The 288,358-nt window shown below is 42.7% G+C and overlaps 1 long non-coding RNA gene across 1 annotated transcript; it reads left to right on the top strand.

Moving 5' to 3' along the window:
• Positions 1 to 81,639: 81,639 nt before the first annotated feature.
• Positions 81,640 to 240,971, top strand: LOC123344438. The gene is made up of 9 exons (XR_006572552.1): positions 81,640 to 81,685; positions 150,749 to 150,816; positions 165,110 to 165,168; positions 166,831 to 166,957; positions 176,122 to 176,241; positions 212,978 to 213,027; positions 213,440 to 213,582; positions 234,270 to 234,389; positions 240,018 to 240,971. It is a non-coding gene; the product is annotated as an uncharacterized LOC123344438 (long non-coding RNA).
• The last annotated feature ends 47,387 nt before the right edge of the window (positions 240,972 to 288,358 follow it).

Raw genomic sequence — 288,358 nt, 5'->3', positions numbered from 1 at the left:
GAAGGTGATGAAATTCACGGTCCCTTGCAGAAGGGAATGCCACAGTTGTAGACGAACTGCTGAGAAAGCGCTGTTTCCCATGCTCACGAATATCAGCCTTGTGGCTGACAGCTTGATTGTTGAGGAATGTAGCTATCAAGGGAGGCCATTGTTGCAGGGAGAGGGGCAGGGTTTCAGGTGGCTTAGGACAAGCCTATGGAAGGCTTTGAAGATTGAATCGAATTCATCGTTTCAGTTCTAATCTTCAGTGGAAAGCTTTCAGGGCCGTGCATGGAGCCCTTGGTTACCTGTTTACTAAGTAGGCAGACTATATCATTCAGAACAAACTGGAGTTTTGTCAGAGTTGGTGTGTTAATTTCTAGGTAGAATGTGTTGTAATCAAGCCTAGAGGCTACACATGCATGATCACTGTGGCAGAGTCCAAATCTGATAGGATGGAGCTTAGTTTCCTGGCCTGTCATAGTTGGAAGAAAGCATCTTTGGGAGGCACAGCTATGTGGTTATCTAATAGCGGTAAGGAATCTCTAAGAACTCTGAGGCACCTTGAGAATCAAAGAGCAGACCTCAGGAAAGATGATTATGTTGTGGTGGTGGTGGTCTCTTTTCACGCCAGCATCATTTCTAACTTCCCTGCGTTCAGTTTAAGCCAACTGCTCTTCAATCAAATGCTGATATTGCTAAGCACTGAGGGAACAAAGATGGTGCTGTTGCATTTGTTTTGAGGTATAGAGCTGCTGTTGTCTCATAATCCCTCTAGTGACTTCACATAGATGTTGGCGAGGACTAAGCCTTATGGAACTCCCTACATCAGGGGCTGGGGGCAGATAAGCAGTTGCTCATCAGGAGCTTTTGCGCTCAGACTGAAAAGAAACTGGAAGGAAGTTGGCTGCATTGAGCAGTGTTTTTTTTTAAGTATTAGTCGGCCTATTTTGTGGTGTTAGTGGGTGGCAGGTTTCCCGCTTCAGAGGAGGAGTTAATCTCAGTTAGCATGGTCCCAGATGCACTTGAGTATTTTTTCCCCCCCAGAGCTTCTTTTTTATAAAATTTGTCCCTGACACGTCTCACACTCTTTTGTCTCCCTTTAGATAGCAAAATGCAGCCACTGCAAGCCCCACAGTTCATACGTAAATACATTTTAATGCCATCTCGGGGCAGGCATACTTCCAATTTTACAATTAAATACCAAATTTATTTCCATACTATTTCCAATTTACTTTCTTCAAGACAAGTCAAAGGAGATACTCAGATCCATCAACTACTTCCTTTTTGACACCATCAGCTCAGGATTAAACAAAGACTGTGAATGGCTAGCCAACTACAAAAGCAGTTTCTCCTCCCTAGGTGTTCACACCTCAACTGCAAGAAGAGGGCCTCATCCTCCCTGATTGAACTAACCTCGTTATCTCTAGACTGATTCTTGCCTGCATATTTATACCAGCCTCTGGAAATTTCCACCACATGCATCTGACGAAGTGGGTATTCGCTCATGCTCCAATACTTCTGTTAGTCTTTAAGGTGCCACAGGACTCTTTGTCGCTTTTTACTTCCTTTTTCTTATTCTGCAAAGAGCAGCTGCCTCCACAGCTGAAATGCAGAATCAAGGTCTCCAGCAACTTGGGCTTCAAGTCTCCCATCTTCCTCAATGCTGACAAGGGCTCAGATAGTGGGAGGGGCACAGTTACAGTTGAAACGGCCTTAGGAGTAGACCAAGCAACTCTGATAGGGAGGTAACTTGTCCCTCTGGCAGGGAAGTGTTTATTACTGATGAAGCACAGAGGGATAATGTGACTTGTCCAAATTTACACAGGAAGTCTGTGGCAGAGCTGGGAACAGAACCCAGATCTCAAGTCCCGTAACCACAAGTCCATATTTCCTGAATAGGGTGGGAGGAACAGGTAAGGGAGACAGAGACAGGGTCTATGCTAGGAAAGGCTGGTGAGCAGGACTGGGGAGGGGTGGTGATTCCCGCTCCCATTTGACTCCTTAGCCCTGCTGCCCATCCACTCCTGCTGCTGAACACTATTGGCAAGTCTGAATCCCTAGTTTTTCATGGCCCCTTTAATTCTCCCCTACATCCATTCCACAACTGGGTGCTTCCCTTTCCCCATACTTCTACTGTCATTTTTATTAACATTTGTTTTTCTTAACAAGGGTTTAAAAAACCTGGAGGGTGGCTTGTAAGAGAAGACTTTTGATCAATCCTGGTCTTAACTAAGATCACTAGGAGCAAGTCTTCTACCCCAAAGCCTAACTCTGTCTTGGTCCCCTTTTCTTCAGTGGAACCTGTTCCCACATAACTATGAGTAGACAGAACAAGTAATTTTCTGAAGAACCATCCCTCTGTCATAACCTTTAAAGTGTTCCCTGGTCCCAGCCACCATGGGCAGCCAAAATGGTTCAACCACAGAATGTGAGGGACCCAGAGCCTCTCTACCAAATAAGTGGGGTATATGGAGTAACATAGCAATGGATCAAGGGTATATGATGGCCAGATAGTATATATTCTAAATTACATGTAAGGACATTCTTGAAGAAAATTCCTTTACTACCAATAAAGTTAATAGGAAAGGTAAAGAAGAGTAGCGCACCCACACTGAATTATTTAAAATCCAGGTTCCTCTGAAGGCCAAAATAAACAAAGCAAAAGAGTAATAATTAATTAAAATGTTAGACCAACTTCTTGTAAAGTGGCTAGTGACTTTTGTGTGCTTCCAATTTTGGGTTCCCAGTTTGAGACATCTTAAAGTCAGAAGTGCTGAGCACCTACAAGTGAGGCACCTGAAATCATAACCACCTTTGAAAATCTTGACCTAAACATAACAAAAGAAAACCAAGTAGTCAGTAAGGAGCAGAGAGAAAATGTATATGCATGTTAAAATGTTACTTTTTGTATTTAACTAGAATCCCAGACCATGATCTGGGAGACATCCTGGAATACTGTACAAGTGTTGTTCAACTCTCTGTTCCATAAGTGATTTACAATGACTATTTGGTACTATTCACATGTTAAAGAGGTGTTACATGCCTTTTGATTTTTATTCTGTCCTCTTTAAAATAGGTGAAATTTAGCATTTCATATAAATTGCCCTTGAAAAGTAACTGTCCTCCCATTATGTAACTCTCAGAAACCTTAGACAACCTCCAGCAGATGCAACCACAGTTCAGAGGGTTGCAGTAATTTATGCTAACCAACCAATAAAAGCTTCCATTTACATGGTCTATCTAAAGCCTTGATGCAATCATGTCCAGCCGCAAAATACATGTAGCAATTGAAAACCCAAAGCATTCTTAGAATCCATCGACTCTACTCCTTACTGCTGAGGAAACATTCTTCCCCTGCAATACATTTTCCTAACCATTTTGGGACCATTGAGATATACCCTAGAGTCAGTTAAAATGATCTCCACTACACTAGACTGCAGCTTTTAAAGTGTTGTCTAATAATACATGTGAGCAGCACGTATCTAGATTAATTATGTATTTGATGGTTTTATGAACCAGAATTTATATTCTCAGCATCTCCATTCGGAATGGAGTTCTCATTCATTTACTGTGAATTCATGTTAACAGCCCTGTGCTTGAGCCATTTTTGAGTACTATACAGCGGTACTATATTCCACACTGAAGAGTGGGGAGGAGGGCACTTTTTGCATTTGAGTTAGTATGTTAGAGATGTTAGGTGCAGGGGGGAAAGTGCATTTAGTTCTGCATAATACAAGAACCATGTTACTAGCAAAATGTACAGAATGTTTATAGAGGCAGCGTTCAGTTCTTGTAGCCTCAGTCCTCTGTGTTTCCTGACTCCTTTTGTGTCTCCTTTCCCACTTCAGCTTTATAACAATTTAGCTATGAACCTACCACTGGACACTACTAGAGCAATTATGCAGATGTGGTTGGCCATGAGGTCTGAACATAGACATAGTTTGATTTCTATATTTGGGGGGACAGAGGGAGGTGATGCATGGGGGATGGCCCATGAGGTCACGAGCCCCCAGAGGCTATGTGGGGGGTGGCATGTGGGGTCACGTGCCTCACAGAGGTGACATGTGGGAGGAAGCATGTGGGGTCACGTGCCTACCCTATTTCTGCCTTCCGTTGAGCACGTGGTTTGAAAACCGTCGCCTCCTGTGCTAAATGGAAGGCAGGAATCCGGGGGTGAGGGGTGGGGGCATGACTCCCGTGGCCCATCCCCCTGCATTGCCTCTGGTTTGGGGGACAAATGCCCCACTATGTGGTCCCCCCAATCTCCATCCCTGCATCTTGTTGTGTATTTGGTTGTCATGGTTTTTGTTCCTATGGCAACTGAGTTAGATTATTAGGGGATAGCCCAGCCGGTTTCGGCCGGTTGGGTGAACTCTGTGTCTGTAAATAAATGTAACCCCTCTGCCAGGCTGAAACGATAGCAGCAAGGGCCAGGTTCAATACCTAGGGGTCCCTTCCCCACAACGTAATGCAGACCAGCTCGAGCCCCCACCCAGTGACCTGGGAAAATCTTACACACACCCCTGGGCGCCTCAAGGAGGCAATACTTCCCCTCTCGCAAGCACAGACTCTTGGTGTAGCAGAAAAGGTTTAATTACATAAGATAAACAACAACAAGCATGAAATTTGGAAAATACCTCAACTGGAGTTCATAGGTCAAACCGTGAGCAAAGACCCACCCCAGCAACTTGGGCCGTGTCCTTCTCTCTGGGCCCTTGAGTCCAGCAACCCCCCTAAATCACCCACAGTCCCAAAAGTCCCACAATTCAAAAGTCTCTATCCCGGGTCAGGCAGCCCAGAGTTCAAGAGTCTCTTTGCAGAGGTCCCCCTCCCCAGCCTAGGTAGAAAGGGGCACCTTACGTGGTTCGGGGCCAGCTGCCCTGCCTCTTCGTGGGGTTCTGCTTCCACTAGTCGTCCCCGCAAACAGCTCAGCTCCGCTTACTCTGTGGGCTGCTTCACTCTGCCAGCTGCTCTGGTCCACCAGCTGTCCTGTGATCCGCTCCAGCCGTCCTCACGAGCTGCTCAGCTCCACTCACCCAGTGCCTGCACAAACTGCTCCACTCTGCTCTGCCAGTATTGCTTCAGGCTCCCCCACTCATCAGCACAGTGCTCTCAGCTCAGCAAGTCCAGCTCTGCAAGTCCAGCTCTTCAGTGATTTCAACTCATAGTAGGGGAGCCCCAGTGAATTCAGCTCAGTAACCTGCATCTAGATTCTTAAGGGAATCAAAAGTTAACTCTGACATTCCACAGTGGAGAGAGGCACAGGTGGAACTGGTGCTTCTGGCTCACACAAGGAGCCTGCACCACCAAGTACAGATACTGGCCCCCAGCCTCTCTCCTCTCAATGGGTTTTGGAACCCATGTGCCCCATCTAGCAAGCGCTATCCAGCTGACAATGAAACCCCCCATCACAAGACAATTTTGTAGTTCCCCATTTACCCAATCAGGGTGACAACATTACATTCCTCCTGCCCCAATAACAACGAAATTGGGGGCTCCCACAGCTGTGAAAGTAACCATCGCATGCTGCTTTGCGGTATGCTAAGTGGGGTGGGAGTGCCCATGCAAATAACCGAAATACCAATGCAACACTTTCCGCACTCCCCATAATTTACCACCAGATGTCAGGGTGGGGCTCATCCTGACTCTGCTTACATAAAAATGGTAGTTTTGTTAGCTGTCTGCTGTCTGGCCTCAAGTGATTTCTTCCTAAACTGGCTGCCCCCAAGAATATAACACATCTGAAATAACACTACAGTCAAACAGCTGAGTTACAAAGAATGGTGGAAGATGGACCGCAGCTATACGAGGAAGTAGGTTTCTCTATTCTTTGTAAATTGACAGACGAGAGATTTAAATTTAGATCTGCACTTCAAACCAGATTTGAGTTGCTTTAAAAAGGGGCAGTTGGCAAAGAACAACAAATGCTGCTTTATGTTTGACTTTTTAGAAAATCCCATGGTGATACCTGGGATTATATTATCCAATGCTGAAACAAGACTGAACACATTTTTAAATGGCTGGATCATGATGGCTCATTATTGTGAGTGTCACAAGGGATTATGAGATGGAAATTGATGTTCCTACTTCTCATTTTATTTGAGGGATGCTGGAAGGTTAATTTAGTAGTAGTGGCATGTGATATTAGCCAGACAGAAATAATATATTACTTGGGCACAATTTGTGTTTTTTAGAGGTAGTTGGAGAGATTAGATATCACTTTAAAAGGGACATTTCCTGAATAGTTTAGAGAATGATTCACTCTGTCTTTTTAATAGAGGTTTCTACATGGGACACATGTTATCATTTATTACTTTACTCATCAGATATACAGTGAATCTGAGGTGGTTGTGGTCAATATTTTTTTCTAATGTTTTGGACATTATCTAGTATACGGTGGAGTGTTTGTTCAGAAATGGTTCATTAGACTTCTGTGATCTCTGGATTACTATCCTCTTACGGGTTTACAACTATCAGTCTGGTCACTTTGTTCTACAATGCAAGCCTGAGAGTTCCTTGAAAAAAGTGTACTACAGAAGCAGCAGGAAATTCCCACATGTAGGGATAAGCAGTAAAAGATGTACTGGATTCAGAGAGATCATTTGCTCACACTTCATCCTTTACATGACTTTTTTTAGGGGGTGAGAGTCAGGGCCGGCTCCAGGGGTTTTGCCGCCCCAAGCCGCCAAAAAAAAAAAAAGCCGCGATCATGATCTGCGGCAATTCAGCGGGAGGTTCTTTGCTCCGAGCGGGAGTGAGGGACCCTTCGCCAAATTGCCGCCGAATACCTGAAAGTGCCGCCCCACTCCGGTGTTGCCACCCCAAGCTCCTGCTTGATAAGCTGGTGCCTGGAGCCGGCCCTGGTGAGAGTCAGGCCTGAGACTGGATTAATTTATACCAGTGAGAGACAGGGGAAGAGATAGGAAATGGGGGCTGATCTACACTGAAAAGTTGTATTGGCATAGCTAAATCTCTCAGAGGTGTGAAAAATCCAGCCACCTGAGACATAGTTAAGCTGACCTAACCCTTGGTGTAGTTAGTTGATGGAAGAATTCTTCCTTTGACCCCTAACTACTGCTTCCCGAGAACCCCTCCTGTCACCATAGGAAGTGTCTCCAATGAAGCACTAGAGTAATGCATTGCCACTGCGCCAAATTTAGACCTCTGGGTTAATTCTCAGCTGGCACAAATCAGCATAGGTTCTTGACTTCAGTGAAGCTAAACTGATTATACCACCTGAGGATCTGACCCACAAGTTTTAGATGTTTTGTTTCTTTTTATTTCTTTTTTTAAGTATCAGCCAAAAATTTGAAAGTTTGAATTTAACAAGTAAGATCACATCAATTTTAAATGTTTCCGATCCATCACTGAAGTACCCTAACTATGTAGCTGACCTGGAAATCCTAAATGCCCATACCTTAAAATGTAGTGGATAATTTCAAATGTAAAGTGACTGGTGACATTTGGCCTTTTGCTGGTTTAAAGATAAATGAATAAATCTCTCATATTTCTGAGCACCTCATCTCTTCTCCCCTTCTTCCTTTCAATAGTAGGCCTGGCTTTCAGTCTACTTGTGTGTGAAGTTCAATCTTCACACTCGTGCTCTCCACAGGGCCACAAGTTTTAATCCTCATTTCTCCCTTCACCCCTTCTGTTCTTAAAGTCCACCCAAAATTCTCTCCTTACTGCTTCATCCTACTGATCCCTTCCCACTCCCATTTTTGTGCTGCTTGACATTCCACCCTTGTAACCATCTCTCAATTAACATGTGACAGACACCAACACGTTCCATCCTCCAACTCTCATTTGTGGTATTCACCCTATTAAAAAGGCTTCAGAGAAGACAGCATTTGGGATCCAGTGCCATTGATTATCATGGCTTTCTGAAGTCTGAGGCATTGCTGGAGTGTTAGAAAAATATCTCTCTTGAATATATCTTAGATCAGTGTTTCCCAAACTTGGGACACCACTTGTGTAGAGAAAGCCCCTGGTGGGCCGGGCTGGTTTGTTTATCTGCCCTGATCACGGCTCCCACTGGCAGCGGTTCGCTGCTCCAGGCGAGGGACGTACTGGCCGCTGCTTCCAGCAGCTCCCATTGGCCTGGAGCAGCGAACCACAGCCAGTGGGAGCCGTGATCGGCCAGACCTGCAGACGCAGCAGGTACACAAACCAGCCCGGCCTGCCAGGGGCTTTCCCTACACAAGCGGCAGCCCGAGTTTGGGAAACACTGTCCTAGATCGCTTTTGGCTGATTTTTTCCATAACAGAGGTTATCAAAGGGGAGACAAAAATGTTGACATGTTTTTTGTGAATAAATTTAATTAAGCAAGGTTTTTTCGTCAAATAAATTGTCGATGTTTGTATCTTTTCTTCTGTTGTAGTTGGAATACTGGTACATTAAACGGTGCCAAGAAGAATTCTAAATAACAATCACTTTCCTTGTAAAGCATTTTTTTAAAGAAAGGAAGCTTGGTTTAGACATAAAATGAAACATTTAATGATTTATGCCCACAATAATCTTTAGAGAGGCTTTTATTAAAAATCATAATTAATTCATTACCACTTAATCCATACAAAAATCCAGATGTCACCATTACTATCAGCACTGGGGTGCAGGCAGATGCCCTGTTCTAGTAAATAAGGGACCTGTTTATTCTGTACTTGTGCGGCTTGTGTAGTCATTTACATCAGCACAAAGTCAGGTAAGGTGCTACTGCTCTGATACGGGAACATTTTATACCCACTTTGTACAAGTCAAAAATAACTGCACAAGATGTGAAGCAGGGACAATCAAACCCAATATGTTTGATAAAATAAACAACTAAATCTGTTTGGCAGCACAGATTATTTTTTAAGATTTGTCTTGCACAGTAGTCTTGAAATGTTAGGCCTGGTCTACACTTAAGTGGTGCTCAGGGGTGTGTAAAATTCACCCTCCCCCAAGCATTCTAGCTATGCCTATCGAAACCCAGGTGTATCTGCGGCAAGGTCAATGGCAGAGTTCTTCTGTTGACTTGGGTACAGCTGCTTAGAGAGGTGGATTACCTGTTATATGAGTTTCTGTGCTGCACTTCAAAGGCTTCGCTGATACAGGGGAATTGCTGTTATGGAATAGCTACCCAGGTGGACACTGTATTCTGGAATAAATCACTTTTATTCTGGAATAGTGTGCTCACACAGGAGAGTTGCACCAGAGTAGCTATTCTGGAATAGCTATGCCGCTCAATTTCCTCTGGGTGGGCCCTAGCGTGGCTTATAACCTTCTTTGTGCCCTCCCAACCTGGGCTGCTATGTGGCTCCTCATGTAATTTAGACAGCCCTGGGGATATGTCTAAGTTATGGCAGCCTCTCTAAGCTGCTCTATGGGTAGCCATGCTGCCTGGAATCTCTGCAGCACATTGTACTGTGGTCTTGTGGTCAGATCAAGGACTTTTAGAGCCTCCTTTTGGGGCTGGGACACTTTTACCTGGCGTAGAGGGGCCACAGCAGAGGGGTGAGGATCTCATCCCTGAATTAAGTAATCATTAAAATCCAGTATTGTTGAAAAGATGATAATCTCCTAGATGGCACAGTTACTGACGCATGGTTCACAGAAGGTCCTTTGTGCCCAATTATTACATCTGGGGGAGAGGTGAGAGATTAAAAAGTCCCTCCAGCCTGATCTTAATTTATATCTCAGGATTTCACCATGTTAAAGGTGTGAAATGGCAGAAGCCATAATGATTTTTTCATTGTACCCTAATCCCCCTCAACCTTTTCAAATAAACACTAATTCTGCTTGATTAGAAGGTTTCATAGTTACTGCATTGTCTGAAAAAATCTTTCTCTTTAATCCTCAAGGACATTGAATTGAATTCTTAACTGGTCTAAATTTTCAGAGGTGACTAAAGATTTTTTGAGTGTCTGAGATGCCTTAAAAAAGGGTCTGATTTTTCGGCAAGGGTTAAGTACTCATCCTCTGAAAACCAGACCCTTTTAAAGATGTATTAAGCTAGGCACTAAAAATCACCAGTCACTTAAGAAAATTGTTATTGATAGTCACCCCTTCTTGTCAACTCTTGGGAATGGGCCACATCCACCCTAATTGAATTGGCCTCGTTAGTACCGATCCCCCACTTGGTAAGGTAATTCCCATCTTTTCATGTGCTGTATATTTTTACCTGCCTACTTTTTTTTTCACTCCATGCATCTGATGAAGTGGGTTACAGCCCACGAAAGCTTATGCCCAAATACATTTGTTAGTCTCTAAGGTGCCACAAGGACGCCTCCTTTTTAAAGAAAATTGTGTGTATATATGGGCACACGTTATTGTTCTAGTGTGTGTGTTTAGAGTTGTGAGGCAGTGGGTGAGGAGATGCCCCCTGAAAACACTCAACCTTATAAACTGGCAACACAGGCTCTTATGAAAAGCCCTGCAATAACTAACCAACAAGTGTGCACATACAGAGAGGAAAATCAGATTTCAAACTTCTAAGGAAAAGTTACAAACAGTGCATAAGAAATGGTTTAAAATGTTTATATCTTGATATTTTCTTTTCAACATGACACCTTAATAAATAGACATTCCTTATTAAAGCATTTGATGGGCTGTACACTGAATGAACAAAGAAGATTATTAGGAATTTCTAGCTGGTACTGCTAGTGCCATATTTAATGGTGTATAATTGACTTGACCAGACAGCGCGGTGTGAATTCTGTCTCCGCACAGTGCAGTGGTGTAGCTGTGTGGGTTGAGAGAAAACTGGGATAAAGTAGGGGACTCTGAGGAAACAAGAAATAAACAGGTGTTAAAAGTAGTGAAGGACAATGGAACCAATAATGGTGTGTTTCCAGACACATTCTTTACAAGTGGCAGCTTGGAAATGTAGATTTATAAAGAAACTGAAAAGAATATTCTGAGGAAAAGGTCTCCGCTGTTAATTAGCTATAGAATTTCAACTGTTTGAACTTGTGAAAAGCAAGGAAATGTCTTCACGAGGCCAAAGGAAGAATTCATTGTCTGTTAATGTAACTGACCTTGCACAGAGTTCAGAAACCTTTCAATACCCTGTTCAGGAAGATGAATTTAAAAAAAAATGTTATTATTACTGGCTTCCTGGGAACGGTTCTCTGTGTTTGGATTGACTGGGTCATGGAGGGTAAAGACTTTAATACACATATGGCTAAGGCATTATCTTGATGCAGACTGTAAAGGGACTTGCTTCATGAGAAGATGCTAAACTAATAAAAAATAACACAGGCAGGAGAAAAAAATGTACAGTGTAGCTGGATCATTCATTAAACAGGAACATTAGAACTGAACATGGCATGAAAGTGGGACATCATAACCTAAAATGGGTCACAAGCTGAGGAGGAAGATAGGTCCTTGAATGAAAAATATCTCATCTTGTTTAGAACAGAGCAAAAGAATTTGTATCCATGATAATTCAATCATAATCTAACTTGAAAGCACAAATGTACTCTAGCTACAGGAAAGCTTAGTGAAAGCAGGTCAGCATATACAACTGAGGAAACTTTTGTGAGCTATTGGGGGTAGGGGTCGGGGGGGTCAGTAATGCAGAAAACAGTCCTCTGTGCTATTGTAAATATTACACAAATCAGGGGATAAACAAGTGATAGAGTATACGGAAAGTACCCCTGAGGTAGCATATAGGAAACTGAGAAACAAACTGTCTTGTATTACAGGGTTAGAATAAGAGCACTGTTTTGGAATTGAAAGGAACAGAATATTAAAATAGCGGTATAATTTAACAGAATGGCTTCTTTTGACTCAGTTTGGGATTATGCACAATAGTTTTTCTGACAGTCTTGTCATATTAAGTGCATCTGCCATTCCGAGAACTTAATGCTGTCTGTTCTTAATAATGATAATAATAATAATCTCTACTTTTCAAACAAACAGCCATGACAGGTAGGTAGGTTTTATCCCCATTGATGCGGAAAATGTGGTAGAGGGGGTTAGTGATTGACCTAACGCCTGGTGGGGCATTGGTGTAAGAGCTAGTGTTAGAACTCAGGAGTGCCTGTCTTTCAGTCCTGTTCCCAGGGTCTTAGGTCTGCCCCTCTGAGAGGAAGGGATGTTGATTCTCTTGGAATCTGTGTAGTATTCATGAACTTAAAAATATAAACATAAATAGAAATATTTAACAACATTGGGGGGGGAAGAAATGGGCTACAGGCTGTCTGCTCATTTTAAAACTTTCAATTGCTTCTGTCAGATTTTAGCAAATTCGAATAATCTTTTATTTTTAATTGTAATGATTATTGCTTCCGGTATTATATATTACAATAACGTGAATAATGCAGTGACTTTTTTCAGTTGTCCTCTTCTGCTCTTGCCTTGCCCCACTGAGATCACTGTTAATTAGCTACGACATTATATCTAATAGTATCTTGATCGCTGTTAATATTGCTGAATGTGGTATTCAGGTGAGTCCAAACTGAGAACGTACTGAGAATTTAAATAGTAAGACAGATGGTCCGGAGAGCAGATATTAATGTATTATGAAGCACGGCTATCTGACTTATTTTTAATAAGTAACTATGTCCCTTTGTGACCATGGAAGGCTTTCCTATATACCACCAGCCACTGTCAAAATGAAGCTTATGAAGTCAGCTCATTAGAAAATGCACTTGCATTTTCCTTCAAGTGTTTTAAAAATAAAGAACCACATTGTGTTATATATGGCAGACTTTCAAAATATCTCAAAAATGAATTTGCCTTTTTCCTTGTGTCACACAGGATGTGGATATACATCACTGCTTAAAGATTGGTTATCAGATTTGGTACAATGTGGTGCACAGCTAAAAGTGCGACTTGTTTTTGTCATAGTGTTGGGTTGTGAAAGAACCGTCAGAAACACCCTAAGCACATTTCAGAAGCTACTGTGGTCTATAGCTTGTGGAAATTGGCATAGCTCTATTAGAGTTGATGAAGCTACACCAGTTTCCATCAGCTGAGGAATTTGTTGTGCATTTTCACGTGTTAAATGCATGTGTTCTGTGACACTCTGATGGGTAAGGTTTGTTTAGGTTCAGACTATGATGTATAAGGCTCTTAATTCATATAGAGATTATCCTTCTTTGCTTCATTCTTAGAGTAGATGTAGCTGCATACTCCATGTGGGTGTGTATGTCCTGTATGCTGGAGCCAAAGAACTTTGCCTAGCAATACCCATAGGGGTGGCACTCATGCCCTGAGGCCATAGCCCTGACCCTGGCTGTATGAAAGCAGCGCTGCTCCTATTGTCTCAGTTCCTTCTCACTGCCCATGGTGAGAATCAGAGCTCTTTATGGGGTCTTCACCTCATACTTTCACTCTGTTTTCTGAGAACTTGTATATAGTAGTAGTACCATTAGGGTTAGTTTAGTGTTGGTAGAGTAGTTAGCTACTGTGTGTGATGCCCTCACTAGAGTTAAGCATTGTCATGTAGGAGGGGCCATCCCCAAAAGCGACCCCCCACACAAAGGTGCTCATTGTGTCTGTGCGAAGAACACATGAATGAAGGATGTGCCATCTACAAATCATTCACAAAGAGAACTCTGGTGCTGGGTGTCTCGAGCAGGCCATGAGGCCCGCTTTGGAAGTGAGGCCCTCATCTGATCATCAGTCTCCTTCAGATCTGGCAAATGCTGCTGCTCTGCGCTTGGGCTCTGGCATTTCCCCCAAGAGGAAAAGGAGTCATTCACTCTCTTCTGGTGCAGTGAGAAGGAGGTCCCATAAAATGAGTCAGGACTATTCCAGGGCTCAGGGAGATGACTCCTATTGTAGGAGGAGTGCTAACTGGCAGCAGACTCCCTCTGACACATGGGATGGAGCAAGTCTGATACTGCGCCAAAAGCAGCAAGGGCCCATACTGTCAACTTCAGTTCCAGCCGTGGGGCATCTGTTGAGTCAGATACCAATGACATCAGCACCAGTGGTGACGATCTTTCATGCCAATGGCATACTAGGCATCGTCAGACCTGGTTTGCCTCTCAATGCCAGATTCTCTGTTGATTCAGGAGTTCTCCAGTGCTATGGCTTCTACTGACTTGTCCTCTGTTGTGTCATTGGCACCTTCTAGCCATGTCACAGCACCACTTGGTCCATCAACACCGCAGCTTGTGCTGCCAGGGCTGCTGACTGATGTCAAGGCTAAGCCCAGCACCGAAGGACCCCTCGACACTAGTGCAACCTTTGGGCACCATCATTATCTTGGTGGCAGGTGCCTCATCAAGTTTGGTCACAGCCTTGGTGCCAATGCTCTTACCTCATCCCTTTACAGGGATCCCTCTCCTGAGACACTGCTCCTTGAGCAAGTTCAGTCTTTACTGGCTTTGGGGGCCAGAGAGGTCCCCCTTACAGCAGTTCTATTTGCAGGAGCTTTGTGCCACGTACAATGCCTGTATTTCCTGGTCCCCAAACCCAAGGGAGGGATGAGACCTAGCGTTGGCCTCCATGATTTCAACAAATACATCAGATATGTGAGATTCCATTTGGTTACCCTGGCAACTATCCTCCCTGCCTTGAATAACAACAACTGGTTTGCTGTCCTTGGCCTTCAGGATGCTTATTTCCCCACAGCAATCCTCCCGAGCCACAGGAGGTTCCTCAGAGTTGTCATGGCTGGCAGGCACTACTAGTACACAATGATGCCTTTTGGCCTGTCTTCCAGTCTCTGGATTTTTACCAAGTATGTGTGTGGTAACAATGTACCTGGACGACTGGTTACTGAGGGGCAAGCCCAGAGAGAAAGTCCTCTCTCATGTTCACTTCACACTACTCCTATTTAATTGTCTAAGTTTCATCCTAAACAACTGGAAGTCAACATTGGTTCCAACTCAAAGAATAGAATTCACTGGGGCCTTGATAGACAATTCAAGAGCACTTCTACTGACCAAGTGATTCCAGGTGATCTGCCACCTGTGTCTGGAGCTGCAGTCTCAACTCTCAACCACCGTCCAAAGTTGCTGGGCCACATGGCTGCACGTCCAGTATGCCAGGCTGTGGCTGAAGTTGGTCTATCATCTAAATCTGTATCCCTTGGACACGTTGATCAGACTCCCCCAACCCTGGGCTCCTTACAGTGATGGACAATTCAGGACAATATGTGCCAAGGCAATCCTTTCATGCGGCCTCCACTGACCAGGACTATAGTTGCCAATGCCTCCTTCGTAGGTTGGGGAGCACATCTGGACTCACTGAAAAGTCAGCTTTGAATGAGACGTTTCTCTGCATATTGATATCCAGGAGCTTTGTGCCACGTACAATGCCTGTCAGACCTTTCAGGATCACATCAGGGGCTCAGCGGTTCTCATACTTACATCATGGTGGTATTGTTGGCATGTGAACAGTAATGGGGGAGCACACTCTGACATGCTTTGTCAGGAGGCGATCAGGCTCTGGCAGTTTTGCGTTAGGGCAAACATTACCCCATGGCTGATCAATTACCTTGGATCCACAAACACCTGGAAGATCACCTCTGCAGGAATTTCTCCCTCCATTGTGAGTGGTTTCTGAAGCCCAACATCCTTTGGACCATCTTTGCAATTTGGGGCATCCCAATGATTGACCTGTTTCCCATGAAATAAGACATCCCAGCTGTTCTGCTCCCAAGGAGGGAGGTCTCATTCCAGGTTCCTTGGCTGATGGTTTTTCACCTTAGTTGGGAATTGGCACTCCTGTATGCCTTTCATCCAAATTCAGATCATCCTTCAGGTCATTCTAAAGCTGATTTTTGGACTGTATCAAGCTCATTGTTATTGTCTCAGACACTCTGGAGCAAGGTTGGTTCTCTGATCTTCTCAGGTTATTAGATTGGTCTCCCATATCCCTTCCTCTTCATCCTGAACTCCTGACTTTACATTACAGTTAGGTTTTGCATCCAACACTGTTTCCTGCATCTCACAGTGTGGATGCTGCCATGGTTAGATGAGGTGGAGGAATGATGATCAGAGGTGGTCCAGCAAGTCTTGCTCAATAGTAGGAAGCCATCCACCAGGCTGGCCTATTTGGCCAAGGGGAAGTGATTCTCGGTGTAGTTGTTAGCCCAGGAAATTCAACTAGATTGTATCAAGGACATCTTAGAATACCTGTTACACCATCAGTCTTCTGGTCTTTCACTTAGTTCATTGAGAGTCCACCTGGCAGCAATTTTGGCATTTCATCCACCTATCCATAGGAAGTTGGTATTTTTCAAACTCCATGGCAATGCGGCTCTTCAAACGTGTTACTTGTTTCCACCCACCAATTAAAGAGCTGGTTCTCTTATGGGACCTTAATACTGTTTAGTGGCTCTTATGGGACCTCCATTCGAGCCTTTAGCAACTTCTTGCTCCCTTCTGTGTCAGAAAATTGCCTGCCTGCTGGTGATAAGGTCTGAGTAGTGAGTCGGTGTGGCTCCCCTCCTGCCCAGCAGAGGGAGCTCCCTCCCAGGCACCCAAGTGGGCGGGGCCACCACCGCCTGTTCCTGCCCCCCGGAAGTCAAGGGGCGGGACAGGAAGTAGAAAAGCCGGCCGCCAAAGCTCAGTCGGAGCCCAGCCACCGCCGGGAGCAGACGTGTCGGCGGGAGCTCCTGACTGGGAACCCTCCAGGACTCGAGGCAGCTGTCCTGATTGGCCGGAGCTTCCTCGCGCCCGCTACGACGAGGAGCCACCGGAGCTTCCCCGTGACCGGTACCCGGAGGAGCTGCTGGAACTCCCCCGTGCCCACTACGAAGAGGGGCCGCCGGAGCTCCCCCAGCCCTGCTGCTACCCGGAGGAGCCGCCTGAGCACGCCTGGCTGGACTTCCCGGAAGAACTACCGGACCTGCCACCAAGCCCTGGTCCCGAGGAGCCTATGCAGCTTGACTGGCCTGGATCCGGTGCAACCGACGAGGTAGGCCCTGAGGGGGAAATGGAAAGTAGCCCGGGGGTAGCCGACCCCTGTCAGGCTACAGATGCAGAGGTCCCGATGTCAGTGTGTTGCAGTCAGGACCCCACTGACGAGCGGCAGTGATAGCCACGGTTAGGGACCCGGGCTGGGACACAGTGGAGTGGGCGGGCCTGTGTCCCCCCTGCCACCCCACTCACGAGTGGCAGTTTTCCCCCTCACCCAGGTGTAAGGACCTGGGCCTATACGCCTACTGTTAGTTACTGCTCAGCCCCTGCTCCAAAGGGCCTGAGCTTAGTGACTGATTGCTGCTCAGCCCCTGCTCCAAAGGGCCTGAGCTCAATGTACTGATTGCTGCTCAGCCCCTGCTCCAAAGGGCCTGAGCTCATTGTACTGTTTACTGCCCAGCCCTGCCACCAAGGGCCTGAGCTGATTGAACTGTACTGTGGCTCAGCCCTGCACCAGAGGGCCTGAGCCTTCTAACCCTGTTTACTGTCGTTCAGCCGGTTCAACAGGGGACGAGGAGTGAGTCGGTGTGGCTCCCCTCCTGCTGAGGGGAGGGTCGAGCCCCGGCTCAACCGATTACAGTCTGCAAGGAGAGTGTGCAAGTTGCGGGCTTTGATGACAGAGCCACCTTACATGAAACTTTCCAAAGAGAAAGTGACTCTGAGGTTGCAATCTAAATTCTTATCTAAGGTAGGTTCCCAGCTTCACTTGTATATGTATCAGTGTTTGTCCCTCAGCCACATTCAACCACAGAGGGGAGCAGCATCTTCTCATATTGCATGTCAGGCAATGAATAAAAGGTAATAAAAAAGGTAATAATTGGAGAGATACCAATCTCCTAGAACTGGAAGGGACCTTGAAAGGTCATGGAGTCCAGCCTCCTGCCTTCACTAGCAGGACCAATTTTTGCCCCAGGGAAACATTCCAAAAGAGCTCATGAGATGTCAGTGGCATTTCTAAATGACATTTCTATATTGGACATTGGCAGGGCTGCCACTAGGTCCTCTGTGCATACCTTTGCAAATCACTATGGCATTACACTGCATTCACATTGGATGCAAATTTCAGGAAGGCAATCCAGCAGTTCTTCTTTAAATAGACTGCGAACCCCATCTCCTGTGAGTACTGCTTGCGAGTCACCCACATGGAATACCTGGCTGCATCTACTCAAAGGGGCAGCGGGGGGAGGGGAAGGTTACCTACTTGTAACTATTGTTTGTTGAGAGATGATGCAGTTGTGTATTCCATGACCTGCTCTCCATCCCCTGTGCATCAGTCTGTACTTCTGCTGTTCAGTGCAAAGGAACTGAGGGGGTCAAGGCAGTGCCATCCTCATATGGCCAGGGGGAGGGGTTATGGTCGCAGGGCTTGAGCACCACTCCTATGGGTACTGCTAGGCAAAGTTCTTCAGCTCGGGTGTGTGAGATGTGTACACTTACCTGAAATACATATCTGTATTGCATCTTGTAGCTGTTGTTCTTCAGATAGGCAACTGTTGTTTTTTGTTTATATTTTCCTCATCAGCAGAGGTGGTCAGAAATGGAAAGTATTTTCCATGAAAATTGTTGAAAGAAATGAAACCTTTTAATTCTTTTCATGTTCAGTTTCCAAAGGCTGCAAATGTCTGTTTAAATGTTTTTTGCTGAAACAGAAAATATTGAAGGAAATGAACAATTTCCATGAAAACATTCATTCTGGATAAAGCTATTTTTCATTTAAAAACAAATTGCAAACAAAAAGTTTGAAGAGGTTGAATCATGGTCAGACCCATCTAAGCCTCTGACATAAAGCTGCTATTTGTGCATGCCTCCTTAGTAATACCTATTAATTTGAATAGGTGCAAATATTGAACACTCATAATATCCCAACCTGCATTATCCGTGTGGCCTCATAGATAAAGCTGGACATTAAGAAGCTGGCTTCAGAGAAGTAGTACCGATTTTCCCATTGATGAGCCGTCCCTTGTAACTCTTAAGACATATTTGACTTCCTGTGTATTTTTTAAAGCATTCTAAATAAAAAGTTCTGCACATTTATCTCGGATGAAAGCCCTATATAAATGTATATGCAAAGTAGTTACAGCTCCTGACAAGGTGCCAATGTAGCCCTCAGGTGGACACTACAGATCTCACTGTTAGGAAGTCCTTTTATTTATTTTTTTTGGTCTTTTGCTTAATTTAATCTCTTTACTACTAGTTATAGAAGTTGCACTCAAATGCCTGCATAGTTTAATGACCTTTTCCATTTTGTTATTAAAGTGAGAGAGTATTTTTGCGTTTACTTTTCCAGCTGAACACAATAATATAAAACTAAGTGGATCTGAACATTTTGGACTTGAGTGAACGTCCATTCCTGCGGGTGCTAGAAGTGCCTAAGGGAAACAGCAATCTGCAGAAGCTGTATAATTATTCTCTACAGTGTGGCACTGTAGAAGTCTTTTTTGCTTGCCTTTTACTATCAGTCTCCAGCAAACATATAGTCACTGGTCCATTCTGTTGATGCACTGTGCATTTCGGTGAGCTTCTGGAGAGAGAGAGAGAGAGATCATATTACAAAACTATATTCAACATTTGCTTATGAAGTTAAAAATCTGGAAACAGGATCCTCCTCTGGGTTATGGTTTTTTATTATATCTCTCTAATTACACACATCTAGTGAGATTACATCACACATTCCACAGACATGACCAAAATGTATGGCTCAAGATCTAAAAGATAAAAACTATTAATACAAAACTTAACTGCATAGTATTGTCAGAATAAATTGGTTGAGTCTTTCAGACTAACCACAGTTAGGTCCAAAATAGAGGGGAAAAATGCACATTATCCCTTGTGCTATAAGTGTCCCATTTTACAGATAACTCTATGGGCCTTCTGAATTGCTTTCTGTACCCACTGAATTTGCAGATACAGTGGTCCTTCTGTGGGATCATGCTAATAGTGGGTGTAGTGATGGTTCGAGGGTGGAGGGGTGGGACAGAAATTGCTATGGGATTCAAAGGACTTCGAATCGCTGCAGTTTTCTTTCGTATGTGCTGTAAACTCTAGTCATGAATCTCCAGCTGTTTTGCCACTCAGCTCTCAAACTATTGTATAGTATCTTTTGTATTGCTGGGATCAGGAATAAATTGACGCTTCAATTGGAAGATATGCCTTTGGTTTTAGTTCTTGAGCTGACAGGGAAAAGGACAAACAACCTAATGCAGGGCAATATGTTTAAGCTGTGCCAACAAAACAATGATGTGTGAGAAAATAAAATAATCAAATGCTGAATTTTAGTAGTAGGGATGTGAACATAGTTTTAACCAATTGTTTTCTTTTTATTTAATTCTAAATGTCATATAAATTAATTAATTAGACATATTTTATTAATTCTGGTCTTCTTAGAGGCCTAAAGTTAGGTCACTAAATCTATATTGAGATACTTCCGTGAAAATGGCCTGATTTGCGGAAATCTGAGCAATTGGGGGAACAAATGTTAGAAAACGTAAGTCTATAAGTATGAGATGTAAACAAGAGGGCTTGGGTATTGGAGAATATCAAACAATGAGTTATATAAAAAGCCAAAACCATTTGGCCCAATTTACTTATGGGGACTCCATTTTGTTTAAATAGGAAAAAATAGGCTGAACCATAATACAATCCAATCAACTGTCAAATGTCACTTCTGAAAACACTGTATTTGAGTGTTAAAAGAAACAAAAAAACAAAGTTTAAATGGGTTCATTTTACACTGGTCCAACATAAAGCTGGCCAAACCAACATTAATAAAGTGTCTCAAAAATAAAAACCATAAAAACTTTGAGCCACGTTCCAACCTGAATTTTTTTTATGGTCGTTATAAAGTCTGGAAAATATGTGTATGGAATGGAAACACTAATGCTACCTTAAGTATAATAGCATGGCAGTGCTGCTATAAAACATGGTAGACTCTTAAACAATACAGTTAATACAGTAAGTCTGCCAAATCCCATTGACTGCAGGGGGTCTTCCATGTTTGGCTCTCTCTCAATTTCACATTAGACACTTTAATTGACCGCATCTCTTTCCAGTTTACAAGTGACTGCTGGCATCTAGTTTTTCATAATGTTGACTTTAGCATTCTTTGGCGCTCTTAGCATATTCTTGATTTACAGCCATTTTATGACCGCAGTGAATTGCCACAAGTTGGGGGAAAAAATCTCATAAAATGACAAAGAAAAACATTCCCGTCTCACAGTATAATCAGAGTCTTGGTATTTGTGCTTTAGGATTGTTTTTGTTTGTTTTCATTTCCCAAGGTGAGCTTTAAAACTGAGCAATGTATTGGGCTTGATTCTCAGTTATAGTAAGAGCCCTTTGCACTGTTAGGGCAGCTTAAATGAGACATAAATGGTCTCCTGAGGATGCACCCTGCGGAGGGACCCTCTGTGGGTGATGCAGAGACAAAATAAGGGTTCTTTGCTAACCTTGTTCGAAGCCCTTAGGCAGTATGGTGGTATGACCGAATGCACCCCCGTATTCACACACTACACACCACTGTAATAAACTTTGTACAAAATATGCCTTGTGAGGTATCATTTGGTCAGTAATATCATAATGAAATGTGTGTAGACTCCTCAGACTTGTCTGGTAAACTAGGTTCTTGAAGACCAAGTACAAGCTGATGCCTGTATCCAGGTGTCAAAGCTAATTGGCAATCACCAGTCAAGTGACCATTCTTTGGCAGAGTGGGCGGGGGGGGCAGGGCCAGATGGATTTTTGCATTTTAATAAACAACAACATGGGAACCTCTTTCACCATAAAGACCCCATGTATCCATTCTCACAGCTGGAAGGAACTTTATCTAGAGGTAACCCTCAGGAAAATGCATTTCAAATGGTAATTGGACTATAAAAGGGACTAAGGGAGAAACAAAACCATTCCAGGTATTCTTTCTATTTCTCTCGCTCTTTGTCACCTAAGAAGCCAAAGGAACCAGCATGCGGACTTTGGAAAGGTGTTCTGACCTAAGAATTTGGACAGCCTTCTGGCTGGGAACATGTGATAAGAATTTCACTGTGAACTAAGTCTAGTTGAAGTTTTAGTTACTAGAAAGCATTTTTTTCTCTTGTAAATATTTCTAATTTTAATCCCTTGTACTTACTTAAAATCTCTTTGTAGTTAAATAATCTTGTTTTATTATTTAATCAAAACGAATCCAGTGTTGTCTTTAAATTGAACTGTGTGAGTAACTCCATTTAATGTAGCAGACTGTTGTACATTAACCCCTTACAGGGGCCAGAGACCTCCAGATATCTGAAAGGTCCAGGATAGGGTTGGACAGTGCAGAACACATCTTTTTTTGGGGGGGGAAACTTGGGACTGGGTCACCCTGCAAGCAGTAGCCAAGGCTGGTGGAAGCCAGTGTGGGCTGGAAGGCTGCAGTTGTACACAGACACTCAGGATGTGACCTGCATGCTGTTTGAGGGCCCCAGATTGGGAGTTACAGCAGCAAAGTATTGTAAAGTATTCGAGGTTACAGGGCAGGTGGTGACACAGCCCTTTGCTGGTCTGGATTGCACCCTGGAATGTCATAGCTGGGGATGCATGGGTGGGCCAAAGATGAGATGAGTGGGATTGCTGTGCACTGAACTATGCTATTTCCTGCTTCATATGGCCCATAGCGGGCTGTAGGAAGAAGACTGTATATTAGAGCAGCTTTGAGGCTGCTCTAACTTACACCAGGGCCTGGACAGATCCCCAAATGGCCCTAGAATATAGGAAGTACAAAGATGGCTGAAAAGTGTCCCCTCCCCACCATGCAGGAACAGAGTAACTGAGAATCAGGGAATAATTCAGAATTATTTTTAAATCCAATAATGTGACACACCCTGTTTTTTCATGCACCAGCAGCTAATTCCTGTTACTATATGCATTTCTACATGCAGTTATTGCCGGGTCCAAGCTTCATTGCCTGTTCCTTCTTGTTGCCTGCAGTTTAAATCTTGCTGCTTGTTGTATATTGAGGTTTAGAGTTTTGTGTACATGTATATGCATGCACAGTTTCTGCCTGCATATGTACCAAATCTACATACACAAGTAAGGCTGCAATTCTGAACCCAGCATATAGCTGAGTAGATGCATGGAGGAGTTAAAAGGATGCTTCTCTCCCTTTAGTCACAGAGCGGGCCTTATCTGTAGATCTGGCTAGTCCCCTCGGAATGGAACTCCTGTTATGCAATGGGATGGTGCTAGATGTTGAGGGGAATGCTGTGTGGTGGGGATTCCTAACCTGTGCAGGAAGGTGTGGGGCTGGAGAACTTGCTGTTATGTACATTCTTCTTTCCACTCTCTCTCTTTCACATGGGGGAAACCAGGAAAGAATCTATGGAGACTCATGAAAGAGGGAAAGCTGCTCTGAGGCCTAGGCAGTGGGTCTCCAGCCTGTAGCAGTGCATGGGATTCCTAAGTCCAGGACTCTGCACTTGTCCTTGTTACACTTCCTCAGATTTCTTTTGGCCCAATCCTCCAATTTGTCTAGCTCACTCTGGACCCTATCCCTACCCTCCAGCGTATCTACCTCTCCCCCCAGCTTAGTGTCATTTGTGAACTTGCTGAGGGTGCAGTCCATCCCATCATCCAGATCATTAATGAAGTTGTTGAACAAAACCAACTCCATGACCGGCCCCTGGGGCACTCCACTTTATACCAGCTGCCAACTAGACATGGAGCCATTGATCACTACCTGTTGAGCCTGACAATCTAGCCAGCTTTCTACCCACCTTATAGTCCGTTCATCCAATCCATACTTTTTAAACTTGCTGGCAAGAATACTGTGGGAAACCATATCAAAAGCTTTGCTAAAGTCAAAGGATATCACATCCACCACTTTCTCCATATCCACAGAGCCAATTATCTCATCATAGAAAGCAATCAGGTTGGTCAGGCATGACTTGTCTTTGGTGAATCCATGTTGACTGTTCCTAATCATAGAATCATAGAATCTCAGGGTTGGAAGGGACCTCAGGCGGTCATCTAGTCCAACCCCCTGCTCAAAGCAGGACCAAACCCAACTAAGTCATCCCAGCCAGGGCTTTGTCAAGCCTGACCTTAAAAACCTCTAAGGAAGGAGATTCCACTACCTCCCTAGGTAACCCATTCCAGTTCTTCACCACCCTACTAGTGAAAAAGTTTTTCCTAATATCCAGCCTAAACCTCCCCCTCTGCAACTTGAGACCATTACTCCTTGTTCTGTCATCTTCTACCACTGAGAACAGTCTAGATCCATCCTCTTTGGAACCCCCTTTCAGGTAGTTGAAAGCAGCTATCAAATCCCCCCTCATTCTTCTCTTCTGCAGACTAAACAATCCCAGTTCCCTCAGCCTCTCCTCATAAGTCATGTGCTCCAGCCCCCTAATCATTTTTGTTGCCCTCCGCTGGACTCTCTCCAATTTGTCCACATCCTTCTTGTAGTGTGGGGCCCAAAACTGGACACAGTACTCCAAATGAGGCCTCACCAGTGCTGAGTAGAGGGGAATGATCACATCCCTGGATCTGCTGGAAATGCCCCTACTTATACAACCCAAAATGCCATTAGCCTTCTTGGCAACAAGGGCACACTGTTGACTCTCATTCAGCTTTTCGTCCACCGTAACCCCTAGGTCCTTTTCTGCAGAACTGCTGCCCAGCCATTTGGTCCCTAGTCTGTAGCAGTGCATGGGATTCTTCCGTCCTAAGTGCAGGACTCTGCACTTGTCCTTGTTGAACCTCATCATATTTCTTTTGGCCCAATCCTCTAATTTGTCTAGGTCCCTCTGTATCCTAGCCCTACCCTCCAGCGTATCAACCACTCCTCCCAGTTTAGTGTCATCTGCAAACTTGCTAAGGGTGCAGTCCACACCATCCTCCAGATCGTTAATGAAGATATTGAATAAAACCGGCCCCAGCACCGACCCTTGGGGCACTCCACTTGATACCGGCTGCCAACTAGACATGGAACCATTGATCACTACCCATTGAGCCCGACCATCTAGCCAGTTTTCTATCCACCTTACCGTCCATTCATCCAGCCCATACTTCTTTAACTTGCTGGCAAGAATACTGTGGGAGACTGTATCAAAAGCTTTGCTAAAGTCCAGAAATAGTACAACCACTGCTTTCCCCTCATCCACAGAGCCGGTTATCTCATCATAGAAGGCAATTAGGTTAGTCAGGCATGACTTGCCCTTGGTGAATCCATGCTGACTGTTCCTGATCACTTTCTCCTCCTTTAAGTGGTTCAGGATTGATTCCTTGAGGACCTGTTCCATGATTTTTCCAGGGACTGAGGTGAGACTGACTGGCTTGTAGTTCCCTGGATCTTCCTTCTTCCCTTTTTTAAAGATGGGCACTACATTAGCTTTTTTCCAGTCATCCGGGACCTCCCCCGATCGCCATGATTTTTCAAAGATAATGGCCAATGGCTCTGCAATCTCATCGGCCAACTCCTTTAGCACCCTCGGATGCAGCGCATCCGGCCCCATGGACTTGTGCTCATCCAGCTTTCCTAAATAGCCCCGAACTACTTCTTTCTCCACAGAGAGCTGGTCACCTCCTCCCCATACCGTGCTGCAGAGTGCAGCTGTCTGGGAGCTGACCTTGTCTGTGAAGACAGAGGCAAAAAAAGCATTGAGTACATTAGCTTTCTCCACATCCTCTGTCACTAGGTTCCCTCCCTCATTCAGCAAGGGGCCCACACTTTCCTTGACTTTCTTCCTGTGGCTAACATAACTAAAGAAACCCTTCTTGTTACTCCTAACATCTCCGGCTAGCTGCAACTCCAAGTGTGATTTGGCCTTCCTGATTTCACACCTGCATGCCTGAACAATACTTTTATACTCCTCCCTGGTTATTTGTCCAATCTTCCACTTCTTGTAAGCTGTTCTTTTGTGTTTAAGACGAGCAAGGATTTCACTGTTAAGCCAAGCTGGTCGCCTGCCATATTTACTTTTCTTCCTACACATCGGGATGGTTTGTTCCTGCAACCTCAATAAGGTTTCTTTGAAATACAGCCAGCTTTCCTCGACTCCTTTCCCCGTCATGTTATTCTCCCAGGGGACCTTGCCCATCAGTTCCCTGAGGGAGTCGAAATCTGCTTTTCTGAAGTCTCTGTTCTACTGCTTTCCCTTTTTCCTTGTGTCAGGATCCTGAACTCGACCATCTCATGGTCACTGCCTCCCAGGTTCCCATCCACTATTGCTTCCTCTACTATTTCTTCCCTGTTTGTGAGCAGCAGGTCAAGAAGAGCTTTTCCCCTAGTTGGTTCCTCCAGCACTTGCACCAGGAAATTGTCCCCTACACTTTCCAGAAACTTCCTAGATTGTCTGTGCACTGCTGTATTGCTCTCCCAGCAGATATCGGGGTGATTAAAGTCACCCATGAGAACCAGGGCCTGTGATCTAGCGACTTCTGTTAGTTGCTGGAAGAAAGCCTCGTCCACCTCACCCCCCTGGTCCGGTGGTCTGTAGCAGACTCCCACCACGTCATTACCCTTGTTGTTCATACTTCTAAATTTAATCCAGAGACACTCAGGTTTTTCTGCAGTTTCATACTGGAGCTCTGAGCAGTCATACTGCTCTCTTACGTACAACGCAACTCCCCCACCTTTTCTGCCCTGCCTGTCCTTCCTGAACAGTTTATATCCATCCATGACAGTACTCCAATCATGTGAGTTATCCCACCAAGTCTCTGTTATTCCAATTACATCATAATTCCCTGACTGTGCCAGGACTTCTAGTTCTCCCTGCTTGTTCCCCAGGCTTCTTGCATTTGTGTATAGGCACTTAAGATAACCCGCTGATTGTCCCGCTTTCTCGGTCTGAGACAGGAGATCTCCCCTCTTGCAGTCTCCTGCTTGTGCTTCCTCCCGGTATCCCACTTCCCCACTTACCTCGGGGCTTTGGTCTCCTTCCCCCGGTGAACCTAGTTTAAAGCCCTCCTCACTAGGTTAGCCAGCCTGCTTGCAAAGATGCTCTTCCCTCTCTTCGTGAGGTGGAGCCCGTCTCTGCCTAGCAATCCTTCTTCTTGGAAGACCATCCCATTGTCAAAGAATCCAAACCCTTCTCTCCGACACCATCTGCGTAGCCATTCGTTGATTTCCACGATTCGACGGTCTCTACCCTGGCCTTTTCCTGCCACAGGGAGGATAGACGAGAACACCACTTGCACCTCAAACTCCTTTATCCTTCTTTCCAGAGCCACATAGTCTGCAGTGATATGCTCAAGGTCATTCTTGGCAGTATCATTGGTGCCCACGTGGAGAAGCAGGAAGGGGTAGCAATCCGAGGGCTTGATAAGTCTCGGCAGTCTCTCTGTCACATCGTGAATCCTAGCCCCTGGCAAGCAGCACACCTCTCGGTTTTCCCGGTCAGGGCGGCAGATAGATGACTCAGTCCCCCTGAGGAGAGAGTCCCCGACCACCACAACCCTCCTCCTCCTCCTCTTGGGAGTGGTGGTCGTGGAACCCCCATCCCTAGGACGGTGCATCTCATGCCTTCCAATCAGTGGAGTCTCCTTCTGCTCTGTTCCCTCAGGTGTATCATCCACTCCACTCTCTGCACTAGTACCTGTGGAGAGAACATGAAAACGGTTGCTCACCTGTATCTGTGTTTCTGGTACGTGGACGTTTCTGGTACTCTTTCCCCTTCTGGAAGTCACATGCCGCCACTTATCCTCGCTGGCCTTCTGTCCCCGCTGCGTAGCCTGCTCTGAATCTTCAGAACATTGTGCCCGCTGCAGCTGATCCTGACGTCTATCCAGGAAATCCTCATTTTCTTTTATGGAACGCATATGGTTTCCTTGAGGACCTGCTCTATGATTTTTCCGGGGACTGAGGTGAGGCTGAGCGGTCTGTAGTTTCCCGGATTCTCCTTCTTCCCTTTTTTAAAAGATGGGCACTATATTTGCCTTTTTCCAATCGTCAGTGGAAGGTTCAGTGGAAGTCTGAGTTATTTGACCCTCTTAGGTTTACAAAATTGGGTTAGAAATCTCATTAGAACAGACTTGGGGTATTTCCGTAGCTTCTGCTCTTGGTCCTAGACAGAAACTGGAGGTGAAAACATGGACACCAGAAGGCTACTTATGTGGACACTTCACAACTCTAAATGTTCCTTCTAAGCTTGGTTCTAAAGATGGTGGAAGCTGTATTTGTAGGATGAGGGAAGGAAGACATTATTTGATCACAAATGGGTTTCCCCTATTCCTAATGAAAATTTATTTTCACCACGTGTGAAAGCTGTGAAGAACATCAGGCAAAAAAGCAGACTTCACTTGTTTAACTTGGTGTGAAATTTAACTTGCAGCTCCATTAGTACATCAATCAAAAGTTCACTCTGGGAATTTAGAAATCCATCTCAGCATTCTTGAAAGATTATATATTGTTTTAAATTGTTTAGGAAAAGGGACTGTGAGGTTTTTTTTAGTATCGCTTGTAGGGACCTATTATATAATTAACTTCAGTAGAATATATATCATAGATCCACTTATGCATAATAGAGTTTAAAAAATTCCTTTTTCTCTCTCTTTTTTGAAGCTCGACACATCTGACTCTCATTTTAGCGTCTTTCAAAGGAGACTTTAAATTTTGTAGAACTTGAGAAATGTATTTTGGAATATGTAAAAAACATTAGGTAATTGACTAAATGAAGGCCTGATTCTGAGCAAATGTGCACTGGAGTAAATTCATTGAAATACCCTAGTGTGAAACCAGAATCAGGCCTAAATTAGGGTAACTTTTTGTATGTCTGGCAGTAAAGGGTATTCAGTTGTATACCCCACTGTACCTGTTCATCAGTGGAGATGGGAACAAATATTTTTATTAGTTGAGAAAGTAACTCGACCTGAGTTTTGCAAACACTTTGACACACAACTAAATGTAAGGCATGTGAGGTTAATTGAACTACTCACATGTGAAGTTGTATGCAAGTTTTTGCAGGATTGGTGCCTTAAATTATTAACTAGTGTACTGCTTCAGCAAATTATCCAGAATACTTGTAATATTTTTGAGTCTTCAGAAGTTGTCAGCGTAAAAGGAAAGCCATTTTTTTTCAGGAATTATGTGTTCTATAAAGGTTGGAGGTATATGAGAATATAAATTCAAAGCTGTAACAGCATTTATTTAGTTGGAAGACAACAGTAAGTGGAATATTTTTAGACAAATGCTTGAAGAAAACCTTTTGACCTATAATACAGACTACAGTTCCAATCCAAATTTATGCTCCCAGCCTTCAAACACTTTCTCACATGGTTAATTTTACTTACATGCTTAAAGTTAAGCATATGTATGTTTTCAAAATCGAGGCCTTAATTATATTTAAAATTAGATAAAGCTTGGGAAGACTGGATAACTCAGTATATTTCTTCACATTTAGGGCAAAATACACCTTTTGTGGGTCTTCAGTGCAAATATTAAAATCATAATTGATCTGTCCAAACTGACCCCAGCCCACAAAGTATAAATTAAAGAACCATCTGGAGTACAAACTTCTATTTGCTCCAGACCACTCAAACTCAGCATAGAGGAACAATGCAGCATGCCTTAAAGATCAACACATATGGCTATTTTGGACCATATGAGAAAGTGAGTTTCAGGACCCATTTTGGGAAATGCCCTGTAAATTGTCCTTTCCCGTTTAGGCCAGGTTGTTGACAGCTTGAGTGCCTTTGCTGATTGTAACTGAGGCAGAATCACATGAGAAGAGAGGCATCTCTGTAAGACAGGTCCCAAACCATATAGGACATGGTCACTGTTGCTCCTTGATCACCTGAGAGTCAGCAATATCCCAGCTGGCAGGAGAAGAATGGGGAGGGAGAGCCTGGACAAACTGATCTGAAACTGTTGGTGTTGCAACCTTCCATCCCCCATGACTGCTGGTGTTTGGGGTAGGCCCCTCGACCCCACAAAGAAGCTCCAGGGCTTCCCCTAAAAATCAGGGCAGCTGCCCTCTAATACCATCCAGCCAGCAGGACCCACAACAAAACCCTCCAAACTGTGACCCTGAGAAAGAAGTGATGGGAGTACTCCTCCAGTCACCCTTGATAGCAGTCTCAAGAGGCCAACAACTGAGCGCCAGCCGAGGCAGTGACAGAGTGGTGAGGAGAAAATTTGCATTTACCCGAGCAATAAAGTCACCTTAAAATGCCACACTGTTTTTAAATTGTAAGAATAAAAAAAGTATCTGTTAAAAAGGCAAGGGCCCAATTCAACAAAAAATAAGCGTTCACAGCTAATGACTTATGTTAGCTCCCTGGCCCTTTGGGAGTCCACTGATTTATAGACTACTCCCTCTTTGGGAAGTCCTGTCCCCTTGCTACAAGCTTTGGAATGTTAGAAGAACTATTGTATGGCTACTCCTGGCCAAATCACTCCACCCAACCCAGTGGGCATATATAGCAGTCATGCTCTTGGTAATGTTTTGGGGGGGTGGGGGGAGGGGAGAGAGAAGAGGCAGATGAATGCAGGGGGAAGATTCTTCAACAGCTGCTTGAATATCAGTCAGTCAGACCAGAGAGAATTTTTAAAGGAACCACAAACTATAGGTATTGAGCTCTTCCTTGGCTGACAGAGCTATGCTAGAGTTAGGCCAGAGGAGGAAAGGAGCATGTAATTTGAAGATTTGAAAAAGAATGAAGATTGACTAATTAACTTATCAGCAAGGAGTGCAGGTAAGAGGAGAAAAGAGTGATCGCACTCTCTAACTTGCTCTCAAGAGTCTTCAGTGATGGAGGGGGAGAGTTTTGGATTAAAAACTTAAGGTGAAGTTGCCCGACTTCCAAGCAACATGTTTATAGGCCAGGTTCTGGGCAAATTATTTCCTAAATTCATAGTCACATCATGGAATTATTAAGCATATAGGGTGCTGTTGGTGTTATATCAATATTATTGTTAGCCCAACACCGTGACTGTAGTAACTCCCAGTGCTGGTAAAATTACAAGGAGACTTGAACTGCATGGGAACTAGATATCTCATTTGCAGGAGTTCTCCTCCTGCCACGCATTGCCACAACCCTTTGGTAAAGAAGAGATCTGTTTTGTTTTCTTTGGGGCACTTGAAGCAGGTCAAATATACCTCAGATATGGCTGCTCCGGTGCAGTCAGCACTCATAGCCTTTTTGCAACTTGAGCAGCTTAGTTGAAAAGTAGGTATTTTGAACTACATCCAGCCCCAAAGGTTTAAGAGAAGAGCACATATACCATGAAAAGTGCATGCAAATATTGTGTCTCTGCATGTTTTTATATATACACACCTAAGACTTAAGGGGCCAGATCCTACAAGCCATCTTGCACCTGCAGGTAATCCATTTGGACCACAAATTTAGTGTGCTACTCAAATTTCTTCTTTCTAAGAGTTCCTGTGATGGAAATATTTTATCCTACTTTTACACTATTATTTGGTTTATAACTGATGTTTAATATCTGAGCACTTAAATGTAAGTAACAGAGTAGCAACACTTATTGTTTTGTTTTGCAGCATATGAAAAAGAATCCATATGAACTGTCAATAAACCAGCCTATTTCCTTGCACTCTGCTCTTACTAGACTCAAAAAGCAGATGCAAACACAGTGCAGACAGTTGCAGTAATTATGCTACCTAGCTGATAAAAGCGTCCATTTACATGGTCTATCTTCTGTCTCAATGCAATCACTTTCAGCTGCAAAATGCATTTAGCAGTTGGAAACACAGAACATTATTAGAATCTATTGACTGCTCTCCTCTGCTGAGGTAACATTCTTTTTCCCTATAATAATTTCCCCAACAATTTCAGCACTATTGTGATACACCCTAGAGTCAATTAAAATGGACTCCACTAAGCTGGGCTCTGCCTTCTAAAATGTTGTCTAAGAGCACAAGTGCAGACTGCAGTTACTTCAGGACTACAGCGTATTTGATTTTTCTGAAACATGATTTGCACACTTGGAGCCCATCTGTCTTTAGCTGCGTTGAGTTCAGGTGGTGGGCAGAAGGGTCAAAGTGGCTCCTTTCCACTCCCCTAGTCCTGAATCAATTGGAGACCAAAACAGTTCCTACCATAATTTAGAGTAGCTATGTTGTCTGTAGCCAGTGGCTGAGAATCTGGTGTAATGCATGTTTCTGGTGTGTCCCCTGTGCCCAGGAGGGTAGACACATGACGTAGATGCAGCTACACAGACATTAAAAATCATGATCCCATAGCTATGTCTGTTAAGAGAGGAATTATTTAACGTGGTACATTGGGGTATAATTACGAGCAATAGGATTTAAATTTAAAGGGAAGATTTATATTGAATATCAGGAAAAGCTTCTTGACAAGGGAAGTGGTGAGACAGTTAAAAGTAGACATGAGAAAATACTAGAAATGTATTGGAGGCAACAATCCAGCATTGTTAAGAAGATAAACGATATGTCCTAACAAATCTTTGCCATGTGTAATTTCTGGGGTCAGAAAGTAGCTGAACTGTTGTTCAGTATAATTTTAGGGATTGGTGTGTGGGTAGCAAAACCAGCAAATAATATACTACAACTATCCAAAGATTTTTGCCTGTATCGGTTTTAACCCTCAGGCATGTGGTTGCCTTAAAAAATTATGAGTTGGCCTCTTGAGGTCATCAGTTCTTCATTATGCATAAGATAACTTCCTTTACCAATAATATATTCATGAAACTAAGCAGGAACTGCGATGAAGTGGGAATCCTCTGTAATATTTTTTATTCCAATATGTGCCTCAGTTTCCCTCTGTACTTGGCTATGTAGTAGGAGCATAAGGGCTAAAATGCTCTTGGGGCAGCCCAGGAGACATGGGGTGTGTCACCTAGCTGTCTAGGGTAGAATGAATGCCTCGCTAAAGAACTAGTTGAAACTGACTCATGTAAACGGAAGACCCAGAAAGACAATAGGAACACCAATGGCCAGGATATTCACACCTAGAAACCAACATCCAAATTAGAGATTTCCCCCACCTCTCATCAGGGAAGCAGAGGAAAGTCTCTAGCTCAGAACACAGGGGGAGAGGTGACAGGTGATGGAGTTAAGTGCTGGCCTTTGGGGGAAGAGAGGCTCTCACCCTGGACTTACAAAGAGCAAGATCCAGAAAAGAGTCCATAGCAGGTATTCTGGGTTGGCCAGAATAGACTATGTCTTAACCTTGTATTTCTCTATGCTAACCTAAGGACTTCCTGATGTTGTGTTCCACTTGACTAATACACCCTACTCTGTTTTGAAAAGGCTGCCTGGTGTCACAGCAAATACTGGCTGAGGTGCATTGATCCCTGAAGAGTGTGAAAGTGTCAGACCCGGAGTCTGTCTCAGCTAGACAGTCAGTTGATGGGCAGAGCTCATGGTCTGAAGCTGGAGCTCAGAGGCTCAGTCTTGGAAGTGGTGAGGCTGCATGGCCTGAAGGAAGAGTGGGACCCCATGGGGGTCTGCCACACAGAAAAGGCTCATCCACGGAATTGTTTAAAAGTTGTCTCGTATCACAGATCCAGTAACAGGAACAAATAATAATTGTTAGACTTGGTCAGGTTTTTGAGCCCCAAATAGAAATTATTTATGGCTATTTCCTCATTGTCTTTAATTTTACATCAGTCTATGACCAAAAGAAACTGGCGGACTTCACACTTTTAATTCAGATCTTGAAGCTCTGTATTAGGGCCTGATCTAGGCTCTCACTGACTTGGATCAGGCTCATAAAGAGGTTACCGAACATTTAAATTCCTTCGGTTGTCTATTTCCCTCCTAAAACACTTACATGCATAGTCTCTGTATTCACCCTGGGCAGTGATTTTTGAAGGCTTTTTTTTTCCATTCAGGGGCCAATTAGTTTTGGTTGGCAGTTATATGTCTGAGATTTTACAAGAGTTACACCCGGGAGGTCAGCTGTCTGCATGGGAGTGGGGGAAGGGAGCAGCATATGTCTTAAAGAGAAGAAAAGCACCTCTATTGTCTGCTAATGCAAGAGAAATTCTGAACCTGACCAGAGATTTTTTGTTGTTCAGGTATAAAAACATTAACACAAATTCATGGTTGCTTCACATTAAATAACAGATTCAATAGTTCAGGATCTACTAAAGACTTTTCTTTTGTTCAGCTTTAATGATATTTAAAAGAGGCTATGTGCGCATTGACTCAGTTTCTGTAGGACAGCAATGACCTTACACTTGAGTAAATCTTTATTCAAAAGCAGCTTTCTGCATCTTTTTCTTGTTTTAATTTAAAACTAACTCGGAAGAAATGCAGAGAAATTAACCTCATGATTCGTAGCAACATGGCCTTCTGTCCAATGAATGATAGTGATAATTTCCACAGATTTGGGCCATTTGACTGTACTCTTACTCTTGTCAGCAACAAAGAAAGCGGAATGCCGTGTGCTGTGGAGAGCACTTCAGATATTTAAAATATCTTCACTGAACGTATGCTACAGAAAAACACTGTGTAGAGTAAGTGTACTGGTGTCAGGTTAGAAATTCAAACCATTAAGGCCATGTCTATACTACCACTTATGTCAGCAAAATTTATGTTGCTTGAGGGTTTGAAAAAAACAACCCCATGAGTGACATAAGTTTGGCTGGCATAAGTGATAGTGTGCACAACGCTATGTTGGTGAGAGAGCTTCTCCCATCGACATAGCTAACGCCACTCATGGAGTTGTTTTTATTATGTCGATGGGAGAGCTCTCTCCCATTGGCCTAGAGTGGCTATGCAAGTGATCTTACATCACTGTAAGCTTGCTAGTGTAGACATGGCCTTGTAAAGGTAGTATTATAAATAAAATGACAGAGGATATTTTTCTATTCCTGTACATTATTGCATCAAAGCTCAGTAGCATTGTTTAAAACTGACATATTAAGAAAAAAAAATCATGAATCCCAGATAGCCCTCAATAAGTAATAAGATAATATGTAGATTAGGATTTTAGTCATCAGATGGTTTTTTTGGATTTGCCTCCACCTCTGCATGTCAGAATGTTGCTTTATTACATAGGCCAGTGTCAGGTGCAAATTGTTACAATAAATATTTTGTATCCATGTGTAGGTTAGTTCTACTGTGGGTGATAGTGCTGAGACTTTAGCAATCTAAGCCCTTTTTTTTTGTTTCTTTATCATGTATAAAGAAGGTTTGAAAGAAAAGAAAAGCCTGTTTTACCTTTGAAAAATCAAGAATATGAAGTTTGTTCTCTCCTGAGCTTGCTGATGACTCTTTGTGGGGAGAGAAGGCAGTGATGTCTACAAAAACACTGATAATGGTTAGGCTATGGGTGTGCTGAGACCGCAGTTGTATCATGTCCAACATTGTCTCATTACTTTGTGCCCATCCCATTCTGTATCCACCCATTGTGCCTTGTCTTATATTTAAATTGTAAGCTCTTTGGGACAGACTCTGTCATTGTGTTTTGTGTTTGCAGGGCTGCCCAGAGGGGGGGGCAAGAGGGGCAATTTGCCCCAGGCCCCGAGCCCCACGGGGGCCCCCACCAGAGTTTTTCGGGGCCCCTGGAGCGGGGTCCCTCACTCGCTCCGGGGTGCCCGGCAAACTCTTGTGCGGCTGGGCGCAGGAGCTTCTGCCGCTCCCGGTCTTCGCCGGCGGGGGGTCCTTCCGCTCCGGGGCGGACGGACCCCCCGCTGGCGAATTACCGCCAAAGACGGAGCGGGACCCGCCGCCGAAGTTCAGCTCGGTCTTCGGCGGTAATTCGGCGGCGGGGGGCCCTTCCGTTCCTGGACCCGCCGCCGAAGTGCCCCGAAGACCCGCGGCGGGAGCCCCCCTCCGCCGAATTACCGCCGAAGACCGAGCTGAACTTCGGCGGCGGGTCCCGCTTCGGCGGTAATTCGGCGGTGGGGGGGCCCCCGCCGCGGGTCTTCGGGGCACTTCGGCGGCGGGTCCAGGAACGGAAGGGCCCCCCGCCGCCAAAGACCCCGGGCCCCCGGAATCCTCTGGGCGGCCCTGGAGCTCGCCTATCTTAACTGAAGAAACAGGGGCTGAAACTTTAACAAAGACATCCATTCTCTGAAATGTTGATTATCCACTGGAGTTGCATAGGCATTAACAAAAAATAATCAGGGTTTGAAACAATTTGAGTACAACTCTCCTCTCCTCTCAGTTGTTGGCTGTTCAGCATCTTGACTTGTGATGTCAGAGTTTTTTAGTAGTTCACCAGTTGTCGTGGAGTGTTCCAGAATAGACAAGTCCTAAATGTCTAATGTGTATTTTTTTTAAAAAAAAGTTTTTCTCCCTGTGCAGGTTACTTTCATTACTCGATGCTATCAGACATCAGTATTGTACTGTTAAATAGCAGCGTAGAAAATGGAGATCAGATATCTACCAGTGAGGAGCAAGGGGACAAATAAAAGGCAAGAGTATGGAAATTGAGAGCCTACACAATTTTATGTATAGGCCTTTTGCAATCTTACCGCGATTCTATAAAAACTAGAGGGATCACGTTTTCAGTATCTATAAATATTTAATTACTATCAAAACATTAATAGTCCATTTCTAGGAAATGCATTAGGTTTCTATCACTGCGAGTTGTAGTGCAGTAAATTTGTCAGAAAAAACCTGCTGTCTACTTTATTATTTTGAAACATCAAGCTAAGGTTTGTTATAAGTATTTCCTGATGTAGTTTGTACATGGTATAAAATGTTTTCCTTTGCTCTTGTCTTAAAATTAATGGCTTTGAAGTCAGGGGCATGAATAGACACTGTAATAATTGTTAGCAAAATACAGGGGGCCATAGCAAAATCCAGTCACATAATTTAGGTTTCAGTTCACTGGAGTACTAGGCATTAGTTTGGGATTCCTATGCACATGCATCAACTGAATTGAGCCCCATCTTTTTCTTTTGCTCGACACGTTTTTCTTTCCTGTGTAGCAGTCAGAGTCAAAGCAAAGAGCTACCTTTTTTTTTCTGCATATTTTTAACTTTAGAAATGCTTTTCACAATGACTTTAATGGAGTCTAATGAGCAATTAATGGCTTTAAAACCAACAGGGCTCCTGGATTGCTCAGTAACCTGAAATTAATTATTTATAGCAGCTTTTAGTCCTCCATGTTGTCTTTCATTTCAAAGGTGGTATCTATGCCACTGCAGTTTCCCAATCAACGATTGGCCTAGAGTCAGATTGGTAGACCTACTTCATTATAGTATAAAGATATGGGCAGTTCACATTTAATTATGTTGAAAGAGATAATACTATATAGTGAAACTGAGTTACCTTGCCCTCAGAACTCAGACAATTGACATGCAACTGAAGTCTTGTCTTTAGTTGCAATTTATCTTGAAAAGTGTCAAGATGGCTTAAATATACATAGTGTTAATCAGCAATTTAAGCAAATGAAGAAATCTTAACTTAGAAAAATTCCAATTTTCTTTAATTAAACTGTTAAGTGTCCCTCATTAGAAAGTCCTTCTGGCTTACAAGGAGTTGAAGAGCTTATCAAGAGAGATGGCTGAGGCATTATCAATTCAGTTATTAAAGAACAGGTTAGATAAGACACTAGTGAGAATGGTATAAAGAAGTAGTTCTGCAAATTGCTGGGGGTCAGTGAGTAAACCATGTCATCTCTTTGGTGACTGCTGCTTTTGTTCTTATGATTCTCACCGTACTATACCGAAAGGGACAATTCAAAGTAGTAATAGTGCTTTGCTATAAAGCTAAGATCTTGCAATATATTAAGTCTCCAAACAAGAAGGATCATTTCACCCACTTCTGAAATGGTACAATGTCTGGGGTGAAATGCAGAACTCAGTAATGCTACAGAACAGATTGACAGGAGCTCTAAATGACATTTCCAAAGAGAAGTTAAGGAATCAGGCAATGACCCTCTTGCCTCTGAGTCAGTAATGAACTAATAGCCAAGGACTTTGTTACCAGATGCTATATCATCTTTTGGCTGATATTAGGTATCAGTTCATAACTGCTGAGGGCCTAATTCTACATCCCTTATGTTGAGTAGTACTCTAGTTATGTGAGTAGCAAACACTGTTGAGGTTTGCAGAATTGGACCCAAAATGATGAACACCTGCATTACCTAGTTACTCCTATGGGGGTTCCCCAGCCAAGTTCTAACTTAGCCCTTGGGTTCTGTTGGGATCACAGCACCAGTAGTTCTTGTGAGGTGCATAATTCAATAGCTTTGCAGATGTTTACTTTTCAAATTGTGGGGCTTTTTTACAGTTCTTTGTGAACATTCTTGTTCCTCTATTGCAGTGGTTCCCAAACTTTAACAGCCTGAGAACCCCTTTCACGTCAAGTCTCATGAACCCCCTCTTAAAAATGAATATTTCCAGGGATTTTCTCCTTTACCTGAGTATAAATTATAAAAGCAGTGATCCTGGGAATATAAAATTTGTTTTATGACATGCTTATTACACACGATTTATTATTATTTATCATTACAGTATTTTTATACATTATGAAAACGGCAACACTCTTCCGAGATCTCACTTTCGTAGCTTGTATCACTTTGAATAAGCCTGTTATAAAACAAGGCTCCTGTGTTTCATCAAGGGGTATCAGATGTGAAACAGCATGAAGGTATTTAAGAAGCCAACTCAAAGAGTTCCTCCTACACAAGCATTTGGGTCTTGAGCAGTCCAGGCAAACAACGCATGTTACAACAAAGCTTAAACTTGTCCTTCATAATAATTTTAAAAACAATACTAGCTGCCTATTTAATTTTAAAAACAGCAAAAAATATTCATCTCCCTTTCCATTACTTATAAGGAGTCTTGAAGTTTAAATCTCCTCAGTGTGATAGATATGCTTGCTTTGATCTGCTTAGCTCTTGGAAGTCCAGGGGCTCCAGGCTGCTGGCCCTGTGTTGCCCGGGGTCCCTAGGGACAGCTCTGTCCGCCATTAGGGAATTTTTTCCCGAGAACCCCCTGTAACATTTCGCGAACCCTCAGGGGTTCACGAACCCCAGTTTGGGAACCACTGCTCTATTGGCTGGTGTTTCCCTTGGGCATTATATAACAATGAATTATTGTGACCTTACAGCAGTGTTTAGAGAAACATGTTCATTATTTTAATATGACACTGAATAAGAAAAGAAGGTTGAAGTGTTTTTTTTTAAATCCTTTACTTCTAATACCTCACTCCACTCTTAGAAATCTTATGTGGATATTATTAGGAATATGAATTTTGATTCCTTTGTTTATCACTAGGAATGTAGTTAATGCTGTATAATACACAATGAAAGCTGTCCCCACTCTGATGAGATTTCAATTTAACCTCTTAATTGGGTGCTGCACAGGTGCAGGGCTTTGCCTGTATACAGCAGCATGAAGGATTGTGGCCCAAAAGAGAAGCACATTGAAGACCAGATGTGCTGGGAAATCCAGAGGTGGGGAGACCACACATGCATTAGTTTTTACAAGCTATAAACTCACCTCTTGGGCCTTATGGAAAAAGTGGGTATTGACTAAAGAGAGAGAGGCAGTATCTTGGTGAACAGGGATGAAGAGGCATCGTTGAGTTAACTGGAATGCAGGAGGAAATTGCATCAGTACTCTGGATTTGGAAACTCATACTGGAAAAACAATTGAGGGGTGGTGTTGATTCCAGAGTCTCATGCTTTCGATCATTATTTGAGAAGCACCTCAACTTAAAGCCCTGGATCTTACCTGCTAATCATGGCTCTGGCATTGTGGTGCCTCAGAGCTGCCCTTACAATATGGTTACAAACGACAGTATTTTTGAGCCTGTTTTACAAGAGGTGAAAAACTGGTTCTTAGCATTTACCCCTTTTGAGGGTGACCTCCCACTCTGCTGTCTAAACATGTGGCGCTCTCACATGATGGTGGGGAGCCCATAAACCAGGTTTCAGTTTTCTGACAACAATCTTTTCCTTGGGCATCACAGGAAACTAGGGGTGGAGGTGGGAGGTCGGTATAATGACAACCCCAAATTTGTAAAGCATTGATATACTCAGCTCAGCATAGGCTTTTGTCCTGTATTATCTAGTGATGAGAAAGGTGATAGAAATGAGAGACTTGGGACTGCCAAGGACTGGATATTTTTCATAGTCCAGTGAAAGGTGATTGGCACCACAGGGCACCTTCTGGTTTTGCTGAATTGCTTATTGCTTGACCAGAATATGGATGACTGAGAGATACCCTTACTGAAGCCCAGATTTGGGGCAGGATATTGCAAAGGCTGAAAGAATCTCTCCCCTGGTGACCAGTCAAATGCGTTGCTGGATTACTGGTGTCAGGGTGGGCTGAGTATTGCTGGACATGGCAAAGCTGTCCCCCTATCGTAGGTTTTGGGCCTTTGCCATATTCATGGGATCTGCCATTCAGTTCCTGAGGTAAGGGAGTAAGAAATATTTTCCTTAGATGGTATCGTATTGCAGCAAAGCCAGAAAGGCATTGAAGGCTGTATCTCTTTGCCATAGTTCATCTATCTGTTAAAGGCCTGAGGATTTTTTTGGTAAATCCTTTCTAATTTTCTCTTCCAGTTTAAACTTTCTGGAATTCAGTGTAGATACATTAACTCTAAGGTGGAAATCCATAACAAATGCCAGGTGATGACTAAGGAATTTAGCAAGGCTACTGGCTAGGTTCTGCTCTCTCTTTCCAATGGCTGTACTCTGTCACAAGGGGATCCTAAAGCTTTACTGGCTGAAAGAAATTCTGTAACCAATTGGGAAGCAAGCATCTAGCATGGGAGGCCAGCTTGCTAGACCTCATCAGATTGTGAAGAAACTTCAGCCTATTTGCACATCACTCTTCTGTAGGCTTATTCCAGAAATCCCAATGATGAATGTGTCAAAACCTACTTTAGTGATCAAAGTAAGTGGGTTATGAAGACCTGTGGAATGCCCCATTAAGCATAAACAAATGAGACCTGCATTCAGTCTTAAATCTCTCGGCAGGTTACTGATAAACCAGACAACGGTACTGCAGAGTTTTACCTGACTAGAATGAACTCCTATGATGTAGCAGTAGTTGCTCTGAGGCGGATGCTGCTATTACAAGTTGGGATTCAGAATTCCATTCCTCAATCCTGCACTATTGGAGTCTTCCCTGTCAGCCCATGTATTTCCCCAGATTTGGCACTGAATGAACATTTAAAAATATTTTTGACTGTCATGCTATTATGGAGAACACACTGCTTCCTGCTTTTTTGAAAGACATAATGAAATTAATTTTTAAATGACTAAAAATCACCCATGTTAATGTCCATATTAATTGGCAGCAATTTATAATTAAGTCCACTAAAATTTTACTCCATGCCATATAAGAAGAGCTCCAATGGCTGGAAGTTAAAGCTAGACAAATTCAGAATGGAAATAAGGTGTACATTTTTTAACAGTGAGGATAATTAGCCATCAGAACAATTTGCCAAGGGTTGTGGTGGATTTTCCATCACTTACAATTTTTAAATCAAGATGAGATATTTATCTAAAAGATCTGCTCTAGGAATTATTTTGGGGAAGTTCTGCGGCCTGTGTTGTACAGGAGGTCAGACTAGAATGATCACAATGGAACCTTCTGGCCTTGGAATCTATGAATCTACATAACCCAGACTATAGTGGTTTAACATCAGCATTTAATTTTGGAATATTTGTGGCAGATTTAAGTTTTCCATTTGCTAATCTCGGTCATATAACTTTTTTAAAAATAATGCCATGGTCATTTTGTGGAAAAGGAGCTCATGAAGTTTCACTCTTATGAATTGTCACAAGAAGATTTAAGTGAGTCAATCTCTTTCCTATATAACCATTTTCCTATTCATGTTTGGTATCAAAGGAAAAATTACTTTAAATTAGTCTTTGTGCTTGAGCTCGAAACATGGCTTATTTGTCATATACAGCCTGTGAAAATGCTCCAACTAAATGCACTTTTCTACTTCATGCCTTTTCTAGAGGGCTCAGAAATGTATTTCTAATGTTTTCTAACTGCTTTACAAAAATAAAAAGAATAATGCAATACAGACGACAGGATGGAAGTCATTGTGCTATAGGGCAATTCATGGGAGATGGGAAGAAATGTATTTCTGATTTTCTGATGGCTGCCAGAATTATAACTGATAGGAGGGTCAGGGTCAGGCCCTATAACACTGAAATCAATGGCAGAACTCCCAATATCAAGCCCATAATAATTTGCCTGTCTTTTTGTCTGACCCAAGTGCAATGTAAACTCCTTGGGTCAAATTATACCAGGTTAGTAGGGGTTCCCTAAAAGAAGCAGAGGTAGCAGGAAGCTCCTTTCTCTCAGGAAATATATGCAGGAGTAGGAGGCAAGCTCAGGGCTGCCAAGTGTCAAACATCTCATGTGACACATGTTCCAGCATCACATATGAGAAATCATGGATCCAGCTGGAATGCAGGAATGGCCTGCAATTGCTGTTTCTGGCCATCAGGGGCCACTGTGGAGTCAGCTAACATGGAAGGCTGATGGCCCCTCTGCCTCCTGTCTTGCTGCGCCTCCTGCTCGATCCAAATGGGAGGAAGACCAAGTGGTGACAGCAGCAAGCTGAGATAGCATGGACAGAAGCTAAGAGGTTGGGATCTCTAGGTTTCCCCCTTAACAGTCCATAGCCCAGATACCTAGCACCTTCCAAACGTGATCCAATGTGATCAGAGGGGCCCTGGGCTGGCCAGAGACGCCGCAGCCACGCCTCCCCTCCGCAGATACCAAGCTGCCCTGCAAAAATTCCAAAGCTCTTCTCTTTGTCTCTCTTCCAGAAGAAGAACATGAGCTTTTGCTATGCCCCGTGCAGGTTCCAGGGTGGCTGAGGAGGCAGTATGTGTTACTCAGCATCCCAGGTTCATCCAAGTAATCTCTTGGAGTCCAGGGAGATTACTGATGAACCCAGGAAGCTGAATAGCACATACCATTTCCTCTGCTGCCCCAGAACCTGCATGGGGCATAATAAAAAGCAAAATTTCCCCCCACAACGGGGGTCCCACAGCAGCAGCTGCGCTAGAGGAGGCAGAGCCTCCCTTGGCCTATTATACCCACTGCCCATGAGTATAAGAGTAGGAATATACTACCTGAACCAGATGGTGATCATGATTGTGAAATGCTCCAGGAGATTAGAGAGGCTATAAGAATAGAAAACTCAATAAAAATGGCGGTTTTCAACTTTCCCCATATTAACTGGGTACAAGTCACTTCAGGATGGGATGCTGAGATAAGTTTTAAGACTGCATTAATGACTGCTTCTTGAAGTCATTAAGAGAAGCAATGCTTGATTTAGGCCTAAATGGAGCACAGGATCTGGTCCAGGAGGTGAATATAGCTGAACGGCTTGGTAATAGCGACTATAATGTAATTAATTACATCATCTTTGTGGGTGTGGAAAATACTGAGGAAGCCCACCACAAGAACATTTAACTTTCAGAAAGGGTAACTATACAAAATGAGAGAGCTGGTTAAATGGAAATGAAAAGGTACGGTCACAAGAGTGAAATGCTTACAGGCTGCATGGAAAGTTATTAAAAACACCATAATAGAGGCTCAAATTAAATGTATAACTTCAAATTAAAAAACAGAGAGGATCAAAATAGAGTCACCAAGACTAAACAGAGTAAAAGAGGTGGTTAGAGGCAAAAAGGCATCCTTTAAAAATGGGAAGTCAAATCCTACTGAGGACAATAAAAGGAGCATAAACTCTGGCAAGTCAAGTGTAAAAGTAGAACTGGCCAGGCCAAAAAAGAAATTGACGAGCAACTAGCAAAAGACACAAACTAACAGCAAAAAACCTAAGTAAATCGGAATCAGTAGGGCCGCTGGAGAATCAAGGTGCTAAAGGAGCACTCAAGGCAGTAAAGGCTGTTGTGGAGAAGCTAAATGAATTCTTTGAGTCAGTGTTCATTGCAGACGATGTGAGGGAGATTCCCACATCTGAGCTATTCTCTTTTAGGTGACAAATCTAAGGAACTGCCCCAGACTGAGGTGTCACTAGAGGTGGTTTTGGAATACCAGATGGTATTCACCCAAGAGTTCTGAAGGAACTCAAATATGAAATTGCAGAACTACTAGCTGTGATAGGAAAACAGTAGCCAGATATCATGAATATAATAAATTAGAAAAGAGAGAGGCAGGTATATGAAGGTTTATTTTACAAGGTATACAGTTAAGCCATTGTAATTTTGGTTAAGACATTAAAATAACCTTATATGTGATCAGTTTCTTGTAATTTAGTTTACCAATTTGACTATCTCCCAGTTATTTGGCCAACTGCTGATCCCACTGAAGTCAGTACAAAAATTCACCCAGTGGGTCCATTATGAGAAAGTGATGCTTGTTGACATTAATATCTTTGTCATCAAGCTATGAAAGTACAGTCTGTATAAAGACTAACAAAACAATTATTACGGTAGTGGCATATTGTCATCCACTAATTCCTTTTCTCATAAATGCAAAGATCAGACTTCAAGGATCTTTCAGACACTTGGTGGGTGTCTTTTGATCAAAGTTTCATGCATCAGCTAAAAGAGTCTCTGACATAGATCAAGTAAACAAATCTCTCTCCTAATTTTCATGTGCAGTCAGACTATTTTCATCTACAATGTGTGAAAATTTTCAAACAAGCTTTGTACATCTCGGGTTTTGTCCCTTATACCCTCATCTTTATATTCTGATTTCTGTAGCCTCATTCAATACAGGGCTTTCTGAGGGGTGCAAAGGGAACTTCCCTTACTGAAGGTGATCTATGGAGCATTGTTTGTTTTAATAAACTGTATGTAGTGTATTAAGAATTGAAAATCTCTAACCACAATTCATCTGGGTTTGGATTTCATTAGAATTTCAAAACTCAGAGAAAGTTAGTCTAAAGGTTCACCAACCGTATTGAATATTCCAAGTGAACCTGGTTTATGTTTTGTATCACCTAAAATTCTAAGCAACTCTTTAAAAATGTGCCTGTTGTGACTTCTTGTTGTTTTATCAGTGTTTGAGAGAAGAGATTCTTTTAGTTATGAAATCCTGACTGTAGAGAGCTCTCCACTTGCTTGTACCATACATTGGATCCAGACACAAATTGAAATCTGAATGCAAATCAGAATTTGGAAAAAAAAAAAAAGGCTTTGATCTTGTGGACCTACTAGGCCCTCTCTACCTCCTCTAAAAACATCTTGAGAAACACCATGATCTAGTGGCTACAGACAGGAGTGAAAAGCTCGCTCCATTGAAGTAAATGTCAAATCTTCCATTGACTTTAGTGGAGCCGAGATTTCACCTACGGGCTCCTTTATTCCCATTTCTGTCACTGACCTGTAGTGTGACCTTGGACAAGTCACCTCATCTTTCTCTGCCTCTTTTTCTACACTTTCTCTCTTACTTGCATCCAGCTCTTTATCCCTCCAAAATGTAGAGTCTTTGTCTTTTTTTAAAACTTCCTAGAATATATAAAAATTGTACAATAAATTGAATGACAAGAAAAACATTAGTTAAGGGGGTAAAAAATCTGAGACCAGGAAATAAGCTGTTATGATACACATTCCTTTCTAAACACTGTAAAATAAAATCTGAAAGTTTGCATGACAGATTAGTATGAATATATTAATGTGGTTCTTCAAATGATTCTTGGTTGCCTTAAGAAAATAACATAGCGAATGGGGACTGGATGGCTCTTGATTAGTAATTGATACAAAAGGCCAAATTCCTATTAGGTATTTCAGTGCAGTTACACCAGGAATGATTTTGATGCAAAGATTTTTACATCTAGGAAGTAGTATTTCAAGAATGACTGTCAGATTTTAGGATAACTTGACTACCAACCCGAAACAATGTATAAGGTGTAAGTCTATTGATGCTGCTATAATTTAGCCTACCTCTATCCTCAATCTCTGCAGCTCGTTTTTACCTCTGTGTAAGAGAATCTCTGGGAGTCAGTAGAAAGCATGGCACTGCAGAATATGCGGCAACTACAGGTGGTAGAAAAACTTTAAAATTTAAAATGTTGATGACTTTTTTAAATTGAAATTTCAAATTTTGACGGAAATCCCCCCCTCACATTTTTTTGGCAAAAAAATCCTCTGAAATTTTATTGTTTCTCAGTCACTGTTAGTACCAAATTTAAATGCCCTGTAGAAACATAACCCTTTATAGTAATAGGTCACTAGTTTGAAAGTGATGATTGGACCTGGTGGTTATCTTTTGATCACTCTCTGATGGCCTAAGACTTTGGTTCTGGTGGACAGATATTGCCATAACAAAAACCAATGTGGCTGAAACTGTTTGGCAAGCCTGCTAATAAGCAGGGAGGACAAGGACTTAAATAGGCTTGAGGAATAAAATACCCCCTTTGTCCCCTAGAAGTGGGCCATCTTGTGTGGAAGTTTGCATTGCTTTTAGCTTTGCTGTGTTTGTTGCGTGGGGAAAGATAGAAGACTTCTGTTTCCAGACTGTCAATGTGACATCTTTCACGAGCACTAAAATTCACTCAAGGCCAAACAATTAAAACCAGACCATAAGAACATAAGAACATAAGAACATAAGAAAGGCCATACCGGGTCAGACCAAAGGTCCATCTAGCCCAGTATCTGTCTACCGACAGTGGCCAATGCCAGGTGCCCCAGAGAGAGTGAACCTAACAGGCAATGATCAAGTGATCTCTCTCCTGCCATCCATCTCCATCCTCTGACGAACAGAGGCTAGGGACACCATTCCTTACCCATCCTGGCTAATAGCCATTTATGGACTTAGCCACCATGAATTTATCCAGTCCCCTTTTAAACATTGTTATAGTCCTAGCCTTCACAACCTCCTCAGGTAAGGAGTTCCACAAGTTGACTGTGCGCTGCGTGAAGAAGAACTTCCTTTTATTTGTTTTAAACCTGCTGCCTATTAATTTCATTTGGTGACCCCTAGTTCTTATATTATGTGAATAAGTAAATAACTTTTCCTTATCCACTTTCTCAACATCACTCATGATTTTATATACCTCTATCATGTCCCCCCTTAGTCTTCTCTTTTCCAAACTGAAGAGTCCTAGCCTCTTTAATCTTTCCTCATATGGGACCTTCTCTAAACCCCTAATCATTTTAGTTGCTCTTTTCTGAACCTTTTCTAGTGCTAGAATATCTTTTTTGAGGTGAGGAGACCACATCTGTACACAGTATTCGAGATGTGGGCGTACCATGGATTTATATAAGGGCAATAATATATTCTCAGTCTTATTCTCTATCCCCTTTTTAATGATTCCTAACATCCTGTTTGCTTTTTTGACCGCCTCTGCACACTGCGTGGACATCTTCAGAGAACTATCCACGATAACTCCAAGATCTTTTTCCTGACTCGTTGTAGCTAAATTAGCCCCCATCATGTTGTATGTATAGTTGGGGTTATTTTTTCCAATGTGCATTACTTTACATTTATCCACATTAAATTTCATTTGCCATTTTGTTGCCCAATCACTTAGTTTTGTGAGATCTTTTTGAAGTTCTTCACAATCTGCTTTGGTCTTAACTATCTTGAGCAGTTTAGTATCATCTGCAAACTTTGCCACCTCACTGTTTACCCCTTTCTCCAGATCATTTATGAATAAATTGAATAGGATTGGTCCTAGGACTGACCCTTGGGGAACACCACTAGTTACCCCTCTCCATTCTGAGAATTTACCATTAATTCCTACCCTTTGTTCCCTGTCCTTTAACCAGTTCTCAATCCATGAAAGGACCTTTCCTTTTATCCCATGACAGCTTAATTTACGTAAGAGCCTTTGGTGAGGGACCTTGTCAAAGGCTTTCTGGAAATCTAAGTACACTATGTCCACCGGATCCCCCTTGTCCACATGTTTGTTGACCCCTTCAAAGAACTCTAATAGATTAGTAAGACACGATTTCCCTTTACAGAAACCATGTTGACTATTGCTCAAGAGTTTATGTTTTTCTATGTGTCTGACAATTTTATTCTTTACTATTGTTTCAACTAATTTGCCCGGTACCGACGTTAGACTTACCGGTCTGTAATTGCCGGGATCACCCCTAGAGCCCTTTTTAAATATTGGCGTTACATTAGCTAACTTCCAGTCATTGGGTACCGAAGCTGATTTAAAGGACAGGTTACAAACCTTAGTTAATAGTTCCGCAACTTCACATTTGAGTTCTTTCAGAACTCTTGGGTGAATGCCATCTGGTCCCGGTGACTTGTTAATGTTGAGTTTATCAATTAATTCCAAAACCTCCTCTACTGATACTTCAATCTGTGACAGTTCCTCAGATTTGTCACCTACAAACGCCAGCTCAGGTTTGGGAATCTCCCTAACATCCTCAGCCGTGAAGACTGAGGCAAAGAATCCATTTAGTTTCTCCGCAATGACTTTATCATCTTTAAGCGCTCCTTTTGTATTTTCATCATCAAGGGGCCCCACTGGTTGTTTAGCAGGCTTCCTGCTTCTGATGTACTTAAAAAACATTTTGTTATTACCTTTGGAGTTTTTGGCTAGCCGTTCTTCAAACTCCTCTTTGGCTTTTCTTATTACACTCTTGCACTTAAGTTGGCAGCGTTTGTGCTCCTTTCTATTTGCCTCACTAGGATTTGACTTCCACTTTTTAAAGGAAGTTTTTTTTATCTTTCACTGCTTCTTTTACATGGTGGTTAAGCCACGGTGGCTCTTTTTTAGTTCTTTTACAGTTTTTCTTAATTTGGGGTATACATTGAAGTTGGGCCTCTATTATGGTGTCTTTAAAAAGGGCCCACGCAACTTGCAGGGATTTCACTTTAGTCAATGTACCTTTTAACTTTTGTCTAACTAACCCCCTCATTTTTGTATAGTTCCCCCTTTTGAAATTAAAGGCCACAGTGGTAGGCAGTTGGGATGTTCTTCCCACCACAGGGATGTTGAATGCTATTGTATTATGGTCACTATTTCCAAGCGGTCCTGCTATAGTTACCTCTTGGACCAGCTCCTGCGCTCCACTCAGGATTAAATCTAGAGTCGCCTCGCCCCTTGTGGGTTCCCGTACCAGCTGCTCCATGAAGCAGTCATTTAAAGTATCGAGAAATTTTATCTCTGCATTTCGTCCTGAAGTGAAATGTTCCCAGTCAATATGGGGATAATTGAAATCCCCCACTATTATTGGGTTCTTAATTTTGATAGCCTCTCTAATTTCCCTTAGCATTTCATCATCACTATTACTGTCCTGGTCAGGTGGTCGATAATAGATCCCTAATGTTATATTTTTACTAGAGCATGAAATTTCTATCCATAGAGACTCTATGGAACCTGTGGATTCGCTTAAGATTTTTACTTCATTTGAATCTACACTTTCTTTAACATATAGTGCCACTCCTCCCCCTGCACGGCCTGTTCTGTCCTTCCGATATATTTTGTACCCCGGAATGATTGTGTCCCATTGATTGCTCTCAGTCCACCAGGTTTCTGTGATGCCTATTATATCAATATCCTCCTTTATCACAAGGCACTCTAGTTCACCCATCTTATTATTTAGACTTCTGGCATTTGTGTACAAGCACTTTAAAAACTTGTCCCTGTTTATTAGCCTGCCTTTTTCTGATGTGCCAGATTCTTTTTTATGTGACTGTTCATCATCTGATCCGGCCCTTACATTATATTTCTCATTCCTCTGCTCCTGACTATAACCTGGAGATTCTCTATCATCAGACTCTCCCCTAAGAGAAGTCTGTGTCCGATCCACACGCTTCTCTGCAGCAGTCGGCTTTCCCCCATCACCTAGTTTAAAAACTGCTCTACAACCTTTTTAATGTTTAGCGCCAGCAGTCTGGTTCCACTTTGGTTTAGGTGGAGCCCATCTCTCCTGTATAGGCTCCTCCCATCCCAGAAGTTTCCCCAGTTCCTAATGAACGTGAACCCCTCCTCTCTACACCATCGTCTCATCCACGCATTGAGACTCTGAAGCTCTGCCTGCCTACCTGGCCCTGCGCGTGGAACTGGGAGCATTTCTGAAAATGCCACCATAGAGGTCCTGGATTTCAGTCTCTTCCCTAGCAGCCTAAATTTGGCTTCCAGGACATCTCTCCTACCCTTCCCTATGTCATTGGTACCTACATGTACCACGACCACCGGCTCCTCCCCAGCACTACACATAAGTCTATCTAGATGCCTCGAGAGATCCGCAACCTTCGCACCAGGCAGGCAAGTCACCATACGGTTCTCCCGGTCATCACAGACCCAGCTATCTACATTTCTAATAATCGAATCTCCCATTACTAAAACCTGCCTTTTCCTAGAAACTGGAGTTCCCTCCCCCGGAGAGGCAACCTCAGTGCGAGAGGCAACCCCAGCACCATCTGGAAGGAGGGTCCCAACTACGGGAAGGTTTCCCTCTGCTCCCATTGCCTGCTCTACTTCCCTGGGCCCTTCTTCCTCCTCAACAGCACAGGTGCTGTCTAAGCGGAGGTGGGACAATTCTACAGTGTCCCGGAAAGCCTCATCAACATACCTCTCTGCCTCTCTCAGCTCCTCCAGTTCTGCCACCCTGGCCTCCAAAGTCTGTACATGGTCTCTGAGGGCCAGGAGCTCCTTGCACCGACTGCACACATACGCAACCCGCCCACAGGGCAGGTAATCATACATGCTACACTCAGTGCAATAAACCAACACAATTTATGCTGACATAGCTGTTGTTACGTTTGCATCCATTACACAAGGGCCAGTAGGGCCCCTGCATGAGCCCCAGGAAGTGAGGTCAGGGAGTGGGGTGCGGTTATAGCCTTCTCCTCCGCAACACCAGACCAGCTGCCTCTCTTCACGGGTCCTCATAGCTACTGAGCAGGCAAACATCTGGAAGAGTGGCGTATTGATATCCTTTCTGTACCCAGTGTGGACCAGTTGCTTCTCTGGAGGGACTCCGTCACACCCCCTGCTTCTTCAGATGATGTCACAGAGTAGGTGTGGTGGTTATAACCAAACCAAAGACCTCACCAGGAGGTGACATCTGGGAGTGGGCAGCATAGACTCCAACTCTGGGTGTTCCGGGACTGGAGCACCCACGGGGAAAAATTAGTGTGCTCTCAGCACCCACCAGCTGCAGCTGTTTGGTGGTAGCGCACCCAGTCCACTGTTTGGTGCCTGGGGGAGGGCGGAGAGCAGTGAGTGGGCAGGGCCTTAGGGAGGGGGTGGGTGGCAGTGGGGCCTGGGGAGATGGGGCCTCAGAGTGGAGGATGGACCACCCCTGGGGAAAAGGAAAACTCAGCGCCTATGGTGGGCAGGATTTATAACTGCTCTTTATAGAATGGGAGAGCCAGGATCTACGCGCTAGTGTAGAGACAGCCCCAGAGGTTGCATTTTCATTAGCTACTTTTATTCTAAACATGTGAATCATCTGTTCCAAGATGATTTAAAATTAAGCCAGTTGTGAATATTCCTTACTTCAAGGGGAAGGAAATAGTTGAGTTAAACAGGCTTTTGTTTAAATCAAACGACTGACAGACAATAACATTTGGTGTATATGTCTCTTACAGGAATGTTTTTCAAGGGCTCTTTGTTACATTAATTGCTGACTAATCTATTATGTCAAGCTCATTCCCAGATGAGCTTTTCTCTCAAAAGTACGTTTAGAAAGGTTAGTTCAAAAGACTCTTTGGGAGTATAGATTCCCAAGTTTACAATACAATGCATACTGCCTAGAACAGACACATCTGTGCTCCTTACTTTTGTCCACTCCATCTAATGTCCCAGTTTGGCAGACAGGCATTGAGATAGAGTGTGACAGAAATGTATTGAGCTACTAGAGTTTGGAGAGAGTGAAAATAGATTGTAAAAATAAGAGGCTTCTTGAAATCCTAAGTAGTAACCTGTTTCTTTATACTATGTCTAACTTTGTATTGTCAAGTCAGATGGGAATTTCTCTTCACATTTCTTATGCCATTAAACTAGTTTTGAATCTCAAGGCATCTGTTTTTCAAACTGTTCAAAGCTTATTTGGCTATGATTATACAATAGAATCTCCGAGTTACGAACACCTCGGAAATTGAGGTTGTTCGTAATGCTGAACAAAAAATTATAGTTGTGCTTTTAAAAGGTTCCAGCTGAACATTGACTTAATACAACTTTGAAATTTTACTATGAAGAAGAAAAATGCTGCTTTTAACTATCTTCATTTAAATGAAACAAGCACAGAAACAATTTCCTTACCTTGTCAAATCTTTTTTAAACTTTCCCTTTTTTTAGTAGTTTACATTTAACGCCGTACTGTACTGTGGGTTTTTTGTCTCCACTGCTGCCTGATTGCGTACTTCCGGTTCCAAATGAGGTGTGTGGTCGACTAGTCAGTTCCTAACCCTGGTGTTCCTAACTCGGAGGTTCTACTGTAGAATCTACTGTACAGGTCTTACTCTTCTGGGAGCTTCCCAGCTATACCTAAATACATTCAAGATTTCATTATTGCAACATAAATCTCTATTACTTAACAGAAAGGGTAATACCAGTAAAGCCAGTACAAACTTTCAAACCTATAGTAATGTTGAAGTACAAAAGTATACAGTTTAAAGCAGTGGTTCTCAAACTGGGGCTGCCGCTTGTGTAGGGAAAGCTCCTGGCAGGCCGGGCCGGTTTGTTTACCTGCCAGGTCCGCAGGTTTGGCCGCTCCAGGCCAATGGGGGCTGTGGGAAGCGGCGTGGGACAAGGGATTTACTGGTTACCGCTTCCCACAGCCCCCATTGGCCTGGAGCGGCGAACCGCGGCCAGTAGGAGCTGCAATCAGCCGAACCTGTGGACCTGGCAGGTAAACAAACTGGCGTGGTCTGCCAGGGGCTTTTCCTACACAAGCAGCAGCCCCAGTCTGAAAACAACTGCTTTAAACTGTATACTTTTGTGGACTGAAAGGTAGAGGTGGGTGAGTACTTTTGAAAATGGGCTTATTATATGCTTGCATGGTGCCCCTTTTGAATTTGCTTTCTATGAACATTTATGCAATTGAGTTGGACTAGCATGAACATTAATGGAAAGCAAATTTCAAAATCCCATTCATGATCACTTACAAGAACTGAATTTGAAATGGAAATTGTCCTATTACGTTTTAGATCTTCTAAAGTGGTTTTTATAGCACAATATTTGTAAGTGGCATCATTCTGAATTTTCTTGGCCTGTTAAAACCAAGTATATTGGCACATTACAATGTGTAAGAAAATGAAATGTAACTGGATATGATACATCAACTCAATGATATGTCACTCCGAGTGGTGGGATGGGGGTATGCATCATAATACTTAGCATATTTCATATCAGAAATGCTTTACAAACCTTAATCTCAATTGACAATATATAGCGTTGTAAACATTTTATTTTTAAAAAACTGTTCTGCTAAGAAAACAGGCAATAATTCAAATCAGAATACTGACTTCCTCTGAAAAGGGATTATGTTTTGTTGGAGGACGTGTAATAATGGGAAGGATTTAAATAGTTAGCCAATTCATTTGTCTCTACCAGCTCTGTCTGCTGGACAGTCTGTATTCAGAAGTGCCCCAGTCATCACATCCCTAATCCAAAGCATTGTTTAATTTACCATTTGGAAAGCCATTCCTTCTAGAACACATACAGCTAAGAAATGTGTGTTTTTTATTTTTTTCTTTCCAACAAGATGGACACAATTGTCTGAGAATGCTTGTATTACAGGCAGAAATGCTTCTAATGTCCAAGTCTGGCAAGGTACTGTGCACCTCCACCTCCTTTGTTCAGTTTGTCTGTGAGTCAGAAGACGCACAAGGCCCGATCCTGTATCACTGTTATCAATGGGTGATCTGATCCTCAGACCTTTGCAGGATTAGGCCCTCGGTGAGAAGTTGCTTTGGAGTAATCCAAAACTTTGAGTTTGGTATAAAGACTTAATTAAGTAGCCCATGGGTCTGAGCTTTTGGGGGCTGCCTTTTCGTTTTAGTCTTTTTATTATTATTATATCCAAGGCTTGTGTGAGCTGTATGATCTGCTGACCAACAGATATTTGAATTTTCATTTAAAACTACGCCTTATTTCCTTCAAAGTGTATCAATATATATACAGCTTCCATACAGTAGGATATATATATACACCCATACTCTTCAATAATACCTTTCATCTGAGTATCTCAAAGTAGTTTACATACATTAATTAATTAAGCTTCATGATGCCCCTCTGAGGTAGGTAAATATCTCTTTTCCCTTTTGGGAAATTGAGGCACAGATTCACACAGCAAATTAGTAGCAGAGAAGCCAGATCCCTGACTCCCCCTCATGGACCTTAATCATTAGAGTCTCTCAGTGTTGAAGAGTTTGTGACAAGTTACTGTTTTCTATATACTGTATTATAAATGATATTTCTGTTACAAAATTAGCCAGGGAACCTCTGATGATTTATGGATTTCAGCTCTTAGCCAAGTCTGGGAAATCTTGAGGTTAAAATTAGGGAAGAATAGTGAGTGATTTTATGTAATATGGCCATGGGGACAAATATATAAAGACCGTGAAAGATAATAGAAAATAATTTAAAATGTGGTTAAATTTTACTTAATCAGGAAAAACAAACTCCTTAAAAGACAAACCTCAAAGTAGGATTTCCTTCTTTAGTTTCTTCTTTTCTTCCATTCTGAAATATATTTATACATGACTTATGACCTAAAATGAATATACACTGAATATGATGGACTTGACACCACTGGTGGGAATACAGACTATGGGGCCCCTAGTAAGTTAGGTAGTGCAAACCACCCATAGACCCCGCTCTCCGGGTGAAGCGTAAAGGTGGATGAGACATAGCAGGAAGTGGGGAAGCCAGCCAGGGATACAGCTGGGCCAAGGAACTCCTAATATGTACTGATTCAGCACATCCCCCAGGCATCTTCTGCTGGCCAGGGTCATATGATGCCCTAGCTAGAATGTAGAGGTTCTCCCTTACTTGTCTTGGGAATGAATGTGTCCTCAGAGCAGCTGCTCCCATGGGCAGAGGAGTGTGTACATCCTCTGCACTGCAGGGTTAACTCAAGCTTGATATGGGTGGAATTTTGGGTGGAAACTTGTAATTCTTTTTAAGAAAATGGGAATAAATAAATAGCTGTACATAAAGCGTTAGAGAAATCAGTATTGACAACAGTTAACTAATTGGGTCTTGAGCACCCAAACCTCATATCTGCAAACTAATGGAACTCTTTTTGAGACAGAAGGTGTCCAGCAATGCTAAACGCCAACACTACCCCCTCTTTTCTGCTCTCCCCCCACTCCATCCCCCCAATTCCTTCCATACAGGAAGTGATGGGAAATGTGGGTTTGTGACGTGGTGGCTTAGGTATCCTCTCCCTAGGTTGAACATTTGTGGGCTCCATACTGTAACATCACAAATAGGCAATAGTTTAAAGGAGGCTGTGAGGTGCATTTAAACATGAGTAACAGCCAATAGCGTTCCAGTCAATGGGTGTCAATGGATTAGCAATCCTATTAAGAAATATAGTGAAATGTGTGGTGTTGATGATCTGATTACCAGTCACCTGTTGACAGGCTGTAAAATCATTCCCTAAAAGAGTTTCTCCATAGTGACCACAATGTGAGATGTGGGCCCTCAGTTACCGTGGATAAAACTCCAGCAGTCCCCTTGCTGGCCCTAACTGTGTAGAACTCCGTTATTTGCTAGCTAATTACTTAGGGTTGGGGCGGTGCTAGAGAGGGGCTCCTTTTCCAAAATTCCCACACTATTTTGAAACAGCAGCTATTCTGGGGGATATTTCTGTGAAGAGGGATATTACTTGTCTCAGACACAGGAAGCTGCAGAGATAGAACCAAGACCACAAGCCCTGTTTTCCCTGTCAGGAGTAGGAAACCAGGCAGAGAGGAGTTAAGTGGCTGGGGGATCGGATGCAGCTGCGGCTGGTGTATCTACCAAATCTAACTGACCGGCACAGGAAAGGAAAGGAGTAGGTAGAGTGGAGGAAAGTGATGGCTGAAGCTGAAATGAGACTGCGTCCAGATATGGAGGGACTTATTATTTGGACTTGTTTATACCCTGGAATAATGGAGAGTGTTGGGGGAGGGGAGAGCGGTTTTGTGTTCAGAGAGGAATTTTTCTCAGTGCTGTTAAGGCATGTTGTGACTGGCCTCACATTTTGAAACCCCTGAGCATTCAGGTCCAGGCACAACACTAGCCATTGCTAACTATGGTCCCAGTCTTGCATTTGGATTCTATGGGACCGCACTGAAATCAGAGGCTTACTGAATGGGTGTAGGGGTCTGCCAGTGTATTTCTCAGTATGGTATTTATGCCTAAAAATATTACAACATGTAACTTTCTACCAGTCACTGAGCTGGGATTGAGGCTAGTCTATGCTGTAGCTGCTTTCAGGAATCCCTGGTAACAGCCCTTTTATGTTATAACTAGTAGCTGAAAACCCATGTTGTTGCCCAGGTGCGGCAGTTGGGCCAAGAAATCCACCATCTGTACAGCCTCCCTCAAACAGCCAATTAAATTGTTGCTTTATAAATTAACTCTACAGTAAGAGAGGTGATTGACTGACTTACCTCTGATTATCACAATGGTCTAGGTCTCTTGGCATGGCATAGATACTTGCCTTATTGTAGCTGTACACTGCATGGGTGTAACTTGTAAAGTCAAAATGGCTGAGAACTAAAAAAATTGGGCGGTAAAAGACTACAAATACCAGTGATGATTGAACTTGCTGATATTCTAAACCAGGGGTCGGCAATCTTTCAGAAGTGGTGTGCCAAGTCTTCATTTATTCCCTCTAATTTAAGGTTTCGCGTGGCAATAATAAATGTAAACGTTTTTTAGAAGGTCTCTCTCTGTCTATATTATATAACTAAACTATTGTCATACGTAAAGTAAATAAGGTTTTCAAAATGTTTAAGAAGCTTCATTTAAAATTAAATTAAAATGCTGATGTTATGCCACTGGCCTGCTCAGTTCACTGCTGGGCTGGGGTTCCATTCACCTAGGCCGGCAGCAGGCTGAGTGGGACCGGCGGCCGGGACCCTGGCAGGCAAGGGGCCGGCAGTCAGAACCCGGGGGCCAGCAGCGGGCTGAGCGGGGTCAGCAGCCAGGACCTCCAGACTAGCAGTGAGCTGAACGGCTCAGCCTGCTGCCGGTCTGGGGTCCCGGCCCTGCCCACATTGACTGGGTACCTACCTTCTCCCGGTTTTGAACCCATTCTCTTCCCCTCTCTCTGCACTGAGCTGAGGGTAGAAGTGCACTGAGTGCAGGGATGGAGGTAAAGGAGCAGGCTGGGGGTTGGGGTGTAGGGTCTGGCCAGGAGCTAAACTGAAGGAGGGGGCTCAAGGTTGGGGCAGGAGGTTTGGGTGTGGAGCGTTTACCTTGGCAACTCCCATTTGGTGCGAGGGGTGCAGGTGGGAATGTGTATGTGGGGGGGCAGTGCAGGAGCTCCCATTTGGTACTCAGGGTGGGGGTGGGGATGTGGGGGGTGCAAGAGTCGAGGCATGGGGTGTGTGGGCGCTGCGTATGTGTGGGGGTGCAGGAGTCAGGGTATGGGGCGTGGGGGGGCTGGGTATGTGTGGGGGTGCTGGAGTCAGGGCTGGGGTCAAGGGGGGTGCAGGGGTCAGGGCAGGTGGATGGGGTGTTTGAGGGGGTGAAGGGGTCAGGGCAGAGGGCTGGGTGTGTGTGAAGGGGGTGCAGGGATCAGGGCAGGGGCTTGGGGTGTGTGTTCGGGGGTAGGGCAGGGAGCGGGGTGGGAGTTGAGACTCCTGGGCTCCGGGAAGGGGCTGGTGTCTGACGCTTGGGGGAGGAGTGCTGGGAGCGAGGACTCTGGATTCCTAGGGTTCCAGCTGGGCTCTAGCTGTTGGAGGGGGTAGGGGGCAGACAGAGACTAGGGCTCTGGACTCCTGGGTTCTGCCCTCAATGCCGGAGTGACCTGGGGTGGGGAAAGAGGCGTGACCCAGTTGTTCCCAGGGTCTAGCAGGAACGCATGTGCAAATGCCACCGGGAGGGGCGGAGAAGAGCAGGCCGGGCCTGGCGGGGCAGGATTTTTAATGGCTTGCTGCTGCCTGCCGGGGTCCCAGTCACTGGCCCCGCTCAGCCTGCATCTTTGGCACGCATGCCATAGATTGCCGACTGCTGTTCTAAACAAAAAGAGCTCTCAACCATGTTTATAGCTGTTTTTGTCACTTCATATTGACTCAACAGACTTTCTGTGTTTTAGAGTGATAGGTAGAGAGAATCCTGTATTCATATTACAAAATGTTGCTACTTCAGATGGCGGAACTACTTGTTTTAAAATAACTAACTTGAACCGCAATCTCTTTCTTTGAACTGAACTTAATCCTAACCTTTTATTAAGGAATTTGGTTAAAGAGGCCTGCCTCACTGTGCTGTTCCTATTTTCCTCCAGTAAGCGCCTTAGATACCCTCCCGTTCCACTGTTATCTCTCGCCCCCACTTTGTTTCAGCCTTCCTTCCAGTGTGACCCTGTTCATACAAGCTTCGTCTGTGTAATTTTCCATATACATATGGTTGTCTGCAAATATCATGGGAGTAATAAAGGAGTGGCCCACTATGTTGGGTGTTTGGGAGAAACCTCACTGAAACTGAGGGGCATAAACAATGCCATTCATTTAGGATAAATGTAAGGAACCAGATAGCTGAAACAATAAGAGCCATCCAAAACACAGGCACATTGCAAGGCCTGAGTAGAAGCTGAACCATGTGTCCCAAAGGGGTTTCCCTGGAGACATGTATAGCAAACACAGGGCCTGGGGCATTGATTAGTGGAGGTGTTTGTTTGAGGGAAGCAACAGAAACACACAGAAGGAACAAAGAAACCACAAGACACATCCAGAGAAGGCCTGGTAGTGTGACCCTGATTAAAAAAAGCTGAAAGAGAGTGTTTTTGGGTAAAGTGCTGGCTGAAAGAGGCTTGGAACTGTGAGCAAAGAAACTACTTCCTGTTGTTTTGATTCCCCCAGTGTTCAGGGATAGTGGATTTTGTACATTCTTTGTAAACAGAATTGCATCAAATAAATATCTCAGCGCTATCATCACTTTCTCCTCCTAATGGAAACAACCCCTAGACCCTGAAAATTGGCTATCCGCTCAGGTCCAGACCCACTACAGTTCTTCCCTAAGGGTCTTCTCAAAGTGGTATATCACAGCATGACAAGGCAGAGAATGCACATATTCTCCAGTGAATAAAATGTTTTTTCCTTTGTCTCTTTCAGAGTCTTGTCTCTCTCTTTTTTTTTTAACAGCTTGCTCTGTATTTCAGTAGTTGCCATGGAAGCTAATAGTTTATTGAACTCAGTAATAGTTGTTTTATAATTATAAATCCAAGTAAGTTGTTGGCACATTTATTTTAAAACATGTGCACTGATTCCTTGTATGTTGATCTCCTTCCAGAGTGGAGCTGTTAAAATCTTTGAGTTACATCTCCCAGCTCCCAACTTCTAGCAAAATCAAGCAAAGCAATCCACTAGTAAATCTTCAAATAAGAGAGAGAAGTCCTGGGTTCAGGTCCCTGCTCCAGAGTGAGGATGTGATCTTGGGTCTCCCCCAGTCCAGGTGAGTGCCCCAACCACGGGGCTATTGGATGTAAAGCAGGCAGAAGGGCACCACCACAACCTCCATTTTTGTGAATGATGCTTAAGTCCCCTTGCGAATCTATCCCCAAATGCATTTTTGGCAAATAAACTATTTGTCCACTTTTTTTTGCCCAGCTCTACTTGAAAGACTCCTTTTTCCCATGTTGCCTACAAAAAACCTGACAACGGTTAGGCTACTGGTGTGCTGAGACTGCTGTCTGTCATGCTAACTAATACGGTTTCCCCATCTGTCCTTCCATCCATCTGTTCCTTTTCTTATACTTTGATTGTCATCTCTTTGGGGGCAGTAACTATGTCTTCGTACTGTGCGTAGTGCATAGCACAATGGAGGCCTGATCCATGATTAAGGCTCTTAGGTGCTACCAGAATACAAATAAATAATAGTGAATAGAGTAAAACCTTGATGTGGTCAAAAATAGGTTGTGTGCGCAAATGACAGAGAAATAGTTTCACTAGAACATATTCCCCTTCAGGAAAAAAATAAGTGCTTGATAGATGTATATGCTCCTTCCTGGAAGTTGCATATTGCATGATAAAGGTGTCTGAGCATAGCCTTTTCATAGAAACATTTCTTAAGAGCCCATGCAAAATTTAGTGTATCATGTAGTCGTCATGCAAAACAATCATCACACACCAGATGGTTATTTAATCATTGCAAAAATGTCAATCTAAAAGAAGCTAGCAAAGCCTGGGAGCTTTGTGATGTCACAGTGCCTCTCTGTCACTCTCATCCACAACTATTGCCAATTTTTAGACCATTCTTGGTTCTGGCAGGGCTCCCTCACCTTCTTGTCTGTCTTTCCAGTTTCATTAAAAGTTTTGCACAGATCTATGCTATTTTAAAATCAAGTTGTCATAGGACCCAATCCTTCAATAAGAGCCATGTGGGAATTGGGGATTTATTTTTTTATATTTAATCTCCTGGTTTATGTAAAAACAAAAGATTAAAAAAAATCCTGTGCTTTAATTGCTAGCATTTAAATGTTCCCAGTTAGGCTATGGGTTAAGTTTACACATTTTCTCCTGTTCCTGTTTGGGTGGAGATAGTTGTCAGTCAGTTTACACTGTGACTGTATCTTTGCATTGGAAAAAGAACTTAATTCTTTTTAAAGGTTGAGATCATAAAATTTGCAGATTATTGTAGGATTTGGCAAAACTGCAGTAAAGAGCTGACTCAGTGCAGTTTTATTGCACTCCATAATTTTCCCCATTCTCTCTAGTGTTAAGTCTACACTGGGGGTTTGGGGAAAGATGATTCTACTGAGTGTGTAAATATCATATTGAAACAATTTCCCTCATGTTAATTGTCCTAGCAACAATCTGAGAACTAGAGCCCCTGACCTTCCCTTGCTATAAGGGAAAGCAGCAGCCTGTGCATGGACAGCTTGAGTAGGGAGAATACCCATGTAGTGGGTAGAACCTCATTAGGCTGCCAAACTCTTAGCAAATGCTATCACTTTAATTCCTCAAAATGGCTGCAGAAGTGTAACACACACTAGCCACCGAGCATATTGGCACCATGATAATCAGTGAGGCTCAAACTGTGGACCATTTGGCTCCAGAAGTATATATCCCTATCTAGTCCCTTAGCTCAGAGAAAATAATAGGCTGTATAGCACCAACCATTAGAGCAGGGGTTAGCAACCTATGGCACGTGTACCGAAGACGGCACGTGAGCCAATTTTTAATGGCATGCTGCTGCCTGCCAGGGTCCCGGCCGCACTCAGCCCATTGCCGAACCCATGCCGCAGCAGGCTGAGTGGGGCCGGCGGCCAGGACCCCGGCAGGCAGCAGCATGCCATTAAAAATCCTGCCTGGCCCGGCCAGGCCCTGCCCGGCCCGCTCTTCTCTGCTCCTCCCGCCGGCATTTGCACATGCTTTCCTGACCTCCGTCACTTCCGGCTGGAGGCTGTGTTTCCGGGTTAGTGTGTCCATACTGCTACCTGGTGTCTGCGGAGTCTGAGCGGGCCTCGCCGGCGGGGGCAGGAAGAGGGACCCGGCCCCACAGGAGTTGCAGTGCCCGCAAGGCCTGTAAGTGGGGAAGGGTCCTGGGTCCCAGCTGCACCATGCACCCGCCCACCCTCAGCACGGCCAGCCCCACTCCCTGGACTCAGGCAGGCTGCCCCGAAGTTGGAGCCTTGGTGCTGGGATGAGCTCAGCTCTGTACTGGGGCAGGCTGTGTCCCACAGCCCAAACCCGAGCCCGGGGGCTGCGACTCGCTGCCTGCTGGACTCTGGGGTCCCAGCTGCCGACCTCGCTCAGCTCGCTGCTGGCCCCAGGTTCTGGCTGCTGGCCCCTTGCCAGCCGGGGTCCCGGCCGCCGGTCCCATTCAGCCTGCTGCTGGCTTAGGTGAATGGAACCCCAAGCTGGCAGCGGACTGAGTGGGCTGGTGGCATAAAATCAGCATTTTAATTTAATTTTAAATGAAGCTTCTTAAACGTTTTGAAAACCCTTGTTTACTTTACCTACGACAATAGTTTAGTTATAGAATATAGACAGAGAGAGACCTTCTAAAAACGTTTAAATGTATTACTGGCACGCGAAACCTTAAATTAGAGGGAATAAATGAAGACTCAGCACACCACTTCTGAAAGGTTGCCGACCCCTGCACTAGGGGGAGTCATGATCAAACACAGTAAGTCAGTTTTATTACATATTACCCCATTAGACAAGTTTGTCCCAGGTGTCTGAGGTCGACACAAGTTCAAATCCCATCTGAGGTGACATTTTGTCATGAAACATGCCTACCTGCTCTCACAGGCCCCACCCATGCAATTTTCATTACCGGATCATGGCCATCAGTGGGAATTTAACTTTGGACCTTTAGCACTAAAAGCAAAATCCCTTGTTCTTTATTTCTGCTTGGCCCTTATATGCTTGTAGGCAGCAGTATGCAGGTGTATATGCTACTTGTGCGACTTCCAAGTCCCGTCAGTTCCTCAAGTCCGTATGGTGGAGTTGCATAGCCCTCGCTATGTCTCAGCCTTCCGTGGCCAGAGAGAGGTAAGCACAGTTTATGTCTCTGAGGGGAATAGAAGCACTAGCGTTCCAACAAGGCAAAGAGAGGGGGAAGCTTTTTAAAGAGCTACTTTTCATTTCTTTCGCGGCAATGGCAATGTTTTTAGAATTTTTTAAAACTTATGTGATCCATAGCGTTGGCAGCTGAACATCTGAGTCTGCCTGCGCTCCTCCTTAAATGTCTTAGGTCTTGTCCCTTGTCACAAATGACTAGACATATATTCTATTACTGTCATCCAGGCCCTGACTCAGACTATCTTGTTTGTAACTATATTAGCTCAGCCCTCTGCTTTCTATTATCATACACGGCAAGGGGAGGGCTGGAATCACAACTGCATCTATTCCATTACCCAGATATCTCATTTCCTTTCCAAGTGCCTTTTTGGTTTCATTAGCACTTACTTTCTTCCAGGGCTTTCTCCTCTAGTGAATCCAAAGTATAGTTTGCTCATGTTACATTTTAATTTTGCAGTTAACATGTTTGATTGGAAAAATGTTCTTGTAATGGTAATAAAAACATGTAAGATAAAGAGCACAAATGATGGGTAAGCTTATTCCATGATGTTTGGTTAACTGAAGATAATTAGTGCAGCTTGTATATTTAAATAGATTCCCAGCAAGTTCATCAAGTTGAGTCAATCTGCTTCCCTTGATGACATGTTTCTATTTACTCTACTTTAAACATCTCTTGAAGGTGCTTTTCTCTCCCTGCTTTAAACCATTAGGGCAGGGGTGGCCAACCTGAGCCTGAGAAGGAGCCAGAATTTACCAGTATACATTGCCAAAGAGCCACAGTAATATGTCAGCAGCTTCTGCCACCCACCAGCAGCCCCGCCAATCAGCATCTCCCCTTCGCTCCCTGCACCTCCCATTCAGCTGTTTTGTGGCATTCAGGGGACTCTGAAAGGGAGGGGGAGGAGCGAGGGCATGGCAGGCTATGGGGAGGAGGTGGAAAGTGGGGGCAGGGCCTGTGGCAGAGCCAGGGGTTGAGCTGAAAGTTGGCACCTGTAGCTCCAGCCCCAGAATTGGTGCCTATATAAGGAGACACATATTAACTTCTGAAGAGCCACATGTGGCTCCGGAGCCACAGATTGGCCACCCCTGCGTTAGGGGATATGACAGAGTAATGGAGGAAAAACACATGGGCAGATGTAACAGTGCCTCAGTGAGTCACAACTGAGGATGCCAAATTCAGGACGAACTGCTGGGTAATAGGGCAGATACATCCCAAGACTGGTGGCTAACCCCCCATAGGATATACCAAACCAGCAACAAAAGTAAATTCCTGTTTCATCACACTGGCTAACAAGAAGACATAAAGGCAGTTTCCTCAGACATTCCAGTTCTTATATTACCACCAAAAACACTGGATTCAGAGATGAGGGGTTCTTTACAACCAGTCTAATCAAATAAAAGGTTCTTCTGATCCCAAAAGACCAGCCACACACCCAGGTCAATATATAATTTAGATCTTACCAAAAAATCACACTGATGCCAATCCTCTAGTATATTAAATCTAAAGGTTTATTCATAAAAAGAAAGAAAGGTGAGAGTTAAAAGTGGTTAATGGAATCAATTACATACAATAATGGCAAAGTTCTTTGTTCAGGCTTGTAGCAGTGATGGAATAAACTGCTGGCTTAAATAAAGTCTCTGGAGTTTATCCACAGCTTGGATATAGGTCATTCAGTCCTTTGATCAGAGCTTCAGTTTGTAGCAAAGTTCCTCTAGAGGTAAGAAGCAGGATTGAAGACAAAATGGAGGTGTTTCCAGGGCCTTTTATAGCTTTTGCCATGTGGAGGGCATCCCATTGTTCTTACTGTGGAAAATTACAGCAACAACATTATGTTTGGAGTCACATGGACAAGTCACATGTTTATGTCCAATTTCGCTCAGTATTGCAGGAAGCCATTACCTACTCTTCAGACAGCACGTTTACATGACAGTCCACTCAGTGTAGATGGGCATCTCCCATGGTCCATTGTCAACCAAGTGTTTCTTGATGAGTCACTTAATTTGATAGTCCCTCCAAGATGTGCTGGCTAGCTACCTTGTGGGTGGTACCCCAGGTGTCAACCTTTGAAATCCAAGTATAGAGCCAGTACTTATAACTTCAAATACAAAAATGATACACGCATACAGATAGCATAATCATAACCAGCAAATCATAACCTTTTCATAGATACCTCACTTGACAACCTTTGTACAAGATTTGCTGCAAATATATAACAGTGTTTGCAACAATGCTCTATATGGTCATATTTTAATCAGATAAAGGTCACAGCCAACTTTTCAGATATTGGTACCTAAAATTGTATGTAAATCTCTAATTAAGCACCTTAATATATGACCTGATTTTTGAAAGGTGCAGAGTACCTGCAGCTCCAACTGACTACGCCTCTGAAAATTAGGCCACTTATTTACCTTAGCAACCTAACTTCAAGCACTGAAGTTGGAAAATCTTGGTCTACATATATCGTATCAACAGTTTCTTCCTAGAGAAATTGATAAAATTTGATGTGACCTTCTCCATCTCTCTTGGCTTCCCTTTCCTTTCCCCTTTGTCTTCCTTCTTCCCCGTTGCAGTTGCAAAAGTACGTCATCTGCTCTCCTCCTCTCATCCTTCCACTTGCCCCAGTGACCCCGTCCCATCCTACCTCCAGATTTCCTTTGAGCCAACTCTCTCCACCTCCATTACTTTTCCCAAACTTTCAATCTCCTCTGGCTCTTCCCCTCACACTACAAGCATATTTCAGTCTCTCCCATCTGAAAAATACCCACCCTTGCTCCACTTGCCTATCCAACTACCATATCTCTTCTTTCTTTCATGGCTTAACTCATTCAGTCCAGTTAAATACTTTTCTGAAGTTGCTGTCCTCCAGTTCCATCCGAGACACTTTCCAATCCAGCTTCCACTCCTTTACCTCCATGAAACCACTCTTGCCAGAATCTCTAATGATCTCATCTTAGCCAAAGCTCAGAACCTGTACTCCATCCTCATCCTTCTTGACCTGTTGGTCACCTTGGACACCATTGATCTTTCTCCTGTTTTTGAAAACTTTTCCTCCCGTGGCTCCCATGACTCCCATCTCCTGTGTTTCCTCTTACTCCTCTAATCACTCCTTAGTATTCCTCTCCATCCTTCTTCCAACTTTCTGTGAGGGTTTGTGATGTGACAGGGTAGTCTGCCCTCTGAAGGGTAGTGGTGCCTTGTGGTCAGCCCACCCCATCATGGGGCTTGGCCGTTTAAGGTTTGAAAGATGGTTTGTGTGTGTGTGTACTAGGGGTTATTGATAGGGACGATGTGGTCCTTGGACTGAGTGGTGCTTGGGGGGGAAATCCTGATAATGACAAAGAGCCCAGGGCTGGGAGCATTTCAGAGAGGGGAGGGCAAGGCCCCCCTCTCCTCCCTCAACCAACTGAACTGAGAGAAGATCAGCAAAAATGCTGCTCCCTCCCTCATACAGGGCAGACACCAGCAGTAAAATGTTGCCTGTTGGATCCTCCTAACCTGAGGATTAATTGAGGGCAAAGGGGACACCTGAGGGAGAAGTGGCTAAGGATTTACAACTGGCTAAATTATAACCCGGCCCCAAGGTAGACAGCTGGGAGCGCCTGCCATAAAGAGAGACAGAGTGTCTGTTTCATTGATGTATACCCAGCTCCAGGAGGAGGGCTGGGGCTCCTACCATAAAGAGAGATGGGAACTGGTTAACTCATGATCTGGTTTCAAAGAGGAGAACTGGGGGTGGGAGGGTGACCTAAGTTCCCTCTAAGCTGCATGGCCACGCAGGCACGCAGCAGGGAGAGGCGCCTTTCCCCCAGCCCGGACTGCTGCAGCAAGAGAGGGCTGGGGGGAATTCTCTCTCCCCGCCGCAGCACGGGGCAGCCTGCACCCCAAGCACCTCATCCCTGGCTCCATCCCACAGCCAGCACCCCCCACCAGAGCCCTCACCCCCCCAACCCTCTGCCCCAGCCCTGAGCCCCCTCCAACACCAACACTCCAAAGCCCTCCGTCCCAACCCCCACCACACATCACCTCCGTATTGGTGCACGTAACAAAATTCCTTCCACACAGGGATGTAAAAAACTAGAAGGAACGTTGGGGGTGACTCCTGTTTTGAGGGAGTGACCATTTGAAGCGCAATCCCAGCTCCAGGAAGGGGGCTGAGGGATCTCCTGAACCAGGACAAATAGCCAACCAGAATTTTTACAGGGACCCAGAGCATGGTGACCGGGGGCAACTAACAAAGTAAGTCACACTTTGGAGAAGAACTTAATAAATCAGATCCCACAAATGGGGTGCAGGTTTCCAACCCAACCCAAAGTCTGGTGATTGATTGAAAGAACCTTAGCGGGCGCTGAGTGTCAGCGCACCAGTGGGGCCATAAAGGGGTGTGCTGCAGAGGCTCCCGCCGTGACAGGGTTCCACGGGGCTCTGACCTTGTCCCCTTCCCTTCTCACTCTACACCTTATCTCTATGTAATCTCATCTGCCAACCCACATTCAATTCTCTATGTTGACAACCCACAGATCTACCTCTCTGCTTCAGACCTGTCTCCTTCTGTCCAAATTGAAATCTCAGCCTGTCTGATATCTCCCCATGGATGTCTAGCCATCAGCTCAACATAGCTAAACCAGAGCTTATGGTCTCTCTCCCTTCCTTCCCCACCCCAGGCCCTCCCTGCTGCCTACTTTCATCAATCACTCTGGACAACACCATCATTCTTCCTAAATCTGGTTGTCATCTTCAAATCTGATTTCTCTCTAGCTCTTCACATCCAGCCTGTCATAGAATCATAGAAATGTAGGGCTGGAAGGGACCTTGAGAGGTCATCTAGTCGAGCTCCCTGTGCTATGGCAGGACTAAGTATACCTAGACCATCCCTGACAGTTGTTTGTCTTCAGGGCCGCCCAGAGGATTCCGGGGGCCCGGGGTCTTCGGCGGCGGGGGGCCCTTTCCGTTCCTGGACCCGCCGCCGAAGTGCCCTGAAGACCCGCGGCAGGGGCCCCCCCGCCACCGAATTACCGCCAAAGCAGGACCCACCGCCGAAGCGCAGCCCGGTCTTCGGCGGTAATTCGGCGGAGGGGGGCCCCGCCACAGGTCTTTAGGGCACTTCGGCGGTGGGTCCCAGAACGGAAGGGCCCCCCGCCGCCGAATTACCGCCGAAGACCGGGCTGCGCTTCAGCGGCGGGTCCAGCTCCGTCTTCGGCGGTAATTCGCCAGCGGGGGGTCCTTCCGCCCTGGAGCGGAAGGACCCCCCGCCGGCGAAGACCGGGAGCAGCAGAAGCTCCTGCGCCCGACCGCACAAGAGTTTGCCGGGCCCCCCGGAGCGAGTGAGGGACCCCGAAAAACTCTGGTGGGGGCCTCCGTGGGGCTCGGGGCCTGGGGCAAATTGCCCCTCTTGCCCCCCCCTCTGGGCGGCCCTGTTTGTCTTACCTATTCTTTAAAAATCCAATGACAGGAATTCCACAACCTCCCTTGGAAGCCTGTTCCATGACTTAACTATCTTTGTAGTAAGAGATGTTTTCTGATATCTAACCTAAATCTTATTACTACTTGTCCTATCACCAGTGGACAGGGAGAACAATTCCACTCATATCCATTCTGAATGCTGCTAAAAAGCATTCCCATTTTAACTAGCCTGCCACTTTGGCCATGTCGCCCCACTCTGCTTCCCTTCACTGGCTCCCTTTTCTGGGTCACATTAAACATAACCTACTTTTCTTCACCTTCACAGCCTATCCCCCCTATCTATCATCTCTCATTCATTACTGAGAGGACATTTCCAACCTCTGATTGGCCAGTGCTGCCAGCCTCCATCACTCACTTGTTAAATTTTCAGACAAGCACGTTTGTGGTTTCTCCCATGCTGCACCTCGTGCTTCGGAGGAGCTCCCTGTAAACATCTGCAACGTGATCTCATCCTCCTCCTTCAAAACACTCCTTTTCCATGATGCCTACAAAAAACTTAGCAATTGCTAGGCTGCTGCTGTGTTAGGACCACTACCCACCATGCTGCTAAATATTGACTCGTTGGACTCCTCTGTCACTGATCTGTTAGGGCTCCCCCTACTGGCAGATCACCAGGTTGCCACAGGGGGGATCTAGACACTGAATCCCTTGTGTATTTTAAGCTTCTCTTGGGTCTCAACAGGCTGCAACACTGTTTCCTCCCTTGGCTTCCCTGGCACAGTTCCTGGGTACTGACCCTGAGGGTACGTCTACACTACAAGACTATTTCGAATCTACTTAATTCGAATTTGTGGAATCGACCTTATGAAGTCGAATTTGTGTATCCACACTAAATACACTAATTAGACTGTCTGAGTCCACAGTAACGGGGTCAGAGTCGACTTTGGAAGCGGTGCACTGTGGGAAGCTATCCCACAGTTCCCGCACTCCCCGCTGCCCATTGGAATGCTGGGTAGAGCCCCCAATGCCTGCTGGGGGAAAAAATGTGTCGAGGGTGGTTTTGGGTAACTGTCATCATTGAACCGTCAATCACGCCCTCCCTCCCTCCCTCCCTCCCTGAAAGTGCCTGCGGGCAATCTGTTCGTGCACTTTTCTGCTCAGTGACAGCGCGGGCGCCACAGCACTTTGAGCACGTATCCCGCTGCAGTTATGGCCGTTGTCAACTCCTCGCACCTTATCGTCCACCTCTTCCACAGTCAGCTGCTGAGAAATAGGGCTACTTTTCAATGGTGCTGCGAGCACTGGTGGACCATGGGGGACGTTTTACCAACATCAACGTCGGGTGGCCAGGCCAAGTTCATGACGTGCTTGTTTTCAGGAACTCTGGTCTGTTTAGACGCCTGCAGGAAGGTAGTTTCTTCCCGGACCACAAAATAAGTCTTGGGGATGTGCAGATGCCTATAGTGATCGTCGGGGACCCAGCCTACCCGCTAATGCCCTGGCTCGTGAAGCTCTGTGCAGGTGCCTTGCACAGCGACAAGGAACTCTTCAAGTACCAGCGAGCAGTGAGCAGCGTGACCTGTGACTGTTCAGTTTCTTTACAGAGAAGCTGAACCTGCCCCTGTTTCTTTACCAAGTTACTGTTGACTAGCATCTGCACTTACATACCCCGCCCACCCCGCTTCCCCAACTTCCAACACACGTTTAAAAATAAAATACATGTTCCACTGTAACTTTACAAAGGTTTCTTTATTGATGACTTTGCGTTACAGGGTTGAAACTGGGACACGGACTGTGCTGGGTAGGGTGTGCGGTGATGTAAAGACCGCCTGTAAACTCGAGGAATGACAGGCTCCTGCTCCCAGAGCGGTCTGCAGTGCCGGACTGGATGTTTCAACGGAGCCTGCCATCGTTCCTTTTTGGGACTCTGTGTGCGTGGGCTATGTGGCCTTTTGGCGGGGGAGGACGGATACAGATTCCTCTGCTGCGTGGCTCTGTGGTCCAGGACAGGGACCGTTGCATGAGATCTGTAACCCTCCTCCCCCGCTACAAAGTCACGTACCCCCCGACCCACACAGAACTTGCAAACCACCTCCCATACCGACCAGGGTGCGTACTGACTGCAGTGTGTGTGTGACCTGCTGCTGATCCTGCCCCCATGTCTGTACCCTGGTAAAGGTGATTGTCCTGTCAAATTACCAACCCCCTTCCCCCCCTTCAAACAGAGTCTCCTCTAAAAGAACATGACGGAAAAAGTAATTAACAGAAAAGTATTTTTTATTATCAACTAGACAGTTAGGGGATGAAACTGGGATGGGGGCTTGGGTGAGGCGGGAAGGAAAGGACTTCTCAAAAATTAGGCTATGAGAGCTTTTCGGTACTTGAGCACTCTGCTGGGGTGCAGTGACAGTTTACACGGCCTCTGGCGCCCCTCCTTCTGGTTATTTTGGGTGAGGGGGGTATGGGACTTTGTGGCGGGGGAGGGCGGTTGCAGATACACTGCAGGGGGGCTCTGTCCTCCTGCCTGAGGTCCTGCAGAACATGCACAAGGCGCAGGAGCATGTCCGTTTGCTCCCTCATTAGTCCAAGCAGCGTTTGAGTCGACTGCTTGTCTTCCTCACGCCACCTCTCCTCCCGTTCGCTGTGTGAGCGCTGGTACAGAGAGAGGGTCTCCCTCCACTGGCTCTGCTGGTCCGCCTCGTCTCGGGAGCACCCCCTAACTTCAGCGAACATCTCGTCCCCTGTCTTTTTCTTTCGCCGCCTAATCTTTGCCAGCCTCTGTGAGGGGGATGCTGTGGCAGGTCTGGAGACAGTCGAAGCTGTGTGATGGGAAAAAGGGAGTGAATTCCTTGCAAAGATAAATTTTGGCGAACAATGAACACAGTGTAGTCTGTCTCTGTGAATTCTGGGTTGAGATCCCAGTGCCTGATGGGGCAAAAACCATTTTCGCGGGTGGTTCTGGGTAAATGTCGTCAGTCATCCCTTCCTCCGGGAAAGCTACAGCAGACAATCATTTCAAGCCCGTTTTCCCTGGATTTCCCTGGCAGACGCCACAGCGTGGAAACCATGGAGCCTATTTTGCCTTTTGTGCCTGTCACCGTATGTGTACTAGATGCCGCTGACAGAGGCGGTCCAGCAGCGCTACACAGCAGCATGCTTTTGCTTTTGCGTGATAGCAGAGATGGTTACCAGCCATACTGTACCATCTACCATACCATAAATTGGTCATAAGATGGGCATGGTTACAAGTCCTTTTGCACTGCGCCATTTGCTGCTGTCATAAGTGCCCCTGGCTGCTCTTAGCCAGGGGCGCAAAAGCCAAAATTGGGAATGACTCCCTGAGTCAATCCCTCCTTTTTGGTATGTAAAAATAGAATCAGTCCTGCCTAGAATATGGGCAAGTGTACTAGAGAACCACTGTATCAGAGAACCAGAGAGCACAGCTGCTCTGTGTCAGATCCTGCATAGATTATGAGCTGAATGCTATTCACAGGGGGTGCTCCTGCAACAACCCCACCTGTTCATTCCATTCTTCCCCAGCCTTCCTGGGCTACCATAGCATTGTCCCCCCACTTGTGTGATGAAGTAATAAAGAATGCAGGAATAAGACACAGTGCCTTGTTAGTGAGAAATGAGTGGAAGGCAGCCTCCAGTTGCTATGATAGTCCAGATAGGACATTAAGGAGTGTGGAGGAGAGGAGCCCAGCATCCTGCTGCTAGTCCAGGGGCAATTGAATCTTTTCTTTACACATGAAGGGTGGGGGCTGATGAAGCTCAGCCCCCTGTTGCTATGATGAGGACGGTTACCAGCCATACTGCACCATCTACCAGGAAAAATTAGGGCCAGGCGCCCTTGATCGACCTCACAGATGCTAGTACGCATGGTTACCAGTCCTTTTGCACTGCCCCATGTGCCAATAGGCTGATGATGAGGACGGATACCAGCCATATTGCACCATCAGCCATCCGTAGCGTGGGGGGAGTGAGGATGTCGGTGTTCAGTGCTGCACCATCGCATCTATCTTCAGCATTCAGTAAAGATACGGTGACATGTAAAAGAGTCAACAGAGGATTGTTTTCCCTTTCACTTCTGGGGGTGGGGGACGGGTGCGTAAATTGCCGAGCTATGCCCTGACCCACCGCGGACACTGTGTTTGACCCTAGAAGCATTTGGAGCTCAGCCAAGAATGCAAATGCTTTTCGGAGACAGCAGGAACTGTGGGATACCTTGCGTCCTCAGTCCCCCCTCCCTCCATGAGCGTCCATGTGATTCTTTGGCTTTCCGTTACGCTCGTCACGCAGCAGCGTGCTGAGTCTGTGCTATGCCGTCTGTCCGGAGTTTTTTGAAAAATACTCTGGACCAGGCGTAACATTACAGTAATTCCCCTAATTAGATGCAGGACTCTCCGAGCGAGATCACCCTGAGGACAGTCACTGAAGGAGATAGAGAGCGCATGCTGCGTGAAAGCCAGCACAAACCAGGGCCCTATGCAGCCGTGCTCGGGGAGGCAATGCTCCCTGAGTACCTCATGAAAGCCTCGTGCGGAAAAGTGTGCTGCCACGGAGCACCCAATAAGGCAGCTCTCCCCAGGAACCTCCTGCGGAGGCTTTTCGATTACCTCCAGGAGAGCTTCGTGGAGATCTCCCAGGAGGATTTCTGTTCTATCCCCATATATAGAGAGACCTCCTTTTCACATACTTCAGATTCCTGTTATATTAAGAATAAAAGTTTACATGGTTAAAGTACTTACCGAGTGATCCTTCCCCTGATTCAGGGTCCGGGTTAATGGCCGGGGACGGTTGGTAGGGGATCTCCGTGACGGTGATGAAGAGATCCTGGCTGTCGGGGAAACCAGCGTTGTAAGCGCTGTTGCCTGCCTCGTCCTCCACAAACCCTTCCTCATCTTCCCCGTCCTCGAACATCGCCGAGGAACTGGCCGTTGACACTGTCCCATCGTCAGAGTCCATGGTCACTGGTGGGGCAGTGGTGGCAGGCTCCGTAGCGTCCGTTTGCCGCTTTGATTTTTTGGTAGCCTTGTCTGGGGTCCTTGATTTTCACGCGGCGCTGCGTGGCATCCCGGCTGTATCCTCTGTCTCTCATGGCTTTGGAGACCTTCTCGTAGGTCTTTCCATTCCGTTTTTTGGAGCGCAGCTCCGAAAGCACAGACTCCTCGCCCCACACATCGATCAGATCCAAGAGTTCCCAGTCAGTCTATGCTGGGTCCCTCTTTCTATTCAGAGATTACATGAACTCCTCTGCTGGAGAGCTCTGCATTGCTGCCGGTGCTGCTGAGCTCGCCCCGATGTCCAACCACGAAATGAGATTCTAACTGTCCAGACAGGAAAAGGAATTCAAATTTTCCCGGGACTTTTCCTGTGTGGCTGGTCAGAGCATCCAAGATCGGACTGCTGTCCAGAGCATCAACAGAGTGGTGCAGTGTGGGATAGCTCCCGGAGCTAGTAAGTTCGATTTGCATCCACACCTAGCCTAATTCGAGATAGCCATGTCGAATTTAGCGCTACTCCCCTCGTCGGGGTGGAGTACCGAATTCGAACTAAAGAGCCCTCTAGGTTGAATTAAACGGCTTCCTAGTGTGGACGGTTGAGCAGTTAATTCGAAATAACGCTGCTAAATTCGATTTAAAGTCCTAGTGTAGACCAGGCCTCAGTCTGTTGCCTCTTCGTGGAAATGGAGCCCTGCAGCCCAATTGTCTTGGGTTCCTGGAACCAGCGCTGACCCCCAAGATACCCTTGTGCACCCAAAGGTGTTAGCCTTCTGGTTTACCCCTTTAAGGAGACATGTGGTAGGGATAGCATATAACACACAGACACTTCACACAGAATTCTAACACATCATTCCTCTTTACTTCATCATTCATCATGAATACCCAGAGCCGTTCAAAACTAACAAACCACTACACACATTTCCCTCCCTGTTTCCTCACCACTCAGAATGTTCTTTGGGCTGGGGGAGTGGAGGTCAGGTTCCTTGGTGGAATCCAGGATCCTGCCCCTACTGCTGCATGACTCCTCTTCCAAATTATGGAGCCTCCCTAGGTCACGTTGCTTCTTCTGATCCTGGCCGGTCCATCTCCTTCCTCTCTCCTGCCCAGAACTTCCTGTATGTTTCTCTGGAACTATTCCCTGTCCCATCCAGCCTTTGTGTTTTCAAAAGATTAGCAATGACACCTTGGTGTCTTTGTTCTGCAAATTTCCCCACTTTTCATATCTGTTCCCTGCAGACCAGCTTGGTCAAAATAGTTTCCCAACCCCCCTTAGTATAACTATAGTACGGTCAAGACACCGTCATTAAGTACTCCCCATTATCCTCTGTCTGAGGAAGATGTGACACAGCCTTGCCTGCAAAAGTGAAATCCATGTACACAATATAGCATCTTTATAGTATCAATCAGAATTCATCAGATACCCCAAAACATCATAATCCTGTCAGTCTATATCCATTTGTTGTCTTATATCTAGATTGTAAACTCTTTCAGTCAGGGACTGTCTTTTTGTTCTGTTTGTACCACACCTACCACAATGGGGTTTTGGTCTATGACTAGGGCTCCTATGCACTATGGCAATACAAATAATAAAGATAGTGAGAGCTACAGTGCTGGAGCCTTAAAATTCCACTTTTCTTACGGGGGATATTTATACCTTTCAGCATGGATCCTAATAAATAATACTGAATTTCTGTTAATATAAGAAAGGTCAGGCCCTCCTTTCATGTAGCATAGGAAGATTTGATAGCTACAGGTTCATAGGAAGGAGTGGAGTTAAAATGTGTAATTCTCAGTGTTGCTGGAGCTAAGCTCTCTGTCCAGTGGGAGTAGCACTAGCCATAGCTATGCCGTTCACCCACGAATGACCTTTGCTTTTCAAACAAAAATTTTTGGACTATATCCTGGGAAGTATTTTGCCATTGATGCTATAAAATTGAATGCGATATATTAAAGGTCTATCGTCACTTGTAGCTAGGGATTAGTATGATGACAAACATGACTGCCATAGTCCTGGCTGTATAGGGATTTTTGCAATGGGTGTATTGTGCAGACTTTACACATACACCCTCTGTCCCTTTTAAAAAAATTCAGTCTATGACTGTGCCTGTGCAGTGCTCAGAGGTTTTACTAGCACTAGCACATATGCAATCATTGGGTCTGATCCTGTAGGCTATGGAGTGCCTCCTGGAAGGTGCTGTGTATCCTTGTCTCCCGTTGAAGGAGCACAGCACCTAGCAGATATGGGGCCATAGACTTTATTATAGTAAATGTTCACATTCATATGTGGTTTTTTTTTCCCCACTAAGGCCTGGTCTATGCTAGGAATTTACATTGGAATTGCTAAGTCTCTCAGGGGTGTGAAAAGTCCACACCCCACAGGGACATAGCTACAATGACCTAACCCCCGGTGTAGACAGTAGTAGGTCAACAGAGGAATTCTCCTGTTTACTTAGCTACCACCCCTCGAGGAGGTGGATAACTTACGCCAACAAGAGGACCCCTTTCATTGGCATAGGTGGTGTCTACACTGAAGTGCTTCAGCAGTACATCTGCTCAGCTGTAGTGTTTCAAGTGTAGACATACCCTAAGCATGTAGTGAGGCCTGCTTCTGTTTCCATTGCCTTTTTTGGCATTGTACCTTTCAGCTTCATGAGTGCTTTATTGGGCTCTAAGTGGGCAGGAGGATTCACACTGTCTTCAGTGTGCTTCCCTTTAGAGCCACCTCCTTCCCTCATTTTAAGCTCCACATCGCAGGTGATGAGTTGTATGAGACTCTTTTGCTTTTCATCACCATGGCTTGTTGGGTGAATAGTGTAGATTGCTATGCAAGGGGCCCAAAGTGATCACTTGTTTCATTCTTAGTCTGAAAATCTCCTACAGAAGAGGGAAAAACACACACTTGCTGTTTGTGTTAATCATTTCGTTATAGTAAAGTCTAGTTTATTGAAATGAAGACCTGCTGTAACAAACCATTTCAAAGAATGGATTTGCTATGGCGCCTCAGTTCTCTGGTTATATAAATAGTGAAGACCTTCAAAACACATCTCTGTTAAAAGAATAATCCTTATAATCTGAAGAACTATCTTTGATTAGTCTTGTAAATGAACCCTATCATGTGATGTGATACACTAATGCTGTAACATACTAACCTTTTAATAAAACGGACAGTGTTCTTGATAAGCTAATGGCCCCAAATGGCAATTAATACATTAAGTCTTTGCATTTAATACATTTCAGATAATTCCCACCCCACCCCCCGTTACCCATTTTTAACAACGTAGTTTCAGATTTTTTTTCGTGCCTAGTCAATTCTATGGTCGCATTTCATGTTGAGCAAAAACGTCATGTTGTTTGTGATGAATATGAATATCAGTATTTGTGATGGGTTGGACCCCTTGGGATGACACCTGACGTGCTGAAATACCACTGAGTCTACCTGTAGTGCCAGCATGGGCCCCCCTTTAACCTGTCTTGCTGAGCCAGGCCATTAAAGCCTCTTCCAGCACACATCCAGGCAAGGCCACACCCAGCTGCAGTTCAGCTCTGGGAAGACTCAGCTTAAGGGACTTGCCCCAGCACACAGGTGTCCACTTCCCTTGGAGTTTAGACCCAAAGATATATTATGAAATTCTCCTCCTCCCTCAATGTGGAGGAAGGTATGCACAACTTCTCCACACACACACACACACCCATTCCCCTGGCCCTCAGTTAGAAATTACAGAAACTGGTTTAATAATAAACAAAACACATTTTATTAACTATAAAAGGCAGATTTTAAGTGGTAAAAGGGGTAGCAAACAGAACAAAGCAGATTACCTTAGTAAATAAACAAAAACCGTAGACTGATCTTAACACACTAGATGGGTAGGATACAAATTAACAAATTCTCATCCTGAGTGATAAAGGGGCTGGCAGATTCTTACTGAACAATTTGCCTTGCCTTTCCCAGGTTTTCTTACGCAGGCTAAAGATCTTAGCCTGGGACCATCACTGCTCACAGCTCAGTCTTTGTTCCTCTGGTGTTTTCAGATGTGTTGTTGTAGGGAGAGTGAGAACCCCTCATGTTGTCATTGTCCCTCTTTTATATCTTCCCCCCACTTACTGGAAAGTGTGTTTTGGTTTTTTTGTTTGTTTGTTTGTTTTTTTGCTGTGATCTGTGTCAAACAGTTCCCATTGTGTAGAGCTATCTCTGAGAGGTTTCTATTGCACACAGTTCCAGGGGTAATCCTTATGGTTGTGTGCATTTCTTCAACAAGCCACTAACACTGTTTGGCCTCATTCAGCGTAGCGCATTTGAAATACAGAGGCATGGTCAATATTCCCAGCTTCAGATACAAAAATGATACATGCATAGATATTGGATAAACACATTCAGCAAATTATAACCTTTCCAAGGATATCTTTCATGAGCCATCTTGCATAAAGCATATTTCAGTTATGACATATCCATAACATAACCATATTTCCATGAAGAATATGGAGTGCAGCATCACAGTATTAGTATCTGCTTTGGCTGGGAGATGGCAGAAGGGGGAATTCTTTCTGGATTACTGCAGAATAATAATAAAGACACTTTTGAGTTTTTACTTTACTTTCCTCAAAGTTATAAATGTTTCCACAGACAATGGTCTGATTGTTCAAAAGAGGCAGCTTCCCAGGTAACTTTAATTTCAAATCCTTGCCTGCATAATTAAAACACAAACTTGAGACCTTTTTCTTCAACACTTCCATTGTCTATTTCTCATTATACTTCTTGATGAGATTTTTAGGCTTCACAGAACACCGTCTAGGCAGCTAATCCGATGCAGTGCTAAGATCACAGCACTTCTTGTGTAATTCTTATTAGGTTAATCAAGAAACTTACTGAAGCAGGAGGTTTTTTAAGGCCTGCCAAATTTGAAACCATAGATCAAAGTTCATAGCCCTCTGACCCTTTTGCCCTAACTTGGCTCAGCAAAGTTTGCATGAATGGGCCTTATTGTGAATATGGCAGCATCACAGGGCCTGTACATTTGTAATTGTCTGGGCTTAGAAGAGGCACTGTAATGTGACAGATGAAATGCATTTCTTCTTCTCTTTCTGAAGTCTAAAAGTTTTCACCTCCATTGCCTATACAAGTGCAGTGGTGATCACAATAGCAGTTAGGTGATCATTGTCCCTGTCAGGCTGAGCCCCAAGTTTTATGACAGAATGTAATTAAATGGCTCAGAAGGCAACATTAGGAAAACAGCAGTGAAGAGCAGGGGAAAGCTTAATTTCCATATGGTCAGCCAAGCAAGAACAACGCCAGCATTGTGCCTTGGAGTAGACAGTTTAAGCACTATTAAAGAGATGTCTATTCTTTACATTGTCTATCAAATGCCACTGCACTTTTTGATTGCCCTTCTTCCCGGTCAGACCCTCTCCTTAACCTGAATGTTTTTACATGGCAGTAGTTCTTAGCCTTAATAAATATTTTATTATCAGTTCCTAATACATAACCCTTATTTTCAATAGTAACACTGAGTTTAAGGATGGAAATCAGTCAGTTTAATTCACCGAAGTTTGACCCATAAAAGCTTAGGACATTTTAATGGGTTACCTTCACAACATTCTGATTTACTACTTCCTTTGTTCAGAGCGAATTACGAAGGTAAATGAGGTCAGCAACGTTTGGGTTTTTTAGAGGGATTCAGGCAGAGGGGGCAATAATTGCCTTTCTGAAGAAGCGCTTATATTCTCTACAGCTTTACTTCCTCGTCTGTGTAGGTGATACTATGCCCTCACTTATTTTTAAAAAATAATTTTCTTTACAAAGATATCCAGGGAAATGTAAACCAACCACTAGGATTCAAATTTGTCACTGATTTTTTTTCCCCCTAAAGTTCCTGGGTTATTCATGGTTCCCCTCCCTATCCAGGCCAACCATGTGACACTGGTCCCTTGATTTGTAGATGTTCATAAAGTTATTGCAGTTATTGTACTGATGGAATGACCAATGTCTCAGGGCCTGGTACTGCTACCATTGAAGTCAATGGGAGTTTTGCAGCTATAGGCATGATTCATTGTCTATGGGAGATGAAGGATATCTTGATCTGCATCCCTGCTTGGACAAAAGGGTGAAGGAAAATCTGTGTTCAGATGCCTGGTCCGTGATGCAAAACTAGAGAGGAAACAAGAAAATTGAGCAACAGAAGGCTTTTTGTGAAGAGTTAATTTGGAAGCAAGGTACTTTAAAAATGAATTGTAATGTTTATTTCCAAAGAGGCTAATTCAGAAAGTCAATGTTGATCTGACATTTCTGGTGATATTCTTAGGGTGTTTCCATAACAAAGCATGTGAACATGCTACCAAACCCTACAGGTGAGTTATTAAAATGATATGAGAGATTTTGTTAGGATTAGAATTCTGTTAATTAAAGATTTGATTAAGAAAAGCAAGATGTTCAGTTACAAAGTAAAGTTAATAAAGCAATTCTGGCAGTTGCAGTCTTCACCTCTTTAGAGTAAGAAAACTCTTGAAAGTATGGAAGAAAAAAAATAAAGTTGACTCTTGTTTGTTCAACCTAAGTTGTTCAGTTGAAATTATCCCATCTCTGCTTAAAATGTATGACATGTAGAGGGTTTCATTTAGAATAGGAGTACATGCTCTGAAGACTAGGGAGTGGGTGGGTTTCAGACCTGAGCTGCAGCCTGAGCTGCAACATCTACATGGCTGTTATCAGCACGGTAGCCCAAGCCCCACCAGCCCATGTCTGTTGACTGGGCTCTCAGACTCACAGCTGCCTGGCTGTGTAGATGTACACTTAGTGTATTTAAGGTCTAGAAGACATGACCTATGATAGGACAAGAAGTAATGGGGTTAAATTGTGGCAAGGGAGGTTTAGGTTGGACATTAGGAAAAACTTCGTAACTATAGGGTAGTTAAGCACTGGAACAAATTGCCTAGGGAGGTTGTGGAATCTCCGTCATTGGAGGGTTTTAAGAACAGGTTAGACAAAAACCTATCAGAGATGGACTAGTTATTACATAGTCCTCCTTGAGTGCAGGAGACTGGACTAGATGATCTATTGAGGTCCCTTCCGGTCCTACACTTCTATGATTCTATGTATGATATAGGAAATTTGCAAGTTAAATACTCAGTGGTGTACTTTTAAAAAAATGATATTACTGCATTGACTGTTGTAAACCACTGGAATGTGTTAATCCTATACATTCTCAACAGGAAAAGTAAAAGAAGGAAGTAGCAGAAATGTTATTGTCATGGTCTTAAACTCTTTCTCCCCAACTCACAATCTTGACTACAGCTGACCTTTAAAATATATCGTTCCTGCTTGTTATAACCAAGGCATTTCCCCCTATAAAAAAGTGTCAGCTTTATTTGATCTTCAAATGTTGAATATAAAGATGCTTTATTATTAAACTGGGAAAAGTTTATTATTACATTCAGTTACATTAACTAGAGTGTAATCTGACCAGTAAGATACACACATGCTGTCTATGTCCATTTAGGAAAGAGTATATATAGAGAGGCACATGTCATACCTCTCAGTAAAATAAATGAGGCATATCTTTTTATTTATGGGGTTGAAAAATTGGAGGAGACAGTTAAATCTTATTGTCAATCAAGCTCATTTAAAAGCTTCAGCCATCAGTATTCTGGAACCAACTTATATTAAGACTTTTTATCCTTTTCCTCTTTATATACACACAATGCCTACACACTTTTTAAACAAACAAAAAATACTTTCCTTATTCCTTGCCTTATGTTTCCTCCCCAAAAATAAAATAAAGAGAGACTTGTTCTGGGAACATTATTAAATTACTGTCATTTTCACAGTTGTAATTCCATTGCTTTTTATTTTGAATATATTTTCTCACTTGCATAGCCAGTTGAGCCAAATAGGATTTACCGATTTACCTCTGGAAAAGTAAATGGCCTAATGTTCTTCTATGGTTATCTTCCCTTTCAGCTTGTGGGATATATGCTTTGCCTTCTGCCCGCTTAGTGCCCTGTAGATAAATGTGTACAGAATTTCTTTAGCTGTCACATTGATGGATGGGTGGGACAGTAGAACCTGCTCAGCCAGAGCAAGTGGGAGACTTTCTGATTCATCACTCTTCCTGCTGTCAACACAGTGATCAGGGCTACAGAGCAGGTCCTGACTTGTCTAGGTCACAGAACCACAAGAAAAGCAATTAGTTTTTCAAGGATATACATATTTTAGTCATAGGATATTTGACACCTGTGCTGCAATTCTCCTATTCATTACATCAGAATTTTATTGTGTGTTCTTTTAAAGTGGGGGCACTGTGCTTAGCTGAGATTGGACCACATCAGACTGAATTATTTTTGTCGTTATGATCATTTATAGTAGCAAAGAATGAAGGGTAGTGTTTCACAAAAAGGAAATTGGGGAGAATGGTGTTTGCTGACACGTGTGCAATGGAGGTGTCAGTATATTTCAGCAAAGCGGTTGAGAAGTACCACTTTCTCTTGGGATATATTCTGAACAGCACTAATTTGCTAATAGCTCTAGCCAACTCTGGATAGTGTCTGTTCCTTTTCTTGGTTGAACTAGTGAAGGTACTCCTCTAATTCAACAAGTCCAGGCTTGTATTTATGGAGTGAAAGGTACTAAGCTAAATCAGAGGTTTTGTGCTGGCATACTGAGAAAATACAGGCCTTAGTCAAATATTATATATATAACTGTAAATCATTAAAATATACAGCCAACTTCTGGCTAGAATTTCTGTGCACGAGCACCAGTCAAGCTAGTCTGCACTGACTGGGTCTTCATTGCAGAGCTAGCCTGATTTGTTACTTGGGCATTGCTGAAAAATTCATGGCCTTTTCTTACCTTGCTACCTTTGTGACACAGAGAGTTCTAATGCTGACACAATAATGTGGTTCTTTGTAGTCAGTATAAGTACAGAAGTGTCAGTCCTCCAACATGTTAACATTTGAATGGTCTGTAACTGCACTCTGACACAGTGAGCAGGTGAGAGTTCTCTGGCTGCAAAGCCCTCTTAAAAATATGTTTGCTACACATTTCTGCTAGGTCCAGGAGAACTTTACCAGTAGATATGAGCAAAGATTTTCCTTCATTACAAACTTTCTATACTCATATTTAAATGACCAGTTAGATTTATCAGGTTTGTTGTTCAGTGAAATTTTAATATGGTATGGTGTGTGTGTGTGTGAGAGAGAGATATATAGATATAGATATAGATATGACAGCAGCTTTCTAACACCTTGCATGAATTAAGCATTCCCTCCCATTCTATATTTAATAACATAGCTTTTGCAATCTTTTTTTCCCCCACAACAAAACAAATCTATGGCTGTATTCATGAATACTAAACTGCTCACACATGCAGTAATCAAGACCTCTTCTCTAAAAACACAGGCAAGCTAGCATTGACACTTAAGACAAAGGATGACAATCTAACCATAGAAATAGTAAATCTTTCCCATTCTTTCTCCAATGGAAGATCTTTCCCGTTCTTCCTCCAAACCACTCCTAAAGCCTGCTTGTTCCTTAAGGCCTATATGTACTAAAACCACATGCAGCTCTACTTTCCTCTACTTCTATTGTGCTCTAATACGATACTGTATCTGTTATAGTGTATTTAGGCTGTGAGATCATTGTGATGTGGACTTTGATGTTTTGCAATGTGTATAGAAATACAGCATACAACTGTATTGTACAAGTTGTTAGAGAGTAAGCAGAACATTTTGGCAGAATTTGGTTAGGAAATGTTTGGGGCATATTAGCTGGATGTTTCTGCTAAAACGCTTAACAAAACAGTTAATGATACGATTGAAATTAAGAGATTTACAATTGCCTAAGTTCCATGGCTCCTAAGTGCCTATGTCATTTTTGAACAGGGGGCTCTTGTCACTTAGGTTTTGAAAATTTTATCCCTAATCCATTAAAGTACTATCAGCTTAAACCATATGAGATTGTCATCTGGACTACAGAGATTCTGTGAGGTTCTGTGGAAACTGATAGGATTTCTCTATAACTGCTTTATGCAGTTGCACTTTGATAATGATATTTCTACTTCTGCTGACTTTTGTTGTTATACTTTAAATCAGCCTGCATTCTTAGGTGGCACTAGGACAGTGCATAATACTCAGATAGTTAAGGTTCAGGAGAAGTAAGGCCATTTCTACACTACCACTTATGTCTGCAACACTTATGTCGCTCAGGAGTGTGAAAAAACATAAGTGACATAAGTTACACTGGCATAAGTGGTAGTGTGCACAGCTCTATGTTGGCAGGAGAGCTTCTCTCACTACCGTCACTCTTTGGGGGTGGTTTAATTATGTTGACTGGAGAGCTCTCTCCCGCTGGCACAGAGTGGCTACACGAGAGACCTTACAGTGGTGCAGATGCATTGGTACAGTTGTGCCGCTGTAAATTCTCTAGTGTAGACAGAGCCTAATTGGCACCCAGCTGAATCTCCTTAGTCATAGAGAGAGATCTGCTGAGTAATGCTGTTTATTTTTTCTTTGATTTTAAAGATTTTTTTACTAGTAATCCTTAGCTCTTAAACTCAAATCACTTTACAGAGATAATTAAGTAATCCTTACTGTAGGACCGCAAGGTAGATAAAAATGTATAATTATCATCTAGTTACAGGTGCAGAAACTAAAAGTATGTCTGCACTTGCTCTGGGTGTCTCTAACCCTCTGACTGCCAGAAGCTTGGATTGGGGGAAGGGATGGATCACTCGATAATTGCCCTGTTCTGTTCATTCCCTCTGAAACATTTGGCACTGGCCACTATTGGAAGACAGGATACTGGACTACATGGACCATTGGTCTGACCCAATATGGCTGCTCTTATGTTCTTTCTTCCAGCTGGGGGTGTAATTCCCAGCACACAGAGACATACCCACACTAGCTTGATCTGTGGCGGCATGAGTGATGGGAGGGGCTAGCTGCCCCGAGTGCAATCTATCTGAGGCCGTAGTGTGGGGATGTTACACCCCCAGCTCATAGTGTAGGCTATGGTTCTGATCAGCTCCAATTTACAGGGTGTTTTGATATCAGAGGCAGGATAAGAAATCTGGAATTTCTGGCTCCAAGTCCTATGATCAGATTGTTTCCCTTTCAACTGAGTTTTGAGTCTTTGTTTAAATAAGCACAAAAGGATGCATGTACGTATGGTACAATCTTTTTATATCATGCAGCAAGTTCTGGAGGAACAAATTCTTTACAAATATTCAGATACATTTGAAAGTCAGCACTTCCAATTTTAAACCAATTACACTTGCAAAATGACATTCAGACAGATGATACTCATTCTTACATGCATTGTACATGTCAAGGCTCCTGGGAGTGTAAGGTGACAACCTGGCTGGCATTTTTCTCCCTCTGCTACCAGTCTCTCAAATTGTTATATCATCCACCTGATAGAGAAGTTGGGAGTTAGTTAATGTTTAAGGATGGCTGTGAGGTCCTGAGATGAATGGTGGTGTATTGATTTCGTAGGAAGAGCCATAGTTGTGCATGGATCTTTGCAAATACATACTCGGACATAATCCCTGTACTGAGGAGTTTTATCATCTAATTTAGATGAATAAAAAATTGAATTAAAGGAAATACAAGGAAGTGAAAGCTAGCTGCAGCCAAAGAGTGAAAATAGGCAGATTTGTAACCAGTCATTAATGGACAAGCAGAAGAAAAAGGGTTTAAGAGATGATTTAGGAGGTAAGAGTCCAACACATAAGTGTAAGGTATTGATTATTATCTAGAGATAGGACCATTTTACTGAACCAAGACCCAGGGCCTGTGCAGTCAGGGCTGGCTCCAGGCGCCAGCGAAGGAAGCAGGTGCTGTGGCAGCCAATAGAAATGGGCGGCAATCCGTCCGTCATTGGGGCAGCACGTTTGGGTCTCCGGCGCTAATTTGGGCCCTTCTATCGCTCCGCCTCAGTCGGCGGCGGAACTTCAGCAGCAGCTCAATTTCCCCCTCCTGCCCCACTTCTGTCTTTGCCGGCAATTCGGCAGAAACTCGATTGAGTTTTTCTTTTTTTCCTTCGCTGCTTGGGGTGGCAAAAAATCTGGAGCCGGCCAGTCCTGTGTGCAGTTATAAACGTAAGGTGTTTGGAACCTGGATCTGAATTTTTCAGCTTTGTTCCAGCTCTGTTTTTATCAGTTGTTGGTAAGACCCCACAGCTACTAGAATGTTAACATTAAAGATGTTACGAAAATGATGATGATGCAATTCAGTGTACTTTTCAATGTGTCCTATGTGTCTAGATGACTGTTAACAAACTCTCTGCCTGCTCACGAACCCCTCTCCAAAGCACTGGTATGACCTTCAACAGCAATTAATATCAGCCACTTCTCTATCACTTTAATTTTTACCTTTTTATTTAAAAAACCAGAGAATGAACCCATGCTGGGGGCCAGCTGGCAGAGTTACATGTGCTCAAACCTTTCACCTTCAGATACCAGCATTTAAAGCCAGGCTAAAGTAACAAGTGACAATGAGTTTGGACCCATCCAAGAACTCCTTTGTTCACACCACCAAAAATTGGCATAGTATAGTGCATTTGGCAGTCTCTGCTCAAGAGATACCCTTGCTATTACAGTCCTGGCTATCTCAGGCCAGATACATCGGCAGAGCTGTATGTAGTGGAAGTTTGCTCAGCATCTTCCCGTGCTACGCCTGGCTCCCGTCACTGCTCTTAGACTCTCATATTCGTGATGATTAAATTCTTCCACAAAATTTAAAAGCAAAAAAGATTTTTAACGGTTGCTTTTGATTTTTCACAATTTAAAAAAAGTGAAAGCGGAAAGCCCTGCAAGCCTGAGCAAATTGCTGCTTCCAGCAGCTTGTCTTAGGCCTCCAATCCTACAGTAAGCTCTGTACAGGCTCACTCCAGGAGTGATGCAGAGCCTCATTAAAATGAAAGGGTCTCAATGCAGTAGGGGGTCCAGATGTCCCCTTTTTAAAGGGGCAGTCCTGTTTTTTGGAACTTTTTCTTATATAGGCACCTATTACCCCCCCCCACCTTCTGTCCCATTTTTTCACAGTTGCTATCTGGTAACCCGACAATGCAGGCATGGAGGTTTGAGTGCATAGAGCTCACTGGAGAATCTGGGGTCTTTGATTTTAACTTTCACTTCTTATTTAAAAAACTAAACTGATATAATTGTGAATCTTCCAGTTTAGTTACACTAGGGATTCATTTAGCCCAATATAACACCGTTGACATTCAAGTCAGTGGCGTGATGTCCAGGAATGAATTAGCATCATCAACAGAAAAGGGAAGATTGGGCAGGACCATCTGAAAGTCTGTATCGGGCTCCCTACAAATGCTGGCATAAGGATTTCTGTAGCCTCCCTGAATATGAACTCCAAACTTGTTTCGATATCGACTTCTAATTGGGAGGCTCCTGAGAATCGAATCCACAACCTAACATATGGAGATGCTGTATAAAAACTCAGCGTACTTTTTTTTCCTATACTGTTTGAAACAAGTTGCACGTGTAATAGTTGTCGATCTTAAACCTGTAGAGGAGTAACAGATTTGACTCTCAGCTAGTGGAACTAGCCAAACATTAAACTGTGTTAGGGAAATAATTTATAAAATGTCTAAGGAAGTTGTCCCTGTGGATATGTCTGTTACTTGGACTGTTGTAGCTTGCTTTCTGGGAGGGAGAGGGGGAGAGAAACTGGCAGGATATTTCTTTTCTGGTATTTAGAATCAATTTAACTGTTTAATGGAGAAAATATTGTGCTTGATCTCTATAGAAGTGGTATATAAAATATGTTAGAAATGGCGAAACCTACAGCTATTAAGGATGACTGCATTGATTACTATAAGAGCTAGATTCACCTTTTATACTGGATGTTGAGATATCTGCCACACCTAAGGTGGAAAACTAATTCCCAAGACTTTGTACCTTTAGTGTATTGCAGTGGTTCTCAAACTTTTTTTTTTTTTTGCAGACCACTTGAAAATTCCTGAGGGTCTCGGTGGACTACTTAATCATCTTTCCAAATGTTGCTTGTACCATTAGCTAACTATTGTAAAGCACTTTGGATAAAAGCACTATATATAAAAAAATAATTATTAATGGGTTTTTTGTTCTACAAATAAAAGCACACAACTCCTATTTTAATATCAGTAGTCTTACCTTTCTAATGTGATGGATGTGCCCTCTCTCCCCCACCGTGGCAGCCCCTGAGCTGGGGTTGGGAAGGAGGACTATCTCTCCCCGGCAGCCGAAGCCCCGTAGCTAGGGAAGTCACTTCTTTCTCTGGCCATCGCAGCCCTGCATGTCCCAAATTCCCCCTACCCTCTCTTCTCACCCCACTGCCCCCTCCCACCTACCCCTTGCATGGCTCCACTAATTAGGTGGGTGGCCCTTCATTCTTTTGTGTGCGGCTGCCTAGGCATGTACCTCAGAGGGAACTATCTGCAGACCACCTGAATGGAGCTCGTGGACCACCAGTGGTCCACAGGCCACAGTTTGAGAACCTCTGGCATGTTGTAATTTATTTGAGAGGCAAACACAGCCTTGCAATGTCCAAAATAGATTGCTGGATATTCTCAATGTTTCTTCTGAAACATTTATTATGGTAATTGTTCTGGAATTTATGAATGTGCTTATAATAACTTTTGCTTTATATGCTTTATTTTCTTTAATATTCATGGCAGTATTTTAAAAATTGCTTTGTATGTTTAACTCTTTCAGGATAAATATTAGTAACACGCATCCCATAACATTCTTCATAACAGAACAGTATTCAGTATCCAATTAAAGTGACTAGAGAACCAGGGTGGGAATATGAATCATGAGCAAGATAAGGAATGTCTCCAAAAACCTGCTTCCCCCGCCCCAATACTGTGTATGTAAAAACTCCATTCCACTCATTCCAATGCTTTCTTGGCATGGAAAGAGACCTATCATGGCACATCTCTCAATAATGAGGGATCCCCATCATACTCTAGAGACAGATAACGTGTGATCCACTTTCAAAGAGTCTACTCTTGACAAAGCTAGCTTGATCCAAATGTGTTAATCGAGGAAGAAAGGTTCCTAGTCTTTCTGTGCTAATTTGACTAGGATTTCCATGTCAGAGGAATTGGTCTTTATCTTACTTGGGACTTACTACTGTAGTAGCTTGTTTCAGAGAAATAGCAGCTGAGCCTGGAGCAGGGTAGGAGCCACTGTCCACCCTGTCCACCCTGGCTCAGTGTGGGGCTCAGCCCTGGGGTGATTTACCTCTCTGCCGGCTGCTCTGAGCACTCGAAATAACACACTGACGCTGCTGGGGAGGGGCCCGTGACTGCTCTTGCGGCTTCCCTTTGCTTCCCTGTCAGAAGTCATTTTTCTGTAGAGCAGCAAAGAAATCTACGGGGGACATGGATTCTGCATGCACGTAGTGGCGCAGAATTCCCCCAGGAATAACACTGCATTGCACATCATTGTCTGTGGTCTCCTTTGACCTGTGTGCAGACAACACATACCCCAGTGCCCTAGTACCTTATCTGGTTTTAATGCAATGGCATATATCATCTGTACTGATGAAGTAGGGGCACTGATTCCGGTATCATATTTGTCAGACAAAAGCAAAACTAATGAACACACTTGTTGCTGTAATTGTACGTTTCACAAGAGCTTTAGGGCTCCAAGAAGATGATAGGAAGGACTCTGTGAAGTTAGTTTGAAATAGAGATGGGCCTGAATCAAAGTCTAGGAATGAGCACCCTCAGAATTTGGGGTGCTATAATCTGGATCTGAATTTGGCATCTCTAGATAGGTTTCATCTTGTTAAAGATGTTCTGATTTCCCTTTAATGGGGCAACCGGCCTGGGTTAAATAATCCAACATTAGGCTTAGAAAGATTGTGTGTGTGGACTAGGAAGGTCATGCCCTGAAAAATAAGACTGCATTCTCTGTTGATTGGAACAAAGGGATAAGAAGCAACTATCCTGGCTGGTTCTGTGTAAAACCTTAGCTAAGTCATGCGACCTTGTATCTGAATCAACATAGCTGCAAAATTAGGGAAAGGAGGACTGGATGTTGCCAGGGGCGGCTCTAGGCATTTTGCTGCCCCAAGCACGGCAGGCAGGCTGTCTTCGGCAGCATGCCTGCGGAGGGTCCGCTGGTCCCGCGGCTGCCTGCGGGAGGTCCGCTGAAGCCGCGGGACCAGCAGACCCTCTGCGGGCATGTCGCCGAAGGCAGCCTGCCTGCCACCCTCGCAGTGACCGGCAGAGCGCCCCCAGTGGCTTGTCGTCCCAAGCACGCGCTTGGCGTGCTGGTGCTGGAGCTGCCCCTGGATGTTGCAATCTATTTTGAGCTCTGCTAGCTTCATTTACAAAAATGTTGTCAAAGATGTGAATGGTCCTTTTAAAAAACAAAGTTTGAATCATTGCTACAAAAAAGGTATTCATTGTCCTTAAATATCTAGGAAGGGCAGTAGAAGGAGGACTATCATAACCACATCAAACATATTCCTTTATGCTTTTGATTTAATGTTTTGTCTTTAAACTTCTTTTGAACAACAACAACAAATCCACTTAACAGGAAACTCACAAGGTGGCTTATTTGAAAGAGACAGGCAGTCAAATTGCAATTTTTAAATTTTAATTAATATGACCACAAAAATCTTTTGTAAAGACACACACACACTCACTCTCTCTCTCTCTCTCTCTCTCTCTCTCTTTATATATATATATAATATACACCCAAAACTAGTGAGGTGACTGTGTGTGGCTGTTAATGATCTAAGTGAGCAGAAAAGTAAACAGGATGTGCCTCATTTCCCCTTGATGAGCTTTGCTGTACAGAATCCTGGAATTTGCCTTCAGGTGAAATGCCAGTGATTGTGCTTTTTTTTGGGAGAGCCACTTCTAATTAAACAGCATACAGTTGAAAAATCTTTATTCTGCCTTCAAGGAACACATGAATATCAATTTTCTGTCCAGCAGTAATGCTTGGATAGTGTCTGATGCAAGTTACCTGTATGTACAATATTTGCTGCAAGTTAGCATTATGTAGATAATAGAAAATCATAGCATCTGCTAAAATCAACAGAAGGTGATACAGAAGGTGATACTCACTTGTTAACTTTTTTGTTGCTTTTACTTTCAATCTAGATAAGGTAGAAATAATGCAGGCCTGTTATTTAAATAGTGGCATGTAGGATCTGCCTAACAGATCTACAAGAACAATACCTTTGAGTGAAGGTAGCACCTTAACTCACTTAAATGACCAAATCCAGCCCTAGTATAAGCAGATGAAACTCCCATTCAATTAAATGAGTTGCATCTGGTTAACCATAACTGAATTTAGTATGTTGTCCCATGGCATTTAAGAAGTTAAAGCTGTTCACTGGTATAAGAACCTGGGAGAAATCTATGTATAGTTCAGTTCATAGGCAAATATAATTGAGGCTAGAAAGAGACTCAAGGTGCAAAATTTGGACCTGGATTAAGGAATGTTCAAATATGGGTTTTGATTCAGTTCACTAGAAAGAGAGACGCCATTGTGAAAATCAAATGCACCGCTTGGTTTGAATTGTCTGTATCCCCCAAGATTTGATGGTGTTCAGATCAGAGTTTGGTTTGAGCTCATCTGTTTTCATGGCATGTACACACAGGTTGGAAACCTGCCAGATGTGTGCTGGGTGCCCTTAGATACCGTTCATTCTGTGGCAAGCATGATCCACTCAGCCTGTATCCCAGAGTAAAACTGAGTTATTGTATGATGATGAATATCATCATCAGGCTGCCTGCTTTCCTTTTCAACAACACTGTCAGAAGTGGACAATGTTTATTGAATTTATGTTGAAGTTAAATTGAATGATTCATCCAATACCTCTTGCCCTGCCTTCAATGGGGAAGTGATTCATTATACTAAACTGAAAAATGCATGGATCTAAACCACATTACCCTATGTTAAACTTAGCCATTTTGCTTTTCAAAGGCTTGGGTGGATTTTTTCTTGTGGTTGTGATCTTTGTGGACTCTCACTCTTTCAAGTTTTACTTTTGAGCATCAGATTCAAACAAATCAACATCCACAATTGAAAGTTGGTCAGAGCTGCCAAATTTCCCCTGGTTTTGTTCAAAGTCATGACATTTTACATGATTGATGCAAAATTATAAACTGGCCGAGGCTTGTTCAGGTGGGCCACCAATTGCAATGCCACAATTGTGTGTAAATCAGCCACAAATTTGATGAATTTGACCAGAGATGAATTTGGCCTATTTTGGCCTAAGCAGGAGGGATTTTTAGGCACTTAATAGTGCACATATTTTGTTTACAAATTGTTGGATATGATTTACTGTACAGAACAGCAATGAGATTGTAATATTGGAGCAAGATTTTTCAAAAGCAACTGGTGGCTGTGGGTGCACAGATTGAGATGCCTTAAAGGAGCCTGATTTCAGAAAATATTGAGCATTCATCATCTGCAAATTGAGCTCCTTTCAGTTTGGCAAGGCACTCAAAAGTACTTGTCATGTTTGAAGGTATTAGCCTTTGCATATAACACACATGTTCAATTACATATAACATATTCAATTAAAATGTGAAAATGTTAGTAAATCGTGATCTTGGTTGTAAAGTCTTAACAAGTTTTCTTTGTAATCACATATGAGGAGACGTGCTGGGTGAAGGCATGTTATCTCTCTGTATTTAGTAATTAGGTAATGGTCACAAGAGAGTACATAACATTGCAGGTCTTAATGTTTAAATGTAAAGTAGGTCAACTCTCTGCCATGCATGCAGTCTTCCAGATGTTCCATCTCATTTTAATTGTATTTTATTAAACTCTCCAGATTGTGTTGTTACATTGGCATTAGTCGGACGTGATATAAAAGAGTAATAGCTGCCGTACTCCATCGCAATGTAACTGGTTTCTGTGCATTTAAAATAACCCCAGAAAGTAAGTTTCACTTGCAGACAATGTGAAGCAAAGTGTTAATTTGGAGAACATGTTCCTTTTGGCTTTGTGGAAGGATTTGTGCCATGTGACTGTGTGCGTGTGGGGGGTGATATTCACTAATATGATCTTAGAGTTGTTAGACTTAGCAAATATTCTCCTTGCAAAAACACTTTTTATGCTTCATCATATTTCTTTATTCAGTCTGAGTTTAAGAAACAGTAAGATTCCTGGGTAATATAAAACAAGCACATATACAGGGAAGACATTAGTGATATGATTCAGGTGTCTATAATTTAAACATCAGATAACAGTAAAAAAGCAGGGTTTCAAAGTAGGTGTTTTTGGTTTTTTTGTAGCATTTGTATTTTTAAACACACTTCAACACTGAAAACACAACTCTTTCCATACCAGTTTTGCCTTTTCCATTTAGTAAACATTTATTACTCAGAGGGGTGATTAAGAAAAAACAGAAAGCGTACAAGGACTGGAAAATGGGAGGGATCAGCAAAGAAACCTACCTTATTGAGGTCAGAGGGTGTAGGGAAGCAGTGAGGAAGGCAAAGAGCCGGGTGGAGATGGACCTAGCAAAGGGGATTAAAACCAATAGCAAAAGGTTTTTTAGCCATATAAATAGGAAGAAAACCAAGAAGGAAGAAGTGGGACCGCTTAAAACTTTAAACGGAGTGGAGATTAGGGATAATCTTGGCATGGCACAATATCTAAACGAATATTTTGCCTCGGTCTTTAATGAGGCTAATGAAGGGCTAAGGAATAGTGGTAGAGGGACTGATGGGAATGAAGATATGGGGGTAGACATTACGGTATCTGAGGTAGAAGCCAAACTTGAACAGCTTAACGGAAGTAAATCGGGGGCCCCGGATAATCTTCATCCTAGAATATTAAGGGAATTGGCAAGTGAAATTGCAAGCCCGTTAGCGATGATTTTTAATAAATCTCTAAACTCGGGGGTTGTACCGTTTGACTGGAGATTAGCTAATATAGTTCCTATATTCAAGAAGGGGGAAAAAAGTGACCCGGGTAACTACAAGCCTGTTAGTTTAACATCTGTAGTATGCAAAGTCATGGAAAAAATTTTAAAGGAGAGAGTGGTTATGGACCTTGAGGCCAATGGCAACTGGGACAAATTACAGCATGGTTTTACGAAAGGTAGATCGTGCCAAACCAACCTGATCTCCTTCTTTGAGAAAGTAACAGATTTTTTAGACAAGGGAAATGCGGTGGATCTAATATATCTTGATTTCAGTAAGGTTTTGGGTCCGATTTTATTTAATCTATTTATCGCTGACCTCGGAACCAAAAGTAGGAGTGGGCTGATAAAGTTTGCGGATGACACCAAGTTGGGAGGTATTGCCAATTCGGAAAAGGATCGGGATATCCTCCAGGGAGATTTGGATGACCTTGTAAACTGGAGTATTAGTAACAGGATGAAATTCAATAATGAGAAGTGTAAGGTTATGCATTTAGGGATGACTAACAAGAATTTTAGTTATAAGCTGGGAACGCACCAGTTGGAAGTAACGGAGGAGGAGAAGGACCTAGGAGTCCTGGTTGATCGTAGGATGACTATAAGTAGGCAATGTGATGTGGCCGTTAAAAAAGCTAATGCGGTCTTGGGATGCATTAGGCGAGGTATTTCTAGTAGAGATAAGGAGGTGCTAGTCCCGTTATATAAGGCGTTGGTGAGACCTCATTTGGAGTATTGTGTGCAGTTTTGGTCTCCCATGTTTAAGAAGGATGAATTCAAACTGGAACGGGTACAAAGAAGGGCCACTAGAATGATCCGAGGAATGGAAGGCCTGTCGTATGAAAGGAGACTTGAGGAGCTCGGTTTGTTTTCCTTAACCAAAAGAAAGATAAGAGGAGATATGATTGCACTCTTTAAATATATCAGAGGGATAAATACCAGGGAGGGAGAGGAATTATTTCAGCTCAGTGCTAATGTGGACACGAGAACAAACGGATATAAATTGTCAGTCAGGAAATTTAAACTTGAAATTAGACGAAGGTTTCTAACCATCAGAGGAGTGCAATTCTGGAACAGCCTACCGAGGGAAACAGTGGGGGCGAAGGACCTCCATGACTTTAAGATTAAGCTGGATAAGTTTATGGAGGGGATGGTATGATAGGATAACGGGTTTAGTCAATAGGTCAATAACGTGCCACACTGGTAATTAGTACAAAGGGTCAATGATGGGATATTGTTAGCCTTTTCCAGAGGGTCTGGCTGGAGAGTCTTGCCCGCATGCTCGGGGTTCAGCTGATCACCATATTTGGGGTCGGGAAGGAATTTTCCTCCAGGGTAGATTGGCAGTGGCCCTGGAGGTTTTTCGCCTTCCTCCGAAGCATGGGGCAGGGGTCGCTTGCTGGTGGATTATCTGCTACTTGAAGTCTTTAAATCATGATTTGGAGCATTCAACAGCAGAGTCAAGGGAGAGAATTAGTTCAGGAGTGGGTGGATCGGCTTATGTGGCCTGCATCTTGCAGGAGGTCAGACTAGATGATCATAATGGTCCCTTCTGATCTTGAATTCTATGATTCTATGATTCCACTTACTACCCAAGCACACATTTCATATATATTGTGGTAACAAAAAACCTGGCTCATTTTTGTTTATGCTCATGTCTTTGATCCATGGATATTGTTCTGAGCTCTCCTCTGGGAAACAGAGTTCATTAACTGATAGGGGGATCCTTTTACTGATGCAGTAGCAGCAAAGCACAACATATTTAAAGTGGCATGTAAGTAGTGTAGAGGTGATAGATATTTTGAAGAGATGTTTTAATCTGGAGGACATTTTCCTCCAGGTTACAACCAGTTCAAATCTTGGGCAATGTTGTGTATTTGGTTGTCGTGGTAATAGAACCTTGTTGTTGCTATGGCAACTGAATTAGATTATTAGGGGGTAGCCCAGCCAGTTTTGGCTGGTTTGGTTAGTTCAGTGTGTGGCAATAAATGGCTGCTTTTAAGGTTCACAGCTCTGTGTCTCCAGTGATTTCTTCCTAAAACTGCTGCCCTGAAAGATACAACAAAGTGGCAACGAGGGTGGGATTCCTGTGCTGCCCCAGCAACAGAAGGAAGTAGAAGTCAAGGTACAAAAAACAAAACAAAAACAAAATCTTTTTGCTGTTGGAAGGGGGTAAGGACTGGCTTGTTTGCACTGACTGTGCAACCTGAAACCAAAACCATGGCTACACTTACAGGGCCCCTGGGAACCTTTTGAGGAGACTACAGCGCAATGGCACATATATACTGAGCATTTTGAGCTTTTTGTTATTGCAAATGACATTACAGAAGAGAAGAAGGTGCCAATATTCTTAGGTGTTGTTGGGGCTAAGATCTACTCCCTGCTACACAGCTTACTACACCCTGTTAACCGTGAGACCAAATCTTACAGTGACATTGTGGAAATCCTGGGGTCCCATTTTTCTCCAAAACCACTGGTAATTGCTGAAAGATATAGGTTCCACAAAAGAGACCAAAGAGAAGATGAAACAGTTGTACAATTTGTAGTAACTTTAAAAAGTCTTGCGGCACACTGTGAATTTAAGGAGATATTAAATGGCGCCCTACGTGACAGTTTATTGTGTGGCCTGCACAGTGAAGCTATATGGTAGCGCCTATTGACAGAGGCTCAGCTTACCTTACAGAAGGCTGTTGATATTGCAGTCTCCATGGAACTGGCTACAAAGGAGGCGCAATACATCAGTGCATCCCGTAGGGTGCATAAGGTGTCACAAGAACCTACCCACAAAACTGTGCGGAATCAGGAATGTTACCACTGTGGTAAGCCGGGTCACCATGAATCAGAATGTTGGTGTAAGGACCTGGCGTATCGACACTGTGGCAAAAAGGGACACATTGAGTGTGTCTGTAATAAAAAGAAAAGAGGCCTGTGGTCTGGCCAACCAAAAAGGGAAACCTGCATACCCTAGAGCAGACCCAGGATGACCAAGGAGACACCTCATCGCAAGAAGTGCCACTGTATGTTTTGTCTTTGGCAGTGGGCTCACATGAATACTGGGTAACCCCGTTGTTGGATGGCAAACCTATACGCATGGAACTGGACACTGGTGCAGCCGTTTCGCTGGTCTCCAAGACTGTGTATAAAGAAAAGCTACAGCATCTTCCGCTTAAGGCAACAAAAACTGTTCTGAAGACGTATACGAGAGAAGCCGTGCCAATGTTGGGCAGTATTGATGTTAAGGTGCAGCTCAGTGAACAGGCTACTAAATTGCCACTGTTTGTGGTGAGAGGTAATTACCCAGTCTTAGTGGGTAGGTCTTGGTTTAGGAAGATTCAGCTGAACTGAGCAGAAGTGCACTGAATGACTAAAGAAGAAACCAGTCTGACCGCTATACTAAGGAAATATGCTGCTGTTTTGGGGGAGGATCTGGGAAGTATGAAGGGAATCACTGTGACATTGAACATTAAACCTGACAGTCAACCAAAATATCTGAAAGCCAGAACTGTGCCATATGTCATCAGGCTGAAAGTAGAAGTGGACCTGGAACCCCTGGTCACAAACGGAGTCCTAATACCAGTTACCCATAGCCCATGGGTAGTTCCCATCATTCCAATAGTGAAGAAAGATGGCTCCCTCTGGATTTGCAGTGATTTTTCAAGTCACTGTCAACCTGGTGTTGTGTGCAGAGCAATACTCGCTTCCCCACATAGATGACCTCTTCACGGGCCTGGCTGGGGGGCAAAAGTTCAGTAAGATCAATCTGAGTCAAGCGTATTTACAGATGCATGTCGATTAAAAGTCCCAAGAGCTGTTGACTATTGTTATGCATAAAGGGCTTTATTGATACTGTTGCCTACCCTTCGGAATAACGTCTGCTCCCGCCCTGTTCCAGAGGGCTATGGACCCGATCTTGGGTGGCTTGCCAGGAGTCCAGTGCTATCTGGACAATATCCTGGTCACTGGAAGGAATGAGGAGGATCACCTAAAGAATTTAGAGGCTACCCTACAAAGACTGGAAGAGTATGGCCTACGAGTCCGCAAAGACAAGTGTGAATTCTTCCAGCCCTCTATTGAATATTTGGAACACATCATTGATACTACAGGTCTTCGTAAGGCCCTTGCAAAAGTTAAGGCTATTGTGGAGTCACCCCCTCCTCCAGCTTCACTCATTTCTAGGACTATTGAACTATTATGGAAAGTTGATCTCACAGTTAGTCACACTGCTAAAACCACTTCACAAACTCCTTGGGCATAACAAGGCCTGGAAGTAGTCCGAAGCCTTTGATGTTGTATTTAACAAAGCTAAGGGTGCATTGCTAAATTCTGAAGTTCTGACACCCTTTGATTCCCTACAGTTGGCCTGCGATGCCTCCCCTTATGGAGTGGGAGTGGTCATGTCACACATTATGCCTTCAGGAGAAGAGAGAGCTATTGCTTTTGCTTCATTCACTCTAAGCAATGCAGAAACTAACTATGCCCAAATCGAACGTGAGGCATTGGGAATTGTTTTCGGAATTTGGAAGTTTCATCAGTACCTATTCTGGTGGAAGTTTACTCTTCTCACAGACCATCGACCTCTGACTTTAATTTTTGGACCCCACACAGACATTCCCCTGTTAGCAGCTAGTCATATGCAACGTTGGGCATTGTTGCTTTCAGCACACACATATGAAATCAAATATCGGAAATCCACTCTGCATGGCAATGCGGATGGTATCTCAAGGTTGCCTTTGCCAGTCAAACATCAAGATGTTGCCCAGAAGGAAATCTTTTACTTTGAACAGGTAGAGAATACACCCAGCACTGCTATTCAGGTAAAGAAGGCAACTTGCATTGACCCAGTATTGTCCCAAGTTATGGACCTGGTGATGCATAGGACATCTTGACGAAACTGTCTGGTGTCACCCAACCTTCTTACCTACATGTCCAGGAGGACAGAGTCATTGATCCAATCTGGTTGGTTGTTGTGGGGGAGATGTCATTATCTCGCCACCACTGAGATCACAGATGTTAGAACAGCTACATTCTGGTCACTGTGGAATTGGGCACATGAAGGAAATTGCACGAAGCAATTTTTGATGGCCTGGATTGGACAGTGCTATTGAAGAGAAGGCAAGAGCTTGTATGTCATGTCAGGGTGTGAGGAATGCATCCCAGTGGGCACCTCTACACCCATGGGACTGGCCCGAAAACCCATGGCAACATATTCACGTTGACTTCGCTGGCCCCCTTGAAGGAAACATGTTCTTAGTGGTGGTAGATTCCCATTCTAATGGCCAGAAGTCTCTCTAATGCAGTCCACTACTGCAGAGAGTACTATCCAAAAACTACGGGGACTCTTTAGTCATTTTGGTCTGCCAGAGCAACTTGTGAGTGACAACGGACCGCAGTTCGTTTCTCAGGAGTTTCAAATTTTATGAAGGCAAATGGGATACACCACATCACTTGAGAGCACCATATCATCCATCCACCAATGGATTAGTTGAAAGACTTGTGCAGACAACGAAATAAGCTTTGAAATTGGCAAGGGGACAATTATCCATTCAAAAGCATCTGGACACCTTCTTTCTATCCTACAGAAACACACCTTATGCTATGACCAAGGTGTCCCTGGCCTTTCTAATGATGGGACAACAGCCGCACACTTGCTTTGATCTGCTGAAACCTTCTGAACCCCAACAAATTGTGCAACATCAGCAGCAAGATCAAGTCATCAGGTGTGCACCCAGAGCAAAAGACCGAACCTTTAGCCCGGGACAGCCAGTTTTGGCTTGGAGTTATACTTCTGGAGCTAAATGGGTTCTGCCACCGTCATCGCTCAAACAGGACATGTTTCCTACACAGGCCGGACTGCAGAGGATCTCACCTGGCGGCGACATGTAGATCAGCAGTTGCCAGGTCATACCAGGACACATCCTCATCCTCAGGACACATCTTCAGTTGAGTTGCCTGACTTCATCGCTTCTGTTGAGACACCGAATCAAGGGTCACCTGTTCCAGACTGTCCCCCTCCATTACTGCCAGCGGCTGAGATACCCCTCTGCCCGGAATGAGCTGATACCACATCCTCCCCCATTTGCACTACAAACCCTGAGCCCATTATCAGGCCTGCGCAAAAGACATTTTCAGGTGCAACACCACCAGAAGTCCATCGTAATCCACCTAGAGACAGAGGGCCTCTGGCTGGAACTTTAGCTAGAGCAAACCAACGGTTATGAGGCAAAATAATCCCCAGGGTTTAGCCGGGAACGGAGGCAGTCTACCTTCCTTCTCTAGTTTAGTGTTTGTTTTATTTAGGGGATGTTCTTATTAAGGGAGGAGGAATATGTTGTGTATTTGGTTGTCATGGTAATAGAACCTTGTTGCTATGGCAACTAAATTAGATTATTAGGGGATAGCCCAGCCAGTTTTGGCTGGTTTGGTTAGTTCATTGTGCAGCAATAAATGGCTGCTTTTAACGTTTACAGTTCTGTGTCTCAAGTGATTTCTTCCTAAAACTGCTGCCTCCAAGGATACAACAGGCAAAAACTACTTTCTTGGTGTCCCTTTAAGACAAGCATAAGGAAATTTCAGTTCATTTTCTGGCTAAGAGATGTCATTTTATGAAATCCAACTAACGAAAATAAACATAGGTGAATGGATGGAGGTTATCTTCCCAAAACGCTTGGATTGGGGCTAGCTCAGATGAAACTGTGCTGGTTACATGTGTTATAATCTGTTTCTAAATTACAAGGAAAATGTTGTTTAGCATAGAGGAGACAAGGCTTCATTTATGTGGAAAATAAAATCTAGAGATGGCCCAGATGTAAATTGTATTGTATTCCAATCAGAAAGTTCAAGCTGGGAGTTGTTAGATAGAAGGTTCTGGATTGGGTACATATCTAGAAGAAAGATTAACAAGAAATTCAAACAAGTGTACCGAGTCAGTCCAAAGCAAGTAAAATAAAATCTCTCCCAGCAGTCTTGACTGTAGATAGTTATTGAGATTAGATATTGCTGTAGCTTGCAGCAGTCATACCCATGGTGATGTTTTCAAAGACTTTGGCCATACTGTCTCAGTTGTCTATATTATGTGTTTCTCACAGGTGCAGCAAAAGTAGTGTAGCACAATTTTTTTAGGTGGTACAGAAAGCAAAAAATCTTAAATGTTTAGATATCTCTAATTTTAAAATTGTCTTCACTGCTATGAATTAAATTGTTTTTCTAAACAAACTAAGATAAATCTTGGCACCATACTAAACCACAACACTTAACATAATTAAACTCAGTGGATTACTAAAATGGTGTAGTTAGCACAGCATAAATATGTAATTTGGTCTATGCTGTGCAAAGGAGTATAGTATAAAGAACCCTTCTCTCCTCCCCCGAGCAAAACAGCAACAAAAAGAGAGTGTCTCAAAAGTACATTTTGTATAGTTTGAACAAAAATTGCTGATTGATTAACAGAGGAAATTTAATATTCCCAGTTTTTGGCTCACTATCTTTGTAGTAAAGCCAGGCTCTTAGAAATAGTTAATTATAGGTTCAATAAAAATATTTAGATGACAGCTGCAAGCATTCATCATTTCTATGCATAATATGTTACAGAATTCTTTTGTTGTTTCAGTATGTATAAAGGAAAAAGTTAAGATGAACAAGTAAGAACAGACCTGAAATCTTTTAAAGTTTCTATCAGCAAAATCTCTTGAAATATAGGACACTTTTTTTCTTTTAAATTTAACGATCAAATGTGAATTAGGGCTTCATTGCACCTCAGTCAGCATTCATTTCTACAAAGCGACACTAATTGTGTGTGTGTGTGTGTGGATCAACTGAGGTATGATTAAGAGTAGAAAATGTATCTTCCTCGCTTTAGTTAGCAACCAAATCTGGCTATTGATTAAGTTTTTAAATATTTTTGAACTACACTGCAGTATAATTGACAGTGTTTTATCAGAAAAATCCAGATTTTTATTTAACCACAAAAAGGTATTTCATGGATTAGAATTCAGACACTAAAATTAACATTAGGCCCTGTGTGGCTGACTATTCCAGATGTTTAAGCCTGCAACCAATCACTACCATGTTGTCTGTGAGCAGCATGTTGCAAAATCACTTTTGAATCTGCTCGCCACAATTAACTAAACATTATCAGTATCCCGCAGGTGCTTTGCAAACCTTCGAATCAGAATTTATCTTTACAGCTTCTCAGGTAGCTTCTCAGTTGCTGCATGTTGGTGCTTGCTGAGATACTGATGTGGCTGGCTTCAGACAGAAACAGCTGGCGAGGATTACCTTCCTCCAGGCTGTCACGCAGGCTTTTACAACTGATTTCTGGCTGGGTGAGGGACTGTGTTACATTGTGCAGCGAGGGAAGATGCTGACATGGCTAATTCCCTTCCTTTTGTGGCTTTGCTCGCTCAGTGCCAAATGGCTGGAGTTGTAAAGAGCTGCACTGTATGCAGAGGAAATTATTCCATTCAAGCCTACGGGTTGCTGGGGATTTTAAAGTGGTTTTCTAGGGACAGTAGATACTTATTGAGCAGTGGTGGAAGGCAGGTTCTGTTTGGAAGTATAATTTAACATGTTTATTTTCATAAGGTGTGTTAACAGATGTGCATTTGGGAAAACACGCAAGAAAATAACTTGCCCTCAGCTATCAAAAATGACCCATTTCTTGACAATGCTTTAGATTTTTTCTTATCCAAGAATTTTTAGCTCACATTTGCAGCCCAGGCCTGTTACTGACCACCAAAAATATTGTTTTGGCAGAGCTCTTGCTCTATGTACTTTGTCAGCAATATAATAATGGAGTACTGCAAACAATTTCAAAGAGGTTAAAGCAGGGGTCTCAAACTCAAATGACCCCGAGGGCCGCATGAGGACTAGTGCATTGGCCCGAGGGCCGCATCACTGACACGCCCCCTTGCTGCCCCTGGCCCCACCCCCAATCCACCCCTTCCATGAGGCCCCGCCCCTGCCCTGTCTCTTCTCCACCTCCTCCCCTAAGCGCGCGCAGTTTTAATAAATATATACACTCAGTAATGCACCTCACTCAAAGGACAAAACACGCACTTAGATTTACTGCCTAAGGCTCTGGGAGGGAGTTTGGGTGGGGGAGGGGGTCTGGATGCAGGCTCTGTGCTCGATGCAGGCTCCAGGCTGCGGCAGGGGGTGGGGGTGCAGGCTTTGGGACGGAGTTTGGGGATAGGAGGGAGTGCAGGGGTGAGGGCTGTGGGGCTGAGGGCGAGGGGTACATGATGCAGGAGGGGGCTCAGGGCTAGGGAAGAGGGTTGGGCTGTGGGGTGAGGGCTGTGGATGAGGGGTTCATGATGCGAGGGGGCTCAGGGCTAGGGAAGAGGGTTGGGCTGTGGGGTGAGGGCTGTGGATGAGGGGTTCATGATGCGAGGGGGCTCAGGGCTAGGGAAGAGGTTTGGAGTGTGGGGTGAGGGCTGTGGATGAGGGGTTCATGATGTGGGGGCGCTCAGGGCTGGGGCAGAGGATTAGGGTGCGGGGGGATGAGGGGTTCATGATGTGGGGGTGCTCAGGGCTGGGGCAGAGGATTAGGGTGCGGAGGGATGAGGGCTCAGGGCTGGGGCAGAGGATTAGGGTGCGGGGGGATGAGGGCTCAGGGCTGGGGCAGAGGATTAGGGTGTGGGGGGATGAGGGCTCTGGCTGGGGCTGAGGATTAGGGTGCAGGGGGATGAGGGGTTCATGATGTGGGGGTGCTCGGGGCTGGGGCTGAGGATTAGGGTGCGGGGGGAATGAGGGCTCTGGCTGGGGCTGAGGGTTTGGGGTTGGAGAGGCTCAGGGTAAGGGAAGCCTGCCTTGCCAGTACTGGCGGAGGGCAGGCACTAGGACCCTGCACCCTAATCCTCAGCCCCAGCCAGAGCCCTCATCCCCCCGCACCCTAATCCTCTGCCCCAGCCCTGAGCGCTTCCCTTCCCCCCCCCAGCCCGGCCCCGGCGGGTCCCGCTTCCCTTCCCCCGGCCCGGCCCCGGCGGGTCCCGCTTCCCTTCCCCCGGCCCGGCCCCGGCGGGTCCCGCTTTCCCCCCCCCCTTACCCGAGCGCGTCTCCGGCGGTCCCGCTCAGAGCCGCGTGGTGAGGGGGCGGGGCTGGGAGCTCCACGCCGAGCGCCGCGCTCAGCCCAGCGCTCCCAGCCCCGCCCCCTCCCCACGCGGCTCGGATCGGGGCGGGGCTCAGGCGCTCGGACGGAGACTCGGCGCTCTATGCGCCGAGGCTCCAGGAGAGGGGCGGAGGCGGGAGCCTCCGCTTTTCTCTTGGGGGCCCCTGCGGAGCTCCCCTGGGGAGCTCCGCGGGCCGCAGGGAAGAGCTCCGCGGGCCGCATGCGGCCCGCGGGCCGCATGTTTGAGACCCCTGCTTTAGCCCATGCTTGGATGTGCTTGTTTGGCTCAGAGTTAAAAGCAAGCGTTAAAATAAATAATATGAAAACACCCCAAAAGCACACACTGACACATTAGTAGTAAATTTAAAGTGCACCCAGTGTGAGAGCCAGGGAACTGCTGGAATGAAAGGTAACGTTCAAAACAGGAGCCTAGCTTCATGATCTCATCCTAAACATAACTTTGTGTGTGTGTGTGTGTGTGTGTGAGTGATTCAAGCCTGGGGCTGGCTGGATGACATGCTTCAGTGAGGGGAGACTGAGAAAGGAAGAGAAGTGGGGGAAGGAACATGCACTGAACATCAAACCACTTAAAAATCCCTTTGATCTGGAGGGGTGGGGAAAGAGCACTTATCATGAGAGCGTGAGGTGGGGAGAACAACTACATCTTATAACCCCAAATAACCAATTCTTTCAAACTTTGTGGTTATGGTGACCTGAGAACAGACATTTTCCAAGTGTTCTACAAATATAAATTATTTTTACTATTGACTTACCACACTTTGTTTTATAAGCCTTCAAATTAGCACTTGTAAGTCATATTTCTCCTCTCCACTGTCATTAGTTACCTTAAGTGTGATGAATTTGGAAAACTTAAAAAAAAAATCAGTTATAAAACCAAGCTTGGTTATTAAGGTGAGTTTTCACTGCCCTAGATAATTCCCTCATTAAAAGATACAAGCTACCCTTTGCCAAAGTATTTGGATTCATTTCAACACATTTTTCAGAAAACCTCCATTTATTTTATGCTTTTAGATCCTTTGCAACAATAGGTTGTGTCACCCAACCCATATCATGTATAATGGCATATTACTTAGTGTGACAAGGCCAACATAACACAAAGGAACATGCCACCATATGGTATGTTGCAGAGGAAATGTGGGGAAACTTACTGTTCACTGTCAAAGTAACTCTGGGTTCCTTCCTGAAACCTATACTTATTGAGGTTCTGGCTCTATATGAACTTTGCACTTTTTAAAGGGTAAAAAGTGTTACAGTAGAACAACATTTATTCCAGTTAAAAGGCTCTTTTTAAAAATATAAATGATTAAATTAGGTGCTGCCTATTTTGTGCATGCAAATCAGGCAGTTATATGTCAGATGGCATGATTTGTGCATAGCAGTGCCTATTTATTTGTGTATATGCTTCTAGAGGATCAATCAGTAGCACACATAAAAGTGAGCATGCAAAGCCTGAAAATGTGACTTAAAAAGTTAGCATAAATCTTCATATAACTGCAGATAAATGATTTAATCCAATTAGCCATAAGAAGGGGCCTGGTTGTGTAATAGATTCTGTGTTACTGTAGGACTAAATGTAGGTCTACTGTGCAGGGCCGCCCAGAGGATTCCGGGGGCCCGGGGTCTTCGGCGGTAAGTCGGTGGCGGGGGGTCCTTCCATTTCGGGACCCGCCACTAAAGTGCCCCAAAGACCCATGGCGGGGACCCCCCGCCGCCGAATTACCGCCGAAGCGGGACCCGCCGCCGAAGTGCAGCCCCCACCGCGGGTCTTCGGGGCACTTCGGTGGCGGGTCCCGGAACGGAAGGACACCCCCCCCCCCCCGCCGCCGAATTACCGCCGAAGACCCGGCTGCACTCCGGCGGCGGGTCCCGCTTCGGCTGTAATTCGGCAGCGGAGGGGTCCTTCTGTCCCGGAGAGGAAGGTCCCCTGGCCAGCGAAGACCGGGAGCGAAGAAGCTCCAGGGGCCCAGGCCTCGCGACAGTTTTCCGGGGCCCCCGGAGCGAGTGAAGGACCCTGCTCCAGGGGCCCCGAAAAACTCTTGTGGGGGCCCCTGCGAGGCCTGGGGCCTGGGGCAAATTGCCCCACTTGCCCCCCCCTCTGGGCAGCCCTGCTACTGTGGGTCTAAATGTGACTAAGATCATTCACAAGCAAAATGAATTAGGTTACCTCAGCCTAATGGATTTTTGCCCACCCATAAAGGCACCAGGCATGTTAGCAGAATTGAAAGTTTCTGCTCAGGAGAATCCTGGAAGTGGCGTGGTGTTGCAAATAAACTGCCGTTGTAAACTCTGTGCTTGGCAACTTGAGGTATGCTTCCCTCACTACTGTTTGTCTGGTAGTACCCGTCTCTCTTGCTTTCTAGATTAGTAAAAATGTATTCAAATCACTAAATTAAAAAAAATCAATAATCACGCTCTGGATTAGACTTTGCAATAATTTTTTTTCTAATTCACTCAGAAAATATTTTAATTACTTAAATGTCCATTAAGATCATAGAGTGCTTTCAACAGAGGGCATATGTACATTCTCGCTCCTCTTCCTAGTCCTTTCTTCACACTGTATGGAGTAAGAGAAGACTGCATATCAAAGCTGTGAAAGACTGAGCCTCTCTTGGCTCTATGCAAAATGTTATCCTGTGACATTTGAGCACAACATAGTGCATCTTGTTGTCGTTAAGCTGCAGGTTTGGTTCAATGGTCCTATCTAAATAGACATCTCTCTCCCTAGAAAATTAACTGGGTTGGGCCCAGATGGGGATAGGTGTTTATTTAATAGCACCAGACTATAATGGATATTGTATTCTCTCTGGAAGACTTGGCTCTGATCCCGAGAAGTGTACAGTTTTCACATTTGGAGAGAGGAACAGAATTTGGCTACAGGAACTGTTCAAAATGAAAAGCAACTCAACCATTATTTATAACTAAAGATAATTATTTTGTGTAACTGTAGCCGCAAAGCATATGAAGGTAGTCTCCCTTGTGCTATGTCTTGATCACAAGCATCTGCCTCGCTCAGTCAATGACTTCCAGTGTGCTGAGCCAGCTTGTTTGGATTTAACATATTGCTTTATTCTGGCCTATCATTTTATTTCTTCATCATGTTCTGTTCCTTTGGAGCAGCTGTAATTGTGCACATTCCACTACTAGGGGATGCACGACACTGCTGCTCTATGCCTCAAGAGACTGAGAGCATTCCTGGTACAATATGCACACCTTCTGAAGAGAGACGCAGCTCGCTTTGAACCCAGCGACGCTTATCGATGACGCTGCTTCTCGGCGGCATTTCGGCGGCTGGTCGTCCGGCGCCCGCCACACTCTTCTGGGAACATGAATATGCTATTGTAACAGAAAGGTTGGGGACCACTGCTCTAGTGCCTATCCACAACCACCACAAATGCATACTTGATGTGATGAGGACATAAGATCGTAAAAGGAAATGCTGACTGATGAAAATTCTGTTTATAACTATTACATTTTTTAATACTGGATTTTTTTGTTTAAAAACAAAACAAGCCCTTATTACAAAAGCAATTATCACTGAGAAGAATTAGAGCTATTTCAAGAATATTATTTCAGTGCTGCTTGCAAGTGGGTGACTTAGGAAGGGGCTTAGGAGCATACAGTGGCTAGACAGGCCATTAAATTGGTCCTAAACACTTTTCCATATGAAGGAAGTCCCCTTCTGCCAAAATCCAGGAGCAGGGGGATCAATTTCCATGCAAATGCAGCTAGGATGGTGCTAGATAAACTTTGAAATATTGAAAGGTCACTGGGGTCAGGGTGCAGGCTTCAGAACTTGTCTGGCTCGCTTCCTTGTAGACTCATGGAGAGTTGGCACACTATAGCTGCATGACGTCCTGCATAAACATTCAATCCTACTGACCATTTTTTTCCATAGCACTAACTCACTTTAACAGGAAAATATATAAAATGGACCAAAGCTGTTTTATATCACTTTTCATCAGACAGAGCTGCAAAAGGATTTCTGTAGTGTATTTAAAAAAGAGGGTGATGGCTGATTGCCAAAGTACTTGCATACACTCTAATTTCAGTTTATTTCCTAAAATAGTGTTGAACACAATTAGGGACACCTCTGAGTCTTTGATAAAGCACAATACACTGCCATTTATTTTCAGCTGGGTGATCTCATGGAAAAGATAAATAATGTGAATCCTCCAAATCTGGTAGGGATGGAAAGAAATGTTAAAGGATTGACTTAAAACCCCAAATCAAAGAAATATTAAAGGGCTGGCTAAGCCCCCAAAGCAAAGAAAGTCTGAATTAAATAGGACTGTCGAGTTGGAGATGATTGGTGTAGCATCTCAGTAACACTGGTGCTTGGCTCAGCTGGAGGGAGAGCACATAGCCACTTTTCCACACTCCATGACTTCCCTCTTGGTGTCACTGGTCCATTTCAGGTTCCAGAAAAACTTAGAGCAACCTCAGGACTGCTTTAAACTGCATATGGCTGCAAAAACCACCATGGATATATTCTGTCTGTTGGGGATTGCTGGAGCATGACAGCATTCCAGCCATGCCCCCTCCCTTATTGGCTGGGAATGGGGGGGGAGGGCATAAGGGTGGCTATATCTTCTCCAAACCACCCTGGGCTTCCCCTGCGATGGCAGAAGTCCCAGCTGGTTGGATGCTGTAGCTCTCTGCTCGCTGAAGTAAATAGTGACCAAATTCTATATACCGTAGCTGTTGTAAGTCTCTTCACCTCCGTTTCACATACGTTAGGTATTGTATTTAGGTTTGGTTTTTAGTTTTATTTTATTTTTTTGGTCTTGTTTAGTACAGACCCTAAACTAAGGAGTTGAACGAATCATGTTCATTTTTTGTGGGTGGAGTGTGAGTCTAAGTTTCTGCATGAAGATCAGTACAAGCTTAGGCTCCAAACTTGCACTGGGATCTGCCAGTACAGAGCCCTCCGCTCAGGCAGATCACCATTGATTTCATTGGGAGGGGTTCACCTTAGCCAATAGTATTGCGGAATCACGGCTTTAATCCAAAAGAGAATTTGGAGCCATACACACTGTGACATTGCACCCCATATTCGTCAGAGTGATATTATATAGTATAATTATGGCATAATTATGATGCATTTTGTACAAGACAGGTCATGTAAGAGGTCAGAAAAGTTATGATTTGTTGAATGATTATCCTATTTGTATGCAGGTACCATTTTTATATCTAAAGTTACATATGCATAGTCAATATTTATATTTCAAATGTAGTTACACCTGGGTAACACCCACTAGGCAAAATGCTTCCAGTCTGAATAGCTGGTTGGTAAGGGCCTATTCAAGATAACGGGCCATTAGGAAGAATAATAGGCCTTGGGAGAAGCTTATACCCCACTGGGTGAGCCTTCCTGAAAACACTCCAGACAGCCTGTAAGTAATGGCTGCTATGACTTGGCAAGGGCACGTGACCAGGCCACATGACTCTGGACTCCATCTTGGGACTCTTGTATTTTTCCACACATTGGTCTGGGAATCAAGTTTGTAAACAAAGGCTTCCCACCATTTGAAGAAGCTATATAAGGCAGGGAATGACGTCATGGGCGGCTCTTCACTCCCCACACAAGAGGACTCCTGAAAACACCTGAGGGATTAAGGAATAAAGCCTGAACTGGGGGAAGTGCTGGACCCACGCTAAAGGGATTTCTAGTCTCTGTATGAAAAACCTGGGGATTCCAAGCTGCAAAGCAAGTGCAGCTCATACCTTGAGAATCTGCTGGCCTGTCTGTCTCATCAGCCAGGGTGAGAATTTGCTAATTCATATCCTATCTTTCTAGTATTTTAGGCTTAGTTTGTGTTTTTGTTTATTTACTAGGTAATCTGCTTTGATCTGTTTGCTATCACTTAGAATCACTTAAAGTTGATCTTTTTGTAGTTAATAAACTTATTTTCTGTTTTAATCTAAACCAGTAAGTTTGGAGTGAAGTGCTTGGGAATCTTGGCTCAAGAGGCTGTTACATTTCCTCTTCACATTGATGGAGGGGCAAACTCTATGAGCTTGCGCTGTACGGTTCCCTGTGCAGCGTAAGATGGTATTATTTTGGGTTTATACTCCAGTGGGGTCGGGTGTGAGTGCCTGGGGAGCTGGTGGTTATCTTGGTTGGAGCCTCTCTATGGTTGGTTAATGCAGTGGCTGGTCGGAGAGCCTGCATGTAACTGCAGCTGGGTGTGTGTCTACCTGTGTGAATGCTAGTGGAAGTGTAGGATCTGGAACAGGTCTGCAGCTTGTCACAGCAGCACTGTGAGATGGCGCCCAGGCTGGTGAGTCACAAGGCTCAGCAGTACCCCAGTTCCGGGGGAACCCATCTCTCTCGCACTCAGTGGAGCAGCACCAGAGTCCTCATTGTTGTTATAGGCCTTGATGACACTTCGGGAGCTGCCATTCTGTTGTTTAAACATGAATTCTACAGTTACTTCAGAAACTCTTTAAACTGTTTTATCATCAACACAACAGACCATTGGGGCGCATCATGGCTCCTGCAGAACCATTTGTGTCAAGTCCTAGTTTAGTTGGGGACTTTTAGACCTTGTCTGCACTATGAAACAGCACCTCTAAATTTTCTGCAGCACACTGGTGCTGAATTCTGTGGCAATTCTGCAGCAGGGTGAAAGGCCAAGAAACTTATTAAGAAACAGAGGCCCTCTGGATTTTAAAACAACCACGAGAAGCCATGATCTCCATTTTAAATCTAATCTAAATGGCTGTATTTCTAACACTATGGTGTCTTCTAACATCTTGCTGGGACATTGGTTCTTCAATGAATTAAGAGGAAGAGATTGATTCAGTAGGCGACTAACATCAGTTCCTGCATCACCTGTGTTTCTCTAGAGATATCCCATCTGAGTCCAATGAAGTACTACTTAGCATGTGAGATCTGACTAGATCACAGCTCAAGGTGTGGTTATAGACCAGATACTGTATTAAGAATAGAAGAGAGACTAAAAACACAAAATAACCAATGAATGTGGCCTTGGGGGGATCAGAGAGAGCAAAGAGGAATGACTGCAAGACCTGACAAAGGCAACCAGAAAAAATTTAGTACTTTGTACTGGAAATATGAAAATAACCTGGGGAGATAAGAGAACCCACAGTGCAGCAAAGAAATATGGATAGCAGAGTTCAAAGAAGAGGAGCTGAGACTGCAGACGCTAGCACAATGCTCAAAAATGGCCAGGAGCAATAGTCCATTCTTAATTTTATCCAGTTGGAGCTGATGAATCAACTCAGTTCCAAAGTTTTTATTTATTTAAGAATGTGATGCATTTCCTGCTGTTCTTACTGGAGATTGGATTGAGGATAACAGCCAGAGTAGGAAAAAAGATATGCATGCCACATATGGAGGAGGAAGAAGAAGTTTACCATTTGATTGTGAGGGAGAACAGACTGGGGATTTGGGGAGAAGAGCCAACACAGAAACAGAGGAAGGGATCCATGTCTTATGGCAGTTCTGAGAGGGGAGGGGATAAGCAGAATAAATACAAGAATATAGTTAGTTTCCATTACAGCATAGAGAGAACTCATTTCTCTATTTTCATTTGAGCTAAAAGCTACATTTATTTATTATGAATTGTAGATACAGAAAAATCACCCAGCGGAATCCAGACCATTCCACCAGGTCGCCAAAAGGTCAATTGTCCAATGAGTTACAAATGTTAATTTCTTGCATATTGGATAGGGCATCTATGGTTAGAAGTAATTAGGTACTCTAAGGTCCCCAGTTCTAGTTATCTGATTTAGCTAAGGCAATTGTTTAAGGTGAACAAGTGAACTCCAGGCAACAGCACTGACAGTAGTGCTGGTTGGAGACTGACAGTTCCGTTTTGCAACACCTTTCAAGGTTTCAAAATTTGTTTTCAGTCTGATGCAGAATGAAAAACAACCCTTTTGAAAGTTTTTGCTAAATGGACTTTCATTGAAACATCTGGTTTTTAGAGTAAAAGTCTCTCTCTTTTTCTCTCTCAAATTGACCAAATAGTCCACCTGGGACCTCAAGTATTTTTTGGTCAAAAATATTGCTGAAGTTAATATGTCTCCATGAAACTTTTCAGTTCACTTTCCATCGAAAATGTTCAGACCAGCTCTAATGGACAGTCAAGTCTACTCAAAAAGTGAAATACTAAATAATATGTAGCACACAAGCTGAATGCAAGTGACCATGTCGTCGTCTTCTCGCTGGCTGGCCCCAGTGAGACAAAGAACCTGCTACTTAAAGCAAATAGTGTTACTTCTTTAGCTGAAGTAAGGTGTGCTTGAGGCTTTGAATTGAAGGCCCTGGGTTTGACCCATATAAATGCAGGTTAGCTTTGTTACAAATATATGCTGCATTGGTATTAGTGGCATCTCAGGGTGATCCTTCCATGCTAAATGCAGTATTTAATAATGCAGCACTAAGTTTTATTTTTCATTCACTATGTCTGCAAACATCCCCCCTTTGGCTGTGTAAATTCACAATGTCTAGAATCCATGCACATATAAAACTAACTGTCAAGCTTTTTCTGTCCAGAATGAGATGGGCTGAAACAGATGCTGAATCCAACCAGCCTCCAATTTCTGTAAAGTTTGGAATCAGAGTAAACCTTGTGGATCAGGCCAAACTGTTGCTCAAGCATGTCTTATTCTATCTACCTTATATAAAATATACGTTATCCATTTAATATTTATGCATATTCTAGTTTTATAATTTTCTCAATTCCCTTCCCCTAATCCCCCTCACCTCCCTTCTTGCTGGCAAGTCTGTTTTTGAATTGGAGAGAGTTTCTCTTGGTTATTTAATGGTTCTGAATTTATTATGAATTACTCTAATTCCGAAATTAATTACTTCACATGGAGTAAACAACCTTAACAATGGACTTGCTGGGATATTCTTCCCTAAGTATGTGTCCCTATTTTATAGTTAATTGAATTGCTTTCTAATCCTTTCAATAGGTATCTTTTAAAAATAGTGTTGTTGTATAATAGTTAACATTTGTTATAAATGAAAGTAAAGCCAAATCTGCTGTACTGTTCTTACAAAAGATTGATTTGTGTGAAATCTAACAGTTTATTTTGGGGATTTCAATCTAAAACGGCTCTGAAATAATTATTCTGCACTAATTTGGGAACCAGCTGTAACAGAGAAGCTACTGCCTGCAGAGATGCTGAACCAGATTTAAGTACTATGTGCTTACATTCTCATTCCCAGCCTCTGCTTCATTAATATATTAATCTCTGGAAAATGCTTGAAAATACCCTAAAGTAGCAGTCTCTTCTTTGTTTATGTTTAAAAGCTTTGCATCCATTCTCATTAATACTGTAATGGAGAAAATGCACCGTTCAGTAAATGAATTGAACAGAGGCTTCTGCAAACCAGGAGCAGACTGCAGTTTTCCCATTTCTGTCTCCTTTGTTTTGTTTTTGCTTGTAAGGGATTTAAATCCCAGATCCTGGGAATAAAGTTTTAATTTCCTTTCTACGGTAAATGTGTTCCCTGGTAGAAAGGGACAAAATAGAGAGAGGTGAATATTTCAAAAGTTCTCATAAACCCCCAAATCACTTTGATGGAACTCATGACTGTTCTTAGTCCTTTTCCAAGAGCATTCATGAACGATATTTATAATTCCAAGACTGTCCATAGAAAACAAACGTCTTATGAGGTCTTGAGCGAATATTTATTAGCCTGAAGGTGTATGCTGGGAAGTATTCACGTTGTCCTCTTGGAAACTCTAATTTTCCTTCTTCATAAAAGTTTCATTCATCCATCCAGGGAGTGCAGACAATACCAGGTGACTTACAATTGTACATTGCACAAATAGTTGACATAATTCAAGCAAGAAGTAAGCAAACAGGCAATTGGATGAAATATGTTTGCATAAAGCATTTTGCAAACAATTCTAAACAATACATGCATTGTAAAAATTAGTCTGTTTCTGGATCACTTAGGAACAGAAAGAAGAGCTGAATGTATCAAATAAGTTATTGCTATAGTTTGCCTTGCTTCAAAACCAGTCCTGTGAAAAGTATACTATATAAAACAATTAGACTGTATGACCTTCCAGACTAATCTCTGAAGAAGAGATCATGTTGCAGTGGAAGGTTATATGACTTCATTTCTGTTTTGAGCATTGGTTTCTTCATTGGATAGTGACCCAAGTCATTTAACCTTTGCCTTAGTTTCCCCATATTTAAAAATAATAGCAACAAAGAGTCCTGTGGCACCTTGTAGACTAACGGATGTTTTGGAGCATGAGCTTTCGTGGGTGAATACCCACTTCGTTGGATGCATGTGAAATAATACTTACCTAGCAGGGAGATTGTGAGGATAAATTCATATTTTAAAAGAATTTACAGAGGGAAAACCCTATACATGGGCTAAGTAGAAATAGAAAAGAAACCAAGGTTTCAAAATGCAAAGAAGAGAGACAATGGGAAATGGGGGATCAGAAAAAAAAATCATAAGAAGAAAATGAATGAAGGGATTAGGAGAACATGGTACTTCTTTAGACTGAGGCTCCTTAATATGCATTTAATTAAGAATTAATAAAATAGGATTTAAATGTATGTAAGCTAAGCACAGTAGAACCTCACTACTTTGCACGTCAATAATTTAAAAAATGAGGCTTCTCCCTGCTCTCAGCAATAATTGAATGACACATGCTGCAGTGAGATCTCCAATTACTAAGGATACATTTCTGTTGCAAAACATACAACAATGTGGTTACAAGTATATGAATTTACAGTATTATAAATTATGAAGACTGAGCTACCCTTATTAAAATACAAAAAGTACATTTTGTGATGTGTTATCTTCACATTCTTACTCTTCACTTAGGAGCTGAACCAGGTCCCATGGAAGTCAATGGAAAGACCTCCACTGACTCTAATGGGAATTGATTAGGTCCGTTTTTTGGTAATTTGCAAAATTCAACAATTTACAATCAGTGTCTTTTGTTTTAAAAAAAAATAAAAGTCTAAGCATATCTGACTTCATAAGCTAACTAAAGTGGATGGAAATACTTTGGAACGTTTCTTTATTCTTTTGGGGTAGGTTCTGGTCGGCCGTGATGGGTAATTATTCATCAGAACAGAGGGCCCTGTCATAGAAATTCTTGCACGAGGTCAGTTCTATCATTGTTGTGGTTCACTTTGTATGTGAAACTGCTCAGAGAATTCATAAGGTGCTGTGACCTGAGGTATTAATGACAGGCTGTTTTGGATTACTTTTCCCTGGGTGATATTTTTCCAGGGTAAATCTCAATTTACTTCCTGCACATATTTTTGATCTCTATAGGTCTTTTGGGGTGATTTTTTTTTGTCCTTCCTGGTGTGTATGATGTTTCCCAACGTCATAATATATGGTGATTTAATGTATTGTTTACCCCTTCTGTATACCACTATATCTGATACTTCATTAACATTTGTTTACTACAGTCCTTCAGCCATTTTTTAGTCCATTTGTTCATACCTTTATCTAAAATATTCTCAATTGTTTCTTGGAGGGAGATCTTTGGAGACTCCAGCAAATGTATTATTAAAACCTAGATATATCTATTGTGTCTACTCCATTCATTAATGCTGTAATTGGATCAAAGAGATTTGAATGACACAACTTATTTTACAAACCCCTAACTACATTTCTTTTCTCTTGATGTCAGTTTCATTATTTTACCTTGGGTCAAAGAACCAGTCTGAGCATGATTTTCGAAAACAGTTTTGAACATTGTCCACACTGGTGGCCAATTTTGGTTCAAAGCTGGTTTAGGGGCCAACCTGGGCTGTGTTTTTCAAGTGTCCTTAGACACAGGTCTGTCTTTCTCCAGTGACACAGTCATAGTGGGCAACCAAAGGTCAGGCAAAATGGGAAGATGGTTAAAAAAAAAAATCACGTGCCAGTCATGAAAAAAGTGTCGGGATGAAGCAAGGGAATTCATTTAATTAAACAAGACCTTTCCTGTGTGTGATAAATACTGCCTGGCTATGTCTGGCTACTAATCCTGTTCCATCATGCCTCCTAAATACACTGAGATTGCATATCCTGCAGTAATGCCCTGTGCACATTTCGAATTAAGCCTCTTGATAAGCACATCCTCTTCAGGATGTATTGGTTCATATCTAATCATTGGTGAGAAATTCCGATATTAAGAAAATCTAACATTGATTCCTCACAGGGGCATGCATCTTTCTTTTCTTGGATGTTCACTGTTTCTATATCTCAGTCACAGATTTCTGTGCTTCCCTTTGACTTCATACGTCTTGCTTGAAAACACATTGAATTTAATAACTACAGAGATGATGCTTAAGGCTTTTTAATGAGAAACAGCCTATTTCTGCATATGCATATCAAAACTAAGTAAACGGGACACTTTGTCTCAAATCAAGATGTCCCAGTTTGTATCAACCCCAATTCCCTGGCTATGTGTTTAGGAAAAGGTGTCTATTCAGATATATGAACTCCTAGAACACAGATCACTTGGGCCAAAATTTGTCATCTGCCAGGTGATTACACTCTTTTTTTGTCCTCAGCAGGGAGTTACCCATGCATAGCTCTGGGCAGAATGTGGCCTATACATATTTGTTCATCTCCTATAGTATTTTTTTCACAGTTATTTAATCAAACAAATACTTATCTGCAGTTTTCATTCTAGATCTTAAAAGGCCATAGCAAGCTAGAGGAGCTGGCATTTGCATTGTGCTTCCAATTAAACAGAAATTAGCATGAACTTATGCTCCGTGGCTGATGTTTAATGTATGTGAAATGAAATGGTATTTTGATAAACTGACTCCGAGGATTGTTATGACATTCCTTGTCTGCATCTTGCAATGTGATTAAACTACTGTAACGCTGCATGATTAACAGTTTGTTCTAGCTTTTACTGTACCTTTCTGGCACTGTTGAACTATCCTAGTCAGATTTCATTTTAAAGAGAAACCTGTATTTTAAAAAACCCAAATCTAAACAAACAAAAACAAACCTGACATGTACAGCACCTCTGAATATCAGGACTGCATATCTCAAGTTGAACACGTTCATAATTAAGGCATCCAAAAATCAGTGGCCATCTTTGAAAATTTGATTCTGAAGTGAGTTAACTGGGCCCTGTACTCATGAAGACAGTATCAGAGAGGTAGCCGTGTTAGTCTGGTTCTGTAAAAGCAGCAAAGAATCCTGTGGCACCTTATAGACTAACAGACGTTTTGCAGCATGAGCTTTCGTGGGTGAATGCCCACTTCGTTGGATGCAAGAGTGGAAATTTCCAGGGGCAGGTAAATATAAGCAAGCAAGAAGCAAGCTAGAGATAACGAGGTTAGATCAATCAGGGAGGATGAGGCCCTGTTCTAGCAGTTGAGGTGTGAAAACCAAGGGAGGAGAAACTGGTTCTGTAGTTGGCAAGCCATTCACAGTCTTTGTTTAATCCTAAACTGATGGTGTCAAATTTGCAAATGAACTGAAGCTCAGCAGTTTCTCTTAGAAGTCTGGTCCTAAAGTTTTTTTGCTGGAGGATGGCCACCTTAATATCTGCTATTGTGTGGCCCGGGAGGTTGAAGTGTTCTCCTACAGGTTTTTGTATATTGCCATTCCTAATATCTGTTTTGTGTCCATTTATCCTTTTCCTTAGAGACTGTCCAGTTTGGCTGATGTACATAGCAGAAGGGCATTGCTGGTATATGATGGCATATATTACATTGGTGGATGTGCAGGTGAATGAACCGGTGATGGTGTGGCTGGTGTAGATATGTGGGCAGAGTTGGCATCGAGGTTTGTTGCATGGATTGGTTCCTGAGCTAGATGACAGTGTCATCTAATGATAACAGCACGGGCCCAGCAATTCTGAGATTTCCCCAACCTGTCACTGATTTACTGTGTGATATTAGGCAAATCAATTCCACTTTGACCTAGTCCCCCATTTATGAAATAGGGATAGTGCCGCAGCGAGGGGCAGAAACGTTTGAGGTTTTTAACTGCTTTGAGATCCTCTGATAAAAGGTGGTGTATACATTGAACATAACTCCTTGCTCTGATCAATACCAGGAAATATCCAGTTGTTGTTGCTTAAGTTAAGACACATTTGAATATTTTATACAGTGTGAAAGTCAGTCTCTCTCTCGCTCTCTCTCAAAATAAGAACCACAGAAACTGAGAAGAAATCTTTTATGTATCTGTGCTTTGTATCCCGGGAAAATAATGTTCAGAAGGCTGGTGTGAGTGTATTAATGCAAAAATCAGAAGAAATGTTTTAATCTTAGGTGATACAGAAAATGAGGGGCGATTCAGCCAAGACTGACAAAGTAATTTCTTCTATTTTACCCAATATTTTTTCTTTTCTTACCACAAGGTTTCCGACAGACTTTTTATCGCTTATCACAGATAATTTAACTTGCATCTTGAAAACTTTTTAAAAACTCCTAATGCCTGACAGAAGCTTGTCTGTGGTTAAGGTCTTTTACAGACTTAGTTTCAAACTGTAATTAAACCATGGTGCTAGTTCACTAGCTCAGTAATCAGGACTTCTGTTTTTTATTCTTTCTTTTTTTATTTCCAGGAATGATCTTGAAATAAATTACTTTGCATTGTTGACAAATTCATGGGTAAATGAAAGTGTCAGGTTCCTTGCCACCAATTTTCAAATGCCTTGTAATTAAAAAGCAGAAGTGCTTGTAATGTCAACGATTAAACAAAGATTGGTGGACATGTCAGCATAAGTAGTACAGTCTGTGCATGCAAGCAGTGCAAGGAAACAGAATTTAATTCCATAAAATCAGAATTCTTGATCCAAAATAATTTGATTTTTAATTTCAACTCCTATTGATGTTTTTCTTGGCTCTGCTTTAAAAAAAAAAAGGTGGGGGGGAGGAGGGCACTATGAACATGTTTATCACGTTTTATTGGCATATAGCCCTAAAATGGCATCACTTATTTTATTCCTGCTTCAATAGAGATGTGTGAGGTAGCTAATACCAAAACTATTCACACACATTCTAAAAGGATTCCTGGAGGGCTACTGCTAAGCTTATTATAGTATGCAAAATGACTGCATCTTTACTCCTGGTGCAAATAGTTTGAATTTGTTGTTTTCGACTTTGCAGAATTTCTTTCTCTTTATGGAATATCCTGCTTCCTACAAGCTGGAAACTCATTGCAGTCATGGAGTTTTCTTTCCCTTGATGTTGCAACTGTAGATAGGTCTTTTCCTAAGTACGGTACATGTTGTGAAGATGCACTGCATCTTTTGCTGTGCTCAGCACAATCAGAGTATCCCTAGGTGCTAAACATGTTGCCTGACTGAAAGGGGAGCTATTAAATCCAATCTCTGTTTATTGCAAACGAGGGAGTTTGGGGACCTCAAAAAAGCCTCTGGCTCTTTTCCAGGTGATTAAATCCATATTGTTACATTCTAGATGCCAAATTAATCTTTGGTAAAACTAAATACTCACCACAGGGAACCAGAGTTTCATAAAATTCAAATCTTATATGGTATTCTTCAATCTGCAACAAAGAAAAGGTAAGCACTCTTCATTAGTGATGAGCAAAATCTCCAGAGTGTCTGTTCAGAAGCTTGTCTACAGTTATCTGGTATGGTATGTAAGCTAAAATCTTGCCAGATCAGGCTGTCACCAGGTACTAGCTGGTTTAATCTGGGTTAGAATTACTGTACCCGTATTATTACTATTGATAATCATGTTTATTATGATAGTGTCAACAAGGAATGGGGCCCCACTGTGGTAGGTGTGGTACAGAAAGCAGACAGTCCCTGCTCTGAAGAGCCTCCAATTTAAATAGACAACACACCCACAGGGTGAGAGACAGGGGTACAAGACACAGACAATATGATGGGAGCAAATGTCAGGTTAGTTTCATAATTATTTTATTTTGCGTTGGGAGGAAGCTGGGTTTAGTTAGGAGAGGATAATCTAAATGGAAAGAAAAGTGGGGTTGAATGGAAAGAGGGTGAGGGGACAGGGCAAGGGAGAAGAGGAGAAGCAGGACAGGTGTGGAGTGTAGTAGAGACTGTGTAGAAGAGGATTGGACTTTCAAACAGCCAGTCAGCACAGAGCAGAAAAAGTCCAGTCAAAACAGTAGGAAGTTGTCAGTGTCCAGTGGTCACTGCTTGGGCTGCTTCCAGTAGCTCCTACCTGCTGGAGTCTCCAGCTGATTCCTGTCTTCAATTTTTCCCCATTTTTTCCCACATGGTGGGGGAAAGGAGGCACCATAGGCATCTTGAGTCTTAGTGCCCCCAGATTTGGGGAATGGCAGAGGTGGTACTTCCCTACACAGTCCTGGGTACTGATAATGGTGGTGGTCCCACCTAGGCCTTCTTTTATTTCCTCCCCCCACAGTGTAGCAGTCCCTAATTTGGCAACTCCTACTACTCTCTGGTGTTCTGCTTCCAGCACTGTATTATTGGAGAAAAGTATGCTACATCTTGCTCTGTTTCACAGGTATTTTCTAAAACCTATCCCCTCTCCTGCAGCTAGCCCAAACAGGCATACTATGAATGATGTGAGGCATTACCGCTCCTGACCTGAATATCTGATATCTTGACTATTTCTCACATTTGTATGGGTTGTACCTATTCTTCAGTTTGCAGTGCAGACTTTGCCTGGTTTGGGGTCCAGGACAAGGTAGGGACACCTGGGCATTTAGCAACTAGAGCTGACTGAGGAATGTAAATACATTTTAAAAAATTATGAAAAATTTCAAAATTTGAAATTTTTGAAAAATTTTGACCACTCTATGAATTGGCCAAAAACCAGTAAATGTAGTCATGAAAAATGACTGAAAAAATTTTAGTTGAAAAATGTTGATCAGCTCTATTAGTAGCTGGTGGGACAACTGTCTTTTGAAATTCCTAGTGGATGAGTGCTCAGTTGCAGTCAGGGCACCCAGATAGGTCCACATTTTCAGAATTCTTGCACTGTACATCCTGAGCTTTGAAACTTCTCCCAAATTCCAGAGTATCCATAACTTGATCATCCAAAATTCAGCCCCTTTGAAAACTCACCTGCACGTGCTCCTTAAGAACTGCTTACTTAAGAACATAAGAACAGTCATACTAGGTCAGACCAATGGTCCATCTAGCCCAGTATCCTGGTCTTCCAACAGTGACCAATGCTTCAGAGGGAATGAACAGAACAGGTAATCACACAAATGATCCATCCCCTTTCACCCATTCTCAGCTTCTGGCAAACAGAGACTAGGTATACTTCAGAGCATGGTTTTGCATCCCTGCCTGTCCTGGCTAATAGCCATTGATGGACCTATCCTCCATGAACTTATTTGGTTCTTTTTTGAACCCCGTGATAGTCCTGGCCTTTGCCACATCCTCTGGCAAAGAGTTCATCAGGATGACTATGTGTTGTGTGAAGAAATACTTCCTTTTGTTTGTTTTAAACCTGATGCCTATTAATTTCATTTGGTGACCCCCTAGTCCTTGTGTTAAAAGGAGTAAATAACACTTCCTTATTTACTTTCTCCACACCATTTGTGATTTTATAGACCTCTATTCTATCCCCCTTTAGTTGTCACTTTTCCAAGGTAAACGTCCCAGTTTTATTAATCTTGCCTCATATGAAGGCTGTTCCATAGCCCTAATAATTTTTGTCCTTTTCTGTACCATTTCCAATTCCCCCCCCCTCTATCTATATCTATATCTATATAGATAGATATATAATTTTTTTTGAGATGGGTGACCAGATCTGCATGAAGTATTCAAGATGTTGTCATACCATGGATTTATATAGAAACAATATGATATTTTCTGTCTTATCTATCCCTTTCCTAGTGACTCCCAACATTCTATTAGCTTTTTTGACTGCCGCTGCACATTGAGTGGGTGTTTTCAGAAAACTATCTACAGTGACTCCAAGATCTCTTTCTGGAGAGGTAACAGCTAATTTAGACTCCATCATTTTATATGTATAGTTGGGATTATGTTTTCCAATGTCCATTACTATGCATTTATCAACATTGCAACTTCATCTGCCATTTTGATGCCCAGTCACCCAGTTTTGTGAGATCCCTTTGTAACTCTTCACAGTCTGCTTTAGACTTAACTATCTTGAATAGTTTTTTATCATCTGCAAATTTTGCCACCTCACTGTTTATCTCTTTTTTCAGATCATTTATGAATATGCTGGACAGTACTGGTTCTAGTACAGACCCCTGGGGGACAACACTAGTTACCTCTCTCACTTCTGAAAACTGCTCATTTATTCCTACCCTTTGTTTCCTATCTGTTAACCAGTTACTGATCCATGTGAGGACCTTCCCTCTTATCCCATGACAGCTTACTTTGTTTAAGAGCCTTTGGTGAGGGACCTTGTCAAAGGCTTTCTGAAAATCTAAGTACACTATATCCACTGGATCACCCTTGTCCATATGCTTGTTGACCCCCTCAAAGAATTCTAGTAGATTGGCAAGGCATGATTTTCCTTTACAAAAATCATGTTGCGTCTTCCCCAACAAATTGTGTTCATCTATGTGTCTGATAATTCTCTTCTTTATTATCATTTGCCGGGTACTGAAGTTATACTTACTGGCCTGTAATCGCCGGGATCACCTCTGGAACTTTTTTTTAATAATCTTGAGGATATTTCGCCTCTGTAGAAAACATTTCCTTATTTTTACTCCACAGTCACAAGTCCTGGGACTTATCATTGGTTCAGATCATTTTCTTTATCTACAGAACTTTTGAATTAACACCTGGGAGATGACTAAACTTCTTTTCTGCATGCAGTAAAACTCCTCTTTTCACAAAAGTTGATATTCTTTGCCCTTTCATTATTATCGTTACCCCTGCTGTACCTTTTCTCCTCTGTGTAACTGAGTGTATTTGTCTGAAGTTGACCTATGATGATAAATCCCTTGGAGAATAATAAAATATTATTTTTTGATTTGTGTTGTGTGTCCATAAGTTGAAGCACATGCCAACATTCTATTTGCCGTTCTTGATGGCAACCAGACTGCTTTATGAAGCGCTGTACCACACTTTTTGCCTCTTTAGTATACTTTCTCTCTCCATAGTCCAGATTCTCTTATCCAGGTGGGGGTAGAGAGAAAAGCTGACTTTAAACCATTTTTATGCTCCTTCAAACCCATGGGCCAGTCCAGATAGATAAAGCCTAAAAGTTGCTCCAGCATATGTCTGGCTACTTGGGTTGCTCCCAGCACCTGGGGATCAGCTGGGGACTGGAGTGCCCTGCCACACCTCTCTTCACCCAGTCACATTCCCTGTACCAGTAGCCAGATGGAGGCTAGTGTAGGAGCTGCTAATGCAGCCACATGCCACTCTGATTCCCCTTCATGTGGGGAATTGTCAGAGCAGTTAACCTGATTTTGAGACTGCTTTGCTCTACTGGATCAGTGCAAAGAAGTTGCATCACATAAGTGAGTTAGGCCCATTATGTTTTACAAAAACTGTTTGCACTCACATTTGTTCAAATGCATGAATCTATCTTCCAGTCTTAACCTGCCAGGAAATTTGGAATCGATCTTTTTTTCCTCCACATAATTTGCTGTTCCACTCAGTTTAGCATCCTCTACAAACTTGTGTACCCGTGTCAAATGATGTACGCACTGAAGAGTATTATTATTTATTCAGTGCCCTAAGTTAGCTAGGCAGGTCACAGAAAAATAACATACATATGTCCCTGCCTTGAAGAGTTTCTAATCTAATTGTGACATGATGTACAGGTAGGTAAAGAGAGAGGCAGTGCTGTCTAATAGATAGGGCACTGAATTGAGACTTGGGTGACCTGGCTTCTGTTCCTAGCTCCACCATTGACCTGCTATGTGCCCTAGGTATGTCACTTTTCTTCTTTGTGTCTCTCTTCCTTCCTATCTTTTGAATGTCTGGTCTATTTAGACTAAGCTTTTTGGGGCAGGGCCTTACTATGTATTTGTAAGTGCAGAATAGGTACGTCTACCCAGCAAAGAAAAGCCCGTAGGTGGTCCACGCCATTTGACTCAGGCTTGCCGGGCTCTGGCTGTGGGACTATTTCATTGCTGTGCAGACTTCCAGGCTCAGGCTGGAGCAGAGCTCTGGGACCCCTACACTGTGCCTGGAAGTCTACATAGCAATTCAACCACCCCATCGCTCGAGCCGGCTGGCACGGGCCAGCTGTGGGGTTTTAGTTACTGTGTAGACATATGCAATGACTCTTTCAATCTCAGTTGGCACCTACAGGCACTACAGTTATACAAATAATGGGAGCAGCAGGAAATGAGAGAGAGAGAGGCTGGTAGGGAGAGCACAGGTTACAATAATAAGGTAATGTAGTTACTCAGCTTTATGGGCCTGTCTTGATGTTTTAGCAATATATGTATGGTATTTTACACCTCACATTTTAACTGTGTGTACATTTTTCTCTCAAGTTTAAACCCACAAATGTCAGTCAAACCGATTCATCTCCATGCCATATTCCACCCCAAACCTCTCTTCCTCCAAACACCTCCCTGCCTGCACCACTTACTCTTCCTTCAACAAGCAAGAAGCTCACTCGTGTCATTCCTGACCCCAGGAACACTCTCAGGGTTGCCTGCTACTCCAGTAGCCACAGGTCCAGTCTTTCTCTTCCTGGGTCTGGCTCTGCCCCCAGAGAGGTGGACTCTTTCTCCATGTGATATCTAGGGAGCTGGGGGCAGGGGCGTCTGGAGCCTGGTGCCCTGGGTAGCTTTCCTGCTGGTGTCTTAAGTATGGGGGGAGGCCTGTGTGTTGGCTTTATCCCCCCCAAAGGAGGACTCCTGCTCTGTTTGGTGTCCATTGTGGTGGTTGTAGGATGGCATGAAGCCTGGTGTCCTGAAGATTCTCCTCTCACTGATGTAGTCTTATGTTTCATTTTCCTCCTTAATTGCAAACTGCCTTCTGTCTGCTAGCTCAAGCATTAGCCATTCAAGAGTTAGCCAGACATCTTCCATGTTTTCCTAGCATTCTGTACTGTATTAATCTCTTTACAGTAATGTTTCAAATGCCGTTTTGTAATCCAAGAAGATTATGTTCTCATTGCTTTACTTGTGCCTCTTCTGAGTTATCTCGTCAAAAATTCCATCACATTTGTGGGAAGATTTTTTTTTTCTTAAACAGTTTGAAGCTAATTTTATCAGCTCATATTTCTCCAGATGGTTTGTGATCTCATCCTTTATTAATGTGTCTATGACCTTGCCTATCACCAAGGTCAGATTTACTAGTCTGCAATTTCCTAGATTCTCTTTCTCAGTAATTAGAGCTATGTTTGCTTCCCTCCTCCTTGGTACCTCTTTCCTGTCCAAAGTGTCATTAGGAACCACTGTTCTTCTACTTGTAATTCATTCTACTCTGAGTTTTAGGAATCTAGATTGAAATAATTTCATCTCTGGAGCTTGGTTTGTCTGATTTTTAATTCACACATTCTCTCTGGTATGTCTGCTCTTGCCCTTAACTTTTCACTCTTCCTCCCGTCGATCTTATACTCATACTAGCTTGTGCAATGATCCTTTAGGACCACACAAGTTAAACAGGCTCAAGCTGGATCAGTACTTTAAATGAGAGACTCCCAAAGCACATCTTGGTGCTGTGGTAAGCAATGCTGGTGATTCACTAAGTGATACTCTCCTCCCTGAATTAGTATTGAATCTGTGCCCTGGCAAAGAGCTAAGAGGCACCATGTGCCATCTTTCAGATGATGATTTCCACAATTTATAGTTTAAGATCCCAGGTCTCTTTTCATGAGAGATGGGGTGTTAACCTAGTGTCCTGGTTAAATTCCAACTGAGGTAATTAAAATCTTCCTACTTAAATTCTCTTTGGATTTTTCTGTTGGACACAGTATTCTTCTCTCTGTCCTAAACTTATATAGTGCTGCTGTAAATTCAAAAACTGCTTCCACGTTCCCCCTATTTCATCAGAAGCTTAGAAGTAAAGGTAGAGGGTGAACCCCTGCACCGAGGGGTAAAGATCTTTGTATTTTTCACTGAAGCTTGACATACATAGGAAGGGGAGGAGAGTTTTGGTTTAGCCAGGAGCTAAACTACTCATTCGCAGAGTTAATCACCCTCTATCTTTAATTTATCTCTGTCGTTTTCAATCCAGGCATGGAGAAGCTGGGACCTGCATTCTTTACTACAGGTCTGAGCTTCCTTAGGCCCAGATCTAAACAGGGTTGCAAATACTGGTTTTACTTCTCCAGCCCCAATCAAACAACTTTGGAAGGTGATTCCTTTCTGGTCAGGATGCCATATCTCTCTTTAGTAAAGCATCAGTTGTTATTACACGAGAGGTTGCGCACGCTCCGATTTCACTTTCCTCGCTTTTGGAGGATCTATCGCTGTCTTAGGATTCAGTCAGTTATCCTTCCTTGTTACCATTGGGACAAATAATTCATTTATCTTGTCTGTAATGTCTGTCTCTTCTGTCAGTAGCTACCTGTGCTTTCTCTTACTGCCTCAACTGACCCCTTATTCCTTAACTGCTGAAAAACTGAGTAGCACCCCTGTGGCATGGCAGCCTTCTCTGTTTCACTCTCTGCCTCTCCTTATTTACCATTCTTTCTGTCTCATGTTAATTCTATAAACTGTACTGTCCCCTTTATATCACATTTGTCTTCTACCTCATACTTATTCCTTATTCTTTTTCCAATTTCCCTTCTTCCTCTTCCTGTTGCTGCTGTATTTATAGATGGATGGCACATATAACCTTAGGCTATGCAGCCATTGCGTCTCTTCTCTTGCCTACAACTTGAAAAATGTACTTTGCTGAAATGCATTGGGATAGCTCTTTCTGTGCACTTCAGGGCAAATTAGAGACACAAATCCCATTACCATTAATGAGGGGCACATCTAATGTGCCATGCAACCCGTTCAACATTTATCCCATTTTGTTCCTCATTTCAGGTCACAAATTATCCCTGATTATATTATGTCCCCTGTTGTATAAATGCTGTTCCACTTTTCTTGCTCTTAGCAAATCCTTTGTGTTGCAGGCAACCCAAATAAAGGCTCAGTTCTATTCCCTTTAAAGTCCAATGCAAAGCTTACATAGACGTCGATGGGAGCTGGATTGTGCCACAAAGTTTCCTCTTTTTAGCCTGCGTCTTCCCCGCCTTTTTAGGGTGGAATGCATCTGAGTGTTGCAGATGTATGTGGGTGGGGTGAGGCTCTGGTGGTTTTGCAGGTTTTTGGAGCACGATTAGGGCCGTTGTCACAATGTATTACCAGCTCTTGTTTCCAAATATTGCACTTCCGGTGGGTCGAAAGCTTAACCCCGCACACCAAATCCCCACTAGTAAGATATAAAAGTGCTGCTGATTGCCTTCTCACTGCCACAGTTCTGCAGCTTAACACATGGTGTCATAATACAGGGGGAACAAAAGTCATCCATAAATCTTCAGGAATAGATACAGTAAGAGCATCTGAGCCAGCAAAGAGTTACCACTCCACAAGGCAGTAGCTAGATGCATAGTCATAACTCTTTGTGGGATTGGACCCACTTTTTGCACTCTCATAGTACTTTTCATCTTCAAAATGCCTTTCTAAACACTGACTCTTAAGTACTCCGGCTCCTAAATGTTCTCTAACATCCCAGCCACAGAATGTGTTTATCCACTTCTCTGGGGTTTACCTTGGCTGCAGCTTTGAGACCCTTGAATGGCTTCCTACTCTGTAGATATTTCAGAGCTATCTCTGCCCATGAGTAAAAATCAGCAAAACAAAAACAAAGGAAACCACCACCAACAGCAACATAAAAAAAGGCAAAACATCTTCCCATGTGTTTTCAAACACACTTTGTATGTGGCAAAAAGAAAATTGAGCAAATGCTGCTATTCTTTTTAAAAACCACAAAGGCCAAATTCTACTCTCAATTGCAGTGGTGTAAATCCAGAGTAAGTCCACTGATTTCAGTGATGCTACTCCAAATTTACACCAGTGTAAGTGGAAAGAGAATTTGACCCAAGAGAATTAAACATGACAGTGTATCTTGGCCTATGGAGGAGGTGTTAGTGTTCTGTAGCATCTTTGATTGTTACTTAAATATTTCTAATGTGAAATAGTTCTGTTGTTATATTACATACCACACTTGCTTCAGTAAAATAACATTCAAGCTACACTTATTTTGAAGTGCCACCTGGCATCTGGTAGCTGAATCTGGTGCGGGGTGGGGTGGGGGACAACTGGATAAAAGTGTTCCTCATTTTCACACCTGTCCTCCTTCAAGTATATCTCCCACTGATGTAACCCTGGAAATGAGGACATAATTTTCCTGCAGTTTTTTGTTTCTGTTGCCAATTGCTGTGCCTCTCCCTCATCCTCTTCTGTGTTCCTTCTCTCTGCTGAGTCCTCCTTTCCCTTTCTCCAAATCCAGTGCCCGCCCTCACCTGGTTTGCCAAGTGGCACAGCCACAGCAGACAATTTTTGTCTCACAGACAGTATGGGAACAGGTGGGTAGATTTATTTTGGGCCCAGTTCAGCTCCTGGCAGGAATATAGGGAGAAGAGGACACAGGAAAAAACCAGGTGTGTGAATAGAGATAGCCCAGGCCCAGTAGTGGTGTAGGATGGGTGAATGTAGTAGCAAGAAGGATGAGGGATACAGTAGTAAGGGAAGTGTGCTGAGTTGGCCCTGCATGTACCAACCTGGAAGGTGCACATGTAGCTGCTTGAGCCCTGCAGCTCGTAATATGCATGCAGGACAGGCAGCTGGCTATGGAAGGGTCAAAGGAACACCCCAGAGATGGTGAGGTAGGTGAGCTGCACCACCCAGTGGTGAGCTGGAGCCGGTTCCCACCAGTTCTCTGGAACCGGTTGTTAAATTTAGAAATCCTTTTAGAACCGGTTGTCCCGTGAGGGACAACTGGTTCGAAAAGGGCTTTTAAATTTAACAAAAGCCCCAGCAGCTCCCTGCCCTTCCCCCGGCCCCAGCTCACCTCACTCCGCCTCTGCCTCCTCCCCTGAACGCTCTCGAGGCTTCTCCTCCCACTCCCGGGCTTCCTGCAAATCAGCTGTTCGCGCAGGAAACCTGGGAGATCTGAGAAGGAAGCAGCGGCTTCCCGCAAGTGAGCTGGGGTGGTGGGGGGGGGGTGCGAGGAGGGCTCCAGGTGCTGCACAGCTCCAGCCTGGTCCCCGACCCCATCCCCGGGCAGCACGGCTCCAGCCTGTTCCCCGACCCCATCCCCGGGCGGCACAGCTCCGGCCCAGTCCCAACCGCGGCCAGCCGAGCAGCGCGGCTCCGGCCTGGCCCCAGCCAGCTGGGCGCCCCGACTCCAGCCCCGGCCGAGCGCTCCGGCTTCGGTACCAACCCCAGCCAAGTGGGGGGCCCCAGCCTGGCCCCCATCTCCAGGCAACGCGGTTAGGGGGCAGGGAGCATGGAGAGGGTGTTGGATAGAGGGTAAGGGAGTTGGGGGGGTGGATTAATGTCGGGGCGTTCAGAGGGCAGGGAACAGGGGGATTGAATGGAGGCAAAGGTCCTGTGGGAGGCAGTCAGGAAGGAGTAGGGGTTGGATGGGGCGGCAGGGGGCAGTTAGGGGACAGGGAAGGGGGGTGGATGGGGCAGCGGTCCGGGGGTGGCTGTCAAGGAATGTGGGGGGGTTGGATAGGATATGACTCCCGGCGGGGGCATGACTCCCTCATGCGGTGAGGAGGAGAGAACCGGTTGTTAATATTTTGGCAGCTCATCACTGGCACCACCCCTACCAAATGCATCAAAGTTTGTGGCGTCCCACATAACATTGGATGCTGGACAGAGATGGTTTCAAGTATCTCTTTCAGCTTCTTCTTTTAACTGTGGCTTGGGGCAGAGAATAAGGAAATGATGATGTCACCAAACAAAAAAAATTTCTACAATAGTGCCACCAGCTTCTTGTATCATTTAAATGAGCATGAGATGGTAGGAGTACGGGACCATTCCCGTGCATGCCTGATTTCCATGGCTAATGGCCTGCCTTAACTGTTGTTGATTACTGTCCTCTTCCTAGCACCAGCTTAGAAGGCATTTGCTGTTCTGCTGGGGATACTGTCAGCTCCTGGCCCTCTGAATACTCAGTATGTAAAGCAATTGACTTTTTTTTTTTTACTTTTTCTTTTTTTAGAGGGCTTTTGTATTGACTTTTCAATAAGATTACAGGTGTTACTCTTGAGAGCAAGAGAGAAATAAAACAGTTCAGTAATAACTCTGATGTGGGCGGGGGGGAAGAGAAGCCTAGTTTATCAGAAGAAAAATATCCCTGTGGTTCAACAACAACCTATCTCTGAATGATTTCACCTCTTGATCATGGGGCCACACCTCCCCTTGCTCACCAATGACTCTTCAGAAATATTGTGCAGCCCCAACATCATAGTTTGTAGTGGTCAATTTATTTTCTCTTTTTCATTTCCTCCAGTGGAGGCTGAGGTTGGAAAATGGGTCTACACAACTCACCATATTTGGAAGTAGTTGACGTCTTTCAGTCACCAAAAAGGAACCCTCAATAGCATTCGTTCTTTTTCTGAAACTGTTGTTGAATCACAGTGGTCATCTTCATCACACCTGCCTCTCAAACATTAAATTACTATGCCACTGACCCTTCTTCATGACATCCTATCAAGATTCTTGATTTCAGTTAAATTACTAATTACCATACATGCCATATTAAATATTGAGACATTTGAGTAACTGTGGCCTTCAAATCCTATCTCATTCTTTTACTAGTGTTTCACTCTTAAATACTCTGTTTCAAGTTGTCTTCACCCTTGGTTGTTTTTGCAGATACCTTTGATGTGGGTTGATTATTAATCCAACCTGACTTTGAAATGCAGAAAAATATGTCCTCTTAAAGCAACCGGTTGGATGGTGTGAAGAGTCTGAAAAGGTTGCTACAATAATGGTTATGTTATAAACTGCTTCTATCTGTTGTTGGAATGTATGCTGCTCAGGGACCGTAATCCAGGGAATATTTGACATGACTAGTTTCTTTGGCTGATGCTGTTTATTGTGTTACGGACTACTCAGAAATTTTATTGTGAGCAGTATTGGCTTGATTGACTTTAATGGCTCTTTCTGTCATATCAGTGGTTGCTTGTGAGGATTTGCTGTATTATGTGCATGCTACTGTGTGTGCAAACAGTACTTCTCATGTTCAACAGCTAGTGTTAAAACCTCAGTATTGTAGCCTCTTTAATTTACATTTTAAAAAGTAAATTTATTCAAAGGCACAATGGACTAATATATATGAAAATTTTACACACAGAGAATATGTTAAAAGAACAGAAGTTGCAAAGTCTAGCATTCAAAAGTTAAAAAATGCCAGAATTAAGGATGGCTATGCAACCTTAATTTGCTCCCCTGGTACATTGTAATATCGTCTTTAATTACATGATCACATGCTATTTTATAAAGTATGCTTGCCTTATTCAGTGCACAGGATGGATGGAGTCTGTGGCCAGGATGGTAATAGAGTATGTATAAACATCAAGAAATAATTGAAGAATCATTACTGTGACCACTTCTCATGACTGTGCTCTCTGTACAGAGGTAGAGGCCCCCTCTCTAAGACCCCAATTCTGCAAAGACTGAGTAGTCCCACTGATATGTGTAAAGTGTAAGCACCTGTGTACATTTTTGCAGGATCAGGGTGTAATTGTGCATAACTCCCACGTGTATCAAAAAGCAAAGCTCTTCTACTTTTGCAGATGACCCACAGAGAGCATGATTAGTCTAAATCCAATGCTACAATTTTCTCAGTATAGTAAGACTTTCCCTCGTTCTTTGATATTGAACCAAGTTGTCTTCACACTCGATAGATTTAATTTAAAAAGTCTTAAGTAGCATTGTGTTCTTCATATAAAATATTACTTCTAGAAGTTGTTAAAGGCTGAGGTTGTACAGTAATACAACTGTGTTACAAGGTAAGTAATTAAGAAAGTGAAAAAAATAGACAGACTAATGTGCTGTCACCAAAATATTCACACTTATAATTATGGGGTATGAATTTACATTCAGTTTAGTCTGAAATTAACACTGAAAAGTTGTAGATATTGTAGGTATTTGATCTGCATCTGGAATCAAGAAAATCTGTGATTTATTGCTTGCTGACACAATTCATTTCCATCTACACTTTTCTAGTTGTGTTTGGTAAGTGTTTGAGTGACGAGTGATTGCGGAAACTAGAAGGTACGGTACCTTCTGCAGCACAGTGAAGAATTATGAAAAGAAATTTAAAAGATTTTTATATGGGTGTGATGGGTCCGTTCCCTCGCTCACCCCGGGGTGCCACCTGGAACAGCTAAACCCTTTGTCTCACCAATCTGGGTTCCCTCTTGCACTGTGATGTTGTGACAAGCTGCAAAACTCTCCAAGCTTTCACTCACATCAACATCCACATGGAGGGGCCACACCCAGCTGTGTTCATGAATGCTCTGACCAGCCACTCATGAAAGTATAGCAGCTACAGCCAAAATACTCCCAGCTCCCCGGCCTAAGACCCCAGGGCTGTACCATCCTGCCCTGGTCAGAACCCAACCAGTATGAATTTATTGCCCAGTCCACCACTTCCACAAAGGAAAGTGGATGTGCACCGACTCTTGTTCCTGAGCTGAGATTTATCCCCTTTGTACTTCAAACAACATACTATATTATTATATTTAGGTAAAATATAAAATAGATTAACTTTTAGCTTTTAAGTGATTATAAGTGATAGCAAACAGATCAAAGTAGTTTACCATAAGAAATAAAACAAAACCACAATCTAAGCCTAATGTACTAGTTAGTATTTGAATCAAAAAAATCACCCAGTTAGATAGTACAAGCAGTTTAGCTTTTGCATACACACACACAGGCCGGCTTCCTTCTTTCCTGCCTGGGACCAGCACTTCCCCCCCAGTTCAGTCTTTTTCCTCTGGTACTTTCAGGTATGTTGTTGTAGGGAGAGTGAGCTTCAGTCATGATGTCATTTCCCCCTGTTATATGGTCTTCCAACTTGCTGGAAAGCTCTTTTGCTGTGACCTGGGTCAAACAATTCCCATTGTGTAACACTATCTCTGAGAGGGTTTTATTGTACATAGTTCCTGGGGGTAATCTTTGTGCTTGTGTGCATTTGCTCAATAAGCCATTGACATTGGCCTTTTTATCGTTTACCTGAAAGGTTGCTTGTGAGTGTTCTCAACCTCATAACATTTCTGTAGCACATACATAGCCAAATTGATAATTCCACATGCGACGATAGCACATACAATCCAACGAGATATTAATGTCTAGCAGATCAAGACTTTTAGAATGATACCTCACAAGGCATACTTCGCACAAAATACCCTAATTATATAACAGTGGTGAATATGGGGGTACCAGGGTGTCACAATGGGCTACTCCATAATTTGTGATTGTGTAAAATCCCAAATGGGATAGCTTAGTGATCTAAGCAACATTTTAATTTCCTAGAGTTCTTTCTTCCAGCTACAGGTTCAATTTCTGGCTAGGTCAATCCTCCCTTCTAAAATAGATAGCAGCTCTCAGCATTTACTATGTGTGGGCTTTTCAGATGAGACTTTGGAAGCTGAGGTCCTATCTCCCCTACCTGAACATTAAAGAGCCTGGAGAACTGTTCTGTAGCCAATAGGTATAGGTATTTGCTAGATAAGGCATTAGGTATAAGTTAAGTCAGTAATGCAATGAGCCTAGAAGTCTCAGGCTGTAGGACAATGGCTAAGCTAAACAAAGCATAAGGCCCAAAAGGCCTTAGCATAAGCAGCTAGCCAGGAGTAACCCTAAATCATAAGATATCACAAGATACAATATCGTAATGACTAAACTGCTGACAGGTAGCCACAAGATGCTAGTTTATACCAGCTTGGGATAGTTTGTTAGGAACATCAGCAGATGTCTGACCACAAGAGTTCCATAGTAATTAATTGCTGTATATGCTAATAAGCGCGAGTTAAAAGGACTAATAGCCTTTGGTAGAGGGCATCCCAACAATGGTGGAGTGTAAAGAAAAGAGGCTTAAACCATTACTGAATATACACTAGGCATAGTGGCATTAGTATAACACATTATAAAAGTTGTATCCTGACCTGTGTGCCTTGGGAGATGTAAGTCTTAGGAGATACCACGTTGATGACCATTTTTGATAGTGAAGAGAAAGATGTCTAACATTTCAGGTTGTTCTGCAGGGGATGGTGTGAGTATATAGATGCTCATTCTATATTATCTTTATCTACCTTGCTGGGTTGGAGTGTTTGTAATTTTGCTAACTACACCTCTACCCCGATATAACGCTGTCCTCGGGAGCCAAAAAATCTTACCGCGTTATAGGTGAAACCACGTTATATCGAACTTGCTTTCATCTGCCGGAGTGCACAGCCTCGCCCCCCCGGAGCGCTGCTTTACCGCGTTATATCCGAATTTGTGTTCTATCGGGTCGCATTATATCGGGATAGAGGTGAAGGTTATAGAACAATTACTGTATCTGTGTTACTAATACTAAGTTTTTTTCTAAGTGTTGTAACTATGCACATTGGGATTCCCAGCCATAATTCTAATAATACTGGGCCTGATCTTTGAGAAGAACTTTCTAAACCTCAGTGCTAATGGGAAATTCTTAAGTAATCAATATAAACCATACATAATCAGTAGATCAGGCAACAGTTGGTAAGAGTAGAGCTTTGCCCCATTGTCATTGACCAAAATTTCCCTTTCCTCCCTCCATTGTGTCTAGTGCTGTGTATTGCATGGCTGCTGTGCTGGTTTAGGTGGATGTTCTAGCTTGAGAAAAGCTTTGAGATCTGCTGGGATAAAAGGGCATCTATATTCTAGCGGCAGCTAATTCAGAAGGAAATTTCTGCCCCATTCCTGTAACCACTGAGCTGAACTCTTTTGTCTCAATGACCAAGTTTCCTTCAGTAACTAGGAAGGGAAACTCAGTCATAGCAATACTGTTTCCATCTAGGCAGCAAACCATTTGCTTCTGAACTCTTTCTGGAATTAAAGTTATCACCCTTCTTAATTTCTATACATGAGACTCAGAAGAAATCCTTTAAGGAAACAGATAGTTACAGCACTTGAGTGTTTCAGACATTTATTTAGCAGTAGGAATAAAAGTTCCTTAGTTAAGGTTTACAAGAATTCACCTATTAAATTTCTCTTGAGGTTTAACAAAAATGCCTCCATAAAGTTTTTCCCCTTTTCTTTTGTTTCTTATAGAAGCAACAGAAGATTGCCCCTTCCATATGATATATGCTAAGATACTATGGCATGGGTGTAGTATAAGAATACAGAGGGAGTGAGTCTCATTAGTCATGTTTCAGACTTCTGAATGAAAGGGTGACAAAGATTAAAATCCTACCCAGTTAGAGGCCTCCTCACTCCCTGTTATATAACATATAACTATACTGTAGAAGTAATTCTAGGATAATGTACTTTATGGTCAAACAATATGATGTCATAAATTACGGTACACAGAATTTGCCAGAATATGCCAAGTTGGTTATTACTACTCAAAACATAATGTAAAAACTGAAAAAATGGGGAGAATTTTTTCTCTTTTGAGATTTTCTTTTGTGAGTGTCCTCAACAAAAGAGAATAAGGAGGATACAAAGGGGATTGTTCTGTCTTGTTTCATCATTGGAGCAATGATATTTACTATAGGCAAAATCTGAAGTTATATAGCACTTAATATGTCTGTAGCCAGGCACTAAGTATTATTGTCCCTATTTCAAAGATTAGGCTATTGAGGCTCAGAAAGCTTGTCTCCTTCCTGGGAGGCATTATGGCATTCTAGCATAGACTTTGGCCTTGGCGCCATGATATGTGAGGTTTAATGCTGACACTAGGTTGCCATGTGATTTTGGATGTATCACTTCACCTCACCGAGTCTGTTTTCCCACCTGTAAAATGGGTCTAATGATGATGACTTTCCAAAACTTGCTAATGCTTGAGAACTGCAAAGTACAGTGGTCATACTTATGCATTTTTCATTTTTCCGAGAGTCAATTTTCTCACTTTACTTAGTATATAGAACACTACAAATGTTACACTAATGTTGTTGTTTGGTTATCTAAAGCAACTGAGGCTTTTAAGTGTAACCACTATACAATTAATACCAGTCAGTGGCAGAGGAGGGGGAAAACTCTGTCCTCCTGATTCCTAGCTTCTTGTTTAATTCTCTAAAGTACGTGTCTTTTAGATGTCATCACTAATCCTTTCACAGTGTGACTTTTTGAACAAAAATGGCTCTTGGAATTTTCATGCTTGCAAATTTTCACACAGAAGTGTATGTTTTCTTTTTATTTATAGGCCTCCTTTTGAATAATTTTCAGCCTCTATCCCATCTCAAAATTTCATGAAAACTGAAATTTTAAGATTGCTAAATCAAATCAAATTGGTTAAAAAAAAAAAAAAACATGAATTACAAAATAAGACACACAATTTCTGGTATTTTATATCACACCAACTTTTGTCCAGTTCTACCAAAACCTTGTTGAAATATCATCAGGCTCTTAGGCAATTTTAGTAAGAGAAGAATTAATTCATTAATGACTTGTTTGTGAAGTCTTTCACAGTGTACGCAATTGAATGATACAGGGCCCAAACCTACATACACTGCTCAATCTAGTACTTACTATTATGACTGAAATCAGCAGTGTTTGCACAACTGAGCTCTTTATTTTGTACAATTTATATTTCTGGTTGGCCCAGTTCATTATAGTTTGTTTCCCTTACCAAACTAATATTGGGTTCAAATGTTCACTGTAATGTCAGGGTCTAATATTTTTACTCTCTCCTTCTCTTAATTTTACTGGTTTTCAAAGCTAAGCATTCCATAAATTAGTTATAGAAAGAGGGATTATTGTGGAATGTGATATAATTGGCAACTTATTGCTGATGTAGGAGATTCATGTTAGTCCTATAGTAATAGTTTATTATAATTGGAAACACATGTGTTTTCTGGTGTCTAGACTTGGGAACTTTCCCAGGAAGAACTTCCAGGTTTTTATCTAAGTGTAAAAGACCATATGACTACCTATAAAAGCTGTAGACATGGGAAATAAGTAAATGTTGCTGGCAAACATAAGTTTTGTAAATTTAACTTTTTGAATTATAGTACAGCCCGTAAAGATCTTAGAAATTATTAGACCAATTTTAATTTGGTTTGTCTGGCTGGTATTTTACCAATACATTTCAAGCCCGCGTTTTAAGCATTGTTTGTCTTTACCTTCTCCAGGGTTGCTCCTTACCGTGAAAATAATTTAATACAGATATGGGCAGAGAGTTCCAGATTGAGCCTGTATGTCTAACAACTTTAGCTATTTAGTGTGCCTAATTTCATTACAATAATGCATTATTGTTTAACTAAAACACAAAAACAGTTAGACCCTAATACCTTTATTAAACAGACTTCTATGGAATCTGGCTTGGTATAAGAAGTTACATAGCACCACTATCTTATCCATCCATGGCCAGTAGACTGATTTCTGGAAGGATCTCAGAAAGGAAATAGGCTACACAACTTCTAGCCCTATCAAAACATGCTGTGATCTGATACTGTCCTGGTCCCGCAGTTTGCTGTCGAGCATGCTTCTCATGTTAAAATACCCCTGGAGAAGGAAAGCACAGTTGGCTATCCCAGCGTGAGTGCTTTGCAAATATTGTTCTGGAACTGGCTCAGCCTATGACTCACAATGAATATTTTCAGCTTTGGCTCTCACTATACAATAGGAAACACAAAAGAAATTCAGTTTTTCACTAGATCCTAACAGAATACGACTTAATCATCAGACTTCAGACAGCGAGTGTAGAAGAGCTACATTAAAGGTTGTCGGAAGTCTTCTGAATTCAGATCTCATGTACCGTACGGTCTTTTTTTCATCCTACCTGTTATGATAGCAAAAAATGACGTACGTTATCTGGCTTCTGCAGCCAAGTATGTGGTTCAAACTATTTTAGCAGAATGCCTTGCAAAATCTGCCTGCCTGCCTGTCTCAATCATTTTCTTAACTAATTAGTAAAGTCTGCCAAGCCTTGTTGGGCTAAGGTACTAATTGTTCTCAAGCAAATGTTTCTATTTTACACCAAGTTAGGAAGTGTCTGTATTTTAAGAGACTACATGCCAAAATTCCAATGCAGTCAGACCTGCTTAGTTTATCTGGATGTCTAAAGGACCAAGGAGATAACAAACTTAAAAGCATTATTTTCCAGCAAATGAGAACCTGCAGCTCCTGTTTACTCTTAAAGGGAATAGTAGTCTGATATTTCTCCAGTTCAATTTCCAGATCAGAACAAGAGGAGTTGTAATGCTATAGGAAATACTATTTCTCACAATATTTCTGGTTATGATGGTTCCTTGATTCTGTCTCTCTGAAATTCACAAAACTCCCTTGACTCAGTCATGCAAGATCTATCTGTCAAATCTTATCTAGGTTTTTATATCATACTCATCACCATGCTATCTGAGCATTTAAAGGAGGCCACTTGAAAACAAAGGCACTGGAAATCTTTCAAGAAAGCTTGTTTTAGCAACAGTTCTAGTCTAATTCTGGAAACTGAAGAAGTTTGGAAGATTTGGGTTAATTACTGTTCGTGGATCCTTCTCCAAACCAAAGCACTATGCCTACTTCTGCAAACTACTCTTCCCTACTCATAAACAGTTCTAACATTCTGTTGTTTAATGCTGTTAACATTAATTTAATACATATGGTAGGAAGTCTGTTCCATTTCAGTGTGTGTTGCACAGCAGAATTCTGAAACATTGGTGCTGCACTGATTTATTCCTGACAGTAGATTGCAGGTTAGTCACAGGAGCGGCTCCAGGCCTCAGCACGCCAAGCGCATGCTTGGGGCGGCAAGCCGCGGGGGGCGCTCTGCCGGTGGCGCGAGGGCGGCAGGCAGGCTGCCTCCGGCGGTGTGCCTGCGGAGGGTCCGCTGGTCCCGCGGCTTCGGTGGACCTCCCGCAGGTGTGCCTGCGGGGGGTCCGCTGGTCCTGCGGCTTCGGAGGACCTCCTGCAGGCGTGCCTGCGGCGGGTCTGCCGGTCCCGCGGCTTCGGAGGACCTCCTGCAGGCGTGCCTGCGGCGGGTCCGCTGGTCCCGCGGATTCGGTGGACCTCCCGCAGGTGTGCCTGCGGCGGGTCTGCCAAAGCTGCGGGACCAGCGGACCCTCCGCAGGCACACCACCAGAGGCAGCCTGCCTGCCGTGCTTGGAGCGGCAAAATTCCTAGGGCCACCCCTGGTTGGTCATTCAATTTGTACATAATATAAGACATGCGCCTATCAACTCTCTCCTTTTTACTTGAATGTTGTATTTCTTTTCCTGACCCTTCATCAGTCTTTGGTCTCAATCCACAAGTTGTTCCATATGGGCAGATCACCGAGTCTGTGCAAAGCCTGGAATTGGGGTCCATGGGCACCCATGGGCACAGGGATCTGTCAAAGTAGGAGAGCAGGATCAAAATCTTTGTCAAGAACTGTCTTTGGAAAGTGAGTAGCACATTCTTGGTGTTAACAAATATAAATAAATACAATCTTTTTTGTTTTGTTCCCCAAGTAACATGAACTGTGCCAGGACTCATTTAACAGGGATAATTGCAATGATTTACTCATGACGTTAAGCCTAGATTCTGCTTCACAGAAATGTGTTTATTTCAAAATGCCAGACCAAGTTTTGTTTTATACAGAAAATTAGAATTAATTAACCAAAATCACAGCAGAACTTGAAATGTTTTATTGCTAGATCAGTTTCAAACAGCCATCTGTGCTATGTAAGAGAATGTGCCTAAATATAAAGGTATTTGTCTACTTGAATATTCAGCTGCAGAAGAGGAACTGGACATGTATGTGTGTTTTTCTTTGAAAATACCCCACTTGTGGTAAATACCAAATTCAGTGCTTGTATTTTTTGTCACCAATTGCTTGCTGCCTTGGTTTACACATATTGTTTTAATCACAATCAGTCTCTGCATTGTGCAGTGTGGCTTTTTTTCATGAAATTTACATCTTGGCTAAATTATTTGTAAGGATGAGATGTACTGTATGATAAAAAAAAATACTAGGAGCCAACTTATTTTGGGGTGGGTGCTCTGGTGAATAATCTCTATAAGAACATGTCGCTTGAGGAATCTTCAGAAATGACAGCTTGGGCAGAACATCTGGTTAGTGGGTTTGGCTGAAGGAAGCACATTACACCACCACTCCGAAGACTGGCTGGGCTCCCTATTCATTGGGGGGTACTGTTCCAGATGATGATATTGATCTGAAAGAGCAAGATTAGTTTGGGTCATAACTATTAAAGTGATGACATCTCTCCCCATGTTCTACTGTGTTGCTTCAAGTAAGATGCTGCATGTAAGCTGGACTCTCTGGCATGGGACAGATATGCCGGCTTTAATGCACTTTGTGCATCAGAGCAGCAGAATTCCAGCCCAGGATCTAGGACTAGACCACATTTGTACTTTGATTCATGCTTAAAGTGCAATTTTTGTATCTTCAACTTATTTTTCTAATTAATATGGTGACTGGCTATATTGCAGCAGTCTCACTACAAAGTTTATAATAGTATGTAATTTCTTGTCAGTTAAATAGTCTATCAAAAATCTACCCCAGTTATAGATTAAATATTAGAATGAACACCATAGACTTACCAATATGCACATTAGATGTTCTAGAATGGATTCTGCTCTGGTATACTGGTGTAGCTATGCAGTAACTCCACTGAAGCCAATGGACTCCAGACTTTGGTCCTTGTATCCACACTAACCCCTTTCCCTTTTTATGGAAATGATCATAAATGACTCAATTCTTCTTTCTGTGGCTGGAAATTAAATTTTATGGATGATCCCTGTGAGAATAATAGATCCAGCTGCATATTTTCCTTCTATGTTTGTTAGCCTTTCTACTTTTCAGTATCTTGGGTTTTATAGGCAACAGCAATGTAAACACACTCTCATCTCTTTAAATGAAAAGACATAAATTCAGTCCAAGAATCCTTCCTATTTTGTTGTATCCATTCACACAAGTTTTTGCAATGCCAATCCAGTGGGAGTTACACGTGTAATACTCTAATGTATCTACATGAGCTTTGCAGCAATTCACAGCATTTTAACCGAGCAAATATTGTGATATAAAACCAGATGCTTTTCTCTTTTTATGATTCATGATGACAATTGTCTACTTCTCTATAGATTAATTTTTATTTTACTATGTGGATTTCTTTAGGAAATCTCTGCAACATTATTTCCTGCTGCATTTTTCACATCGGGGACCAAAATGTGTATTTCATTTATTTATAAAATCACTCAATAAGGTTAATCATTTATTCTAACCTGAGTTGTACATCCTCGTGAACAAACACTCTGAAGTGTGCTTAATCAAAAGCACTGTTCCAAATGTTGTCCTCAGTTGCACCAGTGCAGCCCCATTCAGGGGTGCTGGAACCATTTGTATAGTGAGGATGCTGAGACCCATTGAACCAAACTGTAAACCCTGTATATGATGGAAACTGGGGTGGGGGTGGTAGCACCCCTAGTTCCAGCACCTATGGCCCCATTGAAATCAGGTCAGAATGGGGTCTACTTGAGGCAGTTATATATCAGCTCTTGAAGGCAAGATGTGTATCTTATTCTGCTTAGCAAAAGGCCATATAAATGTAAGGAGCTACATCCATTGATTTCTTGCTAAAGTTATGCAGGAAACTGCACAGAAATGATTCTATAGGCAGACACTTCTATACTTGATGCTTTGATTTTAACTGTAACTAAGCCTTTTGTGAGTGTCATTGCAAAGCAAAGTTTCTCCTAAATGATGTAAATTTACTCACGGGCAGTGCTTAAAACAGTGTTGCAGAGAAACAAGTCCTTAAAGAAGCGGGGGAACTTAACTCCAATCTCTACCTGGCAAAAGACTGGATTAGTTGACCTGTTTTTTGGGTTTTTTTTTCTATAATAGCTATCCATTGCTAATGCTATCTTGGTGGGCAGGAGCAGCAGAAACTTCCTAAAAGTGGGGGGACCGCTGGTGCCCAAACTGTGGCCCCACCCGCCCTTGTGCCCCCTTTCCCCCAAGGCCCTGCCCCCCCCCTTTGCTCTTCTCCACCTCTTCCCCACCCCCCGTTCGCCCTTACGGTCTGTAGAAAGTGGGAGGGCCCATACGTGCCGACTCCCCCTTTTTCCCCTGGGTGCTCGACCCCCAACTCTGCCCCTGGCCCTGCTCCCACTCCACCCCTTCCATGAGCCCCCCCATTCCAACCCCTTCCCCAAAGACTCTGCCCCCTCCCTGCCCCTATTCCAGCTCCTTCTCCAAATTCCTGCCCCGGCCATGCCTCTTCCCCACCTCCTCTCCTGAGTGCGCCACATTCCCCCTCCCCCGATTCCCAGAGCATGCCAGACCCCAGCTTTGGTGCCTAAAATGGATATTTGCTTACTGATAGAAATTCCCAAACATGGAACTGGCAGTTAAATTTGAAAGTTGGTTGTGTGCATGAACGTGTGTGAGAGAGACTTTAACAGGAAGTGGAGCCATTTCTTCTGTTGGACTGTTTGTTAGTTTCTCCTTTTATATGGGGCTACGTTTTGAAATTCATTTTTGATTAATCATGGTTTATTTGAAAAAAAAAACCAAACCCTACAGCAGTCCTTTTTGGATTCAGGATCATCAAGAACTTCAATATTGATTTGTGCATGTGGGCAAGGCACTTCACAGTTTATGGCAAAATTAGGTTAGCTTTATCAGTATTGTGTATGTTACAGCTATGGAATACCCAACTAAATCTGATTTGCTAAACTTCCAGCCAACAGTCATTTTTTTCAAAATCATATATGTTTTTGTGGATTTTATGTTACTTAAGAACTAGTTCATGCTTCTGTCATTAATCTAACTAGTAGGGATGCTTCTTGCAAGCACTTCTTAGGCCAATTTCTTCCACATGCATTAGTTCTCCTAACACTTGCTGCCAATTACGGTGCAATTAAAGCATATTGCACATACACATTTAGTCTGTCATTTAACTTCAGATTAACAGATTTTCATACATATGAAGTAGAAATAATGCTCCAATGATATGCAAAATCTTCTTTAAAACTTCAAATTTACATTAAAAAGCTTATAAGAAGTTTTCCCCTTTTTAGAATTAATTGAAGTGAATTTAAATGCAAAATCTGTAACTTTTAAATAATGTGATAGCACACAAGATGAGCCAAGCAAATTATATTCAGTGCTGCTGTCTCTTCAGGGCAGCTACTTAGCTAATGTAAACTGGTGTAATTCCATTGAAATCTGTGGAGCTGTGCTGATTTACAATAACTGAAGATGTGACCCTCCATTCTTAACTTTCCTCTCCGCTTGTCTGTTTGACAGTTTGAGGGTTCTGTGTGTTTGTGAGTGTTTCCTGCCTTTTGTTCCTAGGTGTGACACCCCATTTGAAACATAGCATTATTAAAGTGATAAAATACAAGCTAAATCATCTTAAATTTCTTAACTACATTGAATTCATGCTGAAATGATCTCAAAATCAATAACTGGCAGAGGGAAAGCAAAGCTACTATATAAAGCAGCCTTTCTTGTTTCATAGACAGAATCCCTTACTCAGCACTGCAGTTGCAGAAAGCATCTGGATTGCAAGGCTATGGCTTGAGAATATCTGGCGCTCTTGTTAAATGTTCATATACTCCTGAGGCTCCTGAGATGCTCAGTTAGATGCTACTGTCTGATGTAAAACTGCTTGATGCATGAAGTAAATAAGACTTATGTAGGCATAATTAATTATAGTAGGCTACACTTTGGTAATCATAGGCTCAGATATGGGGATGCATCTTCACTTGTTGAAATTACATCTCTTAATCCAGCACTTGATGTGTCATTCAACTATGGACTGAGTTAAAACTAAAACTTGAATTCAAAGTGATGCCAGGAGTGTAAATTGTTATACCCCAGGAACCCTAGTCAGTTAAAAATTTAAATATCTAGGTTTGGGGAGGTGTGGGGTGGAGAGAACCCAGAGTCTTAATCCATGTGACTCAGGAAAACTTGCAATCCCAGTCACCACAGGTAAATTAGGGGAAACATTGATTTAAAAAACATGTGCTGTGCTCCACTGTAGAAATCTGGATTTCATACATAATTTTTTTAGCACACTTAAGTTGATGCTGACTAGTGCCAACTAGAAGATTTAATAAAGAGTTTAACTTTATGCAACTCAAGCCAGCTCTGAAAACACATGCTTTCCTGCTGAGATCAGAATGAATATCAAGTGCAGTATGCAAGAGCCAGACTGTACAAGCAAGCTTGTCTACATGGATCTCTCAACTGACTTCACTTATTGTTGTGATGGGCAGAGTTCCATGACTATAATCACTGCGAAGAGTGTTCACCCAGAACTCTGTTCCAAACGCCATCATACTTTTTACAATGTCAATTATTTTAACACACCTCTTCATCTGCAAGCTGGCCTGTTAGTAAATTGCCACATTTATCTTCCAAATTATAAACCTCTTGCATACAATAAGATGGTCAACACATCTTGCATATGATTTCATATCTCTTACTTGGGATTTAGCCACAACCAGCCGTAAAACATCCTCTTAATAAAAAGAGTGCAAATTAACAGATTATGTAAAAGTCCTGTATTATGCATCAATTCCCTTTCAGGATGCTTTCTAAAATCTATATTTGGACAGTTTGGGCTAATACAGAATGAGCTGAATATGATGAGGGAGTTGGAAATATGCTTCTCTATTTTGAGCCAAGAGTCTTTCTAACTTTTTTATCTAGTGCTGTATGTTGATGAGAGAGGACTGAGTAATGGCAGAACAATACATCCTCCTGCAGCATATTGAAGCCAACTAAGTCCTTTGTTCCTGGCCCAGCAGGGACTGGGAGCCCTGTGAAGACAGTTTGCTGGCCTCCTGGAGGGGAGGGCGTGCTTCCTGTGGGTCTGGGTGGTTCCAAAGCTGCAATGACATGCTCCCATGGGAGCCATATCCACATCTGTTTAGCCAGAGAAACTGTGTGAAGTCCATAAAAGATGAGGAGCCTCCCATAACCTTGGCCATACAGCAGCCACTTGCTAAACCCAAGGAAATCTTCCTCCATTCCCAAATAAATATGACAAGGAAAAAGAACTTCTGTTGCTTCTGAAGAGGCACAAAGAGTTAAAAAGTGTCCTGGAGCACTTGGTCAAGAACATGTTGGGGAAGAAGGATGTCCATTCCCAAGGTGCTACTGTAAAGGGAACAGGGGAAGCCTGGAGATAGCCAGTAATGGCAGGAACAGAGGGATCTCAGGTTACAAATATTCTAAAGGGCTGAGAGAGGAGAAGAGGTTAAAAGAAAAGGGACCATCGCTGACCATGACAATATGAGAGGATACATACACAATGTAGCATGCCATAATATTTTGGATAACTCTACCAAGTCTGATAGAGCTTTCTAGGTTGGAATAAAAGGGGTCCTGATTCTGGTGTGGGTTTTTTTGTTTTGTTTGTTTTTTTGCTGCTAGTATGTTTTCATCTTTACTCATTAAGATGAATTATTAAACAATTCAGAAAGGGGCAGACCATGCCTGCCTAACCACTCTCCCTCCAGGTGAAAAAGTTGACTTTACAGTTTCTTGTAAGAAGGTCCAGAAGATTGACTGACTGTAAAATCTCAGACTTGTGAACCATATTTTGAGTTCTGTGATAAAGCAATAACTTCATATTCAGCAGTATACTTTTACTGTACTTTATATAAGCCCTTGTTTGTTTACTACTTTAGTTAGTCTGTTCATCATACGGACAAATGCAGAATACATCTGGCATTGGCTTTTCAGCCCTCTTTTCTGGTCATCTTTGCTAGTCTAAAATAAATACAGAGTGGACAGTGGTGTGCTTAGCAAACCAAGTACACTCCATTCAAAGTGATGAATAATGCAACCTCTTTAATATTTGATGATACACAATTACTAATACGATATAGGTTTGGTTTGTCTGACCTCTTAGATATAAAACCTTTCTGTTCTCCAGCGGTATTATGTAATTGACACGTTCTTGGCCTTGTCACATCCGTGCTAAAAGCTCCACTTTAGAATATTGGAAGTTCATGCAAGAATATCACTGGGCTGTATAAATAAGTCTTGGCTAAAAATGTTAATAACCTGAACAATACCCTTGTGAAAGAAGAGGAGGCACTGAGGCTGAATGAGGCGAATTCTCCCAAATGAAATGTCCCAAAGAGAATTCTCTGGTATACAGTTGGAACTCAATAGGTATAGAATAGATTATATTCTAATCCAGTTTTTTTAACATGTCTATCACATGGTATCTGAGTTCCAAGAAATCAGAACTGAAATGCTTACATATAGACATTGCAAAACACTCTGATATTTAAACACAACATTGTTATGGAAGGCCTGATGCCTTGGGGTTATGATAAAGGAATACAGAGCCCTTCACTTATACATCACTTGTCTCCTTTGAGAGGAGCCAAATATCATTAATGGCAGGAAGTTTTTTAGTCACCTATATGACTTAAATTAGTTATTTGGATTAAATTCTAGTGGACTCTGTTGTATATTGATCTCAAAAGCCCAGACAGTTAAAGGTGTTTGTAAACTTTCTCACTGTCCAGAATCAAACAGTGATAAATAGGTTTGGGATTATTTTTAAACAGAGCCCTTGGTTTTCCTCAGTTACTTGGCAAACACCCAAAAACATTCATTCAAATTAAAAGTTTGATTAAACACAAGAAAGAACAAGAAATCAAAACAGGCATTTGTATTGAAAGTTGGTTGAGTGATTATGCAAAACAAACTTAGTCAAAGCCTTTAAAGCCTTTCTCCTTTTGGAGGCGGAATACTGGAGTGTCTTATCTTCAGAACAAGCTTTCTTTGATGAAAAGTAAAGAGCTGCTTTTACTCTGTCCTGATGCATTTACTTATCCTGTAACAGACAGACAGAAGGTGGAGGAGAGACAGGGTAGAAAAGATGGGTGAAATATGGCTTTTATTGATGTTTTTGGAGCCCCGGACTGCTGGTTAGTTAGGAGTGAATGATTTGGCTGACAAGTTAGCCATGACACCTGCTGCTTGGACCCTGGTTTACGATCTGGTCCAGGAGGTCATCTGACTGGATCTAGTCTTTTTAGACAAGGCAGGGTTGGGTGAATACAGCATAGTTCACTGCAGAATTTAATAAAAAGCTAGGAGGAGAGGAAGGGAGGCAGAAAATAACACAACCGCCAATTAGATATTCCTCCGGATGGTCCGAGAGCAGGCTGTCATGATAATGTGATGACTTTCAGCACTCACAGGTGAAAATAAATTTCCATGAACAAGAGCAAGGCCAGCTGGCCTTCCTCTTAGGAAGAAATGAGTCGAGAGATGAGTTGCAGGGCTGGCATTTCGGGAGAGGAGCAGCGATTCAAAGTGGGATGGGAGAGGAGAGAGAGAGAGCTGATGTGATCTGAACTGCATGTTTGTTTGTTTTTTAAAGAGTCTCTTTTTAAGGAACCCAAAAAGGAAAAAAACGGGCATCCTAGTTCATCTCCCTAATTATTTTGTTCACCAGTTAGTCCTAATAGCCATCACACCAATTTTGGTCTATCAACTTCTGGTTCCACATTTTTTTTTTTTTTTTTTTTTACCAAGCATAATTTCAACCATTTTTTGGATTATATCAACATGGCCTTTTTGGTTTAAACTAATCAAGCTTCTTTGTCTGGTTCTTTTGTACTTGTTGCAGTGTTCAGTGTTGTAAATAACTTGACCTGTTTTTCATGGTTATTGTAACATCCTGTGAACTTGTACATACTTTTTACATTTGGGGTACACTTTGTAGGCCCAATAATCACAACCACCCCTGTCCACATCACTAGAACCACCATTTGTAGTTACAACAGGGGGAGAGAGGGGGCAGAGGATTGAATGAGCTGTGGTAATGCCCACTCTTTACCCCTCAGGGAAGTCCCTTCTCATCTGGACTGAGTCACCACTGGAATGTTTGCATTGCTGTTGCCTGTTCTGAGGATAACCAGAGGAATTCAGTCTCCAGGACTGTCAAGTTGGCGTATTTCTAGTACTTAATTTAGGTTATCATGAAACAATAATTTAGAGCAAAACTGATTAAATCCATTTGGGGAAGGGATGTGGGAAAACATTTTACTATGTTTAAATGTGTCTAAATTTAGTTTGAGCTTCTGAGGGGCAAGGGTAGGAACTCACAACCTCATACCTCAGCTTCCTGATTTTTTCTGGCTATCCTTTTTCTGAATTAAGTTTTAGGATGGATGTGACCAAATGCACTCCTGTATTCACACCCTACACACTATTGTAATAACTATTGTACAAACGACACCTTGTGAGGTATCATTTGAAAATTAATAACTCACTGGTCAATATTATGATGGTGAAATATATATAGCAACATTATAAGTAAAGTTATAAACATAAGCTGAAATTAGGTCTGAAATATATTTACCAGACAAGTCGGGGTAAACCAGTTTCTCAAAGACAAAGGACAAGCTGATGCATTTAGCCAGGTGTCATCAAAGTTGATGGGCCATTGCCTGTCAAGTGACCATTCTTTGGCAAGAAAGGGTGGCAGGAACAAACAGATTTTAGTGAATGGCATGCAACCTCTTTCACCATGAGACTCCTTGACTCCATCCTCACATTGGGAATGAATTTTATCTCATGGTAACCCTCAGGAAAATGCATTTCAAAGGAGGATTAGACTATAAAGTGAGGAGCAAAAACACCCCAAGATCGATCGATCTCTCTCTCTCTCACCTAAGATGACAAAAGGAAGCAATCATTAGATTTTGGGGGAGATCCTGACCTGAAATTTGGTCAGCCCTGTTGTTGGGAGCCTGTGGTAAGGTTTTTAATCTTGAAACAAATCTAGTTTAAGTTTTAGCACTAGAAAGCATTGTATCTTTATTTCTTCTGTAACCATTTCTGACTTTAATGCATTGTACTTCTCCTCACTTAAAATCTATCTCTTGGTAGTTAAATAAAATTGTTTTACTCTTTAATCCAGTGTTGTGGTTAAACTGGGCTGTGTGGTAACTCCATTTAAAGTAGAAAACTGGTGTCTATTGTTCCCTTATAGGGGCCATGAACCTAAAATATCTGAACTGTCCAGGAGAGGGCTGGACAGTGTTTTGGGGGGAAATTCAGGACTGGGAGTGTGTTGGGGTTACCCTGCAAGTGATAACCCAGGCTGGTGAAAACCAGAACATGACTGGAACATGCTGGCAAGCTATGGCTAAACACAAACATTCAGGGTACAACCTGCATGCTAGTAGGCTGATTGTAAGGGACCCATGTTGGGATCCACAGCAGCAAAGCATTGTGAGGCACCCCAGGTTACAGGACAAGGGTGATACAGTCCCTCATTGGTCTGGATTGCACCCCGGAATGTCATAGGGGATATTAAGTGCCTTTGAGCAAATCAAGTGAAACACATGGCAACAACAAGAAAAATGGCCAAACAGCCAAGTAACAGATGGATAACAATAGTTCTAGAGTGAATGTGAAAAAATTGGAAGATGCACCCTGATTATAATGTTGAAAGGGTGAAAAATCTCACGTTTTTCTAAATAATGCGGATGGCATTCGTTTAGTGGTCCACTGACAAAAGGTGATTATGATGATGAGCATGATAGTGCAGCTCAAGTTTCAATGTGAATTTCTAAATCTTTAACTGGGTTTTGCTCATGCACAGAAATAGAAATGGTCAGAGTAACATCCAAGGTTTTGTCACTGCTAATACATCTGATCAGTAAATTGAACAGGTATTTTGATAGCCCGCAGATCAAGTGTCATATTTTTCTAACCTAGACACCAACAGAGATGTGAGTTTACTGGCATAATGGTATTATTCCTATACATTCTATTCTGTGTTCATATGACTTACATCTCTGTTCCCTTGACCAGTTGCTTTAGTCATATTCCCTTGTACTGTGTTTGGGTAAGATCTCGCAAGACAAAGTGGTTTGAGCAGGATCCATATTTTGATGGTAGACCTCCAAGCGATGTCTGGGTGTTGCAGGAAGTGGTGTCAGTGATTCAAGATGTAGCACTCTTTCTATTGGGTCATTACTGAACTACTGTCCTGGAATGCTGTCAGAGGGCTGTGTTGTTGGAGGCACACTCTTTCAGATGAGATATACACAAATTTGGTTCTGACCACTTGTGATCACTAATGATCCTATTGCACTTTTTGTAAGAGTTAAGGAGATCATCCATGATGTCTTTGCCAAATTCCAACTTAGGTGATAAGTATCAGAGGGGTAGCCGTGTTAGTCTGGATCTGTAAAAAGCAACAAAGAGTCCTGTGGCACCTTATAGACTAACAGATGTATTGGAGCATCAGCTTTCGTGGGTGAATACCCACTTCGTCAGACGCATGTATCTCCCCTCTGCAGTTTCAATTGTATAAGATACTCTTCATATGCTGTCCTAAACCATTTGTAGTTAGTGTTAAACAGTTGTCATGTTTCATCCCACTGGTGTGTGAAGTAGACTCTGCTTGTATATCCTTTACCCAGTCTCAGTGGAGTGTTCTGACTGAAGTTGGTTTAATGCTTGCAAAGAGATTTGAGATCCTCTGATGGAAAGTGTCATGGTATTTATTACTTTGGGGAATTGAGCCACACTGCAGCAGGTTCCCAGGTGTCGGCTGCATATTCAAGAAAGACACAGCCATCGAGTGGTGACTGGCCAAATATTTAAGTAGATTTAAGCAGTTAACAGCATTTCTAATCCTGTAGTTGTTCTCTCTAGATGTACCTTTCCTGCATATCTCACAGCTGAGACTCAAACTAGGATCCATTCTGAGTTGCGCTAAGCCAATTTGGGTCAGCTTGGAATCATGCTTTGCCCCAGATCATAAAATCACAATAACTCCATAGACTTTTGAGAAACTTCTTCCAATACAACTGTGTTCTTGGCTATCTTCCAACTAGAGATGGCCCTCACAACAAAATTTTGGTTTGCAGCTAAACTTCTTGAAAATGTGTGGGTGTTACGATCTGGGGCTTCGGTTTAGGCCCATCTCTTGTTATCCACAGCACATGTGAAATAACCCAACGTGAAGGTAGACCCTCCCCGGGTCATTCTAGGAGTTACAGCTCTCCAGAACCTTCTGAAAATTCCTGTTAGCAAATCCCTCAATTTAAGAAACAAAGAAATGAGGGACTGCAGGTCTCCCTGCCCTGTAAATCTGAATTTCATTGGTTTTGTAGATTTAAGTCAGAGCCTCATGTGAACATTACAGTTTGTGGTTTAGCTCCCTTTGTTTGGTTTATTTTGGTTTACAGTCAGTATTATTTTTTTAAAAAGAAAGCATTAACCAAACCCAATTGGTATGCACATATTTGTGTGCGAGAGAGTGTTTTGAGGTTTTTGTGTTTTACTGTGACAATTTGAACCATGAGATTAGTTGGCAATGAGTGTTCTGCTAACATATAAACAGCTGTATTAAAATAACATTAGGAGACTTTTGACAAAGCAAGAAAAGGAATATGATTCAAATGCAAGACTTGCAAAACACACCAGAAAGAAAGCAGAATGTCTGACGCTGGTGGCTACAGTGTGCTTTTTTCCCCTTAGGTCAAACTCTATCTCTACAAGGTAATAGTTACAGTGGAAGAACATTCTTGGTGCTTATTTGCTAGTTTTCACACACAATTCTTGCAGCCTTGTGGAGTGCTTGGAGAAGCTTCATAGTTGAGGTTGAAACTAGTTTTTCATTATAAAGCCAATTTTTAATCTCCCCTGCTGGTAGCTTTTTCCCAGAAGAAAACAATCTCCCTGAAATTTTACTGGTACTTCTCATCTAGTGCTGAGTTTATCTGATTTTTACCAAACTTCCCAGAACAAGATTTGGTTATGCTGTTTTCAACTTTAGCTGTAGTTAGTTAAAAAAATACTTTTATAGCTCCTCCTTGTATCCCTAAAATGGCTTGGCCTCAAAACACTAGGTGTATTTTGCATAGCTGTCTTCACAGAGGGAAAAGTGCCTTGTAGTGTTTGAGGACGGGATAAAACGGTATATAAAAAGTTTTTAACTGTCTAAAGAGTAGGTTTTACAGTAAAAATATTTATAAACTATAAACTGAACTACTTCTGACTTCAGCTTGTAGGGTGAGCCAGATGTTGGAAAGGTGAGGAGATAAGTGGACAGGGAGAAATGTGATGGAGCAGGTGAGTCTAGGAATGGGCACAGGGGTTGGGTATGGAGAAGAAAACATGGACTGGGAGATTCATGGAACTGTGCTTTCTGGTGTTTGCAGATCTCTCCCTCATTCTGAGGCACGTGGAGAGATTTGTGACAATGATGGAGCATTGATGGAGAGTTTACAAAGGTTGTTTGTGGTCCCAGGAGCATAGGGAAGGGGAGCATGTGAAAGTAAGGGAGAGAAGACATGAAAGGAATATATGGCATGAGTAAAAGGGATACACCCTTTCTACATGTGGAATGAATTCAAACTATGAAGTAAAGCTCTGCAGTGCAATCTGGAGAAAACCTTGCTCTTACAATTCACATTTTTTATTGAATGCTATTCTTATTTCATTTACAATATTGATTAATCACATGCAACAAAAACCTGTTGGACTAAGTTCACTGATACGGTTGCACTTTTTTCTACAGACTGTCTCCTATTTGCAACCTTCCTACCAGCTATTCATATGTTGAGGCTTCTCCATACAAATCATCTTTCTCTTTTTCGCTCCAGCTACATTAATGTTACTAGGCCTATCAATCTATGTTGATTACATCCAATTATCTATAATGCTTATTGTTGGCATTAGTGTATATCATGGGCTTTTAGTCTGTAAAATCAGTAACCAATATGCAACTCCTATTACTAAATAATAAATAAAAAATAATTTATAAATGCTACTACCCTGTTGGAATTATGAGTCATATAATTTAAAATAAATGTTAAAAAAATCCTTTTTGCCCTCTCAGATCCCATGACTTTAACTTCTCTGCAATAGCAATATTTACAGGCCCCTGCTGCAGTACTGCTCTAAGAGCCAGGACTAAGTGGTGAACACAATGGGTCAACTCAACATCTTCTGTTAAGGGTTTTCACTAAGATGTTTTCATACAGATGTGTCAGTTACTAACATGGCAGGAAACTTTTGTTTAGCATTCGGGATGCAGTCTGACCTTTAGCAGGGGGTAGGAGATGGTATTTCCCTTGAAGATGTTTTTCTCTGGGATTTTCTACTCTTACATACTGAGTATTTAGAATGCCCCACTAATGTAAAAATAAATTAGACCAGTCAGTACCTTTCATGGTTTATTATATTACTGGCAGCCCTTGTGAATCATTTGGGAGAATTGTTCAGACAGACCTGCAGTTATACAGGTAAATCTTCCAAAGCCTGCGGCATGTCTAAGTTTAACAGGTTTTGTTTTTTTCCTGACAAGCACTTCAGATACCAGTGAGTTCACACACTTTTCAAAATGGAGCTGTCACCACCTCCTTCTGTATTCTCTTATCCTCTGGCTTTTTCTCTTTAACCTCTTTCCTCTGAAAGGAAGTGATGTGAAATGATGATGCTAAAGGGTGCATTGATTCTGATGTCTCTGCCATCATAAGTCTCTGACCTTATCCTATAAAAGGAATTGCCAGTGACTTCTAGGGATTCAATTGAAAAAAAAGTGGCTAAGTCTAGATTACTACATTGAACCTTGATTGTGATTGGGCTTTTCACCAAATGCTGTTTCCTGATGTTTCTCTGCTGTTCCTTACATTCTGAGTTGATGAAGAAAAGGGGCTTGGTGAAGGAGGAAGGGCCTTCTCAGGCAGATGCGTTTTGCAGGATCCAGCCCTCATAGGAGAAGTTATCTTTTCTTCAGCACTCTCTCGAGGTGAATAATTCTAAAAGGGTCCCACCTGGATATTAGTTAATATACACACTCAACTTTTTCAGCATAAAAAAATCTGGCAGCCTTCCAACTCAAAGCAAACTGCTTGCTTGTAGTATTTTCACTGGGCATGGAGGAAAACCTTGCACAGGCTTTTCAGTCATGCAGCACTACAAATATCAGTCCTATAGCCTGGTTTTACTTAACAGCTTAATTAATAATCTAGAAGGAAAAATAAACTGCACTGTAATAGAATTTTACAAAATACATTAAACTTAGAGGCAGGGCCGGCTCCAGGCACCAGCGCAGCAAGCAGGTGCTTGGGGCGACCAACGGAAAGGGGCAGCTTGTCCGGCGCTTTGGCAGCAATTCGGCGGCGGGTCCCTCAGTCCCTTTGGGGGGGGAGGACCTGCCGCCGAATTGCTGCCAAAGAATGAAGCAGCGGCGGTAGAGCTGCAGCCTTTTTTTCCCCCCCGCCGCTTGGGGCGGCAAAAACCACTGGAGCCAGTTCTGCAAGGAGGAGTTGCAAATATCTATTTGGACAGGGTCTAATAGAAAGGATCAAGAGAGACTTTTGAATCAGTTTTAATGCATATGGCAAATATTATTCAACCAGCTATAGAGGTAATGGAATACTACAAATAAGTTGTTAGAAGAAAAGCAGTAACAGATGTCAAATAACACATTCATTTATTTCTGTATGGCCAGCTATAGAGACAGATGACCTATGAAAGAGACACCTAAAGAGTGTTGCTAGAGAAGTGTAGGGTTAAGGTGGGAATGGGAAACTGGTTTCTGGCCAGAGAAGGATACTTTTGGAGGTGCAGGAAAAGACCAGATTTTGCCACATGCCAAACTAATTTACTTTTTTGTGGCTAAATGTATATCAAATTATTTGTATTCCTATTCAGTGCAAATTATCATGTCTATCTAGACATCACCATAGACTTCACAGTGTTTTACAAAGGTGGGTAATATCCTGTTTTGAAGATGGGGAAATTGAAACACAGAAAGATTAAGTGATTTCCCAATGTTTTTTTCCCCAAAGGCAAGCCATTGATAGAGCTGGGAGTATGCTGCCTTTATTACAGAGGTGAAAATACATACAAAAAATAAGAATGGTGCTATTCTTGATCTCCTACAATATTGCAATGGTTAAATATTATTCTCCCAATGGAGCAACTTCAAGGACTGTAGCAAAAACAGTTAGTTTCAAATCACTGTTTTGCCAAAGCCCCCCAACTAGCAACAGCGAACAACCCTTACTCTGTTTCCAGTCTGATAACAAGTCTCACCAGTTGGCAGTTTGTTTTTTTTCCTGCAGTCTAGCCTGACTGAAAGAGCACTTGATTATTTAGAAGGCAGTAAGAGGCATAAGCATGTAGCTGCTGCTGCTTCCACTTTCTTTTCAACAGAAAATTAGAAAAGCAGCTGGAAAAGGAGTGGTGGGGATTCCCTTCTCTGCATTCTCTGTGTACTTCAAATTTCTAATGGGCTTGTTTAAATGACAGAGAATCAACGCATTTGCCACTTATCCAGGGCAGTATTCATCCTAAAATCGACAAAGAAAGAGAAAAAGAAATTCCCCCTTCCCAGTCGTTCTTTTTTCCCCCCCCAGTGGCCTTTAGCTATAGGTATTAATAATAATACTTGTTATTATTATTTTCTTGTGAGGTCCAAGACGAGGGAGGGAGAGGAACCGACAAGACAGGTGCCAAACCTAAATAATCTAATTTGCATAACTTTTTATTATGTCCAGTGAAGGCAAGGGAAGTGGCGGGAACTCAGTATCTCACAGGGACAGCCCTTAGGAAGCTTTTTAGGGCAGGGAATTTATCGTCTTGTATTTGTTTATAAAGTGCCGCATACACATATGGAATTGTGGAAATAAGCCATCATTTAAAAAACAGGTTGGACCATCTGGTTCGGTGCAAATGAGTGCTGACACTGTACCAAGAGTCTGCCCATTTCTAGACCCAAACTCAAAATATCTGCGAAATGAGGATACTATTTAGATTTGGAGTGAAATCTTTGGGGCAGGAATTGTCTTATTTGTTCGTTGTCCATGCAGCTTCTAGCACAGTGAGGGCCCTGATCCTTGACTGGAGTTCCTTGGCAGGGGCCTGCCTCACAGAAGTAGTAGGAAGTTGACTCGGTGATAAAGGGCTATGGAAGTGCTAAGAGGTGTTATGAGATGCTGCTGCTATGTTCTTACAGAGAGAGAACTGCTAAAATATTTGAGGAGAGTCCGTGTGGTATTTTCAGGAATCAGAAAGCACCAAAAATCTTGAGGAAGCTTCATTTCTTGAAATTATTCTCCAAACTATGCAGATTCAGTAGTTTTCAGAAAAGTTTTAAGGAAATATCAACTATAGCCTGATTCCCAACTGGTATAAATCAGAATGGCTTCATTTACTTCAGGTGAACTAGGCCTATTTACATCAGCTGAGGATCTGACCCCATAATTTTTCTGTTTGATTCTTAACCAAACTATTCACAACTCTCCTTTCACGATTATCAGGTTCGTTTTTCCAGTCTGTTAGCCAATATGACAGGCAATGTCTTCAGAGAATGATCTAGGCTTAGCTTCTCTGCCCTCTTTATAATATCCTTGAAATCCAAAATCAAAAGTTATCCTTTTACTGATGTTTTCTAGCATCTCTGTAGTTTTTGTGCAAAAATCCCTTCTCTCCAGCATAATACGGACTTTATCTGGGCAATCCATTTTAGCAATGGTTTAAATCAAAGGTACAAGCTTTTTTAACTTGCTCCTACAGAATCCATTTTAGCTTCTCTACTGCTGGTTCTCAGTGTGAAAGAATCTGTTTGACTGTCCATTTCTTGGAGAGCTTTTAATGTTGTTTTTAGATTTATACCAGGAGTATTTTACCAATAAGCCTCTTCATCTTCACCACTAGAATGATTTTCAGTGGACATCCAGTGGTTTCAAACTAAGCAGTTTCCTTTAGCTTTTTTCTCCCTAGGGAAGAGTGCATCGAACGGCTGGAAGTGTCGGTAACCGCATTAGCTGAAACCATTTTAGTTGCTGCAGCCCTAGGCATATATTGCCCTTACTCATTTTCCTCTTCCTCATTGCTTCTCCAAAAGTCAGGGAGCCAGAGAAAATTCCTATAGCCAAGTAGGTCATAAAACAGATTACGGACTAATACTCTGCTAGTGTAAAATGGGCACATTTCCATAGATGTCAATGGGATGTCACCATTTAAAGCAGCAGAAAATTTGGCCCCATATACGCACAATAAACAGAACTGAAAGAGTACAGTGAAGCCAAGAAAAGGAAGGGAAACTCGAGGGTCTAAGTGCATTTGTGGCCTCCTGCATTGTTTTAGCATAATTGCACTGCAGTTGAAAAGAACAAGAAGCAGGGCCCTGGCTAGATGCAGACATGGGTAATGAGTGGTCCCATAAGCATCTCAACTCCAGAAGCTCCTCAATTAATCCAATAAATCAATATCTAACTAATAAAGACAAGGATGAGACCAAACACGGGGGGGCAAATTGTTCCATGTCAACCTACTGAGGATTTCTTATCTTCCACTGAAGTATCTGATATTGACCACTGTCAGAGATAGGTACTGAGCTAGATGGACCTTGGGTCTAACCCAGGGTGGGCATATAAATTGCCATGTGCTGGACAAAGCTGTCACTCCTGATGATCATATTAAGGAATTTGCTAATATGTTTGCCTGGAAATGTGATGAACGAGTCTTTCTTCAGGAAATGGACAAAGCTGATAGTAACTTGTCACCAATTTCTTGCTACTGTTTAGTTCATTTTTCGTTCTTTAATATAGATTTATGCAGTGTCTAAAAACATATTAATCAGTTGGTGAGAGACATTTTGCCACACAATACCAATTTTGTCAATTAGTTGAAGCATAATAAATGACTAGTTAGGGAGAATCCATACCCTTTTGTTCTGGTGTGTTTTTCAGGTTGTGTGATGATTTAAATTCAGAGCAGTGGATGCACAACTCACCATGTTACACAAAAGGTATCACAGGTTATTCCTTGAGGTACATGTGCTGCTTCTGTTCCCCTACTCAGCCCCTACTACCTTGAAGAAATGAAAATCAAGCTTTTAAAAATTTGGATTATGTCAAACATGATGGGATACTTGGCAGGTAGAGTGATGTAGACTTAAACCCTTGCTGGTCTTGAACATAAGATACTTTAATGCTGAGACCAATGTACTTAACAGATGTGCAGACATTTTCTAATTCACAGATTATATTTCCTGGGCTATCAGCATGGATCATCTTCTCAGTAAAGTTAGTTATTTAATGCCAGGGATAATGGGTTATCAGTCTACAGAGTTACTTTCATAACTGGTGATTTTACTGCTTCCTGGGAATAAAAGAACAAAAAGTGATATGATCTGGTATTTTCTGCCTTATTTTTCTTAGCATCCAAAAATGTGAGGTCATGCAATTCTGTGGTGACTATTTTATTAAAGAGAGTAGTGGGAAGTTTTCCCAAAAAATATTGTAGCCATATTCCTCTTTTCATGCTGTGTTGAAATGTACCTTGCTATTGTATGGACAATTCCTAAGAAAACAGAACTCTTCTGTATGAGACTGTTCAGAGGTGGAGCACTATCCTTCAGTATATTCTCTGTGACTCTAAGAACCAGTTTTGGAATGGAAAGTATCTATTCATTTTCCTCTGAGCTTAACATTTGTAATCTTCATTTAGTCTAGGGGGCGGGGGAAGGGTTTGACAAAAATGTTGTTGTTCATTTCACTGGGCAGTGAAATGATAAGCAGGAGAATATGACTCACAGATAAACCATGACACAATTTCTTCTCAGCTTCTTCCTTGCTCCTGAGGAGTAGTAATTCCCCTTCCCCTCCCATCTGCTGTGAGGAGGGAGTATTACTCTTATGCTCCAGGACCCAATGTCTGAATAACTCACTTAGGAGATATGGGGAGGGGGGAGGGCGGGGGAAGGGTTCTTACTCCCTCATAGTGGTGCACTGGCCAAATATCAGCCTAAATCTAAGTCGCTTCTTAGTTAGTTATTCCTGTACGTAGTGTATTCAGGTGCAGTTTCTGTATAGTAGTATGAAACTGAGTTTCTCTTAAGTTAATAAAAATTAAATCCTTAGCTAGACGCAAATATAAAATAATGTTCCTTTGGTGTACTAGCTCAGGGCAGATCCTTCCATCCTTATCCACACTGAGTGATACCCTACCCCAAGAGAAGTTTTATTGGAATCAGTGGAGCAAATTGTGAGTAAAGTATGCGATACAGCAAGAGAAAGGGCAGCAGAATCTGACCCTGTGTTTGTAAAATGCAAGTCATTTTAGAACAGGGGGTTCTCAAACTGGGGATCGTCACTCCTCAGGGGGTCGTGAGGTTATTAGGTGGGGGGTCACGAGCTGTCAGCTTCCGCCCCCAAGCTCCACTTCGCCTCCAGCATTTATAATAGTGTTAAATGTAAAAAAAAAAAGTGGTTTTCATTTTTAGGGGGGGGGTCGCACTCAGACTTGCTGGGTGAAAGGAGTCACCAGTACAATAGTTTGAGAACCACTGTTCTAGAAGAAAAGGGAACCTGTGTAGCGCTACCTGCATACTTATTTCAATGAATAAATGGTGGTTTAAAATAAATATGAGTTTCAGCATGATTTAGCCAGTGAAATAAACAGGACTGAAGTTTTAAAGGTTCAAAAAATGGTGTTTCTACCAGGTAAAGATTTTAAGTTGCCATTCATTGTTTATGAATACCAAGCCTATTTCAATATAATTTCTGCCATCAGCATTGTGTGGATTTTTGTGTCCCCTGGGCTATCTTCCCTCATTAACTTATGTCCTAAAATTCATTCATCTCTGTATGGCAAGCTGTCAAATGGTTATGTAAACTCCAGAAGGTAGAACAAGTCTTTTAGTAGCACTCGTGACTCTGCAGATAAGATCTCATCTTGCTTATCCGCAACCTGAAGCAAGCTAAAAGGCCACACATTTGCAGCAGCAAAAACGAAGATTCAAAATTGCTTTTCCACATCAGACTTAAGTAGAGATAGACCAGGGTGCTGCAGGATTAAGTTCTGCTGCTTCCATGCATACTTCTGGATAATGTATTTGGGCAATATCAGATTTGTAATAACCTGGAGCCATTAAGAAGGATTCATGCACATTCAGGCATGAATACATAATTCATACTAATACATTTATGTGCACACTCATAGAATGGTAACAGGTTGAAAGTTATTAGTGGAATAAATGAAATTGGTGCTTACACCATGTGTTGTCAGCTTCCCTATAATTTAAAGCTAGAACATTAATGTAGAAAACTGGTTGATAATTACTATAAATATTGATAAAATGCTTGTATTCTCCAGCACGCATGTAATCTTTCTTTAAAAAAATGAATTTGTCTGTTTGGAATCTTTCATCATGTCAAATGATGATTTAAAGTTTACAATTCGTGGCTCAATGGCTTCTAAATGGAGATTGGATCTAAACTGCCAAAGTTGGCATGAGACAGAGATTCAGTGGAAGGACTGAATCCATTTCAGTGTTGCTGTTGCTTATTGCTGAATTCCTGCAACATTATTAGACAGTTTTACAAATGTTTCATTACTGCAGGCTTAAAACAAAAACTAGGCCTGTCAAGCGATTTAAAAAATGAATCGCGATTAATTGTGTGATTAGTCATGCTGTTAAACAATAATAGAATACCACTTATTTAAATATTTTGAAAATGTAGACAACATCCAAAATATATTGATTTCAATTATAACACAGAATACCAAGTGTACAGTGCTCACTTTATATTTATTTTTATTACAAATATTTGCACTGTAAAAAACAAAATAAATTGTATTTTTCATTTCACCTAATACAAGTACTGTAGTGCAATCTCTTTATCATGGAAGTTGAACTTACAAATGTACAATTGTGTACAAAAAACCCCTGAATTCAAAAATAAAAAAATATAAAACTTTAGAGCCTACAAGTCCAATCAATCCTACTTCTTGTTCAGCCAGTCGCTCAGACAAACAAGTTTGTTTACATCTGCAGAAGGTAATGCTGCCCATTTCTTGTTTACAATGTCAGCTGAAAGTGAGAACAGGCATTTGCATGGCACTGTTGTAGCCGGCGTCGCAAGATATTTACATGCCAGATGCGCTAAAGATTCATATGTCCCTTCATGCTTCAGCCACCATTCCAAAGGACATGCATCCATGCTGATTATGGGTTCTGCTCAATAACTATCCAAAGCAGTGCAGATTGACGCATGTTCATTTTCATCATCTGAGTCACATGCCACCAACAGAAGGTTGATTTTCTTTTTTAGTGGTTTGGATTCTGTAGTTTCCACATCTTTTAAGATTTCTGAACACATGCTCCACACCCCCTTCTCTCAGATTTTGGAAGGCTCTTCAGATTCTTAAATCTTGGGTCAAGTGCTGTAGCTATCTTTAGAAATTTCAGATTGATGTCTTCTTGCATTCTGTCAAATTTGCAGTGAAAGTGTTCTTAAAATGAACAACATGTGCCGGGTCATCATCTGAGACTGCTATAACAGGAAATATATGGCAGAATGCAGGTAAAACAGAGCAGGACACATACAATTCTCCTCCAAGGAGTTCAGTCACAAATTTAATTAATGCATTATTTTTTTAATGAGCATCTTCAGCATGGAAGCATGTCCTCTGGAATGATGGCCAAAGCATGAAGAGGCAAATGAATCTTTAGCGCATCTGGCACGTAAATATCTTGTGACGCCAGCTACAACAGTGCCATGAGAACACCTGTTCTCACTTTCTGGTGATGTAATTAAGAAATGGACAGCATTATCTCCTGTAAATGTAAACAAACTTGTTTCTCTTAGCCATTGTCTGAACAAGAAATGGGATTGAGAGGACTTGTAGGCTGTAAAGTTTTACATTGTTTTGTTTTTGAGTGCAGTGATGTAACCAAAAAAAAAAGGACATTTGTAAACTGCACTTTCATGATCAAGAGATTGCACTACAGTACTTGTATGAGGTGAATTGAAAAATACTATTTCTTTTGTTTATCATTTTTACAGTTCAAATATTTGTAATAAAAAATATGAAGTGAGCACTGTACACTTTATATTCTGTGTTGTAATTGAAATAGATATATTTGAAAATGTAGAAAAACATCCAAAAATATTTAATAAATTTCAGTTGGTAGTCTCTTGTTTAACAGTGCTTAATCGTGATTTATTTTTTTAATCACAATTAATTTTTTGAGTTAATTGCATGAGTTAACTGCAATTAATCGACAGCCTTAACAAAAATCCTTTTCCTTCCAAATCAATGTTGTGGAGGGGAAGCTGAAGTAGTATTCTGCTTTTTCTGCATAAATGTTACTGTATTTTAAAATCTAACACCTAAAAAGCTATCTTTCAAAATCACACTCATTTATTTCCATGACGTGATGGAGAAGTTTCAAGACAGGTAACATTCAGCATGTCAGAAGGGCCATATGTAACAACTCTTCTCAAGGGTATACAATGATCTTTTGAATGTTCTTCCTTTTCATGATATCTCAATTAGAGATCATTATATAATTATAGTTGAGTTACCATGTAGTCAAAGTTTCATCCTTTCCACTGTAGTCACTGGAGAACGTAGATCTCTGCCATCTTATTTCCCATAGGACTCATGGGCTGATTAGTAAAGTCTTTTTACTTAAAAGACCTAATATAGTCCAGAACACACCTGTTTAAAAATGCTCCATAATACACTGAAAATAGGTTTTGATCTTACTGTCATACAGGTAATCTCCTACCGCTTTTGCAAACTTCTTTCTCTGTTTCATTAATGCTGGCTGGTAATGAGACTGCTACCCAGATATGTTGGACAGGATGCTGGTAATGAGACTCTTATTCAAGACCCGTTGAACTTACTCTGAAGGTCGAACAGGCCACAAAGTATAATTCCCAATCATTCAAGTGTTTCTTTGTCAGATTTGTTACTAATAGCCCAGCAACTATGTGACCATGAGTCTGATTATCAGGAATGGTTAAAACTTTAATTCCCTTATATTAATCTTTTTGATGTATGACATGAGTAACACTGGCAAATACTGCCCGTAGCTGTCAGATTACATATGCACTATGAATGTAGCCAGTTTAAGTGCAGGACTGCATCTCTCTGAAGATCTTAGCATCATGTATTCCAATTCAATTTATTTTTATATCTCATCTTTCACACACAGTTTCTGAAATGCTCAACAGTGAGAGATAGAATAATGAGATAATGCTTTACAGAATTGTGGAAAGTGACTTGCATACAGATAGCAAGGCAGAATGAGAAAGGCGGAGATGGACTTTAGCAAAGGAAGACAGAACTGTACCTTGAAAGCAGCAGTAATATAAGTAAGCATTCTTGCAAACTAATTACATAATTATGCAAGAAAGAGAAGAGAAAATGTGGGAAGGGTATATTGGTTTATTATCAGTCATGGGCTAAATCAAAGAATATTGTTAAAGGTAGGCTTCAAAGAGAGAGAAGTTGAGTAAGTGACTTGAAGGAATGGGGAAATAAAAGAAAGCACAAATGGGGATGGGAGCGGGTAAAGGGAATTTCAGTAGCCAAGTTGGAAAGGGATAGAAGCATGAATACGAATTTCTGCAATGTTCTGGAAACAGTGATAAGCTGACTTTCAGACACGGGAGGGGAAAGGGAAATGCAGGGTTAAGGGTGTCTTAGGCTTCTGGTATCTGGAGGTATAAAATTGAGGTCTTAATTGAGGAGAGTGACAACAGAATTGGAGAGATAGGCAGAGAACTTTTCACCCAGAATTCAGAGTAGCAGCCGTGTTAGTCTGTGTCCGCAAAAAGAACAGGAGTACTTGTGACACCCTAGAGACTAATAAAAGCTTATGCTCAAATAAATTTGTTAGTCTCTAAGGTGCCACAAGTACTCCTGTTCTTTTCACCCAGAAAAAAATAAAAAAACCTTCAGTCTTTGAACCAGTCTGTAGTAAAACCAATATTCTGTACCCAGGTGCCAATAGAGTCAAGACAGTGAAATATACAGGGGATTGAGAGATAAGATAGTGAGTCAGAGAACTGCAAAGCTGTATGTTAACTGCATAAAGGTAACAAGAGAGGTTGCAACTACAGTAATAGTGAGAAGATGTCCTAGAGGAAGAAGATAGATGGAGAAGAAAATAAAGCCAAATAAAGTCAAGGGCACAGCGTCTCAGGCAGTGAGAAGCAGAGAAGATATAAAGCCTGAAAGGTATGAAAAAGGTTTAAGCTGGGAGAGGAGATCACCAAAGAAGCTGCCTCCTTGCTTGCAATGTTCAGGAAGGAGAGAATAAATAATCAGTATTGTCATATAGATAAATTCAGCTGAAGAGAGAACGATCCAAGCCCAGTATTAAAAAAAAAAAAAAGTCCTTGATCACCTGAAGAAGAGCAGAAAGATGAAAGAGTCAAAAGCTCATGTGAGAGAAGTCAGAGAGGTTGAGCTAGGAGAGAGAGTCAGAAAGCTGGAGAGGCCACCTTCCCTAGAATGTACCAAGGAATAATCCTTGAGAGAGGAGATAGTGAGCAGCAAGCAAAGAAGGGTGTTTTCAGGTGGTTGTGATTGCTCTCCTCATCACATGGAGATGACTAGGGCAATAATGTAAGAAACAAAGTTAGGGAAGCAAGAAATTACATGTGAAATTGGGGAAGGGAGTTTAATGAGAAGGTCAGACCTGCGGTAGGAGTAAGTGGGGGAAGGAATCGGTTCAAAACGATAGTGACAATTCTTAATATCTTAAGGTGTGAAAATTAAAAAAAAAAAAATCAAGCACTGCCCCCCCCAAAATCCTTAATGTGCTAAATTCATCCCTGCTGTAGCTCCATTAATGTAATGAATGAATGAAGTAATTGATGAATGACCCAAGGTATGAACCTTTTATACTGGTGAAGTTGCATCTGATGTGGCCTAAAGCAGGAAAAGTAAAAAGTTGTTTCTCTTCTAATGTAGCATAGTTGAATATCTGATGCATATTCTAGTAGAAGACTATATCCTAATGGGTGCAATTGATAAACTAGGAAGTCTTTTTCTACCTCTTGCCATTAGGATTCATACCACTCTCTATCCATGATGGTTCCTCTTTCACTTTGTCAGTTGACTCTCAGGTTCTTTCTACACTAGTGTGTGTTGTGTGTTTGTTTTTTTGGCAAAATTTTGCCACCACTGCTAACACTAGAGCAATTCTGTTGGTGGCAACAATGAACAGTGAGAGCCAAACAGTAGAATAGGCTCCACCACCAGCATGTCATTTGGATCTGCTTGGATTTGCACAAATTCTTGCAAAAAATCTTAGTGTCTGGCAGAACAGAAAAATTCTCTCTAAAGGTTTTGTGCTATTATACAAGGCACTGGTAAGACCAGATTTGCAATACTATGTACCGTTCTGGTCACCCATGTTCAAAAAACATGAATTCAAATGGAAACAGGTGCAGAGAAGAGCTACTAGGATGATCGGGGAATGAAGGGCCTGTCTTATGAGAGGAGACTGGAAGAGCTTTGCTTGTTTAGTCTAGCAAAAGGAAGACTGAGGCGGATATGATTGCTGTCTATAAATACATGAGGGGAGTAAATACCAGATCGGACAAAGAGCTATTTAAGCTAAAGGACAATGTTGGCACAAGAACAAATGGATATGAACTGGCCATGAACAAATTCAGGCCAGAAATCAGAAGAAGGTTTCTAACCATCAGAGGGGAGAAGTTCTGGAGCAGCCTCACAACTGGAGTTGTGCGGGCAAACAACTTAATTCATTTTACGAGACAGCTGGACAGATTTATGAATGTGATTGTATAATAGGGATGCTTGTGATGGTGGTGGGCAAGGCTCAACAGCCCTGGGCTCACTTCTGGTTTATGTCTTATGTTCCTAAAGCTCATGCTTCAGGGTTTCATACAACCACTGGCAGGGGTCAGGAAGGGATTCTCACCCCCACTCCTCCATGTATTTTGGGAGTGTTTTTTTAATATCCTTCCACTGAAGCATCAGTGATATTGGGAGGAGTGGGATGAGGCTGTGAGGTGATGTGGACCATTTTCTCTCTCAGGTACTGGGTTGTCTGGTTCTTGCTCACATACTCAGGATCTAATTGAGTGTTATGTGTGGAGCTGGAAAGGAATTTTCCTCCAAGTCATATTGGTAGTGACCTTGGGCTGGGGATTACTTTCCTCTGCAGTGTGTGGGTGTGGAATACTTGCCAGTATTATCTGGGCATATTTCATTAAATCATTTCCTTGCCATTGTGGGGGACCTTGAGTATTGGTGCACCTCGGTCCTTCATACTCTCTGCGGGTGGCAAATAGTAGTCTAGCCTCTTGTGGGCAATTTCAGTTGCTGGGTTTAGTGTGCAGGTGCTGGGTGGTCTGTGGTATCCAGCGGTCAGACTAGATGATCTGGTGGTCTCTTGTGTCCTTAAACTCTGACTCGATAAGCCCATCTCAGCTGTGAAGTGCATACAATCCCTGGCTCACAATGATGCATAAATCATTCATATACTTAATACAATATGATCTTCCGAAGATACTGCAGAATGTTGTCCTGTCATACACTCATATTTGCTTCCTGCACCATAAGCTTTATTTTCTTTCAGTTAAGCACTTTGATTTGTTCATCAAGTCTCTCCAGGGAGGACATGCTTCAGTATTTCACGTAAGCAAAAGATAAGCCTGCCTTTCTTCATTTGAGACTTTTTGAAGCTGCCCAGGGGTATCTGTGAAATCTTTCAGCCACTAAGCATCAGTTATACCTCATGGCTGGCCAGTGAGGTGGATTTCACCCATCAGAGAGGTCTGGCTAAGGATGTCTTCATAAAAAGGTCCATATAACAACCTTTGCTCAGCTGCCTGTCTTCTCTCCTGTGTGTGTCACATCTATCATGCTGCAATGAGAAAGTGACTGTGAAAATTAATAGGCTTTGATATTGGTTCCCCTGACTGGCATACGCTATATGGGTATAGGCCCAATATAGAACTCCATCTACACTAGAGCTTTTACCTGCATAGTTCTGTCAGTGAAAAATCACATCCCTAACTGATATAGCTGTGCCAGTAAAACTTTTAAGTGCAGACCAAGCCATAGATGTAAGCGTGCATAATATCTTTTTGGCAACAACAGCAATTGCTCTTATGGAAAATGTTAGAGAGCTTATTCCTTCACTCTCCCACTTCCCTGGTCCTTCTCGCATGAACAGAGAGCAACAATATCCAAAGTCCAAAGGTGCAAACAATTCAATGTTTATTGGGGTGAACTTCCAGCAAGCTTAAATCCAAGTTCCCTTTTCCTATTTTCGAATCCCACCTTACTTCCTGTTTGCCCCTAATTTATATAGTAATATTCTTAGCTATACCTTAACCAATCATTTTACTGAAATTTACCTAACCAATCCTAACATATTCTAACATGATTAGTTAACCAATTATATCCCACCACCTTAATTAGTTTACACCCAGCAAAATTAAATATACAGCAGACAGAAACAATCACAGAACCAGACAGAGACCATGCACATAAACAATAGCAAAGTGGGAACAATAATGACAAAACAATACAGAAGTGAGGATTTCACAACTATATCTATAAAGACATAAGGGTTTCCCAGCTGTGTCTATTGATAAGTGAGTTCTTACCAAACAGAAAACCATCAAACTAAATTTCCTTTTACATCTTCTAGGCTCTTCCCTTTGTCTGGAGGTGATAGATCGGATCACCTTCCTAACAGTCCCAGATTGCCTTATTTCACTATGACTAGTTTGGAATGTGAGGATGTGACCACATGCTTCCCAGATTATGGCTCCTCCGACTTTTTAGCCAAAGGCCTTAGTTTAAAACAGGGTCTCAGACTGTCACAGTGAGAGAAGGCCCTTACGCAGATTCTTTCTTTTATACGTCTATAACTAGCTAAATGATAGACATGTGCCTAAATTCTTAAAGTATAGGCCTTTACAGACAGGCCTGAATATCTATATCCTAACAGAATATAATACTAAGAAAATAATTATGGTTACATTTTCAAGAGTGATGTTGGGTGTCTCCTTTTTTGGGTACCAAACTCAAGACACCTTAAGGGGGCCTGATGTTCATGGGGGTGGATATTCAGCCCTTACTGAAAATTAGGACCCTTTAAGAGTGTCAAGCTGGATACCCAAAATTTGAAGCAACCAGAATCACTTGTGGCTTCTGAATATTTGGGCTTTAATGTACTTTAACTGTCTTTAATTGGATGCATATTTTGTCCTTTTTGGGAGGTTGAGGGGGAAAGACTGTCTAGTTTTGCTCTGCATTTCCTTCTCCTATCTGTTCTGTTTCTCTCAGCTGGAAACAGACCCAGCACCACATGACCAGAAAGGTCTCTATGGACTACCACCAAAGCTCTGTAAAATGCAGTTTTGGGACCTCTGCACTTTTCTAACAATTTGATTGGACAACACAAGACATGCAGGTAATGCACATATGTTACCTCACTAATTGACCAACACTTTTTCGTAGACAGTGGTAGTGATTCCAGGCAGATGATAGTTTGAGGGCTTCAGAGATGGCTTGGATGATTTAGTTGGGGATTGATCCTGCTTTGAGCAGGGGGTTGGACTAGATGACCTCCTGAGGTCCCTTCCAGCCCTGATATTCTATGTTTCTATGAGATTTATTCAGTTGTTGATTTTGGATAAAAAGCAGATGTCAAGTAATGAAATTTCATGTAATCTCTGTTCAAAAGCTATCCAGAAAAGATGCAGCAATTCACAGGAAGTGCACAAGTAGGAGAGGAAAATCAGTCAAGCTACAATACATGGACCTCTCAGGTCCAAGTGTCTGTGCAAGCAAAGGAAGAATATGGAAATCCCATTCAAAAAAATTGGTATATGTTGCTTTGTCCTATTATCTGTTGAGAGTTGGATTTCAAGAGTGCCTTTATGTAGTTCTGGAGAGATGTGTAACATGTTCACCATACATTGCCTTTACTACACATCCTAAAACATGCCTGTTATATCCTTGGGGGCAGCTGGTTTAGGAAGAAATCACTTGAGGCCAGACAGCTAACAAAACCACCATTTTATTTACAGACTCAGAGAGCTCACCCAGCCGGCAGAAGCTGGCTGAGCTATCCCCTAATAATCTAACTCAGTTACCATAGGAACCAAAAACCATGACAGCCAAATACACAACAATGCCCATGTATTTTGAATACACACTTTAACGTTGAGAATAAAATGTTACAGTATCTAATTACAGCAAAAGGCATTATATTCCTAACATGCCTTCATATAAATTAAATAGCTAGAAATCTTTATATGCCACCGTTGTATTTTTTAATGGATGCATCTGAGTTTGATGTAGCACTGTAGTATAATTAGAAATACAACTGGAAATGCTAATATATTACCTAGTCATAAAAAAATCAAACTATTAATATTGTTACACTAAAAAACACAATGACCCTCAACATATAAGACTTGACATGAATTATTATTGTTTACACAGACCTCCCACCAGTCTGTTAAGTGCAATGTGCCACTCCGTTTATAGTCAAGCTGCTTGAGACCAATTGTTCTTTTATGTACACAACTGTGCTATAATGCAGATTATGGAAGTAACGGTGCATAAATAAGCCCTACTTTCTGCTTCTCTTTTTAATGTCATCCACTTTCTGAAAGTAGACAATACTTTTGAAATGCTAAACCTGTAATTTATCTGTGAATCCTGGATCTTTCCTTTATCCTTTTATCAAATGGCTTTGCCACAGCTACCATGATCAGAAAGATTTTATCACCCTAAAACTACACTAAATGGTTGAGCTAAGTTGGACTCTTGCTCTATGGCTAATTAATAAAATATGAACTTAGCACACATGCTAATATTGATTTCCCTGGAAAAGACTCTGTTGCTATTAGATAATGATGGTGCATATGGACAATGGATGACTTAAAAGATCCCCTTAGCTCTTTGATCTTCACACTGTACTTTCAATAAGTTCTCCACATATATCTGTAGGTTCCCTATCTGATCAATTGTGCTATGTCTGTATTATGTCTGACTCTCTTCAATTTTGAAAAGTAGGTTGACTTTCTCTTGATGTCTCGCTGAGATAATATAGGTCAACTTGTGTGACTTAGGGGTGAGAGGCTCGGTTCAAAAAAGTGGTGATATAGCCTCTGATAGTCAAAATCAAAAAGATTCCTTATGTACCTTGAAATAAGAAAGTCATGCTTTAATGATCTAAGAAGCACTGCCAATGAGATCTTTTGAAAAGGGGGTTAGAATGTGCCTTAGCCATCCACCATGGCACAAGAAGTCCTAGCCTTTCTGCACCCTGGTACCACTAGTTCAGAATACTGTGGAAAAAGAATTCTGTGTATCACTGTTAACTTTCCATGAGCATGAGTCATAAGTGGCAGCTAGGGCCATGTAATAAAAATTCCCACTGTAAGCAAAAAATCATGTTTATATGGTTTCTTGGGAATGCAAAATATTTTTGCAGCTTTGCTTCATATTTTGCACTTGCTTTTGTGAAGAAAATAAAATGCACATTTCCCCAGGTATAAATTGACATTGTACTGCCCATAATTTCTTTCTGCAAAAATGGTGGCCTTTCACAATGAGTCAAATTCACAACTAGCTGTGGAAATCTGAGTTTTTACATGTGAATAAACCTGAATTGAGTGGTAATTTCACAGAGCTCAAGTGTCAGCCCAGCCTCTCCATCTGAATCACCATCATTTCAAGTGCCAACTTCTACTCCTTCCCTATTCTTACTTCTTAATTCTAATGAGTGCTATCACCAGATCTCCATGCATTGTAACCATCTTCTAGATAACTCCCACCCCCTCCAGCATACAAAAGACTTCCTCTAGCGTATGAGGACAGGAAGGCACTACCAGTTCACACTTCCTCACTTGAGGGGGGGTGGGAAAATCCCTCATGCCCTCCCCTCACTGCTGCAATTAACTCAAATCAAAACCAATGCAATTGCTAACAAGTATGTAAAAATTCTTGTACTTTGTGGCATAAAATGATGTTTATTTCTGACTATCCAAGTAATTTATTCATAGTGTTATACAAAATCAATTCAGCCCACATTAAATGGATTAAAAGATGGTTAACTGATAAATCCCAAAAAGTAAATGGGGAATTGCCATCCAATAGGGGTAATTCTTGTGGGCTCTTTCAGGGATCTGTTCTTGGCCCAGTGCTATTCAGTATCTTTATAAATTATCTGGAAGAAAATATAAAATAATTGTTGGTAAAGTTTGCAATTGACATAAAAATTGTGGAGTGGTAAATAATGATGGGGGTCAGGGAAGCTAAATAGACCAATCTAGATCGTTTGATAAAGGGGGCTCTTTTGAACAATGTGTTTTTAACACAGCCAAATGCAAGTTCATACATTTAGGAACAAAGAATGTAGGTCACACTTATGAGATGGGGGCTGTATCATGGAAAGCAGCAACTCTCTGGAAAGAACTTAAGGGGAGTCATGGTAGGTAACCCATTGAATGCAAGTTCCTAGTCCGATGCTGTAGTTGAGATTCAGCACAATCCTGGCATATATAAGCAGGGGAAATCAAATAGGAGTAAGGAGGTGGTACTTGTGATGCTTCCTGGGGCCACCGAGAGCTGTGAGACACTTTGCTACACCTTGCCCTTAACGTGCCTCAGCTCCCTGGCTCCCCCAGCCACAGGCAACACAAGTACTTCTCTCTAGACCAGTGGTTCCCAAACTTGTTCCGCCGCTTGTGCAGGGAAAGCCCCTGGTGGGCCAGGCGGGTTGGTTTACCTGCCGCATCCACGGGTTCGGCCAATCACAGCTTCCAGTGGGCGTGGTTCGCTGCTCCAGGCCAATGGGAGCTATTGGAAGCAGCAGCCAGTACATCCCTCGGCCCACGCCGCTTCCAGCAGCTCCCATTGGCCTGGAGTAGCGAACCGCGCCCACTGGGAGCTGTGATTGGCTGAACCCGTGGACGCGGCAGGTAAACAAACTGGCCCACCAGGGGCTTTCCCTGCACAAGTGGTGGAATGAGTTTGGGAACCACAGGTCTAGACCAATAGAATCCCCTCTCTTTAGGTTAGTGATAAGCGCACTCCAATTCCTGAGCTCTCTGAGCATCTCCCTGGAATGTCCAGCCCATGTTCCACTGGATACTCAGTTTTCACAGTCTCTCTGCTTCCAAAGAAGCAGGACACCTCATCTTATCAGTTACACCTCAGATCACTACTCTGCTTATCACACAGCACTTAGGTATGTTTATAGTGATAGCAAGTAGAAGTATTGGAAATAAATGACTTCATATAAAATAAAAATCATAACACATTCTAGAACCTAGATTTATTTAACTAGATACATTCAGGTTTTATAGAGCAATGCCAGGGTTGACTGTGACCCTCTGTTCAGAAGACAAATGTGCATCTAGCTTACCTCCTTGGTGAAGGATTCAGGGTGTACCTCTGCACCTCCAGACATACCCCAACAAAGCATTGTCATTACTCATAAACCACATCTCCTAATACTGTTTATTTCTTCCTGTAAATTTCCTCTCTTGATGATTTCACAATCTCTTGACGTGCATTTGTCTCAGTATGCAAACAGGCATCCATTGTGAGACATGAAAGGCCCATTACACACATTACACAGAGAGCTGTGTCTGTTACCTTCTTTCTAAAAGAAACCTGTCTGGTTACCATATTACCTCCTGATTACCTACCTTAAGAACATAATTTTCAGTATAGACACACAATTCCTTAAATATTATGTATGCATACATGTTGCAATCATTATGATGACCAGTGGGCTACTGACTCTCAATAGAGACCTCATGTGCCACCCTTTAGTGAATTATTATGCACCTCTCTGACTGAGGGGATCCCTGTCAATGCACTCCTTGTGCCCTCTGCCAGTTGGCACTAAGAGGTTCCTGGGTCACAATATTCCCTCTGAATACAGCATTAGTGAAATCATTACTGGATTAATGTGTCCAGTTCTGGTATCCACACTTCAAAAATGTGCTGATGAATTGGAAATGGTTCAGAAAAGAGTAACATGAATTATTAGAGATCTGGAAAACCTGCAGAATGGTGTGAGACTAAAGAAGCCAAGTCTATTTAGTTTAACCAAGAGAAAGTAAAGAGGTGTCTTGATCATGGTCTACAAGTGCATACATGTAGAACAGATTTCTGACAGTACACTGCACTTGAATCTATCAGAAAATGAGATCCCCTGGTTGGAAGCTGAAGTTAGACTCATTCAGACTAGAACAAGGCATGTATTTTTAACAGTGAGGATAAATTAACCATTGAAACAGCTTATCTAGGGATGTGATGGATTCTCCATCAGTTGAAGTCTTTTGATTTGAAGGGGGAAAAAAACTAGGTGTCTTTCTAGAAGATGTTATAATTCTTACACAAGTTATGGGCATGATGCAGAAATTATTGGATGAGGATCTTTGGCCTGTGTTTTGCAGGAAGTCAGACTAGCTGATCATCATTGTCCCTTCTAACCTTAAAATCTATGAATTTAGAAATAAACATGTTTCATAAACTTGAAGTGGTCTGGTGATTTGCTGTGTCTGATTTATATTTAAGAATGAATATATGTAGAAGAGGCTTTAAAATGCCAAATCGAAAAGTTTAAGTGGCCCAAAATTCTGTCATCACCTTTTTTGCAAAGCTGGGAGCTGAGGCTGGAAAAAACCTAACCGTTTCCCATTCAGCAATTTATTCTAGTGTAACCAAAATCCCCCCATACTGCTCTTCTAGTTTAAAAAAACCAAACCTGCCTCTGTCTTTCTGGTGCCAGTGTTGACCGATTGTAGTCAGCCTTATCACATACCCCAGAAGGGGAAATAGAACCTGGTAATGTTGAAGGTGATGCTGGCATGTTTCTGTTTCTTGCAGTGAAGTTTTGGCTCAGGTGCACTGATCCATAGAAATAAAATCTGATAATACACCTATGCCTGATACCATGCAAACAGCACCACAGTGTGATTATTTCACCTCTAAATTATGGACCAGCAATGCTGTTTTTTGCATAGTAGCCTCCTTCCTAAAAGACTCGTTTCATGGTCTAAACAACTACTCAAACTCATTGATTCATGGGATTAAACTGGTTGAGTGAGATGCTGATACATTTTATGAAATGCCATTTTGACGTAGTTTAAGAGATTTAAGTATTGGCAGTGTCCATATGTGTTCATTAAGAAGTCTATATTGTGTAACTTACTGAAATAGTAAAACCATCATGTACATCATCACAAACTAATGTGTCTATAATATGATTACATACTTGATTGTTTTAATCCTAAAACAAATGACCTTTGGGAGGGGTGGTCCACCTTCCTCTGCAGCATGTGGGTGCACATCGTTTGCCAGGATTATGTGGGTATATCTCATTTAATCTTTTCCCTGCCATTGCAGAGGCCTCAAGCACTGGTGCACATTGGTCCCTCCTGTTCTCTTTCTGTGGCACAAAATAGCCTTACTTTCTGGTGGGTTCTTGTGCTTGCTTTGGTCTAATTTGGTTGTTGGGTTTCGTGTGTGAGTGCTGGGTGATATTGGTGGCCTGAGATATACAGGAGGTCAGACTAGATAATCCTGTGATCCCTCCTGGCTTGAGACTCTGTCTCTATGTAAAAAGGGTGCTGAAAGTTTTCACCACAGTTTTAAAAGCTCACTCTCTCATTTGTTATATATTTATTCCACGAATTGAAAAATGAGATTGGCTTGGTCTTTTTGAATATTTTTATAAAATTATTGTAAATTTATCTTCACATCCACTGATTATTAAAATAAATGTAAGTTGCTACCCGAGGCAAGAGTTATTGCTTAAACCTGAACACACCAAATCTCCCTAAAATTGTATTAGCAAATAGGGAAAGGTTGTTTTAAAGACTTTCCTTTAAATCAAGGTTTCATCCAAAGTCTCTCTATTCTTTGGAAATGGATTACAACAAACACGTAGCATATTGTTGTTGCAATCATTTCAGCTACCACTGAACTGCAGCCATCCAACTAGATGGACCAATAGGTATGACCCACTATGGCCATTCTTATGTTCATCTCTGGGTGGAAAGTAGCAACTCTTATTATTCACAGTAATCAGAACCATTTTAGTACATGAAGTGAAGAATACTTTATTGTATTGAAACTTGAGGGAAATATGACAGAATATAATTACTCTAAGTGATATTTGACCAGGACACTGAGGTTAGCAACTCTACCCTTGAGGGGGAGAAAAAGAGCAATGAGATCTCTCACTTCAAGTGGCAAAGGACCTTAGTTGTACATCTAATTTCAGACAGCATCTCCAGCAGCAATAGTTCCTTACAATGTGCTCCTGCATTGGTTCAGTACCATCTCAAAGGGAAGAGTGCCACCTACTGAATCACCAGCACCACTTCCTGCAGCACCTAGGTTTTCCATAGCAGTGTCTCGTCCAGATACAGAGTAGTACTCGTATATACCAGAACTGTTTAGTGTATGAGATTTGAAGAGATCAAAACCCTAGGTGCATGGCTGCATGTATTGATGCAAAATAAGCTGAGGTTACTGTACCATGGCACACAGATGTACATTAAAGGAGGTAGGAATCCTTTATTAGCTTGGGTGTTGGAACTTGTAATTCAAAAATGCTAATTATAATAGACTGCAATAAAAGTAAAATGAATAACTCCCCATGTAGCTTTAGTGTTATCTGCCCTGGGTTTGAACCTTTCATTCCTATGCATGTTCATATACATTGCTACTAATGGTTTCTTCATAGACATACTAATAATTAATGTAATATTTCACTTCTATTATCACAAAAATTAGAAATGTCTTTTAAAAAATTAAAGCAATAAAACTTTTCATGCTTCCGGGTAAACACTCTAGTGTATTTCAACAGAGTCTCTCCTGCAAAATATTTCAATTATCTGCCCATAAATATGGATGAAATTAAAAAAAAACCCCTTCATTTATATTTGTCCCATAAACTCTTCTATTCATTCCAGCATGACTAAAAATCATGACTTTCTTTATGAGATCCTCTTTTGACAACTTTATTTGACACAGTATGAAAAAACCCCTCCAGCCTTTGCCATGTGCTTGCCCACCCCAAAACCAAAATTGGACACCTTTAATTTTTCAACAAAGTTAATTAAATCTCATACCATGAACATGCTGGTTGAACCTCCATTAGAACCTCTGAATATATGTTTTTAAAATATATAGGTTTTATTTTTTCATTGATCACCTGGCTGATACGATGAGTGTATTAACTGCATAAAATTAAACCAAGAATTTTGAGACTACTTGACCCTGTGCTGTATGAACAGCGTGTGGAAAAAGGATTATTGAAATGATGATTACAGTATGAACACACACATTTACTTACTGACTGAAAAATAACTTAGCGTATTCTTAGTAGAGAACTACTTAGATTTTTACCACATCCTGACTAATGTCAGAAATGGGGCAGGACATTGACACAGTCTCCCTGCCTGGCCTAACAACTTGGGTTCTTTCTCTCATGTGGAGTAACTCAAATATGTAAATAAATTGCGTTAACTCTGCAGTGAAGACGTACCCTATAGTTCCTAGTGGTCTTAAAGCCAGTGGGATTTTTTTTAATAAGTTCCCCAGTCTAGACAAAGCTATTCTCTTGTGCACATTACCGATAAGCAGGACTTTTCCAAACACACACCTCTAGATTTAACACTGAGCCGGAAAGACTTGAATGGAAAATACCACTCATGTGGTCCAGGTGAGGTCGCCATCGGAGGCTTAATGGTTGCATTTCCTCTGTCTTTGTTTAACTCTGTGCAACATTAGCACTGCAATAACATAGTTTTAGGCAGTTGATAGTTTTAGGCACCTTGAGGATACACTAAGGTACATCACCATTTTTATTTTTGAACTATATCAGAATCTGTGTGAGGAAAGAAATGATGATTATTTGCTTGGTCCTCCTCCTTGCTCTCTCTCTCCCCCCTGGTTCTCCACTCTCTGACCCCTTAGGCACACGTTCCCCCCTGACTTCACACTCTGCTCCAGGAGAACCATCTGATTCCAATGAGGTGGTCACCTTTACACCACCTTTCTGCTTAAAATGCATCAACTTTTGGCTCCCCATTATAGAGATCAAGGCCTCAATTCAACGAGGTGCTTAAGCACATGAATAATCCCATTACTTCAGTGAGACTACTTACATGAGTAACGCTAGGCATGTGTTTAGAACTTTGCTGAGTTGAGGCCCAAAGGGAAGCTCCTCATTCATGACCAATAATTAGTTAAGAGGCTTGTCCCTAATACTGACTTCTAGGTGAAATTTGCTGATGACTCTCTTTTTCCAAAAAGGTCCATGTTAGGAGCTGCTCCTATGTGCAAAAGAAATGTAGACACCCTAGGTGAGATCTCTCATGCGTATTTCCGTCCTTTTCTCACATTGTTTACTCTCAAGATTTATCTTTTCTGTTTATCATAAATAAATATGCAGGTTGCTAGAAGTGCTTTTATATGTCAGGCTTGTTATTGTATTCAGGAACAAACTGATGCTTTATTCTATTTCGCAGCAAATTGTCACTGAGTATAGACTGCACAGAGCATTGAGTTTCATGTGTTTTCTTTGTTTCTTTGCAGAAAAATGAAGTGACAGGTGCTTAGCCTCATTTTTCATGCTAGCTTTGCCATGCCATTTTCACCAATAATGAAGGCAGCTGCCAGAGCTTGAGGAAGTCAGGCGAAAAATTCAGCTGGCAGGTAGACTCAGTCACTTTAAGAAATGTAATCTTATGTTAGCAGATGGTAATTAAAAGGCAGAAGAAATAAAATTTTGTCTCAGTTTTCTGCACTGTTACATCAATTAAATCTGCAACTGAAATGCAAGCAGAAAATATAATTTATTTTCATGTGGCTACACAACATGATTGTGTTCAAATCTAATTATTTGTTTGCAAAAACTACGGCAAATTTTAATCGAAGCAAAATAGATTTCCCCAAAAAATGTATAACTAGATATTAAATCTGCAGTCATTAGGCCTTGCATATCCTAGACCTACCTAATAGCATTTCCTCCTTATTCTTCATTTACTGGAAATCCAAAGTTTAGGTTCAGAAATCAGCTATTTATTTCCAATTTGCAGTACTATCAATTACAATCTTAGCAGTCTCAGCAATTCTTGGGCTAAGTGGAAAACTACTGTACATCAGGTCTCAGGGGGCCCTTCCTGTTAAAAGAAGAGATCCAGAAACTCCAGGACTGAACCTGTTCACATCCGTCATAATTTGCTGGCAAGAACAGTCATAATCTTGCAGGAAAATAACTTTTTGACTCAGACAAGAATCCTGAAAACTTAGTAATTCCTAACATGTATTTGTCTATATGAACGCAACTAGACTCATGAAAAACATGTGCAAATCTAGAATCTGCAAATCAGTTGAAGTGTGAAATAATTACATAATTAAAGCTCATTATGGTATTGATGAAACTGAAATGGTGCTGAAGTTATGTCACTCTTTCCATTGCAAGCACTAATTTGCAGGGGTTTATAAATTAGTCATAAAAATTCACACAAGCTCAAAATTTACCATATGAAGCTTGTCTGGAATATTTTTTCTAAAAACCCATTTGGTCATTTTAAATTTCTGCATGTTTAAAGAAAAAAAGGGACTGTGTGGCTTCAGATGCTTATTTTGTGTTTCTACAACTGGAAGCAGCTTTGGTTTTGGTGCTGACTCTTATGTCCTTTGAACGTGCCTTGTGCAAAGTCTGCCTTAAACCAAAAGAAAAATGACTGAGATATTTTTGAGATCCTGTGTTCTATGGACCAATTCCTGCTACAATCAAAGATAACAGAAGTTTAGTCTTTTGTTTTGAATGGGATCAGGATTTAGAAATAGTTTTGCAACCAACATTTTGAAAGTTTTTTTTTTTTTTTAGCACAATGGATGGGCTGAAATGCAAATGATTGAGTAAACAGATTTTAGTTTAACAATTGATCAGAAGTGTTACAATCCAATCCACCTGATAAATACCTGTACTAAAATAGTTGTATAATAAATTGGACGATTGAGTTCACGTGATGAAGAATGTACATCAGCTTTGAACTAAAGATCACATTCAAGCCATATTTGCCTTCAGTGTTGGAATGACTCCAAGTGATTAGAATCTTTGAATTTGGGAAATTCATCTTGGAAATTCATTCATGCCTCATGTTGAATGATACACATTTTGTTGAAGAAAACTGAAAGGGACTGCAAAAATTAATTAAGTTAATGGTTAATAAGGAGAGAACATTACCCCCTTTTTTTGGCCAGAAGTCGATAATATTGGTGTGAACCAACAGCATGATCTCTGGTTGTGAGAGATGGACTGCAACGGTGGTCTCTGTTTATGAAAAGTTGCATGGAAGACAAGCATTTTATGGCATTGAGTTTCTTTGGAGACAAGTTACCTCTAGTTTGCAAGTTCTAACATAGGATAGGTTAGCTGAGTGAAAGCAAAGCCATCTTACAGGTGTGATTTATGAGAAATGAGTTTGTGATTTCTTTTCAGCTGGTCTTGTTGGATTCTCCATCACTGTCAACTTTTTAAGTTAAGATTGGATGTTTCCCTAAAAGATCTGCTCTAGGAATTATTTTGGGGAAGTTCTCTGGCCTGTGTTATATAGAAAGTTGGACTAGATTATCACAGTAGTCCCTTCTGGCCTTAGAATCAACTGTTGAGTATGTGTCATAGTCGCAAAATAAACCTGCAATCACAGTTGCCATTAATCAGCACACTGTTGATGGTCTTAGCCCCGAGGCCAACCAGGGAGTGGAGACCGAAATACTTCTTAGCCCTTGGCGTGCTCCCTTCATGTCAAGGTTAGGGTTCATTAGTAGGGTAGTGTGAGGAAACATAAAGAGAGGACCTTGGTTTCCAGAGATATAAACCTTTCCTAATCACTTTATTTGCTGAAATGTCTTGCCGACAGCTAGAAAGTGCTCTGTGGTCAAAACTGAACAGGTATGAAGTGTGGCACATCTCTTGTAACTTTTACCGTGTTCAAGCTTTGTAAGCAGTTTCAATGCTCATGTAAGTGAGGGCCTAATGGTACCAGCCATTGCTGGGTGCATTGCAGGAAAGTGCTTGTGAAAGGCATTTAGTTTTTTTCCGTCATCCTTGTAGTCCTGACCTGCAATGCCCTCATTATTCCAGGCTTGGATCTTTCTCCAGATGAGCCTACTATTCTTCCCAAATGGTGTGGTTCTGGAATAAGGACCAATGTTCACTAGAGCTTAGGAGTGAGACCACATAGCTTGTTTCCCCCAGTGACCTAAGACAAGATTGAACCTAGGACTCTAACGGTGAAAGGCTAAGGCATAACCCATCCTCCCCAACTCTTAACTTTTAACTTCCTAGCTTTTGTCATTACCTTAATGAGATTTAAATGCTTTTGTATTTAATAGATTACAAATGGAATAAAGGAATAAATGAGCCAAAGAAAATGTGAAAGAAATCTTCCCTAACAGATCTGTTACATTGGGTTGCCCTTGATAATGTTACTATTTTCCCCTCTTTCAACAGCCATTTTAATTTGGCATCTAGAAAGTTATTCTTGCACTGCTAACCCCTTCTCTTTCCTTAGACCCTAAACATCTTGTCTCTAATTTGCTCAGTCAACGATAGCCCCAGGCTTTAGATCTGGAAGCTACGTATTTGGCTTTCCCACACGTACAAGTGTGTAACAATCTACTAACTCGTGGGACAACCAGGGCTGTGTTGTAGTTTGTTGCTGTACACGATGCTAGGGCTTGCTGCTTTTGCACTCAAACCAGTGTCCTCCGGGAGTATGCATCAGCTCATGTTCTGAAATGGGCAAAATTGTTCAGAGTGGGGTATTCAAAAAAATTAATATAGGGTCCCATTTTAAGGATTTCATGCTGAGGAAGGAAATAGACGAATGATTAGCTTGGTGTCTTCTTTCACCAAAAAGCCAGGGAAAAAGCGAGGGAAGTGAGAGATCTGGAAAATATGAAAAGCTAAACAGATGCAGTTAATATTTTAAAGACTACGGCCAAGATTTTCAAAAGTGACTCAGCTTTTGAGTGTTCACACTGAGAATAAAATGGGCCTGATGTTTCAGAAAGTGCTGAGTTCCTGCCCTCTAAAAATCAGGCCTCTTTAGAATATCTCCTGTAGTTCACCCAAAAGCACTAGTCACTTTTGAAAACCTTGGCATCGGTATTTACAAACCGTGAGGACTCTCACTTAGGAATATTCTCCACCTGCAGCTTCTGAAAGACAGAAGTGTTGGCAACAGTGAAGGAATGCGATTGGTAAATCAATTCAAAGGAGTTAAGGAACCAGATAAAGAGAGGGGTAAGGTAGAGAGTAGTTGGAATTCAGTTTGACATTTTGTTTTACAATTCAAGCCCTCAGTGAGTTCAGGCAGGAAGAGTAATTTCTCAGCACTGTGTCAGGTACATAAAGAAGTGTGACACCCCTCTCTGCTAACTTGAACTGCCTGCTAGACATTTTTATCATTCATTCATTATTATTATTTTAACTAACTATAAGCCTGATCCTGCTCCCATTGAAGTGGAATGGCAAAAATCCCACTGCCTTCAATGGTGCAAGCTCAGGTCAGATGCTCCCAATCGCTGTTTAAAGAAGTACAAGGGGCTGGCTGTGGCCATATTTACATTGTGCGGGTTGGGATTTATGCTCTGATTTGTTAATGACGTGTTTGAGAAGATAAAATCGTAGCTGCTTTTACACTGAGAAAATGAGTTTGATGTGATTTTGGAGTATTGATATTATTCATTACCAAATGTAGCCACTCCATCAGCATAATAGCTTTTCTTGGACAGTATTCTGATCCAGTGGATAAACTTAAATAATTACTTTGCCACCACACTAAAAAAAAAAAAAAAAACCCAAATAATCTAAATTCCTTGATTTCTAATTTGTTTAAGTTGATGGGAAACTGATAGGTTGGAGTTTCAATGCCTCTGACATGCTATCACTCAGCAACATTCAAATGCAGAATATTTTAAAATCAAATCCGCAAGCCTGCACACTACTTTGAAGAAATGTGTCAACAGATGCTGTCAGCTCCTTGCCTCCTGACAGGCTGTGCAGACTTCAAAACATTCTGAGCTGTAGCTTGTCCATCAAATCAGAAAATATCTTTTGTGGGGCAATTGATAGTTATTTTTAAAAAGGCCAGAACTAGACAGTAATTGTAGCTAATGTTTAAGATCTGCTGTCAGTGCAGGGTGCAGAGGTGAGCAAGTGAAACTTGATGCAAGGAATGAAAGCAGTAGCATTCTTGCAGTAGAAGGAAACCCTGCAGACAGTCACACTTTATTAATTTGAATTCAGATAGGGATGAAGTGTCCAGAATGGCTAATTGAAAACTGTTTCTCTTCCCCAGCCCTGGGAATGGAGACAAATGCTTTAGAGAGATAAGGTGGATGAGGTAATATCTTTTACTGGACCAACTTCTGTTGGTGAGGGAGACAAGCTTTTGAGCTTACACTGAGTTCTTCTTCAGATGCTTTGGAGCAGTTGTGCTGTACATCACTGATCTTGATGGTTCTTTCTGCTCTCATTGTAGCATGTAATTTTCTAGCTTTTCATGAGGCACAGCATTGCAAAGCCACAGATTCTGTATTATGAGAAAATCCTTTGCTCACAAGGCACTTTTAGTTGCCATTATCTTCGGTTCTTGTGAGCTGGCTTGGCTGGGTAGAGTGAGGTGTTTCTGGTTTGCACTGAAAGGGAAGATACTACATGGAGTTGCTGGATTCAATTGGTTTAATATTTTGCATGCCAGCTTAATAGATGGTTTGACTGAAATGTCTTGTTACAAGAGAAAACATGGTTAAAAGTTAAAAGAAATTCTGTCTGTTTGTTCCACAGACTTACATATGGTATCTCGCACACTTCCATGTGCTTTTCTTATCTGGGGCCTTCATGAGTTCATAAATATCCTTCTGTTGCCAATGGCCTAACAGCTATGTATTTCTCATGTACACAAACTGAAAGGCTGCTTCCATGAAGGTGACACAAAAATGGAGGTCAGAATTCATTTTTAAATTATTTATTGCAAAGCTTAATCGTGAGTTAAAAGATAAGACGACGAAACTGTACGCTTCCAAGAATCCCAATACACATTTAACATACGCTGTGATTGCTGTCCTTTGTTCACAAGTTAAATCCGATTTTCATGTATTTCATAATAGCCTATACTTTTATTTTTCCTGGCAACAAAATTCCTTCTGCAATGTCCTTCAGTTAGTGGAAGGCAGAATGCTCTCCCTGAGAGAGAGAGAGATTAATTTGTTTCACTGGAATTTCATACTGTCGGATGACAGTCTTCTCTGGCACACATTAAGTTCACCACAGTCAACACTATACATGAAATCATAATCAAAGACAGATGCCTTTCCCTGTTATAAATAATCATTGCTTCGTGCATAGGCCAGGAAAAATCCTTGTTTAGACTGGTCTGTCTTACTTTCTTGGACCTTACTATTTCCCTTGGCCTTCCCCTTTTTCATCTTTTCTCTGTCTCTAATTCTTGATATTTGCCTAAGGAAATAAAAGGAATGGGAGAAAGTATTTCTTGGCACTCTCCATATTCTCACTGGATTACCCTATAGCGTGAAATTAAATACACATGCCATGTAAAAGGGGAATGGCCTTTTAATTTATAGAAGAAAAACACAGTTCAAAATAAATCTGTGCTTTCCTGTTTGTTCGCGTGTTTGATGGGAGCATGTCACATGCTCCAGCAAAACCAGGGTAAAAGCTCTTTGTTCAGAGAAGAATTAATTTTTTGGAACCAATGAAATATTTCATATAATATCAAACAGCAAATGATACACTTTTAAATTGGTGATCAAATTTACTTGAACTCCAGCAAAACCAGTATATTACTGTTTAATAAAAATATTTTGTTTGCTTCTTGTACAAGCCACGATCCTCCAAGTTAAAAATACCTTTCAGATACAAATGAGCTTTGAGGGCATTCAACACCAAGTTGGAAGCTCTCATCTTCTTGCTGGACTGGTCCCTAAGTGGTTTGTAAATGAGAACGTTGAGTACTTACTAGAACATAAATGGCAGCACCCAGTATAATGAAGGTGTCACTACAGTTTTCATGCTAGTCCCAGATTTCAACTTTCTGTAATTTTGGCCTTTTGAGTTAAAATTCACCAGCTTTATTTTCTGTCTGAAAATAAATTTTATTTTGAAAGTTTGAGCAAAATCAGCCCAGCTATTTTTGAGTATAGGAGCGAGGGTGGAAAAGAGAAATTCACCAATCTCGTTTAAAAAGAAAAGAAAATAACAACGAACTATTGTGGCCTCATTATGATCAGCTTGACAACTAAAGCAGCAAGAAGTTTGGCCTGGAAATAGCCCTCATCGTGAAGTTGTGTCTTTGAGTGATCAGTGAAAATTGGTTTTGATTTGCACTTTGAAAACTGCATGTTGCACATGCGCTGTACATTTTGCATGGGGTTTTCTGCTAAGCTTGTAACGTTCACAGCTAGGGAAGCTGCACTATGCATGGTTAGCTCAGTAACAAAGTGAAGACTGTACTGAAGGTGTGTGTAGTGAGCCAAAGGTTCTTTGGGGCCAAGTTAAGGTTGCATATGCATTTCTTGACTTTCAAGTGTTTTATCCAGGCAAACTTAATGTTCTCTTAACACAGGGGTTTTGTACAGAATTTTATTCCTGGGATGAAGCCTGTTGCATCACTTAAGTTCTACAGTGGGCTATGGAGAGAGTTCTCTGCATCAGTTGTGCACTGTGAAGAGTTTCTCTGTGCCAGCCTCGCATAGGCTGGCCAGAGAGTGACAGTGGAAATGGTTAGGGGAAGAATTCGCCATAATCTATTACTATATCTTGGGCAATAGCACAAAGCAGTTGTGTGGAATCTGTGCTGCAGTTCTGCCCCGGGCTTCAGATTGGGGGTCCATCCTCATCCCCGTGACTCCACTTACATCTATATAATCTATAAATCTAGATTTTTTTTTTGCTGTGTCTGAGCAGGTTATTCTGTGTGACTGTTTCACCACTGCCTATTGCATTCTGGGCTCCCCACTCTTCATTCTCCATTCTTTTGGTCAGTCCTTGAACTAATAATGATTGGTCTTTGGCTGCTACACAACCAACATTAGGAACCCTAATCTTTTAAAACATCTAAACACTATTGCTGAGAAGCCCTTATCGTGTTCTTTCTAGTTGTGAGATTCTGGGCAATGGCCTGTCACATAGACGGTGTCCTATGGCTTTGCAGGGAGGCTTGTCAGGTATGCCTGGTACGTCAGTTTCACTGTTCATTGATTTCGTCACCAAAGACCGTGCTGCAGAAATGTCTACTTGCACGATGCGCTATGCTCTGACACAGGTAGGACTGAGCTTGGTACTGCAGAAGTAGTAGGTGTGATCATGCTCATGCCATCCATCCATCAGTGCAGCTTTCTGCTGAGAACAGTAATTTAATAATGGCCAGCAAGATGGGGCAGTACAGTAACTCCTCACTTAAAGTCGTCCCGGTTAACATTGTTTCATTGTTATGTTGCTGATCAATTAGGGAACATGCACATTTAAAGTTGAGCAATGCTCCCTTCTAACGTTGTTTGGCAGCCGCCTGCTTTGTCCACTGCTTGCAGGAAGAGCAGCCTGTTGCAGCTAGCTGGCAGGGGCTTGGAACCAGGGTGGACCAGCAGCCCCCCATCAGCTCCCCGCTCCCCTAAGTTCTCTGTGCTGCAGCCACCCAGCAGGCTAGCAGTTGCAGCTGTCTCTCCCCCCACTGCCATGTGCTGCTCCTGCCCTCTGCCTTGGAGCTGCTCCCCGAGCATCCTGCTTGCTGTGCGGGGCGGGGGGGGAGGGAGGAGGGCTAATGTCAGGGTGTCCCCCTCCACCCACTCCGCTTAGAGTGGGGTGGGGACACAGAGGGAGAGAGACAGAGAGAGAGAGCAGCAGCTGCTGTCTCAACTTCCTGATCCACTTAAAAAAGACAATGCACTTAAGAGTGGGTCAGCTTACTTAAAGGGGCAGTGTGCATCTCTCGCTCTCCCCCACACACAAGGTGTGTGTCTGTCTCTGTCGGCTATGTTATCTCCCCTCCATTCCTGCTGCCTTGTAGAGTGAGAGGCTACATTAACAACATGTTAACCCTTGAGGGCTCAGCCAAGTGCTAGTTCATCATTTAACACAGGAGTTCTCAAACTGGGGGTTGGGACCCCTCATGGAGCCATGGGGTTATTACATGGGGCGTCGCGAGCTGTCAGCCTCCACCCCCAACTCTGCTTTGCCTCCAGCATTTATAATGGTGTTAAATATTTATAAAAAAGTGTTTTTAATTTATATGGGGGGAGTCGCTTTCTTTGTGAAAGGGGTCACCAGTACAAAAGTTTGAGAACCACTGATTTAGCAGCAAGTCATTCCCTGAGAAATATCCGCCCCCGCCTTCCACCCTCTAACTCCACCACCTCAACCAAGCTTCACAATCATCATAGCTGTGAACAGTATTAAATTGTTTGTTTAAAATGTCTACTGTGTGTATATCTATACAATATATAGTTTTTTGTCTGGTGAAAAAAATTTCCCTGGAACCTAACCCCGCCCATTTACATTAATTCTTATGGGGAAATTTGATTCGCTTAACATCGTTTTGCTTAAAGTCACATTTTTCAGGAACATAACTACAATGTTAAGTGAGGAGTTACTGTAGGTTTTTGTTTTTAAATCCCAGCAGGTTAGCTTTTAAAAAATGTTACGATAAACTCCAAGTTCAGCTGCTGGTCCCCTTCTGAAAGCATTGGCATTCCCCTCCCACCCCCTCACCCCCTGCTACACACATCTATTAAAGGTCAGCGCTATACGTGATAATTTGAGTGCTGACAAGTGCTACTTTTTGGGGGGAAAGGTGGAGAGGGTGGGGTATAAAAATAGCCATCGGGGGCCCGTTACCTGATTAATTACTGGCACTCTTCTGTTTTTCCCCCGAGGGAAGGAAAGAAAGAAATTGCTAGCGGCAGATGTCCCTTAGTATATAGAGTTTCCTCCTTTCTCAGGTCTTTCTCCTATGTAAAGGCACATAAAAATATTATGAGGCAAAGGAGGGCTGGATCAGTTCCGCCTTTAAAACATACACTCAAGCTTGTCAACAACACCTATTCATATTAATGAAACATTTCACTGACTCAGGTTCCTTCCTCCTTTGATTTAATATCCAGTTGAAGTGGACGGTTCAGATACCTGATAAACACCCACTCCTGGCATAAGGATGGCTTATCAGAACCCATCTCCTGAGAAAGCACTACAAATAGGTGGACTGTAACCAAACTGGCTCTCAAGATTTCAGTGAGTGGATGTCAGGGCAACATCTGCTTTGCCTATTATAATTTTTCATGGGTCTCTGCTGCTCCAGGAATCACTTAAGGATATAATAATAGAATTCTAATGAACTGACATCCCCTTGGCAAGATTTTTTTCTTTCTACTGCAGACTGAAGCATCTGCAGGCGTTAAGCTTACCTATATTTTTCTCACTATCTAAGATACAGATGCTTAGCTGTGCAGAGCACATATAAGCAGAGTACAAATCACAGTATATGTACACAGTCAAGCACTATCTTTTACAGCATGTTCAACTTTGACACCAGTCTCTGATAATATAAGTCCAGGGACTATAAGAATGGGGACCAAGCCAAACATGAAATTATTGCTGAAATTCCTGCTGTATCTGAAATACACTGGAGACTTTTCAAAGGCTTTATATTACTAAAGGGCATATTTCCTGATAGCTGATATTCTGTGTTTTGGGTAAAGTCATGGCAGAGGTGTCAGCCTGAAAAATTGCCTGATGTATATTTATACCCATTTAATCGTCCGTCGAACAAGTGGGCCACATATCATTGACGAAATGAACGTAGTATGTGACTCGCCAGCTTTGCCTGATGTAGCTTAATCCTATGTGTAGGCTTACAAAACCAGTCTATGAAATAAGTTGTCCGGAGGAGTTGTCCGTGTGGGTTGATTGCGGTGGGGCTTTTTATGTTGTTGTTTTTTGTTTTATAGCCTGCTGCTTGAATTCTCTAAATCCTGGTAACAGTGGGAAACTACAAGGCAAACTGGTGCAGTGACAGTCTAGGGCCATTTGGCTGCTTGAACCAAGCTACTTTGGGGCTAGAAGAACTGCAAACGCTTAGGTCCTGTTTATATGCAAAAGTTGCACCACTTCAACTAAAATCAGGCTTTAAATCTATTTAATTAAGCCAGTGCACCATAGATATTCTTAAACCCGTTTACTTTTAGAGTTGCATCTTAAATCTGGTTGATATTGATTTAGTTTAAATCAGTCAGTTACCAAATTAATCTAAATTGATATAAACCAGTTGGATGCTGAAGGAAGCTCTACACACACTTTGAGCTTAAATCATCCCTTGGTTTACTGTTATTTTGGTAACTGAATGACAAAAGCTAAATTAATATAAGCCAGATGTAAACACATGCAAGGGTTTGCGCTGGCTTAGCTTAATTGCTTTTAAAACCTGATTTTAGTTAAAGTTTTGTCTGCAGACAAGGCCTGAACCTTTTACTCCTCAAAGTGATCTGTCCCAATCAGGGCTAGTGCAGGGCACTGCACTGCGGCCAGTTCAGTCTGTTCTGTGTATAAATGCAAATCGCAGCCTCCAGAGTTGTCAATCCCAGCGCTGTTCATGAGGGTTCAGTGGTTGTGCATTCATCTTTGTGCATCTCTACTAAATTTGCCTTCATTTTAATTGATGCCCTCTAGTCACTTGCAACTAAATCTCTCTAATTCCTTCTTCCCATCAGCTAATGGAGGATAGCTCTAAATTGCAACCTAAACGAGTCTGTGTTTTCCATCTTAGTACATATTACATCAGCAAGATGCCCAGCTTAATCTTACTGATCAATGGTGAGATTGTTTGTTTGCATGAACATGTGTGAGGAAACCCCTTCATAGGTTTGTGCACGATAACGTACTGTTTAGAATTTCAAAGGCAGTGCTGTCAATTGCAAACTCCCTATTAAAATAACAATAAATAGAGAAGCCCATAGTGATAGCACTCTAGAAGAATCTCCAATAACTGCTATAGAATCATAGAATCTCAGGGTTGGAAGGGACCTCAGGAGGTCATCTAGTCCAACCCCCTGCTCAAATAGGCATTAGGTTAAATCATTTACAGGACTGAGCAAGGCCCGCATGGCTTGGTTTCTGGGAGGTCCACATACTGACCCAAGCAAGGTCTGTTTGCAGGCCTTTGTACCAGGCCAGCCTTCTCCAGCACATCACCTGGAAATCAGCCTTCTCCAGCACATCTCATTTTACCTAAACCTCTCCTCCTGCTCCTTACCTTTTAGGCTTTGTAGGAGGGTTCAACTCCCTGTTATGGCTGGGATGGAAGTTGTGATCCGGTCCTTCCTGCATTAGAACTGCTCCTACCCCACGTTCAGATGCATCGGTGGTTACTAGGAAGGGTTTGTCAAAGTCCGGGGCCCTTAACACAGGGTCAGACATGAGCATCACCTTAAGCTGGGTAAAGGCTTTCTGACACTCATCAGTCCACTTAACAGCATTTGGCTGCATTTTTCTGGTTAGATCAGTTAGTGGGGCAGCGATTTGGCTGTAGTGTGGTACAAATCGCCTATAATATCCGGCCAAGCCTAAGAAGGATTGGACCTGTTTCTTTGACCGTGGGACAGGCCAGTTTTGGATAGCCTCCACCTTGGCCTGTAGGGGGTTAATGGTTCCTCGACCCACCTGGTGCCCTAGGTAGGTCACTCTGTTTTGGCCTATTTGACACTTTTTGGCCTTAACAGTTAGTCCTGCCTGCCTGATGCGGTTAAAGACCGTTTCCAGGTGTTCTAGGTGTTCGGGCCATGAGTCAGAAAAAATGGCCACATCATCGAGGTAGGCAACTGCACATTCTCCCAATCCTGCTAGTAGACCATCTACCAGCCTTTGGAAGGTGGCGGGTGCATTCCGCAGTCCGAACGGAAGCACATTAAATTCATACACCCCTGCATGGGTGATGAACGCAGATTTTTCTTTGGCGGGTTCATCTAGTGGTACTTGCCAGTACCCCTTGGTTAAATCTATTGTGGAGATGAACTGGGCACGTCCCAATTTCTCCAAGAGCTCATCGGTGCGCGGCATTGGGTAGTTGTGTGGGCGGGTTACCGCATTAAGCTTTTGGTAGTCCACGCAAAAGCATATTTCCCCATCTGGTTTGGGAACTAGAACCACTGGAGATGCCCATGCACTGGTAGAAGGGCAGATGATACCCATCTCCAGCATGTTTTCAATCTCCCGTTTTATAGCAACTTGGGCATGAGGTGACACCCGATAGGGTGGGGTTCTAATCGGGTGAGCATTACCTGTGTCAGTGGTGTGGTACGTTTGCTCAGTCCGTCCTGGGTTGGCTGAGAACAAAGGGCCGAAGTGAGTGCACAGCTCCTTGATCTGTTGCCGCTGTAGACGTTCCAGGGTTGTGGAGAGGGTCACCTCTTCCACACCACCATTTCTTTTTCCTTCGTAGTAGACACCTTCAGGCCACTCAGTGTCATCTCCTCTCTGGGCTGTAAACTGACAGACCTGGAATTCTCTGGGGTAAAAGGGCTTTAAAGAGTTAACATGGTACACTTTAGGTTTTAAGGAGGAATTAGGAAATGCAATGAGGTAGTTAACAGCTCCCAGGCGCTCCTGGACCGTGAATGGTCCGTCCCATGATGCTTCCATCTTATGGGCCTGTAGCGCCTTCAAGACCATGACCTGGTCTCCTACCTTGAAGGAATGCTCTCTGGTATGTCTATCATACCAGACCTTTTGCTCTGCTTGAGCATCCTTTAGGTTTTCTTTAGCAAGGGCCAAAGAGTGTCAGAGGGTGTTTTGTAGATTACTTACAAAGTCTAGAATGTTCGTTCCTGGAGAAGGCGTAAACCCCTCCCATTGTTGCTTCACCAACTGTAATGGCCCCTTAACCTCATGGCCATACACAAGCTCGAATGGTGAGAATCCTAAACTGGGATGTGGTACAGCCCTGTAGGCAAACAGCAACTGCTGCAACACTAGATCCCAATTATTGGAATGTTCATTTACGAATTTATGGATCATGGCCCCCAAAGTTCCATTAAACCTCTCCACCAGGCCATTGGTTTGGTGGTGGTACGGGGTGGCAACCAAGTGATGCACCCCATGAGCTTCCCACAGGTCTTCCATGGTCCCTGACAGGAAATTTGTTCCCGAATCTGTAAGAATGTCAGAGGGCCAACCTACCCTGGCAAAAATGTCAGTTAAGGCCTGGCACACAGTTTTAGCCCTGGTGTTGCCTAGAGCTACTGCTTCCGGCCATCTGGTAGCAAAGTCCACAAAAGTCAGTATGTACTGCTTTCCTCTTGGGGTCTTCTTTGGGAAAGGACCCATAATATCCACAGCTACTCGCTGAAATGGGACCTCAATTATGGGAAGTGGCTGGAGAGGGGCCTTGACCTGGTCTTGAGGCTTTCCTACCTTTTGGCATACCTCACAAGACCGGACATACTTGGCAACGTCCTTGCCCATCCCCTCCCAGTCGAAGGACCTTCCCAACCTGTCTTTGCTTCGGTTCACCCCAGAATGGCCACTGGGATGATCATGGGCTAAGCTTAAGAGCTTTTCCCGGTACTTAGTTGGAACCACCAACCGTTTTTGAGGATGCCAGCCTTCCTGGTGTCCACCAGAAAGAAGCTCTTTATATAAAAGTCCTTGTTCTACAACAAACCGGGATCGGTTAGAAGAGCTGAGAGGCGGTGGGTTGCTCTGTGCCGCCGCCCAAGCTTTCTTAAGGCTGTCATCGGCTTCCTGCTCAGTCTGGAACTGTTCCCTTGAGGCTGGAGACACCAGTTCCTCCATAGACTGTGGACTTGGGCTTGATCCCTCTGGAAGCGATGTAGGTGAAGAGGTTGTTTCTGTTGACTGTGGACCGCTCTCCACTGGTGCACTGGGTGATATTTCAGGCTCTGGCTGAGCCTCTTGGGTAGGGTTGTCTGCTGTTTCTGCCAGTTCAGGCTCGTTGGTGCCCTCTGGTGGTGGAGTTGCAAGCGCTGGAGTCAGTGTTGACACTGGTTGTTCTTCCAGTTCCGGTTCTGGGACTGGAGGTACTATGGCTGCTGTAGTTGTTGGCATGGGATCCGGTTGCACCACCTCTGTCTGGGTCTCTGGTAACACAGACGGGGTCTTGGTGGATGGCTCAGGAACAGGGATGGGTTCGTCAGCTCGTCTGGCTTGGCTGCGTGTAACCACTCCCACTGTGTTGGGGTGCTCAACGTGGGTGGCCAAGTCTTCCCCTAGTAGCATGGGGATAGAATAATTGTCATAGACAGCAAAAGTCCACTTTCCTGACCAGCCCTTGTACTGGACAGGCAATTCAGCTGTAGGTAAGCTTACCGATTTTGACAGGAATGGAGAAATTTTGATTTTGACCTCTGGGTTGATGAATTTTGGGTCCACGAAGGCTCGGTGGATAGCTGACACATGTGCTCCAGTGTCTCTCCATGCGGTAACCTCCTTTCCGTCCACTCTCAAAGTTTCCCTACGGTGTAAGGGTATTTGAGAGACATCTAGGTCTGGGTTTCTCTGGTGTGAAGGTGCAAGGAGTTGCACTTGGTTTAGGTTCTTTGGGCATTTGGCTTTGATATGCCCCAGTTCATTACATTTAAAACATCGCCCAGCTGACGGGTCACTAGGCCGATGAGGATTACTGGAGACTGGTGAGGTAGCAGAAGAGGTAGGTTGCGGCTGTCCTTGGGTTGTAGGTGTGGGCTTGATTGGTCCTCGATGGTAGGGTTTAGTGTCGGTGTGTACCCTGTGGGATTCACTCCCCTTGACAGTAGCTTTCTTGTTCTCTGCAACTGCCATCCATTTGGCTCCAATCTCCCCTGCCTCAGTGAGATTTTTTGGTTTTCCATCTTGTATGTAGCGTGTAATGTCCTCAGGAACACCATCCAAGAACTGCTCCATCATTATCAGGAGGTTTAGGTCGTCTATGGATTTAACATTGGCTCCTGATAACCAGGAAAAATAATGCTTTTCAAGGTAGGAGGCGTGTTTTGGAAATGACACCTCTGGTTTCCATTTCTGGGCTCTGAAACGCTGACGGGCGTGATCAGGGGTGATGCCCATTGTGTATCTGGCCTTGGTTAGGAACAGTCTATAGTCGTTCATGTTGTCCCTAGGCATTTCAGTTGCCACCAGTAATAATTCTCCGCAGAGCTGTGACCTCAGCTCTACCATGTATTGGTCTTCAGGGATCCTGTACCCAATGCAGACCCTTTCAAAGTTTTCTAAGAAGTCCTCAACGTCATCACCTGTCCTGTAGGCGGGAAATTTTTTCCGAGAAGGTGGATCTGTAGTTGGAAGAGGGGTTGGATTTGTTGGCTCCTGCTGCTTAGTCTTTGCTAATTCCAGAGCCTGCTGGTGGGCCTCCCTCTGGATCTCCATTTCTCTGTCTTTTAACTGCATTTGTCTCATGTGGTCAGACTCTTTGGCTTGTAGTTTCTCCATTTCTCTCTTGTGCTCAGCCTCTTTGATTTTTTCCTTCATTTCCATCTCCTGGAGTTTAATATTTAATTCCTGTTGTTTTAAGTCCAGTTCTTTTTGTTTTGCATCCAGTTTAGATGCGTCCTTGGCACTCATTGTTTCTGTGTCCTGGTGCTGGCCACACCCCTCTGCAGTCAGTGAACTTCTGTGTTGCTTGCTTCAGTTCCTAACCCTGTCTATCATTGACTAAACAAAGAGAAATCAAATCTTTTGTTTTGCAAATTGTGTTCTGCAGAATGACTGTGCTTTTGACCGAGAAAGAAAAAAAAATTTTCCCCCTCCTCCCAAGAGCAAGATAAACCGGTTTAACCATTGTCTCTCGCCCTTGCTAAGTAGCTCTCAGCATGGGGTCTCATGAAACAAAGGCTTGTCAGAAAACCTTACCCCTCCTTTTCCTCCAAGGTGCTTTTCTAAGCCACCAGAAAGAAAAACTGCTTCCAACAAAGCCTGCTGGAAAACTTAATTCCCTCCAGCCAACCTTGCTGAAGATTCCTTCTAACAATACCAGTTAGAAACTGAATACTTGTAGCCCCCCCTCTTCTCTCAGGTTGCTTTCCTGCTCTAGAAGAAGAGAATAGCTCCCTTCAGCTTAGCCCAGCTGAAAAAAAACTCCTTCTAACCCTGAAAACTGCTTCAAAACTGCCTTTTTGGTAGAAATGCCTTGCCAGGTTCGTCACCGCTGCCAACCATGTCATAGGTCTCACCCCCACTTGGAGCTGTTGGGTTCCAATGTGGGGACCTGCCTTGGTTTCCCTCTAAACTAAAATCCTAGTTTAGATCTAGTAAAAGCTGCCACCACCCAATCAGGAACGTGGATTGGGACACAGTCCTTCCCCAAAATCCTTGGGGATCCCAAGAGCCCCAAATCCATGGAGTTCTTACACCCAGGAGAAATAAACCATTCCCCCCTGTTTCCTCCCCCCTCCCTTTTCCTAGGAGAGACACCGGGATCTAACTACAGAGGGATACCTCCCCCTCCTCTTTCCCTGAGAATCCACCCAAGGAAAGACCAACCAAGTCCTTAATAGAAAAGAATTTATTAAAGAATAAAAAAGAAAGTCATTGTCTCTGTCCCCAAGATGGAACAATATACAGGGTCTAAACTTATCAGTCTCTGGAGAGAATTCCCCCTCCTTTCTTTCTCAGTAAAAGCAATACAGTACAGACTTAAAGAAATTCTGTAGCAAAACACAGAATTGCAAATACAGAAATAAAAGTATAAGAAGACTAGTTCCTTGCTAATACTCACTAGCTTGAATAGAAGAATTTATTGCAGAAACCTGGGAGGACTTGATTAAGATGTCTGGACTCTCTTAATTCCCAAGAGAGACTCTTCAAGAAAACAAAGAACAGGGGAAAAAAACCTTCCCTCCACACGGATTTGAAAATAATCTTGTCCCTCATTGGTCCTCTGGTCAGGTGTCCACAGGTACTGCTTGTTAACCCTTTACAGGTAGACAAAAACCTAACCCTTAACTAACTGTTTATGACAGGCTCTCTTTAGGTACTGAGGTGGCTCCTGCCACTTGCTTTGTGTCTCAGCAGACTTTTAATGAGGCTTCCAGATAGGCTACTGCAACTGTCTTTTTCAGTCTTTAAGAGTTTTCAAGGAAGTAAGAGTCTAGAATTATTCTTGCTAATATGTGTTAGCAAGGAAACCCTATTTTCCTACCTACCCAGTGCAAAGGAGGAGATTCTACCTTCCTGTGATTGACACCGTTTGCGCTTGACTAGTTCTTCACTCCCACTGCCCATTTGGGGAGGGGAGGTAGATGTTACCAGATTAAGGTACTCTTGGCTCCCTGAAAGCCCTTTGTGATAATTGGATAGTCCTTCCTCCTGGCCCTCCCAAGAGTTTACTGAGCCACCCCTGAAGAACCCAAGTGGGTGGGTGTCATCTGTTCTTAGCAAGGAGTGGGAACAGGGATCCCAGCCTCCCAAAGATATCTATTGATAGGTGTCAGAATTACGGAGCCTAAGGGACGGTGGAGTATTTACCAAGAGAAAGGACTGGTGAGTGTAAGTCAAACAGAATTCACCATTGTGTGTCTGAGCAGATCCTCAGATTCACTAAAAATCCTGATTCTAGGTGGCTTTAGGTTCTATGTGAATGTTTTTCACCATCACAATATATCTGTAGATCAGCCACTACGATGAAAGAATATCATACATTTGAACCAGTCTGAATTTCCATTCAGGAGGGAAGGAATTTGTACACAAAACCCATCCGGCAGCACATAGTGTGTGTCAAAGGTATGTGAATGGATTCGGGGTGATCAATGACTTGGTGTTGCCTGGAATGGCTGATTACTCCAGGTCCATTTATAAATCACTGTTTAAACAATAGCCATTTTCAGGAAGGCTTGATCTTAAAACAATTAGGTGGATGTTTCCAGAATAATACACTGCCACGGTAGTTTTGCACTGCGCTCTTGAGACTATGATATTCAATTCTTGCTGGAAGAAGCCTCAGTCTATGCAGGCACTAGAACTGACATTCTGAAAGAAATGAAATGAGCGGTAGAAGAGGGTCAGGTTATTCTATTAATTAGTCTGTCTCACAGACTAACAGCTAGTCCCTGTTCAGATGGATTCAGACATTTTACATGAGCCACATGGTTGGTATCTAGGTATTCAGTTACAAGATTCTGAAATAAAGTTGTTAACCCCAGGTTTAAAACTCCATTGTGTGTTTGGTTTTACAGCATTCCACTCCCTCTTCCATTGCTCAGCTTCTTCCTTTCGGTTTAGTAGCTGAGCAACTTTGGAAGGGGCCCTGTGCTTCTGTAACTTAAAAGCGCACACACACAAAGATGGAGGCAGAATGATTCAACTAGTGGCACTCTTGCCTCTGGGCAATGGCTATCAGTCTCTCACAAGTACCTGGCTCACAGCCAATAGCAATACCACAGTGCAGGGCTCTGACTGGCCTGTTAGTAGGGCCTGTGCAACCATTTAGGCAACCTAGGCAGTCGCCTAGGGCACTAGGATTTGAGGGGCGCCATTTTCTTCGGCAGCGACCGCAGCAGCCGGATCTTCGGCCACCCCGGTCACCGCCGGCATTTAGGCAGAGGGAGCTGGTGCAGGGGAGCGCGGGGAGGGCCGCCTGCAGCAAGGGGGCGGGGGCGGCATGCAGGGGAACTCCCTGCCCCAGCTCACCCCTGCCCCGCCTCCTCCCCAAGCACACCGTGGCTGCTTCACTTCTCCTGCCTCCTGGGCTTGCAGCATCTAAGCTGATTGGCGCTGCAAGCCTGGGTTTGACACTGAATTAACCAGATCGTCTCTTATTGAAGAAAACAAAAAGTGGAGGGAGACAGCCACCTAAAATCTAACAATTTTCTAACTGGAGTTGGAAAAATGTCAGTCGTTTGCTTAGGGATCTGTTCCTCTCCTTTTTGCAACTACCATTGAATGAGAAGTGTTCTGCTGTTAATACTTCCTGTCTTGTCCCGGCCAGTATTTTCTGTTGGATATTATTTGATGTTAATTTTTTAAAACTTGAATTTGCTTCCTATGTTGTGTGCATAGTTGATGGTACCAACATGTGTTTTGTGTGCATAGCTTTGCTTTGCATATGCATGCCAGGCTTGTGGGCACTACTCCTACTCCTAAATTAAATTAAAAATTCTGCAACAAAAAATTAAAAATTCTGCACACAATATTTTAAAATTCTGCAAAATTCTGCATATTTTGTCAAAATAAAACAATACGATCCCACCCATTGCAATTATTTTTGGTTGTTTATTTCAAAATACCTGTCAGCAAGTATGTCTATAAGAATTCAGACAACAAAAAAGATTCAGAAAATGTTTTTTTGATAAATAGATTCCTTACTAGGCATATTAATACAGAACTCTGAGTAATAATTCATTTAAGCTACAATACAGAACCATATTTCCTGCAAAGCAGTTCAGAGGCTGTGGGGAGTCAGGTGAAGCTGAGGGAGAGGAAAATAATTGCTGAGAAGGAGCCTGGGTGTGAACTTGGAGGGTTGTTGGATATGGGTGGGAAAAGTATGGAAAAGGTTTTTTTGGGGAGCAGGGAGGGACTGTTAGGGGGCTTCCCCCATGCAGACCCTGGCTGACCCCTAGCCTCTCCCATTCAGTCAGGCACATGTGTCCCTCCACCCCCACTCAGACATCCACCTCCCCATCCCCATGTGGTCCTGCACCACCTCCCCATCCCCATGTGTCTCTGTGCCCCCACTCAGACACTCTGTCCCTATGTAGCTCTGCACCCCCTCCCGCATCACCATGTGGCCCTATACCTCCACTTCCATTCAGCCTCTGCCCTAGTCTGTCCTCCCCAGCACTCGACACTGTCTGTCTCCCCATAGCGCCTGTCTCCTGACCTGGTCCACTGCAAAGAAGGCTCTGCAGGCTCTTTCTCTTCCCTAGCTGGCTGGGAGCTGCTGCTGTGTTCTATTGCCACATTGCCATCTTGTGGGCAAAGGTGGAACTGCAGCAATTTTTCAGCAGAAGCTTTTTTTCTGCCCCCCAAATTAAAAACGTGTGGCTCATTAATTATGCATGCACGCAGTGGCGCAGAATTCCCCCAAGAGTAGTGGGCATTCAGCTGCTTGATCTGAGCAATGAAATTGATGTCTGCATATAGGATGGCTGCATTGCCCTCTCTGTGGATGCAGTTGGTTGCCACAAGTACTCCTCGTTCTTTTTGCTGAATAAAGTAGGTGTACAAAATCCAAGGTCAGGGTTGATAACTTGACTTTGACTGTCAAGAATATCATATATTTTTGTATTGTCTTGCAGTAGCATCCAAAGGCCTCAATGAGGCCCCTGTTTTACTAGACACTACGGACACGTATAGTAAAAAAAGACAGCATTTGCCCCAAAGAGCTTGCCATCTACACATGTGACAGAGACAAAAGGTTGAGAGAAACAGACAAGAAGGACAATAACTTTAATAGAACAAGTTTTTGAAAATAACTATTAAGGACCTCTCTCTATCCCTAGATCTAGGGTCTTAAACGGCTTCCACCATCACAGTATCTGAGGGCCTAGTTAGCTTTTAAATACCAAAATAATCATAACTTTCTCTCTTTCTTTCCCCATAGTAGGAGTAAATATATTCTTTGGATTATTTAGAGAAGGGGTTGTCTTTCTGTTTTGCTTTAAATTAAGCACATTTTGAGGGAGATATATGTGAAGAAATGAATCTTGTGTTTTAGTTCTGAAAGTGAGACGTTCTGGGGTCATTTTTCTCTCTTGTGATATTTAATTCCACAACTTCCATCCAGCTCCTGAGAAAGCTCTATCTCATGTGCTCATGGGTCAACAGATTCATTTTTCATTTATTGGTTAGGAGTTTCATTTTCCCAATGGGATTTAAATGTTGTGGGAAGTCAGAGCCAGGAAGCTTTAAGGCAAAATTCTCAAAAGTGTGCCAGGGACCTTTGAGGCCCATTGAAAACTAATAGGACTAGACATCAAAGTCACTTAGACACTATTGAAAAATTTGCCCTTAGTTTTAAAACAATTATGTCTACTATTCTAAAAGAACTATGTACAGGCAATATTGTTCTGTAGTAATAGTGCCACCTGCAAGCGTATGTCTAAAAATATTAAGCTGGAATTATGGGCTAGCAGAAGTGATCTGTAACATTGGTGCATGAGCACAACTCACATCTTTGGGTAGAATTGTGATTCAAAAATGTTTGTTATAGTATAACACAAAAGCAATGGCTGTATATGTACAAGGTGAATTACTACAATCTTATTTTTTTTTAAATGGGACCATGGGGCATGACAGTGGGGTTTTTTTCCCCCTCTATATTCTAGTCTGAATTATTTTCTCTTAAATTTCATCAGCTATTATTCATTTGTTTGTTTTCCCCTATACAGATGTAAAAGGTGGTGCAGAATACTGATATTAGACTAACTTTAATATCTACCATTAAGCTACACTATTGTGAAATCCAGTGGGTGCTGTTTAAGCACATTTTTTACAAGTAGATGTGTATTTATGGAATGAGAGAGTGTTTTTATAAAAATATTACCTAATAGCTGGGGTACTTCAGGTTAATACATCTGGAGTTACTCCTTCAGAATCAGCAATCGGCTTTTTGGATCCTATTTTAATTCAAGGTTTTCATTAGCAGGTATAAAATGCTGCCAGGTTTATTGGCCTCTTAGCAGAGGGATCTTTTTGTATAATAGCGGGTTGTAATCTTTTCTCATATTCTAATTTTGGTTCTTTTTTCTAAATAATAGCAAAATAATAACACACTACAAGTTTATAGCACCTCGTCAACTTGGGGCCTGATCCAAACCCCTTTGAAATCCGTGGAAAAACTCCATTTTGCTTCAGCGAGCTTTGGATAATGCCATTCTTTGGGGCATAAAAAAATGCAGACTTCTTTTGACCTCCCACTACTGCATCCTTAAATCTGGATAAATAGAAAATTGGTTTATAAATCTTAGCAGTGGATCTATGATTAAAAGAAAACAAAACAAAACCCCAAAAGACCCAAAATACTGTACTGTAGAGGACATAGACTGCCAGGATGTACTACAGGCGGTAGTAAAATGTGAAAAATATGACAAACCAGATCAACTGCTACTAAAGCTACATCTAGACTAGCAATTGTACATGTGTCCATATCCGTGGCTGTGCCATAACCCTCCTATTGTCCACATCTAAACCCCACGAGCATGTGCCTGAAGGTGAGTAGAGGACAAGAAAACTAGCATGCCTGTATGGTGTGGATAAGTACCAGTGTGTGGTGTGGCCAGGGATAAGAGGTGTGTACTAGGTCTTGAGTTTCAATAGTCCTCCACCCCCATTCCCACAGTGCATTGACCCTTTTCTTCCTGAGCCTTACCCAATCTATAAAGGTCTCTGTTCACCTGTTTTCACTGGTAGTAGTGTAGAGTTGCCAGGCATCCAGTTTTCTACCAGAATGCCCCGTCGAAAAGGGACCCTGGCAGGTCCAGTCAGCACCGCCGACCTGGCTATTAAAATTCTGGTCGGTGGCGCAGTGGGGACCCGGGGCTAAGGCAGGCTCCCTACCTGCCCTGGCTCCTCACTGCTCCCGGACGCAGCCGCCAGGTCTCTGCAGCCCCTAGGCACTGGGGTGGCCAGAGAAAGGGAGGTTCCATGCACTACCCCCGCCCTGAGTTCTGGTTCTGCAGCTCCTATTGGCTGGGAACCACGACCAATGGGAGCTGTGTGGGGCCATGGCTGCAGGCGCAACGGTAGTGCGCACTGTGCAGAGCCACCTGGCCGCTCCTCTGCCTAGAGACTGCAGGGACCTGGCAGCTGCTTCCTCGGAGCCACGGTAAGCACTTCCGGGACCCCCCCCTACACACACCCCATACCCCAACCTCCAGCCCAGCCTGGTGTCCCCTCTCACACACCAAACCCCTCATCCCTGGCCTCACCCCTCCTGCACCCCAACCCCCTGGCCCAGCCCAGAGTCCCCTCCTGCACCCCATACCTCTCACCCTGGCCTCAGCCAGAGCCCTCACTCCCCACACACACCCCTGACCCAGCCTGGTGTTCCCTCCCACACCCCAAACCCCTCATCCCCAGCCTCACCACAGAGCCCCATTTCCCCCACACCTCAACCTCCTGCCCCATCCTGGAGTCCCCTCCTGCACCCAACCCCCTCATCCCTGGCCCCAGAGCACATACCCCATCCTGTGCCCCAACCCACTACCCCATCCCGGTGAAAGTGAGTGAGGGTGGGGAAGAGTGAGCGATGGGGGGGCGGAATGGAGCGAGAAGGGCAGGGCCTCGGAGAAGGGCAGGTCGGGTGTTCAGTTTTGTGTGATTCAAAAGTTGGCAACTCTACAGTAGTGAGCTATGCTGACCACATCAGAACAGCTTGTTCTTGCAGTCTTTTGATCAATGCAGGCAAACAAGAGCTGTCACCAGGTCCCACCACCACCTGCAGCTGCTGATCAGCGTGTGGTCAGAGTACTCTGTCCTTCATCACTTTGCCTGGAACAGCAGGAACATTCACCTGTGCCGGAAAGTTTCAGAGAGGCTAGAGTAGCTGTCTTTGACATATCAGAAAGTTCTACCCATATTCCACCTAACAACACTGCATAATCATCTGCCCCATGATCAAGAGCAGAACCACATCATCATCCCATTTCTCCACCCAGTTTGGCAGGGGGAGAATATGATCAGGAACTGCCATCCCTAGATGTTTGAAGGCGGGAGACATTCCCCCGTGGTAACCCTCCCTGCAAAGCGATTCCTAGAAGGCCTCCCTGTGATGCACAGAATCCAAGGATACCACCCTTGAAATGCTACAGCTAATATTACATAACAAGAGCAGCAGTGTGGGTACACGCGTGTGGTGGATACACCCATGTCCAGCACAGCATATGTGGACACTTGGCACAGGAATTTGGAACGTGCACGAGCATGTACTGGCCCAGCAACCACATATGCATGCCAGTGTAGGAACTAAGGATATCATTTATAATATGGTCAAAAATGCATGACAGAATCCTAAATTCATAGGAGGGATCTGAAATGTATTACAAATCAACTGGGTGAATATACTGTAAATGAAAGATACAAAACTATTAACATTTGGATGAAATTTCTTAGCCAAGTATATTCACACCTTTTACAAAACAAGTTATTTATAAAAGAATAAAAACTTCTTTCAGTGTTTGACTGAAACATTGCATCCTGAATGCTGATTCCGCAGCTGCTCTAAAATTCATCTACATTGACTTTTTCTTCAGATTTTTTTCTGCATATAAAAACCGAAGACATTTTATCTTTAATTTGAGACCGTATGGAGTAACTGAACAGCTATAAATAGGAATCTTGGGATGATGATGATGCCTATGACTTAAGGGTCAAAATATCATAGCAGAAAGGCTTGAAACAGTCAAATCTTGGCAGCGTAACATCTTGTCACATTTATAAAGATAGTCCCGAGAACAGCAACTTGGGGGTGAGGAAGGAAGCCAATGATAAAAGCAATTCATCCTCTGTCTGGGTCTCCAACTTCAAACAACTCCATGCTTTTATAACCTGTGAAAATTGGGAGTGCTGCTTACACTCAAACCTTTTCATCTGGCAATGATTATTTTTTAATGTACTTTATAGAAATTCTGAGTTTTATTAAAAAGACAGAAGACAGTTATTTCTAAAGAGGAAATAGCAATAAAAATGTATATCTCCTGTTTTGTGTAACATAGGCCTATTTTACTACATTGTGTGTTTTCTTTCTTTTTTGTCCCCATTATAATTACAATTAGTAGTAACTGGAGTTTAACCAAAGCTGAACCTTCTTGCAGTTGCAGACAAACAAGAATTTTCAATCATGTTGCAGAATGGGCAAAATAATATACAAGATCAGCATCAAGACTCTTCATAATAATAAGAAAAGGAGTGATCGCATTATTCCATAGGTGTCCTGTCACTATAAATTTACTGCAAAGGTCTCTGTTTCCAGACAGTTTTGCCTTTGTATTTGCTATCATACGATTATACAAAACAGCTACTATCACTGCTGTGCTGGTATAAGCTTAGCAAAAGGTTAACGCTGCATTAAGCTTGGTTGAATAAAGCATCCAAGGTTCATGGGGTTCCAGAAGTTCCCCTGTAGACTGCCCCTTTGTTATAAACTTTATGCACAGCCCATTGGTTTGTTACAGAGAGGCGAAATAATAATAATAATAAACCCGGCCCACACAATGTTACTGGTTGAGCCATCAAAATCATGTAGCCATGGAAACTGCTGAGACACCATGAGCTCACTAGGAACAGGGTCCCTTTCCTGATCTTTCCGATTAGATTGATGCTGCACTTGTTCAAGTTAGTGAAAGGAAATGAGAAAATATATTTTCTTGAGTGTGTCTGGAATTCATTGAACAGCAGAATACTGCAAGCAGCATTTGTGTGGTTGGTCTTTTCTTCCAAAAGTGTCTGGTGTATGGAGTGATCCTCAGGCTGAATCACAGGAAGAGATGGGGAGAGAGGAAAAGTGTTTTGACTTGTTCAAGTTTCCACAATGCGAAAATATTTTGTTGCTTACATTTTCTGCCCTAACTACTGACTTTCATTACATGTTCATGAGGTTCCCAGACCTAACTAATTTGGAGAACATTTTATTTACATGGAAAATAAGTAGTTCTCTCAGCTCAACTGAAAATGCCAGTGCTCACAATTATTCTGCTTCTCCAGAGTTTGGTGCAAAATTATTTTTTTAGGGAGAAATCTTCCTCCGTGTCCTTATTTCAGGCAGGACTGTTAAAACAGCTCCGGAGGTTAAGCTTTCTATGGCTGTGACACTATACAAACTCCACACTGGGCAGGAAAGAGCTTCTGAGCCGCTATGAGCTCAGTCAGCCCTGGCCTGCTACACCTGCAATAGGTGTCAGGCTTGGAGGGAGGGATTACAAGGGAAGAGCACAGCTCAGTTAGGGCTGTTTGGGAAGGAAAGCAGATCTCTTGCTGTCACTCTGTGAGATGTTTGGCTGGGGCCAGGAACTGCTTGAGACACTGCTGCCTGTCAGAGGCTCTCTGAGGTAAGGTAGGTCTGACACTTGACTATCTTTTGATTTGAAACCAGTGACTTGGCTGTGGAGACATGTGGCTAACGGTGGTGCCCTGAGTGAAGGGGGTGATGCCACCCCCTCCCCTTTTTTTTTTTATTTCTTTACACCTGAGCAAAGACTCAGTAGTGGTTTGTCTCAAGCCTAAAAGTGACCCAGCTCATCTTGGCCTTTACTTCAAAAAAAAAAATCTCATGATGATCATAATACTGCCAATTATCAACCTGCTGGCATGGAGCCGAAAGAGGGGGTGCACCCTGCGCCAGACTAACTCCTGGGAGCTGGAGAATGCTGGCCAATCAGCACCCCTCTCCCCAAGCTGGCCAATAGGTGCCAGAGACTCCCAGGGGGACAAGCCACTTATATCCCTTGGCGAGTGTCTCCCTCCCTTGCTGCTGGGACTGTCACCCTTTTACCACCTGCCCCATCAATTTCCCCCAGCTGCTGATGTGGTGGTGGCGGCGGCATATGTAGTTATCTCAATATTTGTATTCACATTATTACTGTTTTTACCTTTTTAGCATGTCATTAAGAAAAACACTAAGTACCATAAAAAATCACCAAAGGCTTTAAAATATATGGTCCTGATCATGAAAACACTTATACACAGTCTTAACTTTAAATACGTGAGGAGTCTGTCTGACTTCAATTACAATTTTTGGTAATTTTTTTTTTCCTGATTGACTTCAGAAAAAGTCAAGCATGTACATTAGTATTTGCTGCATCGGGGTCTCTGTTACTTATTTGCTTTTGATCCCCTTTTGTTCTCTTAAATCTTTAAATTACCTTTTTTCCCCGCCTACAGATTCAGATAGTTAATAAGATATAAAGGCCCCAGCCATCCCAGGCCCCATCCTTGCAAACACAAATGCACATGAGTAACTCTACACATGTGAATAGTCCCACTGGGACAATATTGAAGGAAGTGACTGTGGAATTTGGGCCTGTATGTGGATGTCATAAGTTCTTCTATTTCACCTCTTCACTCTGCGATGTAGTTTCCTCTTCACGTCTCATATTCCCCAGGTATGCTAGTTCTTTCAAGGCTGTAAGTACTAAACCAACGACAGCCTCCAAAGGTTTTAGAAGGGAGATGCTCGATCAGCTTCCTTACACTATTGCAGTATTTATTTGTATCATATAATGTTTTGATAGCAAACTTCCCCATAGTTTGTTTTTTTTTAAATATAGGTTTTGGGGTTTTTTTTTCCTTTCTCTCTCTCTTTTGTATCATAGTTTTCCTTAGCCTCTTTGGGATTTCCTTGGGCACATTTTCTTATGTGATATTTAGGGCTGTCAAGCGATTAAAAAAATTAATTGCGATTAATCGCACTGTTAAACAATAATAGAATACCGTTTATTTAAATATTTGTGGATGTTTTCTACATTTTCAAATATATTGATTTCAATTACAACACAGAATACAAAGTGTACAGTGCTCACTTTATATTATTTTTATTTCAAATATTTGCACTGTAAAAAACAAAAGAAATCTTATTTTTCAATTCACCTAATACAAGTACCATAGTGCAATCTCTTTATCATGAAAGTTGAACTTACAATTGTAGAATTATGTACAAAAAAAACTGCATTCAAAAATAAAACAATGTAAAACTTTAGAGTTTACAAGTCCAGTCAGTTCTACTTCAGCCAATCACTCAGACAAAACCAGTTTAGTTACAAGAAGCAGCAGATAATGCTGCCCACTTCTTGTTTATAATGTCACCTGAAAGTGAGAACAGGCATTCACATGGCACTTCTGTAGCCGGTGTTGCAAGATATTTACGTGCCAGATGCACTAAAGATTCATATGTCCCTTCATGCTTCAATCGCCATTCCAGAGGACGTGTCCATGCTGATGATGAGTTCTGCTCGATAATGATCCAAAGCAGAGCGAACCAATGCATGTTCATATTCATCATCTGAGTCAGATCCCACCAGTAGAAGGTTGATTTTCTTTTTTTGGTGGTTCAGGTTCTATAGTTTCCGCATTGGAGTGTTGTTCTTTTAAGACTTCTGAAAGCATGCACCAAACCTTATCCCTCTCAGATTTTGAACAGCACTTCCGAGTCTTAAACCTTGGGTCGAGTGCTGTAGCTGTTGTTAGAAATTTCACATTGGTACCTTCTTCGTGTTTTGTCAAATCTGCTGTGAAAGTGTTCTTAAAACTAACATGCTGAGTCATCATCCGAGTCTGCTATAACATGAAATATATGGCAGAATACAGGTGAAACAGAGCAGGAGACATACAATTTTCCCCCAAGAAGTTCAGTCACACATTTAATTAATTTGTTATTTTTTTGATGAGCATCATCTGCATGGAAGCATGTCCTCTGGAATGGTGGCCAAAGCATGAAGGGGCATATCTTGCAATGGCAGCTACAAACATGCCATGCAAATGCCTGTTCTCACGTTCCTGTGACATTATTTAAAAAAAAAAAAGAAAAAGGAGGCAGCAGTATCTCACATAAACATAAACAAAATTGTCTTAGCAATTGGCTGAACAAGAAGTAGGACCGAGTGGACTTGAAGTCTCTAAAGTTTTACAGTTTTATTTTTGAATGCAGTTATGTAACAAAAAAAATCGACATTTGTAAGTTACACTGTCACAATAAAGAGATTGCACTACAGTACTTGTAAGAGATAAATTGATAAATACTTTTTTATCATTTTTTACAGTGCAAATATTTGAAATAAAAATAATATAAAGTGACCACTGTACACTTTGTATTCTGTGTTGTAATAGAAATCAATATATTTGAAAATGTAGAAAAACATCCAAAAATATTTAATAAATTTAAATTGGAATTCTATTGTTTAACAGTGTGATTAATTTTTTTAATAATGATTAATTTTTTGACTTAATCACGAGTTAACTGTGATTAATCGACAGCCCTAATAATATTTAATTAAATTTCTAAGATATTTTATTAAATTCCATGGGAGCTAACAATAGAATCATAATAAATATTTATAAATAGATCCAAAAGGGAAAATATTTTTGGAGGGAAAAAACAGGATCTAGGTATGTGGAAGACTTTGACTCACTCAGTTTATTTTAATATTGCATCAGTCCAGCAGTACCAGCTAAGATTTTCAATTTCATTTAATCCTTTCATTATTTATTTTAAATAGCTGAGGGACTGTCCTCTCAAATCATGTGCCAATTGTTCTGCATATCAAGTCATATTTTGCTTTTCATATCCAAACCGTTTAGTGTTTGACTCTTTTTGTTGTTGTACCTTTCCCATCTTCAGCACTGATTTAAGTGTTTCATAATGAATATATTCATCTGCTAGAGAGCATTTTGTTGCATTTCTACAGCCTAAAAACATCTAAGAATAGTAGATTATTTTTTTTGGAAATGTGTGAAAAACATTGTCTCTCATAAAAATTAAATACTTAGATTTTGTTGTACATGTTTTTACAAAGGATATTTTTACAGTTTGAATACATCACTGAAAAATGGAGGGGTGTGTGGGGGGGGGGTAATAAAAAAGATAAGTGCTTTATTTTAGTGGCATAATTGGGAGTGACACACCCACTTTCAAAAAATATTAAGGGAAACTGCCCGCAGCTAAAGTGCATAGAAAACTGCCCTTACATCTAGGATGGCTGTTTCCATTCCCCCCGCTGCCCCTGAAATCACAAAAATATTAGAGACACCGAGTCAGTCTGTCAAGCAAGAAATAGTTTATTTTGATACTACTGTATTAGCTGATCCCTGTTCATTCAACCCAGAGAAGCACTATCACTTGTATTCTAAACACATGAAATTTGCATTGCTGTGAATATATTTTTGCATGAAACCACCCAGTGATACAGAAAGTAATTGATCCTGAAATTAGATTTCAAATACAACTTATGAAATTAAGTCTCTTGAAAAATCTTTAAAAAAAATAAAATCCTATCAGTAGGACAGCGAAATAACCACACTTAAGTCTGGTCAGTTTAAGAATGCTGCCTCCAGCAACTCTATTATATGGCACATTTCATCTCTTTTGAATTTTACTTCAATTAAATGCTTCATTTCCTAACCACAGATACATTATGTCTATAATCAATTTTTAATTTAAATACATTCTAATACATTTTCTATACTACAAGGGTTTCAATTTTTCCTTCCTTTTTAAAAATCAGATTTGTGGCTCTTTTGGAGAAAATGGAGCTAATATAATGGAAGTTTTCCAGTCTCTTTCTGATTTATTATTTAATTAGTCATTTAGGGCCAGATTGCAAACTTCATGCTAGTGGTTGTAAGATGAGTCCCATTGACTTCAGTTGGTCTGCTCATGTAATTAGCTGCTTACCAACGGAAATAAGGGGTTCACAACATGGCCCTGATAGGATTATATGGAAATCCACGATGTCTGTTGCTAAATTTTTTTAAAGGTATGAAACACTTGTAAGCAAGAGCACTCTGAATGGTTAGACATGGAGTTGACATTCTGTATACTTTGCATGCCCTGGAGGCTGGCTTCAAATTGGCTCTGTATAAAGTAGTGCAGAGAGGAACATAGGGGAGGGGGTCCCCAGATGTACTCTTAAATAGAACCATTGGCTGCACACAAAAGAAATGAAAACAAACCCCACACCCATACATAGGTGATGGGGAGAGGCAGCAGCTACAGAAGAGCTGCATGGCTGCTCCACGGTGTGCTTATGGGTTGGGATAGGATTCTGTTCTTCCAGCTTATTTTCACACACCTACACTTACATGCTGATTTGATGTACTATTGGTGTATGATACATTTAAAAATCCGCTTGCCAGATCATTATATAATCACTATTGACACAACGGGGAAGCCCAAGAGGCAAAATATGACCCTTTACTGGGAGCTGCCATCAGTTTCTCCAGTATCTTCAGCTCTCCCAGATCAGAATCCACTGGCCTGTGCACATCCTTCACTTGTGTATGATATAGCATGCCCACTCTATTTAACACATGCTTTACAGTTTACATTTTGCAACATTTTACCCCAACAAAAATAGTAGCAGACCCATTTTTTGACCAGCTACCCTACTCTGCATGCTGTAATTTTCTTGAAACATAAAGCTAGAGATATTTTCCTAACATCATTTGTCACCATTTCAAAAATCATCCTGTGAGAGAGAGTTTCTGTAGCCCTAGACTGTGGTGTGAGAACAAATCAAACTGTTAATTTTAAAAAGGACTTATTTAGGTCGTACACACTGTTCCTGTAGATCTTCAGTGCTTGAATTCTGGGACATTCTGTAGAGACCATTTAATAGAAAAAACATATGACCCAATGAGCAGACGGTCAAAGCAAGCTTTTAGATGGGGTTATCAGTCACCACCCAGGCGCATACTTGCATCTACACTTCAAAGCCAACAGAACTTTTTTAAAAAGTTTCTGTAAGATACATGGCTCCTGTTCTCCTGCAAAAATCGTGTAGCACATTAATCACTTGCTACAAAGGAGATGGCTTTTGCATCAGTGGATGACATTAAGCATCAAGTAGCATTCTGGAAAGCAACAAGCCTATCTTTCCAAGAAACATCTGCTGCATGCGGAAGGCGTGCAATGAGTAAGTGTGGTTATAGTGAAATAACCTTATGGCTCTAGTTTGGTTTTACTTTTCAGTCCCTTTAAGAGTGAGATAATATTCCAAATAACACAGTTTGTACAGTTTTTTGAGCTCCTTGGATGAAGTGCAAAATGTAATTGTAGCAAAAGAAATTTAAGATCCAGCAGAAATATATTATTTCCAAAAAGGATACTATTTTAGATTAACAAAAGAATCATTTTAATATACATTGAGTTTAAAAAAAAAATACCCAGAACCCAATTTGTCATGAATGTTAATGTAAAATTAACTTTTGCCACTGCATTCATTCCATCCTCCCACTTAGTCTCTGGAGTTAGTTTTGACAGATATGTAGATTTATTTAAATGCTGTATCAAGAATCAAGTAATCCTTCTGACATAGCTTTTTAAATTAAAAACGTACATGTCCATGACCCACAAATGGGTCAGCCCATGCTCATCAGGTGATGGAGGACACGTTTGCTTTGTTCCCTGTGCACTATTTACAGACAAATGGCCTGATTCTTGTCCCTCTGGAAGCTAACTGGAAGATTTGCCTTTGACTTCAGTGGGAGCAGAATTCCGACTCTATAAGAGGCCCTTAGTGATATGTATTATTTAAGTTAAATCTCAGACAGCAAAAGAATCTTGATTTATTCTTACTATCTAACCGAACCCTTACAACAGAGTTTCTTCCGTTAACCAAGGCCATCCAAGTCAGTGTTGTTGCACATGAGCAACTGAAGGCAGAATTTGGCTCATGCTGCAGGAAGAAAGGCCAAGGGACAGGTAAGTAGCATTAACCAGAGCTGTTAGGTTCCAAACACAGACTGGAAGAGTTGAAATTTCCCCTTTTCCAACCCCCACCCCCACCTTTTCCTATGACACATGTTTTGGCTCATGTTCTCTTTATCTCTCCAGCTTCCGGGGTTTGCCCATCATCTTCCTTCCTTACCCCAGCTCTTCAAATTGAGACTGTATAAACAGGAGGGGTATAAATGGGGGTGGCTGGTGAGAGGGTTGGGGAGCTCAGATGAGAGGGGGTGATTGACAGGTGGACTGGGGGAGAATAAGATAGGGGTGCCTGTCTGTCAGCCTCATGTTTTCCCCTTCTTTGTGTGCAGGATCTGGGGGGTCCAAGACCCTCTTCCGTTCCGCCCCCTAAAAGCTGGGATGTTGGGGTCCCTGCCTCCCTGGAGTGTCTGAGCCCCTCTCCCTGTTCTTCCATGTGAGCCTGGATCTGGGCCTGAGTGAAGGGTGTACTGAAAGTAATGCAAATTTAATCTGAAATCCAGAAAATAAATAGTGAAGATACACAACACCCCTGTATCAGGTGGGGACTGGCCAGAGTGGGGGGCTAGTTTGGAGGAGGGGAGGAGTGAGTGGGCCTGGAGCATGGCTGGGAAAACCTGGCTGAAGCAGGAGCAGGAGTCCCAGCTGAAGGTGGGTAGCAGGAGAAAGGGGCCCAGCTCAGCATGCACCTTAGGCTACATAACCAAGGTAGCTTGTGGCCCTCCCTAAGATGCTGCCTGTGATATTTATTCACAGAAGCACCAGGCAGGAGACCACAATGGACAACTCTTACATGTTAATAGCTTCCACTGTGCCAACTAATGGCTTCGTGAACTGGAAAGGGGAAGGGAGCTAGAAATGGTGGGAGCGGGGAGGAAGCTATGTGTTGTGGGGGAGGGGTGGAGAAAGAGAGATACTGCAGTCTTCTCTCACACATATAAAGTTACTGTAACAACCATGTAATAAAACTGTCAAGGTTTTGGGACCTAGGCCATGGACGAGATTTCTCTCATCAGCCCTGTTATCAACTACGTATTGCAAATATTTCAAAGCATGACCATCATCCCCATTGCACGATAACAAAATGTATGGAGTGGGGATGATTGCTGAGTACATAGCAACCCTGTGGCCAACTGCAAAGACCACTAGACTAGGACTATTCCTAGCTCTGCCATTGGGCTGCTGGGTGACCTTGGACAAGTGACTTCAGAACTCAATGTTCTGAAGGGCACAAGCTATCACCGGGCAACCTTAACTGTGTTAACAAAGGTTTGTTGCCATTTAATGAGTGAGTGGTAGAGTTCAACACCCACCTCCCCAAGCTTTCAGACAGTCTGTGTGGGAGAAGCGGGCTGGTGAATCTCCTACATTACTGGCAGAGTTGAGAGAAGACAGAGGACAATATTGTGCTGACTTTGTGTCATCTTTTGAAAAATTCACTGTTTACTTTCTCTCTGTGCATGTTTCTTGCATGCTCCAAAATTTTTGTTGTGTTGCCTTTTTATACAACCTTCTACCATTTGCCCTCTTAGTTTTGTTGCTTTATGATCTTTCCAGTATTTTCCACTTACTAACTGTATGGATTTGAGTCTATTAGCACCGCTTTGCCTCAGTTTCCCCATCTGCAAAATAGGAATGATGCTTACATATACCTAGCTGCTCCACAGTTGAGAATTAATTCATGTCTGTAAAGTGCTTAGAACATATAAAGTACTAGATATTATTTTACTTTATTTACTATTGACCCCTAAGGACTTTATTGTAAACACTTATTTCTATGCCTGATCCTATCTATATTGAAGTCTGTGGAGTTTGAATGGATCTGAATGTCACAAGAACAAAAACCTATCTTGGCATATATCAATATGGGGAAATAACACCTGAAGAAATGGCATGTGTCAGTATTTCACTTATAAAAATCAGAAGTAAAAGAAACAGGGAACAACAGCCACTTCAGTTCATAAGGTGACAATTTAAAATATTTTTCATGTTATTTCAAGATCCTTCTAGAAAAATGTGCTCATATCCTGATCACACGCAGGCAACTTGATAGGTTGGTATTGTGTTTTATTATAGTTAGTACAAGTAAATGGAAAAGAAACAAAACATGTAACAACATCCAAATAAATTTCACAACTTTGTTACTAAATGTAAAGGTGTCATTTTCTTTCATAAATAAACACTGCAACAAATTCATCTGGAAAATGTGCTCTAATTATTATATATAAATGACTGTAATCACATTTATGTTTCTTTCTTTAGCAACTTTTAATACCATAATTTTGGTGTCATACTTCTAACAAGGGATTTAATTTCTCATCTTAAGTAACTTTAAAATTAGTACAACTCTGTGAATCTAAGGATACATCTACACAGGGAAAAAAATGGCAGAAAGTCTCAGGGCCCAGGTCTGCAGAGCTAAAAACAGCAGTGTAAACATTCAGGCTAAGGATGGAGTCCAGTTTCTGAGATCCTCCTTCTCCATTCTAAGGCTAAATATCTATGCTGCTATTTTTAGCCCTGCAGAGTTAACCCCAGGAGCCAAAGTCAGTTGACCCAACTCTGAGATGTGCTGCCGCCAGTCATTTTTTGCTGTGTAGGGAATACCCTAAACATGTATCACCTGCTATGGAGGGGGAAAATGTGCAATGGATATCAAAATTATTGTACATATACATGCAAATCAGCTGCATGTGCAAATTCACCTAATTACTGATTTGTGTGCAATTGGTACCCAATTTTTGCACATCATGATAATTTCATATACAAATTTGAATGCATATGGCTACCCAACTTCCAAAAAAAAATCTCTCCCTTTGCCTTCCCTAGTCTAAAATTTAAAAAAAAAAATTGCAATTTTTTTCAAAAGGGGAGGATAAATATGTGTAAGATATTGTAAGCAATGTGGGTAACTTAGTAGACATTCAAGATTCAAGGATTTTACAAAACCATTTTTTCTGCTGCTTTATAAAAACCTTAACATTTATCTGGGCATTGCACATATGCATACAGAGCACCTCTTTAGAGAAACTTGCACATGTTTTCATGGGCATTACTAGGCTTGAAAAAAAATTCTTATGGCAGTAAAACTGCTACTATTTTTCCATATATTTAAGGGCCAGCTGTTATACTTTTCAACTTGTGCTTTCATTGAAATTAGCATGGTCTTTTATGAGACAAAGGCACAGATAAAGGATTCTGTTTTCTAGTTTATCCCTTTTCTTGCTGCTGCTGGGGGAGAGAGGAAATGCAATGCAATGTTGGCTTCTGAAATATAATTAAATTAGGAAATAAATTACAGGTGTTTACCGTGTTGTTGTTGGGTTTTGCTCTGTTTTTTGTTTCTTGGGGCAAAATATAGTGCTTCCCCAATCTGAAGTTGATTCCCATACTTAATTTGCTTAATTGCTTAATTACTTAATCTCCATTTGCTTAAATTCAGTACACTTCTGACATTGGCCATATGAAATAATTAGTCAAGTAGCGGACTTCTGTTGGTTGATTATACAATGGTGTTTTGTGTTGTCCAGTAACACCTATTCCTTACTTTATCTGAATGACTTAGTCTGTTCTTGGAACAAATTAAAAATAGCATGTTACAAAAAGTAAGGTATTGTGATAACCTTTAAAGCCCCAATCCTGCAAACATTGAGGTACATAAGTTTGCATGTGAGTAGTCCTGTGGAACTGTGAATGTGGGAAAGTTACACGCATACATGTAAGTGTTTTGTGAGCAAATCATAAGTGGCCTTCCCCTAGCCCCAACAAATAAATAAACAAAAAGCGAGCATGCCAAGAGATTTTATACACAAACATCAAATGTTCTTATTTTTTTTGGCAAAGGAATCCCAAATAAGGACTTAATCTAGATTGAACTAAGCAACTGTTTCAGAGTTTTGATGTAACCAGTGATTATTAAAAATGTTTTGAATTTTGCATGTTAGTGTGTTCTTTAATATTGGTAAATATTTTATGTCATTGATAAAATAATTTTTCTCAAACAGTAGAATGGACTGCAGAATCCCCATGACTTCTTGGACACCATCAACTGAAGGTGCTCATTGATTTATTTTTTTCATATTTACTGTATTGCTCTGTGGTTCTTTCCTTGAGATAAATATTATTGAATCTTCTACTTTACTTTAGACTGATCTCCGTTTTACATGATTTGAGTCAAAATCTTCATTTGATCTTCTAGCAATGAGAAAGTTAACCCATTCACCTCATTATGAGATCTCAGCAGCACCTACCTTCTATATAAATTGTTGACAGATGGGTTCCAGTTGTGGTCACCCGTGCAAACGGGGTTAACTAAGTGACAGATACATGGATTCATTTTGAATTTTTTAACCATAGCTTAACACTTGTCAGCTTCAAAGTATACACTGTTGGGAAATTAGTGTCCTATAATGCGATATAGCAATTGTAAGTTTGCAAAGAAAACAGATTGTCTAATTTTTCCATAGGTAGGGTTAACTGTCTGGACAGCTGAGAGTCAAGCCTTCAGGACACGCAGCTTTATTTGATTGGTCTCAGTCTTGATCTGGCACATGAAAGGAAATGTGAGGAAGTTTCAAGCACAGATCATTCTGCAAGTCCAAAGATTAGGGTGAGGTCAAGTTCACTTGCATTTTCACAGTGTCTCATTACAAGCATAAAACAAAGTAGCATGTAAGCAACATGAGGTTTATTATAGCAATGATTTAACTTTCAGGAGGTTCACATTGCTGGAATATTCTAATTTTCTGTTTATTAGCATCAAAGAAACTGACAATAGTAAAGAAATAGGGGAAAATAATAATTTTGTATGCTTTCAATGTGATTTTCCCCCTTTAAGTCTGAGATGCAACTTATGCATACTTTACCAGTGTTGTATATGACTCCAAAATAGGCTTAACATTTAGTAAGGAGTATGTAATTTATTCATGTTACATTAATTCAGTCCATAACATTATTATAAATAACCTCCTCCTGTAGTATCTTCTAAACCTAAGATACCAAGGCTATTGGAGGAGTCTGTGTGGTAGGGAATGTTGAATTTTCAGTGATGTCCACTGTAGTTATGAAATTTGGTGGGTCCAGTATGCAATGCTTAATGAGCCTTTTCTTTTTTGCTTTGCTTTGGACTCAGGATTCATATGAAGCAGAAAGTCAAAGGGCAAGTGTGGGGGTGGAGTAAGATACGAGCTTAGGCATAGTCCCCACCCTGAGCTCAATGAATCTGAAGCCCCAGTGGGTATGTCTACACTGCCATTAAAAACCTGCAACTGGCCCGTGCCAGCTGACTCAGGCTTGTGGGGCTCAGGCTAAGGGGCTGTTTAACTGTAGTGTAGATGTTCGGGCTTGGGCTGCAGGCCAAGCCCTGCAATCCTCCCACCCTTGCAGCATCCTAGAACCTGGGCTGCAGCCTGAGTCTAAATGTCTACACTGCAGTTAAACAGCCCCTTAGCCCAAGTCAGCTGGCATGGGCCAGCTGTGGGTGTCTAATTGCAGTGTAGACTTACCCATAGACACCTATTCCCTTATTCTGAAGGGTGCATAGCAAAAAGGATGTGGTAAATTAAATGTGTGGGAGATATGGCCTTATGTGCGACCCTCAGTACTCCAAGTAGATGGGATACACTCTCCTCTTTGGCCTTAACAGCTGTAATTAGGCAGGAGTAATTATGTGGGTACACAATAGCCTGTTTATCTGTATGGAACTGAGTTTCCCCTAAGCTCTCTGTCACTTCTTATCTTGTACTTCAAGGCTTTGATCCAGTGCCAACAGAAGCCAGTGGGAGCCTTGCCACTGACATGGATGGACATATGCATGACATTCCATACCTGTACGCTGCAGTACCAAGCCCCAAGTATTGCATGATTTCCTCTTTAAGCCATACATCGGGCCAAGGTTTACTTTAAACTCAATCCAGGCTCACCCAAAGGTTCACAAATCTCAGCAAACCTGTTGGTTAGGGATGAGCCCTTACTTAACAGCCAATCCCCCTCCTCCCCACTCTCTGCACTGTGGAAAAATTTAGATTCCAGTGTGAGGGCCAGATCCTCAGTTGGTGTAAATTGCCTTCCTCCCATTGAATTCTTGACCTGAGTTTTGCATTAACCATGTTTTAAAAAAAATTAGTTGACATTTTAAATGTGTGCATTGGCATTCAGCAATGCTCTATGAATACCTGTTTTTCCTGAGGGTGAGTTGCTGGTTAACTGAGCTCATCATTAGGCCTCTCTTTAAAATTAGTTGGCTAATTTAACCACAGGCCTGTGTAAACATGGTTCTCTTTTTTTCCCAGTACAATATTATGAATGAGGAATATATCTGCGTGTTTGTGTATAATAAAACAATGCTTCTTTTTCTTATCATATAAAAACACATCACAGATAAGTTGCTCAATTAAAAAGGGCTTGATTTTTGGCAAAAATAGAAATGCAGAACACATGTGGCCAGTTCTCTGCCCTATGTTACACCTATGCAACCCCGCTAGGGACAATGGATTCACTTTTTGAACTCTTCCTGTACAAATGTGCATGTGAGTAATTACCATGACCATGCATGCAATTATAGGAATGTCATGCAAATACACCTAACTGGTAAAGGTGTACGTACACTTATTGCAATTGTGCATATAACTGCAGTACAAATGATGATGCAAAGTTTTACAAATCTTAATCTATATTGTTTAGTAGTGATGTACAGCCAAGAAAAATGTTTTAAGTTTCCTCAGCCATTTTAACCATGGCCAACTTTTTATTTTCTATTCCCTGAGACCTTGGAATATAAGTAATGCAATTAGAGTGGATGAAACATCATTTTTTGAGGTCTTGGAATGTCATGATTCTAATGTTGGAAGTTGTCCCTAGGGTTTTACATTTCTGACTTTAGCCTGAAATTACCTTGATGTCTAGCCCGAGATTTGGGAAATGGAATAATGGTTGGCCCTTTATCATTGAGATACTGATCATAAATGCCTCTGAAAATTTAAGAATATAATTTTGGACTATCCTAATAGCTACCATTCAAATTAAAGCACCATTCTAATCACAAAAATAGGATTCAACGCGTTATGTATAAAACCATAATAACGACGTCTTTCTAAATTCTCTGTGGATCTCTGTACGCAGCAGGCAGTTATGATGATGAAAATGCAATGCTCAAAGTGAAATAAGTGTAGTGAATATTATGTTGCGGTGGAATATGGAAACATTAAAGAACGGAACATTGATCTCCTGTTAATAATCATCTGCTCTGATTTTTATTTTAGTAAATTGTTTTATTCCTGACTTTTTTTTACATAAACGTTCAGAAGGGAATGTTTTAAAAAACAGAAGGGCCCAACCATGTGAGATACTGATCACCCTTTCTGACTGCAGGGGGAGTTGAGCACCTCAAGGGACTAAACCCTAAGTGCAAATCTCTCATGTGGTTTTGGAGGATGATTTTATGGGGAGAAATGTAGGGGAACGTAGCTCTTTCATTTAACAGCAACAGCTTTTCTATCTATTCGTTCTTCTAGAATGGTTTTGATCTGTGATAGCGATAGTAGGTATTCTGTGCCTTTCTTTTTTATGTTGCTCTCATCATATTAGTCCTGTCTTCATACTTGACTTGTCCACACAAAGCTGACCTCTCTACCCAATTTATCTGGGCCGTCTACCGTCTATATCCAGTCTACACTGAATAAGTCCATTCGAATGGGATAAGATCAGTGAGGTTGGGATACTACTCCAGTCTCCTTCCTGATGGTATAATACATGAAAACATCAGAATTCTAATTTAAACTGCGATCTGCAAAATGGCACATGCTGTGTATACCAACATCCCCAGAGAATAGGGTGATCCCCTATACCGTATGTTAGTTTTCTACAGTGGTTCAGCTTGAAATTATTCTTCTCCATTGTTGGTCTCCGGTCAATTTGTATGTTCTCCTTCCTTTCCATTTCACTCATAGAATAGTGAATATTTTCCCAACCTGTGCCACCCAGATTTCAACTTTGCCTCCTTATGCCATTGCTATTAGAACATTGGTGCACAAAATGTATTTTTAAGGAGAGGCAATTTTCCTCTTCATGACAGTGTCTAATCTTCCAGAGGCTCTCCATCAAAGCTTTATTCATGTCTTCAACTCAGCTTTGTGTTTTGGAATAACAAATCAGTCGGACTACACTCTAACTCTTTTTCCATTTGCTACGGTTCTTTCTTACTCCACATTTGCATTAACCATGATTTTGATCTTTGCTGTCTATCTTCTTGAAACTTCACTGAGACATTCCTGACTCTTACCTATGTGAACTGCTTGACCACCAAGTTTTCTTGTTAAAAGCTTTTTATTTCAAAGATGGTAAATAATGCAGTTTAGCTACTGTTATTATAAATAAATATAAATAGTTAGGACCTAATTCATTTCTCAGGGTACGTCTTCACTACCCGCCATATCGACGGGTAGCAATCGATTTCTCGGAGTTCGATATATCGCGTCTCATCTAGACGCGATATATCAAACTCCGAACGCGCTCCCGTCGACTCCGGAACTCCACCACCGCGAACGGCGGTGGCGGAGTCGACGGGGGAGCCGCAGACGTCGATCCCGCGCCGTGAGGACGGGTAAGTAATTCGAACTAAGGTACTTCGACTTCAGCTACGCTATTCGCGTAGCTGAAGTTGCGTACCTTAGATCGAACCCCCCCTCCCCCAGTGTAGACCAGGCCTCAGTTACATCTATGTAAAATCTGGAATAACTCAATTTATACTCCAAATTTACACCAGTGTAACTGAACAGAATTTTAGCTTTTTAGAACACAACATCAGGCTATTATCTGTTTGTGTAGTCTAGGATATCTCCTCTTCTAGTTCTCAGTTATAATACAGTAAAAGATGTTTTATCTGGCATGTTGGGGGAATTGGTGGTGCTGATAAGTGAAAAATGCCGGTTAACTAAGAGGGAGGGAGTTTGGGTGTGGGAGGGGGTGTGGGGCTGGGGCGCGAGAGGGAGTGTGGGGCGCAGGCTCTGGAAGGGAGCTTGGGTGTGGGAGGGGGCTCAGGACAGGGGGTTGGGACACAGGAGGGGTTTCGGGGTGCCGGATCCAGGGGACACTCACCTCAGGCGGATCCCCTCCTAGGTGGAGGCGCGGCGGGCAGCTCTGTGCACTGCCCCCGCCCCGAGCACTAGCTCCACAGCTCCCATTGGCAGGGAACTGCAGCCAATGGGAAGTGCAGAGGTGGCACCCTGTGGGTGGAGGCAGCGCTCAGGGCAGAGTGGGGGCAGCGCGCAGAGCCGCCTGCCGCTCCTCTGCCTAGGAGCAGCCTGGAGAGTTCAATGCTTGGGAGGAGCCACCCAAGGTGAGCACCCCCCAGATCTGGCACCCTGAGCCTCCTCCCATGCCCCAACTCCTTGCCCCAAGCCTGCTTCTGCACCCAAACTCCCTCCCTCTTAGTTAACCAGCATTTTTCACTTACTGGCACCCCCCATTCTCCCAACATGCTGGATTAAACAGCTTTTGCTGTAGAATTGGAAAAGGTACAGAGAAGGGCAACAAAAATGATTAGGGGTATGGAACAGCTTCCATATGAGAAGAAGTTAAAAAGACTGGGACAGTTCAGCTTGGAGAAGAGACGACTAATGGGGGATATGATAGAGGTCTATACTGTCATGAATGGTGTGGAGAAAGTAAGTGTTATTTATTCCTTCCTAAAACACAAGAACCACAGGTCACCCAATGGAATTAATGGGCAGCAGGTTTAAAACAATCATAAGAGAATATTTCTTCACACAATGCACAGTCAACCTGTGGAACTCATTGCCAGGGGATGTTGTGAAGGCCAAAGGGATAACTGGATTCAAAAAAGAATTTAGATAAGTTCATGAAGGATATTAGAGAATAAGTTCAATAGCTATTAGCCAAGATGGTCTGGGATTCAACCCCATGCTCTGGGTGTCCCTAATCCTCTGATTGCCAGAAGCTGGGACTGGATGACGAGGAATGGATCACTCAATTAAATTGCCTGGTTCAGTTCATTCCTTCTGGTACCGGTCTTTGTAGGAAGAAAAGATACTAGGCTAGATGGTCCATTGGTCTTGCCTATCCTGACCATTCTTATGTACATCTCTATGACTTCTACAGATGAGTCTTTTAAAGGAGGTCATGGATGTCCCACTTGGCCTGTTGAATATACATGATTCTGGACCATTGGTTTGGCCCAGTACAGCTGTTCTTATGTTCAATATTTAAAATTTAAAGAATGATAGATGTTACTTAAAATTCTTTCCCATTTTAATGCCATTTAAATATTTTTTTCTCAGCTGGCTTGCAAGGTATTTTGCTCAAGGCATAAGCCAAAGCTGTATTTTCTGTAGCATACAGAAATATATACATTAGTTAAGATCACAGACGCTGACTTTCTGATTTCCCATGGGGTGCTCAACCCCCGCTCCACCCCAGCCCTGCCCTCACTCCACCTCTTCCCCCAAGGCTCCGCCCCCATCTCACCTCTTCCACCCCCATTCTGCCCCCTCCCCCACCACTTCCCATCCCATTCCACCCCAACCCCTCCCTTGAGCACATCCTGCCCTCGCATACACGGATGCAGATATCCACGGATATAAATCGGTATCTACGGAACCGCAGGGCTATACCGGGAACTGCAGTGGTGAAAGGAGCAGAACATGAGGCTGCTGCTCCCAGGATCCAGCGCCCCGCACCAGCAGCTCCTCTGGCATGGCATGGCTGTACTACGCCCAGCCCCACCCCCAGCCCTGTCCTCTGGTGTGGCTGTACACACCCTAGACAGGAGATGCAGACAGCTGCGTGGAAGGGATGGGAGTGGAACTGGGGGCAGTACAGCTGCACGGGAGGAGCTGCCGGTGCGGGGTGCTGGCTTCTGGGAGCCCACGTTCTGCTCCTTTCACTGCTCCGGTTCCCAGGAGAGCCCTGCGGTTCCACAGATACTGATTTATATCCGCGGATATAAATTTGTATCCACGCAGGACTCTGAGTATATCTCTGTTTTAGCATAGAGTATAATTAATGTTGTGCTGTGGGGTAGTGGTTTAGCTATGTAAGATATGTAAACTCCATACTGCTTGAAGTCTTTTGTGTATTCCCTCTGGTTGTACAAATATAGTTTCCCAGAATTGTAGCTATTTCTATTTTAAACGCCATTATTTAAAGGTCTATATTGCTGATTGCATTTAGGTGATCCAATTAGGGTTGCCTCACCTTTGGTTCCTCCTAGGACTCTCCTAGACCACTTAAGAGTTTACAGGGGCACTTTGCTCTGGATGAAGACTAGTTAGGCTGAAAAGTGGGATTTTAGGCGATGTGCTCATTTCACTTTGCCATTGCTGCTGGATCATAGGAATGGAACCAACAGCTTGAGTGGAGAGGAGGTATAGTTTGAATGCATGGCCCTGCACTTCTGATCTAATCCTAGTGTGAGTAGCTGATAGATATGCGTCCCTCAGCATGAGAGTTGGATCATCTTAGACTGTTTTACATTCAGACTTATACATCCACTTACTGAGGTTACTTTCACCTGCCTGAGAGAGTGCTTCGTGACGCTCACACAAGCTTGTCTCTTCCACCAACAGAAGTTGGTCCAGTAAAAGGTATTATGTCACCTACCTTGTCTCTCTCCTATCCTGGGACCAACATGGCTACAGCAATGCTACAAATCTCCACTTACCGACGCATACTTAACACTATTTATCCATCACTTCTGAGTGTGGTTTGGATTGTTCTTTTAACACATGGCAGCCAAAACACGTGAGCAGGCCTCATTAATAAACATGTATAAAAGTTGTATTCCACTATTAATACACTATTCCAGATCGGAGAACTGTTTTTAGTGCATTCTTGTACTTCATAACTACAAGGAGTATAAAAATAGCATACTTGGGGTTTACACTATTAGGTGAGTTTCACTGCATCTCTCGAGCCCTCTGCCTGAGTCTCTCAAGCCTTCTGGTCATCTCTTGACCCTTCTGACTGCATTTTTAAGCTCAATGGACTGTGCATCTCAGCCAAGGTCTACACTAGGGTGGGGGCCGACCTAAGATACGCAACTTCAGCTACGTGAATAGCGTAGCTGAAATTGGCGTATCTTAGGTTGACTTACCTGGCCGTGAGGATGGTGGCGAGTCGATCACTGCCGCTCCCCCGTCGATTCCGCTTCTGCCTCTTGCGAGCTGGAGTTCTGGAGTTGACAGGGAGCGCAATCGGGGATCAGTTTTATCGCGTCTACACTAGACATGATAAATTGACCCCCGATAGATCGATCACTACCTGCTGGTAGTGAAGACATAAGAACATAAGAACATAAGAAAGGCCGTACCGGGTCAGACCAAAGGTCCATCCAGCCCAGTATCTGTCTACCGACAGTGGCCAATGCCAGGTGCCCCTGAGGGAGTGAACCTAAAAGGCAACGATCAAGTGATCTCTCTCCTGCCATCCATCTCCATCCTCTGACGAACAGAGGCTAGGGACACCATTCTTACCCATCCTGGCTAATAGCCATTTATGGACTTAGCCACCATGAATTTATCCAGTCCCCTTTTAAACATTGTTATAGTCCTAGCCTTCACAACCTCCTCAGGTAAGGAGTTCCACAAGTTGACTGTGCGCTGCGTGAAGAAGAACTTCCTTTTATTTGTTTTAAACCTGCTGCCTATTAATTTCATTTGGTGACCCCTAGTTCTTGTATTATGGGAATAAGTAAATAACTTTTCCTTGTCCACTTTCTCAACATCACTCATGATTTTATATACCTCTATCATGTCCCCCCTTAGTCTTCTCTTTTCCAAACTGAAGAGTCCTAGCCTCTTTAATCTTTCCTCATATGGGACCCTCTCTAAACCCCTAATCATTTTAGTTGCTCTTTTCTGAACCTTTTCTAGTGCTAGAATATCTTTTTTGAGGTGAGGAGACCACATCTGTACACAGTATTCGAGATGTGGGCGTACCATGGATTTATATAAGGGCAATAATATATTCTCAGTCTTATTCTCTATCCCCTTTTTAATGATTCCTAACATCCTGTTTGCTTTTTTGACCGCCTCTGCACACTGCGTGGACATCTTCAGAGAACTATCCACGATAACTCCAAGATCTTTTTCCTGACTCGTTCTAGCTAAATTAGCCCCCATCATGTTGTATGTATAGTTGGGGTTATTTTTTCCAATGTGCATTACTTTACATTTATCCACATTAAATTTCATTTGCCATTTTGTTGCCCAATCACTTAGTTTTGTGAGATCTTTTTGAAGTTCTTCACAATCTGCTTTGGTCTTAACTATCTTGAGTAGTTTAGTATCATCTGCAAACTTTGCCACCTCACTGTTTACCCCTTTCTCCAGATCATTTATGAATAAATTGAATAGGATTGGTCCTAGGACTGACCCTTGGGGAACACCATTAGTTACCCCTCTCCATTCTGAGAATTTACCATTAATTCCTACCCTTTGTTCCCTGTCCATTAACCAGTTCTCAATCCATGAAAGGACCTTTCCTTTTATCCCATGACAGCTTAATTTACGTAAGAGCCTTTGGTGAGGGACCTTGTCAAAGGCTTTCTGGAAATCTAAGTACACTATGTCCACCGGATCCCCCTTGTCCACATGTTTGTTGACCCCTTCAAAGAACTCTAATAGATTAGTAAGACACGATTTCCCTTTACAGAAACCATGTTGACTATTGCTCAAGAGTTTATGTTTTTCTATGTGTCTGACAATTTTATTCTTTACTATTGTTTCAACTAATTTGCCCGGTACCGACGTTAGACTTACCGGTCTGTAATTGCCGGGATCACCCCTAGAGCCCTTTTTAAATATCGGCGTTACATTAGCTAACTTCCAGTCATTGGGTACCGAAGCCGATTTAAAGGACAGGTTACAAACCTTAGTTAATAGTTCCGCAACTTCACATTTGAGTTCTTTCAGAACTCTTGGGTGAATGCCATCTGGTCCCGGTGACTTGTTAATGTTGAGTTTATCAATTAATTCCAAAACCTCCTTTAGTGACACTTCAATCTGTGACAGTTCCTCAGATTTGTCACCTACAAAAGCCAGCTCAGGTTTGGGAATCTCCCTAACATCCTCAGCCGTGAAGACTGAAGCAAAGAATCCATTTAGTTTCTCCGCAATGACTTTATCATCTTTAAGCGCTCCTTTTGAATTTTGATCATCAAGGGGCCCCACTGGTTGTTTAGCAGGCTTCCTGCTTCTGATGTACTTAAAAAACATTTTGTTATTACCTTTGGAGTTTTTGGCTAGCCGTTCTTCAAACTCCTCTTTGGCTTTTCTTATTACACTCTTGCACTTAAGTTGGCAGTGTTTGTGCTCCTTTCTATTTGCCTCACTAGGATTTGACTTCCACTTTTTAAAGGAAGTCTTTTTATCTCTCATTGCTTCTTTTACATGGTTGTTAAGCCACGGTGGCTCTTTTTTAGTTCTCTTACTGTTTTTCTTAATTTGGGGTATACATTGAAGTTGGGCCTCTATTATGGTGTCTTTAAAAAGGGCCCACGCAACTTGCAGGGATTTCACTTTAGTCACTGTACCTTTTAACTTTTGTCTAACTAACCCCCTCATTTTTGTATAGTTCCCCCTTTTGAAATTAAAGGCCACAGTGTTGGGCAGTTGAGATGTTCTTCCCCTCACAGGGATGTTGAATGCTATTGTATTATGGTCACTATTTCCAAGCGGTCCTGCTATAGTTACCTCTTGGACCAGCTCCTGTGCTCCACTCAAGATTAAATCTAGAGTCGCCTCTCCCCGTGTGGGTTCCCGTACCAGCTGCTCCATGAAGCAGTCATTTAAAGTATCGAGAAATTTTATCTCGGCATTTCGTCCTGAAGTGAAATGTTCCCAGTCAATATGGGGATAATTGAAATCCCCCACTATTATTGGGTTCTTAATTTTGATAGCCTCTCTAATTTCCCTTAGCATTTCATCATCACTATTACTGTCCTGGTCAGGTGGTCGATAATAGATCCCTACTGTTATATTTTTACTAGAGCATGAAATTTCTATCCATAGAGACTCTATGGAACCTGTGGATTTGCTTAAGATTTTTACTTCATTTGAATCTACACTTTCTTTAACATATAGTGCCACTCCTCCCCCTGCACGGCCTGTTCTGTCCTTCCGATATATTTTGTACCCCGGAATGATTGTGTCCCATTGATTGCTCTCAGTCCACCAGGTTTCTGTGATGCCTATTATATCTATATCCTCCTTTATCACAAGACACTCTAGTTCACCCATCTTATTATTTAGACTTCTGGCATTTGTGTACAAGCACTTTAAAAACTTGTCCCTGTTTATTAGTCTACCTTTTTCTGATGTGCCAGATTCTTTTTTATGTGACTGTTTATCATCTGATCCAGCCCTTACATTATACTTCTCATTCCTCTGCTCCTGACTATAACCTGGAGATTCTCTATCATCAGACTCTCCCCTAAGAGAAGTCTGTGTCCGATCCACACGCTCCTCTGCAGCAGTCGGCTTTCCCCCATCTCCTAGTTTAAAAACTGCTCTACAACCTTTTTAATGTTTAGTGCCAGCAGTCTGGTTCCACTTTGGTTTAGGTGGAGCCCATCTCTCCTGTATAGGCTCCTCCCATCCCAGAAGTTTCCCCAGTTCCTAATGAACGTGAACCCCTCCTCTCTACACCATCGTCTCATCCACGCATTGAGACTCTGAAGCTCTGCCTGCCTACCTGGCCCTGCGTGTGGAACTGGGAGCATTTCTGAAAATGCCACCATAGAGGTCCTGGATTTCAGTCTCTTCCCTAGCAGCCTAAATTTGGCTTCCAGGACATCTCTCCTACCCTTCCCTATGTCATTGGTACCTACATGTACCACGACCACCGGCTCCTCCCCAGCACTACACATAAGTCTATCTAGATGCCTCGAGAGATCCGCAACCTTCGCACCAGGCAGGCAAGTCACCATACGGTTCTCCCGGTCATCACAGACCCAGCTATCTACATTTCTAATAATCGAATCTCCCATTACTAACACCTGCCTTTTCCTAGAAACTCGAGTTCCCTCCCCCGGAGAGGCAACCTCAGTGCGAGAGGTAACCCCAGCACCATCTGGAAGGAGGGTCCCAACTATGGGAAGGTTTCCCTCTGCTCCCATTGACTGCTCTACTTCCCTGAGCCCTTCTTCCTCCTCAACAGCACAGGAGCTGTCTAAGCGGAGGTGGGACAATTCTACAGTGTCCCGGAAAGCCTCATCAACATACCTCTCTGCCTCTCTCAGCTCCTCCAGTTCCGCCACCCTGGCCTCCAAAGTCCGTACATGGTCTCTGAGGGCCAGGAGCTCCTTGCACCGACTGCACACATACGCCACCCGCCCACAGGGCAGGTAATCATACATGCGACAGTCAGTGCAATAAACTGGATAGCCCCCACTCTGCTGCTGGGCTTCTGCCTGCATTGTCTCCTAGTTAGTGAAAGGGTGGTTTACGGAAAGTAGTTTTAGACTGTAGTTTGGTATATAGGTTTTAGGGTTTTAGGGGGGGCTACAGGGAAGGGGTTAGGGCCGGCAAGGGACTCCCACTCCCTTCCCACTCCCCTTCCAAACTCCCTTGCGAAACTCCCTGTTAGCAGCCCCTGTTCGCAAAGCATTTTGCCCTCAGTCTCTGCTAATACCCATTATTTGGGTGTCATCCCTCACCCCTTCTGGCACAATGACACTCAGAACTAGCCTAACAGACAAATGATGAGCAAGGCATTGTACATAATGGGCAGGACTGAGGGAGAAATCTGGGGGGGAGGGAAGAGGGTATTGGATAGTAGTTCTAAGGCAACAGTGTAAATGTCTAGCCAGACAGTCCAGAACCACTTTGTTACATTACTCTGCTTCATACCCTGCACATCAGGTTAGAATTGTGTCAGGGATGGGTCCTGAAAGCTTAAGAAGGAGACCAGGTATCTCTTATGATAAAAGGACACATCAGAGTGTGCTGCCCGCCCTAGGCTCCAGTCCTGGCAGCTAAGTTCTAACACTTTATACCCATGTATAAGTGAAATAATGGAGAATATCTCTAACATTTTTGCTGCTTTTTTAAATTTACTTTGGCTTAAATTATTTTGAATATACTATTGATCCTAGTGCCCTCTCTGATCTTAAAACACGTACCATCTCAGCATGCCTGTCACTTCAGCCCAAACTACACACTCTGATAGCAGATTATTTGAAGATATGCAAAAGCATTTGAGGACAGAGACTTTTTTCTTCTAATCAGCATTAAAGCTTTAAAGTCTTCAGCACCTGCTCTGATCAGAAGACAGTATCTTATATGGAAAGACTGTCTCTTTTTTTGTTTTTAAAAAAACCCAGCTTTTCCTCCACTGCTGGAACTGAGAGTCTGAACCAATGGGAAAGACTCTCACCGACTTCAAGAGCAGATGTGATGGAACATTTTTTATAGTTGGGGTGCTGAGAGCCATTGAACCAAATTATAAACCCTGGATAGAATGCAAACCACTTCAAGCCAAGGGGTTCAGCAGCACCCCCCACGCCCTTCGTTCCAGCACCGATGTTCAAGAGGCTTTGGATTAACCTTTAAGTTAGCATGTTCTTTGGCCAGCAGAATTTAGACAGCTTACATTGAAGCAGAGAGAATTCTGCAAGATGCTACCTGGTCTTAAGAGCTATAAGGTCTAGATATACCAATTTAAAATGAACTGTTGAGAAAAAGCTACCGACGGGACATATTAAGTATTAAATTATATTTATATAAGGCCTTTCATTTGATAGGTTCTCAAATCACCTCAAAAATTTAGTAAATCAAATTTAGTTTGTGCATCTAGTTTATAGATATCTACAGTGGGTGGGTGTATAATACATCCTGGATGTTGTTTATTACATGCAAAGAAAGAGCTGCAGAGAATGTGGATAAGTTCACTCATTTAAATGCTGCCCTCCCTGGGATGGAAAGCAACTGCTATTAAACAGCACATACCAGTGCTACACAACAGTTTAAGGCATTGTTGAAGACTTCTGTGTCTAAATTGAACTAAAAGGAAGTTGCACATAAGCAGAAATATTTCCCTTTTTAAAAATGTACAGTACTTAAGTTTTCTAAAGTCATCTGAAATAAAAGTAATATAGTTTAATTAATAAAAATGATTTTAGTAATGAAATCTTGCACATCTTTGTCCTTGTCTATTGATGTATCCCAAAGCATCCAGAATGATCCTTTTTTTTATCACAACAAAAATGCACAACAAAATGGGGATTAAAAATTAGTTTTCACTCCGGTACTAACTTTTCTGGTAACTGGCCCAGATTAGTGCCTGCTTAATAAAGTCTTCATGCTTATGTTTTAAACATTGAATACTGTATATCCTGCAGACCAAGAGATGTGCAACTACAAATAAACATTCTATACTGAAAGAATTATTTGTTGTTAATTTTAGATGTGTCTCTTCAGTGATGGGATTACCAACATACTGACAAAGGATATTTATAGTGCTTTTGAGGACCACTCTCTTTTCCAGCTCTGTAGTGCCATCTTCAGTTTGTTCTATATTCCAATAGCAGATTTTCACTAGTTGCAGCATAATGCATACACAAGCAATGGAAAGATAGTCTTCTCTTGCTGGCAAGGTGAAGAGAAACACAATTACTTAGCCTAATCAAGACTATACAAACTACAAAGAACTTTAGAAGGTGTTGATTGGGAAACAGGATGTTACATTAAATATGTTGTAGACAAGTACAGTGTAGTGTGTGTGAGCAGGAGCAATTTGAACTCCTGGCACACAATAATGAGTTCTAAATAAAATGTAACAATCGGCAACTCTGTGGACTGATCAGTGAAAACATCTGCTACATTGGCAGTGATGGTCACAAAAGCAAACAAGATTTTAGGATACATGAAAAAAAAGCTAATGCATTGAAAATACCATAATTCCATTATACAAATAAATTGATGCCACATGACTGCATAAATGTCCTTCATGGAGCTTTTACCCCTTCCTCTGAAGCAACTGGTACCTACCACTGTTGGAGAAAAGCGTAGCTCATTGGACTGATCAGGCATTGCAATTCCTATGCTCCTAATTATTTATTAAATAAAATCCATGCATTTCAAAGACACTTGTGGAATATGACTGCAGAAGCCATGGTGCCTGATGTATTACAACCATGCAGTCAATATTTAAGCTGAAGTTTCTATGAGTAGTTTTAAAATAACCACCTCCTTCTCCCCCCCAGTTTTCCATATTTCTGTTGATAGAATTTTAGCTTAGAATTGTTCTCTCTTCCTTTTCCTTTCTATTTTTTAATTTCATGCTCTCTTACAGAAATGATCAGTCACTATTCAGTGCTCGATAGATTTTGTGAGTAATCCATTCCCTGGGCAGGAGTAATATGATTATAAGGCCATCATTACCACTAAAATGATCAATGGTATCTTCCCCTATCCTTAACTGTCAGAGAGATACTACAAAGATCTTACTGATGCTGTGCCTCTAATAAAAATTCTCGGTCTGAAACCCACTTGATATTATGGCAATCTCCACTAAAGAAGCAAAGTACAATATGGAATGCATGCTTATGCTCTCTTCCCATATTTGTGTATAATATAATGGCAACTTCTAGTGGTTCTCTTTTCCCCTCCTCACATCTTTTGGAGTGGTCTGTAGCACTAGCCCTGTACTGTAAAGGCTCATCTCAGGGCTTATGTTGTCCCCCCACCTCTGCACATCCCCAGACGGGCTGATCACTTTCTAGCTTGAGATGAGCTTCTCCAAACGAAGATGTTAATTTTGTAATACACTGGAATCTGTTAGCTCATCTGATTGTTGGTGAGCAATGATCTAGCATAGAAATGCATTGGGCGTGCCCATTAAATCCGCATTCAGCATGGGTGCAGGTGACCTTTTCAAATGACATTCTCAGAAGTGGTCATCTCTGGAAGGGGATATATCGGGGTTTGAGATCACAGCACTGCCTTCTGTGTGTAATTCCAGGCAGTATCACATCTGGGCGCAGGGGAATTCTTTTGGAAACGACATGGTGCTGCCCTCCAAGTTCACAATAGTAACCTTTCCACACACATACCAATCTCTGAGTATAACGCAGTTTGTCAAACAAGTTCATTTAATCTAATCCTCTGTTCTTGGTGCCAATTTGTGTGCCTGAAGCAATGGTTTTTTGTTTCTTTCCAAAAAACATTCAGTGATGTTTGAAGATTACTTTGGTGTTACAGTTGGGGCCAGTTTGTTTTTACTTGGTTTACATTCCCCAATAACTATTAGCAGAAATTCATATGGATACTATAAATCATTTCCAGATAGTCTGTAGGTTGCTTGTTATTGCAAACTTATGTGTATCAAGGAACCATTGCACTATTTAAACTGTGCAGTATAGCTAAGCAAATAAGGCAAGAGATGGGGGTTGTCAAACAAGCATCATTGTATTGTCTGGGACAACCTAGAAAAAAGGAACAAAAGGAGAGACCCACTTTCTGTGCACCATTTCCTGGCCATTTTCCAGTTGGAGTTAATGCTAACTGTATCATTGCCAGCAGGTGGACAGGGCAAAGGTGAGGCAAAAGTTAATAGAAGTCAAATTGCCAGGGTTAGAGATGTATGGGGAGTAGGTACAAGGAGATCTGTAGGATTTCCCTGGAATTTCAGGACATTGTGTGGTTGGAAATCCACAACCCCCGTCTCTTCCGTAGGCCTGCAAACTTATTTATTTTTGAAAGGATGACCACTCTATGTAGTTCACCACAAGTTTACCAATTCACTTTCCCCTCTTGTGGTTTTTTTTTCCCATGTGAGGGATCATGGAATCATAAAATATAGAGTGGGGAGGGACCTCGAGAGGTCATCTAGACCACCACCTGCACTGAGGCAGGACCAAGTAAACCTGCACCATCCCTGATGTGTGTTTGTCTAACCTGTTCTTAAAAACCTCCAATTGTTGAAATACTCCAGCTGAGGCCTCACCAATGCCGAGTAGAATGGACCAATTACTTCCTGTGTCTTACATATGATACTTCTGGTTAACACGCCCCAGAAAAATATTTGGCTTTTTTGCAACTGCATCATACTGTTGGCTCATATTCAATTTGTAATCTACTCAGATCTTCAAGCTCATAGAAATTAGGAACGAGGAAAGACCCATTACATGTTTTAGGCCACTCTTTGCCAATTCAGGGTTATTCCCTTAAGTATATTCCCTAGGTCAAGTGGGACATCCACAACTGCCTTTAAAAGACGCATCTTTAGAATTCATATAGATGTACATAAGAACGGCTATACTGGGTCAGACCAATGACCCATCTAGCACAGTGGGTCTTCTGACAGTGACCAGTGCCAGATGCTTCAGAGGAAATGAACAGAACAGGGCAATTATCAAGTGATCCATCCCTGGTCGTCCACTCCCAGCTTCTGGAAGTTAGAGGCTTAGGACACCCAGAGCATGGGGTTGCGTCTCTGACCATCTTGGTTAATAGCCATCGGTGGACCTGTCCTCTAATTCTTTTTTGAACCGTTATTCTTTTGGCCTTCACAAAATCCTATGGCATGAGTTATACAGGTTGAGTGCATGGTGTGAAGTAGGAGTTATTTACCTCTCTCCATTCTGAAAACGGATCCTTTATTCCTACCTTTTGTTTCCTGTCTTTTAACCAGCTAACTGATCCTTCTCTCTTAACCCATGACTGCTTACTTTGCTTAAGAGCCTTTGATGAAGGACTGTGTCAAAGATTTTTCTGAAAGTCCAAGTACACTGTATCCTCTGGATCACCCTCATTCATATGTTTGTTGACCCCCCCCTCAAAGAAGTCTAATAAATTGGTGAGGCATGATTTCCCTTTACAAAAGCCATGATAACTCTTCCCCCAACAAATCAAGTTCATCTATGTGTGTGATAATTCTGTTCTTTACTATAGTTTCAACCAATTTGCCTGGTACTGAAGTTAGGCTTACTGGTCTATGATTGCCAGGATCTCCTCTGGAGCCTTTTTTAAACATTGGCATCATATTAGTTATTCTCCAGTCATTTGATACAGAAGCTGATTTGAATGATGGGTTACATACCACAATTAGTAGTGCTACAATTTCATATTTAAATGCCTTCACAACTCTTGGGTGAATACCATCTGGTCCTCATGACTTATTACTGTTTAATTTATCAATTTGTTCCAAATTTGTCAATTTGTTCAGGTTCTATTGACACCTGAATCTGGGACAGGGCCTTAGATTTGTCACCTAAAAAGAATGGCTCAAGTGTGGGAATCGTATCCCCTGCGGTGCAAAGAACTCATTTAGTTTCTCCGCAATGGCCTTGTCCTCTTTGAGTGCTCCCTTTAGCATCTCGATCATCCAGTGGCCCTACTGATATTTTGGCAGGCTTCCTTCTTCTGATGTACTTAAAAAAAACTTGCTGTTAGGTTTTGTCTCTTTTGCTTTTCAAATTTTTTTTTGGCCTGTCTAATTATACTTTTACATTTCACTTGCCAGAGTTCATGCTCCTTTTTATTTTCCTCACTAGGATTTGACTTCCAATTTTTAAAGGATGCCTTTTTGCCTCTAACCACTTCTTTTATTCTGTTGTTTAGCCATGTTTTCTGGTCCTCGAACTGTGGGTTTTTTTTTAATTTGGAGTATACATTTAATTTGAGCCTCTATTATGTTCTTTTTTTAAAGTTTCCCTGTGGCTTGTAGGCATTTCACTCTTGTGGCTACCTTTTAATTTCCATTTAATTAGCGTCTTCATTTTCGTGTAGTTCCCCTTTCTGAAGTTAAATGCTACTGTGGTGAGCTTCTTTGGCATTTTCCCTCCAACAAGGATGTTAAATTTAGTTATGTTATAGTCACTATTACCAAGCAGTTCAGTTATATTCACCTCTTGCACCAGATCCTGTGCTTCACTTAGGACTAAATCAAGAATTGCCTCTCCTCTTGTGGGTTCCAGGACTAGCCTCTCCAAGAAGCAGTCATTAATGGTGTCTAGAAACTTCATCTCTGCATGCCATCCTGAGGTGACATGTACCCAGTCAATATGGGAATAGTTGAAATCCCCCATTTTTATTGAGTTTTCTTTTTTTATAGCCTCTCTAATCTCCCAGAGCATGCCACAATCATGATCACTATCTTAGTCAGGTGCTGGAACTAGAGGTGCAGGGGGAGCTGCCGCACTCCCTGGCTTGAAGTGGTTTCCATTATGTATAGGGTTTACAGTTTGGTTCAATGGCTCTCAGCACCCCCACAGCACCCCTTGTGAATGGCAGTATATTCCTACTGCTGTGGTTCTCCAACGTTTGTACAGGTGACCCCTTTCACACAGCAAGCCTCTGAGTGTGACACCCCCCCCTTTCTAAATGAAAAACACTTTTTTACATTTAACACTATTATAAATGCTGGAGGTGAAGCGGAGTTTGGGGGCGGAGGCTGACAGCTTGCGACCCCCCCCCCTCCCACCACCACCTAATAACCTCCTGACCCTCTGAGGTTTTTTACCCACAAAAGCTTATGCCCAAATAAATATGTTAGTCTTTAAGGTGCCACCGGACTCCTTGTTGTTTTTGACCCCCGGTTTGAGAACCCCAGTCCTACTCCTATTATCCACGCATGGGGAAAATATGGTATACATTTATTTTTTGACATGGCCAGAGCCCAATTTTAATTGTCTCTCGCAATCAATTTAAAAAAACATTGCTCCTAGTGTAAGACCTTGTTAGCCAAGTTTTATCCAAGGCAAGTTTTTAAACAGCCATATTATACTACCCAGAGAATAGGAGTTTACAATGGAAACATTGACTCCTCCCCCGGAACTGATGTGAATGGCATTGCTATAGTTTAATTACTCTTCTTTTCCTTTCTGCCACAAGGTGTGAAATGTTAGGTTTATACCTTAGGAGAGCACAAGCTATCATACCACAGTACTGTTTTAATCGGTGGTAAATGAATTCATTCACGATCCAATTACATTCTGAGAGTGTTCACTTTAACAGGCTGACTACTTTGCTAATTTATCAGCTAATCACTACAAACACATTTGGCCTCAGTTCAGAGCCCGTTGGGTCCTGAGTCTCATGCTGGGACTAATAGTACCGAAAAACCTGACATAATTCTGCCTAATGAAATTAGTGCAATCCTGACACACACAGCTGGGGACAAGTTGGAACAAATGTTTGTCCAAGGTCATGTGTGTCTTACCGCAACACACAAGAAAAGTTCAATATTCTTATTAATATTTCATAGTGTCCTTGCCTTGTAATTGTAACTAAAAACACAAGACAGGATGGAAAAGTCAATTTTCATACAAACAGAACAGCCTTGCACTGACTCAGAGGGAGGGTTTTTTTTTGATTGGGTGAGTAAAGCATATTTTTATTGTGATGAATGCAGGCTAGTAGGCATTGTGCTAGGACTGGTATATTTGCCACAGACTGAAGAATGGCTTTGTGGTAAGGCACTGAGCTGTGACTTGAGAAATCTGAGCTCAGTTCCTGGCTGTGGCACAGATTTCCTCTGGGATCTTGGGCAAATCACTTCAGTTTCCGACCTGTAAACTGGAGATAGATAAAGGATGAGAAAAAGCAGCATATCTGTCTCGCTTATTTAAATTGTAAGCTCTTCAGGACAGGGAATTTTTTACTAGGTGTTTGTTCAGTGCCTAACACAATGGGGCCTTTGTCTCATTTGGGGCCGTTGGTTGCTACTGCATTATAAATAATGAATAACCGTGCCAGGCTACGAGAGTGCTATTAACTGAATTAATAAGGATAGCCATTGTAACCGTGTTTGATACAGCCCTATTTATGGGGTACATTTTAAAGGGGTAGGGTAATAGCAAGTGTTTTATCTGGGAACATGATATGGTCAATGTGAAAACTGGTGTTAAATGTTGGGCTACCCACCAGTCTGCATGCTTTCTGGAGGAACAATAGTGCAAAGCCATATATTTAGAGTTTGATAACTAGAGCAGAGATGCACACAAAAAAGGAAAGCATGCTTTGGCAAGCCTCAACAATTAAGCCACAAAATGAACCAACTCAACTAACAACATTAGGAATAACAGATTGTTAAAAAGGGAAGCGACAGGATGGATGAGATGTAGCAAACCTGCAGTGTGGTGTTTGAGCAGCGGGCCAAAGGAACAGTCTTTTAACCTTTTGTATTGGTGGGAAAAACACAGCCTGCTCTACAACAGCTGTAGCATATTCATCCTTCTGACCAGTGTGAGTTCTCTCTGCCTGCTGTCCCAGGTTGCTGAATCTACCAGTGGCTTAAGAGCTGACCACATTTCTTTCTGACCATTGAATTGTTTAAAAGTTTTTCAGGTTCCAAATACTCCTTAGATCTCTGGAAGATGATGAGATGATCAATCAGGAGACTGTGGCCAGCACTAAAATGTGAGAGATTAGACGAGCGCCATGGTAGCAACAGAAAGAGGTAAGCAGATCGAGCTGTTCTGGAAGGTTCCCATTGACTTCAGTGGGCATTGGATCTGGCCCCAAGGAGAAGGGAAAGCACACTGACCTATTTTCTCTCAATGCAGTAGTTATTAAAGGTCCTCCAATATTTGTTTCTTTTCACTGGGAGTATAAAAGATTGTCAAATTACAAAGATTTATTTTAACAAAAAATGCCTGGAAGCTGTTTTACAAATTTCATGAAAACCAAAGAAATGACCTAGCAGAAATGTATTGATATCACTCTCCATTAATGGAATCTTGCAAGCTACTAATGTGATTACTGTTTTTGTAGCATATTCACTGAAACGGTCACAAATGGGTACACAATAAGATTACAAATGTACATAGCACAATACTGCTAATGCCATCAAGCCTGCTGAGCCACTTAGAAATGTTATTTTGCTTTTCTGCACTGTTTAAAACCAGGTAATAACTCAGAAGATTAAAAACTAGAGTGGCATATGGAAATTTCTCTGTTACCACATGGGCCATTTGCTATTCATCTCTTGTAAGGTAACTTTTATTCTTAAAGAGAATCCATTTACTTGTACATTGTATAGGCCTCCATCTTTTCACAGTTATTATGTACAGTAGTCCCTGCTGAGTGCTTTCTGAACTTTTGGGGTGCATTTGAGGAAACATGGTCCCTGATCCTGAAAGCTCACACTCTAGGGGGGAGGGATAGATGATAGCTCAGTGGTTTGAGCATTGGCCTGCTAAACCCAGGGTTGTGAGTTCAGTCTTTGAGGGGGCCACTTAGAGATCTGAGGCAAAATCAATACTTGGTCCTGCTAGTGAAGGCAGGGGGCTGGACTCCATGACCTTTTCAAGGTCCCTTCCAGTTCTAGGAGATAGGATATTTCCATTAATTTAATTTAAGGAATTCATAAAATAAGTCCCTGAACTTTATTTCATTGTACCAATTTATTAGATGACACCTTATTGTATTAATTCATGTGATTAGAACTGGTTGGAACATTTTCAAAGGAATCATTTTTCATCAGAAAATGCAGGGTTTTTTTCAGAATGGAAATGTTCTCCAGGACTGTGTAGATTTTGAGAAAAATTTCAACAAAGTGTTGAAATCATTTCAACTTTCTGAATTTGTTTTGATGATATGTTTTGTTTTTATAAGGTAAACATTCAATTTTTACCTTATCATTTTGTTTCATTGTGGCATTTATATTACAATATTTATTTTAATATTATTTTATTATGTTTAATATTGTTGTAATGTTTTGACATTAAAATGAAACATTTTTGTCTTATTGTAATGAAATATTTTGACGTCATTGAAATACAACATTTCAATGTTTCCTAATCAAAAATTTTCATAATTTTCATTCCATGATAAATTTTACAGATTTTGAAATGTTGGCATTTCCTAAAGGTTGGAAATTATTTTCTCTTCAATTCTAGTAATTTTTCTTCCCACCGTGTCTATCTTTTCAAGTTATCATACAATAAATTATACCGTATTTTCCGGCGTATAGGGCGACGGGGTGTATAAGACGACCCCCTAATTTTACAGTTAAAATATAGGTTTTGGCCTATACTCGCCCTATAAGACGACCCCCCCTTCCGAGGGGGGGAGCCCAGAGCCTTTTAAATCCCAGCCGCGGCCGGGAATCAGAGGGCTCTGGGCTGCCCGCTGCGGCGGGGAGCCCAGAGCCTTATAAATCCCAGCCGCGGCGGGGAGTCAGAAGGCTCCGGGCTGCCCGCCGCGGCGGGCAGCGCAGAGCCTTTTAAATCCCAGCCGCAGCCGGGAATCAGAAGGCTCCGGGCTGCCCGCCGCGGCGGGGAGCCCAGAGCCTTTTAAATCCCAGCCGCGGCGGGGAGTCAGAAGGCTCCGGGCTGCCCGCCGCGGCGGGCATCACAGAGCCTTTTAAATCCCAGCCATGGCCGGGAGTCAGAAGGCTCCGGGCTGCCCGCTGCGGCGGGGAGCTCAGAGCCTTTTAAAGCCCAGCCGCCCGCTGTTATACCCGGCGTATAAGACGACTTCCGATTTTGGGGGGTTGTTTTTTAATATAGAAAGTCGTCTTATACGCCGGAATATACGGTATTTATTGTTTTTAAGAATGGGATTTAATACTATACTGATGCCTTCTGTACTATGTTTGTTTAAACAAAATATAGCGAGAGGCTTGAATCATAAGATCAGGTCCAGATTTGTAGCTTTAAAAAGTTTGGGAGTGTTCAGATTAAGGTTTTAGGTTTTTAGACCCTTCTCTAAAATATAGAATGGAATTGCTAGTAATTATTGGATATAATGTTAAATAAATCTTATTTCAAAACCAGGCTATTTTCAAAAAAAGAGCATCATCACAGCTGACAATGAGCATTTTTTTCTTCCCCAGTAGCTAATTCCTACCCATTCAGATAAACAGAACTAGCAAGACTATCTTCAGTAATGTCAATGATATTAAACAATGTATACAATATTTGTCACCAAGAAAAAAAATAAGGAAATAATTAGCATTAATTGCTTAAGCAATATGATTCTTTATGATGGCTACAATATTTAGGAAATTATATATAGACTAAACAGAGTTTTTATAAACCTCTGGGACACCAGAGGAAAATTGATCTCATAAAATGTCATTGGAACTCCTGTCAGCTAAGATCAAATGTAGTATTAGTCCAATATGACTCCTATTGGGTGCACCACAACTTGCCCTTGCAAAGAGATGTACTTGGTGCTCTTAGCTCTTTTCCATCTGTCATTGAGAGACAGCAAGCATTGTGTCTCTCTTACCTACCCTTTAATCAGGAGGATAGAGGTAGAAGTATAGGCTGGATGAATGAACGGTAAGGTGGATAGAAAACTGGCTAGATGGTCGGGCTCAACGGGTAGTGATCAATGGTTCCATGTCTAGTTGGCAGCCGGTATCAAGTGGAGTGCCCCAAGGGTCGGTGCTGGGGCCGGTTTTGTTCAATATCTTCATTAACGATCTGGAGGATGGTGTGGACTGCACCCTTAGCAAGTTTGCAGATGACACTAAACTGGGAGGAGTGGTTGATACGCTGGAGGGTAGGGCTAGGATACAGAGGGACCTAGACAAATTAGAGGATTGGGCCAAAAGAAATATGATGAGGTTCAACAAGGACAAGTGCAGAGTCCTGCACTTAGGACGGAAGAATCCCATGCACTGCTACAGACTAGGGACCGAATGGCTGGGCAGCAGTTCTGCAGAAAAGGACCTAGGGGTTACGGTGGACGAAAAGCTGAATATGAGTCAACAGTGTGCCCTTGTTGCCAAGAAGGCTAATGGCATTTTGGGTTGTATAAGTAGGGGCATTTCCAGCAGATCAAGGGATGTGATCATTCCCCTCTATTCAGCACTGGTGAGGCCTCATTTGGAGTACTGTGTCCAGTTTTGGGCCCCACACTACAAGAAGGATGTGGATAAATTGGAGAGAGTCCAGCGGAGGGCAACAAAAATGATTAGGGGGCTGGAGCACATGACTTATGAGGAGAGGCTGAGGGAACTGGGATTGTTTAGCCTGCAGAAGAGAAGAATGAGGGGGGATTTGATAGCTGCTTTCAACTACCTGAAAGGGGGTTCCAAAGAGGATGGATCTAGACTGTTCTCAGTGGTAGAAGATGACAGAACAAGGAGTAATGGTCTCAAGTTGCAGAGGGGGAGGTTTAGGTTGGACATTAGGAAAAACTTTTTCACTAGTAGGGTGGTGAAGAACTGGAATGGGTTACCTAGGGCGGTGGTGGAATCTCCTTCCTTGGAGGTTTTTAAGGTCAGGCTTGACAAAGCCCTGGCTGGGATGATTTAGTTGGGTTTGGTCATGCTTTGAGCAGGGGGTTGGACTAGATGACCTCCTGAGGTCCCTTCCAACCCTGAGATTCTATGATTCTATGATAAGTGGGAGGGATGATTTGGAGAGGGAATAAATGAGAAGAATGTAAAATATTGGCAGTAGAAGAAATTAATATTCAGAGTAAATAGTTGAATTATGTAATGGAGACACAAGAATAATGTATCTATATATTGTAAATTACTAAAAAAAAAAAAAAGAAAAGAAATCCATCCCATATTGATAAATTGCAGTATCCTAAAGTGAACGCGGTCAGCTGAATGTTCTTATAGCCTAACAGTCCTTGGCCCCGTCTGCATTATCTCACATAGGTTTGCAGTCACAATTTTCTAATTAGACATCTGAACTCTAACTAACCCTATACAACCTTCCTTGTTCGAAGGGGCCATCTGCATCATGGCCCCAGAAATCAGTGGGATTTAAACATTTGCTTAAATGCTTAACTGAATCAGGGCCTATAAAACCACTATGTTGGGGAACCAAATTACAGTTCATGTTTACATGAGAGCTCAATTTTGTGTTATAGTCTCCTCCCTCCCATCCTATTTTAATTTTGACCCATTACTATAGTGTTGGTGTGACCAAAGCTGCAGCAGTTTTGGAGATGTGGTGAGGTCACATATATACAATGTGATAGAAATGTGGTTTAATTATTTTGGGGTACAGCTATGTTTGTAACCGTGGGCCAAGGGGGGTTAACCTACACAGTCTTGTCAGGCAGACTGCAGAGCGCCATCTTCTAATAACTGGTACTATAAAATCTTCCTGTTTTCAGTGATGTTCATCACAGCCCACTTCCAAATGTGTGAAATGGTTGTAATAAAATGCAGACACATGGAAAACGTTTAAAGAGAATGAGGATTAGATGTTTCTCTGATCAGCAGATTCATTGATAATCTTGGTTGTCTTTCATTAGCGCAATTATGTGTGTCAGGGAAGACAATATATCTTCTATAGAAGGGAGCGAAAAGGATGTTGCCAAAAGAACCTCCTCATACTGTCTGGTATTTATGGAAATCTGCCAGAAAATAGCTTCTAATCCACATTGTGTAACTATATATGCGCCTAAATTCTTGAGAAGATAATCAGATGTCCCACTATGCCTGGGATAGTCTGTGAGATTGCTGACCTTATCACTTTTTTTCAGTAGGGGAGCAGGAGTGGGTGGTGGGAATATGAGTGCTTCCGCTGACTTCTCCTACAATATAAATGCTCTGCTTTTAATGGAAATCTGCCAGAAAACAGCTCATTCTGTGTAGCCCAAGTTCCTTAAAAGAAGAGCTGAAAATACCAGATGCTCCAATTTGTCTTGGATTTTCTCATAGCTGCTAACATTGGTGTTCCACTTGGTGGAGGTTAAGCCAAATAAGGGCTGGACTGTTCCTCCCTAAATCCACATGCAGATACCATCCCCCTCACCCCTGATCAAAATGAATAGGCCAGCAAGCAGCACTCTCTGCGCTAGATTCCACAGAGAGCCATGCAAGGGAAGAACTGGGTGTGGTGTCATTGAATGAAGCGCCACCATGGTCCCAGCACATCCCTTCTCACTCCTGACACACCCACTATTCTGGGAGCTTGGGAGAGGGTGGAGGCAGCCAGTGCAGGGTAGAGCTGACTAGAAAAAGGAATCTGTTTCCATGAAAAAATGTGCAGTTCACAAATGTCCTCCTGAACCAGGATGAAAAGTTCCATTGTGAAATATTTCGCAGAGAGGGTTTTAAAGAAAAAAATCTAGTTTGGAAGAACTGAAATGAAATTTTTCTGCTTCTCAGATGCCCACCGGGACAGCTGCTGTCATTTAGGAAAAGAGCAAGAACCTGAGTGCCAGAGAGGCAGAGAGCCTGGACACTCAGCCTCCCCTGCAGCTCTGGGAGCTAGAGAACCCAGGTGCCTGGCCTCCCTTCCTCCCCTCACCGTTCTGGGGCTGGAGCACTCAGCCTTCAAAGCCCTCCACAGAAGCTTTGGTCAGTGTCACTGGCAGAAAAGTTAAATTGACGAGCCTCCCTGGGGGGCAGCCAGCGAGCCATTGTTTTTCTTTTACCCAAGAGAAAATCACAATTTTTCAGAAAAACTGAAATTTCTTATTGGAAAATCATTCAGACAAAAATAATTTTTTTTGACCAGTGCTAATACCGGGGCTCGGACCTGGAATACTTGCACCAGATGACAGAATTGCACCATCAGGGAAAACAGACTCCAGTGAGGAGTGGCTGGAATCAACACTGATATCAACACTAGATATTGCAATGACATTTAAAATATACCTGTCTTTAGCATCAGTCGCTTGCTCACATAAAAAGAAAGTCTTAAGCACCTTGATCTTAGTCTTGATCTAATATTGTCCTGTGTCTTGTTTTTAAAAAATGCTTCCTGCAGGCAAAGTGGTTAAAATGGTGTTCCTGTTGAGCTATGGATTTAATAAACTAGTTTTGGACAATCGGCTGTTTTTTAGCAGCAATTTCTTCAAAATTTGAAAGCTGGCCAAATGTAAATGTGTACAGAAATGTTGAGATGTTGATCATAATTATTATTTATTCATTATTTGTGTTACAGTATTGCCCAGCCAACATTAGTGGCCTTTTGTGCCCTTTGTACAAACATATATGCCCTGATCCAAAATTCATTGAAATCAGTGGAAGAATTTCCATTGATTTCAAATAGCTTTGGATCAACCCATAGTAAAGAGACCAGTCTCTAACCTGTATAATGCACAGTCTAATTAGACAAGAGAGGTACCTTTTTGCAAATATCTATATATGATGTAATAGTATATTACTTCTATATTTTTCTAAATATGATATAATGAAATATGTCATATATAGTGTCTGTATCAGTTGTCTTTTTCATCAGTTTGATACACACACACACGTTTATGTATTTATGTATGTAAAATAAATAGCTATCAATAGGATTTATATGTTCTCAGTAAATTCTGTAATAATAATTTACCACATAAAAGGGTTCTTCCCACATTGAAAGTGGTACATTGACTTTAATCAGTCTCCACAACATAAAAAGCTTCCAGTTTTAAGTGTGTTTTTGTTGTGGACAATGTTTGTCGCTTATTTCTTGACATATAGTAAAATATATTTCTCCTCCCAATAGACCTTCTAACGTTCCCAGTGGCTAAAGCAGGACAGGTCCTATCCATCAGGGAGCTGGTACTGGGTGCTGCCCCAGGGGGTGGGAGGTCCGGGTTGCAGCAGTGAGTTGCAGAGCAAGCCTGCCCTGCACTCATCCTCCAGTGGCAGCTCCTGTCCTATGGGGCTGGCTAAGGTCTGCTCCAATGTTCTGAGCTCTTGCTGCTGGGCACAGGGACGGCAGGGGCTGGGAAGGGGGGAGGAATAGGGGGAGTCCAAAATGAAATGAAATTTTAAGTTGAAACTAAATGAATTTTGTTTTCAAATCAACACATTGATTTAATTTCAAAATGCAAATCAAAAACAATGTGTTTAGATTCTCCCAATTGGAAAATTGAAAAATGTTGTCGGCATAGATATTTTCTCGTGGAAATGGAAAATTTCAAGTTCAATTTACTTTTTTGACATGAAAATTTAGAATTTTTCAATCTAAACGTTTGACCAGCTGTATCCCTAACATGTGAATCACAGTGCTGTTGTACTGCCACCCACAGTGCCTGGGACCTGGGCTTGGTGTACACTGAACGTTCTGTGGCTATTTTTGCACCACTAATACAGATTGATATAATTTACACACTTTTAGAAACTCCACTGCAGAATTTGCTGCAATGTCCCTAATGGGTGACAATGAAGCAGGTGAGGGCAGGTGTATCTAATTTCAGTGTCTCAGTTCAGTGAATTCATATCTGAGCATGTCTTTAAAAGACAAATGAGACACGCCTACATTCAGATTCTCATAATAGCTTCAGAGATGGTTTCAAAATCAGGTCTTTTTAATGTACTCACATGGTTCAGGGCAATGTTGCCAACTCTCACAATTTTTACATAAGTGATGCGATTTGGGCTGGGGCTAGAGCCAGTCTTATGATAGCATAGAAGTTTCAGCCCGCTAACGGATATGAGCCTTCTGATTGGCTAATCCAATTCCCATCTCCTGGAAGAGCTCTCGTCTCCCCACAGCCCCTGTAGCATCTAATATTTCCATTTTACAAACTGCCTCTTTGGTTGTAATTTTATAGTCTCTGCAGCCACCTAGTGGGCAGTCCAGGCATATTCACTGAGGATAGTACTAAAGAGGAGGAGGGAGGGACCTTTCTTTCTATAATAAGCATGACACACAGTGACAGAAGTATTGGCAGAACCAAACCAAAACACCCAACTTTATTTCCTTGCCACGGTCACCTGACTTTGATCAGATTCGCAAAGGTGAATATCCTTGTCATATGGGTCAGTATTTACTGACTGTTGTAACTACTGTTACCATAAACTTCTACTACCAATTTCTTCCATAGCCTCACATTGACTCTTGAAACTCAGCCATTACTCTTGAGCTGAATCTTTGACAGGCCTTGTAAAGCTTAGCTATTTATTTTAAATTGATCCAAACTAACCTGAGTTACAAATTTTCATCTCTCTCTTCTCCTTCCCCTTCTCTGGCACATCCTTCCTTCCTTCCTTCCAGTTCAGCCAGATGGCTTTGATTCATATATCCCACCTTCTCTTTCTTCTGACTGCTGCTCCCTCTCCCAACTGCCAGCAAACCATGCTCATACTCTCTCTCCTAACCCTCTGTTACAGGTTAGGTTTAAGAGAAGGCCTGGGTCCAACTTATCCCTTCTTCAAGCACTGCCTTACAAAAACAGGCATTCTGGAATTTGTAGGACCCCAGAGTATCCTACAACTACAGCCTACAAAAAGGTCGGCAGGGAAAAGGGACCAGCCTGTAAAACAGCTGCTTGTTGATAAGTGCAGGTAAAGGCTTAGGGAGACTCTGAGACTTTCCACTGGAGACCTGAAGGGAAAGAGCTCTGGCTGTTATGTTTGTCCTAAAAAGGAGCCTTGGAGATGGGCTGTGACCAGAAGTTGATAGAGGGCTGGGGAAAAGAGACAGAATGCTTGCAAGCCGGGCACTCTAGGAAGAGGTCTTGGGAAGCAGAGAAGCAGGGCAGCATGGAGTCTGAGTGTTGACAGCTGCCCAAGTGTAGTGGGTGTGACATTCTGTACTTTGGGGGAGCACCTTGTAACCCCCATATTCCTCATTTATATGTGATTGTGATCTTACAGATAAGACATGCCATGTGAGGTATCAGGGGAAAGGTTATGATCTCCTGAAAGTAATTTCTCTATCTATATATGTATATAATTAATGCATATGAAGTTATGAGAATTGTGTTGTATGGTGGTCACTAAAACATGCTGTAAACTGGGGAATCGGCCAGATATTAGCTCCCCAGAGGCAACAGCAAGGAAAGCAGCCAACATCCAGGCAGGGTGTTAAACAACTCATCAACAACCATTGTCCAGCAAGGGAGCTACAATTCAGTGACTCACCTGCATGAAGCCACTCCAGAGGAATTGCTCAACCTTGCCTGGAGACTCAGCAGTGCACCCAGACATGCCTGGACTTGTGTTTTCCAAGCACATGGAGTGAGGGTATAAAACAGACACAGAGGCCACATTCTGGGCCTTTCTCCTTCACCCACCCATGCTGCAAGTATCAAGGACACCCTGAAGACTCCAACTGAGGGGACTGGCCCAGATTCCAAGGGCAAAATCTGTGTGCTATGAACTGCAGTATCCAGTGGGGTGAGAAAAAGTGCTTAATCTAGATGTTGCCCAGACTAAGAGGTCTGAGAGTATAGACTGTGTGCTCATATTTTATTTTACTTTGGTAACTAACTATGACTTTTTGCCCAGCACTTAATATCACTTAAAATCCATCTTTTGTAGTCAATAAATTTGTTTTAATGCTTATCTTTACCAATGAGTTTCTATGAAGCGTGTGGCAAATCTGCTCAGGTTTTGCAAAGTCTGGTGTATGTCCATTCTCCATTGATCAAGTGGTGAACCAATTAATAAATTTGCACTGCTCATCTTGAGCAGTGCAAAATGGTATATTCCTGAGGTACAGTGCTGGGAGCTGGGGGGGATTTGGCTCTGGTGCTTTTCTCTGTGTGATTCATGAGTGGCTCGGGGAGCATTCATGCAATCTAGCTGGGTGCGGAGTTTCCACATGCTGTTGTGCTGAGTGATAACAGCACCTGGAGGGGTTTGCTGCTGGTCACTAGCAAGGTATTGTGAGAAACATCCCAGGCTGGAGAGAGTTCAGAGAGCACAGCGGTCCCACAGTCCCAGGCTGCACGCTGAGGATCTGTTCACTGTGGGTTTCTGGGCTGGACCATGGTAGGAGAAAAACGCTTATTGGCTAACCCAGTGTTGCATAATCTAGATATGCAATGAATGTGGCTGTACATTGTCCTGCTGGATAGTTCTGTCCAGCCCCCATGGAGAATGCCATCACATGCACCATACGTGTCTGCATTTTGCAAAAATGTGACCCATTACCAAGACCAGATGGCTCCTTTCAGCGTCTCTTCTGCTTCTCAGTTTTTCACTCCCAGTACAAATCAGCAAGGAACTCAAATTACCACTGTTTAGATCGTTTTTATTCATTTTATAGCCCTATTCATCTTATAGCCCAGTCATACTAGTTAGGATCTGTAAAACACTGATGGGGTTTGCATTTTAGATGTCCCACTGCTTTTTTCAGCCATTTTCGAAGAAGTTCTCTATTTCCCTCTGGGGAACTGGCTCCCCTAGAAGCATTGTGTTGGACACCTCTGGTAATAATTCGGTTGCTCAAGAAAAGATTTCACAAATCTTGCTCATTAGGGAACTCTTTAGGGATCTTCTCCCCCTAGGCCACTGGTCAGATGGTGGCCTTGGTGGAAACTGTTCCAAGGTGATGTAGGGCCCTCTACACTCTATAAAGGATTTTTCTCTCTTCTCCTAAGATTCCCTTTGGATCTGGTCACCACTGAAAGTGACAACAGAATCTCTGTGGCATAGTGGTAATGCCAGAGATGAACAAAAAAGTGCCCCAAAAAATCCTAATTGAAGCAAGGATCTCCCAGATCAAGAAATTGTGTTACTTACTTATTTATTGTGTGTCACTCTCTAAACACTCAACAAGTATGATCCCTGTTCAAAGCATCTGGCAACAAAAATAATCTAATTACCAAAACCAACTACATTTAGGCAAAAGAGTGAGACTGGTTGACTGACTAAGCAGCTGCTGGTTGGGTACAGGAGAATGAGATCTAAATCAGTGAGTTATTGAGTAGTTATCAGAAGTGTCAAGACCCTGTCACTCATGGTTGGTCAGACTCCGACAGATGTCAGTTCAGCTCTTTCCTTGGGACCTTCTATACCCCGGCCCTCTCAAGCACTCATGCGTTGAGCACCTGAAGCTCTGAGCCTGGAACCTGGGGGATGTACCCTCCTTACGTGTGGCTACTACTGAGAGCTCATGGACAGTCTGCTCATGCCTAGGAAACCATTCTCTAATCTGGGCATTTCAAGAGATTCTGAGATCTTGGTCCTTGAAAGGACCAAAAACCCCTGTTTGTTTCAGGACCAGGAATATACTGGAGTTCCTTCTAGATGGGTTTTGACTGGGTATGAGCTCTTGCTTCCTGAACATCTAAGTTTCAGTGTTAGGAGCAATGTGGCCTATTTCTTCCCATTCTGGTTGGTTGGTTGGTGCATCTTCACATTCCTTTGTTCTTTAAAGTTGTGTCCTGCAAACCAGGAGATCACTAAAACAATTTGATGCCACAGTCCACCACCAAAATCTACGTTTTGATTATTGTGGGATAGGCTTCTACATCCTTCGTCTCTCCCCCCCCCCCACCACCCCCGGCCTTCCCACCACCACCTTTTCTTTGGTTAATAAATGTAGGATAAAGTTTCCTGTCTGGAGATTTGTGAAATATTAACCATGCGTATTAATCAGAATTTATAGTGTTGTTTTTTTCTGGGCCATGGTCATTGACTGAGAGCTAGAGATGTAACCAGTATTTTGAACAGAATCCTTGCTGGCATTTCACTGAGAAGCTGGAAAAAGAGGAAGAACCTAGTCAAAATGGATCAGGGAGCACCAGGTACCCACTTCAGAGCAGGTACTATTATGGGTAGGAAAGGAAACTTTACCTTTCAAAGTCATTTGATTCATAACTGAGCTATAATTAATCATGTTAATTTTAAATACTTTAGAAAAATATTGCAATTATGGGATGCCATCCCAAATAAGAGAGGCTAAATGCCTTCCAGATTCCAACTGCTTTGTCACTGTGTATGTCTGGATTAAGCTAATGCATTTCCTTCTCTGAGAAATGGATGTTGCTAATCTCACTGATATAGTAACTTCATATTAGATCATGTTACAGATTCTAAATCAGATTACACCAAAATCAGATTAGTCTCTGGTTTTTAAACAAAGGAGCTGAATGTCTGTATTTCTGAATTTGTTGTGTTACAGCTCTTATCTGATTTTTCTACCCAAGAGAAAACAGAACAGGAGTACTTGTGGCACCTTAGAGACTAACAAATTTATTTGAGCATAAGCTTTCGTGGGCTAGAGCCCACTACATCAGATGCATAGAAAGGAACATATAGTAAGGAGATATATATACAAATACAGAGAACATGAAAAGGTGGGAGTTGTCGTACCAACTCTAAGAGGCTAATTAATTAAGAGAAAAAACTTTTGCAGTGATAATCAAGATAGACCATTACAGACAGTTTGACAAGAGGTGTGAGAATACTTGACATGGGGAAATTGATGGTGTCTAATTACATATTAATTCAAGTTCAGCAGTTTCTCATTGGAGTCTGTTTTTGAAGCTTTTCTGTTGCAAAATTGCCACCTTTAAGTCTGTTACTGAGTGGCCAGAGAGGTTGAAGTGCTCTCTTACTGGTTTTTGAATGTTATGATTCCTGATGTCAGATTTGTGTCCATTTATTCTTTGGCCAAACCAGACAGTCTCTATGCAAATGTACATGGCAGAGAGGCATTGCTGGCACATGATGGCATATATCACATTGGTAGATGTGCAGGTGAACAAGCCCCTGATGGAATGGCTGATGTGATTAGGTCCTATGATGATGTCACTTGAATAGATATGTGGACAGAGTTGGCATCAGGCTTTGTTGCAAGGATAGGTTCCTGGGTTAGTGTTTTTGTTCTCTGGTGTGTGGTTGCTGGTGAGTATTTCCTTCAGGTTAGGGGGCTGTCTGTAATTGAGGACAGGTCTGTCTCCCAAGATCTGTGAGAGTGAGGGATCATCTTTCAGGATAGGTTGTAGATCTTTGATGATGCACTGGAGAGGTTTTAGTTGGGGGCTGAAGGTGATGGCTAGTGTCGTTCTGTTATTTTCTTTGTTGGGCCTGTCTTGTAGGTGACTTCTGGGTACTCTTCTGGCTCTGTCAATCTGTTTATTTTTTCACTTCAGCAGGTGGGTATTATAGTTTTAAGAATGCTTGATAGACATCTTGTAGGTGCTTGTCTCTGTCTGAGGGATTGGAGCAAATGCAGTTGTATCTTAGAGCTTGGCTGTAGACAATGGATTGTGTGGTGTGTACTGGATGGAAGCAGGAGGCATGTAGGTAAGTCTAGTGGTCTGTAGATTTCTGGTATAGGGTGGTGTTTGTGACCATCGCTTATTAGCACAGTAGTGCCCAGGAAATGGACCACTTGTGTGGATTGGTCTAGACTGAGGTTGATGGTGGGATGGAAATTGTTGAAATCATGGTGGAATTCCTCAAGGGCTTCTTTTCCATGGGTCCAGATGATGAAGATGTCATCAGTGTAGCACAAGTAGAGTAGGGGTGTTAGGGGACGAGAGCTAAGATAGCATTGTTCTAAATCAGCCATAAAAATGTTGGCATACTGTGAGGCCATGCAGGTACCCATAGCCGTTGTGCTGACTTGAAGGTGTAAATTGTCCCCAAATGTGAAATAGTTGTGGGTGAGGACAAAGTCATAAAGTTCAGCATTGCATGTATCCCCGTACAAAATTTTAATAGAGTAGCTTTTCCATATGAAGTGGATAGTGGATTAAAGTCACAGTTTGGGAGAGAGGTATTCAAAATACTCGGCCACTATAACAACATCTAATGTAGCTAAAAGTTTCATTCACCTCCTGAGCACACTGTCATAAATATTTTGTGTAATGTCCTGTTTGCCCTCCAGGTCTGCTTTATACTCATCAACACTTGTGACAATCTGCCATCCTAGGCAAAACTTCAGTATGCCCCTCCCCACTCTCACTCACCCGTAGAACAGAGGTTTTCAACCAAGAAGAAATGTTCCCCCAGAAAATCTGCGGGGGGGGGGGGAGAACATCAAGCCTTCTGACGGTTCAATGGTTATGATAGAAAAGGAGGGAGGAAGCAGGGACCAGGTTGCAGTGCCATTCACTCAGGTTTGGCCCTGCCACCTCTATATCACACACTATTTCTACACTGAATGTATATATTATTATTATTTATATATTTTATAGATCTGGACAGTCACATTAATTTTTTGTGCAATTAATATTTTTATCCTCTTGTCAGCGTTTCAGTGCATTTTGTACTGTAGAACTATATTGGATCTGTAAAATCATAGTTGGAGTCAGGCTCCTTGCTGCCAGTAACTTACAGAAAATGAGTAACAAGGAGAAATAGCTATATTTTAAAAAACTAAACTCAATCAGGTTTATTGGTGTTTGAATTAACCATACATCATAGCAGGTATTTTATGTACAAAGAAATAATTTTACCACATGGTGGAGCTTTCTGCTTACTCTACAGGATCAGAGACTGTCAGATAGCAAAACAAGTTGTTCATTTCTCAGAATTGTTTATGTAGCTGACAGATTTGTACTCCAAGGACCTTCCCAAAATCCTCTAGTAAAAAGAGAAAAGTCAGGACCTGATAAAAATGTAGAATTGACTATGGAGACATACACATCTGTGTCTTAATGAGAAAGCTGGATGGCTTTTAGACCAGCAAATATTTACGTGAATAAAATGCTCTTTAGAAAATCTATCCATGTATTTATTTATTAATTACTGCTGCCTATCACAGTAATATCTAAGTGCCAATCCTTCACAATCAATGGAGTAGAATCATAGCCAGAGCTGATTCTCATAGTCAGGGGTCCCCAACGCAGTGCCCATGGGCGCCATGGTGCCTGCGGGGGCATCTAAATGCGCCCGCGTCCTGGCTGGCGGTGGAGCATCCACTGAAATGCCACCAAATTTCTGCGGCATTTCTGCAGCGACACCTCTCGATGACTCCGCTTGCAGCTGACAAGTGGTGTCATCGAGAGGCATCGCCACCTGCAGCTGACGAGCGGCATCATCGAGAGGCGTCACCGCCGAATTTCTGCAGCATTTCGGCGGCGACGCCTCTCGATGACGCCGCTTGCCGCTGACAAGTGACGTCATTGAGAGGCATTGCCGCCGAAATGCTGCAGAAATTCAGCGGCATTTCGGCAGATGCTCCACTGCCACCACGGTCCTTCATCTGGTGCCCACCAGATGAAAAGGTTGGGGACCGCTGCTCATAGTGAAATGACTAATCAGCCCATGCTTGGATGGGGCAACATTTTTAGCCAAACCTTTTTTTAATTCCAAAAAATTCAAATTCACCAAACAGTTTAATTGTAAACAAAAAAGCCACAAAAAATTCAGAAAATGTCTTAGATGTTTGTTTTGAATTTTTGATTCAAAATAACTTTTCATTTTGAAATTTCCTTGAAAATTTTATTTTTTTAATTTAAAAGGTCAAAACATAATGAAATATTTTGTAAACTGATTTTTTAAAAAAAATTAATTTTAAAAATTTAACTTTTTTTAAAATTTTAATTTTTTCTTTTGTCAAGCCAAAACGATTTTTTGAGTTTTCAGAACTGCAGTATTCACACTGCTCTACCTACTGTACATAGCCCTGACATCAGACCCAAGCACTGACAGCTATGTAGAAAAATTAATAAAAATCTAAAAAAAACAAAAATCCCAAGTGAGATGGTTGATTTCTACCCCTGCAGATCATTGGTGTCTGTACTATGGTAGATTTAACAGAAGATTCTGCAAAAACAGATTGTTTTTTTTTTTAAATGTGACCCAATTGTGGCACGTATCATGTCTTAAATAACTAACTCACTTTGTCTGAGTAGGGTGCCTTAACTCTGATCAGGAGAGACCACCTCCAATAATTCCTTAGCTTTTCTGTTGATACTGGTAACAAGGCCACATTTATGCTATGGACATTTGCATCCTGTGACAAAGAATCTGACTGCCAATTTATTTCATATAAATTAGCGTATTCCAATGCCTTTCAAGCAGCTGGATCAAATCTGAGACTGTGGCATAGAGAGGGAAGGCTCTGTAGAATATTACCTGTCCTCTCAGCCATCCAACCCATTCATACATGCACATTAATTTTTAAAAATAAAAGTTACATAGATCTTTCACCATGGTAGCAACTTAAGATGTAGCACACAAAATCATACCTCAAGAAAAGCCTCCTCTTCTTCACGACTCAGTTTGCATAGCACCTGATCATATCACTGCAACAGATGCAGATACATTGAAAAATAAATTGCTAATTCATCTTCATTAACAAAGAAGTCCTTCCAAAGTGGATGCGGAGGCAGAGTATGTGGCATTTGCACAGATTTAGGGAATATCTGTGTTTGTAATGACAGAAGATTCATTGCATGATAATGGAGCTAAAAGTCCAAAGGAAAATCATTTAAATGGCAAAAATAAGACTAGAGGGCCAACTTTCACTTTTTTTTTGTAGATTTGCTCATTGACATACGATAATCTCATTGCCTCAGTGCAGAGGTTCTCAAACTGAGGGTCGTGACCACTTAGGGGGTCGTGAGGTTATTACGTGGGGTCACAAGCTGTCCTCCTCCACCCCCAAACCCGACTTTGCCTCCAGCATTTATAAGAGTGTTAAATATAAAAAAAAGTATTTTTAATTTATATGGGACGTCGCCCTCAGGGGCTTGCTATGTGGAAGGGGCCACCAGTACGAAGGTTTGAGAACCATTGCCTTAGTGCTATGGGTGGCATTCCTACAGGGCAATGAGTGCTAGTCACAAGGGAACAAATTACATACACACCACTACATCCTTTACAGTTGTAGTCCATCTTTTAGCTTCTTTGTTTAAGGGAACAATGTGTTCTAGTTTAGAATGCAAATTTCAGGGCTTGTCTACAGACACAAACTGCACTGATTGAATTAAATCAGTTGCTAAATTGATTCATAGTTAAATTATATGGGCACCTTAAACTGCTTACCAAATTAACCTACATCAGTATTAGCTACTCTTAAATCAATTGAAGGTTATCCACACAAGAGGGTTGCACCGATTTAACTAAATGAAGTTAGAATTTGATTGAATTAAATCAGTACAATTTGTGTGTAGATTAGACCTAGGTTTTATTTAAAAAGGAGGCTCCAGAGGGGGAGATGTCTTAGCAGTCTTAACAAGAATAGTGAAGCTGTTTTAAACAATGTACATGGAAGCTACCATAATGATGGAAGCCAAGAACGACAGAATTGCATGAGGGCAGCAGAAGCACGAAATGATAACCATAAACAAAAAATGAAACTGACCAGTCTAGTTTTATAACTCAGCTGATCAGAGAAACTTTGAAGGAGCCATATTGCATAAAAATATACAGTTCTGTCAAAATCAAAAAAGCTTCAGGAAATCAGGTCAATTTTGCTGGAATTTTGGTTTAATTTTTTTTAACTGTTCTGAGAACATCCATACATTCACTTTCAATATTTTGGGAATGAAATATTTTGATTTCTTGTTTTGAATTTTTATTTTGCATTATACTATAATACAAAATAAAAGAAAGTCTAAATTAATTTAATCAAAATAAAACATTTTGAATCACCCAAAATTATTATTATTTTAAATTTTCCTTTGTGGAGAATTGTAAAGTTTTAGGGGGGTTTTGTTTTTTTGTTTTTTTAGTTTTTGCTCCGATTTGGAAAGAAGCCAGATTTTGACATTTCAAAATCCTTTGCAAAATAGAACTTTTGTCCTCTGCATAGCTCTACTCAACATACGTGAAGAGCAAAATGTTAACTAAAGCACCTAGAGTGGGGACCATTACAAATGTTTCTCTTACTAATATATAATTCTAAAATAGGGAATTATCACAAATACAGTAAATATAATCAACAGTAAAAGAGAAGTTAGTAAGTGTGCCCATTGTACTTTAGGAGGAAAAGAAGCATGTATTTAATGTGGATAATACATAGGGCTAGACGTATGGAGATACTGAGTCCCATGATATTTCCAGCTTAGCCTCTGAGTTGCATGTGTGATCTTGGGTATATCACGTAACTGGTCTGTGTTTCAATTTGCATGTCTGTGTAATCTGGATAATAACAGTTAAGTTAGGAGTGCATTAAGGCTTTCCTTAGTATTCATAAAGTACTTGAGATCCCCAGGTGAAAGGAGCTATTTGAAGCACAAAGTATTATTATTTAAAAAAGTTTAGGTTTTTTAAGTCCACGCTTGACATGTTATTTTTATTAGTTCTTTTTTTATAATGGTTGTACCAATGGCATAATCGCATAATAAACACACTTTACAAGAGATGGATAGGAGGAAATTCTCATTGACAAAGTGAAACATAAAAAGACTGATCATAAATTATTACACTTGGACAGCCTTCTTCATTGCTGTCTAAAGAACAGTACATACAAGTTCAAAGCAAAGTGTAGATCTGATCCTAATCCATTGAAATCAGTGGCAAACCTTGCATTGACTTCAATGAGATCAGGGACAGGCTCTAGAGTTCATATTCTAGTGGAGAAAACTATTGTGAATGGCAAAATTGTATTGAGAAATCCATGAATTTCAGTCTACTGCATTCCCAGTTATCCATTCTACCAAGAGGTTGGGTCTTCCATCCTGCAGCAGGGACATGAGATAGCCACATGGATGTCTCAAGATCCAAAATGAAATCGCATGAATCTCTGAACATTCTTGCAAAGGGCTGGACTCTGCTATTCACCTCCTTCAGTGCTTCCCCCAATTGACTCAATATTTAACTTACTGTAGATATCTGCATATAGTGTGTATAGCACCCCCTCTTTATGCTGAAAAATCAACCAGAAGAACCCTCCAAAGTTAGGGCTGTAAAACTGTAGCTTAAGTTTTTCAGCCAGCTGGCCTCCCACCAGAAAACCCATCGTGCTAAGTATAGGGTGCTGTTTGTGGTCATCCACTTGCATGCCCATCTGTCACTCTCCATGCTGCTTTCTTTACTGTGAGTGGACACGGTTTAAGACGGCAGAAGGATTTTCCACCGGTGTCCAGGGCTTGTTGGTGATGGCCTCATAATCATTCATATTTTATGAATTCAGGTGTTTCAGAAATGACCATGCGTGGTGGGCCATTGCTAAACAGGGAAGAGTCCAGAATGGTATGGTCTGAAGTACAAATATAGTGGCAGCTTAGTTACGAGTAGAGACAGTGATGCTGGATTGCATGACTAGGCCAGTCTACTGCTACCAGAGGGGAGAAGGAGGCAAAGAGGCAACTCCCTTTTAATCTTTGTTGCTGTTGGAGAAAGGATAGAACTAGAGTCTCTATTTACACTGATTAATTGAGTCTCCATTAGGGATTTGTACTGGCGAGCTATATCAGTATAGTATACCACTGGCTAAAAACCAGCTGTGAAGATAAGGCCTTACATAAGTTTCAGCTCTCCTTAATAGGGCGCTATATGACTTATTCAGGCTTTTACTGATGAAAGAAGTTCTGTGGTAAAATAACAGAGATGCACAGGATTGTATTTATGAGACTCGCATTGATTTTAATACACAGCCTTGAAAATTTATACCTGACGTAAGGCAATAGTCCATGCAAAATTACAAGTTTATTTTCTCCTGCCCAAATCTGAGCTGTACTCTCATTTACCCCATTGCAGGGTTTTGTAGCAAATGGAATTCATCCCCATTTCAGCCATCTTGGCTTTCTGGCTATTCTCAGTTTATTATCTGCTGTATCCTTCATTGGGAGACTTTTGCAAGGGGAATGGAGTGAATTTAGTGAGCTCTTAGATACATGGAAGCCAGGAAAAGAAAACACCTATCTTCAACACAAGACTAGAAAAAAACATTTGCATTACATATGTATCCCTTTTAAAATGTGTCCTCTGCATTTTAAAGGTCTTGCTTAGTGAATTCCATGATTATTTAATCATAAATGCAGACTTTTATATTGAAGTTGTATCACCACTAATTTTCCCCACGCAAAATCTATTTTGGATAGATGAAACTTATTGCTAACCCTTGTTAATGCTGTTATTTGTAGCACAGATCTCCCATAATAACTTCTTTTAAATAAATACAATGTTAAGTTAGGGTTAAATACTGTGCTGTACCTTGAAAGGTAAAATGGGAATGAATTAATTTGGAGTTTTTCCAAGGACAAAAATGTTGTTATACATCACTATAATGTGCCTTCTGTTCAGATCAATCAAATCACATCTATTTGGACTACTCCAAAGTGAGATATAATTTGTCTTTTCCTTTTGAGAATAAAAAAAAATGAGAAAATCTGTTATGTTGAAAAGTTAAAGGTGTGCTAATGGATTATCAAATGTCTCATTCAACCTTAGTGGAAATGTTTTCATTGGGATAACTCAATTTAATGCAACATAATATTATTTGATGATACATTTTGAAGTCCATATAATGAGGTTTAAAAGCAAAGAATGAAAGTCCCTTTGGAGCAGTCTGCTAACAGTGATAGTTGGAAATAGCCATAACCTTCTAACTTTTTGGCTGCACGATGCGATAATAATATCATTCTGGAGCTGGGTGGTATAGTGATATATGCTTCATTTTTATCCATTCTACCAAGTGACAGTTATTGAAAACTGACCATTGAACTGCTTTCCATGTCGGTTGCTATCTATCTGCCTTGGTGCTGTTGGAGATTGTAATTACATTTTGCTTCATTTCCTGTATAATTTATGTGAAAAATCCTTCAATGGCAGGGAAGTACAAAGCCCAGACAATGAGAACATGACACTGTGTAAGATTTAAGGTGGTTGTTTGGAACTGAAGATAGAAATTGGCCGTGACTCAGGCAATTTCAAGGTCATCCAGTGCAGATAGAGCCCAAGCAATGCAGCAGTTTTGTGACTGGGGAAGCTAAAAATGTTTTGCTACTTCTATAAACATTGATCTTCTGTCATTTGTCTCAGGCCTGGTCTACACTAAAAAGGGGGTTCGAATTAGGGTACGCAAATTCAGCTACGTGAATACCGTAGCTGAATTCGAAGTACCCTAATTCGAACTACTCACCCGTCCAGACGCGGCGGGGTCGAACTCCGCGGCTCCCCCGTCGACTCCACCACCGCCGTTTGCAGTGGTGGAGTACCGGAGTCGACCGCGGCGCTTCCGGAGTTCGAACTATCGCGTCTAGATCAGACGCGATAGTTCGAACTCCGAGAAGTCGAACTCACCGCGTCGACCCGGACGGTAAGTGTAGACTAGCCCTCAGAAATTTAGGTGTGTCCTATGGGGAGAGTAATTAGAGATTATTAATTTTGTTGTCTAGTTATCAGGACATTTAGAGACTAGGATACATAATGTATAGAGTGATTAAAATGGTTTTAGTTCCAGAGTTTAACATTTTGTTATAGTTTTGTTTAACCTCTCATAATTTTTTTCCTTTTGGCTGTTTCTTGATGGTGCTAGCCATTTTTTAAAAATTAACAAATATTTTAGTACCAAATTATTATTGGCTGGCTTTCTTTTTAGGAATTGTTTCTTCCTAAATCTTCATCCTTCCAGCTTCTCTCAGCACTACTCAGGTGTAAGACGTTACAGTCTAGTGATAATAAACTGGGTTAATTTCTCTAAGAAAAAAACAAACCTCTCTTCAGCGGATGCTTTAAAAATTGTTCAGCATTTTTCTTCAGAAAATATAAATTCTGTCTCCTAATGACATTGCTGTTGATTTCCATAATGGCGTGTGACTAGTAGAGGGAGGCAATCTGCAATATATATCCATAATCTGTGTTTCGAGACCACCTAGCACCATGAAGTCCTAATCCATAGCTGGACTCCTAGGCTTTACCCACAATGCACATAATGAATAATAATAATAGCACTGTATACAATAAATAATGCGGGGCTAGATTTCCCCTCCTGAATTGCTGGTGGTGGATAACACCTCATTTGTAGAGAAATCATTTAATTGTCTTAATTCATTGCTGAAGGCCTTTTTAAATGGTGGTGCACACTCCCTATACTGAATTTTAGTGCTGTGAAAATGAACTGACTTGCTGCTAAAAACAAGGAACGTATTGTGCGTATTGTGCAAAGGCCCTTCCGCATGTCTGCTCAAGACCATGGTTCCTGACCTGAAGGACACTTCCTTAGCGTGTCCAGATCAGAATTTCTCAGTGAAGCCAAAATATTGTATGAGTTTGACACAATTCCTTGTTAAGATATTGTGCTACATTAGGTGTGAATAACTTCCAACACGATATAATAGAATACTGCCCATCATGTTAGAAATTAGAGACATGATTGAATCAGCCCTCTTCCCCCAGGTCTGAATACCCCCAGATTTGTAGTGTTTGAAATCTGGAACTAGAATTTGCAAAAGCCCACTATGTATATAGTAATTTAATCCAAAGGCATAGGTCTGAACACCTCAGAACCTTGAGATGTATGAAGCTTGAACCTAAATTTTGTGGGTTGGGCCCATCTCTATTTAAAAGTTACTAAAGGAGAAAGCTGGTAAAATCTGCAAGAATTATTTTCTTATTCTTTGAATGCATCTATTTTTCTTAGTTTCTCTTTTAAGACACCCAGTGTCTCCTTAAGTAATACTTACCAAGGAAATAGTTTTTCACTTGATTAGCCAGGCATATAGAACATTCATTTCTAAAACCTTTTTCAAAATATTCATTACAGACTCTTTAAAATTAAGCCCTTGTGCTTCATATTTAATGTTTCTTATCAATATTTCAGGACACTAGGATTCCGAGTCATCTTGCAACTGGAATAATTGGAATGCAAATGATATCATTTCATTTCAGAGCTGAAGTTGATTCTGCACATATTATTGTTGAACGTGATAAAGACACACTCCCCCAACACAGTGTTTCAGATTTATTGCAGAGCAGAGAGCATCCTCTATTGAATTAACCTAGATGATCATCATCATTCATGGGCCTGCCAGACTTTCTGTTGCAATTTACTACTTTCATTTTGTTGCATTTGATTGTGCTGTCATTATGTCATTTATTACATTGCAGACATGTAACTGTACTTGGTCTCAGTACTGGATGATTTCCATCATCCCTGTTACACATGTGGTGGCTTTGCAAAAATATAATATCAGAAAACGTTTTGAAATCCAAAGCACTGCAGAGTAAAATGAAATAGCTCCGACTCCAATACACTGAACTTCTATATAGGGCCTCTCAGGCCTGGTCTACACTAAGAAGGGGGTTCGAATTAGGGTACGCAAATTCAGCTACATGAATAGCGTAGCTGAATTCGAAGTACCCTAATTCGAACAACTCACCCGTCCACACGCGGCGGGGTCGAACTCCGCGGCTCCCCCGTCGACTCCGCCAGCTCCTTCTGCCGAGGTGGAGTACCGGAGTCGACCGCAGCACTTCCAGAGTTCGAACTATCACGTCTAGATCAGACGCGATAGTTCGAACTCCAAAAAGTCGAACTCTCCACGTCGAACCGGCAGGTAAGTGTAGACGTACCCTCAGACAAGGATCTCAAAGTGGCTTACAAATATTAATTAATTAAACCCTAAACCTCATAACAGCCCTGTGTGGGATAAAGTATTATGCCCATTTTACAGATGAAGTGAAATGATTTGCCCATAGTTCAACAGTGAAGCAGTGGTACAACATGGGTTAGAAACCAAGTCCCTAATTTAGCATGATGCACCACATGAATAAACCCACTGGGTCTGTGCAGAGGCCCATTGATGTCAATGAGGCTCCACACCGTGCAGGGGTCCACCCCACTGTATTCTTGAGGAAGCAGATAGCAAATGTTTACATTATGAGCAGTATAGTAGCACAGCTATGGCGCAGTAAGTGTGCTGCTGTAGCACCGTAGTGTAGATGCATCTAACACCAACAGAAGGGATTTTCCCATCCCTGGTAGGTAACCTACCTCCCTGAGCTGCAGTGGCCAGGTCGACGGAAACATTCTTCCGCTGAGCTAGTCGTGTCTACATCCGAGGTTAGGTTGACACAACTACAGCACAGATAGGATAAAAACTGACTTGAACTGAACCACAACCAAACTTTCTGATGCTCAAACAAGTCTGGGTTACCTTCACCCCTCCCACCTACTGAATTTCTTAAGGTTTTTCCCCCTCACTAATATGCTGATTATTTTTTTTCACTACATCCTATGTCTGCCTTGTAATGATTCATGTTAGCTAGAAAATAATTTGATTAACATGCTTTCAATGAAGTCCCTGGTGAAATTAATATGTTTGTAATATACTTAACACATTGATGTGCTCTGAAGGACAGCCAGACTGGAATCAGGCAGGGTGGAATCTTATACTAAGTACCGCTTCTCTAATGGCAACAGTAGACTGCCTGAGGCAATGATGAATCAAGCTTTCTTATAGTTCATAGTTGCTCCTCTTCCCACCACAGCAGATGGTGCTGTAAGTCACAGAGCCCAGATTCTAACCTGTGGGGCCAAAGCTAGGGCGGATTCAGAGAAAGGTACTCACTTCCACTGAAACCCAGGCCAAGTCAAAGTCTTTTCATTGTTAGCACAAGATGCAAGACTCCACTCTTTCTGCATGTCTTCTCCTCACAGCTAGGTTGTGGAATGGGCACAGCTGCATGCCCCAGAGAAATAAATTACCCGCATTTCTTCTTTTTAAGTAAGTGGCTTTGTGATTGAGAGGGAGTGCTTGAAAACTGCAACCTTCTTAAATGAGGGACTTGATGTCTTTATGGCATAAACTCACATAGGGCTATACCCTGGTCTAACATCAAAGCCCTGCTCCAGTAGTCAGGCAGGCTGTGCCCTCATGATAGATCAGCAGTACACCCGCATGTGTAAGGAGTTGGCAGGGCACCCCTACTTAAACAGAAGAAATAATCTCACCGCACTGGTTATTTATGGTACACAGCTGTGCTGATTGCAAAGGGTTGTTTGTGGTCAGCTAACACACCTCACTCGAGGCACTGCGTTATATCATTGTAATTTGGTCCAGCTGTCCCAATCAGCACAGTTTGTTAGGGATGATGGCTCTGACTACTGCTTGCTGGTGTCACACAATCTGTAGAGAGGGATTATTTGCAATAGCAGCCCCGTTTGGTGCATGTTGTGTATTTGGTTGTCATGGTTTTTGTTGCCATGGCAACTGAGTTAGATTATTATGGGTTAGCTCAGCCAGCTTCAGCTGGCTGAGTGAGCTCTCTATCTCTGTAAATAAAATGGTGGTTTTGTTAGCTGTCAGCTCTCTGGCCTCAACTGATTTCTTCCTAAACCGGCTCCCCCCAAGGATACAACAAGTGGCGACGAGGATGGGATTCCGGTGCTGCTCCAGTAACAGAAGGAAGTAGAAGTCAAGGTAAAGAACAAACAAACAAAAAAGCTGCTTGTTTGCACTGACTGTGAAAGTGAAACTAAAATCATGGCTACTCTGACCAGGCCACTGGAACCTTTTGATGAGAATATGGAGCAGTGGCATGTGTATACTGAGCGTTTTGAGCTTTTTTTTATTGCAAATGACATTACAGAAGCAAAGAAGGTGCCAATATTCTTAAGTGTTGTAGGGGCTAAAACCTACTCCCTGCTACGCAGCTTACTACATCCTGTTAAGCCTAAGACTAAATCTTACAGTGACATTGTGGAAATCCTGGGGTCCCATTTCTCCCCAAAACCACTGGTAATTGCTGAAAGATATAGGTTCCACAAAAGAGACCAAAAGGAAGATGAAACAGTTGTACAATTTGTAGCCATTTTAAAAAAGCTAGCAGAACACTGTGAATTTAAAGAAATGTTAAATGATGCCCTGCATGACAGGTTAGTGTGTGGCCCCTACAGTGAAGCTATACGGAAGCGCCTACTGATAGAGGCTCAGCTTACTTTACAGAAGGCTGTTGATATTGCTGTCTCCATGGAACTGGCTACAAGGGAGGTGCAATACATCGGTGCATCCCCTAGGGTGCAAAAAGTGTCACAAGAACCGACCCACAAAACTGTGCAGAGTCAAGAATGTTACCGCTGTGGTAAGCCGGGTCACCAGGCATCGGAATGCTGGTGTAAGGACCTGGTGTGTCGACACTGTGGCAAAAAGGGACACATTGAGTGTGCCTGTAAACAAAAGAATAAGAGGCCTGTGGTCTGGCCGACAAAAAGAGGAACCCTGCATACCCTAGAGCAAACCCAGGATGATCAAGGTGACACCTCATCGCAAGAGGAAGTGCCACTGCATGTTTTGTCTTTGGCAATTGGCTCACATGAATACTGGGTAACACCGTTATTGGATGGCAAACGTATACGCATGGAACTGGACACCGGTGCAGCCGTCTCGCTGGTCTCAGAGACTGTGTATAAAGAAAAGCTACAGCATCTTCCGCTTAAGGCAACAAAAACTATTCTGAAGACGTATACGGGAGAAGCTGTGCCCATGTTGGGCACTATTGATGTTAAGGTGGAGCTCAATGGACAGGCTGCTAAATTGCCACTGTTTGTGGTGAGAGGTAACTACCCAGCCCTAATGGGTAGGACTTGGCTTGGGAAGATTCAACTGAACTGGGCAGAAGTGCACCGGATGACTAAAGAAGAAATCAGTCTAACCCCTATACTAAGGAAACATGCTGCTGTTTTTGGAGATGATTTGGGAAGTATGAAGGAGATGTGAACATTGAACATTAAACCTGACAGTCCACCAAAATATCTGAAAGCCCGAACTGTGCCATATGCCATCAGGCCAAAAGTTGAAGCAGACCTGGAGCGCCTGGTCACCAATGGAGTCCTAATACCAGTTACCCATAGCTCATGGGCCACTCCTATCGTTCCAATCATGAAGAAAGATGGATCTCTCCGGATTTGCGGTGATTTTAAAGTCACTGTCAACCCAGTGTTGTGTGCAGAGCAATACCCGCTTCCCCGCATCGATGACCTCTTCGCAGGCCTGGCTGGGGGACAAAAGTTCAGTAAGATTGATCTGAGTCAAGCATATTTACAGATGCACGTCGATGAAAAGTCCCAAGAGCTGTTGACTATTGCGACTCATAAGGGGCTTTATCGATACTGTCGCCTACCCTTCGGAATCACATCGGCTCCCGCCCTGTTCCAGAGGGCTATGGACCAGATCTTGTGTGGCTTGTCAGGAGTTCAGTGCTATCTGGATGATATCCTGGTCACTGGAAGAAATGAAGAGGATCACTTAAAGAATTTAGAGGTTACCCTACAAAGACTGGAAGAGTATGGCCTACGAGTTCGCAAAGACAAGTGTGAATTCTTCAAGCCCTCTGTTGAATATTTGGGACACATCATTGATTCTGCAGGTCTTCATAAGGCCCCTGCAAAAGTTAAAGCTATTGTGGAGGCTCCCCCACCTCGAAATGTAAGCCAGCTGCGCTCATTTCTAGGACTCCTGAACTATTATGGAAAGTTCATCTCACAGTTAGCCACACTGCTAAAACCACTTCATGAGCTCCTTGGGCAGAAAAAGGCCTGGAAGTGGACTGAAGCCTGTGATGTTGCATTTAACAAAGCTAAGGATGCATTGCTAAATTCTGAAGTTCTAACGCACTTTGATCCATCCTTACCACTGCAATTGGCCTGCGACGCCTCCCCTTATGGAGTGGGAGCAGTCGTGTCACATATTATGCCTTCAGGAGAAGAGAGACATATTGCTTTTGCTTCACGCACTCTAAGCAAAGCAGAAACTAACTACGCCCAAATCGAACGTGAGGCATTAGGAATTGTTTTTGGAATTCGGAAGTTTCATCAGTACCTGTTTGGGCGAAAGTTTACTCTTCTCACAGACCATCGACCTCTGACATCAATTTTTGGACCCTACACAGGCATTCCCCCATTAGCTGCTAGTCGTATGCAACGTTGGGCATTGTTACTTTCAGCACACACATATGAAATCAAATATCGGAAATCCACTCTGCACGGCAATGCAGATGGCCTCTCAAGGTTGCCTTTGCCGGTCAAACACCAAGATAGTGCCCAAAAGGAAATCTTCTACTTTGAACAGGTAGAGAATACACCCATCACTGCTACTCAGATAAAGAAGGCAACTCGCGTTGACCCAGTATTGTCCCAAGTTATGGACCTGGTGATGCATGGAAAATCTCGACAAACCTCTCCGGTCTCATCCGACCTTGTTCCCTACATGTCCAAGCGGACGGAGTTATCGGTCCAATCTGGTTGTTTGTTGTGGGGGAGATGTGTCATTATTCCACCACCACTGAGATCACAGATGTTAGAACAGCTACATTCTGGTCACTGTGGAATAGTGCGCATGAAGGAAATTGCACGAAGCTATTTTTGGTGGCCTGGATTGGACAGTGCTATTGAAGAGAAGGCAAAAGCTTGTATGTCATGTCAGGGTGTGAGGAATGCACCCCAGTGGGCACCCCTACACCCATGGGACTGGCCTGAAAACCCGTGGCAACGTATTCACGTTGACTTTGCTGGCCCCCTTGAAGGAAGCATGTTCTTGGTGGCAATAGATGCCCATTCTAAATGGCCAGAAGTCTCTATAATGCAGTCCACTTCTGCAGAGAGTGCTATCCAAAAACTACGAGGACTCTTTAGTCGTTTTGGTCTGCCAGAACAACTTGTGAGCGACAACGGACCGCAGTTCGTTTCTCAGGAGTTTCAAAATTTTATGAAGGCAAATAGGATACACCACATCACGTCAGCACCATATCATCCGTCCACCAACGGATTAGCTGAAAGATTTGTGCAGACAATGAAAAACGCTTTGAAATCAGCAAGGGGACAACACTCCATTCAAAAGCGTCTGGATACCTTTTTACTTTCCTACAGAAACACACCTCATGCTACGACCCACGCATCTCCGGCCTTTCTAATGATGGGACGACAGCTGCGCACTTGCTTTGATCTGCTGAAACCTTCTGAACCCCGACAAATTGTGCAACATCAGCAGCAATATCAAGTCATCAGACGGGCACCCAGAGCAAAAGACCGAACCTTTAGCCCGGGACAGCCAGTTTTGGCTCGGAATTATACTTCCAGAGCTAAATGGGTCCCGGCCACAGTCATCACTCAAACAGGACCTGTTTCCTACACAGTCCGGACTGCAGAGAATCTTACCTGGCGGCGACATGTAGATCAGCTGTTGCCAGGTCATGCCAGTCCTCAGGACCCATCTGCAGTTGAGGGGTCTGACTTCACCACTTCTGGTGAGGCACCGAATCACGAGTCACCTGTTCCTGACTGTTCTCCTCCATTACTGCCGGCGGCTGAGATACCCCTTTGCCCAGCACGAGCTGATACCATCTCCTCACCCGTTCGTGCTGCGGACCCTGAGCCCCTAGTGCTTTCGGGTGCAATAACACCAGAAGTTCGCCGTAATCCGCCTAGAGACAGAAGGCCTCCTCATCAGCTGGATCTTTAGCTAGGGCGAACCCACGGTTATGGGGCAAAATAATCCCCAGGGTTTAGCCAGGAATGGAGGCAGTCTACCCTCCTTCTCTAGTATAGTGTGTGTTTTATTTAGGGGATGTTCTTATTAGGGGGGGAAGAATATGTTGTGTATTTGGTTGTCATGGTTTTTGTTGCCATGGCAACTGAGTTAGATTATTATGGGTTAGCTCAGCCAGCTTCAGCCGGCTGAGTGAGCTCTCTGTCTCTGTAAATAAAATGGTGGTTTTGTTAGTTGTCAGCTCTCTGGCCTCAACTGAGTTCTTCCTAAACCGGCTCCCCCCAAGGATATAACAGTGCAGCCTGTGTCTCCGTTTGCAGTTCTGTCAGTGGGACGGCGCTTACCATCAGCAGGACTGCTGCCCAGTTTCTCCAGTGTGTGTGACGTGTGCGTATGCTCCCTTACTACTTGTGTACACAGAGTTTAGTCATCGATTATAGGCTCTAAAATGCTCGCATAAGTGGGGTCCTGACTTAGCCTATGGTGTTTTTCTCAATCTGATACACTTCTAAATTCTCATTATGGTGTGTGACACCACAGAATCAGGGCCGCCCAGAGGGGGGGGCAAAGGGGGCAATTTGCCCCGGGCCCCGGGCTCTGCAGGGGCCCCCAAGAGAACAGCGGAGGCTCCAGCCTCCGCCCCTCTCCTGGAGCCTCAGCGCTTGATGTCTCCGGCGGAGCCCCTGAGCCCCGCCCTGCTCAGAGCCGCGTGGTGAGGGGGCGGGGCTGGGAGCTCCGCTCCCTCCGCTCGGCGTGGAGCTCCCAGCCCCAGGGCCGCCCAGAGGATTCCGGGGGCCTGGGGTCTTCGGCGGCGGGGGGCCCTTCCGTTCTGGGACCTGCCGCCGAAGTGCCCCGAAGACCCGCGGCGGGAGCCCCCCGCCGCCGAATTACCGCCGGAGCGGGACCTGCTGCTGAAGTGCAGCCCGGTCTTCGGCGGTAATTCGGCGGGGGGGGTCCCCGCCGCGGGTCTTCGGGGCACTTCGGCGGCGGGTCCCGGAACGGAAGGGGCCCCCCGCCGCCGAAGACCGGGCTGCGCTTCAGCGGCGGGTCCCGCTTCCCCCCCCCCACACCCCGGCCCCGGCCCCGGCCTCTTACCTCCGGCTCCCTCCTCACCCAGAGTCTCAGCGCCTCGCCGGAACAGCCGCAGCGTGTGGCCAGCGGGGCCTGAGCTCCGTCCCGCTCAGAGCCGCGTGGGGAGGGGGCGGGGCTGGGAGCTCCACGCCGAGCGGAGGGAGCGGAGCTCCCAGCCCCGCCCCCTCACCACGCGGCTCTGAGCAGGGCGGGGCTCAGGGGCTCCGCCGGAGACATCAAGCGCTGAGGCTCCAGGAGAGGGGCGGAGGCTGGAGCCTCCGCTGTTCTCTTGGGGGCCCCTGCAGAGCCCGGGGCCCGGGGCAAATTGCCCCCTTTGCCCCCCCCTCTGGGCGGCCCTGATTCTGTGGTGTCACACACCATAATGAGAATTTAGAAGTGTATCAGATTGAGAAAAACACCATAGGCTAAGTCAGGACCCCACTTATGCGAGCATTTTAGAGCCTATAATCGATGACTAAACTCTGTGTACACAAGTAGTAAGGGAGCATACGCACACGTCACACACACTGGAGAAACTGGGCAGCAGTCCTGCTGATGGTAAGCGCCGTCCCACTGACAGAACTGCAAACGGAGACACAGGCTGCACTGTTATATCCTTGGGGGGAGCCGGTTTAGGAAGAACTCAGTTGAGGCCAGAGAGCTGACAACTAACAAAACCACCATTTTATTTACAGAGACAGAGAGCTCACTCAGCCGGCTGAAGCTGGCTGAGCTAACCCATAATAATCTAACTCAGTTGCCATGGCAACAAAAACCATGACAACCAAATACACAACATATTCTTCCCCCCCTAATAAGAACATCCCCTAAATAAAACACACACTATACTAGAGAAGGAGGGTAGACTGCCTCCATTCCTGGCTAAACCCTGGGGATTATTTTGCCCCATAACCGTGGGTTCGCCCTAGCTAAAGATCCAGCTGATGAGGAGGCCTTCTGTCTCTAGGCGGATTACGGCGAACTTCTGGTGTTATTGCACCCGAAAGCACTAGGGGCTCAGGGTCCGCAGCACGAACGGGTGAGGAGATGGTATCAGCTCGTGCTGGGCAAAGGGGTATCTCAGCCGCCGGCAGTAATGGAGGAGAACAGTCAGGAACAGGTGACTCGTGATTCGGTGCCTCACCAGAAGTGGTGAAGTCAGACCCCTCAACTGCAGATGGGTCCTGAGGACTGGCATGACCTGGCAACAGCTGATCTACATGTCGCCGCCAGGTAAGATTCTCTGCAGTCCGGACTGTGTAGGAAACAGGTCCTGTTTGAGTGATGACTGTGGCCGGGACCCATTTAGCTCTGGAAGTATAATTCCGAGCCAAAACTGGCTGTCCCGGGCTAAAGGTTCGGTCTTTTGCTCTGGGTGCCCGTCTGATGACTTGATATTGCTGCTGATGTTGCACAATTTGTCGGGGTTCAGAAGGTTTCAGCAGATCAAAGCAAGTGCGCAGCTGTCGTCCCATCATTAGAAAGGCCGGAGATGCGTGGGTCGTAGCATGAGGTGTGTTTCTGTAGGAAAGTAAAAAGGTATCCAGACGCTTTTGAATGGAGTGTTGTCCCCTTGCTGATTTCAAAGCGTTTTTCATTGTCTGCACAAATCTTTCAGCTAATCCGTTGGTGGACGGATGATATGGTGCTGACGTGATGTGGTGTATCCTATTTGCCTTCATAAAATTTTGAAACTCCTGAGAAACGAACTGCGGTCCGTTGTCGCTCACAAGTTGTTCTGGCAGACCAAAACGACTAAAGAGTCCTCGTAGTTTTTGGATAGCACTCTCTGCAGAAGTGGACTGCATTATAGAGACTTCTGGCCATTTAGAATGGGCATCTATTGCCACCAAGAACATGCTTCCTTCAAGGGGGCCAGCAAAGTCAACGTGAATACGTTGCCACGGGTTTTCAGGCCAGTCCCATGGGTGTAGGGGTGCCCACTGGGGTGCATTCCTCACACCCTGACATGACATACAAGCTTTTGCCTTCTCTTCAATAGCACTGTCCAATCCAGGCCACCAAAAATAGCTTCGTGCAATTTCCTTCATGCGCACTATTCCACAGTGACCAGAATGTAGCTGTTCTAACATCTGTGATCTCAGTGGTGGTGGAATAATGACACATCTCCCCCACAACAAACAACCAGATTGGACCGATAACTCCGTCCGCTTGGACATGTAGGGAACAAGGTCGGATGAGACCGGAGAGGTTTGTCGAGATTTTCCATGCATCACCAGGTCCATAACTTGGGACAATACTGGGTCAACGCGAGTTGCCTTCTTTATCTGAGTAGCAGTGATGGGTGTATTCTCTACCTGTTCAAAGTAGAAGATTTCCTTTTGGGCACTATCTTGGTGTTTGACCGGCAAAGGCAACCTTGAGAGGCCATCTGCATTGCCGTGCAGAGTGGATTTCCGATATTTGATTTCATATGTGTGTGCTGAAAGTAACAATGCCCAACGTTGCATACGACTAGCAGCTAATGGGGGAATGCCTGTGTAGGGTCCAAAAATTGATGTCAGAGGTCGATGGTCTGTGAGAAGAGTAAACTTTCGCCCAAACAGGTACTGATGAAACTTCCGAATTCCAAAAACAATTCCTAATGCCTCACGTTCGATTTGGGCGTAGTTAGTTTCTGCTTTGCTTAGAGTGCGTGAAGCAAAAGCAATATGTCTCTCTTCTCCTGAAGGCATAATATGTGACACGACTGCTCCCACTCCACGCCGAGCGGAGGGAGCGGAGCTCCCAGCCCCGCCCCCTCACCACGCGGCTCTGAGCAGGGCGGGGCTCAGGGGCTCCGCCGGAGACATCAAGCGCTGAGGATCCAGGAGAGGGGCGGAGGCGGGAGCCTCTGCTGTTCTCTTGGGGGCCCCTGCGGAGCCCGGGGCCTGGGGCAAATTGCCCCCTTTGCCCCCCCTCTGGGCAGCCCTGCCCAGCCCAGCCCCCTCCCCACGCGGCTCTGAGCGGGACGGAGCTCAGGCCCCGCTGGCCACACGCTGCGGCTGTTCCGGCGAGGCGCTGAGACTCCGGGTGAGGAGGGAGCCGGGGGTAAGGGGCCGGGGCCGGGGCCGAGGCCCGGGCGTGGGGGGGGGGAAGCGGGACCCGCCGCCGAAGCGCAGCCCGGTCTTCAGCGGCGGGGGGCCCCTTCCGTTCCGGGACCCGCCGCCGAAGTGCCCCGAAGACCCACGGCAGGGACCCCCCCCCGCCGAATTACCGCCGAAAACCGGGCTGCACTTCAGCGGCGGGTCCCGCTTCGGCGGTAATTCGGCGGCGGGGGGCTCCCGCCGCGGGTCTTCGGGGCACTTCGGCGGCGGGTCCCAGAACGGAAGGGCCCCCCGCCGCCGAAGACCCCAGGCCCCCGGAATCCTCTGGGCGGCCCTGCACAGAATTGTGTACAGTGATAGTCATGCAATTCATAAAAATAATCCCCTTCTAATAATGTGTTGGTGATCTTGGAAATGCATTTAATCAGGAGCCTTTTAAACTGAAGTTCAGATTTTATGCATGATCTGAATGCAATGTGATAAATGAATGGGACCATTTCCAAGACCATATCTCTCATTCATATCAGCAGGAAGTATGCGCATATGGCAATAGGAGAATGAAACCATTATTATTAAAGCTCTATTTAAATAATTTGTATGCAGATAATTCAGTAAGATTTTGGTCCAATAGATCAGTTTACCATCTCGGTGCAAAGTTAGCAGATTTAGAAACCTCATTGCTGTTCTCATTTCCATCCATGAAACTCCACTTTTTTGGGGTTGCACAGGTGTAAATGAGAAAAGAATTTGTCCCATAGAGCTTATTGAATATAGGATGCTGCAATAATCATTTTTCATAAGAATCAGAGCACCAGAATATTCCTAGTTTAATTCATTGTAGAACTAATTTGATGAAATACATCAAAAACAACTGAAAGAACTTAAAGAAATTCCACCAAAAGTTGTCATATTATCAGTTCAAAAGGTTAATTTTATTTCTATAAATCCTGTAACATATTTTGCTGTTTTCCTTGGTGAAATTAACCTTGCCTAAAATAAGAAAACATTGACCACTAAAGTTGATGGATATTGACGAGAGCAATCAAAAACTAGCAGGTAAAATTCATAAGAATTTTTGCAAAAACATTTTCTCATCTTTTTGTTGAAATTAAAAATTTCAATACAAAATTTTATTGATATTTCTCGTTCTTTGAAATTTCTACCAGGTGTAAACTGGCCCCATCATATCAACCCAGACCCATCTCAGATAAGTGGACCAAGTTATAAAGAAGATGGACCAATGACAATTTACACCAGCTGAGAATCTGCTCTCAATTTCATACCAAAATTCCTGTCATATTTATAACACATAAGATCACCCTATAATGTTTGTACCTGAGAGCAAACTTTCTTTCTTTCTTTTCTTTTCTTTTCTTTTCTTTTCTTTTCTTTTCTTTTCTTTCACAATCAACTGTATTGTCTCCTAATCTTAGCCTCAACCTGCCCTGAAAGTGAGGGACCCCCAAATTGTGTCTGAGTTTTTCAGTGAGTTCTTATATTGGCTACAGTAAATAAATACATAAATAACATTTGCTATGAGTATAACCTGGGTGCTGCAGAGCATAAAGTGATTAGCATGTCTCAGGATGCTGCTCAATAAAAATGCACAAGGTGCTCGTTTTCCAAGCTTTTGTAATATATAGAAAAGTGTGGACATACCACAGGGACAGAGCCACATAAGAACTTAGAAGGCTAGATAGACGCAAACCCTGATTTTATGGAGCTCTTGGGGGACATCTGTAACCTTTGTGAAATTGCAGGTTGAAATAACCAGGAGCTTCAACCCTATGAACCTCCTAAGTATAGAAACTTCACAGGGAGTTAAGGGCTTAATTTCAGTCCTATGGATCTCACTAAAACTGAAGCTCCACAGGTCTATGCAAACTCAAGGAACATAACCTTTTGTTAACCTGGAATTTCAGCTAATCAGAGTTCAGAAAATCAAGGTTGTGTTGTATGTATTTTTAAATATATGAAAGTTGCTGCATGACAAATAAGTCTTCCTGTCATGCACAGATAGCAGCAATTATGCGCATGTGTTAAAGGGTTAAAGTGCTCTTTGAACTCTGAGGATTATAAAATAGTAAAACACCAATTAGAATCAAGTATATAATCACTGTAATAGTCACAAGAATGAGAATGAGTCAAAATGCATTTTTGGCTGAAATACAGCATGTGGGAATTGGTAGTTGGATTTTCTGGCTGTTAACCTGCTGGGTAAAAAAGTTAGCAAAGGATTCTGCACCCAGCTCTGAATTAATAGTTCTGTTTTTAAAAACAGAATCACAAGAATGGTGGACAATGGTTGAGTGCCACCAATTTGTCCCGTGAGTGCTCTGCGCCTGCTTTCCAGTCTCTCAGAGAGCGCACTTTTCATCCCAGGGTATCAGACAATTTCACAATTCATGACTCTTATTGTTCATTTTTGTTTGTGCTTTTACCATTGAGTAGTAACTTCAAATGAATGTCGGTAATCTAACTCCAGCACTAGCAGCATTAGAGTTATGCTATGCTAAATTGTCTCCTTGTTTTAAGATTAGACTTCAAGGGTCTTTTTTTTTTGTAATGAAAGGGAAACTAATATCCTTCCTTGACAAGTTAGGAAACATTAGCCAATTAAATCTGTTTATAAAACTCTCCTGCATCATCAGTGCTACCATTCTCTCAAGCTCTGTTTTTCATTAGCTCAGCAGCATACCGTTGCTGGCATAGAAAAGGACACAGTTTTCCTCATGAAATGAAAAAACCCTAATGAACTAATATTAAACCTTAATCTTTCTTGTGTAATTCCCTAAAGTGTAATCTAGGGCTTCTGGGAGCCCAGTTTAAGGTGAACGTTGGCAGTCTTGCCAGGAACAGCAGCAGAGAATGAGAGTTCGGGCCGTTTCTCTGCTATCTGTTAGTCATCACTCGTCTGGAGTAGAAGGATGTGAGACAGCTAGGTACCATGAATAAAACAGCTGCCCTTTCAGTCAAACCTCTCCAGCGACATCTGAAGGTGTGGAGATATAAAGGGCCCCAGGCCTTCAACCAAAATTGCGGTAAGTGAAGTGTAGTAGCAGAATCCTTTTGTGGGGAAGGGTAGTTTCTGGACAGAGGAGAGATCCAGCAAAATTTCACCTCTATTGACTGAACATGCCCTGGTGGGAGTGTTAATGTTTTAGCTTAGCCTTGAGTTTGCAGCCATTGGTCTTGCTTTTCAGCTGCTAGTAGAGTCACAGCATGTAGCTTCCTGAGATTGCTGAAAACTACATCACTCAGCACCACTACTCTGTCTACTACTGAGAAACAAAGTCAATGTATCACAGTACTCCTCATCCTTCCTTCCCCATCCCCTCCCTACTCTCTGTCAGCCTGATTTAGTGTGTCACTTTGACTAGTTAGACTGATAGCTCATTGAGGTGGAGAACATGTCCTTCTCTGAGGTGCCTACGTTAGGTTCTATTGTAGTATCTTACCAATGAGTAGGTTGGTTTCAAGATATAAACTCTTTCTTGAGAATGAAAACTACGTACAGCAATAAGGTCACAAAACTTTCTACTACTCCAGAGGTGAGCAAGCTACAGCCTGCGGACCACATCTGGCCCGCAGGACCGTCCTGCCTGGCCCATGAGCTCCCGACCGAGGAAGCTAGCCCCCGGCCCCTCTCCCGCAGCCTCGCCGCGCTGCCAGCTCTGTGGCCTGCTGCTCTTGCCGGGCAGCACGGGCAGCGGGGCTGGCTGCGGTGGGGCTGTGAGCTTCTGCTGCTCTGAGCAGCGTGGTAAGGGGGTGGGGGTTGGATAAGGGGCAGGAGGTCCCCGGGGGCAGTCAGGGGACAGGGAGCGGGGGGATTGAATAGGGGGTGGGGTCCTTGGAGGCAGTTGGGGTGGGAATCCTAGGAGGGGTCAGTCAGGGGACAAAGAGCAGGGGAGGTTGGATGGGTCAAGAGTTCTGAGGGGGCAGGAAGTGGGAGGGGCGGATAGAGGGCAGGGGCCAGGCTGTTTGGGGATGCACAGCCTTCCCTACCCGGCCTTCCATACAGTTTTGCAATGCCGATGTGGCCCTTGGGCCAAAAAGTTTGTCCACCCCTGTACTACTCTCTAGCTATAGCCTGCGACTTCGCCGTCCAGGATATTTGTGTTGGCTCCCCAGCAGCAAGTGTGTCTCAGGAAACTCAAAGACCATGTGACATTGTAAAAGCAGCGTTGCACCTGCTACTCTATAGCACACTTCCCTGTTTTAGATCCCTTTCTAAATGTCCTGCTTTCTCAGCACATTTGAGTTTAATGGTTGGGTTTATTGCAGTTCATGCATATTAGCCCCCGTGCTGGGCATTTCCTATCCTCATGCAAGTTGCCACGTCACTGGCATTGTTTCCTGCTTTCCGTGTTTCTGTCCTTGTCCATTTTAATTTCTGTGAACTTCTCCCTGGTTGCTTTAACTGTTGTACAAAACGTCATATGCTCTGTGCCTTTCTCTAGGCCAGGGATCGGCAACCTTTGGCACGCGGCCCATCAGGGTAAGCCCCTGGTGAACTAGGATGGTTTGTTTACCTGCAGCATCCGCAAGCTTGGCCAATCGTGGCTCCCACTGGCCGCGGTTCGCTGCTCCCAGCCAATGGGGGCTGCGGGAAGAGGTGGCCCAGCCCACACCGCTTCTCACAGCCCCCATTGGCCTGGAACAGCGAAGTGCAGCCAGTGGGAGCCGCGATTGGCTGAACCTGCAGATGCTGCAGGTAAACAAACCGTCCTGGCCTGCCGGGGGCTTACCCTGATGGGCCACGTGCCAAAGGTTGCCAATCCCTGCTCTGGGCTTTCTGTTTGTCCACATATTCACCTTTCTAAAGTCAGATTCATCTCCCTTAGTCGTTCATGGACATTCTTATTGTTACACCCCAGATCAGTCTGGTCTTTAACAAGCGAGTCTGGTTTAATATTCTATATTCACAGGATTGGTTTTTTAGTTATAAGCCTGTGAAAAACACCTCTCTAGAGGACACAATGATCCACAAACCTTTCAATTGTTTCTGCAAAGCTTTCCTCTCTTTCCTCACCACTGTCTGTATGAGATGCATTGTATACATCTCGCACTTTCGTCCTTGCCACTAGCAGCAGAGCAATATTTTGCTCATCCTTCCGTTTGGTGGCACCCGTGGCTTTCATAAACCTTGAAGCACTTCCAGACACATTCCGCATTTCTGTTAATACTCAGCCCTGGTGGGGGAGTTACTTGCAGTTGCACCGGCTCTGTAGCAGCCGCTTCAATATTACCCCTCCCACTGGGGCTTCTAATATTCTGTTGTAACTCCTGCCTGCTTGGTGTGGCACTCTGTCCCGCTCTAATGGCACCTAGCCCAGCTAGAGATTGATGAGTGTGCCACAGGCTTAGGTAAGATCCATGTGGCTTTTAGTTCATGCAGTAGAGACTCAGACACTAAGCTTCAGAGGTCCCACTTTCGACCCTGCCTACCGGGGTCTGTCAGCGTTACACTGTGCCTTCCACCGCTGGTGCCATGTAGTATCTTACTGACAAGCAAGCCGATTTCAAGATATGTCCTTTTTTGAGAACAGAAACTAAGTACGGCAATACGGTAACAAAACTTCCTACTATTCTCTGGCTGTAGCCTGTGACTGCCCTGTCCTGGACACCTTTGTTTTTGCTCCCCAGCAGGAAGTAGCATCTCTGTTTCTTGGAGAACTTACCCTACAGCACATTGTTAACCAGCAGTTCTCTACCAAATGCTGTTTGTTGCAATGGTCTAACGGGCTGAGCATAGGGATGTGAATAGAGAGCCTGGCATCTATTCACCATTTCTCTGCCACTAGCTTCTTTGCGCCCTCCTACAAATCTCAGGGTATGTCTACATTACCTGCCAGATCAGCGGGTAGCGATCGACCCCTGAGCACTCTCCTGTCAACTCCTGCACTCCACCTCCACGAGAGGCGCAGGAGCAGTTAACTCACTGCGGTGAAGGCACCATGGTAAGTCAATCTAAGTATGTTGACTTCAGCTATGTTATTCATGGAGCTAAAGTTGCGTAACTTAGATCGATTCCCCCCCCCCCCCCCAGTGTAGACCAGGCCTCAGTGTTTGAAAGATGCTCTAAAAGTAGAGTTAGCTTTCTGAGTCTGAGACACACCCAGGGCCAGTTTTAGGAGCAGTTGAACAGGGTAGTTATCCTGGGTACCAGTTTCCACTGGGCGCTGCCATATCGCTGTGCTGCTGAGCTTTTTTCCCCTCTTTTGCTCCACTGATTCACTGGCTGTTTTTGTTTTGTTTTGTTTTTTGCTGAGCCACTTGGGGGACTGGCACTTTTTGCACTGACTGGCAAAACAGTCCTGACTATACCACACATCCTGCTGAAGTAAACTCCTTGGCTGTACTAAACTCCCAGACTTGAGTCAGCTCCTCAAAGCTAGAGCAAGACCCTGGCTAGTCTGAGCTGCTAAACAGCCTTGACACTCTCAGGGCGGGAGCAGGTTCCTGATTAAACCAATGTTGCCAACTCTCACAATTTTTCACAATTGATAGGTGCCAGCCCAGTTTGAAATCCTGTCTCGTGATGATGTGAGAAGCTCCAGCCCTGTTGTGAAGTTCAGCCCTGCCAGAAGCCAACAGAGTATCTCTTCACCACTTGCCATTCTCATGATGGAGGGGGCAGGGGGCTGGCTTAGGGCAGCTCCTCCCATCCTGTGAGCAATGGAGATGGGATGGCATCTCTGCTCCTCCCCCTTGCAGCACCCGGCCTGGGAAGAGGTGGGTGAAGAGCCCCTGGAGCTGTCCCCCTATCCTGGGAAGGAAGAGAGAGGAGCCTGCTGCAGTCCCCCAGGTCTGGGAAGTTGGGGGAGGAGTTGAGGAATCCCAGGAGGACCAGAAGTGAAACTGGGACAGGTGCTGTGTGGGGACAAAACTGATGGGAGGACTCAGGGACATGATTAATTGTTGGGCAGGGGACAAGCAGATGTGAGGGTGAGAGTTCCTGCAGCAAGGACCAAAATCACGTTACCCGGTAGATGTTAGAGAGCAGGTTACACTAATTTTCTCTCTCTCCCACACACACAGTCACACACCTGGGCAGGAGAAGTTCAAAAATCAAAAGACAGATAAAAAACGCAATATTTAAATAAATAAATAAATATATAAAATGATTTTAGGGGGGCCAATCACATGATTTGGTGAGGGGACTCGTGTCTCTTTGATCTCTTGAGGTTGGCAATACTGTTAAGCCATGGTTCCAAGCAGCAGTGAGTTTCTCTAGGCTGAAACAAGCTTTTCTAATCTTAGTCCTACCCACTAATGGGTTCTGGCCCATCAGCTCTTTCCACCTAACCCAAAAAGGAGTCTTCCAAGCTGCTAGCAGCAAAAGTCACAGTTTTACCCAACTCCAAGAAAATGCTAGCACACTACTACACACTAAATTGCTATTATTTCTGTATAAGGGCAATCGGAAAGAAGAAAGGAGATACCCTGCAGCACAAATCCTGTAGTTGGTTTCTATTTTCCTGTTCCTGTTTGGGCTGTACTGAAGATTTAAAATGTAAAAACCATCAATTTACCTTTACACAAACCAGCAGTCTGAGCCTGAACTCACCTTGTAAGGCCTATTCTATCACACTGACGGTCAATGTTAAAAATCCATCTTAATTGTATCAATCAGCAAAATCATCGGAGGATATGTTCTTGTGTGGGCTCTGGATCAAGTGCCAAGTAAATGGAAGGACTCCCATTAAGTGGATGGCCTTTAGATTGCACCTGAAAGGAGCTGATTGGCTAAAGCAGTGTACACATGGCAACATATGCAAATACAAAATAAACCTAATGTCAGTATTTCTTGATAGTTGTATGAAGTAAAGTTCCTACAAATGTTTAACAGAGTTTGTTCGTTTGAAATCTTTGCTTGTGTGGTTTGATGTTAAACCTGATATGTGTTTTTGGACATTTTAGTCATTAATGTAATTGTATGTGGACATATATTTGAAATTTCTCTCATTTCAGAAGGTAGGTTTTATTGTAGTATTCAAATTGTGCTCTGTCTTTTGCATACCTTTTTGAAAGCACCTCTACTTTAAGTTAATGTGAAACAAACAGCATTTAGGTCATGAATTTCAAAACCCTAATCATCAGTAGTAGTGCGGCAGCAGCTGGCTATATCAGCATACTTCACAGAGAACTGAATCACACGTGACATGAAATCAAGCATTTTAATTTCTTTTTGATGTTGTTATCTAAGGTGATCAGCTTGAAATATATAATATCCTGCATGGAGTTTTGTGGAGGTTTAATTAAATTATGTTGGTAATGTGCTTTGAGAGAAATATAAATTCAAATATTTTAATTTTCAAAATGAGAGCAATAGATAAATATCAGAATATAGCTGGAATAAATTACACTAATGGTTTTCAAAGGCTCAGCTTGTGGAGGAAGGGGGGCTATTCAGCATAAATGAAAATGGCAGAATCTGGCTCCTAATAACTAGTCACTGACCAAGATGGGCAGGCAAATGACTAAACATAACATAGGAAATATACTTGAACTGACTTCTTATTGCCCTTAAATCAGAAAATTAGAGGCTTATCTAGCGGCACTACAAACAAGTAGTGGCTCAGGCTCATTTGCAATAATGTTTATGAGCATAAAGGATTTCATGGGCTTTTCTGGCATTCAAAACAGTCCTCTTGTTTGTTCATTCCAGCTGGGAGGAGGTGATAACCCTTCTAATGGCAGAAAAAGGAAGTGTGTGTTTCTGTCCTGATATACCCATGACTCTTGGCTGCTTGCTTTAACCTGATTTATGTTCTGATACATAACTATGTAGTCAGGAGATTTTGTTGTGTTGTGAATTAGTAGCCAAACAAGCATGCTGTCCCCATGCTGGTGGATTTACGTGCAGTACACATGGCTTGATGTGTCAGAGTTCTAGCAGTCTCTGTTTTATAGATTTCATTATCGAGAATATTAAAATGTAGCATAAAGAAAGTCAATATAGACCTCTTTTTGGGGGTGTGGTGGGAGGGAAGATTATGGGAAACTAGCAAGCAAAATCCTAGTCATCCAGAGGGCTTAGAGGAGGTGTGTGTCAGACACTCAGGGCAGAGCTGGCCCCAATAAATTCACCTTATACAAAAAGTAGAAAACTGCTACTCTCCTTTATAGCTTACTCAAAGTGGCTTCTGCACTACTGGTTTTTACTGCGATTTGGTGCACCCAGGTGTTGTGGACACCTAACATGCATCATAAAAGGCAGATTAAAGGGGATGGAGTGGCATGGAGTGGAGTGATTTTACAAGACTTGGCCCTGAATGTGGACATTTAGTTACCCCATGATGGGGATCCAGGGTGTGTGTGTGTGTGTTTGTCGCTGATTTTCATGGGAGATCTGCACAAGAAGCAACTGTGGAATTGGGCCTCATTGTGGAAGTTTTTAGAGCACAGGCACTTCTTTATCAAACCTGTCAGCTACAGAGTGTACAGTGAATTAAACCAAATTCATTTAAATTAAACCACAAAACCTGCTGAGTAACCCAGTTAAAGACAATACATTATGAAGCCTGTGACAATTTAGCATTTTGCTTACTTAGCTGTGCGCTGTGTTCCGTTTATAACAATGACCATCAAAAAGTGACATTTCTCAGCAAGCCTCAACACTGTAGATTAGTCGAGGGCAGGAACGAAAGCAGGCTCCATGCTGTACTCTGCAGCAAATCTAGTGGAGAGAACTTAATGTTCTATCTTGTCAGAGGATGCAAATAAAACTTAAGTACCATGGAACGTTGATTTATGCAACTTGAAGCCTTACACCCCATCTCGGACAGAGCTTTTATGGAGAGAAAATATCGAGTTAGGAACCAGGCGTATCTTTTCCTGCGGTTTTTTTTGTTTCGTTTTTTTTTAAGTGGAAGGGCCAAATTGTGTCAGTAAAATCTATTGATGTCAGGGCCTGTAGATTATAGTTTTGTTCTCTTTTTATAATTTGACCCAGATCCTCTGCCAAGTCTCAGCTGAGTGCAGTTCAAGGGAAAGACCATCAAGGAGCTATTTACAGCTCTCAGATCCTGTGGCTCGTTTTTTCCCCAATCCTGATCCCAGCAGAGTTTGGCCTGGGGGCCTGTTCTACATTCCACCACTGGTAGCAATTCCTGAAGATGCTAAAGGAAAGGCCACAAAGGCGTCAGCTATGAAAGCTCTACTCAAGCTGGTGACTCTTCTGTGTCAGGGGAGTTCCCATCAGGGGAAATGCAACCAGCTTCTGCTCCTATTGCACTGCTGGAACAGCACAACGGGACTGGCGCAAAGTGCCAGCATTTGGTCCTCAGTTCCCACTAAAAGTAGGCTAAATTGTATCAGGCTATAAATAATGGGCCCCGTCCTGTTCGTGTTAAAGTCACGTTAAAATCATTTTAAATAATTTTGTAAAAATTGTAACTCTGTCAGTCTAATGAATAGCACTGCTCTTCCAAGTGTATGATTGTCTGTGACAATAAATGAACTGATCATCACTGTTATGAAAACTATGCCAATACAAAAAAATTGTAAATCAGGTAACGCACAATGTCTTTGTACATGAAAAGTGCACTGTAAGAGCTGAGTGCTATATAGATGAGCTGCTTTTTAAATACAATGTAAAAAGGGTAAAGGCTGTGGCTATGGATGTTTGGTTTTCAGATCTGCCTTTGCTAAAGCCTGGTTTATAAGGTCTTGATGTTCTTAAGGCAACAAGTGGGGTCCCACAGCGATCAGTTCTGGATCTGGTTCTGTTCAATATCTGCATCAATGATTTAGATAATGGTATAGAGCAGGGGTCAGTAACCTTTCAGAAGTGGTGTGCTGAGTCTTCATTTATTAACTCTAATTTAAGGTTTCACCTGCCAGTAATACATTTTAACATTTTTAGGGTATGTCTACACTACAAGACTATTTCGAATCAACTTAATTCGAATTTGTGGAATCGACCTTATGAAGTCGAAGTTGTGTATCCACACTAAATACACTAGTTCGACTGTGTGAGTCCACAGTAACGGGGCCAGTGTCGACTTTGGAAGCGGTGCACTGTGGGAAGCTATCCCACAGTTCCCGCACTCCCCGCTGCCCATTGGAATCCTGGGATTTCCCCCCAGTGCATGCTGTCAATCACGCCCTCCCTCCCTCCCTCCCTGAAAGCGCCTGCGGGCAATCTGTTCGTGCACTTTTCTGCTCAGTGACAGCGCGGGCGCCACAGCACTTTGAGCACGGATCCCGCTGCAGTTATGGCCGTTGTCAACTCCTCGCACCTTATCGTCCACCTCTTCCACAGTCAGCTGCTGAGAAATAGGGCTACTTTTCAATGGTGCTGCGAGCACTGGTGGACCATGGGGGACGTTTTACCAACATCAACGTCGGGTGGCCAGGCAAAGTTCATGACGTGCGTGTTTTCAGGAACTCTGGTCTGTTTAGATGCCTGCAGGAAGGTAGTTTCTTCCCGGACCACAAAATAAGTCTTGGGGATGTGCAGATGCCTATAGTGATCGTCGGGGACCCAGCCTACCCGCTAATGCCCTGCCTCATGAAGCCCTATGCAGGCGCCTTGCACAGCGACAAGGAACTCTTCAAGTACCAGCGAGCAGTGAGCAGCGTGACCTGTGACTGTTCAGTTTCTTTACAGAGAAGCTGAAGCTGCCCCTGTTTCTTTACCAAGTGACTGTTGACTAGCATCTGCAGTTACATACCCCGCCCACCCCGCTTCCCCAACTTCCAACACACGTTTAAAAATAAAATACATGTTCCACTGTAACTTTACAAAGGTTTCTTTATTGATGACTTTGCGTTACAGGGTTGAAACTGGGACACGGACTGTGCTGGGTAGGGTGTGCAGTGACGTAAAGACCGCCTGTAAACTCGAGGAATGACAGGCTCCTGCTCCCAGAGCAGTCTGCAGTGCCGGACTGGATGTTTCAACGGAGCCTGTCATCCCTCCTTTTTGGGACTCTGTGTGCGGGGGCTATGTGGCCTTTTGGCGGGGGAGGACGGATACAGATTCCTCTGCTGCGTGGCTCTGTGGTCCAGGACAGGGACCGTTGCATGAGATCTGTAACCCCCCTCCCCGCTACAAAGTCAGGTACCCCCCAACCCACACAGAACCTGCAGACCACCTCCCATACCGACCAGGGTGCGTACTGACTGCAGTGTGTGTGTGACCTGCTGCTGATCCTGCCCCCATGTCTGTACCCTGGTAAAGGTGATTGTCCTGTCAAATTACCAACCCCCTTCCCCCCCTTCAAACACAGTCTCCTCTAAAAGAACATGACGGAAACAGTAATTAACAGAAAAGTATTTTTTATTATCAACTAGACAGTTAGGGGATGAAACTGGGATGGGGGCTTGGGTGAGGCGGGAAGGAAAGGACTTCTCAAAATTTAGGGTATGAGAGCTTTTGGGTACTTGAGCACACTGCTGGGGTGCAGTGACAGTTTACACGGCCTCTGGCGCCCCTCCTTCTGGTTATTTTGGGTGAGGGGGGTATGGGACTTTGTGGCGGGGGAGTGCGGTTGCAGATACACTGCAGGGGGGCTCTGTCCTCCTGTCTGAGGTCCTGCAGAACATGCACAAGGCGCAGGAGCATGTCCATTTGCTCTCTCATTAGTCCAAGCAGCGTTTGAGTCGCCTGCTTGTCTTCCTCACGCCACCTCTCCTCCCATTCGCTGTGTGAGCGCTGGTACAAAAAGAGGGTCTCCCTCCACTGGCTCTGCTGGTCCGCATCATCTCGGGAGCACCCCATAAGTTCAGCGAACATCTCGTCCCGTGTCTTTTTATTTCGCCGCCTAATCTTTGCCAGCCTCTGTGAGGGGGATGCTGTGGCGGCTCTGGAGACAGTCCAAGCTGTGTGATGGGGAAAAGGGAGTGAATTCCTTGCAAAGATAAATTTTTGCGAACAATGAACACAGTCTAGTCTGTCTCTGTGAATTCTGGGTTGAGATCCCAGTGCCTGATGGGGCAAAAACCATTTTCGCGGGTGGTTCTGGGTAAATGTCGTCAGTCATCCCTTCCTCCGGGAAAGCTACAGCAGACAATCATTTCAAGCCCGTTTTCCCTGGATTGCCCTGGCAGATGCCAGAGCGTGGAAACCATGGAGCCTGTTTTGCCTTTTGTGCCTGTCACCGTATGTGTACTAGATGCCACTGACAGAAGCGGTCCAGCAGCGCTACACAGCAGCATGCTTTTGCTTTTGCATGACAGCAGAGATGGTTACCAGCCATATTGTACCATCTACCACACCATAAATTGGTAATAAGATGGGCATGGTTACCAGTCCTTTTGCACTGCACCGTTTGCTGCTGTCATAAGTGCCCCTGGCTGCTCTTAGCCAGGGGTGCAAAAGCCAAAATTGGGAATGACTCCCTGAGTCAATCCCTCCTTTTTGGTATCTAAAAATAGAATCAGTCCTGCCTAGAATATGGGCAAGTGTACTAGAGAACTACTGTATCAGAGAACCAGAGAGCACAGCCGCTCTGTGTCAGATCCTGCATAGATTATGAGCTGTATGCTATTCACAGGGGGTGCTCCTGCAACAACCCCACCTGTTCATTCCATTCTTCCCCAGCCTTCCTGGGCTTCCATAGCATTGTCCCCCCACTTGTGTGATGAAGTAATAAAGAATGCAGGAATAAGACACAGTGACTTGTTAGTGAGAAATGAGTGGAAGGCAGCCTCCAGTTCCTATGATAGTCCAGATAGGACATTAAGGAGTGTGGAGGAGAGGAGCCCAGCATCCTGCTGCTAGTCCAGGGGCAATTGAATCTTTTCTTTACACATGAAGGGTGGGGGCTGATGAAGCTCAGCACCCTGTTGCTATGATGACGATGGTTATCAGCCATACTGTACCATCTACCAGGAAAAATTAGGGCCAGGCGCCCTTGATCGACCTCACGGATGCTCGTCTGCATGGTTACCAGCCCTTTTGCACTGCCCCATGTGCCAATAGGCTGATGATGAGGACGGATACCAGCCATATTGCACCATCAGCCATCCATAGCGTGGGGGGAGCAAGGATGTTGGTGTTGAGTGCTGCACCATCGCGTCTATCTGCAGCATTCAGTAAAGATAGGGTGACATGTAAAAGAGTCAAGAGAGGATTGTTTTCTCTTTCACTTCTGGGGGTGGGTGGGGGGCTGCGTAAATTGCAGAGCTATGCCCTGACCCACCACGGACAGTTTTTGACCCTAGAAGCATTTGGAGCTCAGCCAAGAATGCAAATCCTTTTGGAGACAGCAGGAACTGTAGGATACCTTGCGTCCTCAGTCCCCCCTCCCTCCATGAGCGTCCATTTGATTCTTTGGGTTTCCGTTACGCTCGTCACGCAGCAGCGTGCTGAGTCTCTGCTATGCCGTCTGTCCGGAGATTTTTTAAAAATACTTTGGACCAGGCGTAACATTACAGTAATTCCCCTAATTAGATGCAGGAGTCTCCGAGCGAGATCACCCTGAGGACGGTCACTGAAGGAGGTAGAGAGCGCATGCTGCATGAAAGCCAGCACAAACCAGTGCCCTATGCAGCCGTGCTCGGGGAGGCAATGCTCCCTGAGTACCTCATGAAAGCCTTGCGCGGAAAAGTGTGCTACCACGGAGCACCCAATAAGGCAGCTCTCCCCGGGAACCTCCTGCGGAGGCTTTTTGATTACCTCCAGGAGAGCTTCGTGGAGATCTCCCAGGATGATTTCTGTTCCATCCCCATATATAGAGAGACCTCCTTTTCACATACTTCAGATTCCTGTTATATTAAGAATAAAAGTTTACATGGTTAAAGCACTTACCGACTGCTCCTTCCCTTGATTCAGGATCCGGGTTAATGGCCAGGGACGGTTGGTAGGGGATCTCCGTGATGGTGATGAAGAGATCCTGGCTGTCGGGGAAACCAGCGTTGTAAGCGCTGTCGCCTGCCTCGTCCTCCACAAACCCTTCCTCATCTTCCCCGTCCATGAACATCGCCGAGGAACTGGCCGTCGACACTGTCCCATCGTCAGAGTCCATGGTCGCTGGTGGGGCAGTGGTGGCAGGCTCCGTAGCGTCCGTTTGCCACTTTGATTTTTTTGTTGCCTTGTCTGGGGTCCTTGATTTTCACGCGGCGCTGCGTTGCATCCCGGCTGTATCCTCTGTCTCTCATGGCTTTGGAGACCTTCTCGTAGGTCTTTGCATTCCGTTTTTTGGAGCGCAGCTCCGAAAGCACAGACTCCTCGCCCCACACACCGATCAGATCCAAGAGTTCCCGGTCAGTCTATGCTGGGTCCCTCTTTCTATTCAGAGATTACATGAACTCCTCTGCTGGAGAGCTCTGCATCGTTGCAGGTGCTGCGGAGCTCGCCCCGATGTCCAACCACGAAATGAGATTCTAACTGTCCAGACAGGAAAAGGAATTCAAATTTTCCCGGGACTTTTCCTGTGTGGCTGGTCAGAGCATCCAAACTCTCTTGACTCTTTTACATGTGTGGCTGGTCAGAGCATCCAAACTCGGATTGCTGTCCAGAGCGTCAACAGAGTGGTGCAGTGTGGGATAGCTCCCGGAGCTAGTAAGTTTGATTTGCATCCACACCTAGCCTAATTCGACATAGCCATGTCGAATTTAGCGCTACTCCCCTCGTCGGGGTGGAGTACCGAATTCGAACTAAAGAGCCCTCTAGGTCGAATTAAATGGCTTCCTGGTGTGGACGGGTGCACGGTTAATTCGAATTAACGCTGCTAAATTTGAATTAAAGTCCTAGTGTGGACCAGGCCTTAGAAGGTCTCTTTCTATAAGTCTATAATATATAACTAAACTATTGTTGTATGTAAAGTAAATAAGGCTTTTAAAATGTTTAAGAAACTTCATTTAAAATTAAATTAAAATGCAGAGCCCCCCCCCCCCGACTGGTGGCCAGGACCAGGGCAGTGAGAGTGCCACTGAAAATCAGCTTGCGTGCTGCCTTCGGCACCCGTGCCATAGGTTGCCTATCCCGGTATAGAGAGTGAACTTATAAAGTTTGCAGATGATACCAAGCTGGGAGGGGTTGCAAGTGCTTTGGAGGAGAGGATTAAAGTTCAAAATAATCTGGACAAACTGGAGAAATGGTCTGAAATAGGATGAAATTCAATAAGGACAAATGCAAAGTACTCCACTTAGGAAGGAACAATCTATTGCACACATACAAAATGGGAAATGACTGCCTAGGAAGGAATACTGCAGAAAGGGATCGGGGGGGTCACAGTGGACCATAAGCTAAATATGAATCAACAGTGTGACACTGTTGCAAAAAACCAAACATCATTCTGGGATGTACTAGCAGGAGTGTTTTAAGTAAGGCACAAGAAGTAATTCTTCCTCTCTACTCTGCACTGATTAGGCCTCAGCTGGAGTATTGTGTCCAGTTCTGGGTGCCACATTTCAGGAAAAATGTGGACAAATTGGAGAAAGTCCAGAGAAGAGCAACAAAAATTATTAAAGGTCTGGAAAACATGACCTATGAGGAAAGATTGAACAAACTGAGTTTATTTATTCTAGAAAAGAGAAGGCTGACAGGGGACATAACAGTTTTCAGGTACATAAAAGGTTGTTACAAGAAGGAGGGAGAAAAACCATTATTCTTAACCTCTGAGGATAGGACAAGAAGCAATGGGCTTAAATTGCAACAAGGGAGCTTTAAGTTGGACATTAGGAAAAATTTCCTAACTGTCAGGGTGGTTAAGCACTGGAATAAATTGCCTAGGGAAGTTGTGGAATCTCCATCCTTGGAGATTTGTAGGAGCAGGTTAGACAAACACCTGTCAGGAATGGTGTAGATAATATAGTCCTGCCATGAGTACAGGGGACTGGACTAGATGACCTCTCGATGTCCCTTCCAGTCCTATGATTCTATAAGATTGGTGGAGCTGTAAATAGTGACAGCTGTTACACAGAACAAGCTGAATTACTTGGTAAATTGTGCTCATTCAAATAACACGTGCTTTAATACATCCAGATGCAAAGTCATACATCTAGGAGCAAAGAATGTAGGTCACCTTTACAGGAATGGGAGGGGGGCTGTATCTTGTTCAACAGTGACTCTAAAAAAGACTTAGAGGTCATAGGTACATCTAGGCCAGCTGAGGATCTGGAGGAGTGCTACGCTGTGGCACTGCAAAGCAGCTGGATCTGAGGCTGAAAATCTAACCCGCATATTCTCAGAGTATCACAGTTATAAGAAATCAGTCTAAATGTGCTACATTTGTTGCAATGCATCACTTACAATGCCTTCCATCTCTTTAAGTGAGCCTCTTCACACTCTTGATTTGTGCTGACAGAAAAAATGATTTTTAAGTCTGCAAAGCAAAGACACTGTAGACAGTCCCTCTATATTTGTTCTTCATGGTGCCTTGACACAATGGAATTAAGGTAAGGAGGAGCTGAGATTTATCTTCAGCACAATCTTCAAGCACTGAATTCTTCCCAGATACGTCAAGACAGCTTTCACGGATGGTACTCGAGGACTATACCCCTATAATCTCAGGCACTTTTCTAGAGACCTGTGTCCTGTGGCTGTTAATGCTGTAACCCTGGGATCTCTTGTTGCCACATGGCAGAGGGCACCAGAGTGCATCAGGGATTCCCCTGTGTCTGGTATCCACATAGTAGTTCACCAAAGAGTATCATGAAAGGTGTCTAATGAAAGCCTGTGTCACACTGGTCTTCCTACTCAGGGTAAAATATATGTATAGATAATATATAAGCAGTTATGTTTGTATACTGAAAATTATGTTCTTAAGGTCTGCGACTTGGGACTAGTCACCAAAAGGTGAGAAACAGGTTTCTTTCAGGCAAGAAACGTTTATGTATCTATCAACATATAAAATGAGTATTGTATGGTTCACAATGGGCACCCATTTACAGTCTGAGCAAAATGCTAATCAAGTAATTACACAGTCTCCAGGGTTGATTCTAGACAGAAAAACACAAGTGAGGGTGGGGATCCTGGTTGCAGATGCAGACAGTGGATTTTTGGACTATAACAGGACTGACAGAGCAGAACTCTGGATCTTTCCACCAGGGAGGCAAGAGGACAGTATGCTTGTTTCATGAACGGAAGACCACAGCCAAACCTGGTTTTAATAAACTGGCAGAATTTAGGGTGAACTTTTGTTCTCTATGATATGACAACGTCTTATTAGTTAAGTTTAGAGTCTAGAATGCATGCTATGATTTTGTTTTATTTGTCACCCTTTGTTGCTAATATTTCTGCTTGCTACCATTTGAATTTCTGTTCTTTTGTTTTAAAAAAACCTTATACTTGCTTCCTTTACCAACAAATCTAAATACTGTGTCTTAAGTGGAGCTGTGTTCTGTGGTGAGCTGGTCCTCTTTGGGAACAGAAGATCTAGGAATTCCGTGTGTGTCCAGTGGGTCGGGACTGGGCACTCTAGAGGGATGGCTGGAGGACCTGAGGTTGGTGTGTTCCTATCGTTAACCTGTAAAGCAAAAGCAGGGCCAGTGGTGAAGGCCTGGGAGGCAGGGGTTGTGTTTCCACAGACTGGTGGTGTTGGAGAACTAAGCACAGGTATAGCGAGGCGCCCTGTAACTGTGGCTACCGCCAGGAAGCATCACAAATGCCGTGTCATGTTTGTATGCTATATTTACATATATGTATTGCACAAGGTACTTGTATTAATGTATAATTTCCTCCAGGGTAGATTGGCAGTGGCCCTGGAGGTTTTTCTCCTTCCTCCACAGCATGGGGCAGGGGTCGCTTGCTGGAGGATTATCTGCTTCTTGAAGTCTTTAAATCAGGATTTGGGGACTTCAACAGCTGAGTCAAGGGAGAGAATTATTTCAGGAGTGGGTGGGTCAGCTTTTGTGGCCTGCATCTTGTGGGAGGTCAGACTAGATGATCATAATGGTCCCTTCTGATCTTAAGTTCTATGATTCTATGATTAATGTATGGATTTTGTTAGGCTTGCTACTGTATCCTAGGTCTGCGCTGATATGAAATTGAATCCATTGGGTCCATGACTGATGTGATATGTGATTCCAGAGGTTAAATATCAGAGCTTACTTTGAACAAATGGGCTAAATAAAAGGTGTGATCCTAGATTCCTGAGGAAAGCCCTAGTCATGACTCTGTAAGGGGAGGGTGAGACAGAATCCAACCTCCTTCCCTAGTTGGGAATTTCAGGGCATCCTTCTGCAGTCACTGCTACAGCACACGGGCCATTGTAACCGCCATGCCCACTGCACATCCATCGACCCATGTGGACCATGTTTTGGCCAATGGATCCACATACCTGTCTAGGTCTATCCCACAACCACCACTACTGTGATGACATTAGCCATGGGCCATGTTTGGTAGTTTTCTCCCAAACCTTTTCTGAAATCGTAAGGGAGCGGGAAGAGTGCCTGCTGTTTACAGGGGCCTTGATCGGCTGGGATCCCCTGCTTTAGTCATTGCCTAAGGCTTGTCAGGCTGGTGAACCAGGTAATCCTCTCTCAGCTGTTTCTGACAAATGCCCTACAGACTTCTGTGCTTTGGCAGCTCTGCTCCACAACTCCCACACCCAATGGCTGCGTTAGCATGATGGGTTTTTGCAGCCTGGAGCCCAGAGGAGAGGGAGGATTCTTCAGTAGACCAGAGTCTATTTCCATTTTGCCCAAGTCTGCCCCAATGGGGAAAATTCAAGATCCATAAGTTATGTGGGAAAACGAGATCATATTTTCAGCTGTTAGTAAAGACAAAGAAAAAATGTTGACAGCTCTACTTTGCCCCAGGTCTTCTTGCAAGATGGTGAGGCAGAGACTCTGGCAGCCTGGCCAGTGCATTTGATTGTATTACTCAGATGTTAATATGAACTTGTGCTTTCATCTCAATGCAGTGATGTGGGTTCTGTCCCTTTAAGGGTATGTCTACACTGCAATGTAAGCCCAAGGTTAGTAGAAGCTGTAGTTTTCATTAATCAAATGGCTTCAGGTGAGGCTTGAAGTCACAATTTCAGCATGTCTCTACTCAGCTCTGCTCTATAAGTACTAGGGGGTAGCCAGCTGAGCCACTGGAGCACCCTCAAGTTAGCAGATCCTGGATTTGTTAACCTAGGACTTGCGCGTCTACACGCATTTGTAACCCCAGGTTAGGAATTGTTGAATCCTGGATCCCAATCTGAGGCTTCAGCATCTGCACTGCATTATGCAGGCCCGAGTGCAACTACCTGTACCCCAGACTTCCTGGTGGCCTCCCAAAATGTGGCTACTTTAGCCCTTTGTTCATGATGCGAAGTGGAAAAACTTGACTGTCCTCCAGACTTGACTGTCCAGAGGACACAGAAAGTCGGCCCATGGGATTGTAGAATACTTTTAGTGGACCCCCAGAGCATGAATCCAGTGGAGC

This window comes from Mauremys mutica, chromosome 11, assembly GCF_020497125.1.
Source record: "Mauremys mutica isolate MM-2020 ecotype Southern chromosome 11, ASM2049712v1, whole genome shotgun sequence".
Lineage (NCBI taxonomy): Eukaryota > Metazoa > Chordata > Testudines > Geoemydidae > Mauremys > Mauremys mutica.
Note: the sequence above shows the minus strand (reverse complement) of the source record. Positions and strands in the feature narration are given on the sequence as shown.